We start from the raw sequence: 253,022 nt of genomic DNA on the forward strand, positions 1-253,022 counted from the left end.
CCCCATGTCAGCTGCATCATGGCACTCAGGGCCTCCTTAGTGCCGCGTCCAGTCTGTCCTTAAATGCCTCCAGGGGTAGTAACTCCACCACCGTTCCAATGCTCAGTCACCCTTTCTGTGAAGAAATTGCTCCTAATATCCAACCTTAACCTTCCCTGGCGCAGTTTATGGCTATGTCATCTTGTCCTGTCACTGGTTACCTGGGGGAAGATACCGACCCCGACCTGGCTACAAGCTCCTTTCAGGAGACGTAGAAAGTGACGAGGTTCCCCCGACCCTCCCTTTCCTTCAGGATAAACACCACCAGCTCCTCCGGCTGCTCCCCACAGGACTTGTGTTCCAAGCACTTTCCCAGTTCCCTTCTCTGGACACGCTCCAGCCCCTCACTTTGTTTGTTGTAGCCTGGGGCCCTGAGCTGGGCGCAGCGCTGCAGGTGTGGCCTGCCCTGTGCCGGGCACAGGGGACAGACCCTGCCCTGGCCCTGCCCGCCGCATCACCGCTGACAGTGCGCTGTCGTTTGCCTTCTCGGCCGCCTGGGCACGCTGGGTGTTCCAGCGATGGAGCTGGATCCTCGTCACCAGTACAGCCGGTCATGAGCTGTGATCTGGAAGCCCCACGCTGGCCTTAAGAGTAGACGGAAGAGGAAAAGCAAACCACCAACGTGTCCTGGGGCCGGCAGGCACTGGGAATGATGTGCTTGGGATTTTGCCAGGCAGAGAAGACAAAGTGATGTGTGACATTTCCCGTGGGCTGCAAACGCTTTGTCATCATGTGTCCTTCGTGCATGTGGTACACTCCAATACACCTCATTTTTCAGCCCTGTATGTGTCCAAACTCTTTACGGTTGTTGAGCTTCACAAAACTTAATTAATAATTTAATGCAAGCTATAGTAAATAAATTACTGCTCAAATTGTTGTAATCCTGATTCCTGTAATTTAGTTTCTCAGAAATAGCACTTGTGATCCTGTGCTCATCCCAGTCTTGTAATGGCTTTGAAACATTCTTCAGTGGTCACTCAAATGTCACCATCCCTGAGATCTTTAAGAAGCACTTTATAAAAATACGTTTCCTTGCATACTTTGAGTCAGTTAATTTTTTTTTCCTTAAGTCTAGTTCCTTGAGATTATTAGTGGGGGGCGAAAAAAGACTTGTCCAGAAACAGAAATGTTTGTCAGGGAGAAACATAAATTTTTATTTTGAGTTTCTGTGAGAAAATAATCTTTTTCTCCATTTCAGAATGTCTTGAGCCATTCACTGAAGCTCAGCCATTACAGTTCTGTGTGTATTTATGAATCCAGTCTTCAACTTTTCAGGAAATCATCAAAAATCTGGAAATAAGAGGTGAGTTATCACCTTACCTTGAGCAGACTGATGAATATCTTAGACAACCTTGTAATAGCAAATATGTGACAGTATAATTTGCTCAGTTATATGAGACAGCTGTATAAACCTTGGTAGGTAATGAGATGTGTTTATGAATGAAGCCAATACTGTCAAGAAACCTGCAATAACTGTTTTGCCGTCCCCATCTGGAAATGTTCCATGTCTTCCATACTCACTGCTTAGGAATTCCCTTTTCAGCCCTTGTATTCCAGTTCAGAGTTGGTTTATAATGGTGGGAAAATAACAGCCCCCAATTAAAGTTTCTAGTAAAGACAAGTCATATTTACAAGTATGTAACTTGCAAACTGCTGGAGATGTGGGAGACAAAGTCAGACTGAAAAGGCTTAGTGTTTTAAAAACAGCATTATGTGCGTTATGATGTGATGTAACTGAGCCATGTCATGTGAAGTCAGTAAAAATATATTTTCATCAAGATTTATGCTCTGATCAAGTTCTGGTGTCTGCAGAAAAAAAAACCCAAAAAAACAAAAAAACCAAAATCAACTTTTGACCAAAAGAAATATTTTCTGAGTTTGTGTAGAAGTCTTGGGAGATGTAACAGCTGCAATTTCATTATTTTTAAGGCAACACTACTTTAAAACCCGTGCATTATCTGAGTTTCACTGTATTGACTTACTGGGAGGGACTTCTTACAGTGCCGAGCAGTTACAATTTGCTGCCTTATCTTTGGAGTAAACAGTTTGGCTCACTGCCTGTGCCCTTCTTTGCTTTGTTGTAGCCGCTTGTGTAAGTGTTGGGCACCCTTTGTGTGTGTAGGAGAGGAGAACAAGTGCAGAAAGCACTCCCAGCATGACACTGTTTGGGGGCATAGCAGCTAAACTCAGCAAGAAAGGCAGCTGCAGCTCTGTCCTTGGGGCCAGCCCAGGCCCTGCACACGGTGCAGAGCACTGACAAAAATGTCTGCAGTGTCTGTGGGCAAAGCACAAGAACCGGGCAGTTTATCAGAGTTGCATGAAAGAAATCCTGCAGGCAGCTGGTGGTGCGGGCTCCTGGTGACTCCCAGGACTGGCTCTGGTTTAGCTGGCAGACAAAGCCCTGCAGAGCTCTTGCTCTGAGGTAGCTGGCACTGAGATGGGAGGCAGCAGGCTAAGAAGGGGCCAAGCAGTAAAGGTTCAAAGAACATGCACAGGTCTGGGCTGGTCTGTGTTGTTGCCCTGTTGTTGCTAGTGGTGGCTGGGCACTTTGGAGCTTTAGTCAGTAACTCGGACACCTCTGTAAGCTGTGTCTGCATTCAGTAGTCTCTCTGCCTTACACTAATCACTTAACTAACAGCAGGTGGGTTCTTGAGAGAGGAATATTTTTAAGGATTTTTTTTTTGGTGTGTGCTTTCAGTAGTAACAGAAAAAGGCCATGGCCTGTTTCGAGCCCTGCTATGCAAAAATGAGACTATTAAGGAAACTGCATTGTAACTTTTTATTTTTCCAAAACAGAAGGAAAAGCTCTCTGAAGTTTCACTTCTTCTGATGGGAAAATCACTCACTTAGAGATATGAAGCTGCCCTCACTTTCACCATGTGAAGATGAAGAACAGCCCACAGGCGTAAAACCCAAGACATAGCCAGTAAAATTTCGGTGTATAACAGGGGATCTCACCACCACAGGCTGAGGTTGTACAGAACACCTCATTTCAGCTGGCAGACTGCCTGCCTGATGAAGCCACAGCAACGTTTCAAATGCCAAGTCTTGATTATAAATGCTGCACCCTTTAGCACTGAAAGTCTACTGTGCTGATTTTCTGGCCACATTCAAGTAGCTCTGAAGCATTCCTGAAGCAAGGAACTGTACTCCACCCTGATAAGCCTGGCTTGCATTTGGCTAGGATAAGAATGCAGAGGGGAAAATCACAGAAGCAGTTGGAAGAGAGTTAAGTAACCATAGCAGACTAGATCCAGCTATGATGAAAGTATGTCAGGCTTGCAGGGCATGAGTAGCCCACTGATTTAATGAAAACAGAAGTTCTGAAAAATGTGGAGAATATTAATGTGATGAGTAGTGGCTGAAAGACTTGATCTAGAATGTCTGTGACAATCTTAATTCTCAGCAGATTGTGCTGAAAAAAAAATACAGAGGAAAGCTGAACCTATTCATTATCAATTCTAAAAGAAGTGAGTGTTTTTCAGTAACGGATATCATTAGGGAAACTTCCTGGTTTTATTTTCTCAACATGTCTATACAGGAAGATTTTCTGTGGTGAGGGACTTTCTTATACTGTCAGAATGTGGTATTATGGACTGCTAAAATAAGTATGTTCTATCCATCACAAGCAAGACTTTACAGAGCAGGAACTGTAACTCAGCTTCTTTTCTCTTTTTCTTTTCTTTTCTTTTCTTTTCTTTTCTTTTCTTTTCTTTTCTTTTCTTTTCTTTTCTTTTCTTTTCTTTTCTTTTCTTTTCTTTTCTTTTCTTTTCTTTTCTACAGTAGCTGCAAATAAAATGGTATTTAAACCAGTGGGCCTCAATTTAAGGCCTCATGGCCACAGAAAAATACAAAGATAAAACTAAGGATGAGCAACAGCAGGATAGAGCGTTGCCTGCAACAGGCTGTTTACCTGATGCTGTTGCTCATGGTTCAGTAGAAGCTGGACATAATTCTTTTAAAAGGTTCCTCATTGTCTAAATATTGCTTCTGTCTCTAGAGGCTCTAGTAATTCTTTTCAGATGAATGGCTCCCAAGGTTGCTTCCTGGGTGAAAGCTGTTGTACCACTCTGTTTTGTTTGGTAACACAGTAAAAGCTGCTGTTTGCTGGAGCCCCTCTGACAGGGGAGTCTCGTGGCATTGCCTTGGCTAGGGCTGCCATTCGAACGGGCAGAGTGGGCTGAGCTGTGCCCAGCAGCACAGACAGCACCTCATCTTTGCCATGGGGTGAGCCATGGACAGAGCTGGAAAGGGCAGTGCCAGCTCATTGATAAGTTGATCTAACAGCACGCTGCTAGAGGAGTTCTTTGGTTTACAAGGACGTTCTCTGTGCTTTGTGTAGCTCCTTGCAAATCAGTTCAGCTGACTCTGCCAGTGGGTGAGGAGTTAATATGATTAGGAAGCCACAGTGGTAAAAATTCCCAAACAGACTTATTTCCAAGAGGGGCCTGGCATTTGTATTAGGATTGGCCTTAGTACCAAGGCATGGAAGGAGGGTACCTTATGTGTGATGTGAAATGTGTCCTGCAAGGGCACCCTAAAGCTGGTTTCCAAACATGGCTTGCTTCTAACTCTTGTATCCAAGCACTGGAGGCAAACCCTAGATGTTATTCACCAGTTCCTTGATTGTATGAGAGTGTTGGATGAACAGATCCAAAGTCCTGCAAATTCAGTCAGCAGTAAGACACTCTGGGTGTGCCAAAATTTAGGATTTACTTGGTGGAAGGTACATAGTTGTGCCCAGCCTCCATCAGGAGGGAAATAAAGTTTTATGAACCTAGGCCATTCCACAACCCACTAGGAGTATGGAAAAAGCCAAAGATGTAGAAATAGAGACAACAATCTTATGAGTAACAACTGGAATGTTGTTGCTCAAATTCTGTTTTTATTGGAGAAAAGAGAGACAGAGATGGATGCAAACCCAGCGTATCATATTACATATGTTATGTCCACTAGAGCAGAATCTGTGGAGAGAGCTGTTTACTCTGCAGCTTGGATCATCCCATTGCAATTACTGCTCTGATACAACCTGCCCTGAGGCAAATGCTTTTAAAAAGCTGTTGTTCAGGTCCTCCAGCCTGGTTTCTAAGTATCTCTTGTTAGGAATTGGCATTAGGATGGTGATGCTAGTAGATCATACCCCATTCACACCAAACCACCTGAATCTCTAGCCTAAAGTGATCTGACACTGCTGCCCACATGGCCACAGTGGAGTATGCATTCTCTTTGTGTGCCAGCATGCTTAATACCATCCTTCCTTCCTCTAATGGTTGTTCTGGCAGAGTACATGACAGAGGTGAGACTTAGGAATGGGGCTGGGTAGAGTGGGAATGTTCTCCAGGGCAGCTGAGTGAGCAGAAAAGGTAAACTGTGCTGGGGAGGATGTATCCAGTATAGAGTCACATTCAGGAAAGGACTGAATTACTGAATGAACATACAGGGAGGTGGAAATACTAGATTATCTGAGACCTAACATGGGCTAAGGATGCTTGAATCACCTGGGATGCAGAAATGAGTGGGAGTATAGAAGCAATACCACAGATAGCAGTCGCAAAGGACATTGTGTGCTGCTCAGTGGATGACCCAAAGCACTACCTCAAGTACCCATCCAAGGTTTCAGTGTCCAAATCCCCTTTCAGGTACACAGCAACTTGGTATATCCAAAGAGATTGTGTTTCAACGAGCAGCCCACAGCCTGTTAACATTGAGGCAAGAGCAGAGAACACCTCCTGAATCCCAAGAGACTGCAGAGGTGAGTATTACCTGGGAAAACTCCCTGGACTAGCTGGCAGAGGACATCTTTGGGTGATTATCAATAATAATCACAGTCCCCATTGCATCTGGCTGCTGTAATCAGTGTGTTGTTCTGCATTTGGCTGCATCTCTGTAGGAATGCCTGGCAACACAAGCTCACTAACACACCCCATGAGTGAGAGCGGGGGCCGCGACAGCGCAGCCCTTCCAGTGCACCTTGGGCTGAGGGATGAGGCATCTGCTTTACAACCATGGTACTCCGGCACCTGCAATGTGAGGCATGGCTTAATGAGGGCTGTGGAAAAGCCCTGCAAAGTTTGAGTTCTATCCTGAATGACTTGGTGGGCCTGAAACTCCCTAGCTAAGCCTCTGTCTAGGTGAAACATGAGCCTATGATGGAATTGGCAAAACCTGTTTTGTAAGGACCAAGCTCATTTGGCCTTGATGATGACATGTTAATTAGCTGTATCTTATTAACTTTTACTGTTCACATTGTGTTCAGTGGGTGGATACACCCATAAAAGTTTAAGCTATTTTTAAACTAACGATCCAAGTGTTAGCACTGAGGCCTCGCCTTGGCCAGGAGCTGAGTTTGGTATAAATTAGCTGAGTGTGGTGGGCTGTGGCAAACAGGGTGGTACAAACAAGAACTGACTATTTCCATTGCGTGGGCAGTGGATCAACAGCTGACAGAAAAACATGTGAGACTGCTGGAAAGGCATACAGCAATCTTATTGTGGACTGATCTGATTAGCAGCCTGTGCTGGCATCTGCTATAATCACCGGCAGAGATCGGCATGGGGGGATGTGGTGACGTGAATGTCTGAGACAGTGTGGGAGCAGCGTGGCCAAGGTTCAACCATTACGTGAGGAGCTGAGCTCTGTGCAAGAGCCTGATGCTCACACGTGGCTGTGCTGCCCTCCTGGAGTGGTGACAGGAGATGGTCAGCTGTGTGTGAGAGAAACATTTCTGCTGTACTGCCTATCCCTCACTCTGTCAATTTTAAATAAATATGAACAGTGTCATGTCTCTTCCACACCATAATCTCAATTTCCTAAATTAATACTCATATTAATCTGATATCAAAGAGAAGGCTGAAAAATTAAAAAATAGAATTAATTTGTAAGGATGGTGCTACACTCTAATTTTCTAAAAATGGCAATGTGTCTGACACTCAATACAGGGACAATCACTTCCCTGGCCCTGCTGGCCACACTATTTTTGGCACAGGCCAGAGGCCATTGGGTTTCTTGGCCACCTGGGCACATGCTGGCTCATGTTCACTTGCTGTTGAGCAGTACCCCCAGGTCCTTTGCTGCTGGGCAGCTTTCCAGCCCTTCCCCCAGCCTGAAGCCCTGCATGGGGTTGCTGTGACCCAAGTGCAGGATCCAGCACTTGGCTTTGTTGAACCTCACACAACTGGCCTCAGCCCACTGATCCAGCCTGTCCTGATCCCGTGGCAGAGCTACAGTGAATAAGATCAATTGTACTTCACAGGTGTGTGAAGTATTCAGAATTATTTCAAAGTGCAGGTATATATGCTTCTCTAGGTAAACCTGTTTTAGCACTGGGGGTGGGACAAGATGATCTCCAGAAGTCTCTTCCAATGCTAACCTTTCTGTGATTCCAGATGTCTGAAGTTAGGCAAGATGGATCCCGTGGTTCCAGTCCCATCAAGATTGTCTGGTGTGGATGCCATCTACCAATATCTTAAATGTAAAAGGCAGTAACACACTTTTCATCAGGTTCAAGACAGAAATGCTAGAAAGGGATTTGAACATATCTAAGAAAAAAAAATCCAAAGAGAAAATCTTACAAATAGAAGTTTTTACTTGAAGTTATATTCTGCATTCATTATGCAGGTGCAGAGGACTTAGGACTCTTATAAAACGAACATTTTGAAATGCAAAAAGCTGTTTCTCTTAAAAGTGGGAGTGATTAAGAGTCTTCAGTAAAATAAAACTGATCAGAAATAATTTAAAATGCAGTCTTCTTTTGTGTTTTTGAACACTGTTGGTAATTGAAATGGAAATACAATTCTTCATATGAATGCTAGAACATTTATCCAGCTTTTCTGTTGAGAAATGGAGCAGTGCTTTTCATGTCTTAAGGACTTCCAAAAACTTTACCCAAAAACTTTCCTACTTTTCAAGAGTCTGTTGAAATAATTATAGGACACCTTCTTCTTCCCCTTCCCTTCCCGCATCCCCACTCTGTTTTAAGACTGTTTCTGAAAATGGAGGCTTACACATTTGTTAGACTTTCACTGTATAAAAATGTACAGTGGCTTTATTGACATGTACATTCCATTATGTTTACAGCTGCAAGATATGAGGCACACTCAGTATTGCACTTCATTAAAATTTCAGGCTCAAACATAACCCAGAAGTTTAAATGAAACTGCTGTTGTAATTTAATATTTCTTATACAGGACAAACATTGATACCTTTATATACAGGGTGATACTTGTTACATTTATGCCTTCCTAACACATTTTTTTTATAACAGTCTAGGAAATAAACCAGAATATTCCTCTTTCCCATCCCCACTTGTGATGAGTTACAATTGTACAAGATTACAAAAAGTCAGTATACAATAATCAATATTTTTTCTTTCTCCTGAAAGCCAGCATCATTCATAGTCCACAGACACACAGATCCTTTAATAACAATTGTTTATTTGTAAATGTCCAATGTTTCCTAGCCGATGACTGTAATGGCCACATGCAAACACCTCACAAATTTTGATGTCTCAGTTCAAAAAATGTCAATATCTCACAGCAAGAATTATGTACATGGTATTTGGCATCCTTCTTGCACTGTAAATTGTTCCTTTTACCTGGGTTATGGAATGGTCCCATCCTCATCCCAGCTGGACTTTGTTTTCAGGACACTTGAGGGATGAGGGCACCTGTTTTGCTCTGGTTAAAAAAAAATTGCTATTCTAAAAAGTGTGTGCATTTCTGCAAACCCCACAACCCAGAGCAAATTCTTCACCAGTGGGTGGATGGACAACATGAAGTGGACATTCTGTTCCTTCAAGTTGTTTACCTTTGGGACCTACAGTGAATGTAAGGATAAGGGAAAAAAAAATAGATTAATGCTTGCAGATGATGTAAACAAACATATATTACATTTCCTCAAAAAAAACCCCAAACTAAGTGAAGGTAATACATCTTGTTCAAATGTTGACTTGATATTTGAAGAGAAAAAAAAAGATCAAACTGCCATTTAATTGAAATCAATCAAATTCAAATTAAAAAAGGCAAGATGTTTATAGACAGTCACTTAAGGAAGTTTTATCTCATTAATACCGTGGAAGAAATTTGCACAAGCTAAGAGAAAAATTGAATAATGAACAAGAGTTGTTACATTCTGCAGTAAACAAAAATTCTAAGGCTATAGCAGGAATTGTAATTTACTTGTTTACTTATTTTATGTAAATATCTTAATGAAAAGATCACACTTTTAACCCCCCAATCATTTACTAATATAAAATCAATATACAGCACATGAACTTAGTAATTAAGGCACTGGGGTAACAGTTTGCAGATAACGGCTACCTAACTACACATACATCACTTAATAATGTGTCAATTTTATCAATATACCATTTTACACACCATTCTACATCTGGAGTCTGACCTGGTATAGGGAAATTGGAATGTCTTTCTCTATCAAAGTTCCTAATGTTTAAATGATCAGTGCAATGACATTGCCAGAAAACCAAAAAAAATCACCAAGAAAAGCTAGTATCAATTAGAACTTGTAATCTATTTCAAAATTCAGTGTGGAAAATTTGCTTTGTCAAAATCCTACCTGCAGGACAGTGTGGGAGCTCTTCTTTAGGGATGCTTGTCATTCTTTGGAAATCATCATGGCAAGCATTGCAAAAATGTGTTGTCCCGAAACAGAAAAAAACAGCAACTGAACAGCAGTAGCGGCATTTGTACTCTAAGAAATCTGTACCGTGTTTGGGACACATCTGAACAGAGGAAAGCAAGCACCAGTCAGTGAAGCAGCATCAACAACTCACTGAATCCCAACAACTCACTTCCACATTCTGTAGAATATATTAATGGTATACAATATTGTTCAATACATGTAAATGAAAATGGCTGTGAATTATTGTACAGCTCAGGTACTCAGAGTTTCAGAATGAAATAAAAACATGAACAGAAATTATTTACTCACCTGAGCCCTTGAAACATCAGAGCAGGCACCACAAATAAGTTCTCTTGGATCATAGTCATCTCCTTGTCCAGCCTCAGCATCACAACGAGCTTCACCACCAAAATATGCCTTAATTGCATATAGAGATGATTGGATGTTAAACCAGAGACAATTATTCTTTTAACTATTCTTTTCAGTTTAACCAATTCCATTTGTAAGGGGAATATGACAAATGACTGCCATTTCAGTGGCCTCCACTATTCTGAGCTCTGACTCTGTAGGTACGTGGTTTCGAGGCACTCAAAAAATGTCCCTCAGTCTCAAGATGAACAAGTCCAAAAACTGCAACACACCCTGCTCTATGCCAGTGACTGGATTCTCTATGAACCTTATGTCAGAATTACGTAGCAGCTTGAGGTGAATAGACACTGGAGGAAGTAGGTACTGCACCTTCTTTTAAGTGGCCATTTATTCAAGGTGCTTTTGGTTTCTGAGCTGCTCTGTATACACACTTGAGTTTTACTAGGTAAGATACTATGTACATCTCATTAGCCCAATACTTGATTTTTAAAATTATGATTCTATAAACAACATTTTTTCCTGTCTTTCTGCTCCATACATGTATTAAACAAAATTTCTTCTGTTTTAAGAAATTACTTGTGAAATGGTAACATCCATTTAATAAATACCACCGTACCTTTTTGCACTTGTAGCAAACATAATAAGCATATCTGTTCATAGCATAGCCAGCTGGGTCATTATAAAATCTAACACCTGGCGTTGTGATGGCCTCACTCTTGTGCAGCCCTTCATACTCCAATCTCATTAGCGCTTTTCTCCTTACATCTTCATAGAGTTCTTTGATTGGATCAAGCAAATCCTTTAACACTGTGTGATTGATTTTGTTCTGAAATAAAAACAAAGCTGATTAAAGTATCGTGCATCTTTATCCCAACAGCTATGATAATTTATGTTATAGTCAGGCACAAATAGCATGACAGATGTCATGAAAACATATGGGCCCAGGCAATGGACATTTCAAAAAACAGCTGATACAGAATGTACTCTATTTGCTGTAAAAATGGTATCCATGAATGCTTTCTCTATGGCCTGTTGTGACATGGGAACATCAACCCTTCCAAGAGACTAACAGCCAGGGAGGTGGTCAAGAGTATATGAAATATTCACCACAGCACAGGAATATTCTCATTGTGTATTTTCTGTAATTTTGGTCCTTTTTGGCTTACTGCTCAGCAAGTAAGCATAATGACTGACAGTCCTCTATGGCAGTTCTTTATCAATTATTGACCATGAGCTACTGCCATTAATTACCACAACACGACAGAAGAACCACAGCATGCAGAATGGCTCACTATTCCCTAATTTCAAATTCATAGGGTGGGGTAAGGTGCTCTTCTTTCAAGCAGCTATCATGTGCTTTTGCTTACAGCAATTTTTAAGAGTACAAGAAGAATTGTTAGCAACTTAGCTGAACTAAGTACATGTATTCCTTGGCTCTGCCCTCAGACTAAAAAGCAAAAAGCTGCTTTAAAAGTGGTTAGTAAAATGGAGAATTCCTGTTTCATGATAGTGTGCTTTAAGATTACTTCTTGCCCTCCCCACTATCACCAAATACTGGGAATTTGCAAACTGATGTTGGTAAGAATGAAACAACATTAAGACAATGTCTGACCTATTCTTTCTTTTTAAGAGGACACCTTAGGGAACAGTAGGAGAAAGTAAAAAGATGCATCAATGCTAGTCTTTCCATAGTAACATGTGGAATTAAGAAAACAAGTCATGTATAACTAATTTATACCGTACCAAGCAATACAGTATTAACAAAAAAAAAGAAAAAAAAGAAAAAATATGAAAAGCAAAGTATCAGGTAAGTTTCTTGACTTTGGCAGGCACATAGGTCATTTACCTTGCAAATTGGGCAGGACATAAACCCAAAAGTTATCCTTGGGCCAAGCCATCTGTTTTCTAGTACTCGTTGACAGCATTGCAAATGGAAAACATGGCTGCAGTCCAGCTTTAGAAAAGAGTAAGTGTAAGTAAATATTGAAGTTACATTAACCACGAAAGTAGAGACAGTTATTTGCTTTTAAGTGGAAACATATAGCAATTCCAGTATTAATTTATTTGAAATCCTAGAAAATCCCTATTTTCTTCTTAACAAGAAAGAACATAAAATAAGCATTAAAATCATAACCATACCAAGATCACCTATGGATGTATGAAATACATGTGAATTATATCAACTAATTACCTCGTTGTTTTACTCCTTTATAAAATACTATACATATTAAAAAAGTAGACATAGCAAACTGAATCGATCCAATCTGCTTTCTTGAAACAGAATGACAGACAAAAATAAAACTTTAAATACCTCAACTATTGTTATAGTGTCTGTTTTCAAATTTTGAAGAGCATAATTTGAAAGACTTTATATTTCCACTTCCTTCGTACTACACATTACAATCAAAATAGTAATCTCTTAAAAGGGGAAAAAACAAACAAACAAAAAACCTGGATAGCTGGTGCTGCTGAAAGTGCTTCAGTAAAGCAGATCATGCACATGTCATCAGCATCTTGTTTCAGAGTTGTAGCGTTTTTATCACAGCCATGCAGGCAGGGCAAACAGTGCTCTTCGTTTTTAACGCCTCCGCAGGGGTGACCGCAGGGGTGTGTCTTGCTGCAGGCAATCTTAGCGTACTCCTAAACAAATGTAAAGTAGAGAGTTAATCATCTCTTCCCCTTCATTGAGTGTTCTGAGAGTGTCGCTTTTTGAAGGGCTGCTGGTCCGTGCAATAAACTGAGATGGAAGAATCATGGTTTATATTGTCTGCTGCTGCCTCGGCTACTTGGGAAAAGCTGACTGCTGAGTATTTGAAAGAACAATGTTTCCTTTGTTTACCTACACTGCTCCCGAATGCAAACGGCTTAATGAAACCATAATTTAAAACTTTCAATAGAAAGAGAACTGTTCTTTGATCATCTCTCTGTGTGCTTCTTATATATTGAGTGCTTCCTGCATAAACATTCCTGACCCTATATTAACAGCCTTTAAGGTAACTGCAGATTTTGGAGAAGTTTCAAGTAATTCACTCTTAAGAATATATTATTAGCCAATCATTAATCAGCATAAAGTGATTTTACATGGAAATGGATTTTTAACCACCTCTAATTCCCATCCCTACTAAACAGAAAACTTATAAAAGTTACCCAGAAGCTAGCAACAAATTAAACTGAATTTAATAACTGTAGTGAACTGTTACTTAACAGTTTGTTAATGAACTGTATTATGTCTTCATAGGCTGAGAGAGAAAAAAAGATGACCTATTTGCTTCACTTCGACAGAAATAGGTAAGGCAAAGTAAGAAACTGGTTATGATTTGGCCCTCTGCCAATTGCACCCAGTGTAGGGCATAGAAACACTCAGGATACGTGGATACAGATAATAAACCTGGCCAAGTCTGAAATGTTCTACACTCATGTAATACACAGGCTCTTGAGCAAACTCTTTTCATCAAGCTTTCCAGTACACTTGACTTTATACTGACACTGTGTATTTTACTTTAAAATTGCAAGGCTGTTGTGAAAACTAGAAGTACTTTTGAAGATAATAATGAAACTACCCAGTATGTAAGTTGACTATTAGTGTTCATAGTCTGTAACTAAAATAAACATTTACAAACTCAGAAGTATTTGAATGGTAATATTCAATGTTAGAACCTTTTCATGTGACAGATCTGATTTTAAATGGATCACAGGGATAAACAAGGTTTATTCAAAATAAGAAGCCCATTTCATCCTATGCTCTCTTCTATTTATGTAATTAATGGTAATTGATACTTGCTAATACACACCTGGCAGTCTGTATCAGAACAAACACTTCCCACTGCTGATAATTCTGTTCCACTCCTACATCCACAGAACCGACATGCTTCAGAACTGCTGGTGGTCGGTTTGCCTAGAGTGCAAAAGAGAACAAGGCCAAAAATGTTCTAATGAAACACAAAGGAATGATACTCTATCAGACATCAAAGCAGTATTCACAGAAAACAACCAGAAAGCCAACAATTCTTATGCAGCTAAACTATTCTACTTTTATTAACAAATATTTAAAAGCATTTCCCTAAAGCAGGTGAGGATCACAACAACCAGGATAAAGGTAGGAAGTAGTAACAGTTGTGTTTTACCTGTCTGTTCTCTAAACTCCACCATAGCCTTCATAGTCTTAGAATCTGCTAATGCCATCAGCCAGAAAAGTTTGGTCCTACCACAGCCCTCATGGAGATCAACTTTTATAGCTTCTTCTTCTTCTTTGAACACCTGTCAAGTTAACCAAACAGATATTAAATAGCATGTTTAATTAGAGCATGGCCCTGTCTCTGTTATTTTTGTTGCTCTCTCTTTGGATTAAACCAGGCATTTTACAGATTCTGTGAGATTGTCTACTGCAAGCTGTTTTTCTTTTATACATTCCATAAACTTGTACAGATTGCAGATATGCAGGATAAAGGTTTCATGTTTTTAGAAGTAAAAATGAATAAAATTAGCTCTTGATCTAACATGGAAGAAAAACAACAGTACAGCAATGCTAAGAATAGAGGCACACATTGTTTTTCTGATTTAATAAACACAGAGTTTGGACTTCATAATTCCTACCCAACACATCCAGTAGGCCACAGAATATTAAAAGCACAAGATAAAATCTGAAATACCTTCATATAGCCATGCTAGTAGTTTATCAAAGCAAAATTGAGAATTAGGGTCTTGATAACAAGTACTATAGAGTAACAATTATAAAAATGTGTGATATTAATATTTTTGACTTTCATATAAATACACAGTGGATACTTTTGGCTACAATGAGGAAAATATAAAGTTTTTGCAAATTAAAAAAAAAACAAAACTGCAAGAGATCCTTAGGGAATTTCATGCAGTCTCTTCTTTTGCTCCTTTCCCAAGCTTTGAAGGCAGTTCTGTTTGCATTTGTTTCACCTGTAATGCAAGGAAAGTTAGAATTTTCCCAGGTATGGATGCAAACAACTCACTCTAATTTTTATTAGAATCAGGAAAAAAGCCCCTAACTGCTTCACAAAGTATTCACATAAGCACATCTCAGTAACTTACAGGCTGTCCTTTCTGGAGGGGACAGAAAATACATTGAAGAGGTATGTATGACTGAAGCTGGACAAAGAACAGGAAGCAAACAGAAAACAGGACAGAGGGAACAAGACAGAATTGAAACTGAATTTGAGAGGCTTAGCATATAAAGGTAAAAGTGGTGAATAAATAGCAGAAGTTTGAACATGCTTTTAGAAGTGAATAGGAAAATCTGGTAAATAGCTATTTTGGACAGATAAAAGGAAAAATATGAGGTTTTCTATGAGACAAGAACTTACTTTTTATCAACTGTAATCTGAACAGGCTATATAGGAGAAACCAGAAAAATGAATGAGACTAGACTGTGCTATGCCATGACAGAAGAGTAGACATAAAATGATCTTCTGAGGATGATGAAACAGGAAAATTTCAAAGGGGATTGCAAAGACTCTGGCTAAGAAATAGAAGATTACAGACACCCATGGCAGTGGCAGGCTGAGACTACACTGCAAATGCTGTGGCACCAGAGAGGAGTGTTTCACTGGAGAATGAAACTCAGTACCAAAGTTTACATCACGTGTGCTCTAGAGCAGTTTATCCCTTGCACTGAACAACCATTTCAGCGTCTCTGCATCTATCTTTTGATTTGCTTTTAGTTTCACCTAAAAGCAAACAAAACCAATTCAGTTCATGCACTCCAAGGCTGCTCAGTAACAGAAAACATTTAAGGAGTACAATCTCTAAACATTGTACTTTAAGGAGTACAATCTCTAAAAGCCCAATCCTGAACATAACTAAAAATTAATATAGATGCATTGTAGGAGAGGGAGAAGAGGACTGAGTTCCACTGTAGTAACTTTATTAATGACATTTATTATTTTAATCCTTGTACAGATATAAATAGTCAGAGGGAAAGGGGAAAATAAAGGATCACAACAAACTGCAAATGAGGAACAGAGGCAGGAAAGAGGAAATGTTCAAGAATTCTAGAAGTAAAGGCATCTTCAACATCAATTTCGAAGACAAAAAGAAAAAAATCCAACGAAAAGAATAAAAGAATACCACAGAAGAATAATAATTATCAGAGTACACAGCAAGCCATAAAATTCATATCTAGTCAAAGTTTCAATCCTAAAAACAAACCCAAAAGAAGTCAGGAAATTTTCAAGCTGATGGATAGGGCAACATATTTCTGTTTTAAAACATATTTGTGTTTTAGAACACAGTAAAAGGTGGAGGAATACTGAAAAATAAGGGAAAACTCATAGGGGAAACAGTAGGAATTATTTGCTGTCAAATCATCTTCCTGGATATTAAAAAGGAGTACACATACATTAGAAATGAAGAGGTTGATAAGCATTGACTCCTATGACAGATGTAGTAAAGAAGATAAAATTTAACAGGAATAAAGAACCAACATATACCTAAGAAAGTCTATGCAGCTTCTAAATTCTCCTAAAAAAGCATTCCTAAGCAAGAGAGAAAAACAAGAGAGAAAAAACTGATGTAGCATAAGAACTAGAATTAGGAACTGCTGCAAGATTTTCTAATCTTTGTGGAAGATAAAGAATGTAACCAAAAACAACTGAAGAGAATTAACTGGAAACACATCTATTCCATCTCCAAAATAAAATTTAACACCCTTTTCAGGTTCAGTATTTGCTACTACCTTTTGGTTATATTTTATTTATATAAATATGCACACCATGATGCAGTGCACACAACAGGGGGCCATGTACACTCTACCTGTCTCTGGTGAGTTTTTGTTCGCCGATGGAGATGGAGGAATCGGTCACAGTCTGTGCACAAATTCCCACAGACATTACATAAAATGATTGCAGCAGTTTCTCCATCATCATGGTTATCACACATTGGCTGAGAGAAAAAAAAAAAGAAATAATTCCTCTTTATTAAGTCCTTCCTTTCAGCATCTGTTTTTATTCTCCCCTCAGTCACACACCCAACACCACCCCTCCAATTTATAAAAGTGGATAAAGAGCTTGTTTGGACTATTAATGCTATCTTTAAAATAATCAGTATTTAAACAATTATGCCTTGACACAAATCCCCTCCATTTTTGACATCAGTTCTTCTGACACTCTTCATCTCCTATTTTGTGTGATATACCAAAAATGTGTTTTTCAATAATACCATTGAGACATCAATTTCAACTAGTCTGAGAAGAAGTTTATGTGTTAACAAGGGGCTATGGGCATGTTATAAGTTCAGAGAGATGAGTCCTCAGGTCAGTCAACAGGCATGATATTTACCCTTCATTACTTTGATATGGTATGTTTACTCTTTTCAAACATCGAAACAAAGCTGCAGGTCATCCATACCTCAAAGACAGTATGGTTGAAGTAACAAACTTCAAAGTCCATCCTAAATTTAGGTTACTCTACTGAAAGATTTTTTTTTTTTTAATTCAGCAGGGTTCTGTTTTGCAAGTCAAAATATCCCAGCAAATACACTTCAACAACTGATTTTGACTATCACATCTCTGAGAACAAGTTTCTATTGTAATACTTGGTCCATTGTAACACATGGTTTCCATGATACTCTCATGCAACTCAGAACAGAGTTCTCCCAAAGCAATTCTGGTAAGGAGACACACAGTATGCCTCAACATTTGAATATCCTGATGTGGAACAGGACTGGGGGATTTCAGGCTCTTCTGACATCTCCAAGACCTTTAACTTTCTTAATCACCTCAGAAATCTTTGTGTTTGCTTCTGTCTCAGCAGTTTTATTCCTTGCTGCCGCTGCAGCTCTATGCCTCCAGTATTCTGTTTCTACCTACACTAAAGTGCTTTGGATGCTTCTTTGCTCTAATTATGCTTGGTTGCTACAGCACACCCTTCCCTTGCTTCCCACGGGGATCCATCTAACCAAGATTTAGAGAGACCAGCTTCATTACTGTGCTCTTTCTGAAATGGTATTAAAAAATCACAAGCTTTTCGTCATACGGAAAAGTACAGGCATTTTGTCAACTGAAAAGTATGGAGACAACCATATTCCATATCAAATTTATAAATTTGAGTCAATGGTAGTTTTACTAAATTCAGTTGGAAGGAGTTTCTCCCTGGGGTAATCATTCTCTAGTGAGATGGGGAAGAGGAAGCTAAATAACAGAGAAGTAGTTACTGAGTAACACAAAAGAATCGATTTTATTTTGTGACAAGGATTAAGACAAAGAAAAAGGTCTGATAGAGGGTGCTGTACAAACGGAATTAATCTACTAAAAAACTCATGCCACAGGTGTTAGGAAGGCCTTGTTTCATCCTGAAACATACTGGCAGAATTGCAACATTACTGTTTTAAGTTGGAATTTCTGTTTTCTGGGCAATACTTATCTAGAACTTATCTAGAAATACTTCAAACATAAATACAATCCCCACTGGGATGGAAGAAAAGGAAGAACAGCCAATTTTACCATTCTCTATCATTATTCTAAATTCTTTGCTGAGTGAATATATCAAACACAAAACTGTATGATTTTTAGTCTCACCATCTGTTTCTGTTGCCCGTCCTTTCCCATCCATCTTCCTGAGGATAGTCTATCCACATGATCCTGATCAAGTACACAGAGGGATGCTAAGGCCAGCCACAGCTATTGAAAATCAAGGTAGAATTAAATGTCTTAGACATATTAAAATCAAACACTGAAGAGATAAACTGTCAGACAAGAATGTCGCCGTTACCCGCAAACTCTATTAGCTGAAGCCGACTTACACAATGCAAGTTTATTTTTCCAAATAAGTCAGGAACACAGTAAAACTTATTTAACTTTTAGGAACTACCTTGTTTATTTCAGGTATGTCACTTTATGATTATAAATACAGTACTCAGCACACAAGAAAGAAAAAAGTAAAAAAAGATCAACCAAAGCACATTATGAAGAAATATGATAAATACAGACTTGCACATTGACCCAAACATTTTTGGGTCAATGTGCAAGTCTTTGGGGAATCAATTGCAGGCTTTGGTGAAGAAGAAATTCAAGGACACAGACAAATAAAAATAAAATCAATCCCTAAAACAACCACCCAAAAACTTGAGCACAGTGAGACTGACTTCCATGTTCTCTCCTCACTGCATTGGGCAATTGGCATTACCTAGAAAAGGGTTCTGAGCTCATTAGTCAAAGGAAGCTTTTCTCTCTTCTTCTCCACTGACAACAGGGAAATCCTAAACAGATGAGCTACATGAGGATAATCTGTCACTGCAAACACAACTGAAAGGCACTTGACAGCTACTTTTTGAAGTAATCTTTAATCAAACGTTTGATTTGAATAAAATTGTTTTTGTTGAGAAACTTTATTGGACTCTCCCCAAAAACCACATCTCCATGACAGAACTACACTCAGTCACAGAGTAGCTGGGCTGACATTCAGGGCTCCTCTAAGACCTGATTAAACAAATATGACAATAGCAGAAGTCAATGGTAGTCCAAGACTGTGACTTCCAGAAAGCAGAGACTATATGAGTAACAAAAATGATGAAAAGAACAACTGGTACAACCTTTTTAAATGAAAACAACGTGAGTGTCAAATGTTTGAAACCACTACAAACTTTTTTTTTACTTTTACATGTAATTATTAAGGTTGAGAAGCTAAAATCCGTGCTCCCTAGGACAGCAGGAACGTCATAATTTACAAATATGCTTTTCATAGTATTTCAAGTAATCTGTTACGGGTAAAGTAGTCCTTAGTTTCCATAAAAGATTCACAGACAAAGTAAAGACCAAGAAAAGAAAACCACCAGGTTATACCATGTCAGTAATAAAGGGCTCAGCAAATATTTTTTGAGAGAAACACAACTGAAGCTTAGCTTAATTGTCCTAGAGAACATCTGTTAGATTGTTTTCATAATAGCCTTAAGATGTGGCAGCTGATTACCTAGAAGTCAAACAACTTATTATAATTGCTTGGAGAGCTGAAAGAACACAGCTGATAGATATTGTGCAATCTTCCACACAGATGATCTCACATTTCATGTAAGGCAAGTGTGGCAAACGTCAGGCAGAATTATTTAAAGAGTAAACCCCCAAATATATACAGGCATCACACTTATTCTTCATTATTTCTGAGATTCCCTAGATGCACATTTAATTCTAATTCAGTTTTGGCTTGTGTATTTCTGACATATAAGAAGGTTCTTGAATGGGCTCCTACTGCACATTTACCATGAACTAATGCTACGTTTCATGAAGTTCTTACTCTGGTTGTTGCAATGCACCTCACAGGTGATCTATACTCTTCTTCCATTTTGGTCAGAGCTATGATAGTTTCAGCAATTGCATTCTTTGTCACACGTGACCAAGCTTCTGACAGATGACCCTGTTAAAGATGAAACTCAATTTATTACAGCTTTTATTAATATGAAGACCAAGTAAAATTGTAATTAGAACTGCTACAAAACGTTAGGTTAGTATCTCAAGTTAAAACAGAAAAAGAGGAAATCCTGGATGACTGATAAATTAAGTGTTTTCACAGAATTATTTATGTTGGAAGGGATCTTCAAGATCATCTAGCTCCAACCCCTTGTCATGAATAGGGACACCTTCTACAAGACCAGGTTCCTCAAAGCCCCATCCAACCTGGCCTTGATTTGCAAATCAGACAGATCTGGTAAAAATTAGCCCTCAAATACTGAGGTGACTGAGGTTGTCTCTGAGAAACTACTGGAATAATTAACTTGGAATAGGTAGAGGGCATATGATTTGAAGAATGTCCTTTCCCTAAAGTGTCCCCCACCCCTTCTGGGGAAATAAAGATGCAGAGCTGGAGCACAGATAAGTGCCTGTGACCAGCACACAGATCACAGTGGGTTCCTAGAAAAATTAGCTTCACATGCCTAGCTCAGCCTCCTGAATAGACTCTACAGTTCCTGTATTAGAAAGAAATAAAGAGGAGTACACAGCAAACATCAGAACCACAGCATACTCTCCAGTGTTTAACATTCTGAGCCTGTGGCACAGACTCATACTCTCAAGTTTCTGATTCAAAGGCTGTTGCATCTTTCAATTCTTATTGTAAACTCTAAAGTCCTAAACATCATGCTGAAGGTGACACATAATTGAGATTCACTGGACTCTAAAAAGGAAGCTACAGTGACTAACTCAGATACAGGTACCTTCACGTTGCAAATGGTGAAAATGTTATGTGAAAGGAATCGTATTTGTAACTCTTATGAAGAGGATAGTTACACTGATGCCACCTTGCTGATAATATACAGCTCTAAAAAGCTTCAAGAAAAAGTTTTCCAACACAGACTTTAACTCTTATCAATTATGAGATTCTAAAATCTGGTAGTCAGAATCAATAGAGAGAACTCTCATCCAGCTTCAGCAACTTTGAGAAGGAACCTCCTTAATCTAAGCACAGTGAAGGTTTAGAAAATAGCATTTCCATTCTGAAGATACTGAAAAACCTTTCAAAGGGTATTTACAGAGGAAAATCTGGGTCATTTAGAACATCTCACTGAAATAGGTGCAGAATTAAAGAAAATAAAAACAACCTCCTAACTAAATTCCTTTCCCAGAAACATATACAGAACCTTTTTTTCTTTTGCCAGTATTATTTCTGGGAAATAGCTGATTCACTTTTCTTCAATTTTTCTGCCAAAAAATTGTCTGAAGCAGAACTATGGAAAATTTAAACCCAGATACATAAAGTAATAAGTAACGACAAGTGTAGATTTCAGTGACTGAAAAAAGTCAATCTCAACCAGAAAATCCATACAGTAAGTCTAGATACAGTTACATGAAAACAATGCTGTTATTTTACTTCACAGATAAGTTTTACTTTTGAGTTGGAGTTCTGAGTGCTCAAGATTTAAAAATTAGACTTTAAAGTTAATAATATTAGAAAATGACCTGCAATTATTGTTTATCTCCTAAATTTCTAGTATAAGCAACTTTTTAAAAAGCTTATTTCAAAACTGGATTTCTGTTTAGCAGAATCAGAACTCAGTTGCTACTGCTTTTAACCCTAGACTCTATCCAGAAAACTGTATGTGTCTTTTTTCTTGAGACCAATTAACATTTAACAGCTCAATCTGATACTAACTGTAACAGAATTTATTAAAAAAAAAGTAATTTTCATTATCAGAATATTGAATATCATCCACATTTAAAGGATAGAAACTTACTGCTGCCATGTCTTTAATGAGTTTAATGATGATCTCTGAAATCTGGGTAGGTGTTGACCCCTTCATCCACCAATGACTTTCACCTCGCCGAATATAGCTGCAAAGGATAAATGGTAATAGATGAAATAAACTCCAATAGTTAGTATTTGTCAAAATCCAGCACAAAGAAATAGTGTACATACTCAGCATACAGTAGGTTGTAGTAGTTTGTTGCATATTTTTAAACAAACCTGGAATTGAAGATCATTGGAAGTGTGACTGTAGTAACTCCTTTGCCTGCAGTAGTGCCAGCTGTCCCTGTGATAGTAGTTCCTTTGGCTTTTAGCTGTACAGTGAGAGCTTTGGCAATGCATCCCAAAAACATGTCCAAGATACCTAGTTTGTTCCAATCTCCTTTTTCTGTTGAGTGAATTATATCACTTATATCTGCTGGTGGAAGAGACTTCACCCCTATAATACTTGCCAGGCGACTGGGGGTTACCTCGGGCAAAACACGCCTCAGTAATGATGTTACCTGGAGGAAAAAAACCAGAACACCACAGTTCTTACCAAGACAGCTGGAGTTTTCAAGAAAAAAAAAATCACATAAAGTCCTTTTTCACAATTCATTTCAGTTAGAAAGACTCAATCTAATTGCTGTACTTAATTACTCCTGTAAGAAATTCTATAGTATTTCTACATAACGATGAAGTGTTTATTAACGTAAGCAGCAAGACAAGGCAAAGACTCTAAACCTATCTCACTCAAACAATACTTAGTCTCCACATACTAACAAAATTATGTTTGGTACTGGACTTAGGATAAGAGTGATACAATGTTTGTACAACGTGGATTTGCTTGTATGGTACCCACTTCACATGCATTACTGAGATGTCAGAAACTGCGGTAGAACTGTTAGAGACACTTTAGACTTCTGTAAACAAAGTACTTGCCTGAGGTACTGAGAATTATAATACTCTTTTCCAACTCCTTTGTCTTTTTTTTTTTGCTCTGTCAATAGCTCTGGACACAGCAAGAATTGTCTTGAAATGATATAACCTTACCAACTGGTGAAACTGGGGTTAAAATTGCACATACCATGCAAAGTTTGGTCCAAATCAGCATGAAAGCTGATGAAAGCTTAAGGACTTAACATTTCATATGTAATTTTGCAAGCCCTCAATGTTCTCTTGAAAAGCTATGGCATATCTGCAATGTATCACAACTACTAAGTATCTGCTTCCAGGCAAATTGAGATGTGAGATTTTAACAGCTCAAAAATGGTAAAAGGAAGGAGTATGAAACAAAAACTTCTGCAACAGAAACTTAAAATCCACCTGAAGAAGGCATAGCACCTAGCAACAAAATAGTTCATTAACTGTACTAATGCAAATATTTTATATGTTTATATATTATTAGCATTATTAAACATATATATATATGTGTGTGTGTGTTTATATAGTATGTGCATATAACTATATATACCCTCAGATAACACTCAAATTCAGAAAGAAGCAGATATTAAAACTCACCTTGAAGATACCAAGAGTAGAAAGGAGCTGTCTAGTTCCACACTATTACACTTAGAGCCTGAGTGTAAGACATACTGTTACACTTAGAGCCTGAGTGTAAGACGTAAACACTAAGGACTCATGCCAGATCCATAACAGACTCTGGCAATTAAATCTTGCCTACACAGGCTACATGGGCATTATATATACACACAAGGAAATACTGAAAAAACACTGTGCTGTTCATCTGACAGACATTTCTACCATTAGAAAAAACAAACACCCTAAAACCTGGCCCTTCAATTCCCCAAAGAAATTCTGCATTTTTTCCAAGCACATGATTTCAGTATTGCGAAGTCACTCTTCCAGCAATACCGAGACACTGGAGGAGCGGTCAGCACTGACCTGCCTCTGCACCCTGGGAGAAGCCGTGTGTAGCAGGGAGAAGAGGTCCTGCAGCAGAGTGAGCTGCTGGGCCAGGTACTGGCGGCCCACGTTGGAGCCGCTGAGCGCCAGGACCATGGAGAGCAGCTCGAAGCAGTAGGCGTCCGAGGAGGCGTCCTCGTCGCTGGGCTGCGAGTTGGCGTTCTCCTTGCTGGAGATGGCGTGCTCCCACTCCTCGCGCACGCGCGTCGCCTCCATCCGAATGGCCTGCACGATGTGCGCGCACACCTGCCGGACAGAAGCCAAACGCACAGCAGCTCTTTAAAAATTTAGCAAGTGCAGAATGTTGTGGTTTAGGTAGCTTCACATGTATGGCTAAAATAGGAAACCTGTGAAATTTGGCCTGTACTTAAATTACTTTTTAGCATAAATTCAAATGAAGAATAAAATGCTGAATGTGCTCATCTATGTTCTGGAAAATTTAATTGAAATTATTTTTATTTCAGATCCTGCCTTTTAATTTACTTTTTACATAGAATTCAGGCCAAAAAAAAATCACTCCACATAAACCCCTGAAAAAATACATTTATTTAGCACACAAAAATAAAAAGCACTTATTAAAATAGTCTCTTGTTCAGTTTAATAATCAGAAAGCTTAAAAAAATTTTAGAAACAATAGCATGGTAAAAAGCGTAGGAGACTACAATGTTTGCTAAGATGAGTGACAGAAGAGTAGATTCTGCTTAACTTACTAACTAAAAAATTTCAAAATTAATCAACAGCTCTATTATTGTGAAAATCTTCATAGCAATATTCACTGAAATTGAGTTTATTTAATAAAAGACACCAATCCTCAAATAATTTCAAAAGGAACAAACCTGTTTCTGCAAATTTGTCAGTTTGCTCCGGCTGAATATGATCCCTACCATGTGCTCCTTCAGGTCTGCATCTGATGTTGCCTTCATAAAAAGCATGTTTAATATTAGATCAAAAGTTTCAAGAACACTTCCCAGTTACTGCAGCAATTAACATGGAATGTATCAATAAACTGTGTTTTACAAGTTAGTAGCTTTTTTACAGGAAGATATATAACCAAGATCAATTAAACTATGCTTAATAAATACCTCATCAATGCATTAAGTTTCTCTTTTTGAGAGGAATTTAAGAATCAAATGAAGTAACAGGCAAAACAGGTGGAGTAAAGTTTCTTCATACTTTTTCTCTACATATTAAGAGAGCCTCTCCTGAAGCAAAAGATAATAGCCAGGACTTTCAGGCTGACCATTGCTACAGCTGTTAAGTACTTCTGTAATTGTAGGCATCATTTGCATCACCATTACTATGGTGTTTCCATTAAATGCATATGCCTCAGTTATAATTCACTTTAAAAAAACACACTATGGTTTTGTATTAAAAATACACTATGATATTTTAAAAATTAGCAATTGCAACATTTTACTTCTGTTTTGATCTAAAAATTATGCAGCATAAGAAACAAAACAAATACTGAAAATCATCCTGGATAATTTTTTTCAGCAAAGTATTATTGATAGAATACAAATAAATACATTGTGTACTTTTTCTTCTCCTTCTGGGGATGACAATAGTGCTTTTTCTTCTTGTTCTGGGGTTGGCTCAGCATCTCCAGAGATAAGTTTCCCAAATACCTGGAAGAAATACAATGATGATCTCAAAGATGTATCTCAATGTATCTCAAAGATAAACGAGTGCAGATGTAACATTTTCCAATAAACTATAACGCAATTCACAGTAACTTTCACTGTATGACATCATTAAAATCCCACCTGGGATGTTATAAGTCGGAATACTCTCAGTGTCTCAGATTCACAGTTTCTTTGTTGAGCCACACTTGCAGAAATCTGGCCTGCTATTTTAATGCTTTCACCATCCTTCCATCCAAGAATTTTTACTTGTCGAACTCTTAGTGTGTTCTCTGGACCCTTCAATTCAATTTTGATGATGTGATTATCACCCCCAGGAAGCTCACTTGTTACCCAGCCAATATGTCTTGAATCCAAGTCTACCTATTAAAGAGGAATATAAAGTTGGAAACTGACATTACATCAAACAAAATGTCATCTATCATCATATATATCACTGTAACAAATACTTGTAATGAAATACTTGTAATGCTTGTAATGAAAATCTCAACCTGAGATGTAAGACTTACGTTTAATGATAAAAATATTCAGCCTCCTGAGTTCAGATTTAAAAGTGATATATAGCCATTTCAGTTTTATCTGTAAAGCTGATTAGAAATAGTGGCCTACCCATCTCTTCTATCCTCAAAGCAACAGTTCATATATTAAAAAAACAACGCTTAAAACTAGTATTTGGTCACCAGTCTTAGGAAAAAAACCAAACAGCCTCTATAATTTAAATGAAAATACAACACACAATTATAATTTCATCTCTATTCACACCACCCCCTGCCAAAGAAATTGTTACTCTGTGGAAGTCAGTATTTGCTTCTCTTACACCAAGACTTAACTGCAGGAATTAACTGTGAAAAAGGGAGATGAACTGTATCACATTAAGTGCATTTCCAAATAAGTACTGTTAAAAAAAAAGAATATAAATAATGCTATATGAAATCATATATTTCATATGAAACTGCAGGATACTACTGGAAACCAAGCACTGATAGGGTGCAGTGCCCCACATCACCATTCAGAGAAACCCAAGCCCTGAGGCAAGTGAGCCCTCTCTCCTATCCAAGGACTCATTTATAATCAAGCTAATATTTGTTTTTGCCCATTTCTACATTAATTGTCAGAGTCTGCATTGCACTGTGCTGCAGCAGACAAGGAAAAGTATTTTTTTAATACCATGAGACAGGATACAGTATGTGGGTGTGCTGGAAGGTAAAAAGCTGTTGGAAAAGTGTCAGAGCAAAGAGGAAGCAAAACTGAATCAGTCCCTGCCCCTGTGTTCTGGGAGTTTTTTTGGGAAACCTTCTCCAGTTGAAAGGATAAGTTACCATATTTTAGTAATTAAAACTAAATTAATCTAAGGAACATTTTACATAACTCCGCTTTATTTCAGCAGAAGAGCAAAAGCTTTATCAATAGTCAGTATACATAACTGAATTCTGTCATTAATAATATACTATTTTCCAAGGCTTCTTATGATGTCTGATATTTGCTAAGTAATTTATCTACCATAAGAAATGGAAACTTTTTGTTCAGAAAAATCTCTGGTATGTGCACAAAAAATGACAGCTATTTTTGTATGTCAACTGTTAAAATGTTTACCTGCTTTATTCTGCAGAGATCTTCTACTGCCTTGCCAGTTAGGAAGGTCATGGAGGTCACTTTGTTCTGCAACAAACAAGCAAAATAAGAATGAAACACTTCAACCGAGACACTTCTGACTACTACTTCTGTATGAAGAGAGCAAATATGTAAAAGAGAAAAATTGCTTCATTACAAAAAACCCCCCAGGATCAAAAGCAAGGACAAAGAATTCCAAAACACAGCTCTCTAACACAGTCTGCTCTTTGTATTAAACGCTGTAGTTGAAAATACAGATATATATGTAACATTACTGTACAGATCAAGAAAAAAGAATATAGAAAGTCTAGAAAATTTGGATTTTATGACAGCTCCTTATTTCAATGCTTCTGCAGAAACCATGAGCAAGAAAAGTAACTTAAAAGAATTAAATGATTGAAAATGTGTCTGAAATAGAACATGCCACCAAGAATTAAGTTTCGCAGTTTCAGTTTTATGCAACTGCAAATTCAGACAGACTGGTCTGATCATAACAGTTCGTGCTTTCTAAATCACAGGACCTAGAAACTTCACTTTGAAATGTGAACTTCTGCATTAGAATTATCAACTGACAAAGAAAACAGCGCTTCTTCATTGATAAACACATACAGCTTGGACTATGCACCTTCAATGAGAGACAGTTTTATTTTCCTCTTACCCCAAGATCTCTGGAATTGTCTACATGAACACAAACATAACGTGCATTGATTCCTTTTACACAGTTGATTGTGATGTTTTTAGTTTTGTTTTTGTCCTCATCTCCTGACTCCCAGAATGTTTCTGTAGACCCATCTGTTAAACTACCAATCATGGCAGGTCGGCTTGATGTCTTAATGTCAACAATGCTGGTTAGGTCTTTCAGACAAACTACTATACACAGTTCCTGTGAAAACAAATGGGAATTTTTAAAATACTTGAAAGTAAGCCCAAATACATGGGCATGGTTTACAATTTTTAAAACCACACAGACATTGCTGTTTTGATGAAATGTGCTCTCCAAGAAATTTGTCCTTTATTCATTCAAATTATTCAGTCCTTTAAGCCACAGGAAACATTAGCAGCTAAGAGCTGAATATATTAGTAAATGCCCAAATATATTACTAAATGGAAGAAAATACTTTAAAAATATTAAACAGAAGTATTACTTCATGCTCCTCAGAATAACAGAAGGAAAAAGATGTAAGCAAAGAAGAACTGGAAGTACACAATATTTAAAAAGTTAACCAACTCCATGACATTCCCCAAAAATTTCACTTGCAAACAAGCACTCCTTCAAAATTTAGGTTTGAGTGATATACAGGCTAAGGGTCAATACTTGAACCTCTAAAGCTAAATATGAAAGCAGGGACAAGATTCTAAACTGACATATATTCAAGAAAATATGACATTGCAATTAAGAATCTTTTATTTTAAAGAGAATTATCATTCAAAGTACAGACTATTCACAAATGATCTCTGCTTCTGAGCCAGAGCTGTAATACTTGCCTGATTCATGACTTCAAAACCAGACTGAACGCTGATACTAAAACTCTCTTCACTATCTCCATCATCAGATTTAGACAAAATATTGTTGATATGATGAAAAACATTGCTCTGGTGCAGGAACTGGTGATCAGATTGTTTGAATTTAAGACTCCAGCACCTGAAAACACATTTAGTTGACTCTGAAATTTTGAATGTTGGCAAAAGACATCACTTACCCATGAAACTATTAACAACATTGTTGCTTCTCAAAGTATTTTCTATAAACATTTAACTTTGAATTTTGCAGGATCTCAAGTGTTTCTAGTGCACCATTTTCAGGAAAGTGGGAATAGACTTTTCTTAGAATTGCAACAGTAAATGCAACCATTATTATTCAGTTGAGACAAACACAGAAAAAAATCTCAAAGTTTAAAGATACAATCCAGGTGACAGATTTCTGAGGAAAGGGCACTACAACACAGCCATGCACAGCCACACACAGATCCTTGCATTTTATTCTGTTAGATGTTTTCTTTTTCATAGTGGACACTGTACAGAATTTAGAAGAAAGTACATTACTCTGTACAAAGTCTTTTATACTATTATTTATATGTATAAACACTTAAGTGTCTTCTATGTATCTCCTTCCTAGTGGTAAGGATGGATGTGCTCCTTCATGTACAAAGTTTTTAAGCATCCTACTTACACTGCAAAATCTTTTACCCTGTAATTCTACAACATTTCCAGCCTTTTCAAGTATTTTCTTGATTTGTGCTTACCTTAAGGCCATTTGCTGTAATGCACTACCACTGGGAAGAGACATCATAAGATCAGAGATTGTCTGAAGAAGGCGATGGAAAGTGTGTGGTAAGGGGTGAGCAGCTTCCCCAGCAATCACTATATCCGACAGAGGGTGCTCACACACTCGTGTGTCTTTTTCCTACAGAGCAAAACAATTTGGGTGTTATTCACAGACTTTCTGAGACAAAAGGTTAAGAAAACAAAAACATTTCTGCTGCTTGCTTTAAGAGTAACTGCAACAATCTAACAATGAATGTGAACTTGACACAGCTCCTGTCAGAGAATTTTCAGAGTACATTACACATGAGCCTCAAACAGGGGATTTGGGAAGTGTAGTGTATACTGCCACATATTTCTCATGATTTAAAGATGTGAAACATTATATGGCAATAATTTTAAAACAAAGAAACAAACCAGAAATAAATAACATATTCCAGCAACTGAAACCAACTTCATCTGAGCAGCAAAATCCACCCATAGCAAACTTAATCACTAAGCTGATGTGATCAGTTGCTGCATCTCATTAGAGCTGTGAAAATAATAATTCTTAGTTAAGGTGTGCCCGTATCAGAAAAGCAGTGTACCAGGTCACACTGCTAAAAAGACTAATTTCAGAACAACTAATTTCAAAACTGGATTAGATTTGAAGTGATAAAGATTATCCTGATTTATTGACAACACTAGCATGATTTTTTTGAGCTATTCATTGTAGACATGATAATGTTTTAAATCAGAGCTAATTCTAGAATAGGTTGTATGCAGATATCTTTTGGAAGTATGGGATGTTAGACTATCATTTTTCAGGCTACATTTTCAGAACTATAGATTTTTCTTAAATCACTGAATTAAGTATACCTATTGCACATATAATTACTTATTTAATTATTTATATACATACACGCAGTATGTAAATTAAGTGTGCATTTTCATAACTAACTATGGACTTTTCTTAGAACACTGAAAAACATAGTACACCAAACCACAAAGCTTCTCTAAAAAATATTTTCTCTCTCATCACAGGGCAAAAATTAGGAATAAAAAGCAAATGCTTTTTTTTTTTTTTTTTTAATTTAGCAATGTGCTTGTGCTTCTTTTGCTTTTCTGTTTCCCAAGAATACTAACAAATAATGCTTTAGAAGACCTCGTGATTCATCAGCATATAGAAAGTGATGATTCAGAAGAAAAATTAATCTATATATACAAAATGAATTCAACTACAATCTAAGGTTTTGCTTCACAGAGGGAGGATTAAGAAATTTTGGTTTTCACATGGAAGTATTTGTAATTTGCCTACAAAATCAGCAGAACCTCACTTACTTGTTCTGCATTTTCTTTATTTGATTTATTTTCTTCATCCTCTTCTTCTTCAGGCTCTACAGGTGCAGGAGTCAGGGAAGCCACAAAATGCCATAATATATCATGAAGAGAAGTTGTTTGAATGACATTACAAAGAAGCCAGTTGAAGGCCTAAAACAAATTACACAAAAGGTGTTACCAACTGGTTAAGCAAACCTGGAATAACACCATTTCCTAAACCATTTATTGAAGGAGGTACACTGATGATTTGGACAGGCAAATAATAATGCAAAAATCTTCAAGTAAGACGTTATTGCCCCGTAGCTAAAACAGCTTATTAAAATGACAACTACAGTACAGCCAACATAGCATAACATTTGAATTTACAGCACATTATTTTAATCATACAAGAGCCATCAGTACATGAATACCTCCATGGCAAAGACTCTGCAAGCAGATTTCCGTAAGGCTTGTTTCATCGCTATCTCAAGTCCTTCCAGATCATGATGCTGGATTACAAATGCCAATACTGGCCACTGGAAATTTCTCTCTCCTTTGGAAAGAGAGCTGTGGGCGGAGATTAACCGAGAAAGTTCAGGAGATGGATGTCTCAGGAGAGAGGACCCCACTTCTATTCAAAAGCATAAAAATATGCAGACATTAGATTCCTTGTGCATTTCAATTGTATAGCCACAGTAAAAATGAAAAGCAATAAAGAACTTAGAACTGATTTTTTTTCTGAGAGAAAACCACATTAAAAAAGCAATATGGAAAAATGATGCTTCAACTGAGAAAGAAAATACCACCTTCACTTTTAAATCAGGCACAGAAGATGCACCACAAATTTTAGAATGACAGTAAATCCTAATCCAATTTTAGGATAATTCTGTGCCGACTACCAAACACCTAATGTTTACTATTATTTTGTTTTATAACTAAAAAGTCACTACATGTATTTATAAAAAATATATTTGTCTACAGTTTCCAAGAAGCATTGCAAATCCTTGAATCATTTGTCCCTGCTTCTGATATCTGTGCTCTTACCTGCATCTCCACTGTTGACTCGTCTCCTGGGGATTGCTTTTACACGTGCTGGCAAAATTGAGTGCTGCTTGTCATATTCTGATGCAACAACTGAGTATGATCTTTGAAAGACTGTGCGCTTTGCAAGATCTGTATCTGTGATTGGACTGGTTTCCAAACTACGAAAAAATCAGTGAAGTAATACACTCATTAGCAAATATATACAGTGTATCTGAATTATACACCAATAATTAATAAGGATACATGCATTTCGTAATCACAATGTTACTACTGCATGAAACTTTGTCTTATGTACCTAAGAACTGGTTTAAATGCTGGAAAAGAAGGAGGACATATTAGAACTACACATGGTGAAAAAGCATGCAGTGCTTTATAAACAAATGTAATGATGAACATGATGAGTTCCAAGAATTTAGGTATTTCTTTCAGAGAAATACAAACATTCAGATCATGCCTATTTTGAAGTTTCAGACCAAACTTCTCCTGAGAATGCGTGTGAAAACATCTATGAAGTGAATTTTTAATATGCAAGCCAACTGAAATTTAGAACTTTATGTGAAGTAATAGTTTCTAACATCATTAGCCTTAAAGTCAAACTTGAATTGCTACGGCTATACCTCTGACATGTTTCACTCCTTACCTTCAGTGGACTTCTTACAGTCTGCAGAAGGACTCCCAGCTTATGCTGTCCCTATAGGCCTCAGGAGACCATGGTGTCCACAGTTTTAATAAAGGAATATACCAATACGATGCACTCTTAAGGAGTTTTGTTAGAAAAGTTCTATTTCTGAAAAGACTACATTATAGATTGTAGTATTCCAATAAACTATTTGTGCAGTCAGTATGAAATACAACAAATTGAAATAAAAACAGATTAAAAGCAAATTTTCTCTTCATTACATCCTCACTATAATATGAGGAATCACTGACATCTGAGAACACTGAAGATCTAAGTAGATTCTGGACTATTGTTAATAGAAAGAGCCATTTTTTCCCTGGTGAAACAAAAATTTTTATATCTTCTTGAATTAGATCACAGTAAACATTACATGACAAGAAAGTAGATTAACCTGAGAGAAAACATCTAGCACTCTCGGTCCTAGACAGCATTGTCATTTCTTCTGTGACATTTTTATGTCCCACAGAACAAAGCAGCAACATCTGCTCTGAAAAGTGTAAGGCAATGAAATTTCCTACTGTTCAAGCTTCCCTTCGGAATGAAATCCTGAAAGGAGAACAACAGCTACTTCCTTTCAAAAAGCCTGCACTCAATCAGTTGTGGTTAAGAACAGATATAGAGTCAAAAAAACCTGCTACATTTTCAGAGTTTGCAACATTTACAGTCCTTGGATTACTGATCTTTAGATCACTTCTTCAGTTCTGTAGATTCTGGAGAATTTTTCTCTATGGGGAAAAATAAGCAGGACTGAAGTAGAGGCTATGGATAAATTTCCCTGTATGCTAAGAGTCCTTATCAACTGAACAATTTTTTTTGTATTTGGGTTGCAAACCCAGGATCTTTCTAGAGAGAAGTAACTGAAGAACAGTAAAAAGTTTCAGTTCTGATTCGTATGTTCCTTGCATATTTACATATTCAAACATATTTCACTGCTATCAGTTGAAAATACACCTGATATGCTATGATTCACTGAAAATTTCCTAACTACAGCTTCATATGCTTTTGGCTTTTACGCTGCCATTTCAGAAACTGATCTGATACTTCAGCTTCTTAACTGCAGCAATGCTTTCCTTTTTTTTTAACTGGTGTTATGCTGCTGCTTTAACATTTGTGTGTAGTACCTAGAATTACAAGGAAGTACCTTGGGGGCATAGATTTCATGTTACTCTCTGGTTCTTCAAAGACATTCGGGCTTGCGTCAGGAGTAACGGAGATGTACGGTGCAGGTACTGAAGTTGAACGCAAGTATCTCATCTCATCCTGGAACAGGTTGTCATCCTGGTACCCGACAAAATTTTCATGATGATGCCTACACCAAATGAGATTTTTAAATTAGAATTAGGATTAAAAATTGCTGAAACACACAGGTACACTAAAGTCGTTTGCTGATACACTTTATCAGCCAATGCTAGTCAAACACTCTTCACATATTAATGCTTTTAAGCTGGTTATGACTTTGAAGTGTTCATGGAAGATACAGCGGCATTCTCGAGCAACAGGTAGCGGGGATCACCTTTTTCTATCTTTTAGTATTTTCATCAGGTATTTCCAGAATGTATTTTGGTTCTGAAAGTCTACCCAACATACATGGACACTAGAGTGAAATTTATCTAGAATTACCAAGAAAGCACAAGTCTTCTGGTTTCCTTTTTTACTATTTTTAACTGTGAAGAGAAAAAAGGAGCATGTATGTCTGCTATTAACACACTAAGTTAAACTCTTTTGGAAATTCTAAATTCTTTGGACGGAAATGGAACTGCTTTAAAATATTTAGCATCTGAAAGCTACTTAGGGCATATCTGACTCTAGAAGAAAATACAATCTAAAAGATTGAACAAGATCATGGATCAAAAGAGACAGAAGAAAAAAATCATGAAGAATTAAGAAAATGTCTTTTTCCATGTAAGCTTTAGTTTAGTTTACACACATATTTTTATCCAATACTCTGCACAGATGAGTGTTAAAATCAATATTCATACATGTTCTTTAATTACCTTGCTAATGTCTGTAGATAGAGACATGGCATCTTAATGGGAAAGTCTTCAGAAATTCCTTCTTTTAGACTGGGAAGTTGAGATTGGAAAGCCTTTGCAGGGTTATAGCAGAGCATACTGGGCTCAGCAGCACTACTCAGCGACAGTAAATACAGAGCATTGGCTTTAATCACTTGATGAGCTTCCATAGTTGGCAAGGCACGAGGTGTCTTAACTTGCATTGGTTTTCTCCTAGATTGTTTAATCTAGATAGATTTAAATAAGGCATAATTAAATTCACCACAAGAAAACCTGATGACCTATTTCATAATACAGCTGCTTAATTCTACCTGATGTAAAATGCCTCCTATGACAAAACACATTTCTATTATTTTCCTACCTTTGCAAACATTTAATAGTTTGATAGTTCTGACATTTGCCTCAAGATTAATTTTGTGTGCAAAAAGTTTAAAAAAGTTTATTTAAAAATAAAGTTAACCTCATTAATATCAACATATTTACATACTTTGAGCAAGATTTTGAAATTAGTCCTTGAAGACCACTACAAGAAAAACACCTCTTGTACTATTCCCATTAAAAACTCTTCTAGTGGCATCTTGTATGCAAAGATCTGGATCGTTATTACGATCATTAAAAAAAACTTTAAACATGAAGTTAAAACAGCTCTCATTTTAGCAAACAAATAAAACTATTCAAAATTAAATAAACTGACAGATCTTTAACAAAATTATTACATTCAATCCTATGGTTATACAGAGATAAAAAATAAAATTACTTTACAAATTTGAGCACGCTATCATCTGAAGGGAAGAAAACTTGTCAGAAGCCAGCAAAGTTTCTATTTCATTATCTTAAACCTGACAATGAGGATAAGAGGATATTCCTAAATTATGAAGCTCCAAATTTCTTAAACTAGCCCCTCTTTTCCAGTTGTGAACACAGCACTACTAAGCAGATAGAAAGTTAAACATAAGAGCTGAAAATACCTTCTCTCTTGCGGCTGCTTGCTTTTCCCGGAGATACTTTTCTCTGCACCGATCACACACCAAATACCAGGTGCTCCCTCCAATGCCACCATCGCCACAATTCCCAGCCCATCCTCCACAGAAGTGCCCAATGCTGTTGTACCCTTGGCCACCTGCATAGCGGCCACAGCCTACAGGAGGGAAAGGTGAGAACAACTGATTTCAAATGCAGGATTCTTATTCTATTGTTTATTGCTGTAAAAGCAGGATGAAGAGGGGAAAAAGGAAGATGCATGTCTTTTCCTGGCCTAATTTTCTATTTTTCTGTATGTCCGCATTGGTTACAAAACAAGTTCTTCACTGCTCTTATCCATGTGTTCTACCAGTGTCTAAAGAATACAAAGGCACTGCAGTTTTTAAGTTTTATAAAGAACTTATCCAAAGCATGAACAGATCCCTATTCAGGCAGCTAAGTTATGGTTAAGGTGAGCATTATAGCTAGCCAACAATATCTGTAATTTAACAAACACAAAAATCTCGCCTCCTAGCTAACAGAGCTTAAGAGGGAATGGAGGGTATTCTTTTGCTGAATAGAGTTTCTCTGAAAGATTCAGGACTTTAACTTTAAAGACACAGAGCTAAAAAAAAGTCGAGACCAACAAGTACATAAAAAATAAGAAGTCGGAAACACGAGTTTCCAACTCTTGACAGTAGAACAAAAACTTCTGTCAATGTAGAAACTCTAACTGACCAATCTCATTTTTTATTTCAGTTTTCTCAGCACAGTTTCAAATCCTAAAGTGTAAAACACAGCATGTTTCTGAAGAGCAACTGTAAAGTCAGAGCATTATTCTGACCTTGTTTCAAACAACTTAGAAACTTAAAATTATACTAACTACTTAAACTTATACCAAAGATGTGCAACTGATCTGTATGCAAGTACAACTTTTAATTTAGTGTATATAATAAAAAGCATAGCCTGACATTTTCCCAACAGCAATGAACACCAAATCATGTGTGTGAAATACACTTTATGGATGGACATGGGAATTAAAAATATGGAGTCTTACCTGGATGAGCTTGTCTCATGTGGTAAGTCACTGGATATGGATGGGATTCTCCACACAACTCACAGATGGTATCTTTTTCAGGTCCTCCCACTGCAAGCTGGGCCATCTCACCAAAAAGATTTCCCCTTGGCCTAGCCTCAACCTTTTCTTTTTTCTTTTTCTCCTTTTTGGCTTTCTTGTTATCTTTGTCACTTTCCTTCTTCTTTAAGACCGCACAAGAACCAGGACTTGGAAAAATCATGTTTTGGGAAGCTGCTTTAATAGTTGCTAAAGAAATATCTTCCCAGAAAGCTACTAAGTGTTGCAGTGTTAATGGAAGAGGAGACTTGGATTTCATTGTGTGATGACTGGATGTTTCAAAGGAGGTAGTTTCAGTTTTTCCATCCTCACACTTTTCATGCAGAGGTGGTTCTTTTAACATTGAGAGGACTTTGTTTTTATTGATGCTACCCATTTTAGATATGTCTGGTCCGTGAGGTGAGATGTTGAACATGTTAAGAGCAGATGATATTTCCAATGAATGTCTATTTTTCAACTTGGTTTCTTTTTCCTCTGCAGGTTGTTGAGTAAGACTGCTTCGTATGGGTGCATGCTCTTTGGACAGTTCTGGATTAAACTTCAAGAAAGATGAGCATGCCATGGCATCGTGAACTATTCCTTCATGCCAAAGAAATGCGGCAAATACGGCTCGAGCACATTCTGCAACAGAAGGTGACATTGCTTGCTTGGCAGGCTCTATGGGCTTTGATCCATCTCCTTTGAAAAGGAAGTTGGATTTTTCCTTTTTGGGCCTAGTGTGCCTGCCAGCACATTTACGGCTCACTTTTGGAGATGCTCTCATGTCTTGCTCATCCTTCAGCGGTGCTTTTCCAATGCTGAAATGAACTTTATTAGAACCATCATCCAGACTTCTGAATTCGGTGTTGTCTTCGCAGGTGGTATCTGTAATGCTGTCAGTCTTTAAAGTACTCGAAGTACAGACTTCAACTACCTCACTGTGAAGATTCTCTTGTACGACATGAGGGGAAGGAGCTCTATTTTCAGTTTCTGGTGCAGCTTTTCCATCTTTTGTAGTAATTTTTGGTTTGGGGGAAGTGGATCTCCCCCTTAAGGGTTCTGTTAGCGGCACTTTCTTTTTGCGAAGGGTGTCTGGATCTAACGTGTAAGAATCTGACTTGGAGCGCTCTCGAGGAGGATCAAGCTTTGTTTTTACAGGGGATGAAGCTTTCTGAGGTAGAGTTTTGTCATTGGGTGACGAGGATCGCGGAGAACTAGCACCAGATCTAACGCCTGTCAGTGTCTTTGTCTTTGGAGAAGTTGACCGGGTTCCTGGCCCTGGAGATTCAGCTCTCAGACCAGGAGTCGTCCTTCCATCAGTTTTTAGTGTTTGCAAAGTGTTATGATTTGGTGACAAAGACCTGCTGTGCGAGTCTGAGCGCAACTTTGCGGCGTCTGATTTCAGCATGAGGCACTCGCTGGCCGATAAGCCATCGGTATTTCTGGGCTTCTTCTGCTCGGCAGTGGCTCGGTTCATTCGCACGTCAAGCTTGGGTGACCTGCAGTCAGCTCTGTGCTTGGATGCCATGTCTGATTTTCCTGCTGGAGAAATCGGTCTAGCAGCTCCTGTGAAATTCATTCGGTCACCTGTATAATGTTTCATAATTGAACTGTTACATGCTGACAGGGACACCCTTCATAGTACAAAACAAAGACTGACGACCTGAACACAAGGTAAGTATCAAACACATGCTTCTGTTCACAACAAAATGAAAGGAAACATGAAGCCATCTTTTTCCCCCTGGAATACTTTCAATACATTTCTTTTCCCAAAGGTACACAGAAACAAGTGTTAGGAAGTTTTTACAGAGAAAATACTACTATGGATGTTACCAAAAGGCACAGTTCATTCTTTCTACAAAACACTAGTAAAGGAAGCACAATTTACATCTTTAGGTGAAATTCCAGGAGTTAACTAAGTCTACCACAGTTGCAACAGAAAACAGGGACTATTTATCTATTATTTCAATGTGTGACAGGCTGACTGCAACACGAGACTTGCACAGAGATCACATGTATTGCCAGATTTATTTTCTTCAATGCTCAAAAGCCAGGAATTGTAGGAAGTAAACACTGTTAGTAAAGCAAATTGGGCAAGAGGCTTGCAAATATGCTCAAAATGACTCAAATGGACAATCTATGGAATCTACTTTTTCAAGTCCAAAATCTACCCCATGTTCTGCTACCAAAACACTTAAACCCCCCCTCTAAAAGAAGAAATCCACTTTTTTCAACCACTAAGTTAAATGGCCAATTCTGGTCAATGATGCCCTCCTACTTGTACATACATGAATCTACAGAGCTGTAAGACTACAAGAACTACAGGCAGCTTTGTACAAGTACATACAAAACAAGTATATGCAAAAGTAGCTTATTGAGGCAATCTGCTTCTGATACATCTGCGAACCAAGTCTCTCTTGTAGAATTGCATTTTGAAAATTAATCCAAGCAATATGGAAATTACTGGCAAGCAATGTAGCAGTTAATACAGCTGTCTCTCCATAAATCCTTACTGCAAAATCTTGAATGCAGAGTTAAATCCTTTTGATTTGAATGGGTTTTCACTAGTCAAACACAAGAAGTGCTTACCTAGTAAGCCTGCAGAATTAGTACACAGTACCTAAGAATATTTTACTTTTCTAGATATTAAAAGGTTATTTGCATTTTTTGGGCATGTTTTTGGGAAAGCAACTATTTGTTAAAAAATAAAGTTTCAATTAATCAGAGAATATTTGAAAATTTAATCCCTGATTTATAATGGGAACAGGATAGACAGCCACCTTTTATCTAGGACCTTCAGTATTAGAAGATGTGAAATCAGTGTCTACTTTCTAATGCATTATGGGATCTGAAGCAACTTCATGTAGTTCTCAATCACCAACCCTTACTCCTACCTTAGAAAATACATAGATGCAATTTTTTCCTACTATTATCTCTCACAATATAAAAAACAACAAGGAAAAATTTAGAAAAATTTTGAGCAAAATTTAGCAACCAAGATGCTTCCTCAGGTTATAAAAAATTATTATTTATTTGCTATTTCCATATTTAAATAACTTCCAATAAAATTAACAACAGGAAAAAAGTGAAGGAAATGAATTATATTGGAATATTTAACAAGCCTGAAAGTTAGAATATTTTTCTGCCTTCCAAGACATGGCAGAAGTTCATACTTTTCTGAGCAGAGAAGAAATACTGTCTCTATACTCAAGAATATACATCAAATGTAAGCAATAGAGAATATACCAAGTATTTATTATCCTAATCAATTTTGAGAGTCTAATCTGTCTTCATTTTTACAAGTTCTATAATTGTTTTTCTCTTGGAAGGGGGAAGTTGGACTAAGAAGGCAAGAAATAACATGGTAAATTGTGGTTTGTAAAATGACTGTTCCTGCCAAAAGACAAAAAAAGTTTTGAAATATCAGTCCAAGAATTTCAACCATTCCAGCTTAATTATTCACCAGTTTTACTCATCAGCTATTTTGAGATGACTATTTTGTGACAAATTCTGAAATGCAAATTAGAATTACTCTTATACACATTTTTCCCAGTCTCCCAGATAAGAAAATACTTCAGATTCAAAGTTTTACAGAATGCCTCATAAAAGAGAAAAAAAAAAGTGAAAAGATGACAATCATTTTAGAGTACATATAACACTTCAAGCCATTCAGCAAAGTTTCAAATTTAAAGTACATGCATGATTAGCAAATACCAATGAGGAAAACATTCCAGAACAAAACTGCTTATGAAAGCTAAAGCCTAACAATGGCTTCCAACAACAAAAGTATCTTGTTTTTTGAAAAAAAAAAAGGTTTGGATTTGCACATATAGAGATAAATAATCTTAAGCAGCATCCAAGAGTATCAGCACAAAAGAAAAATCTCCCAAAGGAAAAAGTGCATAAAACAGCAAGCTGCTTTGTTTGTAAGCAAAAAAAGGAAAAAAGTCCCAGATTTTATTTCCTGTTTCTTCTTATATACTTCTTTTGCCTATTGTTTGAAAACAGCTGTAATTAGACTAACAGTCATTTTCCATTTTGCAAAGCAGAGACAGCTAGACTGTGTATCATGGAGCTGTTGCAACTCAGGAAGGCAACACTGAATGATTACATCAGATGAGCTCCCAACAAATACCAAACTTGAACATTCGCTTTCAAAACATTATTTTCTTATATGAATGAAATGAAAATGAATGGAAGGAAAAGAAAAAGAAACCCAAAACATTTTGCAGGTAAAAAATCTGAATAACCTTGCTATGTTGGCATGCATACCCACCCTTCAGTTTGTGAGAGAGAGATGAAATAGCAGAGGCAGGCCCAGCTACATCACTACTTTTGTAAATACGCTCACGAGAAGCAAGGCAGCAGGATGGAGTTTCTACAGTGGAAAACAGTTGCACAGAAGCAGCACAGATTCAATGGAAAAGCAGCAAAGATAAAAACAAGCATTTCAAATGATATGCATCTTCTTTGTTATGCATTCTGAATTCAGTGTTTAGATTCCTACATTAGTTATAAATGACAGACAGTAGTTTGTAGTAGAATGGAGTAGATCAGCTTCCTTGATCTAAAAATGCTGCAATTTCAATCTTAGCTTCTGGGATCTAAAAATGTAATACATGAGGGCTAGCCAATGGCATTTATGGTTTATTATAAAAACCAGCAGCGTCTAGTTTTGAACTGAACCCGGGTTTGAGATGTTAACATTTAATCTGTAAATTCAGAAATTAATTATTTAGAACGTCAATATGGTCTTTCAGATGATCAATTTACACATTCTTTTGTGAAAATTAGAGAACATCTCATTTAGTTTTGGAGTCATGTTAATCACTGGAAAGAATGATTAAAAAAAATACATTAAACACACCAAAACTCTGTTTTCAAAAGTGATTGCACCTCAATAATGTAATGTTTTGAAAAACGTCACTTATGTAATGTGGAGTTGCTCAATACAAGAAACATAACTAGCAGTAGATGAATGTCTACCAAACAGTACACAGATGGAAAAAAAACCTCTATCAGCTCTTAAAAGTAATTCTGATTTAAGAAAAATTCTGATGTCATCCAAGATAACTTCAGTAGAGTGTACTGACACCAAATCTGTTAGAAGTACAACTCCACAAAAATGAAACTTGGAGAGAAATAATTGGGACTTTTCATTTCATTCTATAATTTTTTTTCTGGTTTTAAGTCCCATTCCTTTGGGAAAAAAAGGTAAAATTCTTACTAAAATAATAATTGTAAAGAGAAAGTGTCTGTTAGAAGATACTGTTTTAGATACACCCTTTTGTACATATGGAGTAAGGTATTTGTACTGAAAATAAATGATTTCAATTCCTACATTATTTAAGACATCTTTTTGTTCTGGTAATACATTTAGTAGCTTGTACACTCAACTCAACAAGTGTGCTGCCTTATGCAGGCTTGCAATACCTTCTGCTCATGCAATGAGCTATGGTTCTAGAAACTCTGCAAAGAGAAGGTGTTCATATATGTGAAGTAAGAATTTCATTCTCTAAAGAAAGAAACTAATCCTTAATTTCTCAACACTCTATTAACAGAGATTTAACACCAGTATTACCTACTTTTGATACCTACAACTGATTTGTTGGAGAGATCCAATAACAACTATATAGCTTCTGAGCAACAGGATGTCATTCAGTCAATTTTTAAAGGTAAAAGGTAGGCAAACATTAGAAGCCCAAAACAGCAGTAGCAGCAGTTTAATTTCCTCAAACACTGCAATCAACGTATCTTTCTTCACCTCCTGAAAATGCCAAATGTCATACTAACAGCAGGACTAAGACTTTTTTTAGAAATTCTTTTGCCATGAATAAAAGAAAGCACAGAGGAAAAAAAAACTTGAATATTATAAAAGAAAAATGCATTTAGTATGGTTAAAGTAGGAGTATGAATTAAAGCAAAAGCTGAAATATGGTATAATGAGAAAAATATTAGCAATATTCTATACCAATGGTGGGGCTTGGAACACTAATACTTGAGCCACAAAAGTGTATTAACTGGAATAAGTGCCCCTGTGCTGGAAAGGTACATAAAAAAAAAAATTAAAGAATTCTAGGCTTTTCTAATTTGCAACTAAAACTTTTGACGAGGATGGCTTTGGATTGACCTGGCCATATGTATGTACCCTTGTCTATAGAACCTGAAAAGCCTAGGTTATGAGACCATTTAACTTAGCTCAAATTTTCAGGAATGATACCTTGGCAATATGCAGCCAAGGTATTATTATTTTTAATTTTTAAATTATGAAAAAACAGTTAGACCAGTTGTCATTGGTTTAACTGATGATTAAGTCACACATAAAACAGATCACCACGCCTTGTTGAGAAGATTCTCTCCCCTCATTTTACTGAAACACTACCAAGAAGCACATCTTATGTGCTCCATATGTGTGCTGTCTTTTGTGCCCCCTCTACAGTTTTAGAAAATGCAGAGAGAAGCACTGTGGTTCTAAATGCAATTTCACCAGCACATAGATGGGAAAGGAACAAAACCAAAAAGAAACTGATCACACAATACTGAAAGGATGTATCGAACTCCTGACAAGAATGGCAGGAGCTGATGATGGATGGTTGGACTGCAGCTCTGCAGCACAGACTGGAAAGGAAGCAGCCTGACAGGACACTGTATTGAATAACAGCTCAACACTGCAGCTTCAGCCTGGACAGGAAGCAGTACCTGAAGCAAGCTGCCAGTGCTGCACTGGAGGGAGGTTAACATATCAGAAGTCACGGGGGGTCCAAAGCTTTTTAGCCCAGAAACCCATTCCTCATTTGCACAATCAATTCAGGTGTGAGGAAACATGGCATAAAGGTCTAACACTGGTGACTGCAAAGTCTCACACTTCTCTCCTTAACTTCAGAGCTCAACAGCCAACCATCAAATTTTGGTAACTGATGCTGGGCAACATGCCAAGATCCTTCTACCCACACTGGCCACACCAAAGGAGATTTATGACCTAGCACATACTGCTGAAGCTGGAGAAACAAGATCTTCCATGACCCTCTAGACTTTCTTACTTCTCCTACACACAGAACTCAACAGAAATTTGAGTCTTTTATGCTTTTAACAAAGTTGATTGACAGATAAATCAAGCAACCAGTAATAATCTAGTGGGCATGGGTGTTTGCAGTCCCAAGCAAATCTGTTACTGATGATCTTCTCAGAAGTAAGCACAAGTAGGCTGCAGCAATTACAGCCTGTTTTCCTCAAATATGCAAGCAAGAAACATATATAAACTTGTGATTTTAATGGGAAAAAAAATCTTGCTAAGGCTCCAAGTCAATATAGATGTTTGTGTACTCCAAGGTAGGTTTTGCTAGCTCTTCCACCTTTTCTGAACTTTTAGTTGCACATAAGACTGACAAAGAATTAAAATAAATGGCAAGAGTACCCTCATTTTGTCTGTTCCTGTGAAAACGAAAACAATCTCTAGTATAACTATGTCTGAAAAGTAGCAAAGGAATTAAGCAGGACAGAACAATCAGTGCTGCTAGATTTCTAGCAAGTAACACAAAACTGAGTAACAGTTTCCCTTTTGTTTTTTCTAATATCTCCTCTGCAACAAATTCCTTGGTATAACACAGAGTGCCGTTGTAACTCATGATGTGAAAGGAGTAACAGAGGCACTTTTTATTTCTTCAAGCATTATATCTAAGGAGCTGACTGTTCTAAACTGAAGTATTTCTGAAAAAAATAACCAGACACTGTGTTGGAGGATAAAAGCTTGTGACAAGTCCTTTCTTTCTTTCTTCAGTGAATTTGCAAACCAATCCTCAAGGACAGAAATATCTCCTAAAAAACCAGCTTCCTACAAACACTTCTAAGGAGAACTATAATCTGTCACCAGCACAAAGTATGTTTATATCAGATCAAGATTTTTTTTCCTATTATAAAAATCTACATAAAGGAAATAATTCTAGAGGGCATTCAGCAGGATCCTAGCTTTCCTCAGAATTATGCCAAACCAAATTTCTCCCCAGGGATAGAGATATTTGAGGAAGAACAGAAAATGTAAACAGTAGATTGAACTATTTAGGCTGACTTGCAATCAAGATTGGCATTTAGTATATAACATCTGCAGACAGGAAAATCTAGGCTGGCACAACTTCTTTCAACTACTAGACTATCATTAGTCTATTTAATAAAACAGTATACTGACTATAAGCACTCATTTCAATTTTAAAATCTAACTTTACTGCAGGAAGCACTTAAGGATGGAGCACATAATTAGAAACTAAAACTAAGCATGTCTAGGGCAAAAATTCAATTGACTTGATATGGACTCAAGATATGTTGTTTAGTGGATTTGACTTTTAATTACATGTTTGGTAACAGGAGGCTATAAAGTGATTTAGAAGTAATTAATTAAAATTGCATACTTAAAATGAGTTTCTGTTACAGTTCTAGCATAATTGCATAGAACTATAAAATTAACTGGTATATTGACACAGTCTTACAGGCATCCCTGACTATATGCTGAATTTGGATGAACTTGCAAATGGAGGATGAACAAGTTTGCAAAAGTCTAAGGAAATTTAAACAAGAAATCTCCCATGTTATTCTAAACATTTTGTGAAAACAAAAATGTTAATATTTCTCTCCTTTATGAATAATTTACTTTATCTGCATCAAACCTGACACTGGATAATAAACTGCTTAAAAAAAAGTCTTTGTATCAAATCACAGTCAGTGACCAATACACCAGTTCAGGCTGACAATTTTTCTCCTTCTGGAAGGGCAAATCACCAAATTGGCTGAGACCTTGTACTAAGCTAAGATCCCAGATCAGAAACAAATTCAAAAAAATTTTCCAGTTACATCATTTTTTTATTTGGTAGACCACCAGTGCTCCTCCCCTGCCTGACAAAAAAAGGCTTCCATTTGAATTGGATCCTTATTAAAAAACCAAACATGGATGTACCTTACTGAATACAGTTTATCTATGCATCTTGGACAGAGAATCCATTGAGCAAGATCTTGTTGGGAAGTCAAAAATGATGATTTTGTTTTCATACAATATAGGTCTAAATGCTAAAGGACAAATCAGCTGAAATTTGAAATAAGACAATTAGGGTTACTTTTGATGCAAAGCTGAGTAACTGATTTCACTTCTCTGAATAATAAAAAAGAAAACCTAAGTGATAGGAAAGAATTTGACAAATTCTCAGTAAGGGTGTGCTGATGCCACTGGCAGTCAGCTGATTTATCTGAGTAGAGTTTGGAATATTCTGCTTTCAGGATGCTGGTGTAAGTCCAGCAGAACTACAGAAGGTCACAGTCAAAAGATTTCTGACAATCCTTGTAAAAGCAGATTAGAAATCTTTATCTCTCACATGAAGGACTTCACTGTCACTTCAATAAGCTGAGCTGGAGAGATGCAGGACTCCATATATACAGACACTGAACTGAGTGACAGGGTCCCACAAGAAAGAGCTGAGGCACCTCAGAGAGACAATTTGTGGGAGACAGGCATAAAAGAAGTATTCCTGTGACCTGACCTGTTCTGCATGTATGAGAGAATTTAGTGCAGTATCAGCTATCCATCATGAAGGCTGAGCTTTTAGTTTGCATTAATCAAAACAGTTTCCTGTCCTCCCATCAGCAACCAGGTTAGCTGGTATTCACTTCAATAAGCAAACTTTCTTTATCATGCCAATCCTGTGAGCACCCAACAGAAAACTAACAAAACATTTATGAGTAGTGTCAAGTTATTCCCACTGTCCTGCTACATCCCTAAAGTTAGGAGCAATGACAAAAAATAGAAATTTAGGGAATAAGAGAAGTTAATACCTATGTACTTACTGCAGTGCATTTTTAATGTGAAAGGAATTATCAATTATTATTATTTTGTACTATATGAAATATTTACCTTATTTATAAACCAGAGTTGCATAAAATATTGGAAATGCACTTTCATGACTTGTCTACGGTGAAGAACACATACAAACCCAAAATACTGTCAATATAAAAATCCAAGTTGAACAAGTATACTTCTTTGGGAGCATTACCTCACATGCTTCTGAATCATGAAAAACTTAAAAAAACAAAACCAGAAAGGTGCACTGTGGGATGATTAGTAGCTGGTAAGCAACTGAGAACAGCAATGTCAAAGCTGCAGAAACGGACTGATGAGGCAGGTAAGGCTGACAAACTTACTCTGAAGCTGTGGCTGAGGCTGCTGGAAGGAAAGGGGCTGTCCGAACACAAATGGACTGTGGACAAGGGAAGAGGGAGCTTTTGCAGCTTGATCAAAGATGGAAGGAGCTGGGAGATTTGGCCGTGACTGAATGGAATTCAGTATGGCACTCAGTTGGTCACCTGTAGTGGGCAAAACAGTCAAAACTACAACCTGTTACCTGTCATTCTCTAGAAAGGCAGAGTAAAATGGTACTCAAAGTTTCAATGATGATAATAGAGAAAGCTCATACATCTCATTTAGCCACATACAACCCTGGTTGTGGCTAAACATAAAAATCTCACTCCGTGCACGGCAATAAAATTACTGGTTTTTAAGGCTCATGGATATTTTACTGCAATTATTTTAAACATTTCAAAATAGAGAATTATATTTGCCTTGCTAAAAAATGAAGAGCAGCCAAAGAAAAAACCAAATCCCTAGCATTTACAGTAATACACACATGCAACAGTACATGCAGAAAAAACATTAGAAAAACTGATGAGAAGGGAAAGCTAACATGTAATTAGGCTTTGGCAAATGTATTTCTGTGCCAATGCTTTGGTAAATATTTGCTCATTTTTGCAAATATTTTTAAAACTATTCTGTTATGCTGTTTTTTGTGGTCAGATTGAAGGTAATTTAAAAAAATCTGTAAGTACCACTTAAGAACTGGAACTGGTTTTCTGAAGAATTACCTACATTTGCTGTGAGGCAAATGAAGGCCTTCAGCAAACTAGCATGTTAAAATCAAAGAGCTTTCATTTCTGAATGCCAATTTCAAAGAACTCTATGTGAGCATTAGAAATACATGACGCCTCAGTAAGAAGGTCACACCATGTTGTAACTGGAAGTATACTTAGTAATATGAGGTAGGAGACACCTGAGATTCTCTCAAATTCTTGATTTGAACCATCACCACACAAATCCTAGCAATGTCTCTTTATTCTGCACATTCCTATAATTTTGACAGCGTTGTAGAAAATCTAGTAAAGAATTTTAGCAGCTAACACAGAATTTACAACATTTTCAGATTGTTATCAATTATCTTTTTAAGAAATTAGAGAAATACCAGCAGATAAATCAAACCCAGTGTTACCCAAGAACTGATTAGGTAAATTTATTTTCTTGATATTTTGAGTTAAAAATTAAGATGACAAAATACCAGAAAATAGCTCAAATGCCCTTCTAAATCATCACCTACAAGAAACAATGAATCAATTTTATTTCACTATTTTGGAAGCAGCATACCGAAAACCTACTGGAATCTGTACTTCAGCATCAATCATTCCTACCTTAAAAACCTAGAAGTGATTGAACAACCTGCTCTAGGGGGGGTTTGGACCTAGGTGATCTGTAAGATCTCTTCCAACCTCAGCCATTCTGTGATTTACATTTCTGACAAACTATTATTCTTAAATGTAATGTGCCTAATTCCTAAAATGACAAACTATTTTAAAGGGAAGAATATCTGAGAAGTTGACAATCATCTGCTCACAATAATCAAAGATGGAGGTGGGTAGGGCCAATCATGAGGAATATTGAAAACTTGCCTGTAACATAGAAAGCTTGAAGAGAGAAGACAAAGCTCAACCAAACAGATTCTTTGGGGAAATCAAGTCTTCTTTCTTGCAGGCAATACTGTAAACCTAAAATTAATAGTTTTACAGTAGGAAACTCTGTTACCTACTGTAGAACTACACACCTATTGTGGGGATCTTTACATTTGATCTGTTATTTTAAAACACTCTTGGATGGGACTGAATTTTCATCAAAACCAGGGCAATAGAAGTACTTTTAACAAACAAGCCCCTCCAAAGAAGTGCTTCCTTCACAAATTCCCCTGAGAGATTGTGCCTGTGCCTTCCATTTTTTATTTCTCACAAAACTCAGAGCTTCTTAGATCTGAGAATACAGAAAGACTGCACACAAAGTAATGGTACAGCTGAAGAATACTATTTTTGGGAAAGTAAGACCATTATTCTTTCAATATAGTTGCTAACAACTCTTGGGCAATTCAAAAGGAAATACAGTACACAGACTGAAGTCACGTAGCTGAGCTATTCATTCACACTGAATATCAGAGCTTGAGAGTATCTTGAGAAATTAATGCATACAAAATAGGAGGGAATTCAACGCCAGGAGTAGCTTCCAAATGTTTTGTAACTGTATTATCCCAAAGGAACACCTCTGAACTGCTTAAAATGTAGTAAAGAGAACCACAATGTCTTTAGAAATCAGGATGCCTGTAAATATAGCATATTAATCTCTAAGATTTTATCTTTGGACAACACAGAAGAAAAAAATTGTTGTCTTAATACATTTCTGCAGAAAAAAGAACAGATAATGTTTCTGCATAATTACACAATTGACATTGAGAGACAAGCTGTAATACTGCCTCACATCTTAAATAATTCCATTTTTGTGATTCCACCATCACTCTGAAATGAGTATGGATGAACTGGGAAAAGAAGGTTCAAAATGCTCTATAAAACAAAAGGAAAATGCTTCAACTTATGCAGCCTTTGTCCAAAAAAGAGGGTTTACTATAACAATGCATAGAAAAGTATGAGCCACTCTCTACACAGTAAACCACTGTGAAATGATATAGAACTATTTCATGTTGTGACACTAACAGAATAGACTATTAGGAATAATTATTTTTCTCATCTTCTCTCCTTTAAAGTAAGTTTTAAAGTGTTTTATTTAGGATACCATGAAGAAATATATGCTGGTGCTAAAAAAACACATAGAACACCTTAGGCCCCTATTTGTAGTGGCATAGGCTAAAGCAAGGTAACAATACAATGACAGAGCTCCATGTTTCAGGAATATTCCTCAAGAACCTCACAGAAAGTCCCTTCTGTATTATTAAATCTGCTAGAACTAACAAAGAAATGAACAGAAGGCATGCAGATTGAGTTTATTTTGATGGCTTTTATATATGTATTTAGATCTTGCCAACAAAATAAACCATGATTAAAAGAAACAATTGTTTTATATCAGTAAAAGAAACTAGACTTTATTTATTTCCCAGCAGTTGTAACTGGTATCCAGATGATTGAAAGGCAACTTCAGTTTTACAACTTCTTTTCTTAATTTCACAACAAATTTTAAATGGCATGTTTTATCTTGTTAACTCACTAAAGGCATTTAAAAATTATGAAGAAAGATGACAAATGTTTCTGGACTTCTAAAAACATGTGCTTTCTAAATTAAATAGTTTTCTAATCTTGTTTTACATGCATTTTTCATTTCAGCATTTCAGTTCTGTGTCTAGCACTGCAGAAATCCAAAATTAACTTCCAAATCTCTGTTGATTCTTTTTATGCACACTACTTAGACTGAGTGAAACTAAAGCAGAGAAAAGAGCAGTTGTAACACTTTGCAATTCATTATACTATTGCTTTGGAGAAGACCTGTGGTGCCTCAAAAAGCAGAAAATGAGTAATAAAATACAGCTATTAAAAATATGAGTGCAAAAACATACCTTTGTTATTTCCAAGGCCATAATCAAACCCTTGTCCATTACTACAGCTTGTCCCCTTACTGAAAGCTTGTATTGAAAAAGGACTTGGGGGAGGAGTCTGCACATTTTGATCTAGAAGGACTTGCTCTGTAAAAAAACCACATCACTTTGGGGTTAGACCTCTGAGTAAAGGATTTCCACTAGAAAGATGAGTCACAAAGCAAAAGGTGATATTTATTTCCACCGATAGCACTCTTCCCCTCGACTAAATTCTCTTCAAAAAAACCCACACCTGCTCTTCAGAACTCATGCTCTAAAAATAATAAGACAGACGACTTAATACTATGTTGACTGTTTTTAGTTTGACTGAGTTTTTGCCAGCTATGCCACTATTTGATACATGTTTTTCTCCAGTAACATCATTCAGTGTTTATTCTTTGGACAGCAATTGTTAAAATCCCTTTGACAAAGCAAGGTGGAGAAAGGATGGTTTTCAGAGTGACAAACGCAGGGCCAATAAGCATTTAATTGTGGCTCCCCCTGACAGTTCATGCAACACAAGACATTTCTTCCTGACAAATTTATTTGTATCTGAAAATGAGTACTATAATTCTACTTTCTGTATGACACTAAAGCAACCTCCAACCCAAACCAACCTGGAGTATTTAATAACATCCAAAATTACAGCAGAATTAAAATAAATGAGACAGAATCCACTTGACTATTTAGATTTACAGAGAAATTACTGACTTAACATGGTCAAAAGTACCATTCCAACTGACAATATTTATGAAAGTATTCAGAAGAAATATCCCAAATGCAGGTTTGAAAGCTTGAGCTGGCACCTTGAAATTTTTTTTTCTTGTCAGTGTACTACAATTAACAAGGATAAAATAAAAAAAAAAATCACAACTTTTTACAAAGTAATTTTTAAAAAACTGCTTTTCAGGACAAAACTGCATTTCAGAGTACAAACTCTAGATAACTTATTCAAGTTAAAAACAATTTTTGAGGGAGAAAGCTAGAAATTTAATTAGAGGCTACTCTAAATCTTGCTGTAGTACTTTAACTGGATACCTGGCTACAGACCTACCTATTCAGACTTCTACCTTGTCTCTGACAGAAACCCTACTCATTATGGGAATTTAATTTTATTAAATAATGAAAATTGAATGTATTGTAAAAGATGGTGCTATTCATGGGTTAAAAAAATGGACGTTTGCAAATCTAGCTAGAGCTCCTGCAGATCTTTATTATTTCCCTCCACCAAAAGCATTGAAACTGATGATAAATTATTTTGTACTGATTTCAGTGCAAATAAAAACAATCAGTTTAAAATAACCTTCAGATATGGCTTGAGTGCATGAAGTTTTACATGGCACTGAGGGGGACTAGGAACCTAGAACAGGTTGAAAAATCTCAATAATTGCACTAGTAACTGCTTAAACTGCTTTAGCTAAGTGCACAGGAGACATCCATCTTCACCCTACCTGTAAAAAAGAGACTAATCTAGAAAAGATTAACAACTGGTATATTGAGGGATGGGATTCATATCAGAAAGTTTCCAAGATGGAATTTCTATGAGCTGTATTGCAGAAATGCCACCACAGAGTTTTGTCCACAGAGCCTGGAGCTTGCATTTGTTAGCCCGTGAGAGCAATGCTATATTCCAAGATGTCCTCCAGTAACAGTGCCTAAGCATCAAGAATCTGAAGACACTTTCAAACAAGCTCCTTTTTAAAGTATTCCTGTTTTGCCAATTCTTTCTCAGAGCACACACATACTTTGAGAAATTTAAGACAATATGAAATGAGAAGTTAAATACTGAAGATGAAAAACTACTTAAAATGCAAAATACTGTCAAGTTACTTAAATGTATTTCTCAAAATAAGCACTCTGGAATGGAAAATTTGTACCCTGCTTAATGTATTAGTTTCATTCTACTGGAAAGGCAAACAACCCTCTATAAAAATAGAAAATAATGAATTTATCAACCTTATTATTGAATAGCTGTGCTTTCAACAACAAGGTACTGTTCCAATTCACGATTATTTAGTTTATGGGATCTACTTGGGCTCTTTGAGCAGCTCACAACTTGACATTATCAGACACAACTAAAATTAGAAAAGCTATGACTTCTAAAGGAATGCTTGAAGTATTACATAAACATTTATATATTTAATGAAAAACTCTTTGCTATTTCCCTTCTTTGCAGAAGGTTTTACACCTGAAAGTCAAGCTGCAACAGTCTACAGAAAATACTTATGTATTAGCAAGGAATTGCTTTGTTCTAATACAGTAATGTGATGATAACTGTTAGAGTATCTATGTGTGAAATGAATTTCAGCAGCAAATGTGGAAACCAGAAAAATGGTGAAGAGTCTGTTAAAATGAACAAATAAGAGGCTGACAATAAGTGTGACCTAAAACCACAAGCAGAATATGACTGCTGAGGTCAAAGCTTTTCATAAAGATACTTTTTGGAAAACAGATGCATAAAAATTAACCCCAGAGCTAAAAGAAAAAAGATGGTTAAAATTATTGCCCATAACCATAACTGGTACAGAAGAAATAATATAGAAATATTTTTACTATTTTTTTAGAAAATCATTTAAAGAATGTTTATAAACAACTTGTAAGTCTGACCATGCAATGTAATTCAAATGAAAACACATAAGCTAATGTTATACCTGCTCAAAACTCAGATACTTCTTTATTTCTCCTGTTTAGATTGCCTTTTTTTTTTAAAGTTAATTAAAAAAAATAAAAGAAAACAACCACTTGCCATCTTCATGTCGAAGGTACTGGTTTCCACCTCTGTCTCTAGCTAATGACCATGCCTCGCCTTCATCACTTTCACAGAACTCTACCATGCTGTTCTTATCCATTTGCACCCACGTACCTTCTGAATTAGTCACCTGATGCACACACACAAAAAAGCAGAATTTATTGACTTCTCAAATAATTCAGTAGTATGAATTCAGCAACTACTTACAGTACCTGGAAAACACATTAAATTTCAATCTTTCTATTAGAAAGTAAATGTTAAAAAAAAAGTTTCTTAAATTAAGGCCACAGGCTGAGGCAGACTGAAGTATCAAACCTATTTATGGCATATTTACATTTAGGAGTAATTAAAAAAATTTTAGACCTATTTATGTTCAGAAGAAGCAAAACACCAACACCACAACTTCAGAAAATCCACATAAGCCTAAATAAAAACTGGAGGGTAACAGTCACCAAGATATACCTTCTAATAAATGGTGGCAACAGGAGAATTATAATACCAAGATATACATGAAAGGTTTTTATGAGTATTAATTTTGTTCCTGATATTATATTTAGGAAATAGCATGACACACTTCATCCTTAAGCCCTTCTTAACCATAAAACACCACAACTGGACAACCCAGAACAATAACAATAGTTCAGCAACTAAACAAATCGAAACAATCGGCAAAGAGAAACAGCAATTTGTTAAATGGTTAAGTCCTAGGAAAACATTTTATCGTGAAACAGAATTCTTTCAAAAGAAGTAGATAAAAAAAGTAGATCAAGAAACACAATTTTGTAAGGAATACCATAACAGAAATACATAAGCAAGCACAGGTAACTGCAGTGCAATTTTAATGTTATTTCAATCAATGCAAAAAGGCAAGAGACAAGACTGAATTAGTACTGCTAACATAAACCAACTGCAAAAGCCAGTATTTAGCATGAGGAGGGGAAAAGCAAACCTGGACAGAGGCAGATTCTTTTGCTGTGGTTACTACTGTTATATACTGGTATCTATGAAGACATGAACTGAAGCTACAAGGATCCATACCTCGCCCACTGCCTTGACTTTGTTTCCCAGAACTAACATTCCAATTGGGATACCTCTAAGGTTAGGGCAGCTTCTGATGTTGTGACCTGATGGGCCAGTCTTCACTACCTTGTACACTCCAGGTCCACCTCGAAGGAATGGCATGTCTTGTTCTTGCATCACTGCTTCCTGTGGGCAGTGTGAATTTAGGTCTTTGAAAAAATCATCAGCATTAGACCTAGATTCCTGAGAAATTTAAAAAAAAAAAAAAAAAGGCAAAACAGAACAGAATAAAACCTATTAATACCACCTTTAAACTGCTGAGATAAGAAACACTTACTTCAAGACTACAAAAGGTAAATTTCAGAGCCAAAGGAGATCCTAGTTACATCGCTAATTTTAGTGTGCAGTGCTGAACAACTTACTACTACTAAACTGCATATTAATTGAATTATTCCTGACATTACTCTTCAAGCAAAAGTGGTATAAATGTAACCATTTATATAAAAATAATAGCTCATATCTAACATCAGATACAAATTATTTAATCTAAATGCTTTCACTAAAACTTTATCCTTACTGCCATTTCTCAGGATTCACATTCATTTCTCCCGCTCTATCAGTGAAATTTTGTTAAAGTCTAGGGCTATGGAAAGGGAATTCAATATTATGCCATACTATTTGCTGATGAAATATATATCCAAATCTGAAGTCAGAAAATACTTTGAATTTCTTACCAAAAAAAGTGGTAGTTACTAAAAGAAAAGAAAACTCAGCATAGATTTCTCAGCCAGCAACAGCTTAACTGAAAGGCTTTTGTACAAAAACCCATGAGGGATAGGAGTAACAAATGTGCATTTATTTCAGAAGAATGCAAGTGAGAAGCAGGAGCAAGTTCCACTACACTGAAAGTCATAGGTACTTTTAAAGGAACATCTGAAAGTTACAAACTACATAATGTCCTGCTGGATGAAGCCAGTGGTTCACCTCATTCAGTTTACTGTGTTCAGCAACAGGAGAAGCTTTGTAGAAACAGCATAAAATCTTTACTAGTGGTCTGTCCCTATTATACCAACAGCATTTAAAACCTTTTTATTATGGATGTTACAGGGTATACTCTATTTTCTTTACTGTCTATTTATCAATCTGATTTCTCAAAATTTAATTTCTTCTGAATATGCTGATACTTTCTGCCTTGACAATCTCCCACAAAAACACCTTCCAGGAGTTCACTCCCTAATGTGAGAAAGAATACTTTCTTGGTCAGATTTAAACCAAATTTCTGGTTACATTATTTACTTTTAAATGAATCCAAATTTCCTCTGATCTCTTTAATTATCATGTTTTCAGCTTTTTTTGGTATGGAAGTCTGTGCACTGTGTCCAGACTAATACAGCAGTGTTTTTTCAAGAAGCCTTTATACAAATATTATTCTATTACATAAATATGTAACTTACAAAGCAAGTTAATGCAAGGTGAGGTAAACTGGTTTGAGAGAAAAAAAAAGACAATTTAAACATAGTTTAGATCTTGACATAATAAAGTCAGCCACTCTGGGGAAAAACAACCAGTGGACAAACAAGTTTTAAAATCTCTAAACCAAAATGTACGACACATTATCGTCTTCATTACAAAGTTCATACAAAAATAAAATCCATCTCAAAACATTACAGAACTGATATTCAGACAAATACTTCTACAGTGAATTTAAACAGCTTAACAGTACATAACAGATCATGTTCCTAGAATTAAATAATTTTTAAAACCCCATTAAGAATGGTCAGAGTATTTATTAAATATCTGTGTGGTGGCTTTACTTATACAAATATCATATTAGATGTCGCAACTTTATGTGGAGCCTCCAATAACAGAAAAATATTTCCCAGTAAATTCTGCTCTAAGAGAGAATCAAAGACTTGGTTATGTTACTAGGCCACCTTTCTGAATTTCTAATTTAGTTAGTTAAAAAAGGAGAGCACTACTTATTAATTAATAAAAATTCAATAATCTGCCCTAGTACTTTTTTCTCATTTTAGAAGAAAGAGACACAGATACAGCACTGAATGCAAATCTGCCATTTCTTACAAAAATAAGTCACAGTAAAATAGACTTCAAAGAATATTGAGCATGAAGTTGAGTCATAAGGCGCATTCTGAAAACACAAGATACAGTGCGACTGTTCCTGTAATTTAACTCACCTTAGGGGGTAAAGCTTTGGAAGTCCATGAAAAAAAGTCCAAATCCCTTACTCCTTGGCTAGCATTAAAGACATTCTGAGCAACAAAGTTTGAAAAAAAGAGACATATATCAACAAAGAAATAGGAACAAAGAAATACTGGAGGAAGAAGCTCAAGGTAGTATAATGCAAAGTTTCTCCTCAAGTAAATTTACTGGTAGAATGTTTTGCAAAAGGGGAAGGTTTTATTTTCCTAATCAAGTCACCTGAGTCCATTGCTCACCATGGCAAATCATCCATTACACAGAAACAGTTTAGTATGTCAAAAGCTGAAAATGGATGTAGTGTGTCATGCCATTTACTGAAATTAAGAGCCAGACATCTCTTACAAAGCTTGAGACTTCAGACACAGAAAAATCTCATATTTGTTACAAAGAAATGGTAGCTGGTCCCATCACAAACCAGTTTTCTAGTGAGATCGTCTCCTGTTCTGAAAGATGATTTCAACCAGTGCAGGACAAGTGCACACAGAATTTTAGTCACCCAGTCAGAACCAAAGAGATGCAAAAGGGTTAAGCTGTCTGTTGCTGAAAGGAGTTCACTTGCACAGAATGATTTCACCAGTTTGCACATCAAAATTGTACTTTTTACCGGAGCCAAAAATGTCAGTGCTATTTGGAGAACAATTGCTAAGATTCCATCAGTTTTGTAAAACACACAATGCATTAACTAGTTTGTTATGAATAATTATAACCCAAATATAGCTGCCAGAGAGACATCACTAATGTTATAACCAATTACCCACACTATAGAAATAAGCACTGCTGCTCTGCTTAATTTTTCCTCCCACAAAACAGGGAGGACAGCATTTTTTAATCACTGGAAAACATGAAAAAGAAGACATCTTTTCTCCATAAGCTAGTTTCTACTAATTTCAAAGATATTTTCTGTCAAATTAAAGAATAGTATACATATAGCAGTCCTAATAATTGTACTTGTGGTATTTATGATGGAATCCCTTTGACAAAGCACCCATTTCATCTATATGAACCAAAGTATTAAAATCTAATTTCCTATCCCATCCTGATATGGGAACCAAATGAAATCCCTGCTCAGCAGCCACATTAAAATTTAAGAGTAGCTAAGGCAGTAAATCCTTTCAGGCAGAAACAAGTACAAAACACCCTTGGCATGCTTCATCTGTATTCCTTGACAATGCACTAACATGTTAAAAGTAAACAAATCTACACTTTTATCACATGATAGAAGCAAATCATCTACTATATACTGCTTGCAAGCATTAAGTTTCAGTTATAAAAATGATCTGCCATTTTGACAAGGACAGGGAAATTGTCACTACACCAGCATTTCTTTAGAATTGAGTACCTTTACCCACATCTGAAGGAAGTAGCCATGAACTAGTGGTATATGCTCTGAGGCACTGGGGAAGGTGGGGAGGGTCACAGATAGGAAGATTAGCAAAGTAAAGGTTTATCAACTCAGCATAAAACTATGGCAACTAGAAAAAGCCTACATGTGCCTATTGAGTGTACTTCAGAGGCATCCAACCTACTTAAACTGGCTGATTCTATTACTTTGCAGCATATCTCCATTTTTCTGATGGACTTCCACTGAGAAACATGGACTATCCATACCTCAAATATTTAGATATTATTTCAAAGATCTATTTTTCTACATCACAGAGCTCTAAGTGTGAAACACACAAGGGAAACCAACAACAGCAAAGTGGGACCATGCTGGCTTAGAAACACCAAGAAGATCAAACTAGAAGCTCTCCTTTGCTCTGTGAACTTGAGAACTTCCTGCCTATATAACACTGCACACCAGTTTAGATGAATAGATCAGGCAGCTATTTGGGAACTAGGTTTTCATTCTGAGAAACTACTAGATAGAAGCTTTGAATTTAGCCCTTTATCATCTGCAGACTTAGTACTTTCCTTCAAGACTTTACCTTTCAAGATCTAAAACTAATTTTAGAAATTCATACTTTTCCCAATAAATTCAAAGTTTCAGAGATTAATTTTTTTTTTTTTTTGCCATGAAAAATCATTGGTCCATTAGGAAGCATTTAAAACCTCAGTTATTATTTTTCAAAGCTAAGACCTAAACAGCCATCTTGACATTTTATCCAACATAGTCTTAGTCTTCAATTGCTTTCCATCATGCTTAAAAAAATGGTAGAAATTTCTGTCAATGTCCTTCAGTGTTTCCACAGAACATTCAGCTTTCTGAGGTTCTGTGATCAAGCACTGGAGCCTACATACTGATTTTAGTTCTTTCTTCCATTGCAATAATGGTTTGAAAAAACAAGTTTTGCAATCCTTGTTTGCCTGTGGTGGCTGGGGAATGTAATATTGTAGCTGGACATCAGGGCACAATATTCCTTCTTATAAAGTTTTAAATTTCAATTGAAGTAGTGAAAACTTAGAATGTGATTTTTTAAAAGACAAGTTCCAGAATTTGACCAAGATGAATTTCTATTTCTTCCCAGTGTGCACTCTTTTGTATCATATGTTCCTTTCTCCTAAGCATCATGTGTAAGCATGAATAAATAACTGTCTGCATAAGGAATTCTACAAGTATTTTTTCAAAAACAGATACCTGAATACTGTAGAACAGAAGGAAAAATAGCTACCAGAGATGGAAACTGCTTATTCAAAATCACAATCTATTGAATTCACAATCTCATAATTATCTACAATGGATTGGATGCACATTGAGATATGGGGCTGTAAACCAGTTCCTTGTGAAAGGACAACAGCAACAGAAGAAGAGCTGAAGACTTTCTAAGAAGGTAAATGAGCACAGCTGAAATAGATAAAACACTGGTAACTACCATCAATCTCTCCTTTCCTATGATAATTTATCTTCAACTATAATAGCTCTAATAAAAATCCAAAATGTGCATTTATCCACAATATTCAGTATCTGCTTTATCAAAAAATACCTAGTTAATGCTAATAAATATACATAAAATGAAGATACAAAATATAAGTCAAGATGAAAAGAGGTCATAATTAACACTGCTGAGAACCTCTACTGTTTTTCATCCGCTCACTGTTCCATAATACAGTGAAGAAACAGAATAACTAAAACTTTTTTTAAAAGTTTTTACATATTTTCCAAAATGCACTGAGAAATTTTATTTACTTAAGGGATTGATTCTAAAAAGCCTGTATATTTAAACATGAGAAAGCAATGTAATTGGAGATGACAAGTCTGCCCACTCAGAGTTGAATAGAAAATGGAGTCTAGTAGAAGAAATGACATCTGTTTGAACAGGGAATACATGGCCTAGCTCAGGCATTTGATCTTCCCTTTGCATTTTCAGTCACACAAGAGACTTTCTCCAGTCTTCCTTTTAAGCCAAAACTGGTTGAACAGCTTGGCTCCCAAAAATCTCGCACTATCACAATTTTTTCTACTGCACTCCATTCATCAAGTCATTCAGCTACCCAAATCAACAGGATCAAGCAGATATGAATTATACCACAATTTAATCTAACAAAACTTCAGCATTTATTACTTAATTCAATATCTTTTTTGACAGAAGTCATTCATCACTAGAGGACTGCAAAAATCAAATTTGACAACTTGCAAATAGTACGTTCTTTTGACAATTCTGAGAAAAAAAAGTAGAATTTGAAATATTTTCAACCTAGCAATCACCATAAAAAAGATTTTAAACTTCCTACCAAGAAAGCAGTATCTGTGCAAAGGAAGGATCTAGTAAGAAAGCAGTATGTGCTAGACTAGCATGCTGTAAAGACTTAAGGCATTCAAAAGTCAACCTCTGAACCTTATGTTTCGTCACCTTTAAAATATAAAATGTTAGAGAACTATTTTCTTCCTTTTCCCTCTTATTATTATAAATCAAACCAACAAATCTTACTGCTTATATACTGTCATAATGAAATAAAATAGTTTCAGGATATGCTAAGTCCTCTTGAAAATCTGAAAATTAGAGCCACACAAGGAAACTTTTCTGACAGCAGCTCAAAACACATTTCTTGCAAATGCCTGCACGCTGTTAGAGTTGCTCTTATAACCCTTTTGCTATGTTGGCTGCCACTTACAGAGCAGAAGCTAAGAAAGGACATGACTTTCAACTTGTGTCAGTCAAGATGTGCGACTGGCTACCTAAAAGAAAATGAAGCATATCTAAAGCTTGTAACAGTCAAATGGTAACCAAACTAATTCACAAGAGTGTTTAACAACCCCCAAAACCAAGGGAGAACATTTAATCTGAACTTTACACAAAGAACAAAATGTTTGAATATTGAATGTTGTTTTTCACATTTGATTGTGCCTGACCTCCTTATTCACATGAAATTTGAATTCTCAAAATTAAGTTGTCAAGATTGAATGCTCAGTTATTCATGGCAGGTATTTCTTTCCAGGCTTCTCTCAAGGAGCACAGCATATGCTCTTCCCTAGAACCATATGTATACCAGAGCTGTATGAAAGATGCCAGGCAGTAAGTTCTTGCTAATCACAGACAAGTGCTGAGCTCAAAAATATTCCCTTCAACAAGCAAAAAGGTATTGAATATATCTAAACTAAAAAAAAAAACCAAAACCCACAGAAAACCAGACAACTAAGAAAAATCTACCAGACTATAATACCCATCTAGATAAACAGTATTTGCTTAAGTTACTTAGTCAAGATAAATTCAATTTTACCATGGGTGAACTGGTAAAATTCAACTGCTGCACAGAACTATTAATATTTCATGGAAGTATAATACAGCAATCTTCTAACGGCAACCAATTTGTTAGGCAAAAAATACAGGCAAAATTTTAAAGCCTAATTTTTTTTTCCATGTTTTCATATATTCTACAACAGACTAGAAAAACACTGTGATGACAGGCATGTTTGAGTGACTGATTTCTGAGTACAGAAATAATTTGCTTCCCAAATCCAAAATTAAAATAATTTCCCAAACAAGGATTCTATTGAAAGAAATCTACAAATAGAAATATATCAACAAATAATTTGTAGACAAGAAGACCTTGTTACGTCATCTAACACTATTTGGCAGAATTGCCACAAGGCATTATGAATTTCCAGATTTAGCTATTAGCAAATAGCCCAATTTCACTGGAACTGGGAATATCTGAGTTCTCCTATAACCAAAAACATGAAGAACATAACAGTACCGGTCTCAGTGTTTAATTTAATGAAATATTTCTCAACTATCTTCAATTGCAGCAGCAGCTTACTCAAATAAGATGACAAATCAAATCTAAATAGCAGTATCAGTTACATCTGACTCTCACATTCTGCCCATAAGAAAACAAGGTACTGCCCACTCTGGGGAATGCATGAAAACAGATAAGCCAGAAAGGCCTGCATTTCATGAATCTTTGGAGAAACACTGGTTTAGCTAATAGAGCTTTTCCTTTTTTTTCCACATCTTTCAAAAACTGTAATCGGTTTCCAGAAAAAGTGTAACCTTTAACTGTAATCATGACAATTACCATTGAAGTTACTCACTTTCTGTTAACTCTTATTATAAATTCAATGTTTGTTTTGAAGCTCTAGGGTTCTTTCTTCATTTGATTAGCTAATGAAGTGGTAACCTAAAGATTTGGGTATAAAACTCATGAAATACATCCACAAAACCCAGAACCTCAAGAACTTTTTGGTTGGTTGGGTCTTTTAAAAAGCAACAATTACACTGATTGACTGTAGGCTGCAAGCCTCTTCTGAAATCAGAGCACCAGTGGCCACTTCACAAACAATGCTATCTAGCATAAGAAACACCTGGTGCAGACCACAATCTAATACTATTCTGCTTTTATTACAGCAGTCCCTGCACTTCTGTTTCTCTTCTAGGAGAAGAGGCTTCAATATAAAAAGCCTCATACCTTTCTACACTCCACCCTCATTACACAGCAGCCCTCCAAAATGCAAACACGTGTAAGGTTGTATTTGATAATTAAAATATTGTTTACCTCAGGACTTTTTGCAGCCTTAATTGAAGAAAGTCTTGTAATGAGGATAGAGTGTACTTTTGGATATTTCTCAAAGGCACCTTTTACTTACGTCAACAGGTACCAGAAGGCTCTTGCCAAGATGTTGGTTAAAAGACAGACACCACGCTTCAGTGTAACCATTCATGTTTGGAACATACTTCTTTATTGTTTCATCATTCAGCCTCAGCCAAACACCATCATCATTGTGGATCTATGGGAAACAAGCAACAAGAACGAGCCATGCCCTCCTGTAACTGTTCTGTAGCTAGCAAGGTTTAACAGACTTCAGGCAGACAACAGCAGCAAAGAAGCAATGATCCTTACAATGCTGATACAACATAAGCAGAGGTAAACAGGAGTATTGACAAAATCAGAATTCCAAAGCAATGGGGAAGCATATCTTTTAATAAGCCAAGGCAAGAAGATAAATTTAAATCAGATCATGCAGTAATAAGAATTGCTTTGAAATTAAAGAAGAAAGAAAGTCAAGATTTAATAAGCTTTATAAATTCCCCACTTCCCATTTTTGCATTGCTGGTATGACTTTGTAAATCGCAAAAATATTCCTTGCATATGAAGTTATATTGTAAGAAAAATACATGCATAGTAGTCTAACACACTAGTAGTGATCTTTCAGATCTAAATAACAGATGTAATGAAAAGGACATCTGCATCTGAATTTTTGTGTAGAGTTGAAATAGTAAGTAGAGAAAAGCTAAATCTTAAGAGGTATTATTGTAAGATGAACTCCAGCAATTTTCTTGCCTTGTATCAGTCTCAAATGTTTGTTACACAGGTTTTGACGTAAGTAAATAAAGGAAACAATAGCTTGGAAAACTAAATTAGTAAATTTAGATTTTTGCAATTTATGATCTTAAGTTGTATATGTCAGCATCTAAACATGGAAAAAACCCCATTATTTACATGAATTACCTTTACATCTCAGCCCAATTTTCAATAGAAATGTCTTATGGATTACCTCATCAATGAAAGTGATGGATCCATTGACTTTCACTATGCCTATCTGCTCACTCTGAAGGGAAGGGTGGCTACGGATACGAAGCCCTGCACTGTCCTTGGCCACAAATTTGCGAACCTAAGAGAAGCAAAGAAAGACAGTAAGGAAGAAAAAAAATTGGAACAGAGCTCTCAGAGTAAAAAGAAATAGGTTTAACAGATTCTGAAATGCCAGTGACAAGACAGCAGTCTTAAGAGTTACAGTTTGTTGCTAGTTTCCCATGGCTGCTGTGTATAACTTCATTTTTCTACTATAATCAAAAAAGTTATAATGTTCCAAAAAAAATAATGTAAGCATGCATTGACTTGGAAATATTTCTGTTATAACCTACAATAATCAGTACAACATTCTGATTTTCTTAACACACACGTTTTATTCGCTGCTGAAAATTTCACCAGATTTTCATTTCCAAATTTATAATTTCTTTTAACTGATCAGCCTGGAATTACCATTTCTCAGTTGTGCTACTGCAGTATTCTCTTTAGTCAGCTTTTTTAACCAAAATTTGGTTATTTTCCTTAAATTTCTTTCCAAAAGAGTTTAACTAGCCATTTTAAAATAAAATAATCTTGCTAGTTCTTTATCTTTCAAACAGCTATTTTAATAGTTTCTTCCTTTTTTCCACAGGAAAGTTAGAGCAGAGGCTCCTTGCTCTCAGCTGGACTTACTACACCACCACAAAATCTTCCACTTGTTATTCACTATCATGTTTTTTACCGTTCAAACATTATCAGGCACCTGTCCCATAGAGAACAAACTAAAGGCATCCTATTGGTCTCTTAAAACCAGAGATGCATCTATTCTATCCATATGGTATAAACCATTTTCTTGGAAGGTTAATTTCAAACTCCACAGATAAAAGTATCAATGGAAATATGGATCTTATCTATGACAACATAAAGCACAGAATGATGTGTAAAGAACAAACTCAGGGATACATAAGGAAAGGTAAGAACTAAGTGTATGAACCTTTTTTCCCTAAAGAAATTATTTAAGAAATTATATTTATTCTGAGGATAATTTAAAAAACAAAGTACAAAGCCCCAAAACCAGAAGCATATAAAGGATTTCATACATAAATGACTCCAAAACGTGCAAGGTTTTGCTTATTAACAGTCCTCTTACTCATAATACTTAGATTCTCTCAACAGACAAAGCTAAGACTTTCAAGGTCCTTGTAAATGCATAAATCTGAATCACTGCTGACAATATTCTAAACACAGACAAGCCAAAAACAAAGTCTTGCAAATTAGGGGTCCTTGCATCATGTTACTTCAGAAAATCATTATGACAGTTTGCTAGAACTTGGATTAAAAACCTTTATTTAGAGGAAAAACTCACATTCCAGATTTTGAGCAGGCACAGGCCTGGAAAGAGCCTTCTTCTCTTTTGCAACAGCTAACCTAATTAGTTAATAAAAAACTTCAACCTATAACTAGAAATTACTTAAGGATCAGATCCACTGACAGACAATACAAAAAAAACCAGATTAGGAGTTCTCTTAACCACCTGGATTCCAACTGAAGAACTAAGGCAGAAAGGCTTAGCAATTAGGATGTACATCATCCCTACAGTGCACAGCAGTTTTCAAGAGCTGTGGTGCTGTGTTTTTTTATTTGACAAATCTACTAAGAGGTACACAACACACAGCACACAGCACACCTCACACAAGAAAGGGGCGTTGTCTGGGATAAAGCAACCTTAACAAGGGGATTGGTCTATGAAGGGGTGAGAAAAAACACCCCCAGCTCAGAGCTTTTGGGTTTGGTGGTTGTTTTTTGGTTTTGCAATTGATGTTAGCTACTTGTTGTGTCAGGATGGTAAAAACCATCAGAACATGTTACTGACCAATCAATCATTCTGGTACCAGCCTTGCACCTTCAAATTCAGCTAAATTAGGACTATTTCCTTCTTGGTTCCAACTACCCTGAATTACACTACGTATCTTGAAAAACAACGTTTTCCTCAATAGGATGCGGAATCAAGTTTCCTGCAAGTTAGTTAATTTAAGGTTTGCAGACTATCAGGAGGCAGCAATTCTTATGGGTCATATACCCCAGGCTGAATATAGATCACTGTCACAGTCTCCTTCACATTTTTCATCTGACTTCAAATAACAGAGAATGAAGAATACACATATAAAATCATAACACAGTATCCATTTTCAGCTTGCAATTTAACTAAGGTTTGGCTACAAAACAGGAATGTTCCAGTGCCTCAATGAAAATATGTTGGTGTTTCTAGCTGAGAACAGATCACCACTAAGAAAGCACTGTTGGTATCCTTGGGTTGCAACTACCTGAAATTTCAGGCTGACAAAGATGATGAAACAGCATTTAGAGCTCAACTGTGCCCTTCTTGCCATCAAAACATGATTTGGTATACTGGGCTGTCTCTGACTGATACATGTCTAATCTGCATTCCTGGCTTCAGAAACATGGAGCACAGCACAATTACTACCTTGCTGTATTGCTCACAATACTGCTGTAGATACACAAATAATTATCCTGATTTGTTATGTGATTTATTATCATACAGAAGAAAGAAGACTGATTAGGTGATTTACCATGAAAGTTTAACTTTTAGTTTTGCTCTAGTTTAACTTTTCAGCTGGCTCTACTGACACTATGTACAGGACAAAGATGGAATTAAACACTACATAACATCTCAGACCTCCAGAGGACTGACTTCTGTCAAGTACTTTGACTGTTCCTTAACAACACAGAGTTACCATGTATGAACAAGTCACCCCAATTTCCACTGTAATAACTGAAAAGAAAAACAGAACTTCTGTTCAGCAATTAATCTCATATCAAACCAGATTCTCTCAACTTGGGGACAGCAAAACAACACATATGACAATCAACTTGGGCAGAGGTATAGTGAAGTCGCTTGAGATATAAATCTATCTTAGTAGAAAATGGGAGTTCTAATTAAGATAATGAATCTTAATTAGAATTCTCAGGCAATCTTCCTTCCAAGAGAAGGGAGAAAGTCTAAAAGAAGCTTCTTGGGGAAAAAAAAACAAAAAAAGAGAGCCGGTGAGGGGTAAATGTTGCATTGAAACTAGAAGAACATTTCTGTATTTTTTTTTAATTTGAGGCATGGCTCCAGGGAAAAAATCTTGTTAGCAGTAGAAGCAGATGCTGGATGCATTTAGAGACTGGGGAACCATACAACAAAGTTACTGTCTCTGGATTATCCTGAAGTCCAGAAAAAAAAAGTTAGGATGAACTGCATAGGTAAGAAGTTATCAGAAACCTGATCCTTTTTGTAACCATGTATTTCTTAACCACCTTCCCAATTTCAGTAGGACAGGAAAGACAACCTTGTGCCAAAAAACCAACCAACCAAAAAAAAAAAAAACCCCCCCACAAAAAAAAAAAAAAAAAAAAAAAATCAGCACCTCATTTAATATCCCTTCCTTGCATCGAAGAGGAAGTGCAAGGTATCTCCCTCATCTAGGTGTTTTCCTTATACCACTGCTGTCCATTTCAGCTTACTTGCTTTATTGTGCCTACTTTAGTCCTTCAGGGTGGAATGATAAGGTGAAATAGGGATATCAAAAGCTACAGAAAGGATACCTTTAAAAAACATAATCATGCCATTCTCTAAGGAAGAAAAATATACTATAGAAACTGGCTATAGATTTTATACTGATTGAAGATGCTCATGACAATATAAAAGAAATAGAACTTATAATAGTGCAAAATTTTGTCTGTGGCTTTAACAATAGCTGTGGTATGTCTGTGTGACATGCCAAGGCAAAGGCAGTTTCTGTAGAGCTTCTATCAGTTTTATGAATTTGTGTACCAAAAGAAAACTAAATGAACTTGTTTCTTTTTATCCAATAGATTAACTTCATTCCATTCATCACGTTAAAGTGATCTACAAATATCTTTAAGTGTGCAGCACTATTATATGATAAAGTATACATTAAACAATAAAAAAGTCCCACCCAAACATAACTATCTGTTTTGGGGTTTTTTTCTGTTCTCCAAACCTTGTTTGGCTGAGGCTCTGCTTTTGGTTTAATAAGCTGGGTTCCAGGAGGTATCATTCCTTTTGGAGGATCTTTTACTTTCACTTCTAGTCCAGCATCTATAAGCAAACAAAGACTATGTTTAAAAAAACATCAGGGGATATATCAGTTAAATAGTAACTACAGTTTATCTGTGCTACAATTTAGAGTAAACAAAATAACCACTTATCTGTCTGCCAAAACCAACACTTGCACTATAAAGCAACTGCAAGGTATTAATTTTTGAACATTTCTATTTTCATATGTGGAAATTTACAGAGACGCGGTTTCATGCTGCTGTTAGATATCTGCCACAGTGTAGGTACAAAGCACTACCAGGTAATTCTGTATCCTACTAGTGTCTGTAGAGTTATGTTTCAAGGTATGGTCAATACAGAGTCTAATGTTTGAGAGGTGCAGGTGAAAGCATCTGGAGAGGCAGTAGCTTATGCAAGGCTGTACTGCTACAGAAGCTAATTGCTACCACGTGAGAAAGATATAAGAGCCTGAAAAGCCACATTATCCAACCAGAAAAGGCCTATAATGTAAACAATTGACATACATAATAACCAATGCTGTTATAAAACATGAAGGCACTGGAAAGTGACATTCTTGTTTGTGAAGAAAAATACATGTAAATACATGTGAAGAAAGACACAAAAATTTAATAGATGAATATAACTCTGAGCAATAACCTTCAAAGAAATTGCCTCAGCAATCACTGTTAAAAACAAAGAACAACATCTTGAAAAGCATCATCCAGACATAGCAATGAAACTGCTGGTTTCACTAACATCCTTTTAAACAAGCATGGCAGTAACAGAAGCAATCTACAAGCATCAAGAAAATAAAAGGTTTGAAACAAAGAGAAACTGTCACCAGTACTTAAGCAGTCAAAGGTTGACAGAATTATGGGCCAAGTATAGGTACATCACAGCTTCAGAGGGCACAGTCTAATATAATGATTGAGTCAGAAAATTCCATTGCAGGAAAATGGCACAGCTAAGTATTAAGAGTATACTCATACCTCTTTCATAATGAAGGTTAGGAGTTATATTTATAATTTCTACAAGTCTACCCTACACAATGCTTGAGGATGTTAGAACCTGTGTAAAAGTTTAAGAGCAGTTGATTGAAACTACAGTGTAAAGTCTGCTCCAGAGATGACACACTGGAAAAAATACAACTGAGTGTATCGCAGGCTCCTATGAAGGCAAATGTTCTTCTGTTTGAGGAATAGAGATAACCATTAATAATCATGCCTTAAAAATCTTATCTGCTGTAGTTAACACATAAAACCAAATCATTCCATTTCCATGTGAATGATGTGTACTTGCATTTATGAGTATCACTATGTATTTACTAAAGGTGCTGGTCAGTATTGGGATAGAGGAACTGCGGGTGCTTGTGAACTCACCCAAGCCCTCTTATCACATGTGGGTCCAGCTACAACACTTTCAGTGTTTCTACTACCATCTTCACCATATCACCAGTGAGGCTGACATGAGAGCTTTCAGGATAGGCTATTTTGGAAGGACACTCCTTCCACCACATGCTATAGTATCTCATAGTGCAGTCCCTAAAACTAGCAAGATAACCAAAAGATTTCCACAAAGGAACGAACCAAAAACATTCAAAAATTAGTACAAATAATTAAGAGTTTAGGCAGAGTTTCAGTTAAGACCACATCTCTTCAATTTTCCATAACAAAGGACATTATCTATTTTAGCATCATCAGGAACAATTTCACCTTCCTTAGGCTCTTCAGTGTTGGGCTGGTTTTTTTTTTCCCTTTAACTATACTTCTCTGTCACTCTCAGCTGAAACAAGACATTCATCTTTCAACATTGAGAGTTGAGAATAAGAGAGTCCATTAATCTGGTAATCTAACCACATTATAAATACATGATTTGCAACATGTATTCCTATTTCAGCGTGTGGGGTTTTTTCTTCTGACAAAAGAGTGATTTAACTAGAAGGCTTCTGAAAGAAAACTTGGCTACTAGTTTTGCTATGAACTGTAATATTAAATCTTATGAACATCAAAACAAATGTCTTAGTATACAAAGTGGAAATAATATAAAATTATGCTTAAATATAGTGAAAATTAAGTACCTATTTCAATGCCATCTATAGTAACATGAATGGTATAGAGACCAACAGCTCCAGGAGTCCAGTTTGCACAGTATGTACCATCATTATTGACTCTGATCAACATGTTTTCACTGGGTCTAGGCATAAACAAAACAATTAAAATCAATCAATCAAATATAATGATTAGTATAATGCTTATTTTGGAAACTACTCTTTTTTATCATCTAAATACAATTTTTCCCTTTCCAATGTACTAACCTCTTATTATTCACTATGAAAATGTAATCCTCTATTCCACGTTTATTTATAGCAAATGATAAAAACACATTCCAAGAGTAGCTAATACAAATTAGCTACACATTAGAACAATTAAGAAAAAAAGATTTGAAATAAAATTGCTACATGTAAGAAAACATAATACTTGACTTCTGTTTTTTTACCTTTAGACATGATTATCTGGCACTCACACTTGGGAGTCTATGTGCAAGCAGAAGTGTCAGGACATGTTAATTTAAGCTCCCATCCAAAAGAAATTTTTTAATGCTTACCTCTTTGGTGTTGGTGAAGCAAAACGTAGTTCTTCAAAGGAATAATTTTCATATGCCTATACACAGATTAAATTCAAACACAAAACTAACAGTTACACCACTGTCTTGGACACAAGAAAGCAGAGCATTTTCTTAAAGAACACATCAATCTAACTTTACACACCCCAGAAGCATTGATCAGGGAATCAGAAACGAATTTCAAAACACAGAAATAGATATGCACACAGGAAAGAGTATCTTCACTGTCTCATTAAACAGCCATTATTTAGATAAGAAAGATTGCTACTGCTAACAAAAACCTTGTTAAATCTTTGAGTCTCTTCAAATCTGACTTGCATAAAACCCTTTTGAATCCAGGCAGTGCACTGAAGTCCATGTGAAGATAAGAAAGCAAATAAGTTGTAGGTAAAATCTGCAAACCAGCCCAGGGGCTTTATCAATGAAATTTCACATCCTTTTTCTTTCAACTCCAAGTGAAGCTGAAATTCCCTCAACATTCATGAGGTGATACTTCCATTGACTTCCACTACAGAAAAGACCTGGTTCACTTCCACAGTATCTTGTGAAATCTTTGCTCTGAAAAGCCCCCTAAGAAAACAGAGCTAGTCCTAGAAGTGCACAAAGTCCTTCAGCAAGAATCCCTCTGGGCTGCAATAGTTGCTGAGTTACCAGATTCCCCTGTTAAATCAAAACCAGCAAAAGGCAGGATAAGAACCTTTGAACATATAATGCAGATCAGCCATTTTGGGTCCCTGTATAAAGACACAGTTTTGGGTATAAGCCTCCCAAACTTATCATAATTTATTTTATACATATATATAAATTTATAAAGGGAGTTTTATAATCATATTTAGGTGTTTGTTTCAAGTACTGATACAATGTGCAAGCTGATGCAAAATGAAATGTCTGCATTTTACACTGAAATGAGTGTGCTTAATAATGCAGGCAGGGAAATAGAACAAAATATTTATAATGCCTTGAATTCATAAGTTTTGGATGGAAAGGACTTAACTTGAAAGGAACCTTGGGAAGATTCTCTGGAAAAGAACTAAATATGGAAATCAAGCACATTTCAACAAAAGAGATGCTTTTTAAATTGAACCTTAGTGTCTTTTTACTTCTACCTTTATGAAGGTTTATGCTGTTATTACCTTCCAGGAGGATTTTAAATTAACTTTCCATTTTCCTTTTCCCTTAGCCTTTTTTCAATTAAAGAATGATTACACATTAACTAGCTGATATTAAGCATTCCTCATTCCATCAAATCTACAGAGAGTTTTTGAACACCCTATACTTTCACCACTGTAATTTACCACAAAGCATCTTATGCATTACAAGATAGACAATTCTAAGAGTTTTGTGAGCAGATTTGACACCTATCACTGGAAAAGAAACAGCAGATACCTGTGGACAGTGGCTATCAGAAATATCATCTAAGCCCAAATTTGGGATAAATCATTTATTTCTGCCTCCCTTCAAGTCACTTTTAAAAGAAGCATCAAACCAAGAGGTGATGTTTGCACTAGCCCAAATAAAAATGCCAAAATCACACCTTGATATGCACATGATCTAGCAAGTTCTTAAGCCATTTGTTGCACACTACACTGATTTAATAGTTATTTCACTGATCTATTAAAACTATTCAGTAACCAACTGCACTATTTACACACAGGTACTATCCTTTGCCTCTAAAAGGTGCTAGTTTGCTGGTTCTGCCCCCCCAACAAATCCATTCTATGGATTATGCTAAGTATTATCCTTCTCTACGCTGCTGGCTAATCCTGTCTCATTAAGCTGTGCAACTCTTAGTTGTACACAACATGTCACATCTCTTAACTGGGTCAGTATGGCACACATATGTAAATTTACTGCATGTTCTACAATATACTCAATCAAATCAACACTAGCTGCTCAGTCTTCACTTCTTTAAAAACTGTCCCTGGCTAAGTCTGAGCTGATCCATTAAACAGTGGTTAATTTCATTAGATGCTGCTTAATACATATGCATTGATATATAAATCATTTGTATGCCATTTTTTACTACACTAATATCTTATTTTTTCCTGTTTTTCTATTTCCCCTGCTCTAGTTTAAAGTAAGGATTCACTGCAACACTCCAGCTCCATATAAATAAAAATACTGGTTTAACTTTCTCTTCACCATTTTAATATCTGTTTTTATTTCTCCTGCATAATTCCAATTAATTTGTTAATCTGTTTAATGAAAATCAAAGACAATTTTCCTTTTATGCTAATCCATTCTAACTGCTTTAGAGTTTAAGCAATTGGCCTTTTTGATGTATTTACTTTATTGCTGAACTAATATTAATCAAAGTCATTTGCGCTGAATATATTTTCAGATTAGGACCAAAGTAAACACACATTTTTCCTTCTCTGCTGCATACCTTTACACACTTTGAATGCTGAATTCTATAGTTACATTGCCAAAATTGCATTAACTTACCTTCATCATTGTAATAGCAATATACCGAGCTTCTTTTACTATCATTGGCTCATAGGAGGAATCAAGCTTTGGTGAAGGAAGTCCTCCAAAGGTCATATCATTGCTAGGGGAAACAGCTGTTGCAGGACTGCCTGGAATCCTCTGCACTTTTTTAACTTGCTCTTGTTGCAAAGATGTTTTTTTCTGAGAAACAGGAATAGCTTTGACTTCCACCTGTAATAAGACGTGGAAGAGGGAATATGATTTAGTGAGAAAACACACACACATTCTTCTAAATTTGATGCAGTGCAGTGACAAAGCACTTAGAGCCCTCCCTGTAAATCCAGCTGTGTCAATTCCCAATGCATCTACATTTAACCTGCAAAGCCAAACACAGCACCTTGAGAAGCCCTTGGGAAGCTCACAGCATCTTGGGAAGATGCCAATGGGCATGGGAGAAGCATCCAACTGACTCAACCATCAGCACAGGCTGGTATCACTTCTGCCAGTCCCAGAGCACTCCCTGGCTGGCAGCACACAGTCTGGTATGCCTAGGGAAGCTTTCCCAGAACAGAAAAGTGCAACAAAGGACAAACAAAGTCTTCCAAGAGAGTGCAAAGAATTACAGAGTGGATCATCATGGCCACGAGATCTGGATCAGCAATGGCCAGACTGAATCCTGGCTGGCCCTGCCACCTTACAGCCAGCACTGCACACTTATATTGTGCTCTTCAACACATGTTTTAACTGACTTTTCTCCCCAGAGGTAGCATGGGTCTCCACTAGTGCAGGCAACAGCTAGCAGTACACAATTTTCTGAGAAAGACAGACAGACTACCTGGAAATTAAGTTTATATGTTATTCATCTGAACTCTGCAATATTAAATACTGCTGTTTTCACACACAGTTTTATCAAAATTTGATTTAATTTACCAAAAGTTACATCACTGCATTGCACACTGAATGAGTCTAGAATAATAATTAAATTGAATTAAGGTTTTTATCACTTCAATACAACTGTGAACAGTAATTAAATAATAAAACCAGTAATAATTTTAATAATATTTTTACATATCCTTTTCCTGATTGATGGGATAAAATCACTACTGAGAGTCTTTCGCTTGTTCTGTCACTAATTTAAGTCAGTAATCAGACAAGTTTCACTCAAGCAGTGTTTGTGACTAAGTTGATTCTTGTGTGACTGATGTAGAACTGCTACACATTATTAGGTTTACAGCTCACTGTAAAAAAACTTTCAATTATTACATCATATACAAAGAACAGATTTGAGAGCTTTTCTCACAGGAGTCGTGCCTTTGTAAAAAGTATTTCATCTACACTTGGGCTTGAACAAAACCAACTACTGTACAGTGGGCTTTAAAACACAGAAGTAACCTAATTTATTAGAACAACATCAAAACCATTTTGTGTTTGTTTTGTTTGCATTGCTTTACTACTTCAAATCAAGCAGCCCACTTTTATACATTCCACATAGGTTTTACCCCAAAATGCACAAAATTCTCCTAACTCTACCTGAGGCTTTCAAGAACACCTCCTTTCCAGTACTGACAAACAGTGGTTAACTGAAGAGGCTGAAAGTAAACACAGGAACACCAGTCCCTGCCAGTTATCCTTATTAACTGCAAGGACTACAGGAACATCCAAGTATTAGAAACAGAAAAGGCAAGAGTATTGTTCTAGTCTAAAATAAAGTAACTAAAAGGTAGTCCATCACTGTGCTTCTGATTCTTTTTCCCATCACAAAGTCTATGGTTTGTAACACTCTTCCTTGGCTTACAAATTAAAAAATGGATTATTGTCACTTTAATACATCACCACCATCCAACCTCACTCATGACTGATTATTCATGCAACTACACATGTGTAGTTCATTACAGGAATGTTATGAATTTCATGAAATGGCGGTGGCATAATACAGAATTTGGCAGGTTTGAGGATTTAGAGGTAGGAAAGTCAGATTACAATGAATTTATGAATGCCACTTTCTGTCCTATACAAGAGTATTCTGTGGAATACCTACAATAAAAACTAAAAGACAACAAGATGAAGCAGAACAGCCAAGATTACAATAATTACCTTCATATTAGGAACATGAACAACTTCCCCATACTGGTCTTTTGTTTGTACTGTAATAACAGTTGGCCAACCACACCGGATGTCATCCTTATTCAAAATCAATGATGTTTTTTGAGGATCAGCATATGAATCTGGCTGCAGCCACCTACAGCAAAGAAAACCACCCAACATGAAAATCTCTTTCAGCCTCTAAAAGACAGATACTTACTCTGTACAAATGTGACACAGAACTAAGAAAAGACACAGAACATCTGAATGCCTACATGCTTTTAACTAATGTATTAATGGAAACAATATAGCCAAACAGTTTTATTCAACTAATATTTAAAATAAGTATGACAGTTCTATAGCCTGTTAAAAGGACAAGCAACAGTGCAGTTTTACCTTGCAAGTCGTCCACCACTTGATCCTGGTACACAAGCAATGAAATCTTCCAGAAACGACTGCTCGTTGCTTTGTACCTGCAGGGGAAGACTTCCTTCGAGAGCTTCCAAAATGGTTGGGGAGTGAGACAGTGCCAAGCCTTTCCCAAGAATGCCTGAGTGAGCTTTGCACACCTTTTTGGTTTTTTTTGGCAGAGGTTGGGGGTGAAAAGAGAGACATAGAACAGCTTTTCAGTAACATGTTCACGTTTTCCCATAATGTGACACAACTGGTAAAAACATTTTGAGCATTTAAAACCATTCAACAAGAATAAACTTTACCCTGATAAAAGCTTTTAAAAAAGCCATCGTAGTCTATTGAACAATAATTTATGCCAAAAGAGGTTAAATGACCTTGAGTTGAGGGAGATTCAGCATTAACTCCCATTGTGCTCAACAAAAGGCCATCAGCAAACCAGAACAACTGCAATTGTACTATTTGAGACTTGATTAACATCACTGCTCAGCTGAAAAAGTTATTTTGTTTCTCTGCTTACAAAGATATATAAAAGACTGAATTTGGTAACATTTAAAACTTGCCAAACACTGCAACTTCAGCCAAACATATTTTGAAATACTCTGTCATCTAATGTTCTATGTGACACTGCATGCATTTTTTTCCAAGCAGATTCATTATAAAAAATTATTTCATTTAAATCCTAAAATTCTGTATGATTTTCTTAAGCTGTCAAATAATAAGCTGGATTCCATTCTACTATAAAAGCCTTAGAAATTATTTTCTTCTGTAGCAGACAGTTTCAATGCAATTATGCACTGAAACAATGCTTAAGTACCATGCAATGGATAAAAAGCTGCAGCATACCTGTAAGGCAGCCTCTTCAAGTATCTCAAGATCCTCTTCAAACTCACTACCTGCTGGAAAAATAAACCAGTTATATTATCTACATATTGCAGAATATGAGATTCAATTCTGTTTTGTGAAGCTTTTTATATTACAGATTTCAAGTCTGCATAATGATGCATCATACTGTTCAATCAGCAGCCGAAATATTAATACTTATAAATAACATAGTAAACATGCAGTACTGTGTAGTTCAGTGCACACACAAATGAACAATGTAAGTTACATAGAACAAAAATTTTTATCTCCAAGGCACTATGTATGGCAAGTATTTGGATGTGACTAGATACTTTCAGAAAGATTTTGAGAGGTCAAGGTGGTTTATGGGAAGCAGTACCTCTAAGTATGCAACAGCTGCTCCCTTTTAAGAGCTTAGCTTTGTAAAATTATTTGAAAACCCGACAAACTCTGCACAATTTCATAAATTATGATTCTTCCTAAAACACATACTATTACACAGTGATTCTTTCTCACAAATCCAACTCCAAAGCCTGATTCCAGGATGACCAGAATTGCCAAACACAGTTTTTTAACAGAGGCGTGAAACAGATAAGGTTACCATATTTCTACTCTCTTTTAAAAACATGTCAGGCAATTCTACTAGTCAGAAGAGAGAGAAATAAGAAAACCAAGTTCCAAGGCAAATTTTAAAATTCAAATAAATACAGACATCTAAAAACTGCTCTCAGAAATAAACTACTGCCAGATTTGACACAATTAAGAATGTAGTAATACAAAATACATAAACCAATTTCACACTGCTGTTGAAGTCAGATCTTGGTCATAGTCCAGATCTCTCTCTTGGGAAGAAGTATCTTAAATTCATGTCTTGAAGTGGCAAGAAGGAAAAAGAACCATTTGAACAGGCTAACTTGAACACTATTTGGGTGTAACTCTCAAAGATACTTTTCCTAATATGTGAAGAAATCACTTTCTGGTCCATCTTCCTTCAGAGCAAAACAGGCTTAACCTTGTTAGGTCCTTCAAAACACTTTGATTCCTAATATTTCTAGAGGAATAGTCCCACAAATATTTGACTCTGCACACTGAATATACCCAATACAACAATTACTGAAAAGTAAAACTGTAGAAATTATAATTAAGTATGAAAAGTCTACTAAAAAGGGCCTTTACTGTGTGTATTCATTACAAGAAATTCTATTATATGATTATTGATTCTATTATTCTATGTAGGTTTCTCTTAAGGGACACCCTTACACAAGTAAGATAACAGTGCTCTGCAGATTAGGAATGACAGTATTAAAGAAGCATTTCACTTGCAGCAAAAAGGTAGAAGATACATAACCTAGGATGCAGAAAAAGGAAAAAAAAGTCTGATGCTAAGGAATTTAAATGTTGCTCTAGAAAACCACAGCTTTACCACTTTTTCTGCCACAGTGTTTTTCTGAGACACCAGGCAAAACACCAAAGCAAAATTACACACAGCTGAAAACCATTTTAAAAGGCTGCACAGTAGTTTCCATTTGTAAATACCACCACTGTTGACTATAATTCCCCAGTTTTGTTTACTCAGAGGGTCTAGTGGTCTTGGAGAGAAACAATACACTTATATTATACAGCACAAGCACTGTAATCTTACCAGACTTGGTTGAAGATCTTGAGCTGATGTTAGATAAACAGTCAGACAAATGCCATTAGATCAGTCATCAAGAAACCCCTTAGAGGCAATGCACCTATCCCTCCTCTCTTGCAGATCATAAACAACCACTTTTGTATGCAGCTGTGACTGCATAGGTAACCTCACTGAGTATTTTATTTCAAATTTCTATTGGATTGCATAAAGTCAATCTATGTGTCACCCTTTTTATTTCAGGCATTTAAAGAGAACAAATATAAAAAGCTCCCAAGAGAGAAGGACAAAGTATTGCAAAACATGGGAGATTAAGTTACAAGGATTTCAATCTTTTGGTTGTTGTTGCGCAGAAAAACAGCAAAACTAAGAGAAGTCAACAAAACTAAGGAGCTTGAGGAATAAGAGAGCAGGGCACTATTTAACCTGAAGAATTGCCTGTACTTTGGAGAGTGAAATACAGATCTACTAGTGCAATTGAGGTGCCTCCTCACAACATAAAGGAAGAAAACAATCCAAATACACAAGCAAAGTACTGGATTAAAAACACAAAGAAGGTTTTGTGATTAGAAGGCCACAGTGATCAGTGCTCTCCTGCTCATCAATCCACCCTTCCAGTGTAACAGTACCTGAGCTTTGATTTGTGCCCCTAAAATGATCATGATCCTATTATAAATTATGAGCCTGTTTTTCCTATATGCTGGTGCTATTTAAGAGAAATTATATTACTGATAATACAGAATTAGAATTTCTAATGAATCATTAGAAGTTCTAATTCCATCTCCATATCCATTTATTTCCACAAACTCATTTTTCCTTACATTTTAAATTGCAGTTGGGTTACTATAAACCTCTATTTGCAGCATCTGCTATAAAAGTATGTGATTTCTTTTCTAATTGTAAAAAAGAAAGCTGCAGTGGAAATATTATTAGCTATAAGGTCTACCAACGAAATGGTTACTTTCAACTTTAAAAAAGTAATTTTAAGTTTTGCAGTTCAATGCTGCAGTTATTTTTTTCATACAGAGAGGTGTGAAGTGTGGGGAAAAAAAAAACCAGTGAAAGAGAAATACAAAGATGATACCTGCACATTTAAGAAGTACCACGAGGAAACTGTGGGACACAGTTCATACAGTCATACACTACCTGTGGATGGGGTGAGTTCATTCAAATTTAAATGACCAGGTCTCCCTCCTCCCCATACACACACAAAGAGAAAAAGGTAAGCAAAAAATACTGCCAGCTTTATTGCTTGATTAATTCAGTTTGAAGACACAATTTTGTATTATTATCTCTAATTAAAAGCAACAATAAGATTTGAATTTACTATTAATTCAGAAAACATGGACACTGATAAAAAATGAAGTATGTTTTTACCAATAGGAAGTGCTAAATCTTTCTTCATCAAAGCTGCTGCACATGATCCTCCCAAATTTGCCAGTTCTTTCTCCAGCTGAATAATACCCTTCAAATTAAAAAAAACCCACAAAATTAGTGTCTCAGGAAACAGGACAATAACTCCATTTTTCTGACAATATTTTATATTAAGAAATACTGTATGTACCAGTTTGAAGATTCTCAGCAATGTATTTCTTGTTATACAGCTACTGCCATGCTGTGACACAGGACAGTGTACCAAAATTTTTAGAATAAAAAGGTATGTTTGAAAACAATTACTTGTAACTATTCTTTAGATGATAGACTTAAGGGATTAGCTAGAAATGTTTTAGCACTGAGAGTTAAAAACATGCCAGCAGCTTTGTTTGTAAATGCTTTAAAGAAAAAGAATTACATGAATCTACATGGGTATTTTTGAATAGAAATAACTTTTGCTTAAGCAAACAGACACTAATTAGATCATCTGTAGAAATTATAAATCTGATTCTGCTGAAAGCCAGTACTACCATAGATAATAATCTTATGGAATGTGCTCTTATCTGATATGTGAAGAAATTCCAAAGAACCTGACATTCTGAAAATCTGAAGACATGATTTAGCTTGAGCAAAATCCAGGAATAAGATGAGGTAAATCTTCTATAAATGCTGTAGTGTAAGCAAGATGCAGACCTTGCGAAATCCACATGAAGGAACAGGACCAAAGACTCCCAGGACAATGGAAGACTTATTTTTCTGGATGTAGTATAAAACATATTAAGTGTTTTCAGTAGTCTTTTAAGCCAAAAGAAAGAATTGGGTCAAGGATGTGAAGAAATCTGATCGTCTCTTTGCAAAAAACAGTGGTGGAAATGACTCATGTCCTTAGAGGTAAAATGAGGAGACTACTGGGTAAAATCTGAGGTAGCCTAAATGCAGACAACATTTCCAAGGAATCTGAGAGTTCTGGTCTAAATGAGCACTGGAAAATAATTAAAGTATGTAATTCAATAGGCAGTGACAGTAAAAAACCCCACATCTTGGATCTTTGATGCAAGAGTAGGCCAGAATTTCAGGAAATCTTGTATCCCACTGACACACAAGATAAAACCACACTATGTTTTTGCGGAGTGCCACAAACAACACGAAAACCCATTTCAACAGTATCCTGATTAAAGAATTCCAAATTAATAACGCCCTTAGCAAAAAATGTTATTATTTTTATATAAATAATCTCAAAATATTTTGCTAATGTCACTTAGCCATAAGTGGAAAGACAAATCTTTTTACCGTCAAAAAATTTATTAGATGATTTATTAGGTGAAGCAATTATAACTACCTCGTTTTTTCCCTTACCTCATCACTTCCTGGACTAAATTCATATCCAATTGCATAACATTTGAAGCCATAAAAACAAGCTTTTTCATCTTTCACATAGTCTGATGCAGTCTCCAGAGAAAAAAGTGCTTCATTCCCTTTGAGAAGTAAAAGGATAAGTTAAATGAATAATATATTCCTCCTCTTTTTGTGTTTTTCTTTTACGTAAGTATATATGAAACCCAGCCTTCACAGGTAAAATGTGAATTAAAACCATGGGAAAAACAAGCAGATCAATACTTCAAGCAAGAAATCTACTATAGACATAGTTAACTTGCCAGCTGGGATAAAGACTCTTCTTTAACTCTGCCAAGATAATTCTGCAGAAAAATCAAACTTCCTTTAATTATTGCAGTGACACACATTACTAGTAATTACATCAGTATCTGTGTATTACCTGGCAATACCAACACCATGGTAGGCCATCCTGAAGATCCAGAGAACTTTTTCAGTTCTATCCATGAATTAAGGTTCTCATGAACAGAGGTATGCTTTGGTCCAAATCCCAGGCTCTGTGCAATTCTGACAGGAATTAGTAAACGAAGAACATCCTCTGACTGAGCAGTGCCACACTGAGTGTCAAACTCTATTGTTATCCACCTGACACATTCAGGAAAAGTCACCTAAAACAGAGCAATAAGTTAATTATGTCCAAGCTTTTGGGGTTCTTGTTTTTTTTTTTTTTTTACATTTACTTCTTCATCTCCATTTGGCTTTAACTCTGATTAAGTCTACAGAAGTGATTTAATTATGTAATTCTGCACAATTGTTTTGTTATTCTTTTAATTAACATTAACCTAATTTATTCATTGAAATTTATGTACACCTAAGATGCTTTGCACTTCACTCAATTAGAATCCTGTCTTATAACTTAATATTCTGTTTAAGTATTTGCACTGGCACCACTTGTGATTGCTTTCAAGAATTCTGTACAGGTTGATTAAACAAAACAACCACAGACTACTACACCCATTGAACTCTCAGATACCTTTTTCAAACTCAAACTTCAATGAACATAATGAACACCTGTTTTGTGCAATCCCAAAAAAGTACAGAGCAGCTGAACACCACTAGTGAATGTGGCCTGCAGTACAATAGTATATAGCTACAGGAATTCAAATGCAGTACCTACTAAACCCAAGGCTTTAGACATGCTCCATAAACTTTTAGGACAAAAGTAAGCATTCCTGCACCGAGATGATCACATGGTAACTACACTTTCTGCAGTGGATGTCTTGCTGTCTCACAGGACAAGCACTGGAATAGTAGAATAATAATTTATGTCCTGTTCAGGCTCTTGATTATAGCTTTGCTACTTCTGGATGTTAATTTGACTAGAACTGACTTTATGTATTCTTATAAAACATTGTTAAAGCATTAGGTAAGAAAATCTGATATGTGATTGTATACTCTATATGTAAAGATTTTTAACTTCTACAACCTCTACAGTTAGAGCAAAGAAATTGTATGACAGCAGAAAAATCTAAGACTATGCAAATTTAGGGATTTAGAGCAGATAGCTGAATTAGGGGGTTAAAACTTCACTATTTTCCACTATACTTGATGTAGAGTTTCGTCCAAAAAGCAGAATAGCAATAATATAATAATATGTCTTCTATATTAGACAATATTAATTATCATCTATGGCAACAACTTTTCAGATAGCAAATACTGACTCAAGAAAACTCATGTGTAAAGCTTTTAAGAAGCAGCATGTGCACTTAGAAATGGTGCTCACCTTATAGTGTGTAACAGAGGCAGGTTTATAGGGGTGCTCACTTTCTACAACAGCATAGTGATTGGAGGTAGTACAAGCTGAAAGCCCTTGCTCTGGCTGGTTTCCAGTGGTGCTGTCTGTAGACTGATTTGGGTTAAAAGCTGGAGGGGCATATTTCTGATTCAGAACTGCCACAGAAGGAAGCAGCTGTTGTACCAGGCCAAAGACCTCAACAGCAACCTGTAACATAACACCACATGTGTTATTACAAAGTCTTATAGGTTGGTGAAAACAATAATACTTCCAATTCTCTTCAGTGGTTGTCTGAACATTATCAGAATATCACTAGTAACAATTCATTCAATCATTTTGCAATTCTGCATCTTCACAATCCTAACAGAAAAGCAGCAGTACATTAATCTCCTCTTGGAGCCACACCAAAGCTGAAACAAGAATCTGCATATAACTGTGACATCCTTTCCCTAAAATAGCTTTTACTAAAACCTTGAACAATAACAAACAGTAAGTACAAGTTCACAGAAAGTAAATACCACACTAAAGCCAAAACCCAGTTAAACTCTATAGCCATATTAATATTTATTTTAATATTAATATTATGTTCCCTGTGATCTTCACTACATTTTCTAAGCAGATGAACACTTCTATAGCAAAACACTTGGCTGTTTCAAATCTCAGTTCCATGAAGAAACAAGGTAACTAATATCTGACATTGTCTTTCATGACATATCTGCTACATTTTAAGTGGTCACTTCTATTTCCTCCCCTTTTAAAAAAAAGTCAGAAAACATCTTAGAGCTCATGAAAAAGCAATAAAAGGTAATAGTGTATACTAGCTAAGGATTATTGACATTTGCAGATCTAAGAACAGATCTCAAGAGTGTCCCAGACCAGGCACATGCAAGAAATGCCATGGCACTGGAAAGAAATGTTTGTTTATTACAGCTGACATCTTTCAAACTCTAAATTTGACAGAAATAATCTTAATTTAATGAGCAAATGTTTCTGCTCTTTACTGTAAAAATAATATTTCTATAAAATAAAAAAAAAACATTTCATCCCCCTAATGTTGATCAATGAGTTGTAAACTACATTCTTCTCATTCCTTATCTTTTCCTACTACTAAAGCCTCTCATATTTCTCTGCTTCCTTAAGGTATTTTTATTATCATGTTTTCAATTCAAGTTAAAAAAAAGGTCATTACATGTTTTTTAAATTCTTGACTCATGGAAAATTCATGACTCATCAAATTTAAACCACTAATTCACAGAATAGTAAGAAATCAAGATGGTCAAATTTTCAGAGTAAACCTTTTCCTTGCATAACATTCATACATTTCTTCAATAATTTCTCTTGAGAAGTATACCTTGGGAATGGCTGCTGCTACTGGTCCTATGTAGGCTATGATGAGGGGAAGCAGCATTGAAAACAGACTGGAAGAACTGAGTAATTCTGGAATGTCTTCAGCTAAACAAAGATAATTAGAACAGAGGTATTATTAATAAACATGCTGTCGTTCAAAGCGCATCTTATTTTTCTGGTTTGCCCCTTGTAAGTTAAACTTCTATTTCCCAGACTATTTTTACTTCAAATGTTTTCATTATTTAGGCACTGTTGCATTCTGAGTCTGCCAAGTCCACCCAAGATAAACAGATCATTATATATAGTTCTCTGTTGAAAAATGTCCTTCTCTAAGAGCATTATTTTATTGCATTCTTTGCCATTTTGTGAAGCTGTGTTTGTATTTCATAAAAGTTAGCACAACAGTCCTCCCAGCCCTTCAAAATTAGTTCTACAGTACTATGTAATATGCTGAACATTTTAGCTGATATCTACATTTCTCACAAAGGGATGTTTAGGTGCTTATATATTAATTACATTAACCAGTCGTACTGATTACAACCTCTGTGCAAAACACTGAGGAAATCTGCAACTAACCTGCAATAAAACATCTTTAGGGAATCAAGAATCTTACCAGCTTTAATATGATACTTGCTAAACTGATGAACAAATTTATACAAAGTATCTGACTATTCTATCACAAGCACAACTCAATGACAAAAAAGTTACTCATAGTTTGATACTTACAGGAATGAAAGGTTAGAAAAATATTCTTTGGAAAGCAAAAGAGAAACATCACAGCTCTTGTATTCAGGTGCTATTCTACTATCATGGCTTGCTAGCAAAGTAAAAAGTTTTGAAAAGTAAAGTCAATTTTTCCAAGCCTTACCATCTACAGCAAGAGCTCTGTGCAACAAGTCTTTGGCTGCTCGTACAACAGCACTCACGACAGAAAGAGCCCTGCTACAGTTTTTGTCTTCTTCATTAGCTTTGTTCAACAGCTGTGACTGCAGATCACCATCATACTCACTCCTGGACAGTGGATTAAGTTAAAGTAAGTTCACAAATACAAAATTACATAAAAAACTTACTGACTAATTTTTGGCATAGAATAAGCAAAACAATTTTTGATAAAGCAATAAAAAAACACAGAGAAACCATGGAGGATATTTTGGAGGAAATGTGTCGCTGTTAGTCCTTTGCAAGAACTTCATTTGGCAAAAAGTATAAAAAGCATTTTTCTGCAATGTTTCTTTTCTCTAGATGCCTTTTAAACCACAGAATTAATTGCCATACTCTTCCAAAGCCAGTTCCCTCTCTTGGTAAAAACAGAGCAATGTTAAATGCTTCACAGAAACAAGTAAAACTTTCTTAATGGATATTTCTGCATTTTCATAAGAGACAATGATGACTAATTATGGCTTTGAAACAGTCTTGGGCTTACCCAAGACTTACCAAACAGTTCTTTCTTTTAAATCCACTCTGTGTATCACATTAGGCTCTCCTAAACAACATCATGCATGCAATCATTTCAATAAGGTTTGATTTGCCTTTTCAAAGCTATCAAATGACAATTACAAACTAATTCAAGTCTTCAATATGATAGCGATTAAGCCTTGGCACAGAGAAATAAAATCACTTAGTCAACATGTAAAACAAAATCTCCCATTTTCTTTTGTTTGTCCAGTGCATTATTTCAGGACTAGCACCTCCAAACGTTAAGGTATTTACTCTGAGCAGTTCAGTGAACAAGGATCTCTCTCCTTCTCTGTCATGTGAATCAATGATTCTTACAAAAAGATTAAGTTTTCTCAAAGTGTCCTAGAATTGTAGCTTTGCTGTCAGCCTCAAGCCTTTCTCATTTGAATTTTTTAGTGACTGATGATAGGTGCAATTCAGCTTGGGTACTTTTCCAACAAATCCCTCCAAAACTTTTCTGCCCTTACCAAAAGTGTGTTAACTTCTGTATGTGGTCTTTCTTTGCATATGCCTAAGAAACAGTTCTATTGATATCTGAGCAGCTCCCAAACAAAATGAAGTGTGACTTTTACAAGCTGCTCCATAATAGTTGACTGAACATTTGTTTCTTTGCTGTTGGCAAATCAAAACTTCAAATCGTTATATTTTAAACAGTGAGTTCTCAAACTAAGTCCACAACCATAACCATGCAATAAATAGATTTATCTTGTCCATGCAAACTACAAAGACATTGTGATTACACCACAGCAGCTGCAATTTTTTTCAACACAATTTATTCTGTAACAGTTCCAACTTGTACCACTAGTCTTTTGAAAGCCTCTTTGAATTTTATCAGTTGAAACTAAAAAACCTGAGACTGCTCTGATCTGAAGACAGGACTTTCGTGTGGGGCTTTTTCTTATTCTAATTTATCATCATTAGAATGCCTTGAAGTTTCCATTACTGAAATTACATCCTTTGCTTTTCTGAAATCAAAGAAATTGTTACTTCTCTTTAATTTTCTCTTTTGCCCATATAAAAGCAAACAATCTAGGAGTGAAAATGTCTGTCTTTCCATGTCTGTCTTTCATCCTTCTTACATAATGATACTTTCCAATTAAGATACTTCATAATAAAGTCCAAGTTTCCAGGAGACTAAATCAATCAAAATATGATCTAAAGCACTGCAATTACATTCTTTAATAAATAATTAATGGTTTTATTGACAAGCTGGATGTCTGAGCACAATCTTATGTTTAAGGTAGTTTAAGAGCTATCCTGTATCTTCAAATATACTATTACTATAATTTTGCTGGCCACTTTATTTCTTCATATTTTACCTTCTTTAAAACTTTAAAAGCAATATATGTTCACGCACTTGTCAGACTAAAATACATCACTTGGTGTAAGTATTACTTTTTCATATCTTCTACATCTTTTATTATGTAGATACTTCTCACACAATCAAAGATAAAAATAAATTATTATTCATTGATCATTTTATTCCTTTCATCTTCTGTTAATCAGTCGTGTACTGCCAGTTTGAAAATCCTGTCTTTAAACAAATCAGGGTAAGCACCTCAAACACAAAAGCAATGCTTTCTGAAAAAGCATCACCACAAGTGAATTCCTACTGTCATCCTGAAAGGCTGAAGGAAAGTTCCCCTGGAGGACCTTCAGATGTTTCAGCTGGTTTTCTTCAGGCAATTGCAATTTCTGTTTTTATACCTTTCACCTCTAAGTAAGAGAGGAGTTCCTATACAAATAGAACTTGCTTCACTCCCTGATGCAATTATTTTTGGAAACTGAAGAACTGAATAAATTGGAGAGATAAACATGCCAGTGAGTAATCTCTCAGATATTGCCTATAGTATTGAAAAACCAGAAAATGAAAAAAGTGCATCTTATTTAGAGCTTTAAGGTAGTAAAAAAAAAAAACAGACAGAGAACCTACAACAAGACCGGAAGAGGCATCACAAGCACATTCTGGATGCATTTATTTCTACCAGTTCTTAAAAACAGATGTAACAGATGCGGTATAACAGCACTGAGATGGTTTTGTTCACTTTTCTTAGCAATGAATCATTACACCCACAAACCTGTAATAAAGAATCTGTGGGATCTGTCCTCGTGTTTGGTTGGTGCCATTACTGCTCAGACTGCATGTACTGAATGTGAACGTTACACCGTCGGGACACTGAACCGTGGTCATCCCACCATCTCCATTGGCAGTCCGGCTTCCGTAATTCCTCAAGCGAACTGCGTACTTCACATTTTCCTGAGAAAGGAGAGCAAAAATAGGTTCCAGTATAAAACAAATTATTTAATGGCTTCATGGTATATGAAAGTTGTTATTTTACATTAATACTGTAGAGTCTGAAAACTCCTTCAAAGCACTCTACAAATGAAATAAAACAAAAAAGATCCAGCATTTAACAAAAATCAGAGCTGTTCCATGTTCCCAAACTATGGACCATAACTTAAATTACTACTGATTACTTTAAGGTATCCAAGAAAATTAACTATGAAGTTGCACAAAAAAAACCTGCACTTTCAAAAATATTCTGAAATTACTAGGCAACTATAATCTATCATATGGACTTACAAAAATCGTATGCACTTGGGATCTAATTTCTTCTAGCTAAGAGGATTTGTAACTTTTAATTTACAGGTTGAAGCCAAGACTTTATGAAGCACACATCAAGATCAACTTGTGAATGTGCATCCAAAAACCCAAACAAATTTACACTGACCATTTCAATTTTGTTATCTAAAACAGTTGTATGAAATCTACAGATGTACTTTTATTTTATTTACCTTCAGTGGCACAACTTTGTCAAGTCTGATTTCAGCTATGTCACTAGGAGAATCATCTGTGGTGTAAGTTCCTTTAACCAATTCTAAAGATGTCCATCTATGAGAATGAGTTGCATCTCCAGTATGATCACTCTGATTCAAAGAAACAAAGCAATTTTAATACATTTATAATGTAAATACATGACACATGCAATTGTGCAATTTGTGTTTCACTGCATAAATTTTTACACATGGCATTACAAACAAAAAGATGAAAAAACTGCTCAGAGTCAACAGTAAAGCCTTTCCCCATCAGAGGAAATTAGTGAGCAAAGAGGTTAATTTCCCATAGCAACCTATGCTTGTCCTTTGAAAAAGATCAGAATCATCAGCTATAGTGAACAACTGTATGTAAAAGAACAGTAGTTTTGCTTCATTACAACACAGTTTTATGCTGCTTCTAAGAGAGTAAATCAACAGCACATGGAACATATGGTAGGTACTGTCTGATCATGCTGGGAATCTATCATCCTTTTTTTCAATTTTTGGTTATAACCTCATTTCTTAATTTCATTCATGACTGACACAGAGGTAACTGGTACTAATTTATATTTAGCTCCAGAAAGTGAAAAGTCCCTGATACTTCAAATATTACTTGTAATAAAGGAAGTGTTCACAACAATAACCAAGATAAGGACCCTACTAGATATGGTTTGAAGCTTGTGGTAATACAAAAATCTTAACCACAAGCAAAAAATCCTACTACCAGTGCACTGTTTTACTGGGAGCCTAGACTGAATATGAATATGAAAATATCACTTTGTAGAACATACTCTAAGAAAACCTCTGAGGTTACTTTTGTTCAAATTGTTTTCCCAGAAGCAGTACTTACATCATCAACTAATACCTCCAACTCATACTCATGGATTCCTCCTCCACCATAAACAGAAAATCCTACTACAACTACACCAGGTTTGTCAACAGAGAAACATATGGCATCAGGGGATCCATTCCCAGTATTCCAGCTTCTTCCCTGACTTGTTTTAGTGAATCGGTTTGGAGTAGATTTGACAGAATGGAGAGAATTCAGTCCATCAACCTGTAGAAAGTTAAATAGAGCTGTCAGAAAATATTCACTGCTAAATTTTAGACAACTTCAATAAAGCAAAGTGAATTATCAGATTTTTCAACCGGGTAAATTTTAAAAGTCAACTCATAAACCACAGAAGATGGGACTATTTAGCTTTCTAGTTAATATTGACTAAAAAGAAAAAAGAAAGTATTTCTGATAATTAAAAATTAACTAGGAATAATCAGAAATCCAACTTGTTTTTTAAAAATATTTAAATATATATTTTATGGCTGAATTAGCAAAAAATACAGATTAGCGTTACTAAAAGAAAGGTTAGGTATTTGTGCCGTAGGTAAAGTATTTCTGACTTAGGTACAGTCAAGATTAGGAGAGCAGAAACAGATGTTACATAATGTTAAAAACACCTTGAATCAAGATGTTATCAAAAGCTTGATTCTTTCTGTGAGAAAAGCCTGTTGATAGCACAGAGACAGTGACATGCCTTTAACAAAATCAGATACTTTTCTGTCACTTAATGAAGTTACAACCTCCTGAAAGGATTGTACAGCTACACAAATATGCAGGCAAAAAGCAAACTACTCAAAAAATGTACAATTTTTAAAACAATCTGCAGTATTCTTCAGCACTAATGAAGTAGCTAATTATCAACAGTACTTTTCTAATAGAGTAAATATATGCTTTTAAATCTATGCAAATCATCTGCACTACTCAAAACAGAGAATTCTACAATCTCTGAAAGATCTGCACACCTATAGAATACCCATACAGCCTCAATCACATTCATAGCATGTTTGCTCTGAAAGCCTTCTAAAATTATTTTAGAGCAGCTTTACCTCAGATCCTAATGCTGATGCTGTAAGCTCACTCACAATACTTGCAAGCAACCCACAGGTATTAGAAACTAGATGCGAAGAGAAAAGTTCATTTTCTCTTCTAAGGCTGTTTCGTACTGGTAAAACAACAATGACCAACATCTTTTCCAGCACTTCCCGAAAGCTTGTCATCCCTGAAACATTTTCTTCACTCTGTAGTGTGAACAAAAACAATGACAAATGACATGGTTATTAAAAAAACCAAAACACAAACTTTCACATATTATAAGTATTAGGTGACTTAAATATCTAAATATCTGTGACTTCATGAAGATTAGAAATGTCTAGAAGGGGGAAGAAAAATTATAAGACTCAAAGCTATCATGGTATGTATTCCTTTGTCAAAAGAATTGATTGATGTCCTTAATTTCCTCTATGAGGTGGTGACAAGTCTTTTATTACATTGGAAAGACACCAGACACAGATGTCCTTCCCAGGTGATGTCTCTTCTTTATATAGTATATAGCCATAAAACCTATGGGCTTTAAAAGCATACATTAAAACACAGTGGACGTATAGCTGCTTCTGAAACAGTTCATACAATTTTCTTCTAAAGTGTCTAAAAAAACCTTGGAAGCTTTATTGTTTTGGTGTTAGCAAAAAGAATCTTCTATGCAAAGAGGTCGGACAAAACCAGTGGTGAGATGATTATAAACAGTTTTTCTTTGCTGAATGAAGACTATGAAACAAATGGTATCTATTCTGCCTAGCAGTGACATCCACTGCTTTCAACAAAAAAAAATAAAATCAGCTCAACAGATCAAAATCCAAGGTTTATCCTTCTCACCTCTTTGTATGCCAAAAAAAAAAATCCAAGTAGTGAACAAATATGGAAGACAATCAGGCAAAGAAACCTGTACAGAACACTTTTCCATCTTTTATAGTTAAGAGGCTGCTGCATCCAAGAGACAAATATTGTATTTGCATTTAGAAGTGCCTGTTGTTTTTTTTCCTTCATTAATTTGTACAGGTGCTTTTCAAGTCCGTGAAAGCTTTTAGCACAATAACGGCCTACAGGAGTATGTCCCGCAGCTTTACTGTGCATTTTATAAGGATTAGAAAAATTTTGACCTTATCTTTTGCTTTAAATTTCTGGGAATGGTAGATTCTACAACCATCCCTTATTTACCTTTCTTGCATAACTCTTAATTTCATATCCCTGTTGCCACCCAAATTGAAGAATACTGTTTAGTAGTCCTATTTATCTCACTATTATCTTTTATTATATTATTATTTTATTATTATCATCTTTACTTATTATTTATCTTTCATCTTATTTCTCATTCCTGTAAATCAATTCTAAAATATGAGAACTACAACATACAGCATTAAAGAGCCCTTGATTAGGAAATTGCTTAATAACCTTTGCTAGAACAGTATGAACTGGGATTCCTTTATTGACCCCCTTAAAAACTCCAGTGTGGGACATGGCTTCTTATTACTAAGGCTGTCTTCCTCAAAACACCAAATCTATCTACATGTGAGCACATGAAAAAACTGAAAAACTGCTGCAGAAAACAGAATACTACTCCAAAGGATATTTCTTCCAATTTAATATTCCAAGACAAGAACCATTCTGCTTAGACATTATCCAAAGCAGAACCAGTGGAAATATTTCACACAAAAAGCTGAAAACTGTACAAAATAACACGTTTCTAAAATAAGCCTTTTAGAAAGAAAACACTTAGGTAAATGAATGTACATTTTTATTGAGCAAAAACGTGTAGGTACATTACAGCTTTCTGTTGCAAAGTAAAAGAAATCATTAGATTTTTAGAATATATCCTCACCTGACTAAGCTTTTCCATGTGTGCAACCAGAAGAGGAAAGCGGTGAGCCAGGGCAGAGTCATTCTCAGTGCTGACTTGTTTAACCATGGAGCGCAGCAGGGCCTCTCCGTCGTAGGCAATGGGAAAGATGGAGGTCAGCTTCACTGAAGTGTGGCACAGAGCAGACATGACAGCTGCAAGGAGCCGACTGCTGGAGGTCTTGAAGTTTGCTTCCTGGATATCCTAAAGACAGAAAAAGAAATTAACAGAATGGCACCACTGCACTGAAACAATGGAGAAACTACTTGGAAAGGAACTTTCCAGCTTTACTGTAATTAATAAAAATAATTTAGAGAAAGCTTTTTTATGAATTTTACATTACCTTCCCTTATAAGCTTGAATTCAGATCTTCAAAACTGGAGCAAATCAAATTTTTTGGTTGGCATATTTTAAAGGCATATTTTATAATAAACCCTTCTAATATTACTTTTAAAATCTTGGTATCCTTTGAAGACAAGGCTTTTCTTATAATTGATTATAATTAAACAACTGAATTAGAGCAATACATTAAAGAACAGATTCTTCCTTGAAATTGTATATGCCAAATGAATCTTCATGCAAAGCAGCAAACAGTTTGCTTCTGACCACAAGCAATGCAAGCAACCAGCTACACTGTTTAGATGTAGGATGCTCAATCACAATAAGCAAAATAAGAAAGCTGTTGATTACAGAATATGCTTCTCATGTACTTGGCTGGATCAGAGCACTGCTGTTTAATATTGAGGAATTACTCAAGTACTAGTGATAAAATATACCCCATGGATGTTCTTAGTCAACATGCAGCAAGAGTAAGCACATATAAAGGCATGGCCTCAACACTGAAAAAGCAGGTGCTGACAGTGACCAGCACCACAAATTTTCTTCACTGTCCCACAGAGAATCTTAAAGGCTAAAGAAGACAAAAGTTCCTAGGATCTTATTGAACTACCTTTAGAGAACACCCCGAACAAACAAAACCAGAAGCAAATCCAATACCCAATCATGAAAAAAACAATCCAAAACACAATAAAACTCAAGTTGCAAATCAGGATAAATGCAAAAAATTAGTAACAGTTTTACATATTACTTGGCTTCAAACTGAGCAAAAGGACAAGCCAAGCTGTTACTTTTACTTGGGTCATTTTAATGTACCTGGTCCAAACAGTTCAGCAAGTCACAAAGACATGCCCACTGGAGAGCTGGTGTTGGATAGAATGAATGGAAGCAAGCTGTAAATGTATTATGGCATTCCTGAAGAACAGCTTCCAACAGACTGAGAGGCTGACTAAGATATCCTTGTGGATCATTGTCCAGCTTCACCATGCAATGGTCAACTCCTTCAGATAAAATTTTTCTCAGCAAGGTCCTTGTTTTTCCAATGCAATCTGCTAGTTTGCTGGTTTCTTCTACAACTGCCTTAGCTGTAGCTAGAAGATTACACAAACAGAAGCATTAAATGCACAATAATGAAATATTTTCATGTTACTATGCACATTTCACATGCAAACAGAAAAACAGGGAATTCAGCAACATTGTTGAATCTACATTCAGAGAAGTTAATTCCAAAAGTAAAACAGTGAAAGGATGCTAAATTCTATCAAAGAAACCTGACCATTAAAAACTCCCACTTTTCTGCTCCTTTATAATATATACTGTGCTTTAATGAGCATTTTTAAAACACAGGCATGAAAAACACAATCTTTCAAATTCACACTTTGCTCAATGCCACAGCAAGCACTATGCACAGATATGGAAAAAAAGAAGATACCAACTGTCCAAAAGAGCTCAACTGATATATCACACAGGAAATTAACTTTAAAATACACAGATTACAGTGCAAACATTTGGTACTAGGATACTTAGTTATGCAGACAATTGAAAATTTCCTATTTCAGACAACAAGTCTTTTAATTGCTCCAATAAAACAATCTGTGTGAGCAAATCTATTTTGTATCATATCCTACATGACTACTTAGATCAAACCATAAATTTCCTGTAGATTATTTGCTAATAAATATGAAAGGGAGAGGAATACCTGATATTGGGTATATTTCACAGGTGTAGACCCTCAGTAATCTCAGGCAGCAAGTGCCCACAAAACGCAACCTTTCCAAATCCAGAAGAGTAGCAGTGTATTGGAAACCTTTCAGCCCACGAAGTTCTTCAACTCCCAGCACCAGTGTTGTCCAGCTCCAGTGAAGAATGCTCAGTAAAGATTCAAAGCATTCCTATTTCAGGGTATGAAGGATAGACACCGAAAGCAGATTTAGTGTTAAAAAACAAGAAATGACAGTTCTGCATCAGTGTTAGACAAAAGGCAAACAGCATCTTCATCTATGTTTCCTATGAAAATACATTCATGTCTATACACATCCACCATTCAACACACAAATCCTAATTTGCTTGAGAATAAAAAAAAACAACACTGAGAATGCAGGGGACACTTAACTGTAATACCATAATAATATCTATCTATAAGCTGTATTAGAGTATTATGTGAGGAAGCCTCTCAGTTATTTAAGAACAAATGTAATGGAGATTTTTCAATAAGCTTTAATTGCTTCATCTACAGAAGAGTCCAACAACAAATTTGGACATAAAACATTCTTATCATAATACATTCTTATTAATACATAATATCATTCTTATTCTGTCTTCACTTTGTTTTCAAGCAGCTATGATCTGCAGCACCATGGCCACTATATAACATTTACAGCACTTGAAAGCTAAACAGAATCACATGGTAGTTCACAAAAAATCTAAGGATTTAAAAAGTTTTGTTTCTACCATTATTATTGTATGTGGTCAGTCAATTTCACAAAGTTGTACCTCAGAAAGTAAAATAAAAGTATTTGGCGTTGAACACCAAAATGAAATCTTCAGAAAAAGTAAAAAAAAAAAAAAAAGAATATACTTATCAGTGTGCCTAATTTCTGCTTGAGAAAGCAAGCACAAGATCATAATTATTTTCACATCTACATCTTTCAGTTTCCTAACCATGTATGAACTTGCAGGAAACACAGAAGATTCTCAATAGTACTCACCACTGAGACAGTTCTGGCAAAAGATCTCTTTAAAATATGTACTGGTTCACTAGTTTGCTGTTTTCCTTTGGATGCACTGCCATCACTTGTTGGCAACCTGGAAGAAAAATTTTAGAACTTACTTGAAATCTCCAGTTTTTACTTTTAGTAGAGTTTTGGGTTGGGTTTGGTGTTTTGTTCTGGTTTTTTACTTTTTTGTAGTTTTACTGTTTTTATTGTTCAAGTGGGGAAAAGAACCAAAGTGAAAAAAGTTTTAATTCTCAAAAAAAAGTTCCATTTCAACAGAACTTTTTGCAGTTTCCTCATCATTCTAGACCAGTAACCAAGTATCTTGAATTCTCTCCAACTAGCAGTACTGCGACAACTAAAAATGAGGTTGAGATTTAATTACATGAAATTATTACTAGTATCTACTGTATTTCCTCAGATGACATCAAGACTGGAAATGTTATTCCTTAAAAGAACACTGGTTTTGTGAAGGCAAAATGTATGTGGAGGCTAAAAATACAGACAGCATCTACCACTGCAGCATCTTCCCTTTTGTGCCCCCACTGGTCTTCAGAGGTCTTAAGGGTTGTTTGCCTTTTGGCTACAGCCATCTCTCTACACCTAAATGATGAATTTGTCATGCCAGGACTTCATATACATCAAAATGAAACCTTCACCTGGAAGGACAGAAAACTTCATGGCAGAAGTGAACTGTTCAGCAGAGGAACCTTGAAAAGGACATTCTTAGAAAGGAGAAGAGAACTGGTATCAAAGAATTCTAAGCTTCAGAATCAGTGTGGAAGCCAGGGGAATTACATACACACACAATATATAAAATTGATGTCCTGTATCTATCTGAGGACATCTGTAAAATCTACTATCAACACAGTGAAAGAGCTCCTGATTATTAAAACACAACATTTATCAAGGCAATGATAAGTTTAGGGTAACTTCTTGTAAAGCACTGTTGATTTTGGCTTTGTTTCATTAGCATCACCTGTTCAAGAATATACAGTTCCTAAACTGAGGGTGACCAATTAGAGCACTTCCCAACTAGTAAAAAATATTATTAATGTTATTGTAAATGAAAACCTCAAGACTCAAGCAGCAAGACTCCAAGAAAAATAGCAAGGAAGTAAATGTGGGTATAATTTCATTACTTTTCTCAAAGGCAGTAAGTTTTCCCTACATTTTACAGATACTGATTTCCTTTGCTTAATACAGTAATATTTCATGAAACATGCTTATAATGAATTTAATACTTCTATTTAAAAAAAACATGTCAGCAAAGTGTTCCAGAGGTTAAAGTATTACCTGTATAGTAATTGTGGAATCTGCCCTGCATTCACATCTGTACCATTATTTGATTTCTTGGAACTTTTAAACTGAAATACAACACTGAAAGAGAAATAACCTAGTTATTATTCAAGTCTTATTAGAGCTCCTCTTTTTAAATAAAAATATCGAAAAAAATATACCCATCATCTGTAGTAATAGAGGCCTGTCCATGAGATCCACAATCACTGCTAGGTCCTGACACTCTTGCCCAGGCTACATACCACCAGCCAGCTTGCAGGAGTACTGGCTCATCAAACATCATTGCATATTTCTCTCTGGGAGAAGTAAATTTTGGAAAATGTTATCTTTTAATTATTTTTATATTCACTTTTAACAAATTACATCCTACTCGTTAAAAGAAATTGAGACGCAATGGTATTAAGTTGTATCTATTTATATTCAAAACACAGAAGTTTTTAATCTAAAATTTTTAATTTAAAATATTGTAGTAATTAAAAACTAATTCAGAAGGACCTACAAATGCCCGAGTTGTGCTTGATCTTGAATTGTGAACAATTGTATCAATGCCAAACAGAGCAAGAAGACACTAAGTTAAATTAACTTAATTTTAATTTAAAAAAGTTTAAGTCAATTAACTTAAATAAACCCAACTACATCTAATATACAATACTGCAAGCAAAGTATTAATAATAAAGTACTATATAATACTGATTTCATAAAAAGTTTGCAAATGACAAGAACTTATACATAAATTCTTAGTAATTACAATAAGCATTAAAGAAATTAAGAGGATATATATTTCGCTGATTGATATATAAGATTTAAACCTGAAAGAATTAATCATGTATCATTTGAAATTTAAATTACTTCATTATAGATAATGAAAAAGCAGATAAAACATGGCTAAACCCAACCATATGCACAAAAGAGCTGCTGCAATATTTTGTCTTATGGTCTCAACACAGGAAGATGGGATTTGACTTGGATTTATACAAAAGCAAGAATTTCATTATTTTTCCTCTTTTAATTTAAATACCATACTGGTTTGGGGATGTATTTGGTGTTTTACTATTTCCCTACACACATCAAGTGTTTTACATCACTTGCTACAAAATCCTGTTGATATTTAGAGGGATACTAAAATGTGTATAGGGAAGTAAAAATAAAGATCAAGAAGCAGGTGGAAGTAGGCAAGCTAAACATCTTACCTAGCAGCACAGTCATATGCTAAGACATCTGTCTCAGCAAGGAGGTCTCCATCCGTCTCATGGTCTCCCCCATCTGGACCCAATTCAAACAACTGGTGAAGTAAGGAAAAAGGTAAAATTATGTCTTAGGTGTTAGAAACCTCATAATATCACTTTTTCTTTTCTGGCATTCTGAAATTGTATACTACTCTTCCTTCCCAAAAATAACTACTACTTAATATCACTGACAGGCAAAACCACATTTGGAAGTCAGGCATTAACGGTTAAGAAATAGCAATTGACACTGATCTCCCAGCCTTATGTCCATATACATTTTTAAGTGGAGAAACTCCCTAAATCTTGCAAACAAGACAAAAGCAGAGCATCTAAAAAAGGGAAAGTTGGGCAGAAGTTGCAGGTTTTCCATCACCAACTGAAATGCACTATACGACCTTAAGACATACTCAGCTTCTCTGGAAAGGGACAGCTTGACAGCTGAGCAGAGACAGTTGACAGTGCTATAAACAGCTGGTGATTGGGACAAAACATGATACCTAAGAGAACTTTTTTTCTTACTTACAAATAATTTCTACCATCTGATGATTTTGAAAAAGGCCCACAATACATGTCTATGACTTCTCTTGCAAACACCTATTTTACACAGCTTATTTCTGGCAGGACTGGCAGATCTTATCTTGGCTATTAGCTAATCCTAAACAAACTGAAAATACAATGTTAGAGTATTACCATCACATTATTACCTCTGGTATTTAAATGGTGTGACTGATGTTAAGTTTCTTGACTGTACTTAGTTATTTGCAATTCTCAGTCATTATGTTAAACTAGAATAAAGCGCAACTACTTATTTTGGATTTCCTGTTGGCTTAAGCAAATGTTACTGCTAAGTGTGTCATCCATTTACCGAGAATAGACCTCAATACCTATGCATCTCAAAACAGAGGAAGAAAATTCAATAATCCACTAAATGATAACAACGACATGTTCTGAATATACAAATACAAACATCTAATAGAAATCTCAGATATAACATCTTTCACCAAAATCCTTATAAAGTATAGGAGCAGAGAATACTCACCCAAAACCAGAGCATTTACACCAGTGTGTGTTTCTGCGAGGTTTATTTATCCAAAGCCAGATTTAATTATTTTAAAATAATCAGCACACTTTCTCCACCCATAATCATGCCTATATTTGGCACAGAGTTAACTGTATTTGCAGCCACTTCTCAGTTGAAGAATCCCAGCCCAGAGGCTCTCCTGACAGCAGTTTGAGAAAGAAGTGGCAGGGAAAGGGGAAAACAATGGTTCCTGATAAGGATTCTTTTTCTGCTTTTGAGAACAGCTCCTCATGCATTCACACAGGATGTGATTTTAACCTGAAGCCCAGAACACCAATTTTCTGCTCGTGGACCTCGGAGCTTTGTGTAAATAGATCGCAGAACCATTCAGACCACTAAAATACCTGCCCAAGATATCCCTAGGATGGGACAGCATTTAATGAAGGTAAGAATGGGCCAATTTCATGAAAAGTAAGAATGGAAATTCTCAGCTCTGTACTTCACCCACTGTGCCTGCATAATGCTTTCCACATACAGTAAACGACTAATCATGGTTTTGGATGCATTACTGAAAGTTGTGATTTCGAGACACAATATTGCTTAAAACAAAACCAAACCTCCTACCTTTATTTTAGCAGTGTATTCACCTCTGCCACCAAAAAGACCAAGACCACCTAGCAATATATCTGTATCAGCACAGAAACGGATGGCTTCTACTGAGTGAGCTGAATAACCCCAGCCTCCTCCATGACCTGCAGAAAAAACCCCCAACAAAAATATAATTAGCCTGTCATTCTGCAAGCAGATCAGCTTGTGCTATGAAATTTTAGTGTATACATACTTTCAAATCTGTTAACAACACTATAGTCTTCTTTAGAATAAACTTTCATTACTGCTTGAGTCTCTTCTTCTGTATTTGCAACACCCATTTTTAAGTCCTGCATAGCAGCCAAAGTATCAAGGCAACCTAAAAGAAAGCAAAACCAAAAAGAACCCAAATTCTCTCACTGTTGATTATAATCATTGAAATAGAAATGAATACTAGTTAAGAAAATCAAAGCAATCTGCTTTGTCCCTACACCACACATATGCTACCAAGTAGCTTTATACTTTTGATTAGGTTAAGGATCACTGCTGCAGAATCTCAAGGCTTGCTAATGAACATAAGCTTCATTTATTATCCAGAATAACAAACAAATGTGATTAAAACTATTCTGAAACTTTTCCAATGGCAAATAAATTACCAGTAACATTTTTTTTTTCCTTTTTACACATAAAATATTACCCAAAAAGAGTTGAAGTAGGAACTGAATTATGATCAGACTTGAAAGTATTCACAAAAGGTGTTTTGTTTCATACACATAAGTACCTAACATGCCTTACTTTGACACAGACACAAAAAAGTGCTGTTCAAGTTGAAAGTTACCACATCTCTAGCACACAATGAAGTAAGCAGGTCAAGGAGCAGATGACTTATCATAATCAGTGGACAAGTGAGTTAAAAGAATTGGGTATGTTTCACATGGCCAGTTTATACATGAACACAGAGTACTTAGGTATTGCATTTTTAGACTAAAAAAAAAAAAAACTACAAAAAGAAATAGTATTTCCCTTAGCGACTCACTATACAAAACTGCAAAGATTTTATATACTGCATTTTCTTTAAAGTAAAAATAACTTATTGAAGATCACTTTTTCCAGGTTTGAGTTCTTTGTCCTGAGATTTCAGGTTAAGAGTACTGATTTTATTCTGTGGACTCAAAAAAGATCCTCTAAGAAGGTCTCTTTATTATGTAAGCATCTAGCAAGTTTCAACAGAACTCTAAAATCCTCTAACACCACTAAGATGGCAGAAGATAACTACATCAGCCAAATGATAAAAGTTAAGAGGAATAGTGAAAGACTACAAAGTAAAATTTTAACTGCAAAAGTGAGGAAGTTTTTAGATTACAATTAATTTATACATTAAGTTACGTTCCTTTATTTCATCTAAGGTTCTGACACATGAATTAAAAATGTATACCTAGAATATGCAAAGCTGCATGAGATCTGGTGGTTAGAGCTTTGGAACCTGTTGGCAGAGCAAGTTCTGGACTCAAAATACTACACCGGGATTGCATGTCTGGAGCTGAGGGAAGCCTGGAATCAGCAACTACTGCATTATAACTCCACAGTTCCCTGGCATTTGGGCGAAACCTAGAGCAAGAGAAAACAGAATGAACAAAACCTGTCATCTACTGGAAAAATACAAAACCTTACCAACAATTACATTTTAAAGATAATAAATGTAAAATGTAGAGGTGCTGGTATAAACTCTTGAAACTGAGCATCACTATCGCAAATAAATGAAAGCTTTACTAGCTTAACACTCCAGCAAACAAAAAGATACAAAAACATTATCATACTTTAAATCAAAAAGTCATTTTATGGGTTTAGAAATTTCAGAAAAAATTAAGACATTTCTCAAAACTAACAAATGTTAAAACAGTATTATCTATTAAGAAGTGTGAAGTAAATAGCTAAGTACTAAAGAAAATGGCAGATGTGCTCAAAAATTTTAAAGATGCCAAGCGAAAGGAAAAGGCTTACCTTCAAATAAGAGAAAAAACTCTTGAGGAATCCAGTGTATTTTGTTTGGGCTTTTTTAAATGGGTAACATCGCCTCATGAGTTTTTAAAGGATTATAAAAAAGGGCAGCATAAACAAGGGAATACAAAGACTTTCTATAATATAGATTACCACATAGAAAAAGGAAAATGAAATCTTTGAAACCACTACGTAAAAGGAAAAAACAGTAAGAAGACATAAGTCTATGGGAGTGCTCTGAAGAAACACAAAAGGAATTTGCATTTGCTACACTTCCAAAAATCTAATGGACAATGAAATAGTTTTAGCTAAAAATATTAAAGGGCACCATACGTATTAAGGATTTTAGCAAGTTAGCAATGTTCAAATTTATACACAAATTTTATGTGACATTCCACATCCACTTGAATTTCACTGAGAGATTAAGTCACAAAGAAGAAATGTTTGAAGAAATGTTTAAGCTGCACATCATCAGAATGTTGTCTCTGTACAAGAAATTGAATCCATCATTTAAATAGGCATGAATCAAAACGTCCAGAAATAATAATATACCAAGCATTTAACTACTAATAGGCATATTTATTAACACGTCTCTTCTTCAGACTGTTTTACCATTTTCTATTGAACACAAATGGGATATAACAGAGAAATAAATCTGCACAGTCTCAAAAAATCTACTCTTCAGTTAAGTATTTAAGCTGTGGATTTAGTTCTATGGTCCCCAAAGTACTACAAGACAAAAATTAATGTTTACCCATAATATCTAACATGTGACTTTTTACTTCGTCAATAACCGTTTTATTGTCTTCAAGTTGAGTATCATTACCTTGCCTCCACTGAAACTTGCTGCGTTCCCACAGCCACTGATAACTGGTTTAGTTCACAAATTGAGTCTTTCAGTGGATTTAAACATGCTGAAAATATAGAACTCTAAGAGATGTGGGTGCTACTCTTATTTCTAATCTCCGCATAATTTAAGTAAGAACTGAACTAGCAAGATTTAAACAATCCTGCAGATGTGCAAAAGGCACAACTACAACCATCCAAGGTACTTCCTACATCATAAAAAAATGTGCCTGGCAAACACATGCTTCAATGTTAACTGGCTGTTAAGTTCTTGAATCTCAATTTTGGATGAAGACATCCAAAGCAGAATGCATGTAGCTTTTAAAGATGTGATCCTATGAGATATCATCTTTTCCAGATGAATGTTGGCTAGCTGCTTCCCTGCATCAGTCTTACTTGTTTTGTGCTCAAACAATTCAAATATCATTAAGCTCTTGAACTCAGATGGAAGTTCATATTTCTCTCCCAATGCCAGCTAGCAAAGCTTTTGAATTGTTATAGAAGAATTAGATGCTATGACTCCATGTTGGAACAAAGGCTTATTATCTACACTTGCTCAAAGACTGAAATAAATACAATTGGTCTGAATGTTTATGCCATCTAAATAAACACCTTTATTTTGACCTCCCAAAATGTCAGAACTGAAAAGAATACCATTGCTCCTCCACCCCTTCTCTAGCGGTCTTAACCACTAATGCCTGACAGAAGAACAACAGTTTAAGACACACGCATATGGCAGCTGAATATGGCAAGGAAGTTACTCAGTCAACTGTTAAGTAGATGGAAGAAAGGGATTTAAGAGAGTAAAGAAACAAAACAGATTTAAATTCCCAAAGTATTATGAGATTGGAATGAGAATGATGCAAAAAAGGAAAGAAATTTTAAAAATGCAGGCAAGAGAACACGTTTGTTTTTGGCTTACTTGAACAAACCATCCAAAAATGTGAAGAATATTTATGGAAAACTAAAAACTGTTTTTCATTTACACAGAAAATAAGCATAATCAAATCTCCAGCCTTGCACAATATTTTAAAAAACTATTTATATATTACTATTTTAATAGCTATAATCCACACTTGCCTCCAAATAACATCATAGACAGGATCCAGACACACACCAGAACCTTGAAGGTCTTCCTGCTCAGAATCATTGAATGTTTTGCAACTGCCATCTACTTTGTTTATCAGAAGACATTTAAAAGGAGGAGGTTCTGATATTGAAGCTGGTACCAAACCTAGATCAGGGAGCAAAAAGAGCAAACATGAAGACACCAGTCATTAATGCTTCATCCTTAGAAAATGCCACTTTATACAGTGGGGAAGAACAGATATACTGCTACAACAAAAATACAAATGGTGGTAAGATTTAAATGCAGGTGAAGGTTAGACTTTCACATTATTATTTTTAATAAAAACCACCTTTCTAAAGAAAGGATCATCATATGCAGTAAAACTAGAAGGCAAAAATATTTTGAGTCCATCCATGTACGTTTTTGACTTGTTGCTCCTCTATTGTTTACAAAACTGAACCACTTTCTTCTCCAGAACTTCTATAAGCATTTAAAATAATACAGAAAGGCCCTTGCCTATTATATGCCTGCTTGCAAATATCTCTGATGTAGCAAGCACATGAGAATTAATGAGAGCTTCGTCGATCCGGAGAAAAGTCTGGTCCCCGCTCGCTCCAATCCACGTAGCTTTGCGCCCATACTTGGAGCCTATGTTAGGCATAGGTGCTGGTTTTGCATTCCAGTAGGGCATATCCAGAATTGGTCTGCCAAGCTGACCTTTCTGTAGGAAGAATGCAAGAATCAGTAAGTGACAGAAACAGCTGGTCTCAAAGATGGATAAATTACTTCAATAGTTCTATCACACAAAATTGGTAAGCTGGAAGAGAATTTACCACAAAACTACCTCCAAAATGCAGTGGCTGCGCCAAGCGAAGCATTATGCATTTAACTACAAGGAACAAGTTACTGACAGATATACTTCTCCCTTTTCAGGTAGGTTTTTGAGTAAAGTTTTTGTTAAATACAACTCAAACTCTCTATGATGGATAACCCTCCTCTCCATCTTCAGAATCAAATATAAAAGCATTGTTTTCCTACAACATTCAATATCTGATTAATGTCAGTGCTAAACAAGGAATACATTTGTAAGAAAAAAAAAATTATATTCAGATATATTCAGATAGACCATCCAAGTTCCATTCAATTCTGAACTTATATGGACTGTTTTATACAGCAAATACCTCTTAAAGGTACCTAGAAATCTATTAGCTCATCAAACTCGAGCTAAAAACAGTGCCTCAGCAAGCACTGCTGCACATGCTCATGAACACTTATCTGGAGATCTAGGCTTTACCTCTATGTATAAATAGTTACTGAGATGGACCTACAGTTCATATACTGCACCTAAGTATGCAGAAAAAACTGATGCCAGAAACCTGCTCATGCTCCATCTACCTCCCTCAGGCACAGAAAATGCACTGCATGCAAATGAAGTTAAAATTATTAGAGAAAAGAAAAATGTATATACAGCAAATGTCTTGTTTGGCACATTACTAATCTTTCTTCATGATAACATAAGTAAACTTGGTGAAGACATTTTCAAGTAACATGTGGTAAAAAGATTTGAAAAGTTGAAATTTCTCTTCTGTTGTGTCTGGCAGTAAGTAGTTTTTAAAGCATGTAAAAATAGCTCAGTACTTATACACTACAAGGGGCATCTTTGCAAACACAGGGAGGCACAGAAGGAAGCAAATAATGTTTAAATGCTTGTTTAGTGAACATAAGAAGGGACTCCATATGGACATGGGGAAATATACACCATATGGATATGAAAGAAGACTACTGGATTTGTGCTGTGCTGTACTGAGCAATAACCCGTCCCCTCAAGGGTAAGCAGAACTTCTGCAACTTATTGCTGTTTCCATGGAAGAACCCAGGACACTTTTTTCTTTACAAATGGAGACAGGTAATAGAATAGGCAACAATTACTTAGAACCAAGCTTGAAACAGTAAGAGTTTAAGAAAACTGGTGAACCTTATAAAATAACACTCTTTTAAATCACCATCTTCATTAAAATATTAAAAAAACCCAAGAATTCCTGGCATTATGCTTTTCTAATCAGAACAATATTAAAGGCTACATTTTAAAAAATAACAAGGGCTGAAGACATGCAGAAGTTATGCACAGTTCTGTAAGAGCAAGTATAAGCAGTCTTGAAATGACTCTGAACAACACATAAAGTACTAGCTTATTCCTATAAGCAAATAACATTTCCTTACTGAGAAACTTCCAAATGTGAAAACCTGGCCATCCATTAAGAGAATAGCTGTGTGGTTGCTCCCAGCAGTAACTTGTGTACTAGGACCTGGTAATGCTTGCACCAAAGTGGGACATCCCCTAGATAAAAATAAATTAACTCCATGTCAATACATGGTCACGCAGCATTTAAAACACACATTACTATTATATGTATTTCAATTGCTGTGAAATATATTCACTAGACTCACAAACTATAGAAAGCTAGCCAAGAAATATCTTACATATTAAATAAACAGAGGTTTGAGAGACTGCACCAGATAGTTAAGTTTATGCCCTTCTGTTACAGTGAAACAGATCAAGGACCTTCTCTTCAGTTAAACTCAGAAATTAGCATTGAATAAAAGTTATTCATTTAATATATAATTCTAGACTTACAGATGTGTAGATACATTAACATATATACGTGTTTATTTTTATATGAATACAAAATATATTGCAATGAAATGTAGCAGTAAAAAATGTTCAGAGAACTCTACTTAAGCACTTAAACCCCTGGAAGTAATTGAAGCCTAACTCCAGCACAGTTACCAGAAGCAATATTGCTACAACACTCTCAAGATCACTGGCTAGGGAATTACAAAAGAAATAAAGGTCTACTCCTCTTCATAGCTCCTCTCCCATCAAACTCAGACTCAATAAAGAACAGACCTCTCCAAACTCTTTTCCAGAGATATATGAAACGGTCTAATCCATTTGTCTCCCAAATATGTAAAGACATAAGAAAATAATCTTTCTATTTCAGTAAAAATGAAGGGGAAAAAAACAACAGGGTGTTCAAGATGCAGAGAAAGAAAACTTGAACTGATGACTTGGAATAGAAAGAGCACAAAAGATAAAAAAAACGAGACACTAGAATTTTTATTTCAATACCAACAAAGAGAACAGAAACCTACAAGACTTTGAATCCCATAATGAATGTCTACCTAGACTTAATATTTCCTGTGGAGTTAAAGACTGAATTTGAAGAACAAGTTATTCCCACATAATTTTGTGTTTGGAAAGCGGGCTCAGAGTTATACAGAGGATGACAGCATTGTGAACTTACTTTTAAGCACAGCCTTTGAAAAGTAGGGTAATCTAAAATAAGAGCAGGTTGTTTCCTACTGGAATAAAAAAAGGCCAGCCCGTAGTTACCTAGCGATTGTTTAGCAGCTGATGTGCTAGAAGATGGTTCATCTCAAAGTTCTGATTTTGGGTGAATTGCAGGTAAAATAGAAGTCAAGAAATTATGAGGAAGGTGAAGCATCATGTTCAGCAGAAAAAGGGTAGATGGGAAGATGTGAACATACAAAAAATGTGGAATAGAGGAATGTAGCATGAAGGTAAGTTGATAACCTTATCTTCAAACACAGGTATACAGAAAAAGTATTCTCTGGTGGCAAATGTAGCTTTCAGTGGGTGACTAGTGAAGATGGAGGGACTGAAAGGCAGAATGAAATTAAACAGAGGATGTACAACATGATACTCAAATTTAAGTGCCTATCTTGGTCTATAGGCACATGGATTGGGACATCACTATGATTATAGACAGACACAGAGCATAGTTTAGCAGCACCAATGATGAAATTATAAAAAAAAACCCTTACATTTGTCTCTCATTAACTTTAAGGAAACTCAAAAAGGCATCAAAACATAAATATAACATAACTAGTAACTAATCCAAAAGCACCCCTGTTAAAAGGAAGTATTTTCATCATAAGGTTTTTCTTCCTCTTCCTCAAAATTATCATAGCTGCAGGCATGGAATTATCAATCACATCTTTATTTAAAAAAACCCAGTGAATATTTCATCTTTTAATGCTTAAAAACTATGCTATTATCACCATAACTATTTATCTTTCTGTTCTTTCAATTGAATCTCTCAGCAATGTTATATGAAAGCTGTGCTTGCCAGCCTCTTGGCAACAGCAGAACAAAATCAAATAAGCCACTAATGCAGAGAGATGAACTACATTATCTTCTTAAACAGCTTTTTCATTAAGATCACCCAACTTTTGGAATGGCCAACTACAGTCTATCAGTTCATTTAGAAGTGAATGGAAAAAAAATGTAAGATACTTAACTACATAAAATAAACATGAATTGCAAAAAACTAGTTTTCAATTCATAAAAGGAAGAAGGATTTCAAAAAATACAGACAGTGTGACTAGTGCACATAGAATTTAAAACCTGGGATACTACTGAGTATTTCCCTACCCCGTGAAACTCAACAGAGGAAAGCTCAGAATAGACCCTGAAGAGTCTGAGAGACTCTGGGCAAAGTTTTAACAACCAAAGTTTCTCCATCTGAATCAAAGAAAACAAGAACTATTCTTCTGGGATGGAGTGGAAAGACACACTGGTATTAAAGTCACAGAACATTTGGTCAATCATGAAAGACCAACCTCAGCTATAGAGAAATTAACCTGAGATCCCTTGGGAAAAAGTAACAACTGCTGAATAATTGAGGAGATGTACATGCATCAGCTAACTCAGGATCCTGAAGAAGGTCCAGATGCATTCTGGCTGTCCACATGGAAACATTCTTCCATCCCAAAGGGTAAGCATTTCTCAGAGCAGTTGTAGTCTTTGAAAATTCATCATGCATGACCTGTTTGAACAATTGCTGTCCGTGGTACTTGTGCAGCCAGCAGCTGCCTGCCAGCTCCCAAAACATGTCACTTGGGGCAGCTGACCGTGGTGCTGCAAACACAACTCACCAGGAAATGTTACTGCATAGTGGGTAAGAGGAAAGCAGTAGCAACTTCTGTCCATTGCAAGCACAGTTTATTACAGAGAAGTAACTTTATTACAGAGAAAATGGAGATTTTTATATTTTAGAAGTGACTCCATTTTAGAGGAAATCTGGTGAAAAGATGTAAATATAACCTGCACTCCACCACTGGAGTAAAATAATCAGAAAATACACCTAAAAACATGGTCCTAACAAACAGATAATGGCACACATTTTTCCCCCCTGAAGTTACTAATAGAATATAGTCTCTATTCTTTACCTTCAAGTGTAACATAGCTGATCATCTATGGAAGGTCTGATCAGTTTTGCTTTATGTTACTGTAGAACCTTTGGAAGCAAAATCCTATCAAGACCGTGTCACTTCAGTCATTCAATTTCTGGAGCTTGACTGTCAGGTCATGTACTTATTACTGGAGTGCTGAAGTCAAGAGTTTGTACAAAAAAATACAGGCAAATTTTAAACAGTTACAGAAAGATCTTGGAGTTTTAACTTCCAGCTTCTTGAGGGAGGCATCAGCAACAAACACGCCTTTGCTTACCTGAGCACAATACATGCTATTTTTCACCAAGACTAGATACTGCAAAGCATTTCTTGTTTCCACTGAGTTTCTATTCACCAGCATCTAATTTGAGGAGAATATAAGCACAGACTGACAAATCTTTTATGTAGTGAATAGCTTATCAACATCTGTCACTGTGGATTTTACAATAAAAAGCCTATACAGGCTAATTGAATGGTTCCAGCTTACTGATAGGGCATGTAATCTACCTCATTCCTGCTGAAGTAGAGGAACAATGTGTGATGTTTATAATATTCTAATAGAAGAGTCTACAATCCCCTCAATTAAGGAGCAAGGCATGTCTGAACAGGTGTTCAGAATTTAAAATACTTCAACATTTTCAAGACTTCTAAAAATGTAGCCTCACTACTAAATCTTTACACTGCAAGTCAAAAGTCTCTGAAAGGATGCCTAAATGTTACACTTCTTTTTTTCTCCTCTCTCCTCTCTCTCTCCCAGAAATACAGTGGAGTATCAGTTCCTGAATTCAGGAGATGATGCTCTTCCTGAGGTCAATACAGGCAATGTGACACACTGCATGACTGACATACCACTGACCTGGCAGGAGCTGGCCATCTGAGCACCACTGCGTCCCAACTGAGGTGGAACTCTGCATAAGGATTCCCTGTTTCCTTCTCTGAATCCCTTACTGTGAGGACAGAGGAGAGATCTCTACTTAAAGCTGGAAAAAGAAGTACATCAATGAAGAAATTATAATTTGAATGATGGTGCTAAATAGCAATATAGTACTATAGCCAGTTCTCATGCATAGGACATACTCCAAATTTCTTCCAGGTTTTTTTCAGACACTTTCTAGGTCTGATGTAGAATGATACAAAGGTCTGTGCCAAGTCACTGGCACCTCCTCAGCTTCAGCACTATTCTTCAGCACAAGAATTTTCATATTATCCTTTAGGATGTCACTTGGAACTACTACTAGTCTTCATCCAGTTTCTATCTAAATAAGCAAAAGACGTAGGGTTTACCACCTGAAATACCAACAAATACAGCAGATATCTCCAAAGCCTTCTGAAAAGCCAAGTGATTTCATCAAAGAAATAGGTGACATTAGGTTACCAGTACAAATGTCACTGCTATGTGCACCTCTTCAGTCTTTAAGACAGAAACTAGCCTTTTTCTAACAGCAACTTGTATTGCTAGTTTAAGCAGCAACTTGAATTGCTAGTTTAAGCCATTGTTCCTTGGAACAAATACCCAAGAATTTCCAGGAGGGAAAAACAAAGTACTTGTCTGCAATATGACTCTATCAGACAGAAACCCAGACTGCATCCACCGATCTAGTGCAAACTGAGTAGGGGTAACAGTTCAGAGACTACTATCAGGCACAGCAGCCAATACAAGGCAATATTTCCAGTATACTTCCTTTCTTCCCTCTCCCCCTTAGACATAGTGAATCCAATGCAAGTTTTAAGATGATGAAGATTTCTTCAGGAACTTGACAAAGGAAAGGGTTTTGAAGTCTACAAAGAGATTAGGATGATAGATGTTCAGTAATTTTCACCTGACTGCTACAAGAGAAACAAGAGAACTGAAGACAGGTCATGGATGCTCCGCTCTGTATGCCTTTTACCTAAGGATACTGAGCATTACATACACAAAGTCTCAAAGATTCCTACTATAGAAACCCCCTTTGTGTGCATTACATTGCATATGTACATGTCCAAAGACCTAAATCACATTTCCTTTTATGGCAGGACAATGGTTTATTATTTACCTTAATTAAAAGATGTAATTCTAAGCATGAGATACTAAGCGTGAGATTGAGCTTCACATTAAAGATATCTATATTATTTATCTATGCTCTCATTGTAGTCAATAGAGATCAGGTTTACAGAGCTGCATGTAAGCAGTGGCTGGTTAGTCAGATATCTGTCCATGCTCTGCTGATTTCTCTATTTCCATTGACCACAGTGAAAGCACACATTGCTCTTCTGACAACAGCCAAAACAAGTGACTACAAAATGCAGCTGAGACCAAAGCTTAGGGACTTCATCTGGGAGGTAACTGATGAGCAACAAATGAGACTTTATCATAACTGAATTGAGATTAGCTCAGCTGGTCAGAGCACAGTGCTAGTCAGAGCACAGTGCTAGTAACACCAAGGTTGTGGGTTTGATCCCCACACAGGCCATTCACTTAAGAGTTGGACTTGATCCTTGTGGGTCCCTGCCAATGCAGAACATTCTGTGATTCTGTGAATATTCTGTGAACCCTTATCACTGGTTTAACAGCAACAGGTCCATCTAGGTTTACAATATCATACTATTTCAATTATTGCATATGTAGTATTTTACAGAAATAATGAAATCCTAATGAGGCATCAATGTAACTGTAATAGGTGCTGGGAGAATTAAAGAGACAGAAGTCTTTCAAACTATTACCAAAGCAATGCTAATAACTATGCACAGAAGATTTCATGCATTAAATAAATTACTTATACAGTACAAGAGTACTGTTACTGCATCAATATTCACAGGGTTATAGGGAGTAAGTGCAGAACAAGAGCTCTTCAACTTTATTTGGTCTGTGTTTGAATTTTCACACTTGCTAGCTACAGAGAACCAGAAATTTAGCCATTTCTTATGCAGCAGTACAGTAATACACAACCACATTCTTTGATTACCAGCTTACCTGGAATTAACATCACCATGTCCAAGTTGACCATGCTGCCCATATCCAAATGTGTAAACATCACCATTCTCCATCAAAACCACTGAAAAACAACAAAATATTTTTCTGACATACATACATGACATGGCGCTGTACCAGTCCTGGTTACCCTTCTGAGTAGCAGCTTATGATCCCCAAGACACCCAGATCAGATTCCACAACCCAAAACAACAAGCAGCTCTATGCAGGAGTAGAGCTCTGCCATGCAGATGATATGTCAGGGAAGGTTTAGGCTGCATATTGGGAAAAGGTTCTTCACCCAGAGTGCAGCTGGACACTGCAATAAGCTCTACAGACAAGCAGTCACAGAAGCCTGACAGAGTGCAGGAAGTGTTTGGACAATACTCTTACGGACACAGTGTGATTCTTTGAGATGTGACAAAATGACCCTGCCACATTTCTAACTTTCAGCACTCTTGCATACATCTCTTTTAAAAACTGAACACCAAGCAGTTAACACACATATGACAACCTTAAAAAAACAACTCTATTATAATAAACCTTGATTTATTTGTTTTTACCTGAATGGTGAAATCCACAACTGACTTGTACAGCTCGCAGCTCACAGTCAAAGCGGACAGCCCCTGGTGGATATGTTGTGATTTTGCTGGCATCCTTCTCACCTCTTTCTCCACTTCCATCTACAAAAAAGACTTAAAATCATATGCTATGCATTCTAATAAAGATATATTAGAAAAATGAACAGAACAAGAATAGTAAATAACTCCCCACTCCACCACTTGTAAGGTAGAAGAGAGAACTCAGAGTAGCAAAAGAGCTCAAAATGCAGCATCAAAGCAGATGTGGAAGATGATAGAAACTCTATTTTTAAACAATGTTCTATCAAGGTACACATTGGAAAAGATCCTCTAAAGCACAGACTTCTCAATGAGCAGACAAAAAGAACCAGTGAAACAGAAAATGCAAACTTCAGAAGCTTTGCTTAAAAGCCATCACTTTCATTCTTCAGTAAGGTAGTGTTAGTAAGTAGGAAACACTGTAGTTAAACTGAACAGGCATAGCCTAGTCTACCTTTTCCAAGTACTACTCTTTAAGGAGTTTACTTGACTCCAATTCAGTCACAGAGCCCGTTTTAAGTAGGTGACAATTACTTACACAGCTAATTTCTAACAATGCAGACAACTCACCAAGAGCCTGTCCTTTTCTTGTCTGCTTCCATGCATTTTTAGACAACATTTCTGAGATTTCTTTTAGTAAGCATGTATGAGTTTACTAAGTATGAAGTGCATTATTAATTCCTAAAGTCAAACTGCCTTCACATTGGACAAAAGCACTAAAGTGCAATGTGTTATTTCTAAATTTCTTGCAAGCTACCATCTTCTCCAGAAATCAGAATGTTTCCTAACAGTTGCTTCTCAAAGAATTCAAGGTATTGTTAAATTCACATATCTATTTAGAATTTCAACATGTTTTCCTGAATAATCATCAGTGGAAGTCTGAACTTCAAGACTTCATTATTCCCTCTGTGAAGCATAGTAATTACAGACTTACAAATTTTTTAAAATATAATTCTGCTTTTATACATATTGCTCAAATTTTTCTTTTTATTGCAGAGCAAATGCTACTACAATAAAGTCATTTCACACTTTCATTACATTCCAGTTTTTAAAAAGCTTACTGTTCAAAGAATAAAGTTATTTTCTAGTGAAGACTTGAGAACAAAAATTACATGAATCTGCATGTAGCTCACATCTGTAAAGAACAGTGTGTATAGGTACTAATGGTTTTGAAGAATTAGGTTTAAAAGCATAGGTAAAGTATCCCATTGAAACGTGCACTACATGCTGGATATGTGTGAAATGGAGACATGGTTAAGAAAACCTGTCTCAGAATTGCCATAGCATTTTTGAGGTTGTGAACTACCAGACAACACACAAATTAGAAGAAATGTCTCTGAAGGTCTGTCTTTTTTTTTTTTTTTTTTTTTTTTGGTATTGGTAACAAAAGCAAATATAAGGAGATAGAATCATCATTGAACAGCAACCCCCTCAAAATTACAGTTTTCCTCTCAGTCTCATAATTCTGCCTTAAGCAGCTCACAATACTTTAGTCATGTTTTACTACTTCTCAAATACCTTTAAACTTTTTATGCCTTCTTTAGCATTGAACTCTATGTGCCAAAGTAATTAGGAGTGGTTCTAGCAGCTGATATTGCCCAAAAAATTATTTATTCAGCAAGCAGTCTGCTTACTGCTTCCCAATTTCATACAAGTTTTTCAGACAGAAGCAGAAAAATAGCTGACTATTCTGGAAGCCTACCTATGGCCCCTGTATCCCCTCCTCCCTCAGACACTGCTGAATAATAAAAAACATGAGCTCTCCCACTGTGTAAATGCACTTGAATAATCATCTGTCAGAAATACACATGTCCAGTAAGATTGTGTCCTGGCTCCATGTACTTCCTTTGAAGAGGCACATGTGCACTTCCACCTCACTATAAGAAAAGCATCCTGTTCTAAAAAAAACACTAATAAAAAGTTGGAGATTCCTGTTATCTCAGCAGATAAACGTCATACTACCATTAAATAAAACTTGATTCTAGATATAGCCCCATTTTCTCCAAAGTTGTAAATGAAAGCATAAGACAGTATTTCCCTTGAGGAAATACTAAATATTAGTGTGCAAGATGCAGAGACAAGTACCTTCACATGAAACAAGTTTTGGAATTACATATCTGAGAAATAAATTTATTTTAATGAACAAAGTTTTACCAAGTTGGCACTTTCAATTTCCAAACCTAACTTTTCAAAGGCTCTAAGAATGCAGGAATAGAAGCAACTATCCTTCAAACAAATCTTACTTTGCTCAAGTGTGAAATTTTTAAACTGAAAATGGAATTCCTGTAAGCCTTCTCTGCATGGTTAGTAACTCTCTCAAGAGCTTTGAAGTGTTTCGATCTTCAAAACTTGATAAGCACTTGATAATTTGTGTGTGCTGCAACAACATCCTCGCAACTAAAACAGCTAGTCTTGTTTAGAAAAAAAAACAAAAAAGGTCTTTTGACCAAAATACACAAAGCCAAATAGAATATCATTATATCATTGTTACTTTTAGAGCAATATTTCTGGACTACAGCATTTATCTGTTACTCCATTACATGGCCAATACATATCATATTTTTCCAGCAGCACAGGCTAGGAGAACCTACACTTAGAGATTAGGCTGGAAACAAACTGGGTCATCCTCTTTCCTTCCATTACTTTTAAACAGTCAAAGTTTTTTTCAAAAAATGTGAGTCAAAAGTGGATGGTGAAAGCTTATTTGCACGTGTCAAGGAACAACTGTAACTAGGGAGATAAACATTTGTTTTCCTTCAAACAACTCTGCACTTTTTAATTTCATTAAAAGTAGTATAGAAATAACTGTTCCTGAAAGGGAAGCATAAAAAGCCTGCTGAAGCAGAGACTCTCCTTGTTGGATGCTCTAGAACCTTTCAGCAGAGCAAGTTAGTACCTCCAGTGCTCTCCAACTGGAGTACCACTGAACAGCACCTTTGTCTCTGTCTCTCTGAAAGAGAAGACAACCCCAAGAAAAAATACTTTCTGTCAACACAGAGGGGTGTGCTTCATGAAAAACTTCACAATGATGGGTTTTCATGTCTGATATCTCAAAGCTGGGGAAGGAAAGAGAGAGAACTGCAAATACAACCAACCAATCCCCACTACCACTCAGAAAATTCTTAATTGCTGAATACTATCTTCCTCCGTCATTAAACATGCTTAGAAGTTCTCTTGGCTCATATTGCTGCCACAAAAACCACTACTTTCCAGGAACAAAGGAAAAGCTCATTCAGACTCAATAGCAAGTGAAGTAACAAGCTTTAAATGAGACTTCTTCTGGCAAAAAACCCAAACCCAGCATTGTTACAGAAAGATATGGTGGACCCTTGTTTAGCCCAGACCAGAGGAAAAGCATTTTGTTAGTGTTCTCCAACAGCAAGGGTGGTGATATTCCATTTCTCACCATCCATCTTTGGAGGAGAGAAAAAGCACTTCTAAAGATGTTAAATATCCCATAGATGAAAAGCATTAATGGAATATGACTGTGTATTAAAAATTCTTACATTAACTGTCTCTTCAGACCACATCACATGCCAACAAATCTTTGTTCTGTTCAGCAGCAATCACCCAAATAAAGCATATTGGTCAAGTTAATGGTTAGCCTCTGTGATATCCAACTTTCACAGGGTGTTTTGAGAGCTGTAACTTACAGACTTTATAGGCAACATTACTTTAACTAATCAGCCTGTGTCTGCAGCTTCTTGGCTGTCTACCCTAGGCTGAAGCTGAAATATCTGTAACCAATTTTATAGTTACAGGGCAGGGGGAAAAGGAATATATTCTGTCTGTGGAAATCATCCATCCTATGAGGATAGTACAAAAAGTAAGTCTGTTTGATTCCTAAGAGGTTGCTACAGAGCTTTCTTGAGCTGACGGGTGAAATACGACATGCAGAGTCACAAGTGTGTAACATGTACAATAAAGTGGTAACAAACTCACATTCTAATTATAAACTCAGTCGTAGATGTAGGGTTTTCATTGTCAGCTGTCTCACTCCAATGAGTGCTTCAAACTACTCTGCTCTTCACATGGTATCCTAGCCCAAAAGCTAAGAAGTAAATTCCAAGTAAGTTTTCTTGAATGTCTGATAATTTGGTCTTAGTATTTGCAGAATGGTTGACCTATATCTTGTCCATCCGTGCAGGCTCAGCTTCATCTAGTCTTAGTAATTTTGAGGTTATTTCTTTAATATTCCTTAGAATGTTTACCACTACTTCCAAATACAAGAAAAAGGTGGGATTCAAACTGCTGAATCTTAGCTGATTCAAGAAGCTTGCTTTGTTTTTTTTATGTCTACTCAGTTAATTTCTGCAGTTGAGAAAATTTTACAGACTTTCACTGATCCTTTTGATGCCTTAAGTTTTAGTTTTCATATTTTCCATATTCTGTACTGCATTAGTATATAACTCTGAACTTCATATAAAGTGTTAGCAAGTTCTCTTCACAGATCAGTTAGACAAAACAATCCTTTTCCAGCCTGAGAACCAAGGACACCATTGCAGCTTCAGACCCAAAAAAGTACAAACAGCAGCGAACTGAGGAGAGGAAAGTGGGAGGGTGGGACTTCATGACCTGAAGCCGTAATTGGACAATTAACCCCAATATGGAAATGGACCAAAACTTATAAAAAGTGTGAAAACTCATGACTCAGAGTTCATCTTGAGTGGAGGCACAGCCAGGTTCTTGTACTGCTCAAGATGTATCCTTTGAAGGCTTTTTCAATAAATACCTACTTTATTCCTTGAACACTGTCTAGCTTCTGTTCTAGGTATCCTCTCTAGGTATCACTTTTTACTAAGATGCTCAGTTACAAGAATCCACAGGGATTGGAGATGTAGACTGGAAACTCACTACCTCATTAAAGAAAGCTCATTTTTCTTTAGTGCCAAACCACTCCATGAATACCAAACATGTCATACCTAATCCCTTCTATTAATAATTGTGAAAGACACAGAACACAGATCAGGAAGAGCATGCTTAATTATGCAGTTTTTTGCAGTAACAATGATCTTGATATGCAGGCCCTATAAATGTGAAAAGAATAAATTACAGTGGCAAGATTTCTAAAAAACCTGCAGTTTCAATGAAACTGAAGGAGTTTTTCACTGGACAATCAAATACACAAATTTCACAAGTGACAGACATGTGGATTATTATGAAAAAATTCTTTACTATGAGAGTGATAAAGCACTGCAACATGTTGCCCAGAGAAATTGAGGATGCTCCACCTCCACAAGTCCTCTAGGCCAGGCTGGATGGGGCGCTTTGAGCAAACTGATCGAACAAAAGGTGTCCCTGTCCATGTCAAGGGGGTTGGGACTGGACAATCTTTAAGGTCCCTTCGAATCCAAACCACTCCATGACTACATGGTTTTACAATATGTACAAGTACATATCAAATACACTTTTTATACTAGACAATAATTGTCTGAAGAAGTCCTGAGGAAGCTGTCCACATTCAAGTTTAAATATCATTATCAAGAGATGTTCTGCAGTGGCAAGCAGAGAAGTGGCAACCAGCAAGTTCAGTACCGGCCTTATCAGTACTACCAGCTGAACTAAACATTCCTTGCCCAAAGATCTTGAAGGCCTGGCTGTTGTGAAGAAGATTACTATAGCAGAAACATCTGAAGGAAGAAGGACAGTCTGAAAAGCATCATGTTGAAAAATGAAATAATTTGCTGATTTCAATGTGATAATGTCCTTTTATCTCTGCTCCATTATTGCTTTTACATTCTTCTTCAAGAAGAGAGGCATGCCTTCTAAGAAAAAATATGCATTATCTTTTTCACAATTCTCACCTTGCCTGTTACTTGGATAACAACCCACTTCACCAGTTTTCCTTTTCCCTTTGGAATCTCATTGAGAACTTAAGGGGTATTTCTAGTTCCTAGCCAAATTTATGGCTGTCTTTTGAAAGACAGTCTTCTGAGGCGGAGAAGGGTCTAAACGTTTACTTAAAAGCCTCCTTATTCACCATAAGACACAAAGAACTAAAATAAACTGAGTATTTCCTTCCATGTAGCCTTCCTTAAAGAAAAAAAAAATGTTCAGTTCTGTAAGGCATATCTGACCAAAGTCTTCCAGCACAACACAGACCTTTATACTGTTCTTTCAACTCCAAGAGGCAACATAAGCCTCAAATTGATACTAATGAATATACCTCTTGTAAGGAGATACTTAGTCTGAAATGAATTCCGACAACTAACATATGCCAAAAAAGCACAGATGGAGGCAGGACAAGCATACTCCTTTGTACACTTGCCTCTGGAGTCAAGGGTTTGCAGTACAACTAGCAGCAGTATCCAGCTCAAGGATAATGCCCATCAGCAAATTGTCACTCATGTAACAAAACTTAAATTCAGTATGTGCTCTTTCAACAGACAACCTCTCCAGTGAGATGATAGGTTATTCTAAGTCCATCAAGACTTAAAGCTCAGATAGTATGCCTTCCAAAGACTGAATGTTATGCAGATTCAAAGTATCAGATTTTGCTTTCATTTCCATAAAGAAAACTTGAGATGATTTCACGATCCAGTATGTTCATAACTCAGAAAGCCCATCACCCACATACACTGAAACTTTATCCCATAAGGCTTCAAACTGATATACAGTTTGTTTGCACACATGCCAAATACCATCAGTAACTTCCACTAATTCAACTGAAATGCCATACCATATATACAGATATATACAAAAACAACGATCAGATTTGAGACAGCTCAACTTCAGTAAGTTCAGTTCGTAATACAACACCACTTTCTAAGAAACATGTAAGTCATTTATATCTGAAAAAATGGCATGCTTTGGAATTGAAGATATAAGGAACTGGCTTGCCAGACATACAAAAATGTCTAAAATATCACAACACCTCCACACCTGTACTCTATAAAACCATTTAACTCAAGAATATTGCAGAGAAAAGTGTTTATTTGATTTGTAGTCTCCCCATTCAAAGTTAGTAAAAAGTAATGTTTATATTATTTCAAATATTTCACTCCTAAAAAGGGCTTGTTGAAAGGTATAAACATACCTATGACAAGATTTATGCCAGAATTATCAAGCCTGGAACTGGTATGTTTAAGTAAATACCCCAAACACACAATACAAAGGACAAAACCCACAAACACAGTGCAACAGTCTTGAGACACTCTAACATGTTACGTTTCCTACAGTAAAAATAAAGAACCTTAAGAATAAGACAGCATTAGAAATGAGAGAAGACACAGAAAGACAATGCATATTTCACAAAAAAAAGGGGAAAGAAAAACAAAGATGATGTGGACTAATGAACACTTACACTTCTAAAGAAAGGTCAACATTTAAATGCGTTTTCTTTCTCCTCAGGTAACAAGATACTAACAGGAGGAAAAGGCAGAACTCATTTTGTGCAGTTCTTTGAAAAGACAGATGCAGCATCTGGAAGAAGTGACTGGGAGGCTGGGCTTATTTCCACCCTAGTCAATAAGGAAGACCAAATACCTTTGTGCTTGTCCCGTTTATGCTTTAGCGGTGCTGGAGAGAGTCTGATTCTGGCTAGAGCCTGTTCTCGATGGTTCATAAAAATAGGACCAGGAATTACAAGGGGGCCTGAGGAGAAACATTTTGCACATGCATAGGAAAGCTCACAAAATGGAAACAGTGTGTTAAACAAAATTCAAATTAAAAGCAATGAAAAAAAAAAAAGAATAATAATTATAAACTTGTTTCCTTAAATTCAAAAGACCTTAAAATATAAGAAAGTTGCCATTTCTTGATAACTTATGTGAAAAACCAATAAACATCCTATAGTGATAGTTTTACCTGAATTTTTAAGTATGCAACTGTACTGCAAGCAATGGAAATATAACATATACACACTAGAGCAAAATTTGATAGCAAATACCCATTATTGCTCTTTAAAGATAAAAATAATAACTATCATGCCTTAAATTCTACATATAACGTTCAAAATACTGATCTGGAGCAAGATTATAATATAAATGCTAAATTTAGAAACCACCACAATAAACTTGTTTGCAGTTACTATATTTAAGATGCAGATTTATAACTTTTAAAGAAAATGTCTACGTTTTATGAAGAAAGTTATTCCAATCATATGACTCTTTTCTTATATACTTAGTAATTTTGAAATCCATTTACTTTGAAAATATTTTTCAATCTATTTAAAGGTCTTCAAGAGAAGATTTGATTTAAAGAAAGCAATGATACATGCATTTAAATTTTTTTCCAGATTGCTTTGCGTTTTTAAAATTCTAGACTTACGCAGTGAGGTACTATGCTTAATTGAGGCTGAGTATAAGCAGGTAATGGACAGGGAATTTGTTTCTTAAATCTGTATTTCTCCTGTTTTATAGGTTAAGCATGTCACCATGAATTTTTTGAACACTTCTTGTCCTTTCAGAAGTCTCATATTCAACAGAAACCATGAATCAGAAGCAGCTAATTCTGCCAAGTGACACTCAGTTCCACAGGTGCCCAAATCCAGCCCCTCCATGAACAGCAAACAAAAGCACCCCAGATCAGGCTGTTGTGTTATAAACCACTTACGCAAAACTTAGAATGCAAATATCCCTCCTTTCTTTGCAAATTCATTGATACTCTCATTCCTCAGCTGAACTTTATTAAGGAGACAGTGTAGGTTAACTTTTAATAAATGCCCATTGCCTCAGGTTTTCTGCTGTCAACTTCATCACCTCCTTCACTAATAGTAAACAGCACGGATAGACATCTAAGGCCAAATCTATATAGCTTTAGAACTTTCAAATGAAGAAACTTCATACAGAGAACGAAGCTCCCAAATTTTAGCATTCACTTCAAAAACAAAATGAAAAATGCTTTAAAAATACACTACTGTCTAGCTTAGAGGTTCATACATGTGAAGGCAACATAATGGCCCAAAACTTCCTCTGTCATGTTTGTTTCTGCAAACAGCATAGAATTTTTATTTTTGTTCTATTGTATTCATTTGGACTCTACAGCAGAACAGATCCTCTTACTAATTCAGAGCTCCTTCTCCTAATCAATGATCATCATTTGCTTCTGATTTACCTTCATCTTGCAGATTCTTCCTTCAATTGTCTTGCTGTTGTGCTCCCCCTTTTCAGTGTTCTCTGAATTCAAACTTCCATTTAATAGATACATTTTTGGTAAACATTACTTTCTGCCAAACCACTTGATGTGTTTCATATTCTACTTTCCAGTTTTGACTTACACAAAAACTACACCACATTATGTTTCTTATCAACTGAGGCGATATAGTGAGGATATAGTGAGGCGAATGACAAGCAGATTATGAAAGCTAAAAATGTCTGAAGGACAAATGATACAGAGAAAAGGTGAATGAAGTACATGAGAAAATAAGGCAAAAGTAGTGAGACTTACTGGAAAGTTTCTAATGAAATTAAAATCTGAAGGAATAGAGAATGGACAGGACAACACAACACGAGTGAAAGTCAGACCAGCAAAGCTGCAAAAAGAGATACAAGGACTGCAAAGAGTGTGGCTTGAAGAGTGTAGATCTGAAATATTTGTGGGTGGCTGAAGGATCTCTAGATAACTTGAGCAAACATTCTGAGGCTCCAAAACATGCTTGCAGAACAAACAGTGCAAGGGATGAGATACAGTCCTGAAGGCAGCCTTTGGCATTTCGGTGCTAAGAGCAAAGGTAACAAAAGAGAATTTCAGGAGGACAGAAGTGAAGCACAGTAGGGTGAGCAAAAGAACTACAGGAGATCTGTAAGACAGAGGACTTTTAGTTAGCATAAGAGGCTGTCAGCTCCAGCATGGTCCTAGCACACACCTGCCATTAGTTTCCAAGCTACTCATCTGAATCACGCTCTCCTAGTCAACATGACAATTCTGTGACAATCTAATCTTCTGACCAATGCAGGATTTATCTTTGCTTCTGGATATTCCTATACACTCTACATTTACCACTGCGTATAGAACTTGAATCCAAAATAAACTTAAATGCAACAGATTGCCATTTCATAGCAATTTCTACCTAAATCCATGTAACATGTCTGTTATCTTCTTTGGCTTTTTGTGCATGCTATATCTCTAAAATGGTCATAACAGAATAGGAAACTACAAAAATGAAACAAAAATCTACATTTTGATTGCATTGAGATGTCTGTCTCCTTGATCATCTGCTGGCAAGGTGCAAAGTACCTCCCTTCTCCCTCCAAATAACACAGGCAACAAAACATTACAACAATTCATGGAGACCATGAATTGCTTTCTGCTCACATCTGAGGTTGCCTGTATGAAGGGAGCAAAGTTTAGGTGCTGAGAATATTCTGGTGGAACAATCCAGTCATGCATTAGATACTTCCTTTAATTTGTTAAAAAAATTTCTGCAGAGTATTATTTGGAAAACTCCTTCAGAAGCCTTTAAGATAGATCTGCATGGGAAATAACAACCTACTACTAGTCTCCACTTTAGAAGATCAAGTGACAGAGATGAGCAAAGAGTAGTCACTGGTAGACTAGAGCTATTTTAAATCAGTGTCTGTAGGATGCAAAATGACATTCACTCTCTCCCTTCACAGACTGTTTTTCCATAGCTGAGCTGAGATGCTGAACAGCCCTTGCTGAAATGTCAAGACTAGCTTTCCTTTCTTGGTCCAGACATTGCAAAATGGACATTGTTGTGCAGGGAATTCAAAGCATTAAAAAAACTATTTAACCACAGAAATAATTTCATTTTCTCCAAATACAATGTGTTTATTAAATAATGCAGTGGACTTCAGAAAAATGTATACAATTATTTCATCCTACATGCACTTAATGTGCTTTGGCATTCTGGGTCGTATAAGCTCTTGGACACAACTATGAAGGAGTTTAATGTTTGATTTAAATAACACATACTTTGATTTCTTCTAGGATCTCACCCTAAACAAATGCTATTTGGCAAGCTGTGACTGCAGGAGCCTGAAATCAATTATCTCAAATGCTGACTTCTGCACAAGTGAACTGAACACAGCAGACTACCTGAAAAAATAGCACATGATGACACATAAATACAGAAAAGTAGTATAAATACAAGTTGCAGAGCTAAGTCCTAGGTTGGATCACACCCTCTGTTGTTAAAACCTATTTTTGGCTTCTTGAAAGAGACCAAGCAATTTTTTTTGGGGAGGGGGGGTGGTTTTTTTTGTTTTTTTAATAATAAAACAGGAAGATAAAACCCTAATATAGGAAACTGGCCACCTTAATCGGTCAACAGGTTGCAAATTTTGAGAAAAATATTTCAGGAAATGGAATTAGAGACAAATGCTTCACTTCAGTTACACTGGAAGTGGCAAACATTACAGTGAGATAATGTCCCACCTATTAAGCCTTAAAGGAAACAAAACTTAATGTTCTTATGAGGCAGGGCTAATAATTATGGTGCATGTAAAAAAAAAAATCTGTATTTTTCCAACTGTGACTAGCAATTTATCATTAAGGCAAAAACATTCATGGAGAATGTCATGTGCAGGCACTAAGGTTACTTGCAGTTTGGTTCTTTTGTTCAAAACATTGAAAATAAAGACAGGATACACGTCTCCTCCTGTAGTCTTGAAGCAACATTTAAATTGTACAAATCAGGTATGGAAGAAAAATTAAGGCCTTTTAAAGGGGAAAAAGAGATGCACACTAGCCAACACAAGCATGCAGAGCAATGTGGGAGTAATAAGAGAATGAGATGGAAGTAGGGTTTATGATAATCTTAATTTTGACCCTTTCTCCCTTCTGAATACTTCACTTCGTATGTATTTTAAAATAAATATAAAATATCAATTTCTGCATATAAATACATTAATTAAATTAAAACCACAAATATTAACCAGAACTGTGTCATGGTGTCTACTACAAATCTGATTTATGAAACTATAATAGAAATATTTTTACTTTAAACATCAGTTTTCATAACAATAATTAGCTCTTTCAGAAAGGAATCACAGACACAAGTGCAACAATGTAACTTCATAGAACCATACCTGATGGTCATTAGGGGCAAAAGCCTACAGCTTTCCCCTGAAAGCATTCTTTATAAGTCATGTGTGAGTCCAATATTGTTTCAAGTGAAAAGGTAGGGGGTTTTGAGTGGTTTTGGTTTGCTTAAAGAACACTGAAACAAAAGTAATCCTGAAAGCATCAAAATAAACATTTAACTGAAACCATAAAATAGAAGCTGCACAATTATTTGCTAAGTAATATTGCACTTAATATTGCACTAGTACAGGCAGTTCTGCTGTCTATTGAAGTATATGTTGAGCAGACAAAGAGATTCCAAGCGCAGATGTTAAACAGATTTGTATGATACTTAGCCCACCATGGTAAAACTAATCACTGAAGCAACTGAATCAGTTACACTTCAGAAAAATTTAAAAATGCCCAAATCTAGGCCTCAGATTATATTGTCTTAAAACAGAGCAGCTTGGACTAAAATTAATCAATTTTCTGTGGGTTCTCTGCTGTTGCAAGTAGCATAAGACTGATGAAAATTAATTTTCCTTTTCTGTAAGGGCATCAAAAGCTAAACCTTGCTTAATTACACACCAAATCTGCAAGTCAGTAATGATCATCTTGAGGTTTTTACATTTTTTACATCATAGGCTGAGAAAGAGTAGTAGTGAAATACCAGTGAAGCATGAGACCATATTATTGCTGTATTGAGAAACATGTCTGTGTTCTTTAGCTTATTAGTTAAATATAGTTTAAAAAGCTATTTTAACATTCTCATCGCCTTCTGAAAAACTCCCCCAGAATTATCTTCAAGTGATAAATTGAAATTTTTGACTATTCCAACTTCTATTACTTCAAATACCAATCAGAAAAAGTAAAAAGTCTCATGAACAGCTTTCAAGATTAGCTCTCTCAGAAAATGCTAGTCTGAGGTTCATTACATTAATTGCACGTGTGGCCCACAGATTTCTGTAACCCATTAAGGCAATTTAATGCCCCCATGATAAAAAAAATAGTTTCACAGGAAAGAAAAAATAATTAACCATGTTCTGAACATTGCAACATACAAAACTTCCTCACTGCCACAGAAAATAATTAAGTGCAACTATTTCCATGTTCATCTCTCATTACTTTCATCAAGCCCCAAACCAGCCTGAAAAACAAAAAACACTACACCATATGGAAAATCAGCTCTTTCATTTCTCACCAGAAGAACAGAGACAGTGAAGAGCTGAGATAATTCCATCAATAATTATGTTGAGATATTATGATTTAGCATAGAAGCTGTGATGAATACAGCTGGCTATATTTCTCAGAAGGTCATACACTCAACTCAAAAATGTAGAATTGATTTTGAGCCCTCTTCACTGCTTGTCACAGTCACTTGTGTGCAGAAAAGAGCAAAGAACTATAATCAATATTAAGGAACTTACAATTTTTTTAAATAGTTGATTATCACAAACAAACCCTTTTTACCCACTATTAATTTAAAGGATTTTTTTCCACTAAAGCAGAATTTCTTTCTTGAATACAGCAACATAAACAACTGATTAAAAAAATAAAAATTATTAGCTGGTTACAGTTCCATCACAAACTATAGTTGGTGACTCATTTCAATGTAAAAAACAAAGAAATCTTTGGCATAAGCACTTAAAGTTTCTTAGTGCTAAAGTTACTTAGTGTGCTGTTGCTGAGCAGCATACAGGTCCCTTACAACAGTGGCAGGCTACTTGGATCATGTGTGAGAAGTGAGTTAATTGCTTGTGACAGTAACATTGAAGCAGGTCAATGATATTGCAGCTATTACCAACAGCTACTTCTACCCAGAACATTCAGAGTTAGCATTTTCAGATAAATACAAATTAAGATGAGCATTCTTATCTTCTTCAATACAAGAGACAAGTGATCTTAGAAAGAAATTAAATGACTGTCACACCTAAAGACATGACTATTTCTTTTACTCTTAATTCAAGTGGACCCCAAGAACATATTTTTGTATCACAGGTCACTGTAACAGAACTAAATCTGGAGCTCTGAAAGAAGCACAAACAATTAGATAACTTAAAATTCAGTGTAATCCCCGTACTTTTGTTCTTACACCTCTCTCCTAAACTTAAGTCCTATTTCAACACATTTAGTGAGAGGTTTCTTTGTGATTTTTCTGTTTTATTTGTATAACTGTTTTAGGAATGAAATATTCCTGTATTTTCAAAGATTTTCTCTTGTTTACAAGACACTCAAAATTTACTGAAAATATTTGTATTGAATAAAGGTTACCAACAGGAACTTAAAAGTCTGCAGCTACATTCAGTGATGAATCCTATTCTTGAACACCATAAACTATGCATGCTTTGTTTCTTACAAAAGAACAAAAGACACACGTTAACAAACTAAATAGTCCAGAAATCAGAATCCTGACAAACTAGCACTGTGTACCTTAAGGAAAGGCCCTAAAGACCTGGTCCAGCCTTTAACTGACTAAGCAGAGTTTTTAGAAAATTGAAAGTTTTCTCTGGATCTCCAAATAGTTATTTCATTAGCATGGATTTGTTCAGCTCTATATGCACAAATACTAAAACTCTTGGGGAAATGAAGCAACAAGCAACATGCCTGTTCTTTTAACACTGTTATAACTATGTTTTATCAGACTGCAAAACCTTTTGTAGTTTATTATTTAAACGTTCTCGTTCTCTCTTATGAAAAGCGTAGCATAAGAGTTGTCAAGAATGGTGCTACTCTTTGCACCAACTCATTAATGAAAAACTTCAGCATTTGGATGGAGAAGCAAAAAAGCTCTTTAATCTGATTATGCAATTCAAGATTGATTATTAAATCAAATATTCATACCTGATTACACTGCTCCCAGCTTTATCACAAGAAGTCATTCTGAACCAAAACAGGAGACTCTCCAACCCTTCCAGACTGGCATACCCACTACCTCCCACAACCACACAGGTATGGGATTTCAATGCTCTTTAGATAGAGAATGTAACAGAAATGTGGGCAACAAGCTGGATAACAGTATCTTTTTAGCTACAGTCCCTATAGAGAATCACAGGATCAACTGGGTTGGAAAAGACCTTTGAGATCGAGTCCAACCTATGATCAAACACCCCCACGTCAACTAGACCATGGTACTAAGTGCCACATCCAGTCTTCCCTTTCAACACCTCCAGGGATAGTGACTCCACCACCTCCCTGGGCAGGCCATTCCAATTCCCAATCACCCTTTCTGTGAAGAAATTCTTCCAAATATCCAGCCTAAACCTCCCCTAGTGCAGCATAAGACTGTGTCCTCCTGTCCTGTCACTGGTTGCCTGGGAGAAGAGACCAATCCCCACCTGGCTACAACTTCCTTTCACACATATGCCTACAAAACCAACCATAAGAGTACATTCCTGCTACTGTTCAAGTGATCTTTTTTTACTTTTTGAAACAGATGGCATACAGAAGGGATAAGCTGCTCTGGTTCTACTTCTAACCACAGAAATAGAAGCAAATGTAAATTTTTCTCTGCCACTCTTCTTTTTTCTTTTAACTGAAATTTACCTCCCAGCTCTGTCATCACTGATGGTCTGAACAGCAGCACCTTTCAATAATGCCTGGGCATTTAATTAGGATTCAATAAAAAATTGTTAGCTGCACCCAACATTTGCCAGCAGCATGCAGCAGCTCTGACATGACCTAAACAAAGGCCTCCTCCCTTCACTTCTCTGCTAAAATTAGCCACAAAGATGCAAAGAAAAATAAATATTCCATCCTTTTTCACATGCATAGGCAACTACAAGATTTCTCTTTCTCACTGCTCCTTAATTGTGGTTAAAACCAGCAATTTCTTAATGAAAGTGAAATAAAAACAATTCACATCACAAGATTCACTGGCACAGCCTAGCAAATAATTTGGATTACAAGGCACATTTTGTATTCAAGTAAAACCGGTATCTAATACATAAAAGAAGAATTAAAGCGGTATTTACTAAAACTGCAGGAACTTGAAAGAGCATATGTCCAAGTAAGTTATTCCTCTTCTCAACACACAATAATCTTAGCAACCACATCATCATGCTTTACAAAAATATTACAGGTTACATCAGTCTAAATTTCTTATATTTAATTTGACAAGACACCGAGGTATTTTAGAACACAAAGAGTACTGTAAAATTCTTAAGGTATATTATTGTTTGTGTGGAAAATCAGCAATGAGGTAGATAAAACACAAGAAAATTTTGAAATGCTGCAATGGTGTTTTGTTTTTTAATTCAGTCTGTGTCAATAGTCTCATGTTATGCAAATACAGAAAAGTTCATTTTATAAAAGAAACTTCTGCCTACTATTACAGAACAGAAATTGAATAATTTATTACAGTAATTAGATAATTCATATAATAGGTAAATAGCATGGGACAGGCTTGTAATCCTTTCTTCAAATAAATGTGGTTTAGAATCTACATTTTAAAAAACAATCATTCAACTAGGAAATGAGAAAAAAATAAAAAACAGACCTGTGAAAGTGATATAAAGTGCTCCTTTCATCATTAAAATTCTGGATCTTATGTGTAGACTTCATTAAACACAGATTTCCCACCATTTTCTAAAAGCATGCTACATAACAAACTACCTACTTAGGACCTGATTTAGCTTGATCACTGTACAGGTTTAATGGAGAATGACTATTTTCATTCTTAGAAAACAGACTCAGAAGTTTCTCAAGCTATTCAAGGCCCTTCTCAATAAGTCACTCACCTCTTCCTTCTTCCAATCTATGTCTCCTAATTACACGCTGCCGCTTTTCTTCTTGTCGTAGCTGAAGGTGTTCTTCAATATTAACTCCAGGAACAGGGACAGCTAAATAGATTAAGAAAATAAAATACCTAAAATTATCTTTAAAATTGTTGTGGTGGCAATAAACCCCAAAAGAAGTAAAGGAAATGAAAACTGAAAACCTACTTACTAGCTGCTCTTTACATGGCCCTGACAATAAATAAAAAGGATTTGAGTAAATTTGGAGGAGATCTAAACTTTATCTCCTAACGTCCTGGTTTTCACAAATCTGACAACTCCAACATCACTCAGTAGTACTTAGGCATATACATGTATGTAGTTATGTGTTGTCATGGCTATCTCCATTCTCCCCTAAAAAGTTTCAAAAAGGATTAAACCAAGTCTATGAATGTTTATATTTTTTAAAGATTTTACATGAATTAGCCATATTTTAGTTTAAGAATGCTTAAATCCTGATAAAAACATTACAGAAAAATTTTCAGGATATCAAAAAGGACAAGAACAACTCTGTAGTATCAACATTAGTATCATAACTGCACAGGTGACAAAGTGGCACAGGGGACTATAGCACGGGTAAACTTAGAACAATTCACTTAACAGAATGATCCCACTTTGCTATATCACCAATAAATAAATCTTACTGTTAAGCACCGTTTTAACAATATTACTCTAAAACTGTCAGGTAACAAAGTGTGTAAACAAATGTACAGGACAACAATAGGGAAAAAAACAGGTACAGAAAAATGAGAATTAAAAGCCTTTCTGCTAATTTCATAATACTTACCCAGCAAGAGATCTAAAGGTATCATCTCTTTTACAGCATCAAGGATTCCTCTTTGCCTTGCTTCTTGGCCATCCAGCTCTCTAGCACATGCCTTGCAGCAGCCACACACAGCACAGCCTGACTCACCCGAGCCACAGCCACAGATTCTGCAGCAAACAGAGTTGCTTTATCATTATCTTTTATTTTTGTGCATTACTGATGCCTTTGTAATTAAAACATAGATTCTTACTTTGTTCTATCTGTGGACATGCAAGTTTTCCTGAGATAAATAGGGAGGACAGCTGGTTTAAATCCTAGCTGCTGTTGCATGGTGCCATACACTGACCATACACTGACTGTCCACTGAACTGACTTCTCAGAACTAACTTTCTTTCTTCAATTTAATGTACACCACATGAAAACATGAACAAGGAAACAATGAGCACACAAAATGCTGAAGAAACAGTAATGGTGACTCAGTGGCCCTCCTGCAGCTCAACTAAGAAGTAACAGATAATGGCAACTTGAATAGCAAGATAAGCTTCCATCAGAGGATGAAGAAAAGTTACCCTAAGCCAGGAGCTCTGTCATGAGACAGAAATTATATTGGTGTTCACATCCAACAGCTTCTAGTAAAGAACTACAGGCTAAAGTAAGAAAACAGTTTGTAAAACGAAATCACCTGCAGCCACAAGCTATTTAAAGAAATTTTAAGCCTTTTCTGATTTTAAAGCACACACTACTATTTATTTAGCTATACAGTTACTTTCAACTCAGTTCACATTCAGGAAGTGCTTTAGTCATCCAACTCACTGCACCACCCACAGTCCCACACATGTGCTTACCCTCCAGGTACTCTATCAGGACGCCCGCTACTAACACAGCTGGCTCCATAGCCTGTGCAATCTCCACATACAGTGCACACCATACACTGCTCCAGCTTCCATTTATGCATGCCTGGAGGACACATCATGGACTTCTCATCCTTTTCATCCAGTTCCTCTTCCAGATCTTCATCCATTGCTGTTGCCATGTTCTCGACTCCAAAACCTAATTAAGATATGGAAATAAGAAATACTTGCTTTCTGAGGCCAACAGAGAGGGTTCTGGTTACTCAGAGAGGTAAGGAAAGGTTGGAGGCTCTGAGCAACCTGATCTACCTGAAAATGCCTCTGCTCGCTGCCAGGGGGTTGCACTAAATGACCTATAAAAGATCGCTTCCACCTCCAACTATTCTACATGTCTATGAACTGCTGAAGCTTTGAAGAACATTCACAGATCAGGTTTTAAAAGGAATGACTAGGAAATCCTGATTTGACTGCTCAGCCAGCACAGAGACTTTTTGGAAATCTTTGTGCATGGACGTGCTTGATTTTTTTAATCATGTTGCATGTATTCAAATTTAGTGTTGGAATTACATTTTACAACAAAATGTTTAGCTTTGTTTTCACTTCTGATATTTGCCAGCATGCAAATGAAAAGGAAAAAAAAAAGATATCAAGGTCCCACACCTTTTCCTCCCTGGCTCATAGAGCCTGTGTCTCGTCCACACTGTCCTTTATTATTTACTCCAAATGTCCAAACCTCTCCATTCTTCATTAACACACAGGTGTGAGCTTTGCCCATTGCTACTTGAGTCACAAAATGACCTTTCAAATCTGTTACTAAACCTGAAAGACATAAAAAACTTGGGTGAAAAACTGCACTTTCTAGCCAAGAAGGAAACTCAATGATGTATCAAAATTGTTAGTGGATACTGACAATTTTAAAATTTACAGCATGGGAGAAAAACAGATATAAAAAACAAGTGCTAGAATAAAAAGTGAAAGGAGAATTAGGCCTAGGCCACTTGTCCTGCAAAAAATGAAAATCCAAAAGCAAACTTAAAACTGCGGCGAATCACATGTTTTGAAAAAGAATTCTAAAGGAATCAGAAAGCCATTGGAGTTAATTTCATTTTATTTTACTTAAACTGTGGCGTACAGGATCCCCTGCTACCTTATGAAGAGAGAAGCACATCAAGGCCCAGCTTCCAGCAGCCTTTGTTCGTACCAAAGCACATCTTATTTCTGTGACTTCTTCCTGTGTGGCCTTCTTGTGCCAGATTAACACAAGTGAATTTTTTTTTTCTTCTCCTTAGTGGAAGAATTACTTTGGATGTTTGTCACCATTGATGCCAAGTTATTTTACAGAACTTTCAGAAACTATCTTTTCATACCCTTCTGTCATATTTGTCTGAATCAAGAGAATGTCAAAAATACATTAGGAAGGTAAGAAACATACAAACAACATTTTCATGGGCTAAAAACTTCCATACTGATTTCAATTACTTCAGTTGAAAAATAATTCAAAAGACCAACATTAACTTACTTGTACTGTCAGAGTAAATGGCATCTTTTCCAAACATGTAGAGTTCTCCATCTTTGGAAATTACAGAACTGCTTCCATTATTGCACGCTGTAGATATGACAATCTTTCCTTCCATTTTAATAATTTTTTTAGGCTTATATGGTTTTGATTGCCGTCTGCTTTTAGCTTTAAATAAAGAAATATATTACAAATAAATCTACCAAAAAATCCTCAAACCATCACAGGCATAAACCTTAGTTTTCAAACCACTAATGAAAAAACCCAAACAACTAACAATAGGCACAATCTCCTGGTCTAATTTTAATTGGATTATACTGGCTCCTCTCAAAAAATTCAATGGCAAGCCAAGACATGATTAGATCAGTATCTTTTAGAAATGATTCTTCTAAATTTAAAGGGATTTCAAATCCCTTTAATTATTCTTATTAATCTACCACATCATCATCTCCCATCTGTTTCCTAAAGTGAAGTATTTAATTCAATATTACAGCAGATCACAGCTTCAGGGCACTTAAAGATATCTTCAATTGTCTTACAAAGTCTATTTCAACGTACACACACAACTACAGAAATCAAGACTAGGAAATGTGTTAATCTTATATTGATGAAGCATTTGTAAGTCCAAAGATCAAACTAATCTGTCTTCTTTAATGTCTGAAGAATTCTGCTTGATCGACCACAGATCTGCCTCTGCAAGTTCTCATCAATGCACGTCCACCAGCCAGCAAAACATCCACTTCCAAAGCTCAATAAAACAACAGCAAAGAGGCAAAAGTTTGGCTCCACAGTTTTTCCAGGCAGACAGCATGGCCTCTTGACCAAATTTACTACTGTCTTTTCTTGGGATAAATCTAAAAGAGTACTTCCACCACACAACCCAAACTGTGGTAAAACACAGATTGGATTCTGTAGCTGGGAGAGGTTTTGGCACTGGTGGTCAGGATTTGCGGCCAGCATCCAGCACAAACAGCATGCTTCCATGATCCCAAAAAATGCTGAAACTCTTATTTTCAAATTAAAAACTCTCTTAAAGAGGCTTTTACCAACCACTGGTCAAGCAAGCAATGATACATACTTGATTCACCATCCTCTCCTTTACTAGCAGAACCTGTGAAGAATATGCTTCCATCCTCAGCAACAAGTAAGGCATGTGAGCCATCATGTCCAACAGAAAACTGAATAATCTTTGGAGATTTTGTGATTGGGAGTTCAACCCATTTGCCAGCTGAAGGGCCACCTTGTTTGATTCCAAGGCTCTGATATTTGCCAGTATAATAAATCTAGGAAAAAAAGTTCATCAGTTTTAGTTATGCCACAGCGCTTCAAGCTTACATAATTCTCAAAGTTGTATTGTTTTTAATTACTTTCATTTCAAAGCACACTGCACTCTTCCTGACTTTGTTTATGCCATTTCAGTATCTCTGTCTCAAACCCATCAATTTTGACTCAATGGGGGAAACATTCTGATTAGATTCTTAGATTAGATTGTTTTGAATTGTGCTTTCTATTGAGCCACTGTTATATAGTTTTCATATATAATTGTTTGGCTAGATGAGTTGAACACACAGAAAGAACCAAAGAAACTACTCAGAGGAAGCATTTAAAACACCTCACAAAAATGTCTGGTCCATGTAAAAACAAGATGGCATTATAACGATAAAATCAATTTAAAATAAAAAATCACTACATATTTTAATATGCTTTAACACATTTGTAAAACATGTTTAGGAAATGCACAGTGGCAACTGACTACGTAAATAACTGAGTAAGATATTTCATGTGAACAAAAATACTGCCATGAACAAAAAAGTTTCCTTTAGAACCATGCAACTCAACAGCTCTATAAAATTGGTCTGTCAACCTATGGAGCACCTGAAGCCACTTTACATTGCCTTACGCATTGTATTTCCCACCCTAACTCTATAGACCAAACCCAGGAAATGTGTTAATTTTATATGAACAGGCACTTTTGTTAGTTAAATGACAAAGCTAATCTGTCTCCCTCAATGCTGAAGAGTTCTATCTGATCAAATTCTGGTACAGATAGTTAAATTTCCTTAAAAAATATTTACTCTAACATTTTCAACAATCTCACTGTTCTGACACCAGCAGAGCAAGGCCTTCATTCCAACAAAGCAATGCAATTTTGAACATGTAATTAAGAACTATGTTTCTACAAGATAAATAGCACTAGTCTTTCACACTGAAATAGAACCACAGTAAATAACGTAAAGAGTCACTGACAGTATTATTTCTAAATTTCCATCTTTATGCAAATGCCTCAAAAAGTCTCCACTGAGCAGAACAACATATCAAATCATTAAGAATAGGTTTAAAGAAATCAATTGAAAAATCTGCATAGGGGAATCAATAATTCTCTAAAATATCAGAAAAAAAATCAGGATGGGATTTAAATAAATTACTATGGTCAGACTGTGGAAAGTTATGAAGTGGTAAAATTTTCAAGTATGCTAACACATCATTTGTAGACAGAAGTTTTGTCTCCCAAATTTAAACAAAGCCCTTCATTGTAAGACTCAATGTAGAAATTCCTATAAATTCAAGTAATGGATTTTTAAGGGGTTCCAACTATCTGTTTATGTTATTAAATAACTATTTGCCTTTTAGATTTTAAAGCAGGCTCTGAAAAATATATCTGAGTGCAGTCATAGACATACGTTCTAACATACTGAAAAGGCAGTAAGAAATTATGGAAAATAATGATTAAATTAAAAAACACAGAAATCTACTGGTGCAATTTGCTATTTACTACAGAACATTTTCAGTACCTTTCCACTAGCAGTTTTCATCAGTGCAAACTCTCTCCCAGCACCAAGGACAGCTGATTCCTCATCAAACCCTGTACCTGTGCAATTGAGATTGTGTTAACTGAACAGTTTAACCAGGCAGTTTCACAGACCAGTCACCTATCCACCTCTGCTGGTCCATGGAGACAAATATGCTTTTTTTTTTTTTTTTTTTTTTTGTTCTGATAGAGGCAAAAGCAAGCTCAACAGAGCAAAACCACCCCAAAGCAAATGCCAAGTGATATTTTTTCAAAATACCTTCATAGATACTAACGATTCTTCACCTCAAATTCTGATGCAAATGTGTTTTTCAATGTAATTCTTTTTCCCTTTAATCCAGTCATTGGTCCTTGTAAATTGTTAACTTTGACCCACAGCAAGGAATTCTGCAGCTTAACCATGTTTTATAAAGTCCAAGCTTCAAACAATTATATATTTATCATACAACTGAAGGAAAATACTGGAAAACCATGAATAGTACTAGAGACAGAAAGGTGATTCCAAATGGGTGTATGGATTTGACTCTGAGTCAAGTAATGCTTGAATGGTTTCACACCCCTCTGATGTGTTTATTATGGAGCTATACCTTCCTCTACATAGTAGAGCCAAAGCAAAGCACAGTGTTTCAGCTCTACTGTTTGAATTACCAGGCTTGTTATTAACCTTCAAAGAAGAGAACTTACTGATAATGTGCAAATCTTTCTCCAGATCAAACAATGAGATGCCACAGGCATGTAAGCATTTTCTTGCAAGCTTAAGCTGTAGTTCTTGTTGCAATACTGGCTCAGTACTTGTGGCAAATATTCGCACTACAAAGCCATCCTGCAAAAAATACAAAAATCCACTTTATACTGCACAAGAAATTAATTAATTTATTTTTCAAGTCCTAAGTGCATTGACATAGTACTATTTCAGAGTAAATGTCAGAGGACACATTGATAAAGTAACTTTTATTACAACATTTACCACAGAGGAGAAAAGAATTAAGTGGCCATCAGGACAAGCTGAAGTATCTGACTCCTTAAACATGTATTGAGTTCTATGAGAATGCTATGAACGCTATAAAAATAGTGAACTGCTGTAGAAATCTTATTCTTGCAACTATTTACACCTACATTTAAGCCCTGAACTTCTCCTTATTCATAGCCCAAAATTCTGCATGCAGAGTGACTGCTGTAAAGAACAGTTAGACGAGTTTTCTGTTTATAAGTGCAGAGTTATCTTCATCTCACCATGTTAAAAAAACCCAAAAAACAACAGCTGGTTTTGTTAGGAGGGAAATGGAATTATCTTGGTTTTTCTATAGTTGATGTTTAGCATCTGTTAACAACCCAGGTTCACCCCATCCCTATTTTACAGATTTCTCACTACCAAAAACCACACCAGAACTAAAAACATAGTAACTGTCTGCTGAAAAAAAATACAACCACCACTACAGTTCTGTCTCTAGTAGAAGCACTTTGAGTTTTTAGAGCTTTGGCCATCAGGCAATTTTCACACAAAAATCAACTGGAATGTAGTATATTTCCTATCTCTTCTAGTAAAACTGTCTGAAATGCTCCAATAAGTTCCAAAGCAATTTCAGGAAACTAATAAAGAAAAAAAAATTATCCTTAAGCTCTGTGAAGCTTATCCCACAAAGAAACTGTACAACATGTTAAAAAGACATTATTGAACATATAAGGGTTTTTTTTCTGAAAGAGCAATAGAGTTTTTCTTAAAACTTACCTGAAAAATATAAACAAAATCAATCACAAATCAAAATTGTGGGAATTAATACCAAAATACTAATTTTTTATGCACAAATATGGAAGTTTCTCATTATTTCTAGTTACCTAGATTTCTTCCTTAATTGTGTTCGTAAAGAAAAAGCCAAACATGAAGAAAGAAGGAGGCTATAAATATTGTAAAATAAAACCCAGTTGAGAGAAAAATAGTTTACCCATCATTTGTAAAACTTACATCTCTAGATGCTGCTATTTGATTAATATATTCTCCATCTGTGAAAAGGATATTCTGCCCTTCAGAATGACAATCTGTGAGAGAAAAATGAAGCACACGGCATCAGTTTATATTAGCATACATACACACACTGAACTCTGCTTCTGTCTAATTCATTCTCACTCCAATCAGATCATGACAGTTCTGCTTTGTCTCAAGTGAGATCATACCATTCTGATAATGTGTTATTTTACACTAAGATGTCCTGTCTCACCAAAAGCATGTAATTCTCCTTAGCTCCTGTAAGAGTTATTAGAGCACTTTCCATTGTATAAAATGTGAGTGGTTACATCCCAATATTGAACTGCAAAAAACCACGATTTATAAATCTCACCAAACTATTAACTGAAAATCTAGGGGGTTTTTGAAAACTATTAAGTATATACTTGAATACATAATTTATTGAAAATAGCTCAGATAATTCCAAGAAAATGGGAGGGAAAGAATTCTACCTAAATTAGGAGAAAAAAAAAGAAAAAGACCACTTTCTCTTTTAAACCTAGGTCTCTACACTATTCCTTCTCCCCTTCCTGCACTGATGATGGAGCTACTGGCAAAGATATCATATGGTTAGTGTCTGTCTCATTGATTACCACAAGAAAAAGACCTCTTCCAAAAATAATACAGAACAGCCACTTTACACTTCAAACATTTGCTTCATAATCTAACAAAGATGCAGTATTAACATTTTATCAAATAAATTTAATGCTAAATGGAGCACACATGATGTCTTTCTAGCATAACCAGCAAGTTTGCTGTTTTTATAAAAATACAGCTGAGAACACCCCACAGAAACCCACTGTTTACTTTTTCCTGATACACTGCCCAGTCCAATATAGCGTCTTACCAGGAACAGAAAATGCATTAAAAAGCCTTCAGTAACTTCCACATCTGGAAGCAAAACACCAAAAGTAGACAACATTCCTTCCCCTTAGAGCACAACCTGCTCACAACCAGGAATCACAGAAGGTATGCAGCAAGCATGATGGAGAATGGCAGCAGAAACACTGAAATCTGAAATACTGCTCTCTCAAAAACAATCTCAGATTTAACAACCAAAGGCAGTCCACACTACTAATTCTTTAGGCTACAAAGTCATGTCAGTGATAAAAGAAGCACCAGTAACTGGATGAGAAGTTCCAAAACTAAAATAAATGACATTTCTCCAAAGGTTACAGGAAGCTGCTAAGCATGAAGTTTCCTCGAATGACTGAAAATTACATGTTCACACAAGCAGAACAGCCAAGGAAACAGAACATTCTGGCCACTAGTGGGTCCATAGTACACTACTTAGTCTATTGCTTGAGTCACTTCAAGAAAGGTGAGTCTCCTGGTAAACATTTCTGGAGATTGTTGCTATGTTTGGTAGATCTGTTCTAAGAGAAAATCTAGAAGAGGGGTGCTGTTTTTTAGGTTTTTTACATACATGTTCTCCAGAAGACTTCCTAAAAATTAGCACTTGCTTAGCTACCAAACAGGCCCAGCATTAAAAATCAAATAATTGGGAAGACTAAAAAATGGAAGGCAAACGGAGTATTTGGAAAAACTAGAATAGTGTCTCAGCTAGGAAGAAGCTTGTATGATAAATCCTAAATCTTATTCAATCTGACTTTGTAGATTACTCTGGGGATGAGGATAACCATCCATTCTGTCTGAAGACTGCAATAAGAGAAAAGGTTTATGTACTAAAAGCATGTAACTACAGATATCTGTTAATCACAGCCTCCTTAGAGGCTTCAAAGGAAGCCTCTGTGAAGCATCACCTTCCACATTCATATTGCACATTCTGTACCTGCTAATGCAGCCCTTGAGACCACCTAGGCTACCCTCAGTTAGCAGTACTTTCCACACTAAGGGAATAGTCCTGAGCCTAAGACACTAATTTGCAATTTCAAAGAACACTAAAATCTTATACCATGTGACTTCAATTTCTCCATCTGAAAACAGAAACTGTTTTAAGGTATGCAGTAAACATCACTTTTGAAAGAAATGGCAAAGATGAAAACCTCTGTAATTCAAGTCTAGTCACCTAATAAATTCTCATGGAATTCAGACATTCTTTTATGATACATGGACTGCAAAAACAGACACACAACTCAGGTACAGTGTATAAATCTTGGCAAAGGCCTTAGACACAAGAATGTTGACACATAGCCTGGTAGTTCCAGAAACAAGGCTGGATTTGAAAGATCATCTTTCAGAGTGGAAAGACTGTCCTTTAAAAATAGAAGTTTATGGCTTCAAGAAGCTGATGGATCCTACTGTCTGAGAAAGGAGAAAATAACATTCCATAGCTCTCTGACTTTTCTAAGGTCATGTGACTTCTATCTAGGATCAACTTCTAATCAAATCTCCTAACCTCCTACGCATGCCTTGTATGAATAAATTCTAATACCCTTTTTTAATGCACTACTACCAGCCCAGACATTTGAAAGAGATTAATTCCAGATAGAGCCATGTCTGAATATCATCCCAACTAGGAGCAAATATTTGCTGTGTTCAGCTGTTAGCAAGGTCACTGGCCTCTAGTTCTAGCCAGCATGGCTTTTCAGAACTAGAACAACTTGCAAGTGAGCATAAGACTGCAGTGGGTCAGCCACTACTAGTCAGAGTTAAGTACCAACTCAGTTTTCCTCAGGTCAGACACCTTCCCCCTACCTTCCTTTTATTTTTTCTAATGGGAAAGGAAAATAACCAGAAGTGGACCCCCTGGAATTTGTCCCAGGCAAAAGAACAAGGTCATATCTTCTCACAATAACACACTGAGATAAATGTGTAGAAGTGCACAAAGTAAAACAGCAAAGTTCAAGGACTGAAATACAAAGGACTGGAGTTACAAAGAACATCTACTTTAACACCATCACAAACCATACAAGATGCAACTGAGAGGACAGTTTGATAAATTTCTGAATGGGTATTCCCATTTGGATTTGCTTTTACAAATTGCTGAGAAGGCACACACATTCAATTTGTGCTTTTTTTGCAGTATAAATACAAGGCAGTCTTGCAGAACGACACTTGTCACTGAGATTTGCAAAAACAAGCTAACAGCTCCAAAGGGTAGACTTTAAATGTGCTCAAATCTCTCTCAAGACTTGCATGAGGAACACTGATTTGTTTATAAATGGTAACATAATTAAGGACATCAATGAACCCTACTGTGTAAGAAGCTGCCCTGAGGTGAACAAAGCTGAAAAACCACTCTGAAAGGCAGTTTTTCAGGTCCTTGAATGTGCTGTCCCTGAAATACCTCATACAGCCCCAACAAGGAGCAAGAGCAGCTTAAAAAGACATCCATACTTTAAGAATGTGCAGAAGGTTGCATGGACTAGATTCAACATTCAGAACTTATTTAAAAAATTGTGGTTTGCATTTTAAAGACAAAAATGCTAGAGAACTTTTCTGCGGTTTCAGTCAGTGGTTTCTTATTTATGTCAGGATGAAACAAAAATCTTTCTTCTGATCTACAAAATAAGCCTGTCATTGCTTGATTAAAAAATATTCTTGTGTCCATCTGCAATTTATCTGTGTAGCTGACAACAGATGTATTTCACTAGAACGCCATTAAAGCATGTTCCAGGAACATCCTTATTCTCTCATCAGACTGAAGTTATGAGGATCCTCTGAAAAAGCACAACAAAATGAACACAAATAACCCCCCACAAAACAAACAAACCCCACCCAAAATAAAACAAAAAAATCCCCACACAAATAAACCAAAATCCACCACCAATATAAACACCAGAAGCATGGTCCTCCATCAGTGTTCATTAGCTACCTTTGCTTTTTGGATATACTTTTACCCTAGTAAAAAGCAAAATTGTTCTGTTCATAGTTTATAATTGCCTACATGTAAGAAATCCTGGAAGCAAAGTCATATATGAGCCAAACACTCAAAGTTCAAATGAGAAAGAAAAGAAAATTTTTAGGAAGGAATTTAAATTAAGATGTTCACATATTCTAAAATGTTGCAATATTCTTCCAGTGACTGGAATAAGAAGCCAGGCCTTTAAGTGAAATACTGAAGCTGGTCTGAAGTGAAGCAAATTCATAAAGCAGTCTATTTGTGACCTCAAAATCTCTGTTTCTCTTCTGTTTGCCTGAAAATACAGAACATGTAAACAGCAATCTATACCAAATTTCTCTCATATGGAGGTTCTCACCTGGCAAAGCAACTGTACCGTCTTGTTCCAAAGTTTCAGGGTTTATTCTTATGGCTGTCATACTGTGATTATTCGCATCTCTGTATAATAAATAGCCCTGGCAAGAACAAAAAAAATATATGTGGAGGTATGAGAATACTCTTAAATACATTAACAGATGTTAAAAGGGAAAAATGCAATAATAATTTTACATATTGCTTTAAAATAGTGGAAGCCTTTTACATCAAATGATGATCAACTTGTTCTACTAACCCAAATTTTAACTAAGTTCCACATTAAGAGATGAAATTTGACTCCCTTCCTTCACCTTCTTCATGCCATAGATTAGCATGCTGAAGCTTGTATACAACTTTGAAACCCCGCATTTTAATTGTTATTTATATCTGTATACAAGTAGACTTAGAAGCCACAGCCACAGTAAAAACCAGTGTTTCTGTATCCACTTTTCAAATCAACAGAATAGTCACAGGAATAAGAGGAAGGCAATAGATAATGTTGTCTTATACAGAAGACCAATCATTGATGCATATTAATACATGCATTAAACCCTAGAATAAAAAAAATATTAGTTAACTACTTTGACTCCCACACTAAGACAGTTCCTTCCATTGAAACTACTGGATAAATAAATCTCAGCAAAATGAGGAAAACAAGCCCACATAAAGTAAGCAAAGAGCATTAAAGTAGATAGTAAAGCTTTAATCTAAAAGCAATTATGATGATGAAGTAAGAAAAATCACCTGAATTTAAGGTGATTTTTAACTATGCACCTGAAGGGAAATGACACTAAGGACACCTTTTATCTCTTATGGACACAAAACTAGCAATAAGTGCAAGTTACACACCTTTCTATAAATATAACCACAGAATGACACTTGTCCAAACTGCAGTGCCTTTGGCTACAGTCACTGTGTGAGTACACACACCTGTACAAGCACTCAAAAAGAATCACATATATTTATAGTTATGTACAGAATGTCCAAATATGTAACACCATATAATGAAACCAGAATCCTGTTCCTTTCCGAACTGATAGAACAGGCTCCAGAATTAATACATCCACACCCATTTGTTTTGTGCCAGTGCACCTTCTGGTGATCTGCTTTTGCATTAAATAAAACCAGATTTCATGTGTTTGTGTTTACACAAACACAGTAACTGCAATGAAAGAACATATATTTGTAATGAACAATTTTACTTCAAAAGCGTGGCAAGGAGTATACTAAAAATCACAATGGGACAATGAGATCACTCAGTTAAGAGTAAATATACAACAAATTCAGTAAATTAATTGTTCTCTGAAATACTTTTTTAAATGTTTTGGGGTTTTTTTATAGTGAATAATAAAGGTATAAGAAAAAGTGGTTGATATTCCAGAAACTAACTCTAAAAAACACAAACCATAAAAATATAGTTAACTCCACAATGCCAATGTCAATAATTATCTCTACGTATTGTTTACGTGTGCTCAAATCCTTCCCAACCAAAATAGCACTTCCTTATTTTACTGCAGATGTTTTCATGCCAATTTCTTTTTATAAACAGGTATTTCAAATATTTTTTACATGTTTGTTGTAACAACACTTTTTTACATCCACTGACACGCGCGCACACACACATCAGAACCACACATCAATTGACTGTCCAATTCATAAACTGATGTGCTAAAACATATTTTGCAAAAGTCTTTACAGTGACAACACAAAGCATGAACACTCCATTATTCCTTTCCACAGGCCAGTGATTACAGGTCCATCATTCTCCATAATTTAGAAGCCAGTACCAAAAATATTGTTTTTTATAAAGAAAGTTAAAGGAATGATAAAATATCCATTCAAGCTTACTTTAAGCCAGGGTCTACTTAAACTGCTTATGAGGGACGAGTAGGACTGCACATTTTATATTTTAAGTATTCACTTACCTGAGCATAACCTAACCAAGACTTTTTTTCTTTTCTGTTTTTGATGCGGGATGTAGAATTGTATATATGGCCCTGAAAAGCAAAAAAACTTCCATCATTTAACAAATACCAGAGTGAAAACTCAACACATAATTATTTACCATCTAAGTAATATCTTCAACCAGACTGCAAAGTAAAAATTCTAAGAAAATGTTGTCAAATTGTCATAGAAGTCATCAGAAAAATTTACACAAACTGCAATAGAACTGATTATCAGTAAGCTATGTAAGATTGTCCATGGAAATAGGACATCATAGAAGTTAGATTAAAACACCAAGTAGCACTGATCAGACAAGAAGCAGACACATTACCCTCACTGTCCCGCTATATCCAGAGCCAATTTTGTAAAGTCCATCTTTACATAAGAGATAGAGGAAAAAACCATCACTCTGAAGTAGGCACTGGTCATCTTCATCTACAGATATTTCTTTCAACGGCCATTTGTGCATCAAGGCTGCCTTCTTTATCCCATTACTGAACCAGTCCTGGATTTGGATTTTGCCCACCAGAACTGCCTGTACACTCCGCTGAAGAGAGTTTAAAATGGTTGGCACCTAAACAGTAAAAGAAATAGTGAGTGAAAAAGATGACAATTTTATAAAATGTTGCATTTTCTGTTCTAACTCCAACTCAAGAGAGACAGAGAAATACCAACTCATCTCTAAAATAGGGGGGGGGGAGGTAATTAAACAACACATCTTCTCAGAACTCATGAGAAGTTCTCATTTACATAAATTCCCAGATACAGAGAAGTTTTAGTGCAAGACCTGAATAGTCTGACAAGCATGGCTGCCATTATTGGTGAGGATTGCAGAGATTGCTTGCAATGTCCTTCCTGTCTCTCCCCAGGCAGCTACCAAACTGAAGAGGCAAGCGCAGGAAAGTGCTGTCAAGGACTGTCCTGTACTGTCATTCATTCCCGTGCTACGGACAGTTATTTCCAAAAGCAGCTGGAACAGGGATTCTGCAGAGAAAACACAGCCATTGCACAGATCAGTCACAAAAATCATACAAAACAATTTAACTATCAATGGGAAATTAAAATAGGAAAATACATTCTATCTTTCCTCAGCTATTATGTTCAGAGCTAGTTTCAGACAGAAAAGCATCTTAAATGAACCTGAACTACCTTTAACTTTTCTTCTTTTCAGCCAAAAAACATCAAGTCTGGATAATCACCATGGCTGAAGAAGAAAAACTACAAGTCCTTCTGTCACAGTAGAACACATTAACAAGCAATGGGCCAGAAAGTGTTATTATAGTAAACACTATTCAGTCTACCCCATCACTGAGATGATGTGCAGATCGCTTGTCTACTCTTTATGACCATTACCCATGCTGAAGCACAACTCACCTCATAGGAACAAGCACTTATTTCAAATTGAGGCTTGAAAATTATTTTGATCATATGTCTCTTTCCAAACACTGTTTGGTGGCTGAACTTCTGTAACAATCCAAGTGTGAACAGAAATCCACCTAATTTTTCCTGACATCTGATACAATTAATCACTATGGCAGAAATCAAAAAGTGTCCTTTGCAGCTTTTTAATACTCTATGCATCAATACAAAATAAGTTTTCTGTAGCAAATTACAATCTTTGGAAATGCAATACTGTTAAGTCATAAAACATGAAAAAATATATGAAGTCTAAAGACTTTCTAAAAATTTTCTTTAAACAACTCAGGCTACAGCCTGGACTTCTTTGCTGTTCTATAAATCAACAAAAGAAAATGGGATTTTAACTTAAAGGATATAGTCAATCATGCTCTCAAAGGCATCACAAGTTCAACTTTTATTTTCAAGATCATTAAAAAGAAAATTAATTTTCAGGGAAGCTTTGGGATGGCCAGAGAAAATAAAAACAAGAATTGTGACTCTCTGCTTAGCAGCTCCAAAAAAATTACAAAATTAAACATCTAAGCTATATAGACCACACCAGCACCGTAAGGCCAGAACAGTCAGTAAATTGGAACAGGCATGTTACTACCTCACAAATACTTGCCAAGAACCATTTTCTGCTGTCCAACACAATAACAGGTGTATGTTAATAAAAAATACAGTAAGAGATGAGATTACCTAGGACTTCAGGAGGCTCTGACTGCAGGCCTTCTGGTTGCTGACCTTGGAGCACATTAAGTAGGGCTTGTAAGCTCCTGAGACACAAGGATGGATGAGAAAATCTCGTCTCCTTTATCAATTCAAAGACTTCACACAATCCAACTTCAATGATCTAAAGAAGTAGAGATTTTTCAGAACAGATGTCAATATAATATTTTTAGATCTTCATCAAAAAAGTATATCCCAGTGTTCACTGAACAAGACAATAAAAAATACAGTGTTAAACCAGAATCAAAATCAAGAATCCACCTATAAAACTATACCAGCAAATATTACACATAAGTCAGCCACTACATAAAAGAGCATATCTAAGCAGACTAAGCTTCTTGAAAGAATAAGGAAGCTTAAAATTTTTTGCACAATAAAAGGCAAACTATACCTCTGAGCCCTTCTGATTTCTATCCAGTTCACTCTTTGACAGTCTTCTTTTTCCTTGCTCATTAACGTGAGCCAGCAAACTAGAACGGTCTTGCAACCTGGCTTCACATCCTGAATAACAATACATTTGACAGCTGATACTGGCAGCTCTAGAACTTTCCCCTCCAAAGCCTCTGAGATTATTTTTTATATTGTGACAAAAACAAAGATTAATTGCTAGTCACTAAAACTCCATGTGTACTCATAAAAGATATGCATTAAGCCAACTAACAGAACATGTTTGAAAGCCCTGTTAGAGCCATCTCTAACTTTCCCTTTTAGAATTCCTGACTATTCTGAGATTACAGTCATGCTTCTCTTCACTGACTGCTCCCTTGCACTTCCTTCTCAAACCCCGCATTTAATAATGATGATGAAAGAGAGGGGGGTTACCACATTACAAATAAGCAACTGTATCTTAACTTCACTATGTGTTTTGGTCAGGAGCAGAGCCCCCATACAGACTCACCCTGAGTAAAATCTAAGGAAAAAGACAGAAATGTTAAAATAAATAACACTGTTAATGCAACTGCCACCCATGCTTAAAGCATATATTCTGGCAGTCAGCTCTAAGTTTTACTGGATGCCTTGTAACTTTAATTTGAATCAAATTTAATTTGATTCCCACCCTTCACAAATTATTTTGCCATCTATTTTTTTTCTCAAAGTAAGGATAAAAAAAAAACAAACAAGTCAAGTCCTCAAAGCACAACAGCAATTTTCCTACTAATTACACCTTAAATTTCACATCTGCAATGGAGTATGGGAAAACACATGCAGGGAATCTACAGTGAAAAAACCTGTCAACATAGTAATGTTTTTTCCAGGATCTAAAACTCACCATCATCCTAAAGGCTAAAAAATAAAATACATTTAAAGTACATTTTTATAAATTCCCTTCCTGTTCAGTTATAGTGTCTTTGAGAGAAACTAAGTTTATTCTTTACAATCTTCAGACAGAAGACCTCATCCAAGAGCTGATAGAGGCAGCTAGAGAAAGTAGAGAACATAACACAGTGGGAAAAAGTTCAGAGTTTGGTGAACTTCCACTACAGTAGGAATCAATAAGAGAGTTCTCCTGGGATGTTATCAATTCTGCATAGAGTTTTGTGTTGGTTTTTAAATATCTCAGATCAAGAGATTGAGTGGGCTTCATAAAATAGATCTATTCAGTGTATTATCTCATGTATGTATATCTTACATATATATATATAGTGTGTGAGTGTATCTCTCTACCTCACTCCTCCAAAAGGTGCTCTGAAGGACAGAATAAGCAAATAGCTCTTTTCAAGACATTTTAAGCTTGTTCTCACTGCTCTCTAAAAGGTTTTTGAGCCAAAACAAGCACTACTCTGCTCAGCTTGTGTCACAGCCTTACTGCTCTTACTGACGCTTTCTGTGCTACCATTCTCCCATTCCCTTTGCAACCCCTTTGAGACTTCAGATCAAAAGTTTAAGATTGCTTAACAAAAGGTACCCAAAATTCTAGCCTGGATGGAGACATTGACACTCCTAATTAATTCCTAAAACCCCTCCTATTTCATCTTGAAGTCTTATCTATGCTCTTGTTTTATTTCCTTTATCTTTGCTCTTATTGTGAGTGTTATCCCCAATGCTAACATTTCTATAATTAAAATTACACACTACTTTGACCTAATTTATATTATATACATAGACAAAAAAAGGAGAACATTTACAAAGGTAACAATACCATGATGAATTTTAAAATGTGTAAAGTCAGTTCCCAAAGAAAGTAATCATTCATCTTTTATTTTTTGTTACAACTTAAATTTTTAAATTTTTGCTTAAGGTTATTAACAAAATGTATGCCAGTGCAGGAACAAAGAATGTTTAACACACTTAATTCCACCTCAATCACTTTAATCCAGTATTTGTTTAGTAGAGGGCTTTTATGGATCATTCCTTACTCAGCCTTAAGTTTAAAATCCTGGGGGGGTGGGGGTGTGTGTGTGTGTGTGGGTGTGTGTGGGTGTGTGGGTGTGTGAGGGTGAAAGGTGTGGGAAATACCTCTCCTTTACTCTGCAAAATGCAAATCTTTTCAACAGAACTGAACCTACTCCATTCACCATTAGCTAAGATACTAAATAAATAAGGTAGCAAACAAGTATCAGAGGCAAAGGTAAGTATTTCCTGAGAAACCAAAAATATAAAGCTATCACAGCAAGTTACTACATTCGATTAGAATGTGGAGCTGTCAGTACCACTAAGGGCACTAAAGCCAAAAAAGGGAAAAAATAATTGACAGTTACCGCAATTACATGCATACCCAGCAAACATCTTAGGAAGCATTCCACCAAATTATTCCCATTATTAGAAATACTTATTCTTTTTGGAGGGTAAAGCAAAAAAAAGCACCCTTTACCATTATGAGCAGGTAGCCCCTCAGAGACATAAGAGCTGCCTTATTTGCATCATTTCTGTGTAGATTTTGAGGCAGTAGGTGTTCAAGTACCAACACTTTAAAAGGAGTGCAACTTGAATGTTTACCTGACATTTGGGCAGGTACATAGATCATCCTAATTCACTAAATGATTCTGAACTAGATGGACTACAAATAAAACTACAGCAGTGTTCTAAGCAGCTGGCTTATACTGTTGCTCTTTAATGCCAAAAAAGAATATACCAACCTTAGATGACATACATGGAACACTTTAAGTGGTATCAGTTACTTGCCTTTGGAAGTTTAATAGGTGGCTCTTTGGGCTCCTCTTCTTCATCACTGTCTGAATCCCCACTCTGGACACTGTTCTTTGAGGCCAAAGACACAGACGCTTCCTTTTTCTGCCACTCCAACACACAATGGCGGACATTGCAGTAAACATTAAAAGCTGAAGGATTGCTATGTAATCTGATATCTGGTATGGTTATTGTACTCTCTAGGCTTTCAGTCTGAAAAACAAGATCAGTTTTCATTTTAGTTTATTGGTTTAGTAAAGTTTCAAGCTTTGCTAAATATAAATAATCTCTACAGTCTCAATTTTAACAGATCAAACTATTTCCCAGCTAGAGACGACTTTCCAGCTGAAGTACCAGGTCTATTTCAGGCAGGGAAGAAAGGAAGAAGAGTAAGACATTTAAATAAATTCAGTCACACTTTAGCCTCTACCTCTCCTAACTTGATGAGAACACTGTGACTAAAAATGACATCAACTCAGGCTACAAAATGGTCCAAACCTGTGCCACACTGGTAAGAATAGCAGAATCAAGCTTTATCTTCTCAACAGCAGTCTGTTTTGGAGGTTTTAATTATAACTGAATTTTAAAATGCATGCCTTGCTATTCTAGTTGTTAGTTTTAACCTGCTGGTAAATACTAAAAATTTAAGATTGTTTGTTAAACATATACTAGAAATTAAGAAAACCTGCTTGTTTTTTCATTAGATGAAAACTGATGACAAGTGTAAAAACTCCTGTCAGGATGCTGCAGATAACAGTTTTGAGAATAATAATCTAATGGACTAATTACTAAATAAAGAAATCAAGACCTATGACTTAACAGGACACCATGCTGTTTTCAGAAGCCCTGAGCCACAAAGTATGAGCTGGGAAATTGTTCTGAGAAGTTACCACTACTATGGCCCACCTTGGTACCTACTACCAGTACATTATTGTCAGCCTTGGCCAAGACACAAAGGAGCCTTCATGAGGCTGTCACTGGATTTGGAAAAATAACAAGAGAAAACATTTTTTAAAAATATCTGCCCTGTACTTTTCCAGTTTGAAACAGTAAGATGGGAGAGGAGGTATGACTGACTTGAAAAAACAAAACTCCACAACAGTTAATTCCCAGACAGGGTTACACTTTCTATTTGGTTGTGTACTGGCAAAGACCTTACTGGTATCAGCACAGGCTTTTAAAACTGGACTTCAGGCATATGGGAGGAAGCAATTCTCTGTAAGAGCTTGCTGTAGACAGAGAGCACAAAGACCATGTAAGGAGAGAAGGCCCAGGTTAACAGTGCAGGACAATTTGCTTGACCATGCAAGGCAAAATGCAGGGGATTATTAGGCCAGACAGACTCAGGGTCATGACTAACTTCACAAGGTCATTTCTGGTTTCATTCTTGAGGGACAAGGGGAGGAAGGGCACAGTGAGAGTGGAGGCTATTTGTCTTTACTTTTGTTTTATTAATAGGGTATTAATACTGTGCATTGCCACATTCATCTGGCATGAAATTACGCAGTGAATTATACTACAGTGATTTGAAACAGATCACTGAGAGCAGTGATGGGAAGGAGAACATTAAACTAGCAGAGGAGAGGTAGAAGGAATTTGAGAACCAGTGAAGTGGGTAATATTTTAATGGGGTGATTGTTTTTCTACAATATGGTTGCCACAATTTTCTACATCAAAACCACTTTTATCTGCACATACATTTTTATTAATACCAGAAACAACACAAGACTTTAAAACCTTTTAACACTGTATGTTAAAAAAAAAAAAACAAAAAAATTTCAAAATTATTTGGAAATATTTCATCATTCACATATTCCTTGGTTTTGACTGTACTGGAATATATTTGCCTATCCTTCCTTTCCATTATAACTAAAGTTACTGCAAGCTAGAACATTAAGAAACAATGTTTTACGATGCAACATATTTTATCCAACACATTGTGTGTTAATTTTTCTCACCTGCATCAGTGGTAGCAGTAAGCACAAAAATATAAAGATAATGAAGTAGGAAAAATAAACAGCTGGAAAAAGTTCCCTACACAGATACTCAGGTTTGGCGGTTTTTTCTTTAACTCAACAAAACTTCTGCCATTAAGGAGTGAAAGATAGCAAAGTTTAGTCCCTGTTCAATATTAGTATCTTTGAAATAGTAAAGCTCTTGTTAGAAATCCCACAATATTAATCAGTACAAGAACCCAACACACAACCTCATTAGTTATTCCAGTATCAAACTGAATCAAAATAAATTTGGATTGACCCCCTTGATAACGAGCTCCTACATGCTTTGAGGTTTGACACCAGAAAACAATGGTTTTAAGATGTAACTCTTCTGTTCATCAAGTACCCATACACATGACCCCAAAAGTTTTTGCAGCTCCTGTTAAGGCAAATAAATAGTACAAGCTTTCAGCTTTAAAGCTAGCTCAGTTGAATGGCACAGGTTAAATTCCTCAGTAAACTTAGCTTACTAAAGTTTTTTACTGACAGTTACAGGAAGAGAAAGGTATTTCAGAGGCTCCAGATATTTATCTGAAAGTTCACTTATCTATTAAACATTGTAACTTCTGTGAAGAGTTTCCATTCCAATTCTTTTTTGTCAGCTCAGCTAAGTCTTTGATCCTGAAGAGCCTAAGGTCTGTAGCTCATATAGTCTCATTTGAAACAGACTGGCCAAACTGTTAAACCAGCAGAGATAATTTTAGACACTACAGTGCTAGATAAAAATCAATGTATGTTTTCTTGCCTATTAATAACAAGCTGACTAATTTTCAGAAAGAAACTCCTTATTCTCAATACTTTACACCTATTAACAAGTAAGCACTTCAACAATTCTACCTCTGTTTTCAGTGTTCTGCTTTTCTACAATGGTGCATGAACAATACCTGCATACACTAATTGCCTACAGAGACTTCAGTACAGCTCAACACCCTCCAGAAACTTCATCATAAGGTAAAAAACACTGCTGTGATTTGTGATGGATTTGCTCAAGTCTAAGGGGTTTAACTATAATACTTATAGTTGCTAGGTCTTCAAAACAAACATCTGTTCAAAAGTGGATGCATATAATAAGCAGATTCTACAAGCATCACATTCTTAGATTTCCTTTACCTAAGGCAAGAACAGAGCTGACAACAAAAAAAACCACTAAAACTTTCTGCCCCTCTAATGCAAATGCTCATTCAGTGAGCAGCTTTTTTTGTTGTTTTTTCTTTTCTTCAACAGTGATAAAGTATTCAAAACAGACATCAGAAGCTTTTTCCATATGAAACAAATGTTCTTCCTTTCCAGATAACAGATTTCTAACTTCACTAAGGTCAGATACATTGAACAAGTCAGAAAACTGGGATTTAAGTTCGTCCCATCATCAGCTGAAAGTTTACTTTTCTGCAGCTAATTAATACCTTCTACACAATCATAAAAACTTCCCCAAAATTATGAGACTCATGATATCATCTGTACAATCTTGCTGCGGACTCAGATTTCATGGTAGAATAGATCAGTAAGAAAATATAACCGATACCTGTACCTACAGAACCTCAGTAATTCTTTTATCAAATTAATAAAGTCTACTTTAACTTACAATTCTCTTAATGACGTTGCATTTCATGTTGGCACAAAATACATCTACATCGTCAAGAAAAACAGCAGAATATTAAAGCAAAATGTTAATCAACTTCTAAGAACTCGCTAAAGCAATTTATTGATTTTGCACAGATCCTGAATTATTAATAATCCAAACAGATTGCTCTTGAGCTATAGGATAAATTATTTCAGAAAGAAACAACACCTAACAGCCTGTTTTCATGGTGTTAAGAGTACTGAGAGTCACATGACACTTGGAATAAGATGAAGTACAGCAATCACTTTCTCTGCCTCTGAATGTCCAATTCTTAACGGGTGCTGGAATACTGCAATTCAAACTACTCATTACATTTGATTACAAACTCAGCTTCCAGAGTGCCTAAGAAGATGAGATGATAGCTTCTATACTAGTTTTCCTCCCAAAGCATCAGGTTTCTTGGAAAATGAAAAGAGAAGAGAGCTTACAGACTGGAAAATAAAATTGTGCTGTTTGATTCAGTACTTTTCATGAGTTGTAACTGAGTGGGACATTCTGAATCTTTGCTTTTTGACTTCGTGTCACCAAAAATTAAATGTGCACCTTATCAAATGAAGATACATGGTGAAACATACAATGTAAAACTTAAATATCCACCATTGGTGAAGACACTTTTAATACACAAAGATTTTATTTCTTGTGTGTTACTTTTTATTTTCTGAAAGGTAAGACTTTCAGAAAAGGGAGAGAATAAAGTGCAGATGCTCACACCCTGATGCCTGGCTTGTCCTTGTAAACATATAGTCCTGGCTAACTAGAAAAATGAATTATGTAGGAGAGGGTAAACAGCACAGGTTTGGTTCAAAAGATAAGAGCAACCTACTCCTAATTGCTCTTCTCAGTTAGCCTTTTGTAATGTTCCACTACACTCAAGGATAGCAGTGGGAAAAACCAAAACCCTCTGCTCTCCTTTACACATCTCACACATAAAGAAACTGTTTTCCCTAAAGATGAAACCCATACACATAACTTATTTTCTGACCTACTTGTTTTCTTCCTCTTGAATCAGATAACTGTGGTAATGGTTTATTCTTAACCATGATGGAAATAGACTATAATCTAAGAGAGGAAAGTGAATCTGCTGTTAAAGATGGGTCAGGTTATAATAACCATCTGATCTAATCCATGTGTAACACTAAGAAGAGAAGCTCACCCAATTCTTTTTCAGACAATCAAAAGATCTCTTAGAAAGGGATGCCCTCTTGAGGTTGAAATACCAAATACAGAAGGCACTGAAAACAATGCTAAATTATTTGAGAACCTATGAGACAATGATTCATCCCAGTCAATCTGTTTTATACATCTATTCATTAGCTTACAATGAATTTGTCTGCTACATTAACCTCCCCCTTAATGTTTTATTACTCCCATTTGTAGAAAGATAAAAAAGTCATAGTTTAAAACTTCTGCATTAACTAAACAGGTAGACACCAATAATTTCTAGTACAACCTGTGTTTGGTGGACTCCAATTTTTCAGCATTCTTCAAATAACATTATGTAAACAGAATATGGGGAACTGTGGTCTTCTGTGTAAGTCTCTCTTAATCCAAGTGTCCTAAGCAGCACTTGTATGAAATAACAGCAAAGGGGGAAAATATCCAGGGTGTCTGAAGGGGGAAGGGAGGGTTAGCAGCATTATTTGTAGAGTTGGGAAAAGTTACGTGGCCTTGTAATTTTATGGCTATATTCTTTGCCAAAAGAAAAAAAAAAAACTGGGGAGGAGGCAGGTAGAGAATCCAAGGTGCTACGCCCATGTCTAACAATCAGATACTTGTTTTCTATAAAGTCACTTATGCCAGCAGTGAATTTCTAAAGCCAAAATGGACTGCATCACATAGAAATCTTTTATACCTACATTTAAAAAATGGATACTAAACCACAAACCCAAAAATTAGTGATAGTTCAAAGACCAGTGATCATAGCATGACCCACCTTAGAAACAAAATAAGGCTCTAACTACTGAGCTGTTTAAACATCAACTAGTTTTATACCTAAAATGTTCTAACATTTAATGCTTAAATGGCGGAAATAATTTTCTTCCACTTGCTCAACAATTGCTTCTCTTTTAAATTTCTCTCCTCTTCCATTATGCAACCATTTTTAGTAAGCACAGGATATAAATAAATTTTTGGGTTACTTCATCTTACTCTTCCTTTAAGACCCTCTCTGCCTCTACTAAGTACATTAAGAGAAAGCTTCCATCTCTGTTCAGACTAAAAGACCCTGTTTCCTCAAAAAATAAACTGACACACACAAACTCTACTGCTCCGAATGTCCAGTAGTGAAAGATTTTTCAACCTACTCTATTTTAAAGCATCCAAATGGAAGCTCACATTTTCCTGACAATAGACACATCTATTTTCAAACATTCCAGTGCAAAAATTAACACTGTGCTGATTCTGCCATATTTAGCATTGGGATGAATTAAAAAGTACATAAAAAAACAAAACCAAAAAAAACCCTCCATCAAAAAAAAAAAAAAACCAAAAAAACCAACTACAAAAAACCAATAAACAAAATCACCTCTCTTTGTCAGTTTCATAACCTCAAGACATGAAGCTGGTTTTATCTTTCCCTTCTCTGCTACATTTTTCAGGAAATACACAATTTTTTGCTATCATGCTGAAATATGCTGGAGTGCCTTTCTATACACAAGTCACTCAGAATGTAGAGCTATGTTCTAATGGTCAGCCCTGGTCTCCCTCAGACACTGCCTAGATAATGGCATGAGTAAAAGACACACAAAAATCCATTATGACCTTCAGAGATATGAATCTCAATGCTTTAAGTAGAAACTGACTTTAACCAAGAAAAATCTTGAGAACTCCTTCCACAGGGATGAGGTGAAGAGATTATCAGTTAGTGCCATATCTGTAACTACTCACAAGAACTAGCCTTTAGTATGTTCACATTGTCTTGGCCAAGGATCCGGCCGCTCCATCTATCCAATACAACTAAATTTAAGAACTACATTTGACTCCTTAGCTTGTCAACAGCCATTCTGTATTTAGCTTTCTACCTGGCAGTAAAACTAGGGTCCCACCAACCAGATAGACAAGGGTCCCTTTATAGTATAACAATGATCAAAGCCAAAGAGTTATCTTATTTTAAAAACACACGTTTCTGGCACCAGACAGAACACACAAACTAATTACATTCTGCAATAATTCTTCAAATTTCTAACTTGGCTTTCTTTGTTGACAGTGGGTTGATAAAGTCATGGAGAGGACAGAGCTAAAACTTCTTATAGCAACTGAAGAAAAGACTGAGAAATTCAGTTTGGACCACAAATATTTTACTGTTCAGTGCTGAGAACAGAAATGAAGATAAGCTCTTTCTATATCTAGTCGGAAGCTGCACTACTCGAGATAAGCAGAATAATCTGGTAAGTCTCCAAAAATGCAATACCAAATGAATAGATAGAGGGTTTGCTTCACCCTCCCAAAGCCATCTGTCTTGAGATACAGTAACTACATGAGGTTTGGCAAATAGGGATAAGATGGCCAAGTAGTTCTACAGTGCATTTGTATATAAGGACATTCAGCTGACTAGAAAGGGTTTTCACTGGATATTTCAGTGGTTCTGTCCTTCAGAACCATTCCAAAACTGAGTTCTCTTTCTACAAGCTTTCACACCTGCAGCAAGCCTTCCAAGACAGTAGCTTAGAGAAATAATAGCTCTCTAATAGAGAAAGAATGCAGCACAGCAGTATTTTAAAATAGCACTGCTTCTGCATAAATTTATTCTCTCTAAAGAATAAAGATATAAACATTTTTATTAAGCTCACTGTGTGGTTCCCATGCATTTAAAGTGATTGAAGGCAGGGGTTACATGGGGAGAAAATATGAATAGAAACACTTAGGTATCATTTATTACATTTTCCATTATGGAGGAATTTTCAGATGTAACTTTGTAGTCCTTAGAATGCTCCCTTTCTCCTTTAGCCAATATGGCAAACTCTGTAGCACTAGTCTCTAACTGTTTGCTAGATGCAGATCTCAAAATTTACCTCTAAGACCAACATGCTTAGCTACACTTGGAGAACTAAAAAACACTGTTCACATTATTTCCTGTTGAACATTAGCACCAAAAGCAGTTGAATAAGGTTAACATTGGTATCACAGTCACGTAAAATATAGTAAACAGACAATACTGGTCTACTATTAAATCCTCTAGACAAACACATTGTTAGTCACACTTAGGTGTTCTTGCATTTCTCTCAAATGAAGTTACTCTCATTTTTGAGTCAGGACTTTGTCAATTAGTTACAGGCTTACCTTGTTGCGTGTTTTTACTTTCAATTTAGTCTTCTGTTTTCTTTTCAACTTTTTCTTGCTAAAAAGTTTCTTACTTCTGAAAAAGAGAAAAAAAGCAATGAGAACAATAGAAATACACTCCCTTCTATACCTCATGGTAATAAGCACAGAGGGAAAAACCGTCAGAAGCACTCAATTTTTTTTCTCATAGGCAAAGGGAATAATCACAGGTAGAATTTCAGAGTATAAACCAGAATACAAAGCACTTAAAATTGTGTTTTCCAAATGTTCCACTGAATTATGGACCTTTACTCTCATCAATTTAAGCAGAATACATGCTAGGAGAGAAACAAGTCTCTGAGCTTTCTATTGTCTTGCCATATTGTTTCTAATACAAGTTCCTTAGTGCCACAGCAATGCTAGAAGCTAGAATTATTGACAATTCTCAGTAAAACAACCTGTTAGTACAGAATGTTGCCTTGTGAAGTCTTTATCACACAAAGATTCAAGCCTTCCAAGACAAAATGTAAGCTTTAAAAATATATCATTTAGCAGAAGATTCAGCTGATGGAAGAAACTGCACTTTCTTTACCTTTTGTTTGGACTTTTTCCACCCTCACTTTATAGACTTAATGTCCATCCCTTTACATTACATATCTAGCTAACACACACTTCTCTAAGCTCATTTAATCCTCTCCTGCCCACACCTCATTCCTACCACACTCTTTTTGACCTCCATTTTACTACCCAGAGGGAAAAAAAACCAAACAAAAAAACCCACCATACAAGAAAGACAACATATGCACACATGCTGAGATTATTTTGAAGTGCATGTTTTTTAACCTACTGTTTTTTCAGATTATTAATTCTACCAAAAAAAAAAAAAAAAAAAAAGGAAAAAGTAATATGTAACCTATGCAGCAGCATACAGCTCACCTTCCATAGGACTTCAAGCAAAGGCTACTAACATTCCTCTGTACCACAAACTTTACTCAAATAGCTGACAGTTCAGATTAGCTGAAAAACAAAAAACTATTACATCTGAAAATCCCAGGCAGTGAGAAGTTGCATTTTCACTAACAGACAAAGAATCAGAAGAATCTTAATACTTTATTCAAACAACTTTGTTCTAAATAAAAATGCTGAGGTTCTAAAAGAATAGTGGTTAATGTCCTGTACAGCATTCAGACTTCAAGAATATAGAAGCCTCATGGTCCAGCAGTTAAAAGCTGGAAAAACTGAAGCCTGACCAACAGCCAGCAGTGAGAATACAAGCTCAAACAAAGAATTCATGCAGAGGATGCCAAGAAAGCTGCCTCCTAGAAATTTCACTACTTTTCCCCTCTTGACCTATATTAAGAGGAAGGTATATTCCTCAAGACACTTCCTGCAGAAACAAACCAGCTCACCACTTTGCTTATAAGGAACAAACACCATTATCCAGGAGGTAAAAGAACTGATTCAGTGAGCAGTGAGCAGGAATTCCCTCACCATCCCCAAAAAGTTAAAGATGACTGCTCAAGGTTCCCCCAACAGAAAAGTTTCAATAGGTAACAGTGTACAAGCTATTTAAGAAGCAAGGAAAAAAAAATTTCATATAGCCTTTACTGCTCAAATTTCAGCTATCAAACTCCATATCTAACTCACTATTTAGTTCCTCTTTAATTAGACATATTTCCTTACTATCATTTCATGCAGTTAATTCTTATTCTGCTGTCAAACACAAAGAACAGTGCAGCCCTTTCCATTCTGTAGCCACTCCATCTTCTGCTCTGGACCTAATGACCTTTTATGAAACTTGCACCCTAACTTTCAGTTTAAAAGTCCTGATGAAAGTATCTTCTGGGCTCTCTCAGTCCATACCACACATAAACCATGTTGACCAAAGCTGAAAACAATACTTGTTGTTTGCTGTTAGGAAGAGGAAGAAGAAATGTCTCATACGCCTCCAAGGTCACATTTAAACTGCATTCCAGGTATTATTTGGCAGCTCCACAGCAATATGGCACAGCAGACCTATTTAACACAGACTAGCTTAAAAACATTTCTCTGCAAACCTCAAAATTGAGCTTCCAATACTCTTTTTCTATCTGTGCTAATAATTATGCCTTTTAAACACAATATGATTTGGACTTACCACAGACAACTTGATAAGCATAGCTTTTTCCTTTTTGTTTTAAAAAATACTAATTCAAGTTGCCAAGACATTTCAAATTTAATCCTTCCTGCCAAAATCCTTGAAAACTCTCCAAATTTGTTACAGTCTGCAAACATTAAAAACACTTTTTCATCTTGTAAATATTTCACTGGACCAATCCCTGTAATTTTTGCAAGTATTTCTTCACATTTACGAATACATCTGAAAAACCCCCAAATTAAGCCTTTTCCCTCCCCCCAAGACTGGGCTCATTTCCATAGTAACAAAACCTCTGCCATTTGGCAGATTACCTTCATTTGTCATGACACCTACACAATGTTTTTTCCAATTAGCAAACAGGAAAGATCAGCAATGGGTTTACTGATGGTGCTAAGATCTCCCTCATTCATACAACAACCATTAAAGATGTTGCAAACAGCAGCACAGTCTGACTGCTCTACTGTGGCAGTCTTTATGTTCAGCAAGTTTTGGGCTTGAATAATTTGGGATAAAAATGCCATAATAAGAATTCACAATTATGTCCCTGTGTTTTCTAAAAACGAAACTTCAAGGAGCTGGGAAGTATACTTTCTTCCATTTCCAAGCAACCTTCATAAGAAGTAAGCAATTAATTGCTAAAAAATACCTCATCACACGAATTTTATAAATAGTTCTGAGCAACCTACAATAACTATGCTAAACTAAAGTATTCACACTAAAGTATTCACAATGTATCTGCATGTAACAAAGATACATATGATTGTTCACAGTTCTACTGTTACATACCATAACACTAAGATGGTTTTAATATTCAGAAAAAAAAGACACTAAAACCATATACCAAAAAACTAAGGCGTTTTAATATTCAGAAAAACATGGGCAAATATATTCATGGAAAACAATGTTAAGCAGATTATGAGCAATTTCCTGTTGGAAACCACATGTGTTAATTATAACCACAACTCCTCTACTACCTGAAGATTAACAAGATCTGATATAGCTCAGCTGGATTTTTTAGCTAAATTAATAATTATATTGCTGGTTAACAATTGTAAGCTGCTGCTAGCTGTCATTTGTAAAAGTCTTGGTACTCTGTGCTGACCAGCTTCCGCTGGCAAAAGGTCTTCAGCCTTCAACTTCTATCTCAGTTGTTGATACCATTTAGCTCACAGAAAACAAACACTCATTTTCAGCAAATCTCAGGCAGGCTTTCTGCAAACTGCTTCAAAGCATTATAACACTGGAGACCAGATTTTGACCTGAACCACAAAGCAAGTGCAAGTCAAATGAGCACAGAACATAAAGACACCTTGACAAAAAAATACTTGTGGCAAATGGACAGAAAGAGTGAGTGAATGCCTTTATAGAAAAATCTGTTAAGAATAAAATAAAAAACAAAAATCTTCAACCTTGCAATATAAAATAATTGCCTCAAATCAAAGGCAGAAATAAAAAAAAGGAGGGGAAACGGAAAGGCAGGCAATAACCAGTTGCTTGACAATTTAAAATAGGTGAAATGGCTGTTTAAACTACATGATTGCAACTTCTAATCAGGCTTGTAGCACCTGTAGCAGGAGAAGTAAAGGCATGCTTTAGTTTATTTGCTCTAAACCAGAAGTAGCAATAGCTAGCACATGGACTATTTGATGCATTATTAGAAGAACACTGTTCAGTGTCTCAACACCACTGCTCTTACTGTTTAAAAGAGAAGAAGAAATGCAAATAGAGCATCTTCCCTCAAGGTGCAACTGTAATTGATAAGCTTAAATTTGAGAGGGAAGCTTTCCATGTTGAGTGTGTGCTCCTCCCCTCAATGCTGTTACTGAATTACTCAACATGGACTAATGTTATGTTAGTGTTACACCTGCATAATATCTTCTAGACTATATGTTATACGAAGTGTGTGTATAATAAGTGGAAAAAATATTATTCCGGCTCTGCTGCTGAGGCAGAAAACGAACAACAAAGCCTTATTTAAGGGCTGTCTGACCTAAAACCGTTGCTTCTGAAACATGGTACCAAAGACAACGGTACCTAGTACAGTATTAGACACAGATCTGCTGTTGAATCTTTGAGTACACTTTTGAAAAATTTGTGGAATTTAGTAAACCACATGCTAACACAAACTCAATTTTTTAAGACTTCCAAATGACTTTAACTCAGTGCATTTGTCTAAACTCACTTGCTCTGCTTCAAGGGCTACCCATCTTTGGGAAGAAGTATACTGTTGACAGGACAGGTCTAGCCAAGAGCTGCTGTGCTCAGACAAATGACAAATATATTCTGTTACTCTGTTTCCATAAGTGTTAACTCAACACAGTTAGCTTAAGGATTCAAGGGCTTGTGGAAATTTCCTTACGAGGCAGCAGCCACTCAGTAAACATTGAAAATGAAACAGTCAGGTTTGTGGTATGAAACAATTCTTTTGTTTCTCCATTAGGTGAACTATTGCTGCTGGTGATCAGCTTGGTTAGACAAGATGAAGGAAGCATTTGCTTCTGAACAGCCCAAAGTGAAATCCCAAACTCAGATTGTCAAGGGCATCACAACAGCAAGCCATTATCACTCATCATGTAGTGAGGAATGATACACTTATAATGTAGTCATCATCAAGTTTGAAGGTGTTTCATCACAGCATCATTTTACTGGATGCAGTAGCAGTGCAGGTGAAGTTCAGAAACCTGAAAGAAAGGAGCAAGACAACCCTAGACTTCCTAAGAACAGACCTCATCAGTCAAGAACAGCCTGTTGTTCATCAGTCTTCCTTGAAGAATCCACAGGATACAGTTCCCTGGAGAGAAAAGAGTGCAGAAGAGCTCTCCAATGGAAGCAGTTTGGGGGAGCTGACTCATGTTCACACAACTTGCAACGCTATAACTGGAATACCACCGCAAGCTCTGGGTGCCCCAGAAAAAGAAACACTTGTTTACGGGAGTGAATCCTGAGAAAGGCCACTAAGATGGTTAAAGGACTGGAGGTTCTGTCATATGAGGAGAAACCAAGCAAGCAGAGATTGTTTAGCTGTGAAAAGAGAAAACCTGTGAGGGTAGGGGTGGAATAGCCTCCATGTGAACATCTCCACTTCTATCTGGTGGGAGAGAGCAAAGATGATGGAAACATTTTCCTAAGCAATATCCACTGACAGGCCAAGAGACAAAGGAGAAAAAAAAATTAATACAGGAAGTTCCAATTTTACCTTAAGTTCCACCTAAAGTAAAAATGGTAAAAGATAGGAACAGGCTGCCCTGTGAGAGCCTACACATTCCCCTTCCTTGAAGACACTGAAAATACAATTGGACAATGTTCAGAGCAACCTGCTCTTGTTGATCCTACTTTGAGCGCTCAACAGTCTTCAGAAGCCCCTTCTAATTTCAACTATTCTGTGATCTTCAGCATTTGCTTATAAAACAAAGTAAAATTTGACTGTACAATAAAAATGCTTCTGCATTGTGGAAAGAGTGTATTTTTTCTCATTCTGAGTTTTGCATTTCTCCTGGTGTTATGCCATGTTTCTGATTATGCTTCCAAGAAGAGACATACTGAGCTTTTCATCTGTTCACCATCTGGATCAGCAAACAGACATCAAAATCAGGCATAGGAGCAATTTCTATGGGAATTAGTCAGCATAATCAAACCTACAATAGTACACAAAGCTAACAAGAGAATGAGGGATGAAAACTACCTTATCACACTTAAAATATATGCCTGCATTAAGACAATCCAGTCACTTGAATTGATCCACACTTTCTTGGACACAACCAACACCCACAGGTACATTAAGAAGGGCATGAAAAAGAACATGCTTATATGCAACAATCAAGAGCTTCTCTGTGTAGATGAACCAACATGGGCACTGTACAGAATCTTTAACAAGACTTTTTTTAAAAAAGCTTGTGCACACAGCATGTCACCTGGAAAATTAAAACATAATTTGTCAAATGAAAGGAACTCTAGCATCAGTGAAAAGAGTGTCTGGAAAGAACCCCAAAAGGTGAGCATTTCCATTTCCTGGTCTATCACAGGCTGATTGTGAGTCAGCAGTGCCCTGGCAGCCAGTAGAGCCAACCCTGTCCTGGGAGCCCAGCATCATCAGCCAGGCAAGGAGTGGATTGATCCCTCTGCTCTGCACTGGGGTGGCCTCACCTCAAGTGCTGGGGGCAGTTTTGGGCACCACAGTGTAAGAAAGACATTAAGCTGTTAGCATCCAAAGGAGGGCCAGGACTACAGTGAAGGGTCTGGAGGGGAAGCTGCATGAAGAGCAGCTGAGGTCACTGTTCAGCCTGGAGGAGACTGAGGGGAGACCTCACTGCAGTTACAGCTTGCTCATGAGGGGAAGAGGAGGAGCAGCCACACATCTCTTCACTCTGGTGACCAGGAGAGGACTTGAGGAAATGGCATGAAGCTGAGTCAGGGAAGTTTAGGCTGGATATCAGGAAAGTGTAGTTCATATATACGGGTGGTTGAGCACTGGAACAGGCTCCCCGGGGAAGTGGTCACAGCACCAAGCCTGACAGTTCAAGGAGTGTTTGGACAACGCCCTCAGGCACATTGTGTGACTCTGGGGGATGGTCCTGGACAGGGTCAGGAGGTGGACATGGCTCCCTGAGGGTTACTTCCAACATAGCATATTCTATGGTTCGAGTTAAATTCCACTGCATTCCCAACATCACTTTTCCCTGGAGAGATATTAAACACTGTCAATGATCACACTCCCACCATGTCCTCTGAAATCCTACTAAGAGAACTCTTTTTGAGGTATTTTTAAAATTGTCTTTATGGCAATTAAATGCTATTTTTCATATCTTCATTACAGGAAAAACAGTTTATTTTTCTCTTTTTCCACAATTGGCTTGATTTTTTTTCAAGTTTGAGGAAAAATGAGTCTTCTGACAATTAAGCAGTCTCAGTTCAGCCTAAGTCATAACTCATTTACATCATTACCATCTAATTTCACTATACTCTCATAGTAACCAGTTCTTTTCCAGAAAACAGTGGGGAAAAAAAAAAGTCCCACAATGCTGAAATACAAAGAAAAGGTCAAGTATTAGTTCAGGTTTCCTACAGAAAAGAATCTCTCACAATTTTAAATAAAACTCTGAAACATTCCAGCAATAGCATGACTACCTCTGAATCACAATCACTTTATACTTTTATAGAATGTGTAGAATCTCTCATGAGATACCTTTTTTTCATTGCTGGTTTTACATTTTTGTTTACTGGTTTTGTAGTGGGATTTTCTGAAGCTAAACATTTACAATCTTAACTATCTCTTATCTTCTACAGTTTTGCATACTCTGTTAACTTTTTCATGTACAATCTCAGCTCCAATTCTGAAATTGTCAGAGAGAGACTATACAGTTCAGGACCTAGGACAGATCCAGATGCAGAGCAGCAGCTACTACCTGTTCTCATAGGCTTCCCCCTCGACAACCATTCCACAGCATCTCTCCAGGGTGGGCTCCTGTGTAGTTTGAAATCTACTTTACAGTTGTTCTATCTAGAACAGAGGCAACCAAATCATCAGGCTGAAAGCAACACACCTAAAAATTCTAGCTGAGGAAGGATACAGTCTAGACAATGATACAACAGGAACAACAGATGTTGCTTTTCTTACTTACAACTGCTTGAAAATCATAGAAACATAAAATGCCTGACAGGTCCCAATTAAGTCATTCCAAAGCTTTCCCTTTCGCAGGCTGAACAATCCCAATTCTCTCAGTCTTTCCTCATAGGAGAGGTGCTCTGTCTCTCTAAACATCTTGGGGGCCCTCCCTTGGACTCCAGCAAGTCCATGTCCTTACTGTAATGGGGACTTACCTGGATTATGTCCAGCCTCTCACCCACCAGCACCCCCAAATCCTTCTTTGTGGGGAGCTACTCCATCTGTTCTTCCCCAGCCCATGTTAATCCCCCATGTGAGGGCTGCCTCAACCCAGGTGAAGCACCTTGCACTTGGCCTTGATAAACCTTTTGAGATTCCCGTGGGCCCAAGGGAATGCTTCCAGGTGCAGGGCCAGGGCTGGAGTAAGAGCTCTGATATACTCATTCATCTGCTATAACAAGATACACCAGACCTGCACCAGACTTTCCTGTTGTACAGAAAACCAGAAGGTTTCTGATGAAATATAACAATGTGAATTTTAAAGGTTTTTTTCCTTCTCTTCTGTAAACAAGTAATCTATCTGACACTTGCTCACGCAAAAAACAGTAGCGTAATGAAAAGCAACTTAAAGGCATCTGCAGCCTCTGCTGGACTTCCTTATTTCCCAGGCCATTTACTCCATTCTCTGAATTGCTCCAAATAACTGAGCTTCAAGGCAACTTAACATCAAACACAGAGAACTACAGCTAATAAATATCAGTTCACTTGTCAGTTAGAAACTTACTATACACACATCTCATTGCCATAGAAGTTCAACGATAAGAGCTTCAAAATAAAGGAAAGGGAATCCTAAAGGAAAAATGGTTATCAAATCTGCTCAGAAGACCTGAGGAGATCTCAAAATTGTGGGACCATCTTACTTTAAAAGACATCCAGACTTGCTGTCAACAACTGAGAAGCATCTGGCAAACAGCCAAAGGGGAACAAAGAAAAGAAGTTGTTCAAGAGACGTTTGGAACATACAAGCAACTGCTCATATGAAGGAGTTGACATTGATATAAACAGAGCAAAACAAGTGGGCAGAGCTTCAATGGCCTAACCTATAGACAGAGAAGAGGTCTTATGACCAGAGAGCTGACTACCAATAAAACTACATAGAGGCTGCAAGTTGGCAAGGAGATGAAGAGATACTATGTGAAAAAAAGCAACCGACAAACCTTGGTGTAAAACATACTGGAGTTTCTACTTGCATACTCCCTATTTTGGTACCTCTCCACATGTACATAAGTTTCAGTGTTCAGCAGTCTTATTTCTATGAACTGGACAGTTACTTTTTTTTGAAAGCAGCTACTTCCTTTAAGAACCTTTTCAGTTCTTCTCACATTTCCTTTACTCATATCAAGCTATAGCATGAAGATCTGATACATGTTTCTAAAAATACGTTTGTAACAAAAAGAAGGGTGAAGACAATCTGGCCTTTATAAAGCCTTTGGACACTGTTTCTCACAACATGTCTTTGGAAAAACTGGTGGCTCATGGCTTGGGAAGGGACTCTTTGCTGGGCTGAGGCCAAATGTGTGAGGTTCAACAAGGCCAAATGCTGGATCCTGCACTTGGGTCTTGACAGCCACTTGTGCACTACAGTCTGGGGAAAGGGCTGGAAAGCTGCCCAGCAGAAAAGGGTCTGGGTGTGCTGGTTGACAGCTACTGAACACGAGCCAGCAGAGTGCCCAGGTGGCCAAGAAGGCCACTGACATCAGAAATAGTGTGGCCAGCAGGGTCAGAGCAGTGATTACCCCCTGTACTGTGCACTGTTAAGGTCAAACCTTGAATCCTGTGTTGAGTTTTGGACTCCTCACACCAAAAAGTGCTGAAGTGTGCCCAGAGAAAGGCAGAAAAGCTGCTTATGTGCCTGGACATGTATCTTATGAGGATGGGCTGAGACAGCTGGGGTTGTTCAGCCAGGAGAAAGGGAGGCTCAGGGGAGACCTTATTCCTCCGCACAACTCTCTGAAAAAAGGTTGTAGCCAGGTGGGGGTCAGTCTCTTTTCTCAAATAACCAGTAACAGCATAAGAGGCATTGGCCTCAAGCTGGACCAGGGAAGGTTTAGATTGGGTATTGGGGAAAATTGTTCAGCACAAAAATTTTCAAGAACTGGAACACACTGCCCTAGGAGTGGCAGAATCACCACCATGAGATGTATTTAATAGGTGTGTAGATGTAGCTCTCAGGGATACAGTTTAGTAGTGGACTTGGCAGTGCTGGGTTAGAAGTGGAACCAGTGATATTAAAGGTCTTTTACAACCTAAACTATTTAATGATTCTGCTTCTAGTACCACAACAGCCACCATCTTAAAACACAGCTCTGCTGGAAGATCTGATTGCTCAGTACCATGTTTGTTCCCTGTGACATCTTTTCAGAGGACAAATAAACTTCATGTTGATCCTGTGTCCTTCTGGTTTATTTTTCTTAAGGATTATACAATCACATCATTCAGGTTAGAAGGGACCTGTTAAGAAAACATTTTATTTTTTTTTTTACTGTGAGGGTGACTGAGCACTGGCACAGGTTGCAAGCAAGGCTGTGGAGTCTCCATCCGTATTCAAAGCCATCTGGCAAGTGCCTCCAGGTGGCCCTGTTTGAGCAGAAGGGTGGACCAGATGAACTTCAGAGGTCACTTCCAACCTCAACTGTTCTGTGATTCTGTGTCTGATTCTGTCAAACCCTGCTCAAGCAGTGTCAGAGACAGTAAGGTGCCCACTACTACGTGCAGTGGCACTTTTAGTACTACCAAGGAGATATAAACCTCTCAGGTCAAGCATCAATAGATGTTGTCCATTCTCATAGTGAAGAATTGCTTTCTTGGAATGCACTGGAATTTTGTGAATTTGTGCCACATCAGTGCCATGTCAGGGTGGGGGACACTACTGAGAAGCAGCTGGCTCTCCCTTCTTCATTCCCTCACTGCAGTAACAAAATCACTCCTGAACCTACTCCAGGCTATAATCCCAGCCCTCTCAGCCTTTCCTTACTGAAGAAAAGCTCTAGATCTTTAATCACCAACAATGACCCTGCACTTAACTCTTTGCAGTTTCTCTCCCCTCTACTGGGAAGCCCATAACTGGACACACCAGATGCAGCCTCACCAGAGACGAGAGAGCAGAAAGCATCTCCTTCAACCAGCTGGCAACACTCTTCCTAACACAGCCGAGGAGGCTGCCTGCCACCTTTGCCATGGCATTGTATTACTGGCACACAGATGGCTGCCAACCGGTACATCAAGCTACTTCTCTGCAGAGCTGCCTCCCAGCTGGTCAGCCCCACAGTGTTATTTGACCCCTGATGCAGGATTCTGCAATTCCCTTTATTGCACTTTAAAATCATGCTCAGCCCAAACCTCCAGCCTGGCCACATCCCTCTGAACACAAACACAACCACGAGGTATATGAGGAACTCCTCTGTTTTGTACCATATGGGAACTTGCTGGGGGGACAGTGTCCCAGCATTCAGGCCATTACTGAAGATGCTAGGCAGCATTTGCCTCAGTATCAGCTTCTAGGGTACATGACTAACGACTTTGGCTGGAGGGTCACAGACCACAAATCTCTAGGCACAGTCACTCAGCCAGTTCTCAATCTACTTCGCTGTCCACTTATGTAACCCATCCACTGTCAGCCTGTACATGCTGTGGGAGGCAGTGCCAAAAGCCTTACTCAAGCTGAGGTACAGCACATCCACTGCTCTGCCCACCTGTATCTGTAGATTGCCTACAGTTATCTTTCACTACGGCCTGCAGATTTTTAAGGAATTTAGCTGTAAGAATCATTAGAGTGGGAAACTGTTCAGCTTGATAGGTGGACCTCAAAACAGCACTGAGAGCACAACCAGTATTTTCCCTAAATAATAAAAACTTGGTATTTTTAGATTGCTGACGATATCTCAGATAACCTCAAATATTTAAAGTTATTGGTGTTTTTATTTAGTAAGCCTAAAATTTAACATTTTTGTGAAATGGACAATAAGTCAATGGTCATTCAAAGAGCCATGTGTATGCTCTCCCAGACATAACCAGCTTACACACTATCTTCTTTAAATAATTAATCAAGCATTCTGACAAGAATTTACATCCATGCCAATACTAAGAGGAAAGTCAGGACTTAAGCAATATATCTACAAATGGAAAAATCATCAAAATCCTGTCCCCTAAATCCGTAAATCAGGGTAAGGAACATCAGCTGCAATCCAATTACCACAGGCTTAGAGGAAAACATAGGCAGAGTGGTAGGACAGGTTTACTCTGGGCTTCTAAGGCATCTGAAAAGAAAAGGTTAAAAAAAGTCAGAACAGAAAAAAAAAGGCCATCCTACTCATTGACTTTCCAGTTGGGATTTTTATGTGCTATTGTTGGTGAGCTGAAATTGCACATCTTTTTAATCATTACTTTAATTTCATAACTGAGGACTATTTTACTATGACAATAACTTTCTTAACAACTACTATTTTTATGAAAGCCAAAACTCTGGAGGCTTAACAATTATTCCAGCTGCTGGAATACCCTAAGGCCTCTCCAATAATGAAAGAAACAAATACTACAGGTTCTAAAAAGGAAATTAAAACCCAACTGCACAAGTAAAATGCAACTGATTTTCATTTGACTAGACAAAAGTGCAAAATAGTATCTGATTCCTTTTGTTACTGGAAAGGTTTTCAAAACAGCATAAATCTGTCTCAGATAACGAAAAGCAACTTAAAAGAAAGCAGGCCTCCAAAGTGTTATCTACACAAAGACAATGGCTCTCACTACAACCACTGACAATTGGAGTTTCTTTTCTGTAATTATCTGATTTTTCATTATTCATTTTAATGCTGAGTATGAAATTAGATCTGCAAGAACACGTGCAAGAAAACCCTTATTCCTCAAGTTTGTCAATGCAGATGAAAGTATTTATCCTCAAGCACTTCTAGGATTTTTTTTTTATATTTAGAAAGTCATTCAACCACAGCAAAGATGACAAGATCTGCACCTTTGGCCACCCACATATCAAAACACAACCACCAAAATTAAAGTGTATATAGAAAGCTATCTTACACAGAATCATATCAGCAGAATTTTAATTTAGCAAATATGCTACATGAAGTCAAGGAAAATCTGTACTTATTAAGAACAAGCCTATTACAAGTGGTTAATGACAGCGTAACATCTTTAAAGTGATTACTATCAAAAGCAAACCAAAGAAATTCTAACTTAGCCTGCAACAAATAGCAGAAGGCAACTGCCAAGTGCAAACAACTGAAAACTCACCAGTTGAGAGCTGTCAATGGTCTACCCTGTAAAGCAGTATATTCTAGAAATAGAAGTGGATAGAGAATCGATTGGTTTGAAGAGAAAAGGAATAGAGACATGACTACTCTGAAAATATACAAGCATAATGAAGATATATGAGCACATCTGTTGGAAAGAATTATGCATTGGCCAGTGGGAGAGAAAAGCAAGGCCAAATCAGATAGGAAAGTCACAAGTGACTACATGTAACATGGTGAAACAAAATAAAGAAGAGGCTGAAATAACAAAAATAGAATAAGGTATTTATTTAACAACAACCTCATCTCAATGTAATGTAAATGACTGGCAGCAGATCTGTATAGACACAGCAATAGAAAAGATGAGCAATGTTACCAACTGCAATACGGAGCACAGCAGAGAAGTAAGACTTCTGTTTTAATCCCATTAAAGTTAAAACTCTTAGCTACAAACTTTTCTAGACTGACAGAGATCATGGCCAAAAGAATCTAAAGGCCATGGAATCTGTGAATTTCAACTACAAGAAACAGACTTCTACTTTTTGACCTTATCTGGCTTTGGCTACTACAAAAATTTTCTTCCAAGCAGCTTGTATCATGCTTGTATGTTTTGGATTTGTCATGGAAACAGTGCTGGTAGTGCACCTGTGCTTTATCTGTTGCTGACTAACACTTGGACAGGGTCAAGGCCTTTCCAGTTTCTCACACTGCCTTGCCAGCAAGTAAGCTGGGGGTGCACAAGAAGCTGGGAGGGGATATAACTGGGACATCTGAATCCAATTGACCAAAAGGATAGTCTCTACCATATGACATCATGCTCAGTATATAAAACAGGGAGGAAGAAAGAAAAAGTGGGGGGACAATACATTCAGAGTTACAGTGTTTGTCTTCCCAAGTCACTGGGAATGATAAAGCCCTGCTTTCCTGGAGATGGCTGAACATCAGCCTGCTGATGGTAAGGAAGGAATAAATTAATTCCTTGTTTTGCTTTGCTTGTACATGCAGCTTTTGCTTTACCTACTTAACTGTCTTTACCTCAGCCCCTGAGTTTTCACACTTTTATCCTTCCAGCTGTCCCCCGTCCCAATGCAGGGGGAAATACCCAAGGAGTCATGTGGTGCTCAGCTGCCCACTGAGGTTACACCACATGCACCCCTTCATAGCAACTATAAGGTCTTTTCCAAGAGTTTTAAACCCATTACATATGACAACAATGCCTGGAACACAAGCCTAAAAAAGTTAAGGGAAGAAAATGAAAACAAGGAACAGCAGTAATCTAACCAAGCATCTCCAGTTTCACATGGGGACCAGGAAACTCAGTTTTTGATTTTTTTAATAATGCGTACAACAGGTATAAATTTAGATTTATTACACTAATAACAAATTTTTTCTCAGACCCAAGTAGTCATAGATATACTAGATGCAAAGAAATAACTATCATTCAGTTTAAGTTCATCTAATTAAGTTCATCAACACCTTCATCAGTCTGAAGGGAATGAGCTATAACATGCTATATACTATGAACATATAGGAATGTGTCTTTTGTTGACAGAGTGACAAAACTATCTTTTGTCCCCTTAAAAAGGAAGTTTCTCTCTTTGATTAGGTGAAAAAGATACTTCATAGGACTTTGGGGACTTCACCTCCAACTTAAAGATAGCTAACTGAATAGGAGCTAAAAAGTCCTACTTGGGCAATTTACTAGAAAAAGAAGAGAACAAATAAACTAACCACTTTTCCGAGGTGTTTTACCAGGAGCCAGAACTTCTTGCACCTGGCTCAGTTTTGGGGTTTTTTTTTGTTATTTTGCCTTTTAATAAACCTTTTTCTTTCTAACATTACAACAAAAGCTATCTTGCTGATTTTATGCTTCTAAAAGTAGCTGAGCTATCTTAGGTGAGTAATAGACCTCCAAGAGCTTATGAGACTTGGCTCCAGGAGGCTACTATTACTATGATACACTGAGAAAAAATAATATAAAGCATATCACTATGCTTTGAAACATATGAAACACTAAATCTAAAAGTACAGAAACTATCTGCCTTAATGCAGTCACAGCATAAGAAGCCTATTCTCCTCTGCTAATTTCTAGTATTCATCCTTTGAAGGGGCACAATAGTAGGAACTGGCTGTGAAAGACCAAAGGGAACAGACCAGCTTCAAAATGTATTTACAACATAAAGTTAATTATAGGAGTACTATTCCACTTACCACCTGAGCACAAAGCAGTGTTTATGGCAAGCAAAGTAAGAAAGAAAAGACAAAAATGTAACCATGTGTTCAAGTAATGCTGCAAGGGATCAAGTTTTCAAAGTAAACAAAGGATTAGGAAAACAGTTTGCATAAAGTACCTTGAAACTGTGTTATTGATACATCCCATGCGCTTTCTATAAAGACATAAACAGTCTTTATCTTTAAATCGTGGGTTTGGCAAAATATACATAGTCATATGTCAGGAGGATAATTTACTAAAAAAAAACCTCTTCAAAATATTTTGGACAGAAGGGAATTATAATATGGGAGGAAAACCAAAACTAAACCCTGACAGCTGATAGTTAACACAGCAGAAAAACAAATTCATTATCAAGTTTTTAAGTATGCAGGAAACACATTTACTACATTTAACATGGCCGGCAGTGAGGAATGGTAACTTATTAAATTGCTCCAGCCCAACCTTAACTGCCTCAACACAAACCATCAGTGTGCCAGAGCAGATTGTGTAACAAACCGAAACTTTAACTAGCATGTCCTCTCAGTTTAAACTAAAAAATACAACATCCAAAAAACCCACCACAAACCGTGGACTCATGTTTTAATTTTTACCATTACTTAAATAAATTATTTTTTATAAATGTACACAAATAAAATGCCCATCTTAAGCCTCTCAATGTAATGTTATTGGTGTCTTTCCAGCTTCTATTATGTTTCCACACCAACACTGAACAAATACAACCATGTTACACTAAGAGACAACTAGAGGTTTTTTAAAAAACTACTACATAAAACTGTTTTCATTAACAGAATATAAGGTAAATATTTAAAAATACATTGTTTTAGTCATTTGCTAATCCCCATTAACCAACAGGGCAATACAGTATTAAAACATTACTACACTGCAGCTAAAAAGCCTAAAGCAGACAGCAACTCTCATCAGCTCTTCTAATGCACTGCCTAATCTAAGACTCAACAGCACACCAATATCCCAATCAAACAGTTTTAGTTTACACAAAACTTGAACTTTGTTTTGTAAAATTACATCTACAAAACACAAGAACTGAAAAACAGATAACAAACTAGACTAGAATATTTCAGTTGCAATGGACCTATGGAGCAAACATTTGCACAGGAATAAGCAGGAAAACGGAGTAGGTAATGTAATACCACTATAATTTTACTAGTCTTTGTACACATAACCTCTATTTTTTAAACTACATAAATGCTTCCTAACTTTTTGCAATTATTGTTCCATATTAAAAGAGCAACAAGTTTCAAAACAAATAAGCTAACAGCTTCTGTAAAGGCCTTACATCTGAAGAAATTAAGGCTTTCTTGTATACCAGCAATCAAATTCACACAAATCTCATAGACCAAAATTTACTTAAAAATAGTTTTCACGAAATCTGTAAATCCTCACAAGACAAAGCTGAAGCTTCAGTAATATTTCTGCACTAAATTTTCAAGTATATATACTTCAAACATCCCAAATAAGTACTGCTTTACTGAGTATAAGGGTATAAGGGAAGAGTGTAAATTTTTAAAAGCCTAAAGACTAACCTAATGTCCAGAGGATGTGTAATTTACAATTACAAGTGTGAATGAGTAACCTATTTTCAAAATATGCTGTAATCATCTAGCTGAAACAATCAACATGAAATAAAGTTGGCTGGCTCTTATTCAGCCAAAATAGTTAGTAAAAACAGCCATCTAATTTCTAGTTAATATAATAAATCTTATATTTCCATCATCACTGAAATATTCCTGGCCTCAGTGAAGCCACAACAGTAGAGTTCACAACACAAAGAGAAACTTTCTTTCTTTGAAGGATCTAAGTTGAGAGGCAACTATAGCAACAAAGCAATGGTCATTTTGGCATGAGTATGAACTGTCATTTCAGAGTACACTGTAATTGTAATATAACAATTTCAAGTTAGCTTAAGTAATGTAGTGAACACTTACACTACAAAAAAGGTCATGCTAAAGCCATTATGAATTTATATAGCTATCCACATTTGACAAGAAGTCTCAAAGAACATGTTGAGCCTAACTGATAATTCTGGTAAGACATAAATAGGTGAAAGGACAGTAAAGGGACTGTCAACTCAGGGAAACCCCCCAGGATGCACAAGCAATAATAGCAGCAATTCAGATGGATAGGGATGTTTGTTAGGATTAAGTTATACTACAGAAAAAGCGCATTTGAATACAGCAAAAATGAGAACATCAGAAATAGCTTACTTTGCAAATACAGAGCTTTGGTACAGCACTAAAACCAGTACCCACTTGCAGTTTTATCCACCCAGAACCGAGCATACAAGACAACAGTTTAACATGGATTTTTAGTTGAATAGGCCAATACTTCCTACTAGCGTTTTACACACTTCAATGGTTACACTAGACATTATGCAGTTATTTTCAAATACTTCAGTGGCCACAAAACAGAGACTATAAACTGAGGCATGCTCAGAGCAGATTCTTCTTCCAAACCAATCCTGAATTGACAACTAAATTGTCCACTGCTGGTAGTACTGCAGCAGATCCTTAACACTGTTATCTGGACAAAGATAACAGCATGTTAAATCACAGAATTGAATACTTTTTTCTGTTTCCTTTCATAAAATTATTAGGTTGACACGAGTGACAAAAATAAGTTTCTTTGTTCCCGCCTCTCTGTACACAAAAATCTCTGTGCAACCCTTCACCTCACGCTGTCACAAGTGCAATCACAAGGTGAGCCAGATCAGGGAATTAGTCCGGATTACAACAAACCAGTTTTGCCAAGTTAATTTTAACCCAGAGTGAGTCTCTAATCTGTTACTGCAAGACACTACAGAAGTATTATGTCAGTGTGACAGGGGGAGCAAGCATACCAACCAACCCATCTCCTGTGGAGACCAGTGTTCATGACACTGCAGCCCGTATCACATGAGGAAATGCAAAGCACTGCTGGTTCTGTTTCAAAGCCAATTACTGCATCCTACTCAACACGTGATATTCATCCCTTCCAATGACAGCCAGCACAAACACCTTGCAAATGTGATACTAATCTTGTGACTTTCAGATAATCTCCACAATGTTTGATTTCCTTGTCTACACAAAAGCATTTTCATACTACTTGCCAATTCTTCATAAACATTAAAGTTAGGTCTGGAATAGAAGCACTTACTGAGACAGGCACTGGTCACGGCCCATGAAGTACAGAGTATAATTTTGCAGACTTGAAGCAAAAATTCCACATCAACTTATTGCAAATAGGTTGCAAATATAATTTTCCACATTAGTCTTCTTGGAAAACATGGAGAATTTTATTACTATTGATAAGCCAATTTGTTTAGCTTTTTTCAGTTGCTTCAAGTTATTTTTCTAGTCATAAACACTCTTACTGACAATCTTACTGATTAAGAGGCTTCAGATTTTCCAGATATATAAAAACCAAGGTAGGACTTCTATCATAACCTATATTATCTTAAGCTCCATTTAATAGCACTGTTTTCTACCATAGCAACTAGATGCAGCCACAGTTAAATTTAAAGCTCTCTTTAGAAAATATTTGGAATTTGTATTAGTTTTGTAAAAAGGCATATTTTTGACCATTTCTGTTTAAGTCTACCAGGCAGCTGAAGTATTTTGCAGTATTTTGACACCAATATAGAGAAAAGGTGGAGATCACAAGCAGTATCTTGACTGCCATCAGTCTGCCACATAAGACAGTGGGGGTAGTGATAGCAGGAAACTAGATAATTAGTAAATATTCCACCTCTCAAAAGTCCAATAGACATTGGCTGTGTTCACCAGTATTAACTACCTGCCATTTACTTGCCTAATATAATCTGTTTGCTCTGTACAAGGAGTCTATCTTCTTCGACTTGACCTCAGAAACATCAATTAAAAGAAGCATTAACATTTACACACACCTAAAGCTAGTATTTTCTACAATTTTAAGTATAAGGGATAGCAGTTGAATCATCCTGAAACCAAAAGACACAGAGGACACGACTAATGCAAAACTACAGCTCAAATACAGACCCTTTGGGCAAAATTCAGACCAGTATTTGAGCACCGAGAAGCAACTGCACAGCCGATTTCCTTGCATTTAGGAGCGTCCTTACACTCAGCACTTGCAATCCTGGGGTTAAATGACACAAAGCTCAAAAGCGGGAAGAGATTTTAATGTGCAATGGACTAAGGAATGTAGAGTAAGAAATCACTTGCTTCAGGGAAGAAGAGGTATGGCTTCCCTATCACACACTCTGAAAAGAAGTCAGTAGTTGCAAAGATGTCAAGTACCCATGCTATCAGTCCACGTTTCCAGCATTTACCATAAGCAAATTGGGAAAGGTATGTGCCTTATGTTAGCGGCACTCCTTGACACAGCTTTCTGGGGCGAGGGGGTTGGGGGTAAGCCCTGCTGTCAAGTCCGACTGACAAAAACCTGAAGAAGCCTAGCAGGCAACCTCCTCGTGCTTTACACCCGTTTGCAAACTTGAAACAACGGTGACTCAAAGCTCTCCCTACGACCCGGCCACCCACATCACAGCCTGAAAAGCAGCACAGGCTGAGAACACAGGAAGGTGCCGCTTTCATGTCATCCACATCCTCAGCGACCTCCGGAGGGAAACAATGGGGAGCGCCCGGGCACCACGGGTGAGCCCTTCACACAGCGAGACCGGGCACCCCGCCACGGCCTGCAGGGCCGGGAGGATCCACCCGGGCCCGGCCGGGGGCTGCGCGCTAAGGGGGCTGCTCCCCTCTCGGCCCTAGAGCTCCGCACCGCTACAGCCCGCAGCCCTTTCCCCGCCCGGGAGCAGGGCAGGGCGGCACTGCCGGCCGGAGGAGCAACAGGCACCCTGCTGCGGCCCCAGAGCCGGCTGGCAAGACTGGGAATGGGAGCCCTGAGGGGCACCATCCGCCGGGGAGGGGTGCTCGGGAACCAGGCGGGGCCACACCGCACCCCAGAACCCGCCCCGGCTTCCCCCCAAGGCGCTGCCTCCATCCAGACACCGAGGCCGCCTACATGGCGATGGCAAAGGGGGAACATGACCTAAACAGAAAGAGGAAAAATAAGGCAGGGTAGCTAAAGGCAGCCCTAGCACACGGAAAAAGCGCCACGGTCTCTCGCTCGGCTAACACAACCAGCGGGAGCCGCGGGTGCCCTACGCAGCCTGTCTCGGGAAAGACCACGGGATTCAGCCCGTTCCGGCAAGCCTGGCCGGAGCGAGGGCTGCCCGGGAGCCCAGCATTCTCCATCCCCCCGGGGGAGCTGGGCCGCACACTGGGGCGGGCACAGGTAACTCTGCCCCGGAGGGCCCCGGGAGAGGGGGCGGCAGCGCCATCTGCGCGGTACCGCCGGCCAAGCGAGCGGCGGGGCCCGGGCGGCACCTGGGCAGCCGCCGGGTTACATCACCGCCCCTTCCCTCCGTCCGTCCCCCCGGGGCGCGGCGGCGCGGCCACATGGCAGCGGGGATACCCGCGCTGCCCAGCACGGGGGCGGGGAGGAGGATGAGGAGGGCGGCTGCCGGGAGAGAGGAAGGTGCACGCGCCGGGCCGCTCCCAGCCGGCGATGGGAGGGGTGGCGGGGGCTGCGCGTCTGGCCCGGGAGGGAGCGCGGCGCGCATTACCTGCCCGGGTGGCTCCCCAGCTCACGGTCGCTCAGCGCCGCCGTGTAAATCCTCCGGTATCTGTCGGCCAGGGCCTTCCCGGAGAGCAGCAGCTGGTAGCGGCTCCGGCAGCCCAGCGGCGGCGCGGGCAGGGCTCCCAGCCCGCCGGCCGAGCCCTCCTCAGGCCCCATGGCCGGAGCGGCGCCGCCGGAGGAGACGGAGTAGCCGTGTTCGGCCCCGGTGCAGGCGGCGGCGGCTCCCGCAGAGGCGGCGGTGGCTGCGGCGCTGCTCATCCCCCTCCCCGCCCGCCCCCTGCTTGCGGCGGCGCCGCCTCCTGGCGCGGCGCGGACACAGGCGGCTCCCGCTGCCTTCACCGTCGGGGCCCGACCATGGCGAGGCCGCAGGAGGCGCCGCAGGAGCCGCCCTTCAGGCTGCGCATCCACTCGCGCTGCGGGAATACCCCGCTCTTCCCTTCCTCCAGCGGCAGCTCCAGGCCCCAGCTACCCGCCGATCGCCTTCCGCCCCGGGCACAGCGCCCGCCGCCAGCGAGTCCCGGGAAGGACCGTGCACCGCCGGGACCGGGGAGGGGGGGGGGCCGGGCTGCTTGCTTCCCCCTTCCCGCTACAGGGTGTGTACGTGGGGGCGGGGGGCGGAGGCCAGTGGTACCGCTTCCCCTCCGGAGTTTGTGCTCGGCGCTGCCGCCGCCCTTTCCCCGCACGGCCGCCCCGGCCCCGCCTCTCTCCCGCGGGCAGCGCGGCCGCCGGGCGCATGCGCCGCCCCGCCCGCCCCGCGCAGCCCCCGGGAAATCCGGGATCAGTGGGAGGGAGGGAGGAATGGAGGGAGCTCCTGCTCCGTGTGGCTGGAGCACCGAGCGTGGCCGAGGGCACCGCCGCCCACCCTGCGGTCACGCCCGGGAGGGGTCTGGTGCGCGGGCCCGGGAGGCGGGTATTGGCACGGAGCTTCTTCTGCGCCCTGTTGGCAGTGCGTATCACAGGATCAGCTGGGTTGGAAAAGACCTCAGACACCGTCGAGTCCAGCCTATGACCGAACCTTCGCCTTGTCAATTACACCGTGTCATCAATTGCCGTGTCCAGTCTTTCTCTACATACCTCCAGCGAGGGTGACTCCACCACTTCCCTAGTCCATTCCAATGCCTACCCATCCTTCTGTGAACAAATTCCCCTAATGTCCGACCTAAACCTCCCCTGGCGCAGTTTAAGACTCTTCTGACCCTATCGCCCAGGAGAAGAGGCTGAACGCCACCTGGCTTCAACCTCCTTTCAGGTATTTGTGTAGAGTGTCTGTCCATTGTATTTTACTGAGATTTCCAACGCCTCACACCTTGCTTCTGTGCTATATAAAATGCTACCTAGGAAGGATATTTTCCCAGGAGCAGTGTTCTCCATGACTTGAGGCAGAGTCCACTAAATCGAGTTGCCACATTAGGTAAAATTTCCTTAAGTTGACTTCACTATCTCCAGGGCAACTTACCTGCTTTTAGAGGATAAGGGAGGCATGGCAGCAGGCACTTTCTTATCTTCAGGTCACTTACATTATTGCTTTTTATCTGTTGCAGTTGTAGCCCTGCAGTTTTGCCATACTTTCTACCACTTTATACAGCTGAAAACTCCACGTGTATAGGCCAGAATATGCAATATGTTATAAATAGTAATTTAAAAGTAAATTTTAAAAGCCTTGATACCAAATGTGGTTTGGATTGCAGTCTGCAGAAAGCTGTCATCCAAAGAAGGTATGTGCTGACATATTTTCTTATTTTTAATTCTACATTTCAAAAAAGGCCCTAAACAAATCCTGGAATTCCCCTGCTTGTAACTACAGATATTTTTGCAAACAATTTCTGCATAATCATAGAGTCACAGAATACCTGGAATGGAAGTGACTCACAAGGATCACGAAACCTCTTGACCTTCTCAGGACAACCAGAAGCATAACATGTGCCTGAGATAAAATAATAGCAAATATAAGAGAACTATGCAATTGCCATCTTGCTTAAGTTTGTGTGTTGCCCACCAATGCTTAATCTTTCAAGCTAAATTTCAGGTACTTTTTTTTTTCACAGAGAACTAGAGATGTTGAAGCCAGTAAATTCATACAGGTTTTCACAAAGGGACCTGTTCAGGTAGCAGAAAGACAGCCATAGCAGTGCTGCCACTGAAGAAAAAGCTGCTTTCTCATGCATTTAGAGGCAACTAGAGACCATTCCAGAAATATTTAAAGCATTAACTACATAAAAAGCTTTTGATTATAATTCTTATGCTATAGTGGGTGGGAGAAAAAAAAATAATAACCCAGTAGTGATTAAAGGGAGCCATGAGAAAAGAAGTACCACATCTTATGGCATTAACCACCACCAAAGCACATTCCCTGTGAGAATCAGTGATAAGTCTTTCTAGCTCCTAGTCTAGGAGTTACCTAGAATCATTCCTACAGGCAAGATCCATAAAAACAAACAAAATACAAATAAACAAGAAAACAAATGCACCTGAAATAAACAAACATGAAAAAAGCAAAACCAGCAAATCCACCCCCTCTTGGCTCATATTTTTGTTTTATTGTAAGCTGTTACTTTATATCCACATAGTAATTTTTCCTTCACCAAATGCACACTGCCTGACAAAAGGGTTGTGTTCTGGTACAGCATTTTCTGTCTTATCTCAAAATTATTCTGCACTGCTGCCACTGTAGCCATCTTACTGCATGGGCAATAAATGCTGGCAAACTTTTATGAAAGTGATGCAATTTATTGCAATTCTTGCATATTGCTGCAAACTCTAGAATTTGTCTGGGCTTGTGTTTATAGAGCCACTCACAGTGGGGTGAGCATTATTTGCAAACTGCAACTTCTACTCCACATCTGTTTTTATCTCAAGCGTTTTTCAGTTTGGGTGAATCTTGCAAGGTGCCTGGAATGCAGAGTCCACCTTCCATAAGCTTCAGTCTTATGATGAGCAATGGAGTTTGACAAGGCTTTGCCAGGCCAGGATAGCACTGTAACTTCTTCTAGTTCACCTCTAACCTCTCTTCACTCAAAATACAAGCAAGCGTCCAACTTGTGAGACTCTTAATGGCACAAAGTGCAAGCTGGGTTCAGTCCTCATTCACAGCCATGTTATCACTTCTTGCTTTGTCCTCCAAGGAATCCACCTTTTCTTTTTCCTTTATTTATTTATTTATGTGGACTGTGGTACTCTTGTTTCATATTGTGACACTGATTCTGAGCAACAATATCACTACTGTGCCATGTAAGAACATTCAGGAGTACACATTTCATCTGCTCCAACCTTATGCTAGGTCTGATATTGACTATACTCCTGTAGTTAGCATAAAGGGTATTCTGCAGTTCTGAGATGAAATCATTATCAGTTCAAATCTATTTCCTTGCCTGTTAGTTGGTGGTGTTTTCTGTTGTTTGTTTCATTTATTTTTTTTTTTAGGGATAGTGTCATTTTGGAGACTGTTTGTGCTGGATTAGCCCTTTGCTTTCTGTGGCTGCAGAGGTCTAGCAGTTCGTTTGAAAGATGGATTTATTATACCATCAGAACAAACTCAGTCAACTGAGCAAAGCTACTTTGTGCAGAATATATCTTGCTTCTGACAACACTCAGCTCTTTCCCTGTTTGCAAACATCTTCCTGCTGACACAGAAAGAAGTGCTTTGTCCATCGGCCCCTCCCTTTTACTTTAAGGTGGGGCTTACAGCAGTTGTGTTCATTCACTTGGCACCTTTATAAATAAGTTTTAGCCGAACAAATGGTTTGCATGTCATCAAGAATCAGCCTGACAGTCTATCTTATTCACTGTCATGGATCAGCATTGTACAAATGTGAGTTTCAACACTGCAGAACTAGAATTTCCACCAAGTAATTCCGTATCCTGCATGACAGAACGTAAAGTAAAAAGTTCCATGGTTTCATAACTTAACCCTTATACTATTTGATTATATTTCCAGGCCATTTTTTCTTTTCAGCTTTCAAAATACTACACAAACCAACACAGTAATTTTTTCACAAGCAAGCAGTGAACTAGATTAAGTCAACTTTAAAATTTGTAAACTAGACAGTTTACATATCACATTGAAGCCAGAAAGTTATGAACCATAGAATCTAGTACTTCCGCAGTAAAACTTGTAATTTACTGCAGTCAGGTGATGTTAGAATTCTTTGTTTGCCTGAAGCAGCTAGCTCTTGCCAACACATTTGCTCCATAAATAGGACTTAAATCAATAATAACAACAAAAAAACCATAATAATCTTTTGGTCATTTAGCTTATGTTGCTGTCAAGATGTGAGGCTGTTAACATGATTAGTTAAAAGGACCATTTCTCACCACATAGTTCCACCAAGCTGTCATCTGTTTTGGCATTATTACTCTGTAATGGAAATCTATCATTATTTAAGTTGTCAGTATTTCTTTTGAAGCTTCATTATTCTGGGGGACATAAGCACCAAAACCCCAAAATTTCACAGCACAATTTTTGTCCTGTGCTTTTCTATAATAAAGAGCTCCATACTGACAGAAAGCACAGGACAGGCACTATACTGCCTCCATATTGCAGACAAAGCTTTATTCTCCATGCTACAATGGAGGTTCTTATTCCTCCCTATACATTTGTTTTCCAGGTCAAATAGTGCCACTAACTTATGCTTACCCAGGTTTACTTTTGGTATGCAGAACAGATGAAGGAAAACAAAATACACATATTTTAAAAATAAAAATAAATTAAAAAATGCAACTCACCAAATTTATTTGCAGTGTCATGGTTTTTTTGCAAGTCAAGTTTTTCCATTCTAAGTTGTAGAGACATGCTAAAGGAAAGCAATCAAACAAATGCCACTTCATTTTTTCTGCCAGCTGTCACAAATACAAGTGTTGGGTAGTCAAAAGGTACTTCTATGCGCCCTTGAACCCACTTTTGTCTTTATATTACTTATTGTGCCAATATTTAGACTTTATTTCCACCTTAGAAAAGCCCCATATTTTAACTCTATAAGTTAAGAGAATGACTTCTTTTAGGTGGGGAGACCAACAAAGAAAACCCAACAACTTACTGCTGCCATGGTAATATAATTGGCATTAATCTAAATAAAAATAGTTACACGTTGAAGTAAAAGAGTGTATTAATGAGTAACTTTTTCCTTTCAAAATTTCAGTAATTATTATTTAGCAGTATTCCACCAGATTTCCCCTTATAAAGAAATCCAGAATATATATATATAAATGTCTGAACCAGCTAAGCACTACGAAGACAAACACAGATGAGGAAGTATTACCAGGATATTATCTTCAATCATCCTGAAGAGCAAGAAAATTTATGCAGAACTTTTTAGCCAACAGCACTGAAGTTTGTGAATGAATGCAAAAAGTCAAAAAAACAAACAAAAGTATTAGAAACCCACAAAAATGCATACTGTGCATACTAGAAATGTTTTATAATGTATTATTGCTTTGAGAATATTATATAGGTTAAAAGAAAGAGCTAGTATGGCTTGACATTCAAATCTGTGTATGTCAGGAAGCTTTGAAACTGGATCCTGGGCTGAAACTGTTCTGAAACTTGGAAATTTCAAGTCCTCTTGAATATAACATATGGAACAATGTTTCCTGGATTGTCACACAGGATGAAGAAACAAAGACTAGGATGTAAAGCCATGGAAAAGTTCTATCATAGAAACACAGGACTGAAAAAATCCACTTGGATCATCAAGACCAGTCTTCTACCTGAAATGATGCAATGTCCATGGGAAACAATAAATCCTGCATCCTTTACAAGACAGGGAACACCTGAACTCTATTGAAAACTAAATTAGCTTGTCAGGGAAAAAAAATTACCTAGCTGTTAAACATATTAATCTGCAAGCAATAATCTTGGGTATTCCCAAACCAAAAATAGAATCAGACTATATTTCCATTTTTTTTCCCATTTCCTTATTTCCACACAAGATCAAAATAATTTTATTGAGTCTTCTCTAATAGATAAAGCAGGTCAATTTTGAATTCAAATTCCAGACTCAGAGCAGAATGCCAGGGATATATTTAGAACAATCATGTTGTCAGTGAAAGCTGTGGAAGTCTAGCTAAGAAACTGAAGGGTTGGTGCTGTGATCACAGGAAAAAAAAACCCAAAAAACAATACAGTCTAGGATGCAACTGCTTAAAACTTCACACAGTTATCCATGGACATATTTTTAGTAACTGTAAGTCACTTGAAACAGTTTTCTTGAGCAACTGTAAATTAGATTAAGACCTTTCAGGCTTTGTGTTGTTTATTAAATGCAGAGTCCAAGGGTTCAGTTAAATTAATAGCTCAGTGAACTTTCTCAGTTCTTAGGTTAAAACACCCAGAAACTTTCTACACATGAATCATCACATTGGATTTACTGAACTCTGATGTATGTGCATGTACCTGTTGTTGCACTAGCCACATTATTCCCTGTGGGATCTCTTTTTCCTGTAATCTTATAATTAGTAAGGACTACTACATTAGTCACTTAACAGGTAATTTTCTTACAAATATGTATCAGTAAGGCAGCCAAAAGGAACTTTCCATTTCAACTAGTCCTGAGGACAAGCACTGTTCCCAGTATTTCTAGGAGCATATATTAAACAGTTAGACCAAGAGGCAAGCACCCAACAGAGTTTATTACTCTACTTACATTTTACAGTTTTTAGATTTTCAAAGCAGTTGGGCAAAGCCTATTTGGCCATTATTTGTGGGAGAGTGTACATCTCTACTGCTTCCCTTGCTAGACTCTGCATCTGAAGGTATGGATTTTGATGTACTGAAGTTTATCATACAGTTTAGTAGCATGCTTTAGTAACATTGAGAATTTGGTCTTTGTCCTGGACACTTATGACTGACCTGATAAGACTAGGAATGGATCTCACTTAAATGGCTTCCTCACTTGCTGATATCTCTTCTGCTCTTATTTCCACCTAAAGACAGAAAAATCAAGAAATTTATCAAAAGAGGGGTAACATATCAAAGGAAAACCTAAAATTTCTGTAAATGGATAAAATTCCCAAGGAATAAATGGTACTAGAGTAACCAGAGTTATGACAAACAAGAAAAAGTAAGCCACAGCAGAGTTCAGTGTCACAATGTCCTGGTTTCAGCTGGGATAGAGTTAACTGTCTTCGTGATAGCTGGTACAGTTTTGAATTCAGTATGAGAATAATGTTGATAGCACACTAATGTTTGAGTTCCTGAGTGATGTTTACCCAAAGTCAAGGACCTTTCAGTGTCTCATGTTTTGCCAATGAGCAGGTGCGCAAGAAGCTGGGAGCATTATAGTCAGGACAGCTGACCCAAACTGTCCAAGGGGATATTCCATACCCAGAACAGCATGTTCAGTATATGACCTGGGGGAGCTGGCCAGGAGCTGCTGATCGCTGCTCAAGGATGGGCTGGGCATCAGTCAGCACATGGTGAGCAATTGTATTGCACATCACTTGTTTCCCTTGGGATTTATTCCTCTGTCTCCTTTTCATTACTATTATTATTGTTGTTGTTACTATTACAGTTACTATTATTATATTATGTTTTAAATTGTTTCAATTATTAAACAGTTCTTTTCTCAATGCATGAGTTTTACTGTTTTTTCCTGTTTCTTCTCCCTAGCAAGGCAGGGCAGGGAAGTCAATGAGTGGCTATGTGGTACTTAGTTGCCAGCTGGGGTTAAGCCCTGACATATACATACACTCAGAGAAATGTCTTCATCCATCAACATTTCTCACTTATTATTCAAAAGCCACTGACCCACTTGCAGAAAGTTATTTTCTCGGAGTACTTGAATTACCTTGAAGCAGCCAGGCACTTTTCATTCCATTAACACTTAAGACAGGTGTTAGGAAAATCCACAGGACTAAGTTTTTTTAAAACTAACTGATTGCAGAGGTAAGCCACATCAAGAAGTCTAAAACCTCTGACTCCAGATTCAAAGAGGTTTTGTTTTTTTTTTTTGTTTTGTTTGTTTGTTTGTTTTGGGTTTTTGGTTGGTTGGTTTTTGTTTGGTTTTGTCCTCATTTTGGATTTTTGGGGTTTTTTACCCCCTAGAACTGTCCTGGTACTTAGAGATCTTTTAAAAGAATTAGAATACTAAATTTGTGCTTTTATGAGGTACCAACAGAATGACAACAATAATTACTCTGTAATTATTTTAATGTTACTCCTTAGGTAACAGAAAGGACTGCAGTGCTAGACATTCAAAGATGAAATAGCTTTAGTTATGCTCTTACACAAAAGTAGGTCTCATTATGTAAATCTTCCTTCTCTCTTTCACAGAAATACAGGTATAGGTTTCTAGGTTAGTACTACACAATATTCCAATTCAAACATCATCACCACATAGAACATAAAATAAGGTTATTGATTGGATGATGAACAACTCCTTTTTGAGATGTATCAGTATATGCTTTATCCATATTAACTGAATTTACTTCTACCTTCTTCTCCTGCAACTGACCAGTTTCCAATTCCTTCCACACTACAGAATAACTGAAAGATTAGTCTTGCACAAGAAAAAACAAATATGAAAAAACCCACAAAAATCCCACGACACTAAGCTACATAGTATTGTAATTTTTACTATCAAGTTACTTAATATTCGAAGGTAGCATGTATTTTTTAATAACAACATTAAGAAAAACAATAATCACTTCTGTTACACTTTTTTTGATTTTTTTTTTTAAAGAGAAACAAGACCACAAAAGTAGCTTAGCTGTGACAGCTTCCAGTTCTGTACTACTGCTGCTATTAAACAGACAGGCTTTATTTTACAAACTCAAAAAAAGTGCTGTTCAGTTCATTCAGTAGCCAAGCAGACAAAATCCTCCTTCTAGCTTTCAGGTCACACACCACCTCTCACTTCTTTCCTTCATGTGCTCACTCCCAATAACATTGTTCTCTCTGAGCTTGGACTGCCTTTGAGATGGAACTGCCTGAAGCTGGGAATCATATATGAATGTGATATACCTTATCACATAGCTGTGTGCTACTATTTCTTAAAGTGAAGGGGGCTAATTTCCTAAGTCTGTAACATCAAAGCACAGTGTTATCCAAAAGGACTAAATGTGATCCTCGATTACAGAATGGAGCAGTGAGAAAGAGGAGAGGTGATTCTGTCATTTTACATCATGTTTTTGAGTTACACCTATTCCTCCTGCCATTGCATTGAGTAGAAGTACTCCTAAATGAATTTAAATTGCCATAAAAAAGCTTGGATAGAAACACCCTTCAAGCTGCAATACAAAGATGCGTAGCTGGAGCAAGGATTACACCTGACCTTATCCACTGTCCATGCCCCAAGAGCCAGGGAAGAAATGCACGCTCTTATTATATTATTTGTCAGTATATCAAACCCACTAATCATTTATGTGTTTTGTATGTTTCATGAAGACATTAAAGTAGTATTTAGAAACAACTGACTCATCAGCAAGCATTGACATGGGCATCTATGAGGTCACAAAATTTAAGGTTTTAAAAATAGCAACTTTCAAAGTAGCAACAGTGTAAACAAACTACATTACAATGCTTGTTCTGATGGTGCAGTAGGAATCAAATATTTTGTGGAAAGTGTTCACCAAATTGCATTCTTGTAATATAAATATAATGCCAGGCTAATATTCTGTCTTGTAGAAATCATTAGACATCAGGAAAGGAGCTGCTGTGCTCTTTTAGTAGAGACTTATCTATTTGGATTACATTTGTATCTGTTTGCACATCTTATATTCCTATAGTCTACAGAGCAAAAAACTATAGTGAATATTAGAACTTCTTATTTTATGACTGGCTGACTACTGGGTGCTTATAGAGCAGGTAGATCACTCACTGATTTATTTAATTTCCAATGTTCTCCTTTTTTAGAACTGGTATAACACATTTACTAACTAAAAAAAGAAAATCACCTGAGGAACAGAAATACCAGAATAATATTCAGAGAGGCTTTACCCAGAAATTAATCATCCGATTTGTGAATTCTGTATTTGTGTAAGTCCATATGGGTACAGGCATTTGGAGCAATATACAAAATAAGTAGTTGCATGCAGGTATACTATCCCCACCTCTTTCTTCCAGAGCCACTTTACAGGTGTTGTGAGGCTAAGACTGCTTGCAGTGTAGTGCTCAGACATAATCTGGAAGCACCATGTGTAGGTGATGAATTTAGGACATCCTCACAACTTTCTTAACACCTCACTCCATTCAAAACAGCAATTGGCATAATGGTTTTAAAGCAACTAATTGTAATATAGATTTAGTTAGTTACATTTTGATGACAATTTCAATTATTTTCTGCTCACAACAGTCACACCTTGGAATGATGACTTATAACCCCTTCTTTAGAGTAGTCATTCTTGCCATAAAAAGGAAAAACATACTTTACTTAATAATAGTCATCTAAAGGTCGGGCATCTCAGACCAATCTGGGTTAAAATCTAACAAAGTACATATCTCAGTATTGATATATTTATATTGATATATTTATATTTGATATATTTATATTTGATATATTTATATTGATATATTTAGCTTGCTATCACAAGCAGCTAATAATCAATATCCTTCAGGCAGGATTCCCTAGTTTTAACCACCTGTGTGTGTGTCAGCTGTGTTGCCTACACTAGAGAAGCTCTTTCCATTGTAAATGAAAGGACATGAGTATCTCCAAATGGCACTTCATCCTGCTTGTTTTTTCTGGTGGAAAGAATTGCCCTTCAGATGTGCCCACCATATTTTAATTAGAGCTTGAAACAGATAAATAGTACATAAAACCTTTACTCAGGCAGTTATGATGTGTTTTCCAGTCACTTTACTCATCTTAATGCAATGCAAAGCAGCAAAATAAGAAGGCAGATGTGCCTTATGGTGCAAGTCTTTCTAAAGTGTGTTAGAAGACTGTTTACTTTGATTACAGGTGAGCATTGAATGCAGTTTACCTTTGACTATGGCTCTGTTCTAAGAGCAAGTAAATTCAAAACATATTCATCCTCTTTGGCCCCTAAACTCTTTTTTACCAAAAGTCTTCCAATAAGCCTTACTAATCTCATTCCTTGACCTCAACAATGGAAAAAGTTGTTTTTCAGAGTTCAAGAGTTTTGCCAATCAGCTACTGTCATTTGTTTTCCACACCAAGTTGCCTTTAGCTAAGGCTATGTCCCACTGTAGTCATGAGAACTTAATTGTTGGAATGCTTCTGGCTGCAGCTCATCCAGTTAATTTTTCCATTGCACTTAAACAAGGTATGGTTTGGGGTTTGGTTTGGTTTGTTGTTGTTGTTGCTGCTGTTTTGGTTTGTGGTTCTTGGTTTTTGTGGGGCTTTGGTTTTTTTTTAATTGGAGCTTTTTTTAATGCGTTTGACTGGTGTTTTAAGGTGCTGTGTCAGCTGATCCCTTAACTTGTCCCAGCTTTAGGAAGTTTTGCAAAAGGTTTTCTTTGCTTTTAAAACTTACAATTTTGTTTCTGCTAGATATTTTTTACCTCATGAATTTCCAGAGTTTTACTTCTGCTATGTTCTGAGAAAATAGAAAAACTGATATTTAATTTATTGTTGTCTGAATTCAAACCTTGGTTTGGATTTAGGAGGCTGTTGGCCATCTAGTCCCATGCAATTTTTAGATATATACATAGATAAGGTGAGCCCTCTTTTGGAGTCAATTCTTCCCTAATATTAAAGAACAGTGTAGGAATATCTCTTCAAAATTTAAGGCTTAATGAATTAATTTTTTTAATTAGCAACATTTTTGTATAAAATTTATGATGAAGCTGCCAAGGCAATCTGGCTTTGCAGAAGTGAAATAAGTGAAAATTTAAGCTAAATAAGAAAATTTAAATAAGAAATTTGCTTTATTTGAATAAAATTAACTGAATTATGGGTATGCTGATAAATAAAGGTTTTCTAGCAGAAGGGCACTAGTTGTTATTTAAAAATCTTACTCTATGCCTAGTAAGAAAATGAAAGCTATCTCTTTATGAAATTGGAATGTCTTGGATGCTTAGTGCTTTGTATTTGAGAGCAGCCAAGTTTGAAGTTAAGTTATATTAGTAACTTATCTATAGGCACTTGGTAATAAAAGCTAATTCAAATTCAGTTTAAAGGAGTGTAGCTAATAGCAGATAATCTAATGTTTTTACATATGCCATAAAAGTTGGTGAGTTTGGTAGTTTGGGAAGTCTAAAAGGTATGAAGAGGAGAGAAACATATTTCTCTTAAGAAATATGTTTCTGCATAATTTGTTCATTAACATGAAGCTATGCTTTCTGCTAGGGCTTTTTAGAGGTAAACAAGCAATCAGGCTGGAACTTTGATTCTAGTAGTTAAATAAATTTAAGATTGCTTTTTGATTTCTACTGAATGAAACCTGTAACATCCTCTAGGATTCCTGAAGGGGGAAACTGAAAATTTCAAACTGAATGCAGCAAAGAAATGAGTGTCGAGTGAGTCAAAGCTAGTCAGTGTCTGAACTGACAGCCAAAATTTTACAGCTTTAAACATTGGTCTTGGAAAGAAGTGTCAGCCACGACTACACTCTGGAAAGGTAGCCTCAGGAAAAAACCAAATTTCTAATCTTTATGTTTTTATTTGCCTTCCTTTGTGCTATACTAATAGCACATAGGGCAATCGAAACTCTGGAACATGGGGGCATGTCCCAATGTCTGGGTCCAGCTACAAACTCCAGCTGCATTCCCACCTCCTATCAGGTAGGGAGCAAACCTTCATCCCTCTACCCTTCTTGTTTATAAAAGCATAGGGAACAGGAGGTGACTTATTTGTGTATCAACCACACAGAGAGTGCTCACAAATTCTGACATGCAGGAATTTTTTAGAAACTATGAAAACATACCTTGCAATTTATCAAGCAGTAACAAGAACCAAGGGCACACCATAAGAAATAATGACTAAGAACAGCCAGAGAAATGAATCAGTAAAATGTTAAGAATACTAGCAAATTAAAGAGAGAGCAGCCAGTTAGTCTTATAAAATTAACCAAAGAAATATAGTTGCAAATGTGATTAATTAATTTTCTTTGGGCAAAACTGAAAGCAATTATGTTAAAAAAACCCCCACAACTTGATATCCTAATTAAGGCACTCCTTTTAAGATTGATGTTGATAGCAAGAATGGAAAACTCTTCGGAGGACTGCTGAATTTGAAACTGTGCTTCATCTGATAGTTTGGTTTACTTATGTGGAAGAAATAGAGGTATTTCTGCTTTTCCCAACTCTGCTTTCTGCTCTGCAGATTGCAGTTCATTCTGTGAGAGTCAGCAGTAGTTTAACCAGCCAGTGTTTGAAACATTTTAGAGTCCAAACTTTTACAAACTAATTTTAGGCAAATGACCAAAGATGCAGTATTGGAATTTAATTGCTTTGATTCTTAGCTTTCACTGGATGACTCAGCTGCAAGGAGGGCTAGCCTTTGCCATCTGGATTGTACTTCAGTCTTCTCTCTTCTTCAGTGTCTTTAAACAGAAGCCATGATGGCATAAATTGCAAGCCTGTTAGTAGAAACAAAAAATTCTTAGACTTTTATGGTGTCATTCAAGCTACAAGACCTTAGCTTGGTTTCAACACTAGCAAGATAAATTTTTTGTCTGATAAGAGAGGCCTTTCAATTAGAGTCACAACAAAATCAATCTTGCTGGAATGTTTCCCCTGAAAGAAGGCTTCTCTTTCCAATCAGAGTTTGAGTTGATGAGGAAATCTGCATGATGAATCTGTTCTTCAAAACCAGTGATATACATGGCGAATTCTAGCTTAAACACACAATTTGCACTTGCAACTGTATACAGCTTCTCATACCTTCTATCTATATTTAATGTATCTATATCTATATCTATATCTATATCTATATCTATATCTATCTATCTATATCTATCTATCTATCAATACACCTTTGGATCTATCACTTTATATAAAATTATTCATCTATGTCACTAAAAGGCTTGTGGTCTGGACTCTGTAGTCCCATATAGAGATGTAAGGACCAGATATTTTCCTCAGGACCATTTTTTGTGACTGTTGCTCCCTTTGGAGGGGAGAAGATGAGTTCATCTAGCCATACCCACCCTTAAGATGCATGAGAGGAAACAGCAAAATCATAAACCCATGACTGTTTCTGACCCCACATACTCTTCTGAATTCTGTTCATAACGTATTCTCCACAACTTTGTTATGTTTTCAGCATTAATATTAATTTAAATGTTTTAGGTGAAAACCTGAGGTGCTACTGGCTCAAGATCTGACTGGACACAATCCCTTCTGTTGCAAAAGTACTGAAAGAACTGACAGCCTTTGCTAGGAGTGAGTGGTTTCATGGCAGAAGGGCAGAGTTGTTGCCCAGCCTAACTGATGAGCATCACTGGAGATGTCCAAGAGAGTTCAGGATGTCTTTGATATCCAATACAGAGGAGCTGCAGGTATGACATAAGTCCTGTGAAAGACCTGCACCTTTGGTGCCTTTGTAGAGCTGAATCAGACCCTTGTTGACCACTGAAATTAAAATGTTCCAGATGGATCTCAAGTCAGTGGACATGACATGGCAGAATTCTGTCATAAGCAATATCTGGAAACTCTCTCTGGAGCCAACAGATCACTCAGCATACATCAGAGATAGGGAAGCTGAAGTATGGCTGAGTGGTTGGCATTGAGATAAGTATGCTTCAGGTGATTCTTGCTGCAATTCTTATCCAAAAGAAGATGGAAGACTGTGAGATAAGAGGATTTAATATTGTGAGTGGATCAATGAACCTTATTCTGTGCAGGTTGCTCCATAGTCGGAGAAAAATGCAATTTGACAATGAAGATACAGAACAGACTGCTTTAATGGATTTGGGTCAGTTAAAACCTGAAAAGTTAGACTAATTGTATACTAATGATCTCATGATAGTCCTTTGTGGGAAATCCCTTTGTCTAGTTCCAGCCAAGTTTAACATAGAGTTTCTGAGACTGCTGGGTCTGTGTGGAGCTAGTCACCTCAGCACTGCTCAGGATGGGATTTAGTAGCCTAAAAGCAATTTACTCAAGATTTTTTTTCCATTTAGTGGGCTGAAAATGTCAATCTGATAAATGTCAATCTGGCTCTTTACCACAGCCCAAATTATGCAACAATTGTCCAGGAATGCAAAGAAGAGGGAACCACTAACTTCTCACTCCACACACCCACAGAACTCAAGGTTGAATTTGGTCATGTGGATGCATGTGCTGTGTCTACGTTGCCTGCTGAGTCAGGAAGCTCAGTGCAAGCCATGCATCTTGCAACTGCTGCAAGCCAACTCCTTCCTGGCTTGGCAATTATCTGCATTGCTCTTTAACCCAGACACACAGCCTGGAGCTCAGCTCAGGGATAAAGTTCAGACTTTCTCTCTGGATTTTTAAATCTATCTGTATCTTAAGGGACATCCTGCTGAAAGACTTGAAAAGTACACAACCTCTCAGTAAAAGAATTAATATTACCCACACACTTGTTGCTTCTTTGACTGACCTTGATGGTTTCAGGAAAGCAATAGAGAAGGAAGACTGTGTTAGAGCTTTAGAAACCTTTGAAAAGCTTTTCTGTCCACAGCTACACAGAGCTTTCCAAAGGAATTTGTCTTCGAGGCTGTCCCTGCAGAGACAGGAACAGCACGTTATCCCAGAAGGTTAATGGAGAAGGGCACCTAATCTATTTGTGAATCAGAGGCTGTTCCCATGGGAGAATACTTGCTGAAGGAGTGTTCAGATATTAAGTGTGAAAAAAAAAAAAGGTAAAATATTTTTACTGTAGGTATAAACTGTTGTCCAAAATAACCGCTGCCTTTCCTGAAATTACCAAGTGCAATTAGGACATTAATAACCAGATTAATAGGCAGTATTAGGAAGGGTCCTGGAAGCATACCAAGTATTGTGTGTACCACTGCATATTCAGTTAGAGAGAGCTGCCAGACTATATGGGCATTTCAAACAGAAGGGCAAGGAGTACTATATGTAATGTTAAGAGCAAAGAGACTACAGAAAACTACTAAAAATAGTGTTGTTTTGCAATGTGCTTATTTTGTGTGCCCCACCTGGAAGGCAGAAGTAGCACCAGATATCTGGAAGACAGCTGGGAGCAAATTGCTATTTCTTCATAAGAAGGTAAATGGGAAACAGCAGGGAGGCTGATGTCAGTGTTTGTGAAAGTCACACCTTCCCAGTCCAGTCACTGTGGTTTAGTTCAGCCTCAGCTCTGTTCAGAACCTGAACCCAAACTCAGGTATTTAGTTTAGAGGGTATGTGAAGGTTGTGGGTAGAAGCATGGTAGGTAGCTTTTCTTTCTGTAGTGAGGAGTCAGATGTTGACTTTGTACTTTTGATTTGGTCTAAACTCCAGAAACCAAATAACATTTCAATATCTTTGTAAGGGTGTAATAATTTTTTAAGTCTGTCCTGTGATTAAAATGACATTAGAAATGTCCTACAAGTTTCCTTTTTTCATTAGGAGATAGACTTATTTAGGACAAGTTTTCAGGGTGGTTGGTTCTTTGGAGTTTGTCTTTTTCCCATTTCCCTTTGGGATTCATTAATTCATAGCTGCTGAGTGTGTCTTCCTCATGACTGGATTCCTGGGTAGTACCTCCAAGAAAGATAAATAAACAATGGTTGTCAGTTGTTTTTTTTTAAGAACAGGTCATATTTTTTACATTTCTCTACAGCTTTGTTTCCTGAGACAGCTGTCAGGTAGATTTCATGTTCAATTATGCCTACTACAGTTTTTTTCTTGCAAAAGTGACGTCCCTTAGCCATAGAAAAATCTCAGCTTTTGCTCTTAAAAGATGACTGGGGAGAGATTGTTATGCTAAAAATTGCATTAGATTTAAAACCAGTGAATATGATGGTATAAATTTCATGAGGTAGTTCAATGTTGTTCACACTGGCTCACTATTCAGTTGTTTTTCAGAATAAATGTAATTAATTTTTATGTTACCTTGAGAGTAAATCAAATGCAAACCAGAATGTTTTCAAGGTGAATATAGGTTGCAGTGTAATTTTAATTTGCTGTGTTTGTACACACATCTGCCAGTTACCTTTCCTGTTACAGAGTTTAGGGAAGTATTTGCCTTGGAAAGAAGAGACATTCAGCCACCATCTGGAAACAAGCTGTGAGAAAGCACCATCTCCACAAAAAAATAATAATTAGGAAACAGGAGGTCAACTGATTCCACATCAAAAAACCACATCAAGACTTCTCACTTAAATAGAAAAGAAAGGCAAGTGAAAATTTTTCATGAGACAGGACTGCAGAATGAGATATAGAGATGTTTGTTCAGCATAATGGGTTTTAACCCATGACACACAGACTTCTAGGGACTGTAAGTTCCTTCTAAATAATATAAACCCCAAAGTAATTAAGAAATGCAGAATGCTTATTTCTCAGTGAGCTTTCATTGTTCTATATACTACTGGAAAATCACTAAGCTTCCAAAAGTAGAGAAGGTTGAAAATGACATCTCTAGTACATTAGCTCACCATTGTGGGAGCATTTGAACTGATCCTGTCTTTGGAGTAGCTGTATTCAGTTACAAGGTCATCCTTTGACTGCAAAGCACTTTTATGAACCAGAAGGCTCTGAGTTTGTTCCAGGTAGGACTGCTGGTTTTAAAATAGAATTTAAAAAAAAAAAAAAGTAAAAAGAAAAGATAAGGATTAAAATAAAATCTAAAAAAATTCTAACATTAACTTTTCACTAAATACTTTTGAAGCCTTTGTAAGATTTTGAAAACTTTGAGAAAACATAAACAGTAACTTATGTGTTCTTGTACATCTGTGATGAAATAGAAGACGGCCACAGTAATCTTGAGCATGGTACTTAAATGTTAGCTCAGTCACTGTCTCTGTGTTGTATTGTCTCCACATCAGACATATCTGCTCATCAAGGGGCCAGAACTAAGCAGTGGAGATTCGAGGTGGTTAGTGCCATTTGCCCTTGGCTTCCCACCCCTGTAGGTGGGTGAACAGCATGGGCCAAGTTATTGTTTAAATAGATATATTTAAATGCTGTTAACAGCAGTGTTAAATACTCTTCTGTTAGTGACCAAGCAAAATACATAATATATATTTTGTGGCTGCTTTTATGGTTTCCTTTTATGGTTTTCCTTGAAGTAAAATGTATTTAGCAGACTGAAAGCTTACAGAGCAGCAGAAAGTACCTGAGAAAGCTTTTACTTGGAAGTAGGTACCAGCAGTGTCTTCCACAGAGAACTCTGCTGCACTCACGTTTTTCTTCCACAGAATAACCTAATGATTAGCACAGTTGCCAAGGAAATGAGACATCCATATCACATTACCTCCTCTAGCTGAAAGAGCTGTAAACCAAAACTTCCTGGGAGAATATACCAAAAGACTGGATATTTGGATAGTCTTCAAATTTGTCTTTTTTTCTCTAGCTTCCTTTTTCTCAAGAGCCACGTGAAAATAGGTGAAGGATATTTCATTTTTAAGCCTAAGGTGTAAGACACCCTCTGGTATGGCAGAATACCACAATTCAAGTCATAGGATATTTTCTGTATTTTCTTTAATGAATGTTTCACTGAAATTGCATGTCTTGAAATAGAAATGCCTTTTTGTTGTTTTTTTCAAATTTTTCCTAGAATATATTAAACTACTGAAACAGTTTAGTTAACTAAAAATTTATTCATTGAGTTTTGCATATATGAAATATATGAATAAACTAAAATTTATTCATTTGAGTTTCAGCCCCAAAATTCCATGATGTATCATTTCCCTTGCTGTGATAGGTCTTGATTTCTTCCTCTTTGTCTCATGTCTTGGGTAGTAAATGAGGAGAACTTGGGTGGATCTCACTTGCTTTGGGAACTCAACTCCCATTCTCAGAGGTCCAAAAGCTCTAGCCTTCCTCATGTAAAATTCACTATATAATCAAGAGTTACATAATGTCACAAAATATCACAGCCTTTTTAGCTTTTGTTTTAATTGTGAAGCTGTAGACTGTGTCCAGAACTCCATAACTTGGGTTCCAAATAGGTAAGAGACTGGGTGTAGTATCTATCTGAGAGAGACTGAGTAGTATCTATCCTATACTACTTGCCAACAGTTACAAAGAAAATTGTCTGGTAACTAGAAAAGACAACACTGATGATGCTGCAAGATTAGCAGTTAACAAGAACATGTTTTCAGAGTGTTTTCACAATCTAAATAATTACGAGCAATAGGAGTGGAGTGTTTGTTACAGACTTAATTACAGTCCACTTCTATTTGCATGCACGATATGCCCTAGACTTGAGTGAGTTTTAATTAAGCAGAACATATAAAGATTGCAGTGACTGTTTTTGAGAAAATTTCATGAAGTAATGCTGCTTTTGAGAAGGCTTTTTTCCTTTTCATAGTTTCAAGAGCACAAAAGGCAAACTTGTTCGTAGGTAAAATGGCAGGTCTTTGCTCTTTTGGAGGATAGTAGTGGAATCAAGAAAATGGCTGTCTTTGCTAAAATAATTGTTGTGTCTTTCCCATTCAGTACAAAAGAACATAAAAATTCCTAAAGAATAGGTTTTTCAGTGAATTCATTGGGAGAATTTTTTCTCTCCATCTGTGCTAAAGAAGAAATGAAATCTATGAAGGAGAAAGGTATCATCGATAATATTTAGGTATTTCAATGTTGCACAAGATTTCAGTGAATTTTAGCACCCTGGAAAGTTTCAACAATCTGCTGTTAATATAATGAACAGGGATGAAGCATTGGGTGCTATATTTCTTAGGGCACCCATTTGAAATAATTTTCTTTCTGCAAAAAAACACTGCCTGCATTTCCTTTCCTCACAGAAACTGTTCAGCTCAGAGCGAGCATTGCTATGGTGATAATGTATTGACTTTTTCTCACAGAGCAAAGAAATGGAATCCCTCCTATGTCTGAAAAAGATGCTTTTTTTTTACTGCTTACCTGTGACTGGTGCGTTCAGTCCCCGCCAGGAAAGGCTTCCAGAAACAGCCATAGTCATATTTTTGTTTTCGACCCAAAAAAAAATTGGGTCACAAGCAAAGAAAACAGTATTACTAACAATTTTAAATATTAAGGCCAAGAATAACTGTGAATAATGAAGCAGTAGAAAATATCACCTAAATTTTCAGGTTCCATTGTGAGTCATTGTTCAGAAATTAAAAAATAGAGAGAATAAATCAGTTTTTGATACAGGTAATTCATTTTGATCTCAGGAGAAAAACAATTAAAATACAAAGGTAGAAGGGAAGAGACATCCATTGTGTAAATGGGAACTCAGCTGCTCTCCACCTTCCTCATCAGGCCTGTTTCCATCTCATATCAAAATAATGGAAAACCACTGTGACACAGAGAGGACTAGGGTATGTGTGTTTGCCACAAATATGTTCTGGGCAGCTGTGTAGCAATAGTTTCTGGGCTTTTTTTATTATTTCTCATCTTTGCTGAAGTCAGAGAGACACTTCTGTGCTGTCCAGGAAAGGGGATGTGCAAATTGTTACCTCAGTGGCTATTGAGATTGGTGTTTCTGCTCTTGAATCTTCCCACTGTAAACCTACAGCTGAAAATTATTTAATATAAAGGTAGAACAACCTGTGAAAAACAAGAAAGAAAAAAAAAGAGAAAAAGAAAAGAGAAGAAAAGAAAAAGAGGAGAAAAGAGGAGAAAAGAAAAGAAAAGAAAAGAAAAGAAAAGAAAAGAAAAGAAAAGAAAAGAAAAGAAAAGAAAAGAAAAGAAAAGAAAAGAAAAGAAAAGAAAAGAAAAGAAAAGAAAAGGTTTTTTAAAATTTAATTATTTAAATATTTTTAAATTGCCTTAGCAACTGATCTACCTGGAGACTTTCCAGTCTTATGCAAAACAATTTGCCAATTTGCTGTTTGTCGAATAATGAGAGGAACGAAATATTCCTTGTTCCTGCTAATTTCTAGTAAAATGATACTAGTGGTCTTCTTGATGTTTGATCAGAGACAGATAAAATATGATGGTGTGTATTTGGAAAGACTGTTTAGAATTAAAGTTTCTAGCTATTCTAACTATAGAGTCTTTTAACTATTTAGACCATTTTGAAAATTCTAGATGGGCTTTTTTTATGATTATGGAGGACATGGACCCAGGATATTTCAAAAATGCAGAAAATCCTTCAGATGGCAGGTCTAGATCAAGTTTCTCTCACCTGAAAAAAGGAAACTAGATAAAAAGTGATGATCTTAAATCAGTCTCTTTCAATGCAATGTAAAATATGATTCCAACTGTTTCTCATATGTTTTCCTTTGAAACTGTATAAGAGTAGAAGGTTGGAGAAATAAAGCACTGTAGAGTTTGCTTCTACATCTTAAACAAAGTAAATAAATTCTAAAGATCATTTTATTGAAAATTAAGATTTATTTGAATATTATTTTGGTTTGCATCTGATAGTACATTTAGAAATCAATTATTTAGAAGTAAACATGAAAGTATTAATATCTGAATTTTACATGACCTCATTAAAATGAAGTGTAGATTATACTTTCTAATAACTTTCAAAGTACTGATATTTCTTCTTAGATACTCATAAAATAATTTCTAAACACAGTCAAAACCTAATTCCCCAAATTTAATATTTGAGGCAGAGAAAAATTCAATGAAAAACTACTTAGCAGTAGCCATAATCATGGATGAACCAATAATATTAGCAAATGTAAGAGAAATTAACATTTTTAATTATCAGTATAAGTTCAATTTTAGTGTAAGCATTTTAAAATGCATTGTCAAACCCATCTATAAGAAGGACTAAAGTGAAGAACTAGGAAACTCCACACTCATTTATCTTACTTCCGTTTTTGAGAAAATAATGGGATTAGTCCTCCCAGAAACTACTACCCTTCAAATGAAACAGGTGACTGGGAAAAATCAGCACAGATTTACCAAAGGTGAATCATGCCAGGTTAACCTGAATGCCTTTTACAACAACATAACATCCTCTGTCAGCGTGGGGAGTGCATTGGATGTTGTTTGCCTGGACTTCAACAAAGCATTTGACACTGTTTCCCACAGTTTTCTCCTAGGCAAACTGGCAAGATACAGGTTGGATGTGTGATCTGTGAGATGTGTAGCAAAGTGGCTGACAGGCTGCACTCAGCGGGTGGTGATCAATGCTTTTTACCCAGGCTGGCAGTCTGTTACCAGCAGGGTCCCTTAGGGATCAATACTGGGCTCCAGGCTGGTAAACATCTTCATAAATTATCCGGATAAAGGGATTGAAAACACGCTCACCAAGTTTGCTGATGATGCCAAACTGGATGGTGAGGTGGACTTGTCAGAAGGGAGAGCCCTTTGTCAGAGACAAGCAGGAAGTATGAAGTCTAACGAAGGCAAGTGCAAGGTCCTCCACCTGGGATAACATAACCAAAAAACCCCAGTGCAGACTGGGATCTGTGTGGCTGGGAGCAACCTTTCTGTGAGAGACCTGGGGGTCCTGATGGACAACAATATGAACATGAGTCAAACTGCAGCAACAAAGGCAAATCAAGTTCTGGGCTGCATCCACGAGGGCTGTACTAGCAGAGACAAAGATGTGGTCACCCACTGTATTCAGCATGTCTTAGGGCACTCTTGGAGTACTGTGTCCAGGCCTGGCACTCACCATTCAGGAAGGGTGCAGACAGGCTGGAGAGGGTCCAAGGAAGGGCCAGAAAGATGATCAAAAGGCTGGAGAACCTGTCCTGTTGGGAAAGATTGAAAGAATTAGGTCTTTCCAGCCTGGAGAAGAGAAGGCATAGGAGGGACCTCATAATGGCATTCCAGTACCTGAAGAGTGGCTACAAAGAGGACAGAGTCTCTCTTTTCACTAGGAGCCGCATGGAGAAGGCCAGGGGCAATGGGTACAAGTAACACCAGGAGAGGTTTCATCTTGCCATAAGGAAGAAGTGTTTCCAATGAGACCAGTCACCGGAACAATCTCCACAGGGATGCAGCAGAGTCCTCATCACAGGAGGTTTTTTCAAGAAGCAATGCAACAGGATTCTAGACAATATCTGTCACTGCCTGGTCCAGCCCTGGGAGCGGCAATGGATCCTTGATGACGAGGACTGGTGACATATCCCACCTGCGGGAACGTCACCTAACATCGGTGATGGAGGAGCGGGAATGATGAAGTAAACCCGGAAAGCAAAACTCTAATAATGTACAAAAAAAGGGATAGGCTGCATACAATATAGGGTTACTTCAAAGAACTCAAAATGGGGGAAACATGAGAATTTATACGGTGCTGGCTGAGGGAGCCAGTCAACAACAAGAACCACAACCATTACCTTATATGGAGAACATAACTAACCAATCACTAACAAGGACTCGGAACATCACCTTATTTGGCATGAACATATTAACATAACCTTTCCCATGATTCCATCCACCTCTCCATAACTTAGCTGGATGTTGCCCTCCTTGGCATCCTGTTTCCCGTGCACTGAGCTTGATGCCACCTGTGTACTCTGTCAAGGCCAAGTCACTGCCCATCCCTGCTGGTCTGCCTCCCACGAATTCTGGGCTCCCTTTCCTATGAAAGGCTGGATCAGGTAATATTTCATGTTCCCTTCCTGCAGACTGTGACAGTCTGCTTATTTAGTTGTCTTGCATAAATATCAAGTCAAATTATTTCAGGTATCTTGTAACTGATAGTATGTTTGTGTGAGAAATTGAAATGATGTTTTAATTAGTGGTGAAATGAACATCTGAAGCAATCAGCTGGAGAGTGAGGATTATAAATTCCTTCCTTCATTTTCTTTGTTTTGCATTGAAAATTTAAGATTTGTATTTAATAAATGTAGGCACTCTGGAGTTCAGAATAAGCATTTAACATTAGATGCAAAACTAACTGAAACAGCTACTAAAATACTTTTGCGACCTAGTTTGGGGAAGAAATTTAATATTTCCACATTTTATGGTAGGGCAGACATATATAATGAGTCTAATATAACAATGGAATTATTTTTATTAGCTCATCTATAGTAATTCTGTGTCACAAAATTCTTGATCAAGGACACTGAATCTTATCATTCTGATCATGATGGTTGCTATAAATCATGAAATCTCACTGAACTCAATATATTAGAAACCTGAATCTCTCCTGAGAGAAAGGCATTGCCTGGTAATATGAGCTTTTTATTATGAATCAGAAATGTCTTTGTTTTGCCTTAGTGGACTTTGGTGCTTTCCACTTAGTCAGTGTGGGATCTATCATGAATCAAAAATGGAGCATTTGTCAACAATGTAATGATGCTCTTAATTTTAAAGTGCAGTGGTATGTAGGAGCACCATGTCCTGTATTGGTCACCGTGTTCTTAAAAAACTTCAATGAAGTGGAAAGTGAACAGAGGAAATGAAAAGAATGGTAAGAGGGTTAAAAAAGTTTAACTATGAGGAAAGGTTGAAGAGCACAGATACCACTGTGAGACCACTGATGGTTATCTTTGAAGGCTCATGGTGATTGAAGGAGGTCCCTGATGACTGGGAAAAAGCAGATGTTACATGCTTTTCAAAAAGGGCAGGAAGAAGGATAAAGTGAACAATAGGTCACTCAGTCTCCCTTCACTCTCTCAGAGGATTACAGAGAAAGACCTCATGGAAATTGTTTTCAAGCCTTTGATGAGAATGTGTTTGGGAACAGACAGCATGGATTTACCAAGGCCAAAGTGTGCTTGACTGATTGCCTTCTGAGATGCTAGTGACTCTTTGTACGGGCTGGAGGGAGTGCTGTGTGTCATTTGCCTTGGAACAAGCAAGGCCTTTGACAATAGTCTCCCATAACAAACATGTGGCCTAGAAGAGGAGATCCAGACTGGATGAAACACAAACTGGATAGAAAAGTTTCTGAAACAGGCTTTAGGGTAGAGGTCAACAAATTGAACTCTAACTGGTAGTGATATTCCTCAGTATTGTTATTTAACCCCAGCTGGCATCTCAGTGCCATGCAGCTGCTTGCTCACTCCCCCTGTGCTGGGATACTGGAGAGTGAGAAAAGTGAGAAAACTCATGGACTGAGATAAAGGCAAAGGAAAAACTGCACATGCAAGGAAAGCACAACAAGGAATTCATTCACCATCTCCCGTGGGCAGGCAGGCATTTGGCCATCCTCAGGAAAGCAGGGCCCCAGTACGCGTTATGGTGACTTGGGAAGACAAGCACAATTATGCCAAACATCCCCCCCTTCCTTCTCCTTCCCCCAGCTTTATATGCTAATCATGTGGGGTATCCCTTTGGTCAGCTGGGGTCAGCTGTGTCTTCTCCCAACTTCTTGTGCACCCCCAGCCTCCTCACTGGTGGTGTGGGCTGAGGAGCTGAAAGAACCTTGGCACTCTGTAAGCACTGCTCAGCAATGACTGAAACATCCCTGTGTTATCAGTGCTGTTTCCATCAGAAATCCGAAACATAAGCCCAAATCAGCTACAACAAAGAAGATCACCCCGGCCAAAACCAGCACTATCAGGGGCCACTATCGGGATGATTCTGCTTAATACTTTCATGAGAAAAACATCATGGAGTTTAGCAAAAGCAAATGCAAAATCCTGCATCTGAGACAGAACAAATGCACACAGCAATACATGCTGCTGAGGCAGCAGTACTGCAAAAAAGACCTAGGGGTGTTGTTGGCCAAAAAACTTGAATGTGAATCACCAGATTAGAGTGTAGGTAGCAGGTCAAAGCTGTTAAAGAAAGTATTTATTCCCCTTTATCTGGCATTTTTAAGATAAAGGGGAATAATGCCCCAGTACTAAAGTTAGTCCAGCAAAATGTCATTAAGAGGACTGAGTGACTGGAGCACATATTGTATGAGATGGAGTGAACTGGATTTGCTTGATCTGGAGATGAGAAAGTTAAAGGGCGGTTAAATTTCTGTCTTCAGTAACCCAAAACTCCCTTGTAAAGCCAGACTCTTGTAGGAGGTGAACAGTAAAAAGACAAGCGGTATTTAATTGCCACAGGTTGCAATAAAGAAAATTGTAACTGAATATGAGGAACAAAATTTCAGGGTGAAAATTGTTAGGCACTTGAATAGATTGCCAAGAAATGCAATGAAATTTTCATCCTTGGAAGTTTCCCTGAACAAGCCCGTATACTCTTCCATTCTGTTCACTCTGTTGTTAATGCTTCTAGAAAGAGAAGAAAGAGAAATCGGTCAATATGTTTTTGGATAAAAAAAAAAAATCTGATCTTCTCTGTGAGGACAAGAAAGATCTTTGAGGTACTTTCCAAAAGTTCACTTCTATGAATCATTTAAGGCTGGCCCTACAAAACAGAAATTGTATTTCGCAGCAGCTAGATGTTGGATTCCTTGATAAATATTAAAATTTATGCCTGCAAATAAGACATAAGGAATAAAGCTTGTATGGAGCTCTGGAGTATTCAGGCACCTAAGAACTGGAATCACAAAAACCAGTGTGTAGATGCACACTGTGAAATGTAAATAAACATAAATATATACATGACAGATAAATCCCTTTTAAAGTTTAAGGAATTTATTCAGCTGTGTCTGAACCTAATGATATGGTCAGTCTCTGCCCATGGTAGGGACCTATTGCAGAGTTGTGTGCTTATGAAAATATTACAGAGCACAGGTAGAAACTAGACATTGAGGTGGTCTCTCTTGGCCTTTTTTGTTTTTATGGTTTTGGTTTTTTTTTTTTTTTCTTTTGAATCAGCTGTTCAATTGTTAGTATACTCAGCAAGGTTAGACAAGACACTGGGAGGATTAATGCCAAGTCAGCATTTCTTAAGTGCTTTGAAGATAAAAGACAATATAAAGCATTAATTATCAGTACTAATTAGCATCCCACCAAACATGACTCACTGACTGGTTTTTCAAGTCTTTAAAGGGTTGTCAGCAATCTTCTGGAAAGCTTGAAAACCTTTTTCTCACAGAGAGAAAGTAAGAGCTGGAAAACACTGATGTAAAGACAGTGAACAGCTCTGGGCTTGTCTGACTCCAGTCAGGGTAAATTCAGTGTCAGGTGAATCAGAGGCTGACCTTTAATTTGGGACCACTCTCCAAGCCATGTAGGTAATCATTAAACAAATGTATGGGGTCAGGCTTATAACTCATACAATTTTATGAAATAAAATATTCTCTTATCCGGGATACCCAGTGAGTCTGCTCAGTAGATACAATCGAGTCCCTGACTTCTATCCCTGAGGGTATTTTTCAGATGATAATGTTGAACTTATTCCCATGCAAGTCCAGTTGCATAAGAGTTCTGTCTCTTTTTCATCCTAGATTTTTTCTGCAGCTAAGGTAGGATACAACCTATCAATTTTAGGGGTGTTTTCTGTGTGTGAATTAGGTGGTTTAGATCTATTTATATCACATCTAGAGCTAGATATGATTGATAGCTATCCAGAGCTGGAGATACATTCAGATGATGAAGTGTGGGTGTCCACCCCAGGATGACATCAGCAGCTTTCTCGAGTCCAGTGACTGGACCAATTATCTCTCTGTTAAAGTAATAGAAGCCGTCAAACTTCTTTTAAATGTAGAACATCTACATTATAGAAATAGACTTGAGCAGGCTGAATACCATCTGTGTCTATCAGGCAAGTTTAAGTTTAATTTCCCCATTGGCCTAATCAATTACAATTGAACCGAGCAAGCCTAACACAGGTGAGAAGAACTAATCCCTTCTCAAAATGTGATAGAAGGGCCTTAACGAGACAGAGAGTTGTTAGTGATGCCTCTCCTTGCTGTATTGTCAGAGTGTGCTGTGTGATGTTACCCTTCCACGGTGGAGCATTTGGGAAGAAGCAGCTGGTTGGCTTGAATACCGTCATCTCCCTGGGGGATTCAAATCTGTATCTCTAGAGAGTCAGCCTAAACAGCGGATGGTCTGCTTTCAGAGCAGATGCTTTCCATCTCATTTCCCAAAGAGGTGCCAGCTATTGCAGCAAGAACTTCAAAGTTTATTGCACCATAAAAAGTTAATTGTGTTTCCTCCTGTGCAAACCATATAACCATTACGTTGTCTTACAGGAAATGTCATTCCAATTTGTGAGGAACCTGATCCCATAGTTTATCACTGGGCAGGTGTTTTTTTATCAATTAACTGTTGCCTGATATAACATTTGGTAGCCTGACACTTCCACTGACCTCTTTCAAAAGACAGGGATTGCCACACCTGCATTTTGTGCCTGCACCTAGCTTTCACTGCTTTGGAGAGCCTGTCATGGACAGAGACAGAGGACAGCTTAATTGCTGGCCATGGGCAGGCTTGGGCCAAAACACTTGGCTCTTTAAGACTTGCTCTTTTAGGCATGCATTTAAATTCAGGACATGTGGAGAACACACAGAGTTTAAAGAGTTATGCAGAAACTGAGGGAAGATTATGAGAATCTCAGATTTGGATTTATATGTACAAGTATATATGCAAGTGCTTTTTAGGCTTCTGCCCAAGACGTTATCGTAACTACTAAAAATAATTCATGACATCTGTCTGCAGGCACAGTTTTAAATTACAGCTGCTTCTCATTCATAAACTTTCACATGTGTGTGTTCGGGGTAAATACATTCTTCAAACCTTTATTGATTTCTGGGATGAACAGATCTGACAGTAAGAGGAGACAGAACTGCTAACTTCTGCAAGCTTCCAAGATTTAATGTACTTTCTATAATCCATGAGAGCATGAAAAGACTGGCCTTAGCCTATTAATTATCACATAAAATATATGTGCATTAACACATAAAATATAAATTAAAAATCACAGGATTGGTCAGGTTGGAAGGGACCACAGCAGGTCATCTGGTCCAAGCTCCCTGTTCAACCAGGGTCATCCTAGAGCACAAAATATAGAATTTAAGATATAAATCAAATAATCCATTTCCTTAGACAAGTGGTTTTCCAGAAAAGTAAATTTTTTGGCATTGTTCCTGAAGGAGAAAATGGAAAAAAACCCAGAATTCCTGTAAAAGGAGAAGTTCAAAAAACAGCTTACAATGTTAAGACTCTAGAGGCTTTGAAAGGAAATGATGTTACAGGCAGAGGCTGTAGGCAATAAACATCTTAATTGTTTAGAGTTAAAGGTCTTAGATGCTTTTAGGCATCTGTGCCTATGAGCACTGTACAAGAAATTTGGGCTGCTGACCTGGAAATCATGTGCTCGGAAAGGAAGGAATTTGCAGCTTCAGAACAGGAACCAATGAATCTGACTTCATGGAGCATGCTGCTACAGAGCAGAAGCATTTAGAAATGTACCTGAGTTCTGCCCTTCTCTGAAGCTCTGGTGCCTTCACAGGCTGCATAGAAATGTCTTCTTATGCCACAAGTGCACAGTCTTGAATTCCATGTAAAAGAGCATATGTCTCCTGTGCAGGACCAAGAGCTGGAATCAGTAATCCCTGGAGGTCCCTTCCAACTCAGGATATTCTATGGTATCTATTTTCTTCTAACAGTCAAGTAAGGCAATTTTATTTAAATAGACGTATTGGCTGAATTATTTTACTTTTTCACATTTTAACCCATAATTTGGGATTATATCCAAGGACACCTGGAACAGGAAAATTAAAGTTGGATGGATTTATCTTCATAGGTTAATTTGTGGTTTATATTTTTATATGTGGTAAAATATATATATTTTTATATGTGGTAAAATATATATATGGGTTTTGTGATGGCCATCAAAATGAAAACCCAATATCACAGTACCAGCTTTGTTGTCACATTTGCACAGTTTCTATAACCCACAGCCATTCATGTTCTTGCTTAGAAGTTGCTAAGGGGATTCTTGGGTTTTTTTATTGGTTTGGTTTTGTTTGTACTTTTTGGATTTTTACTTGCTTGTTTGTTTTGTTTTTATAGTTGTTGTTTTCTTTGTTTTGTTGGGGGTTTTTTGGGGTGTTGCATTTTATGATCCTATTTTATCATAGTTTTGAGCATACATGTCATATCTGAGAGGCTAATCAAAGAAGGATGAGTGCAGAAGGCATTTAATTTACACAAGTTCTCATGGTGCAAGTGTTAATCCAGATTCGTGACAGGCTTTTCTGGGAACTGTCTGTATCTTCAGTCATATTCCAGTTCGGGATGCTGATGGAACTTGAACAAGACTAAAATATCTGTTGGGAAAACTGAAAGTAAATAAACTACTTGAAAATTTAAATATAAGGTGTTGAAAGGAAGAGGTGGGATGATCCTCCTGTTGTCAGTGAGGCTGCAAGAGCATATTATCAAGCATAACAGTAGGGGCAAAAATAATGATGTCAAAGGACTGTTCATTAGTCATTTGTTTTGAAATAGAAGGAGCTGTGTACTTTGAATGGCTCTTAGCTTACCTGGAAGTGATAACAAGGACTGACCTTATAGCAAAACAAAGCTTCTATAGAGACATATGGAAGTGAACTGCTAAAGAATTAGTAAAAAAACCCCAAAAAACACCTCCATTATTAGCTAAGAAAACCAAGCTAGTTGAGATGTGAAAGATAGATGACTTTTGAGTGGAGAATGAGCAACTAATTTACCTTAATTAAAGAAAGATGAGATCTGAAATGAGCTTGAACCTTGCTGCAAAGGCCTTCTAGTACATATAATGTACTGCCATAAAGAGAAAAACATAATATTCATGGTACATTGCACTTTTATTTCTTCAGTTTTCTACTTAAAGGAAAGATCTCTTCCCCAAGAAATGCATAAAGACGTATTGCCAATACATGTTTATATAATTATGTGTATGCACATAAATATCTCCCACCAGAAAGGAAGGTGAGTCATTTAGATGCTGGTATTATCACTTCTGAGCAAAAGTTTTAGGCATGTGTGTCTTAAAGAATCATCATCAGATTTCACTATCTTGACTGCTCCTGCTGTCTCAGATTTCATGATCACTGACTCACTGATTCAAGCCAAGAGCTCCTATTTCTGAGGGGTGACCTCACTGTTGGGATGTGAGGAGGATGGGGGCAAAAGGCATTTCTTTCAAAGCTCCACTATTTACTTGGCAGAAAATAATTCAAGATTTATTATGCTGCTGAGGAATAAATAAAAGAGCAATTTTGAACTTAGTAATCTGGTTAGGACCTGAAAGGCAGAGACTGGTAATCCAGTGACTGAACTACTTATGTGTGCTAAGTAGGTGTGGGCCAGTTCTAGGTGCTTATGCACCTCTGAGAGTCTTCTGAGCTGGGAGATGGTGCTGCTTAAAGAAAAAACCTCATTTTATTCCATTATTCGTATTGAAGGTGGAGGTGTGGAGAGACAACCTACTGTGAATTGAATCAGAGCAGTTTGGAAAATTAGTTCTGAGCCCTAAGAGCAGCAGTGTAGTCTCCCAAGGTTTCTTAAAGTGAGCTAAGGCAGGCTAGCTCAAGTAAACCAGAGTTCAACTGTGTTGTCATATAACCTTAAATTAACAGCTGAAGGTGAGATCTTCTTAAAAAATTGGATTTTTTTTTTGTAGGATTGCATATGACAGTCAGCAAACTTTCATACCATTGTTATCAAACAAGTATTCATAGCAACTGATTAACACCAAAGAGCACTAACAAAAACTTATTCAATCATCTCTCTAAGCCAGGTGTTGGGAAATGATCTTTTTCTTTGTCTGTACAGCTCATGTATTGGGCAAATTAAATTTTTTCATTTGGAAAAATAGTTCTCCATTTCTCACTCAATGTGAGCATTACATTCATTACAGCTAGCTTGGCTGCCTTGGCAATACTAAGATCAATATACTTCTCTAAATAAAATTTTCTGGGTAAGTTCTCCATAGGTCATAAAGGGATAAATAATAGGCATTGCAAAACAAAAGAAAATACAGGAAATTTTAGTTCCATATGATAAGAAACTTCACTTTCATTATGCAATGTGTTTAAAAGTTAGTATTAAATTCAGTGATACTAAATTTTGGGTTCTGAGCATGATCAATTCAGAACATTTTGTACAAACAACATTGGTATTTCAGATTTCATATAAAACGCCAACAAGAAGTAAAAAATTATTTCTCAAAATTCCTTCATCAGTCAGAACTGATTAGGATTCTTAGGCTTAGGCTTTGGATTCTTAAATTTTCATTAAACCATCTGATACAAAAATTAAAAATGTATTGCTTACAAATAAAATATCTAGCTAATTTTAGTGTCAACTCATTTAATATAATGGATTGGATCCCTTCTCCTCCTGCAGTTCTATTTACTTTCTTTTTTTCCTTTTCTTCCTTGCATTTTGAATATTTTTTTTCTCCATCACTTTCTGACACATCTTATTTTCCCATTCAGAGTCTGGTTTTGACCATGTATGTCTTCATGGCAACTCCTTCACTCCAAATGAGTTATTGAGAGCACATTTTAGTGTTATTTGTATTCTTTAATGCAAGCTTGTTACCCAGTTTTCCCTGTAAAGTCCTGAGTTCATTGTTACTCCTTTCAGTCCCAAACTTCCAATGACCTCAATATGTGCAAAATCAGTTCTAAAAACTGAAAATATAAACAATACCATAGGAAACCTGGGACACTGGGAAAGTACAGAATAAAACTTGTCTCTGAGAATAGCAATGAATAAGTGTGGTCAGGTAGCATTGCTAGGGAAAAGTGGAAGTAAAAAGGGACGAAGCTCAAAACAGAACAGAATGTGAAATACATTTTTCTTGTTTTTTAGGTCAGTAGAAGGACAGACTACAAAAATATGTTAAGCACAACAAGAAAAATTACTGTAGCTGTGATAACTAGAGAGCAGTAATTTCAATAAAGAAATAAAATGCTGTACATCACTCTTCAAAGAATTTTGATCCATTTTCATTATTATTCTCTTGTGGCTTAACCTGAGCCAGTAGCCAAGCCCCATGCAGCCACGTGTTCACTCCCCCACCAGCAGAGAGACTGGAGAGAGAATAGGAAGAAGACTTGTGGGTTAGGATAAAGATAGTTTGATAGGGAAAGCAAAAGCCTCACATGCAAGCAAAGCAAATCCAGGAATTAATTCACTGCTTTCCATGGACAGGTGTTCAGCCATCTCCAGGAGAGCAGAGCCCCCCTCACATGCAACGGTGACATGGGGAAACAAAAACCATCACACCAAACATCCCCACTTTTCCTCTTTCTTCTCCCAGTTTATATACTGAGCATGATGTCATAAGGTCTGGGGTATCCCTTTGGTCATTTGGGGTCATCTGTCCCAGCTGTGCCTCCTCCCAACCTCCCAAGCACCAAACTCCCTCCCCAGTGTGGCAGTATGGAAAGCAGGAAAGGCCTTGGCTCTGTGTAAGCCCTGCTCACAATAACAAAACCAGCTCTATATCACCAGCCCTGTGCTCAGCACAAATCCAAAACAGAGACCCAAACCAGCCACTGTGAAGAAAGTTAACTCTACCCCAGCCAAAACCAGCACAAAAGCTAAAGATATACAAGGAGACTTGAATACTTTCTGTATTTCAGAGCTATGAAATTTATTTGGAAGTTTGTCAAGCTAGGAAAAACTGACCTGTTTGAAAGAGTTTGCATGTGTGAGAATGATGAGAAACCTTACATAACTTCAATGTTATGTAAAAACCAAAATTCTTCCCTCTCTAGTACTTAGTTTTTAATTGCATGTTTATGATAACTCTACAAGATGTTAGTTTGGATTGGAAAACCAACTGAGTGGATGTTTTATTATTGGCCTAGATTTTAAAACTTTAATGTGGAAATTAATTTTTTATTTCCACTGCCACTGTTTTTATTGGTCTCATTTTATTCTTCAAACTTTCTCACATTCCAAGTAAGCCTCTTTAACATGTGCACATGTTAAAAAATACAAATTAACAAATACTGGAATAACAGAAGTGTTCCTGTTTATTTTCTCTTACTTACCTGTGTTCTGAGTGGAACTAATTTATAATGTTATCATAAGTAAGAGTAAGGTGTCTGTGTTCTACAATTTCAAAGATTTTATTTATTTTAAAATTAATAATTTTGTTTCCTCACAATTCATGGGAAGTCAACATATTACTGTTCTTTTCATGGATAACAGAAAAATAAATTTGTTGTGGAAAACATGAGCAGAACTCTAAGGAAACCCCCATAAATTAGATAAATATGGTAGACTAGATAAAATTATGAGCAATTTAAGTGCCCAAAAAGCACCTAGATTCAATATAATTGGTTTTTAAAATTATAGATTTATTTATTTTCTAATCTTCATTTATTGCACGTGCACCATTGAAGAAGCCCATTCACAGGAACAGGACAGGCTGAACTATTGATGGTTAACATAGTCCTGATTTTGTTTTAACAATGGAACAGAAGACATTTGATCTTGCACCATCTAATTACATGATAGGATTGCACCAGGTCTGTACTCTTGTACGAGATTAGGATGAGAGCAGAAAGGAATACAAGTGTATCAACTTTCAATTCTATTTTTATTTCCAGGAACTAACATTGCAACATATTTTTACTTGGATAAAATTGTATGCAAACCAATGGGTTTTTTTGGGAAATTTTATGTCATAGCGGCATTTCAATAAAAGATCTGCATTTTAAATACAGATAACTAGCAGCTTTTCACTGGAGTCTTTATTGGTAAATTTGTTTTCCAGTGATAACAGAAATTACTAGTGAGGGAATGGGGGTGACAACCCTTGAAAATTGATGGTTTTGTATATCCTTGACTCATAGAAATCAGATATGGAAAAGACTTTTCATGGTGAATCATCTAGTATAGTTTGCTGTCTGTTAGAGCTTTTTTTATTCTTTTATGTTGCAGCATTTTAGTGTGTTAAGTGAAGGAGCTTATAATTGGATCCCTTGGGAGAATATTTTGAAGTAGAGATTTCATTGGGCCTTGTTTTATTTACTTATAAAATTGCTCATTTTATTTACACGTGCAATAACAATGAAATTAATAGGACAAGATATGTTTGGTACCAAGGAATTTTTTTCATGTTATCCACTGTCATTGCTACTCTTCAGCTTCAACTGTTTTTCTTAATAATTTTTGCAAATTGAGATATGCTTGATATAGTTACCACTTGGTGGGCTTTTTCCTTAACACAAAAAATTATATAGGCAACTTTGAGTTTGCATGATCTTTGAAAGAGGCTTGAGGCAGGGGACAGTTTACTGTCATTTCCCAGAGAACTATATAAAAGGTAAATATATAGAAGTTACTAGACTTGAAATTAGTCACTCCCTTTATTTCTATCCCTGCCTGATGTTTTTCCTAATTTTCCTTTCTTTGACATTTCTTAACAAGTTATCAAGACAGCTTCTTGGTGTCAATATCTTTAATCTATATACAGTTTAGAAGCTGTGACTGTGTAGGTGGTTTATTGTGGATATAATCAACATGAGCTGAGGCATGTGAGAAAAGAAATCTGTCTCCTGAATATTTTTATCTTTCTCACATTCATTCTTAATTTTCTACCTAGTTTTCTTTTTGTACCTTCCCTAGAACAATTTCTGTTTTATCTCTTTGCTCTCTTCCCCAGCAAAGCTTCAGATGACAGTATATTGCAGCTGCAGGGAGACAAGGAAAATATTGCTATAAGGCCACTGACCTGCTGTTGGAGACTGATACCTGTATTGGCCTCAACAGCTTTGGGAACATGTAACTGGATGACAGAGTAAGAGCTGGAAACCCAAGTAAAATAACTGTGAAATCGAGAAAAATAATTTCTTAGGGTGACTTGAATTTGTGAAAATATCATGGATGATTGTGCCCAAGAGAAAAATTATCTATTCTAAAAGTACAGCAGGGAAAAAAGCATTTGTTGAGTTAGAATTGCCAACAGAGTAAGCTAATGAAAGGAGTTGGCCAAATAGACTCTATAAAAGCATGTTTCCAGTCTTATAATTGAGAAGTGATAATTTGTTTAAATGTGGGGTTTTTTCATTCATTTCTCTTAGCATTACCTGAGTGGATACAGACTGTTAGAAATGCATTTGGAAAGGAAAATGCCGTATATACATATGCCATATCCCTTTGGACATATATAATGCAGAATTTTAACCATGCAAGTCTTTGGACCAAGTATGGTGATCCTGAGAGCTTTTTGGGAGTTCACAAATGACAATGAGATAATACTCTAAAAAATAGAGAATTTAAAGAGATCACACTGATGAACATCAGCTAAAAATCTGAATGAGCACATGTTGCTCCAGTAATTCTGAGGGGAAAAAGTTACAAAAAAATCAAGGAATAGCTTTGATCGGTGGGGAATAAAAGAGGAACAATCTTGAGGTAAATGTTCTTAAATAAATCATCTATTAAGAGTTGTTACAATCATAACAGAACAGGGACATGAGATCCCGCTTGGGATGTGGAGTACATATATGCGCATCAGATAAAATGAAGAGAATAAATGTGGTTAAGAGTGGGATGGAACAGTCAGGTGGGTAACATTTTTCAAATTAAGTAGGAAATAGTGTTTTTTCAAGGGACATGGGAGAAGACAGTGTGCTGGAACCACAGAATAATGGTGGTGGGAAGGCAGATTAATTCATTTACCCAAAGTCCTGGCACTGATAGCTTTATAAGCCCAAGTCATAGGCTGTATGGATGCTGCCAGGAGTCATCTCAGGAAAGTAAGTGGCTACAAAGCTCCTGGAGAGAAAATGAGAGCTGAGCTGGAGTTCCCTTTAGCCTCCATAGCTATTGGTAACAGTCCACATAGGTATAGATAAATTGAATAAAAAGGTGTATCTGCAGACTTGCAGGCAGGATGACATGATTTGCATTGCCCATGAGTGATGTTCTTAGGGGGACAATTGAACAGGGGTTCATTTCTTCCACTGGAGATTTCAGTGAGGTCATACCAAAGATACAGGTACGTTATCAAAGCTATGGGAGAGAAAAAATTTAGTCTAGATTAGCAAATGATGGAAGCATAAGTTTACAGGTCAGTCTTAAAGGTTCAACATAGAAAAGAGGAAAGTTACTGTGCCAAAATGGTGATAGAAAGGATAAAATTGTATTTTAAACATTTAAGGTGTTTCATCTAACACAGCAGAATAGTTTTAGATGCAAATGATGGTCTTGATGTCTTGGTACACAAATGAAATAATGATTTAACTTTCATTATGGAAAAATAGTTCACAGGTTTAGAATATTGATACTATTGAAAATCAAGTGGGATTTTGAATTGAAAAGAAAGAAGATATTGTCTTTAATATAAAATATACATGTAAAGGTATTCAAGCCCTCAAAATGCTCATAGACCATGTTCAACCTAACTGGTGTCACAGTGCAATCCCAGCTGGCAGCCAAGTCCCACATGATCACTCATTCACTCTTCTCTGGTGGGATGTTGAAGAGAATTGGAAGATAAAGTGAGAGCACTTGTGGGTTGGGATAAAGACAGTTTAACAGGGAAAGCAAAAGCTGCTCGAGCAAGAAAGCAAAACAAGGAAATCATTCACCCCTTGCCATGGGCAGGCAGGTGTGCAGCCATCCCCAGGAGAGCAGGTTCCCATCACTTGTAGCAGTGATTTGGGAAGACAAATACCAACAATCAATCTGAACATGTGACCCTGAGATGAGCTCAGCTGGTCAGAGCATGGTGCTAATAGCGCCAAGGCTGGGGGGGTGGTCCCTGGATGGGCCATTCACTGAAAGGTTGGACTCAATGATCCTTGTGGGTCCCTCCTAACTCAGAATATTCTGTGATCTGGGAATATTTGTTATGCCCCTCTTCCTTCTTCTTCCCCTGGCCTTATATACTCACATATGCTGTAGGGTATTGCTTTGGTCAGCTGTCCCAGATGTGTCCCCTCCAAGCCCTTGAGCAGCTTCAGCCTCCTTGCTGGTGGTGTGGGTGGAAAATGGAAAAGATCCTGACCCTGTGTAAGCACTGCTCAGCAGTGACTACAACACCTCAGTGCCACAACACTGCTGCCATCAGAAATCCAAACCACAGCCCCGTACTGCTGTGAAGAAAATAAACTCTGTCAGAATTTGTTAAGGGTGAGTATAGAAGAACAACATGAAATTGTAGAGACAAAATCAAAAAGTATAAAATTTATATAGAATATGTAAAAAGTATATACTTTTGTAAAAAACTATAAAATGACATGCAGTTATCAGGAGGCAAAAAGTAATCTGAAAGCATACTGGTATTTAGTAGAGTAAAAAAAGATCTCTACACAAAGGGATAGGATATCCAGTAGTGAAATATCCTGAGAATTCTGAGTGTTTATTGTCTTTTTGTTTTTTCATTCTTCAGCAAAATACCTAATTGGCTAACACAATTAAGACATATGGAAATAGAGGTAAGAATCACTGTACTATAAGTAAAAAGAGAGGGAAGAGACTCATGAGTCATTTTCAAATCTGTTCAGTCAAGTAAAATTCCCAGCAGGAGATAGAGCAAACTGAATGAGACCATCTCAAAGCCGTTAGCATTTATGTCTGAGAACTCATGCAGAATGGATGAAGTCCCAAAAAACTGTAAGAAAGCAAAAATGGTAGTAATCCTTGAAAATTGTGGGGGGGAAAGTAAGCCAAGATACTATATACAACTAAACAACTTAAATTCATGTAAGAACACAATAACAAATAAAATTTTTGAAAGCAAGATGTAAAGTAAGAGCTCTCATCAATTTGTCCATTACAGATCATGTCAAACCACATTATTTGTCTTTTTGACAAGGTAATGTGCTGATGGGTAAAGAAAGAGCACATATAATTTATTTTGACCGTGGAAAGGCTTCAGGCACCATTTTGCATGACAGTTTCATGCAGGAGCTAGGGATCAAAATAATCCTACTGCAAGGCTGCACAAGTAGGTGCAAAAATAAGGCTCAGGAGAATGGTTTCAATGGCTTACTGTCAAACTGTGGGGATGGATCAAGAAGGGCTGCACAAAGCCTATCCGTGGCTGGACACTACTTAGTGCCACTCCTAATGTCTTGTCTCAAGGACAGAGAGGTTGTTCTCTACATTTGTAAGCAATATAAATTTGTCTATGAGCACTAAGGATAGCTCAAAGTGATATTGACTGACAGGAGTCAGTCAGACTGAAATTGTTGTGTTTGAATTATATAATGAAGAATGAAAGGCTTTACACATTGATAGAAGAAAAATCAAGTGCAGAAATATAACATGGAGATGGCTGCTCTAGCCTTAATCTTTTCCTGAAACAACTGGTTTGTTGATTAGAAATCAAATGTTACTTAAAGTACTATTTTATATGTTAATTAATTTTTAAGGCATTGATGTTAAATAGATAATATTCGTGGCTGGACAATATCTCCCTGTGCCCTGGCCTTTAGTCAGATATATCTTCTCTTCTCTTCTCTTCTCTTCTCTTCTCTTCTCTTCTCTTCTCTTCTCTTCTCTTCTCTTCTCTTCTCTTCTCTTCTCTCTTCTCTTCTCTTCTCTTCTCTTCTCTTCTCTTCTCTTCTCTTCTCTTCTCTTCTCTTCTCTTCTCTTCTCTTCTCTTCTCTTCCACTTATTTCATCATTTAGCAGTGGATGCTCCATCTTGCTGTTGTCTTCTGCTGTGTATCATAGTATCATAAACTTCATTTATGATTTCTTCTAAAAAGATCAAGCAAAATGAAGCAAAATCTTTTATTCTTGGATGGCCCTTCTTCAACAGCCAAGAAAGATAGCTTGTGTCAGAAATTCAATGCCCTGTTTATTTCTAGTTGATACCTATTGCATTTGCTTGAACCTCAGGCTACTTAGCTGGTGATACTTGTGAGGTACTGCTGTGAGTATTACTGCTTTCTGTCTCCAGGACAGTGGGGCCACTCCCTTGTCAAACATGTAGAGTAAATTAGGCTTAGCTGATAATTTCTTGGGACATGGGAAAGGAAAGCAGTTGCTTGGGGTCAGGTCCAGGGTCCAACCCCTCTATAAAGTTCCAGATCCTGGCCCTAAAAATGTATTGTATAAACAAACAAAGAAACAGCAAACATCTGTATATCTAAGTAATTATTATTGTACTCTATAAGTTTGTACAATTTCTAAACATATATGTATTTAAATTTTCATATATTTGGCATATGGAGTGTTTAAAATTGAGGAGATGGTTATCTCTAAATATCTGAAATGACTGAAATCTAGAGACAGGGTTACTCAGCAAAACGAAGCAAGTTAATGAAATTTAAGAAGATTATCTGGAAAAATGCCTAGGGTTTGAGATCTATTACACTATAGTGGTCATTCTTAAATTAGACTAGACAGAGTAGTAATAAAAGCATTTTAGCAAAGTGTGAATGCTTCAGTATTGGGTCCATAACACATAAATATGTGAGAGGGGATGAGGGAGCTGTGAAGTTACCCAGCTGTCATTAGAGGAATGAAAGTGGGTTTGCACCATAGATAAGCTTTCCCAGAAGACAGACTGCCTATGATCTCAGACCAACAGACCTGGAATTAAGCTAGATTTTTATCTATTTCTGGAATTAAAAGTCTGCTCTTATGAAAGCTGTCATGTATTTAAATGTCAGGCCTTTGTTACCATAAACATTTTTGCCCCTTGTGTTGATGTTCTAGTGAGAGTTCTTCCTAGAAAAATTAGTTTGCTCCACTGTGAGTCACACAAGAGCCTGAGGAGTGTAAAATATGTAGTATGAGCATGATTAGCTCTGTATACAATGGCATAAAGATGAAGGTGAACAGCACACAAATTATTTAAATTGTTTTAAGGCAAGTATGAAGTATTAGCATTTTATTAGTTAGAACAGAGATTGTATTTACATAATTTGTCTTGATTGTAAATCTTCTTGCAAGGCTCTGGGAAATGGTACTGAATCCTCTTCAGAAATGTTTTCACTGAAATAGTATTGCAAAGTATAGTAGACATTGTGACCAGGTATAGCCTAGACAAGGACCCAGTGAGGTTTTAGCTTTTATTGAGGCTTTAAAAGATCTATTACCAAGAGCTATCATGATTGGCATATCCAAATAATGAACATTTCATTATCACAATTATTCCAAATGGAACAATACTGAATTGTGATTGTATAAAGTATATGCACTTGTAACCAGGATTGAATGGCATCTGTCTGTGAAGTCTGTTTTGTTCCATTTTCTTTGTAAACGTGTTTTAGCTAAATTCCAATGGCAGATTTTTTAATGAGTAAGACCTTTCCTTAAATAATGACATCATAATTAGGATCATATGGTAGTGTTTCAATTCTGATATTCTTTTTACACCTAACTTCCATGTATAGTTACTAATATTTTTTTGTGTTGACACTTGCCTGTGAAGTTGAAATTAAAATAAAATAAAATGCAAAAACTGAAAATTTATCTACAGACTACTTTTGTTAGTGAAGTCTCTGAAGCACAAGATGATGTTTGACAGATCAGTGACTTTTCTGATTTTTAGCATATGACATGTAAGGAAAATGATGGTCCATTGACTGCTTGTTTTGTTTTGGTTGGGTTTTTGTTTGTTTGTTTTATTCTGTACCAGCTCTATGCCACAACATTTTGTGAAAAATCTGAAGAGAGGACAAGTTTTGTTTCCTTACAAGGAAAATATTCTAAATATAGTCAAAATACAAGTATAACTATTATGTGTGTAGAAATAATACTTGTTAGTAGTAATCAGTGCCATGGACAATTGAGACTGTATTGTCCCAAGACTTGCCCAGCTCCTAACAAGAACTGAGTGAAATTTGATGGTACAAGAGCTCTTTAAAAAATGTGCTACCCAGAACTTAGATGATGGCTCTGCCTTTAAGCTCCCTATCTAATTGAGATACTAGACTGTGAGGTCACTAAACTCTACCTAAGTCCCCTAGAGAAACCAAGCATCCAAACATTTTAGTTAAACTTAATCCATGCAAATTGTACTGAGGCATGCACAAAGGTCAGTGTTTTCATTCTCAAAAACCACAATGGGCACAACAGGGCCTTTTATTCCACTGAAGGCTCATCACTGTAACACGTACAAAAGAACTGGGAAACCTGAGCTCCTGTCTTCTCCAGCCTGAGGTGATTCATTTGCACATAGGTCCTTTCATGAGGACACCTTCACCCTGATCAAAGTGTCTCAGTTTGTCTGGGGAGTGGTGCCTCCATTCTTCTTGAAACCAGGATATATTGCAGCCAAAAATGGGAAGGGTGTAGATGATGTCAACTCAGTAATCCAGGGGCTGGAGGCACCTGTACAGTTTCTTATTCAAAAACCCATCTAAGGGAAACTGTACTGGTCGTTAAGTTCCTATGAAAACACAAGTTTCCTTTCTAATTAGCTGCCTGCTCTGTAAGAAGAGTCAGATTTTCTAGGTCCTTTGTGACCATATCTGTGTAATCTGTAGTGTGGAAGACATCTTTTATGTGTGTGCCTTCATATGACTGTCTTTTCACTCCTGTGAAAATCACTTATTCCCATCAACTGCACACCACCCATCTCACCTTTGGCAACCTGAGTAATTCCAGTAGATCAAGGTGCTGAATTGCTGGACAGTATCAGCCAAAGCATCTCTGATCTCAGGCACACAAGGAAAAAAACCATGGGCCTTCTACATCTTAAAGGCTCCATCTAAAAGGTTAATACATAGAGACACACTCTTAGAAACACTCTACTGTTACTGTAAAGGTTTGGACTGTGAATCCCATGTGGATGCATGGGATTTCATGCACAAAACAGCAGGGTTTAAAATATCCAGCTTTTTTTTAGGATAGCTGTTCACTGCTCTAAATTCAGGCAGCTCTTCTTGCACTCTGCATCAAGGTCTGAGCTCTGTTTTACTTAAGGGTGACCTGCTGCACTGAAGCCCTTTCCCTGAATCTAACCCTAATCCCCTTTTCATGACATAAAAAATGAGATTAGATATGATATGATATATGATGTGATATGATATGATATGATTGATATAATAATCCTTCAAAAGGAACTAGTAGAACCACAGAATCAGAGAGGTCTGTCCATTGCCTGAAACTATTTCTAAGTGCCTTTTGAAAGTCAACAAGAGATGACATTGGCAGTTATCAATTGCTCAGATGTTACTATTTTAAAAAAAAATCTCAGATGAGATAAAAAACAGACAAGGAATATTAAAATAGTTCATAGAATTTACCAGGGTTTCTAGTTCTTTAGTATCAGACAAGAGGCTTAAATGGGACTGAGCACTAGGGAAACCACAAAACAAAAATCCATAAGGGTGAATACATGAAACTTTTCAAGTGTATTGGTATTTGTAGTAATATTATTACTACTCATAATGCAGTAAGTGCACACTGTATTTGGTAATATATGAGAAAAACCCACGAATAAGTTAAAATTATTACCTAGGAAATTAATTTGTGCCACACTATGGATATCTTGTAAATTAACCCCAAAACAAAGACATCTTTTATCACTGTAAATTTTTATTGAGTATTTGGATTTCACAAGTTTAGTCTGGTCCTGGCACCTCTCTCAGTGCAGCCGATTCTGTCCCTATTCCTTTGATTGAAAGAAGAGCTTGATTGTGTTATCCATATGAGCAGCAGGCTGAATAACAAAGATTAAAGGGCACATGATTGTGTTCTTGCCAATGACAACAAAAGAATAGTGGCATGGTGCCACCTTCTATCATCATAAGCCTGCCTGTGATTCTCCCTGCTTCAGTTTCAAAAGAGGAATTTTAGCTTTAGTTAAAGCACAAGGTAAGATTTTGTGGACTTATTCAGTAGTACCAAATAATAATGATTAATGTATTTCAGAAGTTGTTTTATTTTCTTTCCTTCAAATGAAAGACATTTTCTTACAGTTTTTAATCAGTTTTAACAGAACATCCTGTTGGTAGGAGACTGAGCTGCTTTTACTGGAATGCGCTGCAAAGGAGATGTGATTGACTCCTGTAATCTGATCAAAGCAGGTGGAATTTTTTAAGATCCTGTGGAGACTACAGCAGGTAAAAGACTGTAAGACTGAATGTATAAAATATGTTGATACTTGCAATAACTCTGCCTCTATCCATCCTGAATTAATTTGAATTCTCTCATGCAGTACCTACAGAATAGTTCCCACAGTTTGTGAGATGGGACACAGCAGATTAGGGTGTTCTTGGCATGAAATGCTACACACATTCCTGGTGTGATATGTGCTTTGTAAAGTTTGTTAGGAGGAAGGTGCCATGTTGATATCAGATTAACATCTTCTGAGGATCCAAGTATCACTCTGTGAAATGAGTTGGTATTTCTGTCTGCTATAAATAAAGGTTTGTGTGTTTAGTTAAGCATTTTTGTTGCATAACAAAAGAACTTTTTTCTTTCTCGTGGCTTTATTTTATTAATATATTCTTGTTTGATATTGATTTATATTTATATAAACTGTCTTAAGCAATTAAAGTTTAGATTAAATCAGTTTTTTTCTGTTGTTAATTTATAAGCATCATAATTTGCATAAGTGTACCAGTCAAGGTTAGCCAAGCTACTGCAAATTTTCTGACTTGCTTTTCATGATTGTCCATGATGCTGGCAACTCAAATCATAGGATGTCATTTTTGTTTCCTAATTAAAGTCTCAAGAAGTAACAAGTAGATGCTGCCCACAAATCAGTTTGCTCACACATGCTTTACTGCACTTGTGATTAGAGGGCATGTCACACATACAAATAACCATTCTAATAAGAAATCCTTCATGAAAAGCTTCATGAACACTGAACCATGAGATAAAAGCTTGACTGAGCAAAACATCTGTTGATGAGTGCCTTCTAGGTGCTTGAAAAATATTTGACTGAGCCAAGCATCCACTGTGAGATCTAATTTGCGAGAAATGTTGTAAAATGTAAATAAGGCTGCAGTTTAATATAGAGCTTGCAAAGAGACTGTTCTTCAGTAGCTGAGTAGAGTGAACAGACTAAATAGGCCTATCTTCAGGAACCTGAGCAAAGTAAAATCTTTGGTTAAATATTTCTTTTCCTGCGTAACCTTTTGCATGAGTTACTATTTATCTGTTAAAGCCTTAAATTATAAGATGTCTGTCTATCCAGCTTCTCTACCATTTTCTGATCAGATAAGGGAGTGGTCCCTAATATCTAAAAATTTGTTGTGCTAATAATTACTAAATAATTGCCTTTCATCTTTTATTTATGTAGCTCCTAACTACAAGGAGATTTAAAAAAAAAACCTAGAATCCAACAATGTTAAGACAGACTAATTCCTATTACATCTTGGAGTCAAATAGACCAGAAAATACAGTTACTTAGTATCTCTCCTCAATTTATGTCTGCTTTGTTATTCTAAATACAGGGCATATACTTGCTAGGCTGAGAACATTAGCAATTAGGTAATATCTTCAGTAATTCTCTTGAAACAATCATTGCATTAGCAATTAGAAGCAAAAGGTGTGGGAGGCAGCTCATAAGTACCCAGCTGGGGTGAGAAAATGTTGAAGAGCTGAGCTGGGAGGTATGTGGGGTCCCTCAGGCAGTTCAAACCCATATCTCCCCTTTTAGGATAAGGCTCAGCACCCATCTAGAAGAGCGAGCAGACCTGTATCCTATCATAATCCCTGCTGCTGGGTCAGAATTACCTTGCTGATTAAGGATTTGCCTTAGGAGTCCTTGTATTAGGACTTTTGTGACAATGCCAAAGTTTAGGGACAGAGAATGTTTCAGAGTATATGTTTAGAGGTTTGCCATTCCCATTGCTACTTCTTCTGATTAATTAGCTAGCAGGACTTCATTAATGATTTAGCAGCTGGGTAGCTTGTACCTTTCTCTAGGAATCACATTAATAATGAAAAAAAAAAGCAGAAATTTTATGTACAAGATGATACATATTTCTATTTTATGTTTCAAATCTCTGGAAAACTGATGTCAAGTTTCAGCAGAGAAGCTGAATCATGTTATTGGAATAAGACTTGCTGCATGTGGCATCCCCTGATCAAATAAAACAAACCAAAATGAAAATATAAAAATAGTAGCTTATATTAATGAATCTTATTTATGTTCATTTATGTTTAGTGAGAATTTTGCATGAAGTGCAGCTAAAAGGCTGATCTTCTTGAATGGAAATCATTAGTCCCTACAGAGGAGAAGAAGAGGAAGGAGGATCTTTTAAAGTGACAGCTGATTTCTGCAATCTATTAATGATTCCCTTGGAGAGTTTTTGAAAGCATCCTGGAGACAAATGAATGAAAAATTACAGCATCAATAGTTTTCTCTGGGAAGGCACTGTTGCTGCAAAATTCCTTGTTCCAGGCAGAGTAGGAGGTGTAATTTGCAAGCACTCTTGCTCCCTGCAACCTGAGACCACATTAGCTGGGAAAGAATGCCCACATCCCTGTGTACTGAGCTCATATGTCAGCAATTACCTCAGTGCCAGTCCACTCAACTTTGGAACACAAGTAAATAAGCAGATGTGATAGCTCTGCTTTAGTCAGGCTTGCAACTAGAGGCCACCCTGCTCAGCATCCTTGATGGAACTGAGTGAACCAGCATGAGGGTAACAAAATGAAAATTCTGATATGATGAAAAAGTACAATTCTTTTTCACACTCAGATTTGTTGCAAAGCATTTGTAAGATGTATCAAAGACTACTGCTAAAATCTAATTAATCAAAAACTATAAGGATGGAAAAGTATGAGCTCTTTAGGTAAAAAGTGAGGGGGGGGAAAAACCATGTCTTTGTTGAACAAGTTCTGGGGTATTCAACTTCTGGAAGTTTAATAAATAGATAATTTTCATGTCTTGTTCTTAAACTTCTGGAAGTTTAATAAATAAATAATTTTCATGTCTTGTTCCTATCCATCTTCCTGAAAGGTACTGTAGTCTAAAAACTCATTTGCCCATCACTTGGGGAAATGAATTGTCACCTTCATCTCATCTAGTTTGTCAGAATTTGCCCTGTGGGTTTGTTACCAAGTTTTCCAGCATTAATAATGAAACAATTGCATGGTGTATTTTTTTTTCTGGGAAGTCTCTGACATGATATTTATGCAACAAAATCACCTTGAATTATCATAGTGTGTGGGCAAGGTAACCTAAATAATTTCCAATTTATTTTCAGCATATCTTTCAAAACTTGGAGATGTCTCTCTGTCACTACTCTGCATTATGTTCTACAGTGAAAGTTTAGGACATAGGAGTAGCCAATTTAAAATATTTTCATGCTGGACCTGACAAAACTAGTTTTAAAGATCAGCTGAAATGTTCTGCATAGACCAAAAAATCTGGGCTGGGAGATCATTTAGAATTGCATAGCGAAGTAGACATTCTTACAAAATTGGTCCCTTGTGCACTTGTATTTTGTACCATAACTGGTCCATGTAGCATAACCTGTCTTTCCCATTTTCAGGAGGTTTTGAAGAAACCCATGTAATGATTCCTCCTCATTTTCAGCTAGCAACTTGAATTTAAAATTTATGTAAAATATAATAATGATTTTCCTTTTTTTTATTAATTCAGTGCAGACAGAAAACAAGACAGAGAACTTCTTTGTGATTGTAACTGGGAGACAAAAACATCCACAGAATTAATCTGTAAATCAACTAACCATCCATAGTTCCTCTTCTAAAATGTAGGTCATATTATTAAATACTTTGCTTATGGTTTAAGTTCCAAGCTCTAACTCAACAGATCACTGCACTTTTAAGAAGTTATCAGTAAATTAGAAATATGTTTCAAATATGCAAGTTGCCTTGGGATTTCAATATTCATATTAATACTCAGAATGGAAATTATTTCAAATACCTAATTTAGATCTATGAATATTTAAAAGACTAATTTAATGTGTAGGTTGTACCACAGTGCCTAAAGACTGTTTGCAAATGAGTGAAGTTTAATGAGATGGTCTCTGTATTTTCATTTGAAGTAATTTTAAAATATAAGTAATTTCTATGGAGTACCACATGGAGCTTTTTAGCCTATATTTCATTAATTATAGCATATATATAGATACATATTTAAATAATACAAATTACTTAGCGTTTATTATTTTCTTAACACAGTAAACTGATGAATCATGTCTACATGGGGCTCTGGTGTGCTGTTTCAACAAAAAAGAGCACAAAAGCACAGACAATATCCATATAAAATATTCTAAATAATCATCCATACAAAAATATTTAAATACTTTTTGACATTAACATGTAAGGAAAAGGCACAGGAACTGGGGAATTTATTTTACAATTTTTACTATGAAGGCCTCAATCGTTCTTCTAGGTTGCTACTCCTGCTGTCAATAAATTAATGTTTGTCTGTCACAGAAATTGTTAAAATTACAGTCCCAAGACTTTCTTTCAGAAAGGAAACAGTGGTATATAATTACTATGATTGATAGACTTGTTTTATGAAATAAGAAACAGAAATCTAAAGCAAGAGTACTGAATTGCAAATATTATATAAATCATTATGAATTACAATTATAATAAATAATAATCCAGGTATTTGACTTTTTTATCTGCACAGCTGTAAATGCTATCAATCATAATGGCATCCATGTACTACTGTGAACACAAGGAAAGAAATAATGATCAGCCACAGAACATGGGCTTTTCCAGCTGCACAGCAGAGAAATGGCTGTGTGGTATTTCTGTTAACTTGGCCATGCAGGTGACAGCACTGTGCTGGGTACACCTCTGGTGCTGCCTGGCTTTCCTCTCTTGGTCCAGCAAATGCTTTCCTAGAAAACACCTGGGAAGAAAATGGTTTGGTTATGGTGGTGAGAACTGTTGCCCTGCACATCAACCAGGAGGATGCTCTCAGCTAACTCACCCTGCCCTAGAGCCTCCTTGGAGTCTCACGGGATTCTCCTTTCTTTGCTCACAAAACAAACCTGATCATTTTCCACGCTGTTTATTTTGTTCTTAGTTGAAAAATTCTGAAACAATGAGAGTACTGCATTTTTAAAGTATGAAACCAGAAGCATGAATCCAAGCAGTCTCACAGAAGGCTTTTCAAAAAGAAGCAGCCTTCCAAAACCTTTGTGTCGTACCTCCCAACCTGGTGTGGATGCAGCATATGCTATAAAGCAGCTAAAATGGCACTACATGCTAATGGTTCTGGGTTCAATACCAAATTCTCTTTTTCTGAGGGAAAGCATGTCTTCAAAACTGTGTTCTAGAAACTGGCAAACTGCATGTGTATATTCTTGCTGCAATTAAAAAAAAAAAAAAGAAAACAAGAGATAGCCAGCAAACTTTGTCTTTAAAAATAACAATAACATACTTAGTGACTTGCTTCATTAAGTGTGAGATATTAAAAAAGGGAGAGCTAATAGCTACAACACAAAATTTTTTTTAGGCAATCATTCTGATAAATATCCCATTTCCAAATTCTGACCAACTCTTCATCTGTTTTCTGACCAAAATTTGGCCATATAGTATGTTAAAAGTTGTAATGGAGCTTTTCAAAACTACAAACCATTTCAAACACAAGTGATTTAAACCATATCAAACTCAGATTTCCTCTGCCTTTGTATTTGTACTCCAATAAGAGAAAACATGGAATTTAGCAAAATTAATTGAATACTTCCTTGGTATTAACTGGAAAGTACAAATATGGGGCTTTTTTTTACTCTAAGTTAGATAAATACTAGGACAGTATCATTGCAAGTAAGCCATACATATAATAAATCTTAGATTATGAGCAGATGTGTGTTTGCCTTTTTCTTCTTTCATTTGCATCAAATTTTCTTCTATCTCATCATATTCAGGATGCCCTGCTCTGAAATTAATACAATTGAAATATTTTCTGGTTTTTGGAGATAAGTGCATATCATACCCTTCCACCATACAGCAATTCCAAAGAAAATATTCCAACTTTTTTTACATGCAAGTGTACTACTGCATATATCTAAATGCCTACACATATATTTCCTTACTGCCTACACTTTTCTCAAACCATCTGATTAGAAATGGTTTCCATTTAAGATGCATTACATCTAGCAGAATTTATTACCTTACTTAGAGGCCCTAAAAAATGGGTTCTCCTGCCCTTTGCATATCCACTAACACGCAACTCACATATCAAAAGAGCTTTTGGAGTACTTCCAACAAACATCATGAATCAGGCTTCTCTTAATACTTGGTTGAAAATGTCTTCTTCATTACTGAAGAGAGCTAGAAGAAATAAAGGAAATAATTGTTTTTCAGAAACCCAGAAGAGCTGTCATCCACCCAACCTGTGTGACTGAGTCAGTGATGTGTTTGAAGGAGGTAGAATCTATTTGTTGAATGACAATATCTTAACAGAAGGCTCTATCCTGCTCCATGTCAAACCTGAAAGCAGTTCAGAGCTTTGGGAAGCAAGAAACTAGCAGAGAAAGTAACACTACAACATAGAAATGCCAAGAATAATTATTGAAGGTTCAAAATCTGGCTATTGTGCTCTGAGGCTGGCATGATTTTACTTTTAGCAGTCAGGTAAGTATGAGTCTTGTTGAGCAGTGACAGTGGTGTCACTAAAAGCGCCATCACTTTAAGAAGTCATTTGCATTCATACAAAGTTCATTGAAATAAATAATGTGAACCCATATTTTGAAGAGAGAATTATGCAGATGGGAAGGCCCTGAGCTTGAGCAGTGGGATTTGAGATGTCTTTGAGTTAAGTCTAGACACTTGCCTGCTTAGCATGCTGGCTGTTTCCAGTTCCATTCTGAGGCATCTCCCTTCACTGTGACAATGCAGATCATTCTCATTTATTACATCATGTTACTTCATCACATGACTTTTAAGCCTTCAAGTTCCTTCTATGGATTTGTCTTAAAATGATCATCTCTGACCTTTTAATGTGAATTATTTTACACAAAATGGAAGTTAAGCATAATTTTGAAAGGAATAAAATTGCTTTTTGCCATTCTATTTCAAATATATTCTGTCATTGTATTGACAATCAGTTAAAGCAACAAAATCCAAGCTATTTCTAAAAACATATGGATATATTTCAATATAAGGCAAGACACCTGTGCTGAACAGAGGTGCCATGATACTGCTGTCAGAGATTCTGAGCTAAGGGCTAAACAAACCCTCATCAAAGGACCTCTGTAATGAAATCTATTCTTGCTTGCTTTTCTACTGAAAATGCATTTCTGAGGAGGGGAAACTCTGTACCTTTATCCACAAATATTTGTTTTTTGAGCTATGGGTTATGGACTTTCTGAGCTTAGCACTAAGGGTTTGAGAGCATGACCATGTGTCCTCCACAGCTCTGTCAGGTGTGCTTTATGCTGGTCACAACCAGTAGAGAGAATTCTACTTCACAGAATCGTAAACTGGTTTGGGTTGGAAGGGACACTAAAGAAAATTTAGTTCCAAGTCCTCTGCCACAGAGAGGGACATCTTTCACTAGCCCAGGTTGCTCAGAGTCCCATCCAACCTGGCCTTGTACAACCCCAGGGATGGAGCATTCACAACTTCTCTGAGGAGTCTGTTCCAATGCCTCACCACCACACAGCAAAGAATTCTTCCTCCTATCTACTATAAAGCTCTTCTCTTTCAGTTTAAAGCCATTTCCCTTGTCCTGTCACAGCAAGCCCCTGTACAAAGTTTCTCTCCATGGAGAGAGGTGTTCCATCTCTCTAAACATCTTGGTGGCCTCCCCTGGACTTGCTCCATCAGGTCCATGTACTTCCTGTGCTGGGGACTTTGCTGGGTCATGTCAAGCCTCTCATGCACCAGCACTCCCAAGTCCTTCTTGGCAGGACTGCTCTCCATCTGTTCATTCCCCAGCCTGTGCTGGTACCGGGGGTTGCTCCAGTCCAGGTACAGCACCTTGCACTTGGTCTTACTGAACCTCATGAGCTTCCCATGGGCTCAGTTTTCAAGTTCGTCCAGGTCCCTCTGAAAGCCAGTCCATCCCTCAAGTGTGCCAACTGCAAATTTGCTGAGGGTGCACTTGAACTCTTTGTCTATGTCACTTATGAAGATATTAAACAAGTTTGAACAGTGTGGGCCTCTCAGGGATGCTGCTTCTCACTGATGTCCATCAGGACTCTGAGCTGTTCACCACCACTCTCTAAATGCAATTTATTACTATCCAAGATCTACTTACAATCTAGTTACTACCAAATGCAATGCAGGTTGGCCATGTATTTGTAAAGTCACTTGCCTGGGCCTACATTTAATATTAGTGAAGTTCAGCACTTTTTTAATTCTCTGAGCCATGCCAGACCCCTAGCAATCCTATGATTAAAGAACTAGTGCATTGAAATGAATGTTTTATTTACAGCCCATTTTACCTGCAAAATGTTTATTACAATACAGTAAAGACTTGCTTGGGTATCTTACAGAGTTAAGCATATCTTTATTTTAGCATTTAATTTGTGACATTGTAGAATTTCTGTGAAATATTGCCTGGAAAATAATCTATTCTTCACTTAGCTCTATTACCTCATTTATAAGTCTTTGTCTGCACCATGACCTTGTAATAAGTGTGCTTAACTGCTGTCTGTTGTCAGTCTGAACAGTTCTTTGAAGAGTAAAAGGAAGTGTCTAATTTGGACCTCACTGTTTATTAATCTGCTGTATTATTGTGCCAAACATCTTTCCAAAGTTTGTGATGTTGAGGTTTAACCCCAGCAGGCAGCTCACCCCAAGCAGGTGCTCATTCCCTGCCCCACCTGCAGGACGGGGGAGAGAATGGAAGGAGTCAGAGTGAGACAACCCATGGGTTGAGGTAGCACAGTTTAACAGGTAAAGCAAAAGCCACACATGCAAGAAAGCACAGCAAGGAATTCATTCACTGCTTCCCATGGGCAGGCAGGTGTTCAGCCATCCTCAGGGAAGAACACCCCAGGGAAGTGTTCAGCCATCCCCAGGGAAGAACACCCCAGGGAAGTGTTCAGCCATCCCCAGGGAAGTAGGGACTCATCACACAAAATGATGACTTGGGGTGACAAGTGCCATCACTCCAAATGTTCCCCTTTTTCTTCTTTTCCCCCAGCTTTACATGCTGAGCATGACACCAGACAGAAAGGGATGTCCCTTGGGTCAGTTGGGATCAGCTGTCCCAGCTCTGTCCCTTCCCAACATCTCACGTACCGTCAGCCCCCTCTCTGGTGGGGTGAGGAGCAGAGATGGCCTTGGCTCTGTGTAAGCACTGCCCAGCAACAACTAAGACATCATGTTATCGATCTTGCTTCCATCAGAAATCCAGACTATAGCCCCATACCAGCTACTGTGAAGAAAATGAATTCTGTCCCATTCAAAACCAGCAAAACATGTTAAATACAAAAGTCAAATCCCAATTTCACCATATTTGTTATGCCTCCCTTGAGAAGCTTCTGACTTTTTAAAGCCAGATCACATATTTGACTTTCCACTTGAGCTATAAATTTATCCAGTGTATTTCTTGCTTCAAAATCAGAATTGCCAGGTAATTGATTGGTTTTTTCCCCACCTTTTTTATTAAATTTGATGAGGCTTTGGCATCCTAGACTCCTGTATTCTAAGGCACCTTTCCCTCAAATGAGTCTTACTGCCAGTTTGGGACAATGCAAACACAAAGCCAGAGCAAGAAGGTTAGAGCTGGCAAGATATTAAAAAAAAATCAACAACCTTAAAGCTTCAAGAAATAAGACCTGAAATATTTATTCAGAAAATTGTGCCAACTTTTGAGCTTTTGCTCCTCAGTCAGAACTGTAGGTATAGGTGGCACATACCCAGGAGTACTGATTTCTGGAGAATCAGAGTAGGCAAACGCAGCTGTAAGCCTGCCGTCCAAACACTCAGTAAAGCACCTCAGTTTCTGAGGGCTACATAAATATGCTGCTTCTAATGACCACCATTTTTCAAAAAAAATTTTAGTTTCACAAGGCTGAACGTTTTCATCTAAGCAGCAAAGCCTCACACAGTGATCCTTGCTGCAAAGTAAGAAGTGCTTAAAATAAACCATAGGGTTTTTTAAAATAGAATTTTGAGACACTACAAATGCAGAAAAATGGATCATATTTTCATAAAATCAGTTTCAACATTTATATATGCACTGCTAAGGTGAATCCTTTTCTGGATTTTTCCTCATTTTTTATTTCTCTTTGCAACACCTTGATATGATATATAAGCTCATGATATATTACTGTTTTCCTTTAGTAATAATTTTCAGTGATACATAGTGTCAATTTTCATTTATTTAAAATAAAAAATAATGAAATTATAACATTGATGGTTTAATGGTTTTTATTTGAGTTTTGGGGTATTTTTGTGGAAAAATAAAACAGAAGTTTAGTGACAAATCAAATGCATTAACAAAAAGAAGCTCTTGAAAGATTCAGCATAGCTGTAGAGGTAGAGGTATGCATTGTACAATTAGAAATAATTTGGTGAGGCTTCTGATAAACACAGGAACAGTCTCCTGTACTGGATCTTTCAAATTATTTAAATAAAAGCATCAGTAATTTGTTGGTGGTGCCTCATCCAAAATAATTAATAAATATGTTAAAATTACAGGTTAAATATTAAAATTGCAGTTCCAATCAAAATATGTTCTTGGCTACAGATGAAATATTACTGAGTAATTTATTCAACTTGCTGAAGACATTCTGACAAAAGCAGCTGTAAACTGGTTTCAAAGGATAGTGGCATCAGTTGTAAGATAATGTGAGACTTCCCATATTTCCTATCAAGTCAGGGTTTCCTCCTCAGCATTAGGGTGGGGTCAAGAGATGAGAAAAACTTGTCCACATAAGAGATAAAATAGGTATAAAACTGTTGTTATAATATTGCAAATGTTCCATACTGCTAGAGTTTCATACCTCCTTGATGTTTGTTATAGGCAGCTCCTCTAAGCACTGACTTTTCCTCCTTCTCACAGTAGCCATCCCAACCAACCAACCCACTCTTTTATAACACTCTTCTTCTTATTGGCTACAGCTGCAGCCTGTTAAAGTCAGGCCTGTTCCTAATCTCTAATAATTGGCTCAGCAGCAACACCTTGGGGGTAAGGTTGCTTTCTATACTGCTTTTAATTTCTTATATTGTATCCCCCTACATAAAACCATGTTGCAAACTGAAAGGTCAGGGATCCAACTGATGGAGCAAATTCTCTATTGGAAAGTTTTTCTGTCTAGTTTGAGATACATTTATGCATCAATACATATTGGTACATATATTTTAAAAATTGCAGAGGACTTACTGTTCCAGTTCCATCCCAATTATTCTGTGGAAGTTGAGCATGTTTGTGGTAGAGAGCAGCCTAAGAAACACAATCAGGGAGCAGAATCAGAGCCTCATTGTGCTAAACCAACAGATGAATCAAGCTGTCAACTGAGAGGTGACTATTTGCATTTGAAAACAAAGTGAAATGAATTTGCTACTCTGAGGTCCTAATCTTTCTACTTCTAATCCTGCAGGTAGCTTAGTTCAAGTCAATGGCATCACTTGCCTCAGTAAAACAAGCAAGATTTAGCTCCTCCTCAGAGCTGTGCATTAATTAAATGAGGGGCAGAGAGCCCTGAAACAGACATACAACAGCCTTGCCTTCAACTCCTTTGTGTTTGCCTGAAAGGAAGACAGACACTCAGAATTGCTGTTTTTCCTTCCAAAGGGCAGATTGTGCATGCTGCTCTTTTTAGATTTTAGTCTTTCATCATGAAGTAATGAAAGAGAATGCACCTTCCTCTACAAGGCTTGTTTGTACAGGAAAATTCACCAGTGTATTTATGGTGGGATATATTCAGACCAGTGTCACAACCTAATACTGATATGCTAGAATAGTTACACCAGAAATTTCTCCATTTTAGACAGCACTTTTGTTCTGAAAGTATGAACATATGATGTGTGGCTACCCTGCTACACCTACAGAAGTCTTCACCCACTGCCTGGGATTTTTTCCTATGTATTTTAAGTGTCCTCCTGCATATTTGTTGATGCTCTCGTTGAAATACTCAATTCTATATTTACACAAAGAGCTCCAACAATCACCACAAAATCCCCCCTAGCTGCGTTTATCACAGGCACCCACAATGCCTCCTGCCAATGTAATTCAGGGTTTAACCCCATCCAACTGGGAGTTTGGAATTGCATATGACCACCATATAACCAGGGCAATTATATGACCAGCCTTGACCTCTCTCCACTGTGATGTTTGTTAGACCTTTCACTCCCTCATCTCCAAAGCCACCACTTCCCTTCTGGCTAAGGACCAGAACTAACTCAAATCTTGTGACAGCAACAAGTTTTTCAAGAGAAGGTTTCTAGGAAGGTGGTGGGATCCTATAGGGATAAGAGATGAGAGAGGAGATCTGTAAGGCTGTAAGGAATGACAGGTAGGACCAATAGCAAGAGAAAAGAGGTATGAGATCCTGTGAAAATGGAACTCCCTCATTCCTGTCTATGGCCACTGCTCTCCTTCAGACTTTTCTCATTCCTGTGGTGGCCGGGATAACTATGTTGCTTACCTCTTTTTACCCTCCAGAGTCTCTCAAATGGTACAAAAAAGCAAAAGAGGCAAGGCTGTTCCATGGAACAAGGAAAGGATGTGTAAAGCACAGCAAAGTCAGAATGACACCATGTAGTTGTAGGCATAAATAAGTGGCACAAAAGACTGTATGGGAAGAGATAAAATTTTCCAGTGTAAAGCAACTCCATGGCCATCTTGGGAACAGAAAAAACAACTCATCCTGTCATAAAATAGCTGCAGGATAATCTGTCTTGGAAAGCAGCTTTGTAGAGAAGGAACTGGGGGTCTGGGTGAACAGCAAACTGTCCCTGAGCCAGCAGTCTGCTCTTGTGGCCAGTGGTATCCTGGGGTGCATTAGAAAGAGCTTTGCCAGAAGGATGAAGGAGGTGATCCTGCCCCTCTACTTAGCCCTGGTGAGGCCAAATCTGGAGTACTGTGTCCATTTTGTGGCTCCTTGGTACAAGAAAGACAAGGAATGAGAAGAGGATCCAGTGGAGGGTTAATTGAGAGGATTGGAGTAATTTTGTTATGAGAGAGCTGGGCCTGTGTAGCCTGAAGAGATGACTGTGGAAGGGATTTTATCATTGTATACAAACATCCTAAGGGGAAGGGTTGAAAAGGTAGGGCCAGGTTCTTTTCAGTGGGTCTCTGGCAGGACCAGGGGAAAGGGGTGCACGCTGAAACACAGGGAGTGCCATGTGAATATAAGGACGAATTCCTTCGCTCTGAGGGTGACAGAGCAGTGGAACAGGCTGCTCAGAGAGCTTGTGGAGTCTCTTTCTCTGGAGACATATGAACCAACTCCTGGTCACAGTGGTGTGCAGCCTGCTCTAGCTAGACTGGCTTTAGCGGGGGGTTGGGCCAGATGAACTCAGAGGTCCCTTCAGCCCCATCCAGGGCTTGAGATGTTCTGAGATACAGGAGTGCCAGTACCAGATCCTACTTGAAACCACACTATCAAATGCAATGATAAGAAAAGGGTAAAGAAGAAGAAAAGAGTAGCACCTTAGCCGACCCTTATTTATCTTCCCCACTCAATAATTTTCTCCTTGTTAATTTTTCCACTTCATCTACAATGCCAGCAAAATATCTCCACAGCAAGCTTCACACCTGCCAGCACCACGATTCCCCCTTTACTAGCTCCTTTTAAATCTTGGGTTGGGAACAAGAGGAAGAGAAAATTAGAACCATCAGTAACTGTTTCTGGGCTGTTTCCTTATCAGAGATATAAATTGCATCATATGAGCCTACATGTAATTTTCTTTATTAATTTTCAATGTTATAATAATTAGGCAAAAAGCAATAAGCTGGGACACTCAAGGCTGTTTTCTAATGTGATGTCTCAGCCCTGTAATTCTAACAAAAGGCAGGGTGAGAGGTATTGTGAGTCATTTTAAATCTTTCTTAAATAGGAGAGAAAATGAAACACTGTTTTTTTTGTCTTGCCTTTTTTGTAGTAAACAGCAGAGCAAATGTTCTTCTAACCTAAATGGGAATGTAAAATGAGTGCTGTATCATAGCAACAGCCAGAGGTTTGTCTCAATATTTGAATGATTATGAACATCTTTGTTAAGTGTGTAGTATACTGCTATGTCATAAGGAAAACCTAGTAAATTACTGCTATGAAAGTGAGCTGTTGAAGCTGAGTATCTTAGATTCCTTAATGATGGTATTTATTTAGCACTGCAAGAGTGAATTCTTATTCTCAGGCATGTTTTTAATGACAGGAGATAGATCATAAGAAGATGAATAATAAGTCCTGATTTACTGTGAGCAAAAACTCTCAGATGTGTTTTAAAATTGTGCTTCACAATTTTCAAATCAGTGTGCAAAGTAACATTTTTCAGGAATAAGTTTTCGTGTCTACTGTTGAAACTGGGTGAATTGTCAATGAGCTGTAATGGGGACAGCTTGTTTTATTGATTTTTGTGGCAAAAATGGCATCTTTGTTAGCATTTCATCTGTATGTGTTCAGAACAGGGGTTATGTGGTAGGCTGGAGTTGGTTTTTTAGATGATTTCTTGTGCCAGGTTACTTAAATCTGTTTTGTCCAGTTCTTAAATATTGTGTGTTGCAACCAAGCAACACGACTAACGCTTTGAAAAGCACCTGACTGGCTTCTTACACCAGGGCTGCATTCACAGAAAAATGTGCTGTTACACAATGTGCCTTACAAAGACACTGCTGGCCTGGGAATTCACTCTGTAGCACCGTGGGATGAGAGCGCCATGCACACCAGGAGAGGTATTTCTGTGATGTGTTGGTGTGTGCATGCATGTGCAGAATCAGGGCTTTTGAGGGGGCAGCATAAAACCTCCTCAAGTCAGACAAGGAGCTGTTACAGCTCTGGTCAGTGAGACACATGGGGGAAAGATATCTTTAAAAAGACAGCAACATGACCCTGCATGCAGTGCTTGCATTAATCTAGTATCCAGAGTCATGAACCTAACTGGACAGCAGGCTTCATTTGTGTGCTGACACTCCCTGTCACAAGTTAGTTGTTTTATTCAAGGTAAAAAATATTCAGCAGGAAGAATTGAGAAATTCCCTATTTCCAGGACAACCTTCTTACTGCCTGAACAATGGAAATGGTTATGAGTAACATGGAGAGTGCAGCTGAAATCATGTGACACAGCTAGTTACCTTTCAGATGTACTATAAGAAACAGGAATGGTTTTTGAGATGTTCCTTTAATCTGTAGGAAGCTGTAAATATTTCCCAGCGGTGAATCCTGACTGGAAGGAGCCATTTGTTCCAGCTGTGACCACCCCTCTGCTGGTTTGATTCCAAGAACTGCCAGACAAGGTTATTGTTCTTCAGTGGGAAGTTTGGAGGAAGAAAAAGCATCCCCATTCTTTAGCCCCAGCAGGTTAATCAGTTTTTCCCTAAAACTTCATGACAGCTGGTACTCTGACCACATCAGATCGGTCAGGGCTTGGCAGCACCCCCATAGTTAGCCATGAACACCAGTGTAGGAAGGGAACCTCACCACTTCATCCCATTTTGGTGCCAAGTGCCAGTCTCTAAATTCTAGTCTATGCATATGTTCGTTTTGTGAAATACTGATTGCTGATTTTGGGGATTTATTGGCCTTGGCATGAACCGGCTGCTCAAGGTTTGCTTTCTCTGTGGCAAATGTGTCGGGTTTTTTTTTTTTTTGGAGCTACAGTATTTTGATCTGATTCTAAACTAAAAAATATTGATTTTGCTAATGATGTGGGCCAAAGTCATCTAATACACTCCCTTAGAGAAGCTCTGACAAATACAGAGAGAAAGCAGGGAAAGATAATAGGCTAAATAGGATATGCATGGAATATCTTAATTTTGCTACAAGCTGGGATAATTGACTCTAATTCCTTTTAATGAAAGGATGATAAATAAAGCTATATTGAAGCTCTTGTCTCTTATCCTTTCCTTTCTTCAGTGCTGGTATTACTTTATTGTCTTTCTCCCCTAATCTCTGTAACTGTATGAAAAGAATCTGGCCCTTTCATTTTAAGGAAGAAATCTTTGAAATCACAACTCTACTCTGGCACTAAAAACTAGTGCAGAGTACAAAAGACAACAATTTCTCTGAGCTGATTTCAGGAGGTACCTGAAGATATTACCCCTCCATGGAAACAGCTTGTCTGCACTGTAACATTACTTTTTTTAGGCAAAATGGGTATGTTATTTTTCCTGAACATGAAAATTTGACATGTTTGAGTCAAGTTTCTTTTCCCTGTAACCATCCTCTCCCCTCAAATTGCTATTGTAGAGGTAGATTTTTCTTTGAATTAAAATTAGACTTTCAGAGTGTCCCACTATTGTGTAATAGCAATGGATAATGGCCTGTAGTCCTTTGTCACTGAAAAATACATGCTTTCTGCTGAAAAGATGCATGAAACCAAGGGTAAGAATTATCCTTGGTTTCTCTTCCCAGCCTCTTTAAAATCTGAAAAATTATGCAGCAGATGCTGAGCTGCAAACTAGAAGACATATATGATTTAAGTGTCAGTTGCCTGCTTTTTTTTGCCTGGTTCTTTTAGTTCACTATGATAGAAGACTGCAGATGTGCAAATTAAAATAGAAATCTTAAAAAGATCACAATTTTTATTTCTTTTTTTTCCCCCAGCTATTTTTAAAATTTTCAAAACTATATATTCTTTGTCAAATTAAATCAATGTTTATCCTATTATACTTTTTTACGTGCTGATTTTATTGTTTCTAGGGGCAACTACAGAAGAAATAAACACAAACAACCAGTGTGTTCCATTCTTGTTTTCTATTTATTACTGTGTCATGGGCTAAGTGTTTGGGAGGATAAATTCATTGTCATATTTTTGCTCTGTTAAATTGGTCAGTTCTTGGTTCTGTTCACAACAGATTCCAGGCAGACAAAAGAGTTGGTGGGCTACATTCTACCTCTTTTCCACATGGGATTTAGGGAATGAGGTGGGGTTTTATAGCTGATGACATCACCTATATACCAGCACAATCATCATATATATTGTTTAACCATGGGCCATTAGCTATTGCTTGGGAATGTTTTAAATATTAATATCCAGAACACCACTGCTGTGTGGGCTTTCTTGAAACTCACCCTTCTATATAAGGAGTAATATATAAAGGATTCAAAATAAATAATTTGGCTGTGCTACAGATAAACAGTGTATGTTGTATAAGGGAAGTTTCCTGTATTGTTATGTACTTTGATGGTTGAATTTCCTTTTAATCTCTTCTCCTAAAACTGCTACAATCACTACACTACACTACAATTTGGTTTCAGTGTCACGACTCAGTCCTATAGCTCAAAAGAGAGAGTCCAAGGAATGATGATTTATAAAGCTGAAAATTCATTTGAATGTTTACCAAAAAACACTTTGTAGCCTTTGCACTTGCTACTTTCCTATTTCAGATTCTGTTTTAGGGCACAATCCAACCTGAATGCATTAAGGTCAGACTGTTTTTCCCATCTAATTCACCTTTTCAAATTTGGAGCAGACTCCACTCCAGAAATGAGCAGCCCAAGAGTATATCTTATTAATATCAGAAAAGGCAATATCTGAAGGGGTTGCAAAGATCAATGAGGGAGCTTTGTAGAGATGACTGACATAAACATTTCAGCTATGGAAAGGAATGAAGCTATTGAAGAGGGAAAGAATCAGACTAAGGAATCAGAGATTTTTAAAACAAAAAGGTTTGGCTCCAATTCTATTGAGGATGCATTAAAGTCATCATTATTTTTCTGTAGGCTACAAAGAAAGCTTAGGTTTCAGTTTGTTACTTTGTTAATAAAAGTCCGTCCTCCACATATAAATAATAAAATGTTTTAAGAAAGATGAAATATTTTGCAATATTTTGGAGTTCTCTTGAGGCATTCTCACATCCTCCATGTGTAGATTAATTTTTCCCTCCTTTTTTCTACCCATCACCTGATAGTTTTATCCATTGGATGGATTCGAGTTTATGCTGCTGTGATGGTTAATCACTTGTAAAAGATAAAAATATCACAGTGGAGCTGGATGAATTAAATTTAACGGGTGTGTAACTGACAGGCATGTACAGGATAAGCACTTTTATTAGGTCCTTCTCAGCACCACTCAATTCACAGTGTGCTCCACAAATATTGGCAAGGAAATGTGTCATGTGCCATGGAATGAGTAAGAGAGATTTGTGTGAAATATGGATGCCAAGAATGTCTAATTATAGCTCATGAAAGACCAAACAATAGCCAATAACAAAAACCAACAGAATCATTCCCTCAAACCAAAGGTGGATTAATGATTTTTGCAGACAACTGACAATACCAATAGCCGCCAAAATTCCTATGTGCTCAAGAAGCCATGGGTAAAGAAGTGGCCTAGATCTGTGGAAAAGAGGTTCTTGTCATGACAGAATGCAGGATGAAATCATCTTTACTTGTGCAAAAGGCACTCCAGCATCTTAAATATAAAACTGTGTGTTAAGCTATGCTGGAATCAGGGAAGGAGCATCTTTTTCCCAACTAGAAAAAATAAATCTGACTTGTACTTCCAACATTCAAAATAAGGCAGCAGATGGAGTTGCTAGGAGACAGAAGGCAAAGAACAAGAGCATGAATGTGCTCTAGTGTCCCTACACAATAGCAAAGAGTATATGAAATGAGCTGGAGCTTTAGATCTCACCATCAGCTATGACTGTTACAAGTGATGAAATGCAGTCTTTGTGCTAACCAGAATGCTTAATCTGAACAATTTTAATAAGGAGATCTATGAGAATTGTATTATGCGATATTTAATGCTGCTCTGCAGGCAGTCCTTGTAACCACAGAATTACAGTATAATTTGGATAGGAGGGACCTTGGGAGGTCCAGCCCAACCTCCTGCTGAAGTCAAGACCAGCTCTGAGGTCAGACCAGGATGCTCAGGGATTTATCCAGTCATCTCTTCCATGAATGGAGATGGTGTAACCTCTCAGCACAACCTGCTCCCCCTGACAGTGCTCATGGGAAGAAAGGTTTTCCTCATATCCTCTCTGACCCACTCTTGTATTAATTTGTTAATTAATGCAAGCTGACTGCTGCCTCAGCCTCACACCTCTCACTGTGGCCCCATCTCCTTAGTGACATCCCTGCAGGTACTGGAGGCTTCTGTCGTGTCCCTCCAAAGCCCTCTCTTCTCCTGACTGAGCAAGCCCCAGTCCCACAGCCTCACTTCATGGGATAAATGGTCCAGCCACAATCATCCTGGCTGCCCCTGCTGAACTCATCCCTGTTTATTGCTGCTTCCTGTACTGAAGGCCTAAAACTGTGCTCTTATTCATGTGACCTAAGAAATGCTGGCTTTTCTCCTGCTAATACAATTCTGGATGATGTCAGCCATCTTCAGCATCTTCTGCCAAGGTGCACTGCTGGCTCCTGTGTGGCTCATGCCTAATTTTGAACACACCAACACAGGAGGTCAGCAGGAGCCTGCTGCCATTCCAGGGATTTTTGTTGACTGGCCAATATAAGTACAAAGAGAAAGTGCAAGGCGGAAAGAGTAATAGGGTCATGTGCAATGTTGATGAAATGTGAAGTGAAAGTAAAGCCTGTCTGAGAAGTTGTCTTGGGAAAGATGAAATGGATGAGGAATGAAAGAAGTGTCAGTAGGCTTTGATTATAGCACACTTGGAGTATGAAAGATTTTGTAACAAATAATTTTCTTGTAGAAGAACCTCAGGTAATTTCACCATCCCTGAATAAAAAGCCATCATGAAAAGGGCTTTGTTGAATAGATTAGAGAACAAGTTTAGAATATAGATATTAAAATACCCACTGAATGCTTAAGTTCTGCATATACTTTTTATGATCATTCCATTTGGTGAAAAAAAGAAAAAAAATCTATCCAGTTATCGAAAAATACTTATATTTAATAAGAAATATAAGAAAAAAAGATTTTATAGTATTATGAGGTCATCAGATTTTCAGACAGATGTCTGTAGAACAAAGAAATATGGCAAGCAATATCTAAGTCAGTAGTTATTTGGTTCTACGAGTGGAGAAAAATTGCTGAAGAAAAACGTTTGCTGGAAAAAAACCACTGGGTAAAAGGCATAAAGTAGTATAGCTCTTATGTGAATTTTAATAAACTACTTGAATAACTATCAATTAATAATTTAAATTAATTTAAATCAATTATTAATTTAAATTTAAATATTTATTCCAAAAGCAATTTTCAATAAATTTTTTTGAGTAAACTTTATTTGAGTAATAAACTTTATTTGAGTAATAACTCGTAAAACTACAAAGATTGCCACTTTTTGAATGTAGATGATGTAGAACTCTACTCGTCCTGTGCAGAGTTCAGAGTTATCATTCTAATCATAGCTGTTAATGATCAAAGAAAGTCCCCAAGCTTGAACTGTGTGTTTGTGTTCTTATGCAATAGGTTGCAGGTAATCACAGAGCTGACATAAAGAAAAGGAAAAAAACCGAAAACACCAAAAACCCTAACAAAAATAAAAGTAGATAAAAATAACAAAATTTTTTAGAGATCCTAGAAAATGCAGATAATAAAGCATCTGGACAGAGCCACAAGAAGGACAGAAAATAGAAACAGACATTGGGGTGAAAGTGGACAATGAATTCAGGAGGAGTCACCAAACAAGAAAAAGTAGGGTGTGCATGCAGGAATCTGTACACAGCACAAGGCCCCAGGGCAATGCTGGCAAACCAAACCTGATCTACAGCATTCAGCACTGGCTCTATCAGTGGTTAAAATAAAAACAAACAACAACCCCCCCAAAAAAATAGGCAAGTAAGTAGAGTAAGTAGGGCATTCAGTGTGTGACTGGCTGAGACTAGTTCTCAAGCTGAGACTTAGCAGGAAATGAGCTTCAAATAAACTTCAGTAGTTGGCATAACCAGACTTTTCTCAGTTGCAGCTTCTCTGGTTTGGCTTGCACACAACCTCTGTCTGAAAGGATTCAGCAGGGAAAGGACGATTGTGTCTGTGCTGGTCCCACCACCTGCTCCAAGGATGGATTCCCACTTCTTCAGTCAGTGAATTGTGTTCTACAACTTGCTGCACGCCCCCTCGAGCAGCCTGGCCCTATCTATAGCACTAGGATATGACAGATGCAGCAGCTATCCCTTGCAGCCACTTACTCCCAGGCATCTTAAACACTGGTGTATTTGTGCAGGATGCCAAGGGTGTGTTTGCATAAGGAGTTATGTATTATGACAGCTCACTGCCTGCTAGGAAGGGGTTTGAAGGCTGGGCCAGGTGGAGGTGATGGGAGCTGGCTTGCTTCCACCCATAATGCTTATTGGAGGAGGCCCTGAGATGGTTTTATCATTGAGTCATTTCCAGGTTTTAGCTGGGTGGATACCAAGTTGCTCCATGAAGGATCCAGCATGTGCACGTGGGCAATAGGAGCAGGCCCAACTGACAGCTCAGATGTACCAGAACTCTTGTTTGCCAGGTGCTTTAACTCAGTCTTACCACCTGGCAAGCCTTCAAAGTGAAAACAGGCACATCTCATCTAGGAAAGCAAATGTTCACAGTCTTCATTGCAGTATGGAAACCTTCTTTCTGCTAATTTTCAAGTCTCCTCATCCAGAGTACTATAAATATTTACAATATTTTCCCATGTGCCTATAGAATGTAAATATCAAACTTGTAGAGAAATCAGTAAGATTCAGACCCAGAACATGCTTTTTTAATACCAGTATAAAAATAAATAGCTGATTATATCCCTTATTTTATTATCCAGGGACATTATATCTGTGTTTTAAAAGGCAGAAATTCTAGGATGGAATTAGATAAGAAAAAACATTAACTGAATGGTGAGAATACTTTGTCGTGTCTGCGTGCTTTGTGAATGGAACAAGTTCTAAGTGCTCAACAGAAGGTTCACCAAGTCAGATTTGAGGGGAAGAACAAGGCTCTGCACTTTCTTTGTGTCTTGGCTGAAGGAAAGGTAGGAGGGAGCAGAAAGCAAAGGATGGACAAAAACTTCCCCGTTGCACTGTGGTTCAAGAGTTCCTTGATACCTTTGCAGCCATGCAAAGGTGATGTAGGTTTTCCATTCCTTCCCCAAGGGTAGTAGTGGTTCTCTGCAGTGAAAGCCAGACTGACAAGCACTTCATGGCATGGCACCACCAAGCCAAGTACAGCATCTGAATTTGCACAGCGTGTGCTCTGAGTCTTTCTGTGTCTTGCTGCTTTTTACAAAGCCTTTTTCCACTTGTGATTTACTACTAAAAGTCTCCTCCTGAAGACAGGTTTTTTTCCTTCAGGGTGGGCACACTTAATTTTAAAAGTTTAAATCATAACATGGAGTTGTTATCTTTCCTTTTTCCTCTATAGTTTCAGCTCATGCTCAAACATTAAAAAAACTAAGATTCAGATCACTACTCTGCTGATGGAGAGCTCTACTCTACCTTCTCCACATTCTAGAAAAATCCTTTGTCTGCCAGGCACCTTTGAGTTCAGATGCTCCTTTTTTCTGTATCTGAGCTGTGGCACTATATAATTCTGCCATTTATTAGTTTCTCTGCATGACTTGCAGCCCCATAGTTAGATTTCTTTTCAGAGAAAGGAGATGTGGATTTGAGCCTCCATCAGGCTCAGGACAAAAGGTGGAATATGTCCAATGTCCTCGTGAGTGTCCTAATATTTGTTTAATTTGACACCGGGTGGGTAACACCATCATCTTTATCTTCGGAGGTGCATAAAGAAAAAATACCAAGTCCTTTTGCTATTTTTCTGGAACTTAACTTTATTGCAGTTTGTATTACTCTTAGATCATGTACTTCACCACTACAAAGATCCCATCATGGACTGGGATCTTTGTGGTGGTGAAGCAGATGGAAGGTATCAGGTTAGGGTTGGTGTGACACTTGGGCTATGTATGTTAAGTCGATCCTCATAAAGCAAATTAATACTGAACAAGAAGGTGATTGGTGAGTCTGTGTGATTTTGGGGGTAGGGCACATAAATCAGACTTCTTCTTGCAATGCTGGATATAGAGCCACATATTCATTCCCAATACTGCTTTCACCCCACGCCCCTTTAGGTGGAAAAAAAAAGGATCAGCTCTGAGGATGCCTCTGTTTGTCTTTCTCTTCACACACACATCCCCGGTGTGTCTGTGGCACTTGGCACATTGAAGTCTGTCATCATTCCACAACTTGGCTTCCTGTGGTGTGAAATCATTAGCTGATTTAGACTTGTCAGGATTAGCTCTGCCCCGTGGTGCAGTGGGAAGACATCCCTGTAGAGATGAGCTCAAAAGCAGTGCTGCCACCTAGACAGCAGATGCCACATCAAGTGGCACTGGCAAATTAGGACACAGACTTTTCTCTCCTTTGACCATCTTAGCAAAACTTTCAAGGTATCTCCATTATATTGTCAATTTCTTGTGACTCTTGCTGGAAACAAAATTTGCTTGGGGGCCCCTACATTCCTTAAATTTGTGTCTTCTATGTGTTGTTATAAATTGTTATATGGGTGTGGCAGTTTAATGAAGATGTGGTAAGGAGGTAATGGGTGAAACAACTATTTCATAAGGCAGTAAGAAATGCTGTAAGATGATCTCCTGTCTTTCATTAGAATCTAGTGTGTTATTTATCAGTGAAAATGCCATTGCAGAACAGGTTCATACAGGAAATGAAACTTCAGCAAAAGTAGATGGCAGATAAAATCAACATTCAATTCAGCTCACTCTATGTAAAAGGAAAATGCCCACATCATTTTGGGCTCAGGGACATGCAAAATCTTTGCTGGTTTGGGGTTTAAATTAACACCTATCTAAAACAGCTGTTAATATTCTTTAGTGGTTCCGTACACTAAAATTAAATTTATCTTCTAATTAAATGAGATTGTCAAAACCTAGCATTTAATCTATCTTCATGAATTCCTAAGGAAGGGGTAGTGATTAATAGCCTCTTTTGACTTTGTTGTATTAAGAATGATAAAGGAAAGGAATTTAAAACTGGTGAGTCTAAATGAGATTTTTTTCATTTACAAATGCAATTGAAATAATCCTTATTTGTTTCAAAGTAATTTTAAAGGTGATAGAAACAGGTTTTTAACCTTGGCAATTGGATAATCTCAAAAAGGGGTAATGATATAAAATTACCACTCCCTCCTCCAACACAAAGCAATTATTAAAATTTGTCAACCTGACTTGGAATTTCATCTGACTTCTTACTGCAGAGGCAGTGAACCTTACCAGTAAATTCAAATTAATAAAGAGAGCTTATTTTTGCTACTGAACTTGATGGTCAGCTTTATCTACAGGTAGAAAATCCATTTGAAAAGATTATAAAGCGTGGTGATTTAGTAGATGTGTACTTGCTCCTTTCCATTCAGCTTGATTAGCATTTTATACCTCACAATAGTTTGTCTAAAAGAATTGACAAATTTGGGGGAATTTACTCAGCATTTTGAATTTATACCAAAAGCCCATGATATGGAAAGTCCATCTTGGTTTGCTGTAATACCAACAGCTCCCAAAGCCCTGAAATATAGTTGACCAAGATACAAAGGAACACAAAAAATTTTTTTGAATCCTGAAAATATTGAACACATCTGCAAACACTGAGAAATAAAAAAAGAAAATCATTGGACTTTTAACGTCAGAAAAGTGCTGGGAGGAGCCTATTTCCCCCCTCTCCTCTGAACAGCACATCCATTCACTCCCTCTGCTTTCATCCCTACTCAAATCAACATTACTGTTCTACAGGATATAAGCTGTTTTTCACCTCTCTGGCTCTCTTGGCTCTTCCACAAGTGTTATTAATGTTGGGAGTCATGCTGATTTCATCCCATTCCTAGTAGTAAACACCACAGATTTTGTCTCATCAACACAGGGCTATCCCTGTGCTTGCAAATACAGCAGTGCCAGGATCCTTGCTTCAATCTTCTCTGGCCAGCCGGCATGGACTAGTCTTGTTCTTAAAACTGAAGGCTCATAAACAAGTTTGCTACATCCCAGCTAACTATTGGGAAATAGTGCATGGCTTTTTCTAACTCTGGGGCTAAGCTGAGGATCTGTTTGAGAACCAGTCAGGGCCCCATACCAAGGACTGTTTTAACTTCTTTAAGTTAAGCCCCATACCAGGGACTTCTTTAACTATAGAGAAGGCAAAAGCACAATGTCAGCCTTGGTCTGCCAATATAGACATAACCAGATGGACTGATTCTTTTTCAGATCTTCCTGGATCTCTTTCTGGATCCAAAGTCTCCTCTGGAGCTGGCGGGAAACCTTCATGTCTCTGCTCCCAGCCCAGGCAGTAGCAATACAAGCACAGGGGGACCCCCTCAAAAATATTTCTTCAGTATCCTTGTCCTGACTCTGAAAAAGGGAGAGAAGTCTGACTTTTGTTGTACAGGGACAGTGTTACTTCTTTTTTACAGACAGTGGCTTTATTGTCTGTCCCTTTTGGGAAATAAAAAATTTCTCAGGGGCCAGAGTTCGAAAATTTTTCAGAAGGGAAAACAGCACAGCACAGCAAAGAGGTTAATTTTTAGAAGATTCATTTCAACTAATACCTTCAACAATCTGGTAAAATCTTACATGTTTCCCAGTAAAAGATATTATTTCTTTTTTTCAGAAAAAGCAGGTTAACAGCCTTATATTTCCAACCCAATGCAAAGAGAGCATTATGAGAGCTGAGGCGGCACACAAGTTCCCACGCAAATCTGACTCTCTGAGATTTATTTCTGTAAACTGACAGCCACAAACTCCAAATCATGAAACTGAAGTGTAAAAAAAAAGATTCCTCTATTACAGAGTATCTTGCATAATATTAAGCTTTAAAGATTACAATTTCTAATTTTATCATAGTTTTTTTTTTTTTACAGCAAGAAGGGCAGAGTTGCCACATCCTTGCATCTTGTGATGTGGCGTGTAAGTCAGCTGAGTCCTAGTGTGAAAAAGAAAACAAAGCGTTTCTAGTTTGCCCCAAACACTTCTTTTAATTGTAGTACATTTAATTCATCATGGGCCTGTCAGATTTCAGGCAACAGAATAAACAGCCTTTCTGAGATGCTGATCGCTCCAAGCGTGACTTTTTTTATATTGGACCAGTTTTTGGTTCTGTTTGTTTGCTACACAGTATTTTCCTCAGTGCTGTTTTTATGCTGAGCTGAGACTTGGCAATGTTTTCCATTGGAATGCAACACTGTCATCATGTAAGGTCAAAAGGGAAAATGCCAGTCGGTGTTTCCCAGTGATTGTACACATGTAACATTATTTCCTTTCATTGAACTCAGCTTCTATTTCTAAGAAATAACTGTTATTTTAGCTTGCATAACTGCAGATATTATTAGTCATAAACACTATGCAGCTGTTTATGTCTTATGGTCAAGAGGCAAAGAAATCTTCCTGTCACTGTCAGGAAACTTCTTACGCTTACTGGAAGTGCAGGACGGAGGGAAGGACGGCCGGGCAGCCGGACGGCAGGAGGCACGGCAGGCACGGCCGGCCGGCGAGGCGGAAGGACGGCGGAAGGAAGGCCGAAGGACAGGAAGCGGAAGGAAGGACGGAAGGACGGAAGGAAGGAAGGAAGGCCGGAAGGAAGGGACGGAAGGAAGGAAGGAAGGCCCGGAAGGAAGGCAGGAAGGAAGGAAGGCAGCGGACGGAAGGCAAGGCAGGACGGCCGGCAAGGACGGAAGGACTGGGAAGGCCGGACGGAAGGAGGAGGAACGGGAAGGAAGGCAGGCGGCAGGACAGGTAGGAAGGCACGGCAGGAAGGGAAGGAAGGAAGGCAGGAAAGGACAGTGACGGCAGTCAGTGAAGGAAGGCCGAAGGCAGTCCTTCGGAAGTGACGTAAGGACGGACTGTCTGATCGGCCTTCCTTCCTTCCTTCCTTCCTTCCTTACCTTCCTTCCTCCTTCCTTCCTTCCTTCCTTCACGTCCTTCCTTCCTTCCTTCCTTCCGCCACTTCCTTCCTTCCTCTTCTAAAATAGAGATGGAGAATTCTTTCTTTTATCTGTAAACTCTTCAAGGAGTATCTGTATGCAAATCTATTATAGTCTCTGCTAGAATACCTCCAAGTAGTGTTTAGAAGCTTTTAGAGAAGGAGAGGATTGGATTCATTCTTCTTTTATTTAGTTTGAATTGCAGCCTTTTGAATGACAGAAATGCAATGCCCATTACCTTGGAGATGGACACATCTGCAAATCTGTTAAATAGCAGAGTATTGCTTGCACAAGCTGTAATTTAAAGGTTGAAAAACCTTGCATCATCCCTGAAATATAAAACCACAGATGCACAGTTTCCCAACACTGCATTTTACAAAGCTCTGAGCCAGCTCCTTAAGTAAGCCCTTATGTAGTCCTGTTCAGTCCTTTTGAAGAGAAATTAAGGGTATCTTTTTTATATCAGTATGAATTCATCTGAATAGAGACAAATTAAGAATATAACTCTTTTGTTCTGTTTGATTGCTGGAATGTCAGTGGGAAATGAATCTTCTTCATTACAAAATAATTTCCCTCTCACACATGACCTTGTCTGAGTACATTTTTAAGCACTTTGCACTTACCTAGTGCTATATTACCATAGGTCTCTAGCTGCAACAGCCTGTGGGTTTATATCAGAGGTGAGATGTCATAAGACTCTAACTCTCTACGATAATTGCGAGGGTTTTAATTATTTCTGAAATGTCCTTTCAATCCCATTAGAGACGGAGGTCCAGCTACAAAATTGAGTCACACATCTCAGTTCTTGATAAATGATCTTGATGTGATTACTCCTGGTGTTCAAACTCTTGCAAGCCAAGCAACTTTGCTGCAGGAATGTCATTAACCCCAAATAAAGGGGGCTTGATTGTTTCTGTTATGTTAAGGTAACATGTTTATACCAAGCAAACTCTCCAGTGAATTTCAGTGAAGCACAATGCACTTGGAATGGGCAGGTATGGTCCAGTTAATATCCTTGTATGCACATCAGCTCTGGTCCTACAAGCAGCAAATGTGTGTTAGCGTGGCAGTGGCCCAGGGTGAGTATTCCCACCTGCAAGGAAGGGCTAATTCCCATAAGTGTAGTGCCACATTGAAACTGCATTGTATTGCAATTAGGCTAAAGCAAGCTGCAATATCTTCACACAGTGATGCATTTCAGACACATGCACACCCAGATACGTGCAGCAGATAGAAACTGCTCATTTCCAAAAGTGTATTTACACTACAATGTTGGTGAACCTTGTGTTTACCCCAGGTTCCCATGTTCCAACACCGTGTGTTGCAGATGTGTTATTTTAGTCTGATGTGGAGCAGGGTGGTTCCAGCAGGGGGGTGGGGGATGTAACTGTGAACTGCTTTGCACTGGAGTCCATATTACATATAATAGTAATATGTACATACTCCACCTCTGCAATACAGGAGCCTTCATGCTTTGGTTGGGGTAAGGAAGACAGAAAAACCATGTCCACCCCACATTATAAAAAAGCTGTACTTTGTATGAAAGATTCCTGGATCAAACACCAATTTCTGCATGATGTGGCTATTTTAATTTTGTCTCCTCTGCCAAAAAGAATCAATTTTTTATTTAGGTACCAGTGCGAGGTGAGTGGTTAGAAATACCTTGACTGTTGAACAACTTAGAAATGGAATACAAATAACTTTCACTGCTTTGGATGGCAAAAGTCTCTGAGTTGTGAAATTTAGCTTAAAACTGGAAATCAGCTTCTCTGTTGCTACACTTTGCAGTGAAGTTATAATTGTGTGTTTGACATTAGTCTGTTGCCATGGATAGGAGGAATCAGGGTAGGATGTGATGACATTAAAAGGTCACTTCAATCTCTAATAGCTCTGGTTCTGGAAATGACTAATGGCATTGTGCTGCTACAAATGTAGAGCTGGAGCAACATGATGAACTGTAACTGACTCTTGTATAAGCATAAATACCTCCGAGATTTAGAAGAAAGGATGACAGAGCCCTATTAAAAAGTGAATGGTTTATTTTTCATCTTGTTCCTTTCTGAAAGAGATTGCATACCTGGTCATTGAAGAGGGTCATTTCTTTGGTACAAAAATGTAACAGCAAAATGGGTGCATCAATAAATGTTATTTCTGGTATAAATCTATTATTGTATTTAAACTATTAACTCTGGATAATTATTTACAGGGGATTTTCTTGGACCAATAAACATCGCTATTTTGGTATCTCAGAAATTTCAAGACTCTTTTAAGATGCGGCTCTTCTCATCTGATCATAGGAAATAAGGGATAATGTTTATTTTCAGAAGGACATATTTGAAGTGTCTAACTGAAACCACGGAGTTCCTGCTTGATTTGGAACAGTTGGTTGATCTGGCAGAAGAACGTGACCGAGTCATTCTGAAATGTTAACACAGTCTCGGTGATTATGTCAGAAAATCTTTAAGGGATGGGAAAGAGATGGAGCACAGATTTCTACTATAGCAAAAACTGTTAAAACAAAAATAAACTCAGAATATGTAAATTGTGAAGGCTGTTTTGTAGAACTTCCAAAATGCTTTAATATAATCTTTTTATTTACTCATGCAGTTCATCAAGAAATTAAAAAACATATCTATAAAACTATATATAAAAAAATAAAATACAAAGTTTTGGCACCATCCCTCTCCCTTTTGTTTTATATTTTATATTTTTTTATATTTTTTATATTGTTTTTATGTTTCCACTTCCCTTCCCTTCTATTCCCTTTGTCCCTCCTTCTCCTCCTCCCTTCTTTCCTTCCTTCCCTAAATTTTTAAAAGTGAAGGCATTCTATAAGCTGTCCCTCTGTTAAGCTGGCTGTTTTACCACCTAGTTGTGTAACCTGTGATGTATTTATTAATCATTCAGTGTTGCCACATGTTTCATTGCACATTTTGCACTCCTGAGAGCTCTTTGTAGGTGGTTTCCTGTGTTTACAAATCTGGGCAATCCAGCCCAAGCTGTTTTTCACTGCTGCTGAGAAAAGGGGGAATCTCCTGGCCATTTGCAGAGACAGTTGCACTTTGCCTGCAGCAGGAGAATAACCAATGGAAGAGTAAATCCTTTCTTTAATCTCAAGTGCAGAGGTAATTTTTTTCTCCAGTATTAAGTTTCCTTCTGAGAGTGCACAACTGCACCATTGGAGCATCTGTCTTGTGTTTCTTGGCACATGCTAGAGATGATCAAAGCAGCAGCTTTCATTTAAAGAAATAGAAAAGCAGGGTTGCAGAACATCCAGGGATGGGTATAAAACCACAAAACAAGGAAGAATCACAAGAGCCAAACTATATTAAATGTGTTTCGTTTCAGCAGTTTGCCAGTGTGTAAAATGACAAGGTAGGTCTGGTATCACAGTTCTGAAATAATTTAGTCACTTGTACAGAAGTTGGGCATGTAGATTTTTTTTTGTATCCATTTTTCGGTTCTATAGATAACCAGTCCATCCATTAAAATAGTGTTGCTATTTTCCATGACAGTGAGAAGCAGATTTTTTTAAACCAATATTTTTTGTTACTTATGAGACAAAATTAAACTCTGCTATTAAATGACAATGAATAAACCTAGGCATCTGTTCATGATAAAAAGATTCTCAAAATGAAGCTGATTCCATTCATATTCATACTACTTTAATACAAACATAACATTGAAGCAAGCGAAGCATTTCCATAGTATTTCTATAATTCATGAATTAGCTTCATGTCATTAGCACAGAGAAGGCAGACATCCTTAATACACAAATAATCATTGAAATACATATTTTAGGCACCTGGTTCTTTTCAGAAACTTGAGCTCTCAAGTATTGCTTGTGAGTAATCATCAGTATCAGTAATCTCCACAAGATTTATTAATGCCTTGCTAAAAAGCGCTGATGTAACTGTCCAGCACTGTTTTCCTTTTCATATAGGGAGATGAAAATCCCAAGCTCTGTCATCATCAGTTGGCTTGCATCCAGCAATTTGAAATGAATTTAAGTGATCAAGAACTGGGTGTGAACTTCTCTTAAATACCAGGAGAGTAGGTAATAAAATAAAACCAATCAGTCAAATTGTAGCAGCTCTTTACTCTGTCCTAGTGGGACGAGAGGGTGAGATCACCGGTTCTGTGGAGCTGAAGTGACCAGCTGACTGCTTTGTCTGCTCGCCTGAGTGCTCTCCTCTGGAAAAGCAAGAGACAGGCATTGCTCCTTGCTACTTGGTGAAAAAGGGGTTTTCCCATGGAGCCCCTCTGCACAAGAAAGCTCAGAGACCTGGTGACAGTTTATGTCTCCATAATTTAATTTTTTCTTATGTCACACCTGTAGAAAGAAACAGGTTAATTGATGAGAAGAGTGATGCACAGCTTTACTTCTCATTGTTATGACTCTGAGCAAGGCCCCACGAGAGCACTGGGAGTAATTACATTATATTTCCTTCTGGTTTAGCTACCAGGCCTGGATTTGTTCACAGCAGATTTTACAAGAATTTCTTGCCATCTTTAAGACTGGCATTCGTCCTCTATGTCTTGGAATAGTTTAGGATGTGTCACTTCAATTCTGAAGAACAGATTTGCTGAGCTACCTTCTATGAATGAAACAATTGCACCTCTGGGAGTTTTCAATTTTTGTTCTCCTAAAGTTTCATGTGTCCATACTGCATTGTAATGGATGACATGATTTTGTGATTTCTTTATTCAAGACCAAAAGCAGTCGATTTTAATTTATATACAATATGCAGTTTTATTATTTGTCTTCTCTAGAGTGATAGAAGGTACAGTACAGTAGGTTAACACAAAATGCTATGAACTGAATTCTTAAAATACAAGTTACACTTCCATATACTATGTGTAGTAAGACAAGATTTCCTTTTTCATGTGCCAAATAGGCTTCTATTTAAAGCACAGCTATGAGAAGATATGCATCAGTCAAAATTCAGCTTGGTTTTGGATTGTTTATCTAAAAACCATCTAAATTAATTAATCTAAATAAAACAATGAAAAAGAAGCTGCGTCTACTTGCAACTGAGAATCTGTTGTGATTTCCTGTACTTTGAGGAAACACCAGTCAATGAGAATTCCTCAATAGTTCCTGTAATTTCAGCTGGAAAGGAAAATATTTTTAAGGATCTCCAGTTAGAAACTGCAGAGAGGGGCTTAATACACTGTAGTTACTCTGAATTAAGATTAAAATGTTGCTTGATAGCCCCTGGCTTTTTTTAGTAGCAATTATTCAGAGTGCATGATAATACTTGTAAGAGACTGTGTGTGCTTTCAGCTCTCCACTCCTTGATATGCTCTTGAACTTGTGCCACTTTGCACAGGGCACTGAATCAAAGGTTCTGATGGGGTGACAGAGGACTGACATTATAAAATTAACACGTCCTGAATTACTATCCAAGAAACACAGATTCACAGACAGTGTGTATTTTTAGAGTTACACTCATTGTTAACTGACATTAAATACACTCTTGTCATATTAAAATGCTCTTAAGGCTTCTACTTAATGATTCACTGTGATTTTATGATGGCGTATGCTAAATATTCTAAAAATGTTCAGTTATAAATTAGTTCAATAGGAAAGGGTTGTATCAACCTAATGTATTATTATATAAGTGATATTTTCAGTGCTGCTCACTGAGTATTGTCAGATACTGGTCTGTTTGGTTGTATAATATCATTACAGTTTATGATAGCCAAGACTCCTAAGAGAAATTTGATGTAGAGACAATTAAATATGAGTATGCTCATGCATGTGCACACCTGCGTATACAGACCTCATAACTAATTGCTTTCAGTTATTTTAGTTACCAAGAGGGAGACCAGCATCCAAAAGCTAAGCAAGCCATATAGATAAAATACTTTTTGCTTTAGATAAGTCTTCAACTTCTAAATATGCCTTACAAGCAGCTCTGCATCTAAGATGCTTACATTTTAATCAAGTGCTGTCAAACTTTTTGTTGACTAAGGGAGAGATTAACTTATAGCTGTTTACTCAAAGATCCAATGGCAAATAAATTTTACAGTGTTAAAGGATGGTGGAAAATTATCTGAGGACCATTTGAGAATTCTTTCATGCCCTGCCAGTTTGATAGCCTAATTTAAGCAATGAGCAAAATTTTTTTGGCCCTGTATATGGATTCTGCAAATACCTGGGTTGCAGATTTAGCATCACTGCAAGGATCCAGTTTTCTGCTATCTGTGATAAATGTATAGTACAGTGGCTGATAAATTATATTATCCACTTTACCTTAGAAAAATGCATTCTAATATAAACAAAATTCAGAGCAGTTCACTGGTCTTTGCAGGATGTCAGAGTAAAGATGAAAGGGTTTTTTTTAATCCTAAAATATTTTAGGGACTAAAATGCACAGATTCATAAGTAGGTGATAAAAG

The 253,022-nt window shown here is 37.1% G+C and overlaps 1 protein-coding gene across 19 annotated transcripts; it reads right to left on the bottom strand.

Annotated features, from left to right (window-relative positions):
* Positions 1-8,061: 8,061 nt before the first annotated feature.
* Positions 8,062-176,346, bottom strand: MYCBP2 (MYC binding protein 2). 19 transcript variants are annotated; one of them, XM_050972438.1, is made up of 85 exons: positions 176,075-176,346; positions 155,219-155,294; positions 147,320-147,535; positions 144,167-144,320; positions 142,857-143,053; positions 142,401-142,643; positions 142,051-142,122; positions 140,130-140,226; positions 135,928-136,001; positions 134,649-134,787; positions 133,948-134,024; positions 132,234-132,438; positions 131,159-131,323; positions 130,300-130,458; positions 129,634-129,838; positions 128,810-128,955; positions 127,987-128,088; positions 118,772-118,879; positions 111,230-111,349; positions 110,670-110,751; positions 104,684-104,801; positions 102,980-103,184; positions 102,475-102,628; positions 99,986-100,158; positions 98,804-98,929; positions 98,587-98,714; positions 96,906-96,997; positions 95,877-96,011; positions 95,713-95,796; positions 94,411-94,507; positions 93,402-93,594; positions 92,519-92,793; positions 91,349-91,570; positions 89,520-89,711; positions 88,486-88,692; positions 87,615-87,746; positions 86,897-87,075; positions 84,229-84,371; positions 83,365-83,465; positions 82,002-82,220; positions 80,661-80,886; positions 80,243-80,361; positions 78,890-78,977; positions 75,883-75,932; positions 75,022-75,194; positions 74,638-74,782; positions 72,562-72,774; positions 70,099-70,154; positions 69,572-69,687; positions 67,439-67,536; positions 63,397-63,513; positions 62,488-62,628; positions 56,441-56,515; positions 54,264-54,488; positions 53,223-53,355; positions 50,459-50,584; positions 46,950-47,111; positions 36,714-38,357; positions 35,665-35,834; positions 34,679-34,923; positions 33,826-33,993; positions 32,006-32,163; positions 31,393-31,592; positions 30,983-31,132; positions 29,644-29,804; positions 28,886-29,042; positions 28,059-28,283; positions 27,383-27,448; positions 25,913-26,152; positions 25,685-25,774; positions 24,986-25,066; positions 24,129-24,395; positions 22,464-22,747; positions 22,234-22,330; positions 20,301-20,420; positions 18,590-18,691; positions 16,828-16,956; positions 14,172-14,304; positions 13,839-13,942; positions 12,499-12,687; positions 11,894-12,001; positions 10,664-10,873; positions 9,988-10,095; positions 9,613-9,778; positions 8,062-8,853 (listed from the first exon to the last, which is right to left on the bottom strand). In XM_050972438.1, the coding sequence occupies exons 1-85, from the start codon at positions 176,344-176,346 to the stop codon at positions 8,738-8,740; spliced, it is 14,235 nt and encodes a 4,744-aa protein (XP_050828395.1). In that variant the 3' UTR covers positions 8,062-8,737. The 19 variants fall into 19 exon arrangements, with proteins under 19 accessions (XP_050828395.1, XP_050828393.1, XP_050828335.1 ...); XM_050972436.1 differs by having other exon boundaries at positions 25,676-25,774; XM_050972378.1 differs by having other exon boundaries at positions 25,676-25,774; positions 75,883-75,935.
* Positions 176,347-253,022: the final 76,676 nt, after the last annotated feature.

The sequence above is a fragment of the Serinus canaria genome, chromosome 1 (genome assembly GCF_022539315.1).
Source record: "Serinus canaria isolate serCan28SL12 chromosome 1, serCan2020, whole genome shotgun sequence".
In the NCBI taxonomy this organism is placed as follows: Eukaryota; Metazoa; Chordata; class Aves; order Passeriformes; family Fringillidae; genus Serinus; species Serinus canaria.

What these genes read in the sequence shown, in the direction of transcription:
- MYCBP2 (XM_050972364.1), bottom strand. Translation starts at nt 176,346, where the DNA reads ATGAGCAGCGCCGCAGCCACCGCCGCCTCTGCGGGAGCCGCCGCCGCC. An exon ending in TCACATTTGGAAGTTTCTCA is followed by an intron (nt 103,185 to 104,683) that starts GTAAGGAAATGT and finishes TTCTTCCTACAG; the next exon opens with AAAGGTCAGCTTGGCAGACC. An exon ending in TTCATGTTCCTAATATGAAG is followed by an intron (nt 72,775 to 74,637) that starts GTAATTATTGTA and finishes GTCTTATTACAG; the next exon opens with GTGGAAGTCAAAGCTATTCC.